Raw genomic sequence first — 250182 nt, 5'->3', positions numbered from 1 at the left:
GGACAAACATAATAGTGATCATTCAATCCTAAGGGCAATTGGCATTGATCACATACCACAAACTATAAGGGGAGGGAATAGGATAAAGCAACTGAATCATCAGAGTTTTTGGATTTTTAAATTAAAAGCAACCCTTTACTTAGGTCTCAATGAAGATTTAGAATACTGCCATTTCCTGTAAAGACACAGGCATATGCTTATTTTCCTGTATCTGTGATGTACATGTGTTTGTCTATATCTGATGGACTCTTATGGTACTTTGCGGGGTGGATTCGAGTCCCCCTGTTGGCCACCTATGTTTTGTCTGGTTGTGGCTACCTTTGTCTGCCATTGGTTAATTGATGATTCAATGTTCACACCTGTTCACCAACCCATATTGATGTTTTAACCAGACTTGTCTCAGAGTCAGATTGTTCACTTCCTGACGAAGGCTTTTGAGCCGAAACACGTCAAAGTGTTTTTAATCATGATCTGCCCATAAAATAAAGGCCTTTTAACTTTTTTACCAGATGAGTGCCTAGGTATCTTCTAAGTTTTGCATTTGATCAAGCCCTCAACCTAAGAGCACCATCTCAACAATACAGACATATTGTTCCAGGCAGCACTCCAACTCAACAGCTTTTTTATCGCTTTGAATGTTGTTGGAAATGTGCCAGAGGTTAACGAAGCATTGATCACGCAAGAAAAGCACTTGTTGCAGTGACCTCTATGGGGACATTCTCTACATGCATGATTCAAAGACCGTGTTGCACTTATTGGACTCATTCTGCACTACGTTTTATAACTAAGTCTGGATATTCTACTCACCACTGCAATTTATACAGTGTATCTGGTTGGCTTCCATTGACAATACGTAGACAGCTTCATTGAAACATTTACAAACTATGCTATAATATTAGCCTACTGGTTTGTTTAATGATTTTCTCTGCCTGAATTGGTAAGACAAGTTCAAGTTCAAGTAGTTTTATTGTCATGTACTTATAAAATGATTATAAGTAATGAAATTCTTAAGCTCAAGAGCCAGCTCAACTTAAAAGAGTAAATTAAAAGCAGTAATTAAGAAGGTGTGTGTGTGTGTGTGTGGGGGGGGGGTATGTTGTGTGTCTGGGTGGGGGTTCTGAGGTTTGAGGTTGATTAGCTATGGGGAAGAGAATTACAGTTCAGCATCCTGGTGGCTTGTGGAAAGAAGCTATCTCTGTATCTGCTCGTAGAAGTCTGCATACTCTTGTACCTTCTACCAGGTGGTAGGAGGGTGAAGACACTGTGGCTGGGATGACTGGGGTCAGCGAGGATTCGCTTGGTCTTCCTCCTGCAGCTCTGGCTGTAAAGGTCCTGGATAGTTGGTAACTCAGTCCATGTGATGCGTTGCGCTGACCTGACCAACCTTTGCAGAGCTTTGTGATCATGAGCGGTGCTGTTACCATACCATGCTGTAATGTTGCCGGTCAGGATGCTCTCAATGGTACAGCGTTAGAAGTTGGTCAGTATTTCACCGTCCATACCAAACTTCCTCAGCCACCGAAGAAAGAAGAGTCGCTGTCTTGCTGACTTTGTGACCATACCTATATGGTGTGACCAGCTCAGATCCTCACTGATGTTAATTCCAAGGAATCTGAAGCAGCTGACTCTCTCTACTGCTGTGCCTTGACGGCGCTGTCAAGTGTGGCAGCCTACTCAGCAGCTCCGTGTCTTAGTGTTTGTTTCTACGTCTTTGTTTACTTTTTACTTCGCAATTTTTTGGATTACACACTTTGAGGAGTGTTTTTATTCTATCCTATGGATACGGACATATTACAACGCTCCAGCGACAGCAAGCTTGTGTACACAAGGAACCAGCTGATCGCACGACGGAATGCTGGCTGTGTTCGCGACAACATTCCAGAGGAACTGTGGTTCTTTCGGGGTTGCAGAGCGGGAGTAAAAGTGAAGACGAGGCGTCGGGAGAAGAAGTGGAGATACAAGCCCTCAGTTCCATCGATTGTGATGGGAAACGTGAACTCACTGGCTAATAAGACTGACGAACTGGATGCCCTGGTAAGAAACCAGAAGTTGTACAGGGAATGTAGTTTGTTATGCTTTACGGAGACGTGGCTAACAAGCCATATCCCCACTTCGTTGAGCTGCCTGGCTTCAGTGTAGCTCGTTTGGACAGAGACTGTAAACTTTCTGGCAAAAAGAAGGGAGGCGGACTGGTGCTGTACATTAACAATAGATGGTGCAATCCCGGACATGTAACAGTAAAGGAGACTGTATGCTGTAAGGATGTGGAGTTATTAGCGGTTACGGCTCCCACACACAGCTGCGTTCCGTCAACGCATTCCAGTGGGTGTTTCCGACGGTAGCTATGCAAATGACTTGAAGTAAACCCGTAATGTGATTGGTTGGTGCCGTCCGTAGATTGGCTTGATTGGCCGGTGCCGTCTGTCGGTGACGTGACGCGACGCGACGGACCCACAATTCAGTTCGGCAACGGCTCACGTGAGCCCATTTAAAGTGAATGGGATGCGTCCATAGACAGTAAAAGAAATGGACGAACAGACTCCGTCGTTTTCAATGGGAGGGCACTGAGTCAAATAGAACGATTTTTCAGTTGGTCCCCCCAGTACTGCGCAGCCTCACACTTAACTTCGTGACGATAGCCATAGAACTGAATCTTGTAACTCATATGATAGACACACAGAAATTCTTCTCACATTTCCTTCGCCTTCAAAGTCATCAAAGTTAAACATTTATTTATGTATTATTATTAATATCATCCTCACCAAGTCGTGTTAATGTTGAAGCTACCATACATGATCATCTTCAAAAACAGTCATGCTAAAACAAAACAAAAAAGTTATAGCCTTGAAGCTATTTTCTTTCCACTTTTCCGACCTACGGTCAATCCATCGAAAACCTCTGAAATGATTACTGCTGTTTTTTTTTTTTTTTTAAATTAGGTTGCCTCTGTGTAATGCTTTACCTTAACATACGGTCGTGTATGCTAGGTTTTGCTTACGAGTTACCGTCATAGACAGTAAGGTGGACTGAGCTTCTTATCCAAACAATACGGTGATCTCCCTACGGCGCGAAAGAGAGATTACGTCAAAGTTAGCTTCCCTCCAACCAAACAAGCTAACCATTCTTCTTACGGGTAACCAACATTACGGACGAGGTAGTGGAGTCTGTTTTGCCTTTGTAGTGTTTATGTTGATTACACAAAAGCTACAATATCAGCACAGGATATATGTTATATGAAGTTATGGTATTTCAAAAAAATCCTAGAATGAATGGACTTCTATGGGAGTTAGCAGAGAGGTGGTCCCTCCAGCCTACGTCGATTCTTCTACTTCCGGGAATTCGCCTGCCCCCTTGGATGCGTCTCCAGCAACGCGATGCACGCATAGACAGTAAAAGAAATGGACGAACAGACTCCGTCGTTTTCAATGGGAGGGCACTGAGTCAAATAGAACGATTTTTCAGTTGGTCCCCCCAGTACTGCGCAGCCTCACACTTAACTTCGTGACGTTAGCCATAGAACTGAATCTTGTAACTCATATGATAGATACACAGAAATTCTTCTCACACTTCCTTCGCCTTCAAAGTCATCAAAGTTAACCCTTTAGGCACCAGAGGTTTTTTTCCGAAACGATCAATTTTGACATCTTCATTTCAAAAGGCTATATCTTAAAAGTGATAAGAGATAGAGACTTTCTGTAAATTAGAGAAATATTAAGGATGACCCAAAGTTTATGTAGAGATTAAATGTTTATATCTAATTTGCATATTATGACGTCATATGGTGGCGGCCATCTTGGATTATAGAATTTTCATGAAAAGTTGCATGTTTGAATGATAAAATGCACCACTTCTTTCCCCCCAAAATGTCCATCACCTTCTGTATGCTATATTGCACAATACTGAATGCTCAGGTAAATAGTAAGTAGTGAACAAACTGTGTAAATCATTACTAATAAATGGCAGAAACAAACCAAATGCATGTAGCGGTAGACTGGCCTTTTGCTGTAGAGATTTTCCATTTACTACATACAGTAGGCACTCTGATTCCATGTATGGGGCACATATATATTATTCAGATGACACACAAACACAAGTAGACAAGACCTGTTTAGTTCAAAAGCTCATTTGCCACGGCAAGGCACAGATCAGGAGTGAGATGACGAGACAAGACAAGAGACAATGTTAGTATTTTTTTTTCTTTTTGTTGATTTTGTTGATGTTTTTTTGTTTTTTTTCTTAGCTGACAAAGACACACACATCACAAGGACATGAACACACAAAAAGGAACACATAGTGTACTGTATGTCCTAAATGATCAGGGAAGTAGATAGCAAATCAACAGTGTAAATCATTACTAAATGGCTGACATTTTTTTTTTATGTAGCAGGCCTTTTGCTGTAGAGATAATGATAATGAATATCCGTATCCATACAGGGCCGGCATTCCCATCATCTTGTGATAGACTATGCATGACCTAATGTGTGTGTGTGTGTGTGTGTGGGAGAGGGAGAGGGAGAGAGCGTGTCACCACCTCCACCATGCGAGCAGCATGGCCAGATCTGCCTCGCGCGCGAGTGGAGAGAATTTGCGCAGCTCGGACTAGGCCTACTGTCATTCTCATTGCGACTCCCCACACTGCCACTACGTTCCCCCCTAACTGTCCTATGAGCACTTCGACCTCGTCTAACATACCCAGTGGCATTAGACAAAGGCTCCACCACGTTACTGTCGCCGCGATTGTGGAGAGGCACACGTTCATAAGACAGAAGCTAGCGCTATGGACATTATGCTACCTCCAGCCTCGTTCGCCACACCACTATCACCCTGCTAACTTCCCGATGAACACTCCGAACCCGTGAAACATTATTCCCACCAGTGACATTGGGCAAACGATTCAACGTTTGTGCTTGGTGTAAGCTAAACTATGGAGTAAACTCTCACTTTGTCCAGCTGCATCATTGCAAGGCAGGGACGCATCTGAAGCCTCACTAAACGAATCACCGTCATTTTCTGAAGGCAGATATTCCCCTTCAGAATCAGGGTCCCTAGACCCAACACTTCATTTCAGGTAAACTTTTTTCATGCCATTAGACGATAATCTAATGCAAATACTCGCTGACGTTGACAATATCGCTCTGACAAAGTGGCTCACACGCACACTAGCTCCGGTATTTCACGCACTGATTCAATGCGCTGTAGCTAGAAAGTTTTGTTTAAAGCGTGCCCTTTTTTCGACTCGGGGATGACGTATGACATGTCTGCCATCTAGTGGAGTGGAAGTCGAACGAAATATGACACCCTATTTGACTAAATCGGCCGTTTTATTCAGTACCGCATCTTGTCGACTATTCACCCCTTGCAAGTGACGTCACGTTTTGTTCGCGCCACAGCAAAATAGCCTAGTGGACGGCAAGAACACGAATCAAATCAATGGGTTGTAATGGGACATATCGCACAGCTAGGAGATTATAGTGAGATTTAACCGTAGTAATGCCCTTCCACGACTGTTGGCTTATTGTTTGGAATACAACAACATCCCATGTTCTTGCATAGATATATTTTGGTTTGTTTTCTTTGTGTTTCGGGAGTATTTCAACCACAATTGCATGCTTATCTCCTCAGTGTATGAAGCACAGCAGCGGTTGCTATAGTAACCATAGACTCTGAACAGGACGGCAGATAGCACTTAGGCAAAGTCTTTGGCAAGATCTGAATGTAAACAGATAATACCGTTCAAGTTTTTTTTTTAATTTCCTATTTCTTTCAATTCTTTAACTTAAGACATGTAAGAAGTTTATTCGCTGGGCAACGTACAAACTGACGAGTTACATTAGCCCTAGCACTATGAGCTACGATAAACGTTAGCTAGAATAGCTAGCTTCTAAGTGTGGCAGCTAGTTATTATTTCATGTTCTGATATGACATACTTAACGTTTTGACTATGTTACAACTGATAAAAGCAAGACAAATAAAGTAACCAAATCGCTTTGCAATATTTTAGTCCAGAAATACTTATGGGTGTTCATTTACCATAATGTTAATTACAGTAGCCTAACGTAACGTTATCTCCCCTTGCTGTTACCACCAGTTTTAATAACTTTACATTTGCGATCATGACCCATTTCATCTAACAACACCACTGGCATCTTCTTTGACTATCAGACCCCAAACAGCAATACATTGAACTACAAAGATGTTATAGTAATGGTGTTCAGTTCATCATAATCTTTATGACATAATGTAATTTGCCGTCCGTCTCCCATCTTTTTGCCGTCCAGCATGGAGCCGTCACGTGACTTAAGTCACGTGTCTGCAAGGGGTGAATAGTCGACTGTGGCGCCTAGAGGGTTAAACATGTATGTATTATTATTAATATCATCCTCACCAAGTCGTGTTAATGTTGAAGCTACCACACATGATCATTTTCAAAAACAGTCATGCTAAAACAAAACAAAAAAGTTATAGCCTGAAGCTGATCTTCTTTCCACTTTTCTGACCTATGGTCAATCCATCGAAAACCTCTGAAATGATTAGTGCCGTTTTTTAAAAAATTAGGTTTACTTTTTTTTATTATTAGGTTGCCTCTGTGTAATGCTTTACCTTAACATACGGTCGTGTATGCTAGGTTTTGCTTATGAGTTACAGTCATAGTAAGGTGGACTGAGCTTCTTATCCAAACAATACGGTTCTCTCCCTACGGCGCGAAAGAGAGATTACGTCAAAGCTAGCTTCCCTCCAACCGAACAAGCTAACCATTCTTCTTACGGGTAACCAACGTTACGGACGAGGTAGTAGAGTCTGTTTTGCCCATAGACTGTATCTATCTATATCAGTCTATGGTTTTGCCTTTGGGGCCTATCTTTCAAAAAAAATCACCTCGAGCTCTCCCGGATACAGCGTGTGACGTCATCCACTCCACAATCGCAAGGCTTCAAACCCAACACACTGACGCCTTTTTTGTGATCTCTGGCGACTTCAAAATATATTAAAAAAAAATGAAATGAATTTCTCAGAAAATGTATCAATGATATGGGAAGTTTTTTTGCTCATACAGAAGTCTTGCACTGTTGGCATGCAATTTGATATGTTTTAATCCAATTCTGTATTTTTTTTTTGTATTATTATTTAATTTTTTTAAGAAAAGCAAAAAGGTACAAAGTAAAAGTTCCTTTTCCATACTGTAAGTTGAATGATCGGAAAGCTAATTAAGGTAATGTATCTAAAAAATGTTCCTCAGAAAATGGATAACAATGTTGTTGCTTATACAGAAGTCTTGCACTGTTGACATGCAATTTAATGTTTTATTAATCAAATTCAAATTTTTATTATTATAATTTTATTTTAAGAAAAGCAAAAAGGTACAAAGTAAAAATGATATTGCCTTACAAGTTCCTTTTCATATATACTCCTTAAGTTGAAAGAAAACTTAAGTCCAAAGGTAATGTATCTGAAAAATGTTCCTCAGGAAATGTATCAAAGTTTTGTTGCTCATACACACATAAATAACACTGCCTCTTGGAATTGAGTGTTCCAAATCTGATTTCTTTTATTATTTTATTTTAAGAAAAGCAACATTGTCTACAAAGGACAATGTGCAAAATGAGGTAATGTTTTGTTTTTTGATGCTTAGTCAGACTAAGAATGTTATTGCCATAAATGTTTTATCATTGCGTTAATAATAAACAAATTAATTGGAATTGCTTTGTGTTTTTATTCAGACATACGTGAAATAAGTTACTAGAACATAAAAAAATTAAGGTAACAATTTGCATGGATCTTTTTAAGTAATTTCAACTACGCTGTTTTTGAGTAAATATTGTGAGACCTTTATAGTTAGAAGAACTCAAATAGTTTAGCACAATCAACCTAATTTTATTTGTCCTCTAAAAGCTTAATTAAGTTGAACCAACTTAATTATATTAATTTGATCACAATATAATTCAGTTGCTTGTACTAAACAAATTGAGTTGGTCTAACTATATAAGTCTCGCAATATTTACTCAAAAACAGCCAAGTTGAAATTACTTAAAAAGATCCATGCAAATTGTTACCTTAATTTTTTTAAGTTGAGACAGTGTATTATTTTTTAGAGTGTGGTCTGCAAGCTATCCCAAGTGGTCAGCGAGCAGACATGATAAAATAATATAGCTGCCGAGCAGCAATGAGGGGGCCAAGGTCTTTGCAGATACTTGAGCCGCCGAGATGGGAGATAAATTTGACATTGCCGAGGTCTCTACTGCACCACTTGCCCATTTCCCAGGGTCTCTCAACTGCACTGCACTGCAACTGACATGCATCAGCACTTCCTGTTCCTCTAGCGCCACCCTAGTGGTCAAACATTACTATATGTACTGTGCGTCCTCAGGATGTGGTCCCGAGTCTACGTACCATGTTTGGTGTTGATACGAGAATGTGTGGCTAATTATTGCGCCCCTTGTGGTCAACGGTGACTAAATTTATTGTGCGTCCTTAGGATGTGGTCCCGAGTCCATGAACCAAGTTTGCCTCCGATATCTGAAAGCCTTGCCAAGATATTAGCTCATTTCCTGTAACTTTAGTGCCCCCCTAGTGGTCGAAAGTTGAAAGGTTTTTCGGTGTCCTCTAGGGTTGGGTATCATTTGGGTTTTATCCGATACCGGTGCTAAATCGATACTTTTAAAACGGTGCCGGTGCCGAAACGGTGCCTGAACCGGTACTTTGTTTTTAAAATGTTTTAAATTAAAATGGTCTAAAGCATGAATTGCTTTTTTTTATTGTTGATAAGACAAATTTGAACATGAAATTGAACTGGCATATTCAATTTACAATATCTCATTGCTCCTACGAATAATACATTTAAATGTTAAAACAGCTTGCCATGCATGCACACACAATGGTAGGCTAAAGCTCTGCTTTCAAGTTTACCGAGTGTGGGCGTTTTGCCATAAGGTATGTTAAAACCGCTTGCCATAAAACTGCCAGGTCATGGACAACGGCATTTGCAAGCAAGCTAATCTACAGGGACTCTACTTTCCAGTTAATTCAGTGTGTTCCCAAATGCTTCAAGAAGTTTCATGTCTTCCCCCATAACACGCAATAGTTTTGAACATGTTAGGCTACATGTCGGTGTTGAAGTGTTTAGATTCCCAACGCTAGCCTGGTAGCCATTTTAACAGCAACTATGGGATATGCGCTAACACCAGTCAGCTGAGTTTAATTAGCGATAACGTACGGAGATGGTTTCGTAGCCTCTTTGACAGCTCAGTGACAGTGACATCAGGTATGTAACCTACATATTTATGTTTTTTCCAGCTAACTTTTAACATAATCTTCATATTCATTGCTATATGGGCCTCATGCACATGAAAGATTAATATCATGCCATTATGTTGTTTAGAACACACTTTGAAATAAAGTTTTCACCTTATAACTTTGCTGATAACATTTTAAATAAATGCCAGTTAGCGCATTAGCAAGGATATTATGTAACATAGGCCTACTGTTGATGTTGTTTCATAGCCTTTTGCTTGTGTGTAGTTAGGCCCACTGCTAGATTTTGACAGGAGCTCGTGATATCGCTTTAAAGTAAGCTACTTGGGCTCACACAAGCTGTCAAACACTGTCCATCCACTCTCCTAGTGCACCCCTCTGGTTTATACATCCAGTGTTTGTGTTGGGTAACTGTATCTGGATGTGTTGCTATCAGAGCAAGACGTTAGAGATGGCGCATGACATGCAGCGATGCCTATTAAAAAAAAAAAAAAAAAAAACGCTATTTAAGCACCGAAATGAGGCACCGAAATCCACTTTGTTATTCGATGCAGTTACTACCGTTTGCGTCGGCACCGGTGCCATATTAGAACCGTGTTTCGGTGCCCAACCCTAGTGTCCTCAGAAGTCCATGTACCAAATTTGGTGTCGATACAAGAAAGTGTTGTGAATTATAACGCCCCTTGTGGTCAACGGTGACTAAATTTATTGTGCGTCCTCAGGATGTGGTCCCGAGTCTACGTACCAAGTTTGGTGTCGATACGACAAAGTGTGGCTACTTATAGCGCCCCTTGTGGTCAACGGCGAATATATTTATTGTGCGTCCTCAGGATGTGGTCCTGAGTCTACGTACCAAGTTTGATGTTGATACGAGAAAGTGTTGTTAATTATAGCGCCCCTTGTGGTCAACGGTGACTAAATTTATTGTGCGTCCTCAGGATGTGGTCTCGAGTCCATGAACCAAGTTTGCCTCCAATATCTGAAAGCCTTGCCAAGATATTAGCTCATTTCCTGTAACTTTAGTGCCCCCCTAGTGGTCAAAAGTCAAAAGGTTTTTCGGTGTCCTCAGGATGGTGTCCCAAGTCCATGTACCAAATTTGGTGTCGAAACAAGAAAGTGTTGCGAATTATAGCGGCCCTTGTGGTCAACGGTGACTACATTTATTGTGCGTCCTCAGGATTTGGTCCCAAGTCTAAGTACCAAGTTTGGCGTCAATACGATAAAGTGTGGCTAATTATAGTGCACCTTGTGGTCAACGGTGACTAAATTTATTGTGCGTCCTCAGGATGTGGTCCCGAGTCTACGTACCAAGTTTGGTGTCGATACGATAAAGTGTGGCTACTTATAGCGCCCCTTGTGGTCAACGGTGACTAAATATATTGTGCGTCCTCAGGATGTGGTCCCGAGTCTATGTACCAAAGTTTGGTGTCGATACGACAAAGTGTTGCCAATTATAGCGCCCCTTGTGGTCAACGGTGACTAAATTTATTGTTCGTCCTCAGGATATGGTCCCAAGTCTACATACCAAGTTTGGTGTCGATACAAGAAAGTGTTCTTAATTATAGCGCCCCTTGTGGTCAACGGTGACTAAATTTATTGTGCGTCCTCAGGATGTGGTCCCGAGTCTACATACCAAGTTTGGTGTCGATATCTGAAAGCCTTGCCAAGATATTAGCTCACCTGTAACTTTAGTGCCCCCCTAGTGGTCAAAAGTCGAAAGGTTTTTCCGTGTCCTCAGGATGGTGTCCCAAGTCAATGTACCAAATTTGGTGTCGTTACAAGAAAGTGTTGCGAATTATCACTTAATTTATTGTGCGTCCTCAGGATGTGGTCTCAATTCCATGTACTAAGACTGGTTTCGATACATGAAAGGGTTGCTGAGATATGAGCTCATTTCTTGTTACTCTGATGAAAATGATGAATTTTGACCTGTTGGTGGCGCTAGAGGCTTAGACCCAAAGGTGTGGAAATTGGTGTGCACAATTGGTGTGCCATGCCCTGACGCCTCCTAGGGTCTGTTGGTGGCGCTAGAGGGTAAGACTTAGTGGCATGTAAGTTGGTGTGCGTGGTCAGGGCCATGCCCTGATGGCATGTACCAAGTTTGGAATTTATCAATAAGTCAAGGCACTGAAGAGATATGAGCTGACTTCCTGTGTGATTGAAGTATATTATATACTCCATATTTGATTGGCTCTCACCTGTCAATACTTTTGAAATGGAAAAATCGGTCTTCTAACTCTTGTGAGGCTTGGTCTGAATATCATGTGTGTCAAGTTTCGTGAGAAACGGACAAAATTTGAGACCTGTGAAACTTTTGGAAAGTTTGCAACTTGGCCTGTTGGTGGCGCTACAGCAAGCATGATAAAGTCTTGGAAATTAGTGGGTGAGGCTGTACCTTTTGCCTTTATCAACTCTGCAAGTTTCAGCTTCATAGGTCCAAGTATTGCGGAGCTACTTGCATTAATGTTGTTAAAAATTGATGAGTTTTGACCTGTTGGTGGCGCTAGAGTTTTTGGGTCTGGGGTCTGTACATTGGTGAAAGTAATCAGTGCTATGAGTAGAATAAGTGTGCCAAATTTCACAACTTTTCACCAGACGGTTCTATGGGCTGCCATAGACTTCAATGGCAGAGGAAAGATGTTAAATAATAATAATAGGAAAAGCTAGAATCACTATGGGTTGCCACGCAGCTTCGCTGCTTGGCCCCCAATAATAGATGAGTTGTTTGAAATATTGAACCAACTTGTATGTAAATCCAAACAGTTCTGCAACACTGCCTATCTGCCTATGTAAACTAAGCCAGTTTAAATCATATGAATAATCTGACACAATAAGCAAGGTGCAAAGACAATAAGCAAGGTGGTTCAGTGAGTAGGTCTATTGTGTAGCCTAATATACTGTTAAAGTAAGTCTACTCTTTTTTTTAGCTAGGTGGTCCGTGAGGTTTTTTTTATTGGTTAAGTGGTCCTTGGTCTGAAAAAGTTTGAGAAACACTGGTGTAGATTGATGGAAAACAACATTCAAGTCTGAACCATAACAAAATGCGGAAAACTTGAAAGGGTTTGAAAACTAGGCTAGATACTGTATATACAAATATAATGCTCCTGCATCCTGGAATACACTTCAGAAACAGTTAAAACATATTCATTCCACTCTCTGATTTTAAATTCTGTACTTTGAACACTTTTAGATTACCTGTTGATATATTTCCATGTTCCCTTCTGTTAACATTCTTTTTGTGCGGTGTATTTGTATCGTGTTTTATGTTGTATGTTTATCCCCTTTAGGCGCTGCCTTTCTTCGACAGGGCTCACTTGGAAAAGAGACCTCTGTCTCAATGTGACTATACCCTGGTTAAATAAAGGATATATACTGCTCAAAAAAATGAAGGGAACACTTCAATCATACACTGGATCGGTACTCTGACACTGTTTGGCGAGTGTTTTATTTTGCAAGAACTGTCAGACATTCTGTGACTAGTTTGAGAATGGAGAAAAGGGTGGAAGGTTTCAAAAAATGTGTTTTAACAATTGTGGAAAACTGTAAGTGTTCCCTTAATTTTTTTGAGCAGTATATAATAAAGTTAATCATTCCCATGAAATATTGCTCTTTTTCGGTGCCAGTGTAGCCTACATGTATGGTGAAGTGTAGCCTATGTCACTTCAGGAAAGAATAATCAATCATGTGATTGAAACGTGGACTATCGGATCTGTTCTCAATAGCAATCACACCAACACCTCCTTGACTTATGAATACGCATTTTACAGGTAATGCATATATGAAATCTTGGTATGATAGTCATGCGACTTTTGGTACTGAAAAATGATTTTGCCAAGTTATTAAATTACTTTTTGTTTATTTTTGCTTGTTGATCGACATTGCACTTTGCCTGGCCCTTGGACTTAAAGCAACAGTGTAAGAATTGTTATCACCAGTTGCTGTCCATTTTCAGCACACTGGGTACACCTTTGTGTAATTTTTCAATGTGCAGAGTTCTGCCTTACACATTGGGAAATTATGAAAAACAAAAGGGTTATCCAGTGCATCGAAAAGTGACGGAAAGGATCATGTTCCTGCACATGTGAATTTTCACATATGAAATACCAGGCGTTCCAGGCAATGACAATGCCAATAATTCTGTCTCCCTATAAGCAGAGACTTTCTAATGAGGTGACACAGCACTCAAAAAAATCCTCCATAGAAATGCATGGGGCTGTTGTCATATCCCATCCACTGTCTATGATCCCACCCCTTCCTCGCCAAAACGTCGACATGTGTATACATTGAGCCAATCATGTAGTGTGATGTGACTACATTGAGCCAATTATGTGGTGTGTTGCGCAGACATCGTGCCAATCATGTGTTGTGAGCTTGCTGCTGGAGCACGGTTGGTGTCGTGAAGCCTTGCGCACGCGCATTTCTGCCGAATAGGATGCCCGATGAGTACCCAAAAACTGTTGCATTATGGCCACTAAGTGGAGGGACTTGCCTAAAAGAACTTTGCTATAAGTCATTGTCCACCATCAAAATGAGTTTCAAGTTCAAGTTTAAAGGCTTGTTATGTAAGTCTAAAAGTTAAAACAGTCGGGGTCAGTGCATAGAAAATCCAACTGAGCAAAATTCCAAGACAAGATCCACAAAAGCAGAAGGGGCCAGGCAAAGTTTGTAAACCAGAAGGACAACAGTAAAAGCATCAAGGACTCTGTTCTTTTGGTATTACAGTCATCGGTTTCTGGAAAGATACAAATTAAGCCATACCCTACCCATTGGGGCACCGGATGATTGCTGCAAGCTGGAATCAGCAACATACAGACTCACAGTTAACAAAATACTGAAGCAAGCAATTCCCACTGTCAGGTCACTTCAGCAGTTTATCTACTTCATCAAAGAAATGTATATCATTAATTAAATATGAGTTTAGTTCATCCTGTTGACATCAATTACAAATATTAGTGGCCAATGTCAATGGGAACTAAATGCTATATTATTGTTTTTTTAATTAGTGTGTGTAGTTTGTCATTTAAACCTTGAGTAGTTAAGCTTAACATGTGCATTGATCTGATCAATACCTCAAAGGTCGAGCTGAGCACAAAATATGCAGTCTGTACACAACATAATGTTCTACAGGCCAGTGACCCTGCCAAACAGTTCTTTTACCTCAGTCTGCAGCAGCACAAGTTCTTACGGTAGCATATTTCAATAATACAGACATAAACGCAGGTAAGAAATGTGTGTTATTGGCTTGTTATCATCACAGGAGAGTTGTATGGGGGAGTCATGTTTAAGATCAACTAACCTCAGGTTATAAGCAATCATTTGTGAAGTAAAATAGTTTTCTGTTGCAAATGTGCCAGATAACAGTTAAGTAAAATATTATTTTTGCAAAATTTTGTAAAGACACGAGACACGTCAGAGGCACTTGTCATTGAACATATTTACCCATAGACAGTCTAACTATTATTTATTTATTTATTTTGTATTTAAAAGTTAGAATCTATAGAGCCACATATGGATTTAATAGTGTGGGGTTTTCACAATACCTCTCCACAAACTGTACTTTATGTTCATAATAGAGCCAATATTGGCATTATTGGTGGCGATCTACACAACCAATTTCTTTGGTCCTTGATTACAAAATAAATATCTTAATTTGAAGAGATTGGTTCCAAAATGCTATATCTTCATTTGTGAAAACATTAATAAGTCATGTTATTTAATTGTGTATTTCAGGTAATATCAATACAATTGCAGTTGTGTTGTTTTGACTGAATAAAGATAAATGTAGTAACAATGACATAATTACAGTTCCATTAAAATTACTTTGAGAACAAAATGTAAAAAAAATATTTATATTTTTTATATATATTTATGAAAATTCATTAAAATGGAAGATATAGCATTTTGGAACCAAACTCTTCATTTGATCTAAGGTCATTTCTCAAAATGCGCATTGATTTGATTAATGAAATTACAGAAAAAGATAAATTAATTTCTAATGATCAGTGATACAATGTTCACAATGATACAATGTTCATGTTCAATTTTAATTACATAGATTAAGGAAACAGGCATCTCCACTACAGCTGACAAATTCAATGAAAATCAATACCATCAGTAGCACACTTGCTGTCCTTTATTTCTTCTGTCTTGTGGTAGTCAGTCAGTCTGTTGCTACTAAGCAGGTTGGTATTTATGTAAATAAGTGAGAGATTGGTAGGCTATTTATTCAAGGAACTCCCATGTGGGCATGTGATTCATAGCTCAGGCATATGTTCTCATGGGTATGTGTGAGCTTCCGATCACTCACCTAATGTTTGGTGCACATATTAGCAGTTTTAAACTGATGTTATACCTTTCATGACAAATATTCTTCATGAGAATTAAAAAAAAAAAAAAAAAAAAAAAAAAAAAATATGCAGGTCCAGGCACTCAAGGTTTGTTTGTAAAATAGGCAAAAGCAGACACATGTGATGTGTGTTTTTTATGCTTCTTGCATTTTCTAAACCAATACTGAGTGCCTACCTGTCTGTCCCTTTTTAAATAGCAATGTTGTTGCTGTCAGTGTTGTAGATCACGGTGTCTTAGTTATAGCAGTTTGTAGCTTGTTCTTTGTTATCTTGTGAGTTGGTGTGGCTTGGTTGAGGCTGTGGATCAGAGGGTTATTCCCATCAACCTCGCTAAAGGCTAAGCCTGGCTAATTTCAATAAGTGTCGCCAATTTTAGTGAGAGTTACGTTCCATTAGTGTGGTTTACGTGAATCCTAGCTTGGTAACTATGGGAATTTATGCCACAGAACTAGCCTGGTCCATAGCAGGTTAACTTTTCAAGCTTAATCAAGCAGTGTTGCAAAAAAAAAAAAACACGTAGCATGATGGCATAGTGGGTGAACTGAGTACAGATGAGACACTTTTTGTTCACACAAAATCAAACAAAAAATTAGATACTGAAAATAAGTGATTTCCCACATGAAATTCCACGTCATTTACATGCTTATAACCGAAGGGTTGCCGGTTCGATCCCTGACCCAGTAGGAAAATGTGGGCGGGGGAAGTGGTTGAGCACAGTCTCCCATGCCCACATCCACGGCTGAAGTGCCCTTGAGCAAGGCACCTATCCCCTCACTGCTCCCCGAGCGCCGCTGTAGCAGGCAGCTCACTGCTCCGGGTTAGTGTGCTTCACCTCACTGTGTGTTCTGTGTGTTTCACTAATTCACGGATTGGGATAAATGCAGAGACCAAATTTCCCTCACGGGATCAAACGAGTATATATACTTATACTTATACAATTAGCTCATAAACATAAGGTGCATTTTTGTCTCGACTGTGTCACAACTGTAGGCCTACCCATATGGAGCACAGTTGAGAAACCCATTTTTAATGATGTATAGTTAACTAACCATTCATTGCAAAATGCAATAAATAAAAAATAACAATTGGGCAAAGTGTTTTAATTTAAATTCATTCATTTCATTTAAATTAGCGTTGGTTAAAATGAATAAAACAGGAACAAAATATTTTACACAGGCACAGATATGGTAAACAGTACAAATGGAATGTTCAAGTAATAACTCTAAACAATACATTGTCTAGGTTACTAATGATTAAAAAAGGTATAGGTTACTAATGATTAAAACTGCTTCATGTGTTGATGATTGTTCATGAATGTCAAATCAACTGTGTCCTAGATTAATATTACATGACAAATTGAAATTGCATTTCAGATAATTATATTTCACAAACACTTTGGCAGAACTAGAAGACTTATGGGAGACAATAGCCTATATTTATAGTTAAATAGTTATAGTTATAGTTGATACCAATTTTATTCATGACCACCTACACCTAGATAATAATTTGGAGTGAACGCTTTTAACCTAAGAACGTAGGCTATAGCCTATAATTTTGAATAGCCTATGCCAACGTTTTTTTGAGGTTATGCCATTTATTCATTCACTCGTTTTGTTCAAAAGTCAAGTCAAGTCAAGTCAAATTTATTTTTAAAGCGCATTTAACATGCACATAGTGCAACCCAAAGCGCTCCACAAACAAGACACATAACAACAATACAAAAGATGCCGGATGGAGCGGTGTAGTCGCCAGCGTGCCCATGACATCAAGACATGACAAATACATTTAAAAAATAACAAATACAAAAAATGCCGGACGGAGTGGCGTAGTCGCCAGCGTACCCGTGACACCAAGACATACAAGACAGACAACAAAACAAATAGACAAATAAAAAGTAAAAAAAGAAAATATATTTAAAAAGGGGGAAAAGTAAAGACAATCAAACTCTCAATCGATTTCAAACCATGATCATTGTTGTTTAAATGTATGCTTTCATTTTATAACTTTCAATGAAAATTGATGATAGTAGATGGCGCTGGCGTAGATGGCATAAATCAAACAGAAATAATCTATCCTCCCCTTAATGTATCCTCTTTTCGTCAATCTATTGTTTTGGTCTACTTTTTTAACTCGAGCACGAGCAGACTGTTCTAAGTCTCGCTGTTGTGTTGTTTTCAACGCAAGTTGTGTTATTTTCAACACATATTGTGTAACAAATAAAAAAAGGAAACAACACAAACTGTGTTGTCCCTATCTGGACACAGAGATGTGTTAAAAACGACCAGAGCGACCAGAGCATCAAGCAGAACTTGAAACTTTATGATAATGAGCTATGACGCTATTCAGCAACCAATTCAAAATGAGGTGTAGGCTACACAGTTGAGAGAGCAAAACCTAAGTAAACTTCAGTTCCTACCATAGACTGTGGTTCCTACGAAACATTTGTTCCATTTACTGTTTTTATTAACGAGGATTAAAGGTCAAGTTAGAGATTGTAGAAACATAATACTTGTTCAAGGCCTATATCAGTGATATAGAGAATAGATCAAATGAACATGGTGTCCGAAATGCTTTTTTTAATAAGCTGAATAACGTTACATGATTGAGGGAAGTCTAATTTCACATTTTTATTGCTTCTTGGTAAAGTATTGTTTAATATCAAATTAAGTTAATTTATGTATACAGTATGTTATCCCAACCGTTCTTTTAAAATGTAGGCTAACATATAACTGAACATTCCAGCGGGCGTCTGGAATACCTTCTATCTGCTCCTAGATTCAAGCGGCCAAAACGGGGCTTCCAGAGTGTTCTTTTCAGCTGAAGTCAGTGCCAGTGTGTACACAGTTGAACGAGTTGATAAGGAGTAGAGAGTAGACCCTGTATCCCTCGTGCCGCCGGTGCGCCTGCAATTTAGTATATTATATGCTTGTTTTACAACATTGCTCTCATTTTACTTAATTGTGGTCTCATTTTATTAGATTGTACGCAGAATTTACTAAATTGTGTGCTCATTTTACTAAATTGTGCACTCATTTTACAAAAAATTTAATTAGAGCACAAGATAGTAAAATGGGGCACACTATTAAGTAAAACGTGTGCACGATTTAGTAAATTGAGCTCACAATTTAGTCAAATGAGTGCACGTTTTCTGGATATACACCAAAAAATATCTTGCAATGACCCCAGGGTTCCATACATTATGCAAAAGCATGATGCATTTACATTTTCTCACCAAAATACAGTTCTAAATGTAAAAGCCTTTCTTGTATGAGAAATCAGGTGTCATTTTTTTTTTTTTGGGGGGGGGGGTATTTGGCCTGAAGCATACCCATACTTCACAAGTCCAATTGTTTATCTTGGGATCTCATTAGGATGAAGCCACTGGTGTCTTTGTGGTCGCTGTGCTTCCTGTCCATACTTTGCACAGTCCAGGCCAGCCGAGATATCTGCAGTGCCAAGCCCAAAGACCTCCCCCTGGAGCCATTATGTGTCTATCGTAGACCAGATCCTGAACCAGAGAGTGAGAACCCTACTGAAGCAGCTGAAAAAATTCCAGAGTCCACCAACCCCCGAGTATGGGAGCTGTCGAAGGCAAATAGCAGATTTGCCCTCTCTCTCTTCCAGGAGCTTGCTAAGAGCAAGCCTGAAGATAGCAACATCTTCATGTCCCCAATTAGCATTTCCACAGCATTCGCCATGACCAAGCTGGGAGCCTGCAACACCACCCTGGAGCAAATCATGAAAGTAAGATAGCTAGCTAGCTACATGACAGATGATAAAGAATATTCACTGTAGAGAAGCAGCTTCAATTTGTGTTCTTATATGTATGTTATAATGGTAAACATGAACAGACTCAGGCTTATTTCTTTTCTTGCTGGAAATTCAAATCGGTCAGTCACGCATTTGTGTGGTTGAGAGACTTATTATGTAGGCTGTTTCTTTTTAGTGGTCTAATTATTATTGTTCTTATATTTACTACTGCATCTGTAGGTATTTGAGTTTGATACAATAAAAGAGAAGACATCTGACCAGGTGCACTTCTTCTTTGCGAAGCTGAATTGCCGTCTTTATCGGAAAAAAGACAAGACGACAGAGCTGGTCTCAGCCAACCGTTTGTTTGGGGAAAAGTCTATGAGGTTCAATGAGACTTACCAGAACATCAGTGAGTTGGTTTATGGGGCAAAGCTGTTACCACTGAACTTCAAGGTGACTTTCTATCAGAGATCATTGTAGTATCAGTGTAGATCATTCACCCAAATTTGTTTATCATGCCTAAAGATTTATTTGTCCTACACAGGAGAAGCCAGAGCTTTCAAGAATGACAATTAATGAATGGATTTCAAATAAGACAGAGAGCAGGATCCAGGACACTCTGCCAAAAGGCTCTATAGACAGTACCACTGTCCTTGTTTTAGTGAACACCATTTTTTTCAAGGTAGAGAGAGAATTTGAGAAAATATTAACACCTTGGGCCTTATTTCAAATGATGGGCGAAGTGCAAAGTCAAATGTCCAACTAAAGCTAATTTTATAATTAAACAAATTCAATTTGCTAATACAACACCATGGTTAAGGTGGTGGGGTGAGTGTGTGTGTGTGTGTGGGGGGGGGGGGGGGTGCACAGAGACCTGGGTATATTCTGCATAGCTACGTACCAGCTGGTTACCGTAGCACTGCCAATACAGGCAACAAAAGCCCAGAAATATACTTTAAAAAAGACGTCAATGGTCCATTGCTCCCACGTTCAACATGATGCACGAGAACTTAGCTTGTTGCACTTTGCCTGGCTTTTAAATTAGGGCCCTTGCTGTTACACATTTTAATTCATATTTGTTTGATCAATAGAGTGCTAATGAAATTGAGTTGGTACAAGGAACTCTAACTAAATTCACTGTAGAGGTACTTTATGCACTACAGGGCCAGTGGAAAAATAAATTCGACAAGGACAATGTTATGAATGATGACTTCTATCTTAGTCATGGAAAAACCTGCCCAGTGCCCATGATGTATCAGGAAACAAAGTTCAGGTATGGAAGGTTTCCTGAGGATAATGTGAAGGTCCTTGAAATGCCATACCGTGGAGAAGACATAACAATGGTGCTGATCCTTCCAACAAAAGACATCAGCCTGTCTGAGGTATTAATCATATATGGTGTCTTGCCACCAATATATGTGTAGGCTACTGTGAAACAAATAATGCACAAAGTCTTACCAAGACTTAATAATGCACACATCTTACCAAAGAATTTTTTTTTTCATTGGTTTGCCCAATGCAAAGACCAATACACAAAATGTAGTGTAAAATAGCTGCTTATCAATCAAGCATTGTTGATCTGTAAGGGTTTAACATTTGTATTGTTTTGAAGAACTGGACAATGTAACAGCAGACAATATCCTTATATTTATCTACATTTAATTACATATGACACATACTGTAGTTCTGTTCATACTGTGATGAGGATAATTTTATGTTAGGGTGTGCAACTCTTTCAAATTAAAGAGTTAATTTGCAAAAAACAGATTCATTTTTACAAATATAAAAAACATGCCTTTTTATTGTGTATTCCAGGTCAGTCAAACTATTTATTGGTAAAATCAAGTAAAACAATGAAGTAAAAATACATCTAATCACCTTCAGTTTGATTGATATTACTTGAAAAACATTCAAATTGCCGTTTTTTACCATTTAACTCTTTCATTGTGGATTTGACTTCAGGTGGAGAAAAGCCTGGACCTGAGGAAGGTGGTTGGCTGGCTGGAGAACATGAAGGAGATATCAGTGGCTGTGCAAATTCCACGCTTCCAAATTGAAGATGGTTTCAGTCTAAAGGAGAAACTGCAGAGTATGGGCTTGCAGCACCTCTTCAGCCCACACCACTCTAGCCTTCCCGGTACACACAATCTGCTTTCCTATGAAAATAATCAGAAATAATCACTTCTTAAATCATCAATTTAGTTTAAACCTTGACAATGAATAGTTTTGGTTGTTGGTAACTTTAATGTCTTAGTGAGTTAGGAGTCCTCTCGACTACTTCTAACCTGTCCCAGACTTAGGTGCTACTTTTAGCGCTAAAATGGATTTGTGAATTACTCCTTACTTAGGAGTCCTAAAGTTACAACTGACACGGCCATTATTTTTCAATCTGCCAGTTAGAAGCTTCTTTTAGCCTTAAGATTCTTTGTGAATACGGGCCCAGGCCTACCAAATTTGAGTTTTTAAAGTTTTTAACTTTAAAGTAAATAAAGTTTTTAATACTTTATAAAGACATTCTACCAGGCAAAAAAATTAGATTCATTATGCTACATTGACTAAAATGGCTCCTTTGTACAATCAAAATCTTATGGAGGAGGAAAGAGTAGCTGGGTTTCCATCCATCTTATTAGCTTATTTCCAGCATATTCCTGTACATATGGAAGTGTAAATTCATAAAAAGCAAATCTGTATGCGTTTCCATCAGCTGTTTTTGTGAATTAAAAATCGGAGTGTCTATTTACACCCCTGGTACGAATAGCCTTGGCCACACAGCTGAGCTATTCACACCCTGTGACATAACAACAAAAACATGTTGCTCGCGTGCACAAAAAACATGGCGGACATTCGTTTTTTCGTTTTTTCAGCAGAACGTGAAGAATTCGGAAAGGTTTCGACACTAATATCTGTTCAAATTAAGTTTTAGATGGAAAAGTTGTGTTTTATTTTCACAATCTTTGTTAAGTGAACACATACAAATGTCAGTTTGTTAGTTAACAGAAATGTTGTGATTATGACGCTCAGGCCTATGAAATATAAGTTTACCTGCAAACACTCATTTTGATGTGGAAATTGACAGTATGGTGGTTAATGACATAGTTTAGTATGTGGGAGACTGGGGTTTGATTCCCGCAGAAAGCATTTTGGCGGAGTGAGTGCACATGTGTACCAACGTCTCTGCAGAGAAGGCGCGCAATTTGAACAAGAAATCAGTTCTGAAACAGAAGTTTTGATTGCAACAATTAGCTAATTCATGCACCAGGGTGTAAATAGCACACATTACTATATACACCAGGGTAGGAATAGCATTCACTTCTAATTAAACAGTGATGCAAACAGCATGCCTTATTCAGAGTGTCTATTACACAGCTGAGCTATTCACACCCTGTGACATACAACAAAAACATTTTTTTTATTACATTGTGATCAACATGCCAGAGTAAATGTACAGGGGTGCAAATAGCATACACTGATATTTGTACCAGACGGGGTATTAATAGAACACATTGCTGTGTGCACCGGGGTACGAATAGCATACATTGATACATAACATACTAAGGCAAACCACTTAGTCCACATCAACAGGCCCTAAGCATTTGTTAGCTTAAGCATTTGTTAGCAAAGCCTATACTGCTAAGTATTTCTGATATGTTGCTGATTGGATCATAAACAGCCACAGCAACAAAGAGGAATGACTGATAATGACTAACTCTTCTCTATTATTGTGTTACATGCTCCGAATGTAAAGCACTTTGAGCTGCATTCTGTGTATGAAAGCTTATTATTATTATTATTATTATTATTATTATTATTATTATGACCGCCGCGCAGCGAAGCGGCGGTCATATAGGTTTAGTCAGATTTTTTTTTTTTTTTTTTTCTTTTTCGCATGCCCAAATTTCTGTCAATGATTCCCGGGACACTGAAAGCCCGGGGTACACGAAACTTGGTGGACATGTAACCCCTCATGGATAGCATGGAACCATCGTTTTTCGTTTTGATCTGTAGCCCCCCCGCTGAATTGGACCCCCTGAAAGGAGGGTAGGGCAGACACAGTTTTCTGTGAATATCTCGAAAACCGTAGGGTTTAGGAGGACCATTTTTTTTTGTATGTTGATCTCAAGGGGCCATGTCAACCCATTCCATAACCACTCATTTCATGTATAGCGCCACCTAGTTAAACACAAAAAAGTAAAAATGAGGTGGTGTAATTGAAGGTATCTGTGACCTAACATAGTCAAAACTGCACGAAATTGGAAGTGTAGGATCATTATGACACCCTCTGTATGCACGCCAAGTTTTGTGGAATTCCGTTCATGGGGGGCCACACAATAAATTAATTTATGTTACTATACACCAACTGGCCTGTAGGTGGCCGGAGACAGTTTTCTGTGAATATCTCGAGAACCGTAGGGCCTAGGAGGTCCACCTTTTTTTTGTATGTTGGTCTTAAGGGGGCATGTCAACCCATCCCATTACCACTTATTTAATGTATAGCGCCACCTAGTTAAAAATTAAAAAGCAAACAATTAGGTGTTTTCATCTCAATATCTCTGGCTGACAAGGTCAAAACTGCACGAAATTAAAAGTGTAGGATCATTATGACACCCTCTGAATGCATGCCAAGTTTTGTGTACTTTCGTTCATGGGGGGCCTTACAATAAAATAATTTATGTGTACATTTAGTGACGTACACCAACAAGGATTCCCGGGACACTGAAAGACCGGGGTACACAAAACTTGGTGGGCATGTACCCCCACATGGATAGCATGGAACCGTCATTTTTCGTTTTCATCTGCAGCCCCCCCGCTGGACTGGACCCCCCGAAAGGAGGGTAGGGCAGACACAGTTCTCTGTGAATCTTTTATGGTATGTTGGTCTCAAGGGCCCACATCAACCTGGCTCATAATCACTCATTTGTGATTTGCCCCCCCGGTAAAAAATGAAAATCAGTAGGATTAAAAGAAAGCCAAAATAAATATTCATCATCATCATCATGGCTGCATTTTCAGTATTGGCGAGAAGTAGTCGTTTGTCCACTAGATGGCGCATCGTTGCAGTGAGACGTAATTTTGTTGGAAGTTAAAAGTGGATTGGAAAAAACAATGGACGCTTCATACAAGGACTGTAATTTACCGCAGCGAACATCTAATAAGGACAGGACGATGTTCACATGAAGTGTAATTCCCATTTCTTCTTGAAGCCGAAATAAATCTGAGGATGTTTATCGGACATGCTTGGTTTTTACTGCAGGTACGTTAATCTTGTAATATCAATAAGGACCTAGGTAATGTTACCGTTAGCGTTGGTTGAGTGATGGAGGCATTTGATTTATTGCATTTGTAGAAAACTATAAATGCGGTTATACCAAGCAAATGTATAGCAGCACTGTTTGTATCTTTCGACTGTCATTTATTGCACATGCTACAAAATCATTCTGTGCAATGGAAGATTTACCAACGTTACACCGGTCTGATACAGTTTTGCCTATACTGTACATGCATGAGACGGAGACGCCTGTTTATTTTGTTTTAAGTGCGTGCAGGGTGTGAGAGGGGAATCGATGTGCTTTGATTACAGCTTGGTAGTTGTAGTCTGTGAAATTAAAAAGCACGTGTGTGAAGTATCCAAACAATGACACCTTCATTTCATTATGGCTGCTTTAGCAAAACACCTTAAGCTACTGTGTAGTGGGTCCCATTTAGAAGTGGCTACTTCATTCGCGCTTTCCTTGACTCATGGAGCTGCGTGAATGTTATTACAACTTTTCGCCACGATATGACAGTTTAAGTCCGCTTGATACTGTAAGGCGTAAGCCATTGGTTTCCAAAGGAGATTTTATTTGTGTCGCCAGCATAGCCTATTGACAATTTATGTTGTAAATAGGCCTACCTTATAATCCTACCTGTAGCTTAGGGAAGCTAACAGCTTTCTATTAGGATCTAGTTTGTTAGTTACCGTTTTTTCATAACTCCCTGATGCATTTTTGCATTTAGAATAGCCAGAGCGTGTATATCTCAATCGGAAAATTAAACAATATCGGGTGCCTATGGACTAGGCTGGGTGAACCCAGCCTGATCTGCCCGCTATTTATTTTTTGATTTCTTAAAAGATTGAGCTTGGTCTGATGAAAGCCAGACTAGCCATGGACCTCAGTTAAACAATGCAAGGGAACATGAATCAGCCTATATTTGCACTACAATAACGGACAAAAGCTCTTCAACTTTGGCCCGTTAAAATGTGTATGAACAGTCTAGCGACGCATTTCATCAAGGCCCATTTGGACATGTCAGTTATTTGCACCACTGGTTAGATGTAAAACAGCATTTCGTTTCAGACTAGGCTACTGTTACTTAATTTGTGCATTAACAATAACGTTTCAGACTACTGTTACTTAATTTGTGCATTGACAATAAAGTATTACATGAACTAAAGATGACTAAAATCTTATGTAGAAGAAGAAACATTCACAAAAAATCCATCCATCCAAAAATGACCTTTGTTTTTGATAGCTGTTGAAAACGGCATGGAACTGACAGAGATGTTTTTGTTTAAAAATACATAAAAAAAAATAAAAATAAATAAATAACATTATGCTGATACCTTTTGCATTTCCCAAATACAATGTAGCCTACAGGTGTAAGTGACCTTTCATCAATCCAGTTGCAATGGATGAACTGTGATGAACTGCCCTACTTGTGATTGTTTAGAGATTTTAAAGGTTTTATAACAATTCTACATCTTCTTTGGCTATTCTACAATCTATTCACCTTTTCAGCACCAGTAGGGTACTTTCTGTGCATCCGCACACACACACTCAGGCATGCCAAACAAGCATACACAAAAGTTTCAAGAGTGGGGGATGGAGTAAAATATGGAGACAAATTGAAGTGTGATTTATTTTCGCGGAACGGATGTACAGGACTGAGCGGCGGTCATATTTTGTACCGCTATGCGGTACATCTAGTTGTTGAACAATTTAAAGGTAGAGTACGATAAGAACAAGTTAGTGCATCAGTGAGTGCTATTTACATACAGTCAAGAGTCAGTTCTAGTCAGGTGATACGTGCTAAAATTACAGTACCAAGGCTACTCAAAGTAGTGCTAAAGGTAGTTAAAGTAGCTTATCATACTGTAAGCTGCAAAGACACACTGGACATGTTTGAAGTTCAGTGAATGAGGTGATGACATGTCATTCCATTATGACATACCTAGCAGATATGGTAACCCTGCAGATATAATACCTACACATGTAATACCCACACATGCAAATTTACAGAGGGCAATTTCTGTGGATTGGCCAAGTCCCTATTTATGCTGTGCTATCATACATACAGTATACATTTGCCCCTTAGAGGTTTGATAACAGGCCCAGCCTAGGTTCTATCCTGTGGTGAAGACACATAAATGATAATTATTTGAAAAAGAATTCAAAATATATTTACAAATTGCGGTGTCATTTATTTGTGATCACAATGACCTCTCATGATAGCTTACTGAATGGTTGAAAGAAGAAGCTCAATAGTAGGTGGAGGATTTTTCTAGACAGCTCTTGGTACTTTTAGTATGTAACATGTTGATTATATAATGTTGGATCATTTGGTTAAGAAATGAACCCCTGCCAGAAAAAACCTTTTGTAGCCAGATTCTACGTCCATTTGAGGGAATTCCACATAATTCAAAAGAAATGTTGGCCAAAAATTGTTTACATTTTAACGTTTGTAAAAAGCCAGTAATTTCTCCCTGAACACCTCTGTAAAATGTCCTCTATCCACTATTTTCTATTACCTGTCTCCTTCATGATTCACTAGGCCTATGCAGTTGAATTTACAGTTTGATGAATAACTATTTAATTGATACGATTTGGTGCAGAACCAAAGAAATTCACGACGGCCATGTGTTACAGTTTAAGTTTTTTGGTGTTTTTCTGGACAGTCTAGGTTACCCACATCTGGCATTGTATTTGTTATAATACTTGTAGATTTATTATAGTCTTATAACAAGGAAACACATATTGCATCTTAAGATTTCATACTTTTTTATCTCACCATAGAGAGCAAAATACCTTTTCATATGTACTGTATGTAGTGGGATTGTCTGGCAATCTAGCAATATCATGGTGATATACTGCATGGCTTGGGGATTTGTAACAATATATGCACTAAAACAATGTTGGATTCTCTGGTTGTTGAGTTGTGTTTTAGTTCTAATGTCTGTATTGAAGATGGTCAATAAAGCTTGACTACGGGATCAGGATCGGTGATTAGATGATTTATTGTAGATGGTACAATAATGAATAACAGAACACAGGTCAAAAACTGCTTGTTGTGGTTGTTATTAGAAGCGGCTACTGAGCTTCCCGACAGAAGTCCTTGAGTCGCTTCCTCGATCCGTAGACAAAGCCTGTTATACTAAAACATACAAACGTCAATCATGCCAACGTGGCAGGTGCCAACCAGTGTACAAAAACCGGCTCTGGCCAGATGGAGATACTAGCCTGAACAGGCCGACATGCTGTCTCCCTCGGCCCATGTTATCACTGATGTTCCTCGGATGTTCCTAAACACCGGCATATGTGACCTTTTTGCTGGTACACAGGCCTAAGGCACAGTTATGTACAATGGTATGGACCTCTCCCCGTTGTATACTACACACAGAAGTACTGTAACATATGAACTCATCAGAATACAGTGAGAACACCCCAGAATCCTACAGTATTCATTATAAATAGTTTAGTTCACTGAGCTATTGGCTATGTAGACAAAGGCCAACTTTTTTTAAAAGTATATTTTTGGGCTTTTTGCCTTTCTTACGACAGGACAGTGAAGAGACTGACAGGAAGCGCAAACATGGATGAGTTAGGTCAATGCTCCTGTATGCTACACAATAAATTATCCTGGGGTGTAATACATTATAATGCCACCCCAATGTTGGACACAATGCAGAAATCTGCTGATTTCAAAACTGGATTAATTGAAAGTGCTTAATTGTACAGATGGACACAATATAGCCTACCATTGGATTCTGAAGTTCTATAACATTCTGCTGTATTTATGTGGTATGGTATGTGTTGGATATTTGTCATGTGGTAAGTGAAGAGTTTGTGAGCTATTCAACTGAGAAAAATAGGCGTTGAGATGGATGCAGAGCCATGCCCATTCAGTCATGCCATGCCATCAGCTTCCATCTTTGACAATTGTTATGACGTATATGACGAGTTTCTTATATTTCAGGTAATATTTCTGTACATCTGTTACTTTTCAGGACTACTTGAAGATGAATCAGATGACATTTACATTTCGGATGCCTTCCATAAATCATTTCTAGAGGTACAGCTGATTTTTTTATGTCATACTGTCAAAATGCATAAGCCTGTCTGAATGATGCTACTATAAAATGTTCTCTAAAACTTCCAAGCACAAATGACTAAACCATGCCTATATAATTGTGTTTGCATGTGAAAACTGCAGTCCATAACGGCATCTTAATTAAAATTACAAAATGCTTTACAAGAACTCCTGTTATTCAGAACTGTTAAACCCATGGACACCATGAGGGAAAGCTGAAACTGCATTCCCAAGATCACTACATTGCTGTGATGTACTAGTCAGTTCTGATGTTTCCCCTTTAGGTAAACGAAGAGGGTAGTGAGGCAGCAGCTGCCACGGCAGTGGTGGCCATTGGTCGCTCTATAAACTTCAACCGTGAAGTATTTATTGCCAACCGACCATTTCTGCTGCTCATCCGTGAGTCCACCATCAATACCATTATCTTCATGGGCCGTGTGGCAAATCCATGCGGTGGTAACCAATGAGATGTCCTTGAGCAAAAGGACAGTGCAAAGGCAGGAAGAGGAGGAAGCAAACTCACAATATGTTTTCTGAATTCTGAATTCTCAAAGGAATACAATGAAATAATGGTGGGTGCTGTTTAAATATGTGTCTGAAATAAAGAGTGCATTTGTTAAAAGGATCTTTGTTGAATCTAGCTTTGTTTAGAGCTAGGTCACGTGCAACAGACTTCCCTGCTGGCATTTCAACATTGATTCAACGGTGAACAAACGTTATATACCAAGGGTGAATCAACGTTGAATTATGTGTTGGATTTGCAAATCGAATCAACGTTGATATCGCAACATTGTTTCAACATCTGCCGTTTCAACATAGTTGAACACATGTTGAAAGCCTCAACAGTGAATCACTGTTGAATATGATATATTGCAACATTGAAACAACGCAGTAAAATCCAACATGGTTAAAGCCTCAACTACAAATTAGCGTTGAATAAACGTTGATATTGCAACATTGCTTCAACATTTTACCTTTATTAGCCTATGCCACTTGCAGTAGGCCTATCACACACAAAAATGATAAACACCTCCATCAAGAACCAGTCAACTTATATATTTTTTTACATTATTTTATTTTGTTTTATGTTTTACAACATAAATGATCTATCCAAACTCAGGTGTATGTGGTGCGAGAGGCTGTGCATATGTATACCGATGGCATCATTCAGCAACAGCAGGGAGTGTCTTCCGACAGCCACCACCACCCACCCTCTCCGGTGCATACTTCAAATATCTTCCCATGGTGTCCATTATTCGGGTCAGGGTGGTTCGCTGAAGACAGCATCTAAAGAGGAAACAACAAACCATTATTGTCAAAAACTAGTGAAAAAGCCTGTGGACATTCTCTGGGATTTGAATCAGGGATATTCCGATCACTGAACTTCCAAATAACGTCCACTGTGTGAAGTAAGCGGCGCCAGAGAATGTCTAATAAGGGCTCTGGCGGCGCCCTAATTAGCAAGTTCATAGCTAGCTAATGTTACGCGGTTTCTAAACTAAAACATTTTTTGTCACATACAGCAAACATCACCTCATCATCTGCTAGTTGCCTGTCCCCTGAAACTGTTCCAGCCAGGGGAGGGAGGGGCGAGCTAGCTCTCGGTTTTGTTTAAACATCAACAGAAGTGACGTTACCCAACATCTCTTGGAGCACCTGCAAACTACTTCTAGCACCTGTAATGCAAGCTTGTGTGATAAAAGCAAACCTACACTAGCAGCCTCGAAGTCAGGTGCAATAGTTAGATGTAAAGCAGATATGTATACACCACCATTATAAAGTTTGGGGTACACTTAGAAATGTCCGGTGCATTTCTTTTGATAAAGAGGACCTTTTTTAAAGGCCGTGTTGCAGGGTTCATTTTGGGCACAATTTGCTTGTTGGTAATAAACATTTAAACTGTACAAATCCATTGTATTTGATGTTGTTGGGTATCACAAAACGGAATATAATACGAAAAAGCAGGTACTATTTTACAGCAGGTACTATTTCTCCTTTCCCCCACAATGCATTGCATTATGTCACCTTGGGGAGGCTACAGACCAAAGCCCACCTTGAGACCCTTGAAAGTAACGAGAGAGGAGAAAAGAGAGACGAGTAAGGGAGTGTTCAGCAGTAGATAGCGCAGATTATAGATAAATAGATATAGATAGCCTAGATAGATATATAGACAGGTAGATAGATAGCTAGATAGATCATGTCATCTGCTGGTCGCGGGGTGAGCTCGACCAGCGGCCAAAATGCACTCGCTTCCCTAGTTACAGCAGCTCTAAATTGATATCAGGCAACATTATTACCATTGGTAGATCATAGGGTAGCTGTGATATAAATGCTGTGATGAAATTCGAAGTGTAAATATACAAACTTTATGTTGAAAGTGTAACCGCGATGTCCATTGGAATGCATTGAAATGACTGAAGCGCAGATCATGTAGCCCCCAACGTGACGTCATCACCGAATTGCTTAAAAAACCCCCGCTAATGCTAAAAACAACAAAAACTGGCATTTAACACCATTTGGAGACATTTTAAAAATTATATACATATATTGAGTGCTTTATGTACCCATTAATCAACAGTGGTGGTTAACCTGCAACACAGGCTTTAAAGTGACCCAACACGTCTAAGCAGCAGTATGTCTGTGTGATATCATACCTTCAACATTGCAACATTGCCTGCAGCAGCTCTTGCCTTCTTGCTTGCACCACCTTTCCTCCCCCATCTGACTTGCAATAGCAGCTTCTGGCTCCAGACTGGGACTGCTGGATAGCACCTAAAAAAATAAAACAGCAATTGCCATACATTTTGTTATTGTTGATAAAGGTCAAAATCATAGCATCAAAAAAATTAGCTAAGTCAATCAGGTGTACAAACAAAAATGATAATTACCTTCAGAAGGCACCCTTGCCACCATCACCATCTATGTTAAGTCTTGATATCAGTTTACTTGTGAGGGCTCTGCCAGTAAAAGATAAGTAAAAGATAAGATTAAACAAAATGATGCATCCTGTACAATACATTGAATTGCAGTACAAATAATGCAGAAATAGATGATTATGATCAGTTTGGCAGATATTCACAACACTACTAACATTACCACCAACACAATGTTAAAGTGGCTAAATTGCAAAATTCAAGACTATTTTAAGTACATAGTACATATGTCAAGCAAATTAGAGCATGCATAATAACATAACCCATAGCCCTCACCATGGAACAAAAAAAATACATTCAAAACACAAACACTTACACCACGTTGAAGGCAGCAGCCATGGCTATCAGACATCATCAAGTAGCAGGTAGTGCCATCCAGACGGACTGGCATTGCCCTGGATAGTTGATGGAGCCCATTACACAGTCATAACAACAAACAGACACATGAAAAGAGGGGATAAACTAAACACAGTTACAGACACAAATACATGCTTACACATTATAATGCTATATGCGATTCTACGTGTGTGTGTTTGTGTGTGTGTCTACCTGGTGAGTGAACTCTCTTGTGGGCTTGGAACTTATTCAGTATGGAAGTGGCACACATTTGGAATATTCCAGAATGCACTCAGCGTTCTCAGGGCAGCAGTCCTCACAACACACCGACTGCAAACAGAGGGAACACATGGAGACTAAGACGAATAAATTCCAAAACACACAGAACATGAAAAGACCATCACTGAAGCACTACTTCACTCACATGCATCCTAAATAAACACATGCCTCAGCCAGGGCTCTACAGTGCGCCCATTTCACTCGCACATGCGAGTAAAAATGATGGCGTGCGAGTGCAAAAAAAATATTTAGGCGCACTGGTGCGAATGACTTCTAACCATGTCAGTGTTTGTCTACAAAATACACCGCAACATCGAGAAACATTACTGGTGCAAACCATAGAATCACGTCGCGAAATGCAGCATAAAAACTACACCTCCCATCAACGTTAGCAGTTTCGCGTCGTGACTCGCTAGTAGTCTCTTCTATCAAATCCAAGAGCGCGCAGACAAAGCGAAAAGTTAGACTAGCCAGCCAATATGCAAAGATTGAAGAAATTAGTGCTTCTATCCACCGAATTCATCGGATATAGGAGGAACAGGATGAGATTCTGAGAATGCAGTGAGAGAAGGAAAGGTAACCTAACATGCCTTTTAGCCCAGTTGACGTATTGGCTGCAATTACCTGTCAACACTCTCGTTTTTCCCGGGTTCTCCCGTATCAAGGTCATGTCCCAGCACCCTCCTGTTTTGTTATTTCTCCCGGAAAACTCCTGTAATTTGCATGGCCATCAAGCTTTTTAAATCATTGATCTATTCATTTTTTTCTATTAATCTGACATCTCCCAGGTTGCCAGATTGTGTATGAAATACACCCTACACATACACGATCACTTAGTTTCAATTTCAATCGTTTTGTCATAGGCTAAAACCTGGCAACCCAAAACCCAAATAAGGAAGCGGGTGCCGACTGCGCAGCCTGAGTCTCGTCGCAAGCAAGCGGGCTAGTTGAATTGCCTACTCCAGAACTAGCTGTTGTGATATTGTCAGAGGCAGGCAGAGTACACAGCTTCATTACTTGAGTAAAAGTACAGATACCCTTTGCTAAATTTTACTCAAGTACAAGTAAAAGTACAGCAGTCAGACGTCTACTTAAGTAAAAGTACTGTAACAAACTGCACAGTTTGTCTTAAAATGGGTTTATTGGTTACGCACCAAAACACACGAACGTCACTACACAGGCAAAACAAAGGAGGTCAATGAAACAAGCACGATACACAAACAGGGTAGTCACATACAATACACGAGGTAAACACATGAGGTACAACATAAAGAAAGACTATACCAGCTAACACATACATGACAAGGTAAACGCAATTACTCATACTAAAACCAACATTAACATTACACACACACATACACTGCACAGCATTATGGGAGCACAGTCATCAACAGCTAGGCTCAGATCATTACAGTACTGAAGTACTTGTTTTTAAAAGTACTTGAGTATCAAGAGAACAAGAGTACATTTTCTAAATATTGCATTACTACTGGCACAGTTCTCACATGTACAGAAACGTCCTACATGGAGTTATGAAAATTGTTAATGTTAATACCTTGGAGAATGTAAAAGGAATTGAAAGTAAAATCATGTCATTTCCATCTTTTTACCATGTTGCCAGGAATGGGCAGTATTTCTAATACATGTATTTAAAATACTTATTTCAAATACAAAATACTATTTTGTAATATAAACACTTGAAGCGAAAACTACGGGGCCACGGGTTGGCACATTCCCAGGATGGACCTGCTGCGTCTTAATCCATTGTTTCGTCCATGGTTTCGTCTCTTATCTAAATCTGACCATGGAGTTGACTTTGGCGGAAAGCTGAAGGTGATTGCTGATAGGCTGTCCCAATCAGTGACAAATTGAGGGTTTCTGAGATTTTTCTTTTTTCCTTTTTTTTTTTTTGAAGAAGTAACAGTTCCAGTATAAACACTGACCCCCCCCCCCCCCCCCAAAAAAAATCTCCCGTTTTTGGAAAGCTAAATGTTGACCGGTATGATCAATGCAGATATTTCAAATAAAAAATAAAAGTATAATATATGGGTGGATGACAAATAAGCCTGAAAAAAGGAATTTAAAAAAACTTCAAATATCATCCCTAAAATGTGTTTATATGTGTTGCTGTATCTCTAAACTTGACTAATATACATTTAAAAAAAAAAAAAAAAAAGTGAAATATATATTTATATGCGAATTTGTCATGTTAGTGCCTAAAATTGTCATATGGTGTGACGTGAAAATAATTTGAAATAAAATGAAAATTAGATACTTTTTTCTACTTTAATTTATGTCACTGTACATTTTAATCATGTTTGCTTTGATATGCAACATTTCCTTGTGAATATTTAGAAGAAAAACCTAACATTTAACAAGTTATTTTGTCAAGGTGGAGAATGCTCCTAAATGTAACCAGATATTTTAGCTTAATTCTGATATTTCTTGTAAGAACTCACTCAAAATTCTTGAGGTTCTTGCAGATACCATTTCCTTTGTGTGCTATTGATGGTTTAATGATTTTTCAATTATAAAGTCTTTTTTGTGACATTATTTAATGTCACACCAAATGACATGGTGTCACGCCATATGATGAACTGCACCACTCCACCATGTGTCAGAGCAAAACAGGGTTTTTAATGACAATAAAATCATTAACAATGACTTTTGAAGTCACTCTATGAATGGTGTATGCATGTAACAGCAAAATAGATGAAAGTTTAGTATTTATTTTTTAAAGTTACATGGCATGGTAACATAAAAGAAAAAAGTATGAGAAATATGAATTGTACAGATACATTTTTTCCCAATTATCACAGATTTAACAAAAAAACATAATATCTGAATTTAAAACATGTTTTTACAAGAACTTTTATGTAAAAATGCAATTTGGTCATAGGGTGTGACAGAAATGTCATATAGTGTGACTTGAAAAAAGCTGTCACACCATATGATGCAGCGTCACACTATATGACATTTTGACAGTTAAACTAATTTTCTAGACAGTTAAATACAGCTAACTATTATTTAGCATGCAACTGACCACATGGCAGCAGTGCTTTTTAAGAATTCATGAAGAATATTTGTGAAAAATAGCTACTTTTTAGGCAAATGATGTCACACCATAAGACACTAAAATTTGGCCACGATTGATGATGTCCAATTCTAAGCTTTTTATATAAAAACCTAAAAAGCAGAAATCACCTCTTGACCATGCCAATTACTCCTGACATTCTATTGTTACTTCCTGGTTAAGCAGGGTTCTCTTCACAATAATAATGTCCAAATGAATGCCCGGTCAAAATATACAATATACTGTCACGCCATATGACAACCATTTTATGGACAAAATATATTTGATTATAACTTAGTTGGACAGCATGCATAAACATCAAAACTTTCTGTGGTTGTAAAAAACATCCAATTATTTTATATGCATGGTAAAACTTTAAAGTAATTATACTTTTTATGGATATACACTCTTTTTAGGAAGTTCGCACACATGGTGGACAGTCACACCATATGACATTTTTTATGTTTGGATGATTATTTTAAGTCAAAAGTTAAATACAAATCCAATAAATTTAATATGACAGAACTTGAACCTACCAGACCTACAACATTTCCATATCAATTCTTAATAATTGCCATTTTTTATAAGTGTGTGACACATGGACAGTCTGAATTCTGCTATTTGTCATCTACCCATATATATACATCCTTGATAGCCTATGTTGGGTTTTGTGGAAGAGAAAATGGACTGTTTTAGTAGTAGTATTAGGCAGTATGCAGTCAGATAGGTCACCATGGGCATATTTGGATTAGCTACAGATGGATTCACAAATAAATAAATTAGCATTTGGCAGGATACTTGATATACAAGCTAAATGCAAATATGGCAATGTATTATATTATTTTACATTAACAAAATGTAGGAAAATAGAACAGACTGAAAATAAAGTAGGCACTGATCTTTAAATTCCTGTTTCCTGTAGCCTAAATGTTGTCAGTCATTCTTAATATTCGCAATTGATGCACTGGCATGCTTAACTGTTAGCTGGAGTGTAATGTTAGATTATGTGTAAGTTAAGTACAGAACTGACTGTGCGCCCAAATTTTTGTCTGTGCTCCTACATTTTTTAACTTGGGCGCACAAGTGCTCCTGGAAAAAAATGTTAGTGTAGAGCCCTGCTCAGAGCAAGTCAGGTACATCAAACAAGGGCCAAATAAGGGCTAAGAAATGAAAAACATGTAGCCTAACACTACCCTTCACAAACTAAAGATCCCTTTACTTGTTGGCATATCCACTCATCATACTTGCCCCATTCACATCCAATATATGACAGGTCTGAATGAACATGGCTATACTAAACTGCAGTTCCTTAAGTCAGTGGGTATGGTATAGATATAACTTATATATGACTTTATTAATTTGTTTTACAGGTCATCTTTCCAGTTAACACGTTATAGCAACACTACATGTATATTATGTATGTATAATAAGTAAGGGATAATGTATAGAACGCCGGTCTTTATTGGGAAAATAAGTCCCGACAGGGCGAACCGGACCCCGACGCGCAGCGTAGGGGTCTTTTTCCGCCCTGAAGGGACTTATTTTTCCAATAATGACCGGCGTTCTATACATTATCTCGCTTATTACACGGCTACTTGCCAAAACGAAACAATAAACTCTCCACGATGTGACTCTTTAGCCTACATAGGCTATAGCTTATTTGTTACCGTTTCATCGTGGCTTTTGGTGAGAAACAAATAGTTCGACAACAGCACACGCTGAACTTGAATCAAACATTCTTTAGAACACAGCTGATCAACCGTCTGCTTTCACTTTTGAATTAAGTTCCAGAGCTTGCACAGTAATATGAAAGACATGAAATAGAAGCACAAAGCCCATTTTCCTTGACAGCGGTCTGTTATACTTAGCAACGGTCTGTTCAGAATTAGCAGACCGCCGAACGTTGGGAAGGCCCATTCAAGTGAATGGAGCATTCTGCAGCATTATGAAGAGCCGTTAGCCTAGAAATCTAGACACGCCAAATTACATTTGCTGCCAGGGCTAGTCTAGCAACTCTCCGTTGGCTTGTGAGCTCCAGAAATCGAAACTTAATCAGGCCTTTGAAATCGTGTATAGAGTCGTTTGGTGGGCTTAACATAATGATTGAGTTGCAACGGTTTGGCTTGAATTCCCTGCTACTTGAAAACAAATATCCTATTGCGTGCAGAGGGAATTTGAAAGACAACTGATTATCCCGCCCCTCGGACTGAGCACTGCGAACGGTGAGTGCCCAGTGGGTCTGGCTCGCCAGGCTAAAGAGCCGTATAATAATGTAAAAATAATGTTACCTACCTATAGTACAGCGGGTAACCATGAAAATTGTGCACTTTTTGAAAGAAACATGAAACTTCTACCATAGTTAGGTTATACCATGAGGTTTATTTTCAGATTGGGAGGGAAGTCAAATTTGACCTCTGAGGCCCGGGAGAGGTCAAATCCAAGATGGCCGCCAATAATATTCAAAAGTGCCTCACGTTGGAACCAAACACAGTAGAAAAACACTTAAGGTGTCATTTCCCACTAACCTTTGGGTGCCCATTCTGTATCTGATAACTTTGAAACCACCAGAGTTCAAGAAAATGCATTTATGTAAAGGTCAAGGTAAACAAAACATCAAAATATTCATTTTTTATGTACCCTATGTACCCCAATTCATTTCTTTGTTGTCCCTCTATTATTCAGTTATTAGTTGTTATTTCATGAGATGTGTGGCTAAATTCATTAATTCACAGCACAGAATTATCCACAGGTGACCCCACTAGACCATTTTCACAGACCACCTGCAATACCACCGCTGGTTGAAAAAACCCTGCTTTAGAAAGTTGTTGCTACAGGCCACAGTACGCACAATGTAGAGAGCACTTCAATCGACATATTCTAACAGGTAAACATATTGACTATGAACAAACAATATTATTACATAATTACATAATATTATTCATTCATTAAGCATGGTGGTTAGCTATTGAGTTAAAATCATGGACATTGATCAAAATAATTATCCTAGCTAAACTAGAAGATAGTCTGGAACATTTATGTGAGCTGAAGCTAGTTTAATGATTGAACAGAGTATATTGTAGATATGTCAGCTTGGTAATGTGAAATTTGTTATGGCTGAAATAGGTAATGTTAACAGAGTAGCCTAGTTAAAGGGACACCAGGCAACGTTTTCGTGTTAATTACTCATCTTCGTAAGTCGGTATATGGTTAAATGACTCGTTACAGGGCGAGTGAAGACTCTCTCGCCCGCCCCTATTGCCTGTAGGAAGAATATCCCGCTTGCAAGTTCAGTGTATCCTACCCGCCGACTGAAGCAGGCAGGCTAACGAAACGCTACAGATTGTTGAAAACGTGTGTATGGCAGAGCCGGCGAAGAAGCAACGAAAACCCTTGACAGAAGACGCAAAGAAAAGGAAAAGAGCTTCAGACCGAGCGAGGGGGAGTTTCGTAGAGAAAAAGCAGCAGGCTTGCCTGGTGCCCATTTAAATAGCCGGTCAACCGGGCTTGAACACATTTGTAGCTAGCATGTTAATATAAGGCTGTGTCTTTAATTACTACTTAATTAATTACTTCTTACTGTTAAGACTATCAATTGGGAGATTGTTAGGGCAGGTTTTGTGGTGGACTGATGCTCAATGTTTGTACCATCAAGTACCATGTTGATGAAGGCCAAGAGAGATGGTGGCACAGCCCTCTGCTTGCAGTTTTCTTGAATGATCCGTCAAAAGAGAAAGATGAATTAAGGATCTCTGCGCACTACTTGTGCTGCTCGCATTAAGTGCATGGCATCACTGTCAGTTTGACAAACTATCATGAGAGCTGGTCCAATGTCCTTCTCAAAACTCAGGAGTGTGTCTCTTCCGCGTAAATGTGCCCTCAGATGTGGAAGCTCAGAAAGCAGTCGTTCTTTCAGTCTGGTGGCGTGAATCCGTTCCAACCTGTTAGAATATGTCGATTGAAGTGCTCTCTACATTGTGCGTACTGTGGCCTGTAGCAACAACTCTCTAAAGCAGGGTTTTTTTAACCAGCGGTGGTATGGCAGGTGGTCTGTGAAAATGGTCTAGGGGGGTCACCTGTGGATAATGCTGTGCTGTGAAGAAATTAAATTATCCACACATCTCATGAAATAACAACTAATAACTGAATAATACAGGGACAACAAAGAAATGAATTGGGGTACATAGGGTACATAAAAAATGAATATTTTGATGTTTTGTTTACCTTGACCTTTACATAAATGCATTTTCTTGAACTCTGGTGGTTTCAAAGTTATCAGATACAGAATGGGCACCCAAAGGTTAGTGGGAAATGACACCTTAAGTGTTTTTCTACCGTGTTTGGTTCCAACGTGAGGCACTTTTGAATATTATTGGCGGCCATCTTGGATTTGACCTCTCCCGGGCCTCAGAGGTCAAATTTGACTTCCCTCCAAATCTGAAAATAAACCTTATGGTATAACCTAACTATGGTAGAAGTTTCATGTTTCTTTCAAAAAGTGCACAATTCCCCTTGATTTGAGGGCTTAACCGCTGTACTACTATGTCCAATGGAAGTTCGCAAGGTAACCGTTATTACTTCTACTTAACGTTAACAACCTTCATATAATAATAAGTCAGCTATATATATATATATATATATATATATATATATATATATATATATGAAGAGTTCAGATGCAAAACCCTCTAAATCCGTCTGACCACTTTTCTTTTTAAATGAGCATTTAAATTCAGGCTCCTATAGGTTTTTGCCTATAAATCGATATTTCAGACCAGGAAGAGAGTGGTATTTAGTGGGTTTAGAAGTTAAATTATTTGATTAGCGTATACCATGTGTGGAGAGCATCCCCTCACCATCTTTATCTAATTTTTGACATAGTGCTAGGTGGCAGAGGCTTTTGCATCTGAACCCTTCATATATATATATATATATATATATATTCATATCATAGCCATAACTTACTTGCGCCTGATATTTCATTCAAACTAAACTCTACATTCATAGCGACATCACAGACAGATAGATATGATATATGATATAAACTAACATTCCTGACTATTCCTACTATTCCACACAATAATGAAGTTAGTTAGTAGCTGGGAAAGTTAGCTCGCTAGCTAATTGCTAGCTAATTCTAACATGACTAACAGCTTTGGTTAACATTCCATTATGAAAACAATATATTTCGAATAAATTCCCGTTTTCAATTGGCATACAAAAGTACTGTAATTCTTACCTTGGATATGATAACGGCACAGTTTCTACAGCTTACACATGCAGTCAGATACATGACAGAACAGTGACGGTTAAAGTCACTGGTGGGCTGGAGTTCAAAAAAGTCAGTCAGCGGTTAGGGGTGGGGGATGGGGGTTGCTGTGTGTGCACATGTGCTTATCAAGAGGCGATAAGCATCCGTTAAAATCGTTGCATTTCAGACTGTTACATTGAAATGGCTACCAAACTGATTAGAAATTTGAAACATTAGCCTTGTCTATTGGGCTATTATTACTAGCCTATTATTACTAGCCTACTATTATGATTATTAACATGATTGTTCATGGTGGGACATATTTCATATCAAATTGACGCCTTTTCTTGATATCAAATCAATTTGGTTTAACATCCATGCTGATTTCGTATTTTACGACCATTTGTCAACATTTTACAACTATTTAGCATTAGAACATTGTTTCAACATACTGTTTTTTTACCCCCTTCTATTTTTCTGTAGGCTAAACAAATGTATTCGTTCAACTATGCAGCAAAACTACGCACTTGGCCAGCCTAGGCCTACAGAACAGGCACATTTTGGAGAGAGAATGAGAATGCACGCACACAATTATAGAATCTAGGCTAGCCTATTTGTGGCGGGTTACCAGCAAACAACGTTTACCTAATGCATTAACTCAAGACTTCAATTAGTCATAAAACGTTTTCTAAACAATAAAAACAGAAAGGATGCAGGCAGCAAATGTAGGTCATTTCCTAGTCAGTTCTTGGAAGAACAAAATTCTGAATGAAGCCCAAAGCTTTACTGATGTTAAAGCACACACACACATATGATGGTAAAATAAAATTAAACAAAAGTTACATTTAGCAAAGGTGGCAAAATTAATATATACTATAGACGTGAAAGTAGGCCTGCTACTTTTAGCTGACCAATGCCGAACTTGAAATTGCGACTAACGTAGGCTCGTTAGCAGCCTAACCTAACTCTCTTAATGTTGCACCCTGGTTATGAGACTAACTCAAAAGTAAAGTAACGAGTAACACATTACTTTCCAAAATGACTAACGAGTAAAGTAATTCCTACAATTTAAAGAAGTAGGCTAATGTTTATGATCAACATTTCTGCTGTGTTGGACTATGATGTTACCACGGAGTTGAAATATTTATCAAACGCGAGTGCCCCCCTACCGATGACCCAATGCCCCTCCAGTAGATCTGCTCTGGGCTGACTCTGATTTTCCTCCGTTTTGCAAAATAATTCCATCCACAAGGATGCGCAAAAACAGCTGTTCAAGACTGTCAAAAACATGTCAATCAAACAGATGGTGATATTGGACAATTGGAGATCTGACAACATTTTAAAGAAAAGGGGAAATGTCACAATCCAAAAACTCCATTTCCCCTGTCCACATGCAAACGGAAATCTCCAGTTTTCGTGTGGACTAAAGGCAAAGACGCATTTAAAAAAAAAAAAAAAAATCCCAATTTTTATTTAAAAAAAATACACATCTATGTGTAGACATGGCCTGAATATCTTTCTGTTTGAGATGTTTGTATTGCCCTGATGAAGGTCCTTTGACCAAAAGTTTGCAGTTTTTTTTTCATTAAAAGATTAAATATAAGTGTGCAATTTTTTCATTTCTTTTTTAATTTGAAATTTATTAAAAAGTTTAAAAACTTTAAAAAGTGGAACTTCCGTTTAGCTTCAGCAGATATAAAGTGAAATATTTCAAGACAGTTTTTGTCTTCCACCTGAATATCTGGCCCGTGAACTAAAATTAGCAGCACAGTAGGGTGGCTTTCAAGAAATCCACTTTATTTACATTTTCAAAAAATATTTTTTGAAATGTACATATCCAAGGCCAATATAGTTCAACGCAGTAAAATACCAATTGTGTACAATTGAAAAACAATTTCAAAGCAGTTGAGTTATATTGTGTACATTTCCATAAAACCTGAAACAAGCTTCAATTTCAGAAAGGTACTGACACCTTTCTATTATTAACACAGCATACAGTTAAAGACTGATCACAAAAGTAAACAAGTGCAACATCTCAGGATATTTTAGTAAGTCATGTCTAAATCCTAAATGGAAGAAAGAACTACTGTACTATGTACTATCTCTGTATGTATACACAAGATTTCCAAAATCATTTATACAAATGGAAAAGCCCTTGTTCACCATTATTTCTACAGTATACAAAAACCTCACCCTAAATCCTGCCTTGTGTGTAGCTCACATGTGTACATGCTTAACAAGATTAACTGTGCCACCAGGCCAGAAGCCCATTCTAACATTAAAATGTTTTACCAATTCAATATTTTATACATGTAAATAGATTCATACAAATGCAAAACCTGGATATAATGAATCCACAGTGATTGGTTGAAATAGAATATAGCCAAATTGTACATAAACCTCAAATGTAAAATCAATTTATAAGAGGTAGCATAACCACTGCTTTAGAAGTTATCGATAACAATATCACCATACATTTTGTATCTAAATTACAAGTGACGGCAATGACTGACACATCTCTCGTTTTTTTTTAATCAGAAGAAAACACAAGATTGTTAGGGGTAAGTTTACATGGTGATCAACCGATGTTCTGACATTTCATATATTCAATGCACATGAGGTTACCCTGTCACCTCCCATGTTAAAAGTTCATTTGATGTTTTGTCTTCTGATCATAAATCTGAAGTGTGCTGTGGAACATCGGTATATTAGCAACAATCATTTGGTTTGTTAAAATAAATCAAACTAAAGAGTGATTTTTATAAGGAGAACCACTCCATTGGCCACCAAAAAAAACAGACGTAGAATACTGACTTCATTAATCAAGACACTTAAATCTTGAAACGGACATGAAGTTCTTTTAAGTCAGGATATGCAGATTTCAGGAGGAAATAACTCTACTTGATCTCCTCTCCTGGATTTGGGTCAGCACATCCTCTGTGTCCTTTAACAAAGCATCAAAAATGCCATCAGCCAGCTGCATCTTAACATATAGTTCATCTTCGTCATAGTTCACCCACTGAGACTCTTCGTCATGCAACTCCTGGACCTTAAAGAGAGAGAAAACAGGGAATTCAAACTTTACTTTAATGCAGCAGTAGTTTTTCTTCTAAAACAAGTGAGCAGAAAGCCAGACAATTGATTTCTCTACGACGTCTTTACCAATATATGATCGACTCGGTCGCGCTTTTTCCTTCCAAACTTAAGCATTTTCTGCCAGTCAGTCTTCTGGTTGTGCTCTCTTTTCAAACCGTACAACTTTAAAACCTCTTCTGTAAGAAATGCCTGGAACAAAAATAAATAGGTTACAAATCATGTTGGAATCATAAAAAATCATTTGAAAATGACCAAATATCTTGTACAAGGTAACAAACCTGAACTGTTTGCATGTCCTTCATACATTTAATTCCATGAAAATATGAAGACTTGATGCGCTGAGGCTTCATCCATTGAGGCTGTTCTGTTTTATGATCCTTCGCAAATATGTCCTTAATAACCTCCCACGATAAATCAAAAACAGCCTGAAAAACAGATGCAATTATTGTAAAAGAGTCATTCTATGAAACGGGTGCCTTTTCCACTATAACATTTCCAAAATGTTCATCAAAAGTAAACTTATTTTCAATGTATTCACAGCATTAAAGACAAGATCACCCTCCAGAAATCATATTTGCCCACCTCAGGCAAGTACATTGTTTTACATTGAAAAATAATTGATGATTTATGATAAAATGGCTCTAGTTATCCACGTTTCTTGGGTGCTCTACAGTGTTTCCTCTATGTTTATTTCAGCATGGCGGCAGCAGCATGCTGAAAATTGCAGTTTAACAATAAACAGCAATGTTAATCCGAAGTACCTTCGGTTTTATACCATAAATATAGGCTATTGTTTTTATAGACGTTACAGACAATAGTGCCATGCGCTATCAAGAGTGCTACACATGTTTGTCAACATTGCAAAAACTACAATTTTCTTTTTGCTGCCACTGTTAAAAAAAAAAATCTAGCGGAAACACTGGCTCTACATACTGTAGGCAGACATTATTAAAAAGTTGTCTGTGATTTAATTTCAAGTAACAGTATGCTATTTACAGACAAAACAAGTTAATGTGATGGGGTGGTAAATCAAACCAAGGGACACAAAAAATAATAAAATATTTACCAAAAAACATGATTTTAATCTGAATAAATATGTCTAATGTCATTAGGAAAATATATTTAATTCTGAAAATAACAAATGTTAATGATAAGAAAATAACATTTACATGGTGATATTTTAAATGTAAATGTCATGTTGGTCAACACGGACACATGGAAATTATGGCTTCTCGATTATGGCAAAAATCATAATCATGATTATTTTGGTCAAAATTTAAATCATGATATCATCGATTAATGATAGTTCATTTGGAGGTTGAGTACATTAGCCACATCTCTTTCCACAACCGCAGAAAAATATCAATAATAGGCTATAATAAAGAAAACTAGATGTACCGCATAGCGGTACAAAATATGACCGCCGCTCAGTCCTGTACATCCATTCCGCGAAAATAAATCACACTTCAATTTGTCTCCATCTTTTACTCCATCCCCCACTCTTGAAACTTTTGTGTATGCTTGTTTGGCATGCCTGTGTGTGTGTGTGTGTGTGTGTGTGTGTGTGTGCGGCTGCACAGAAAGTAGCCTACTTGTGCTGAAAAGGTGAATAGATTGTAGAATAGCCAAAGAAGATGTAGCATTGTTATAAAACCTTTAAAATCTCTAAACAATCACAAGTAGGGCAGGTCATCACAGTTCATCCATTGCAACTGGATTGATGAAAGGTCACTTACACCTGTAGGCTACATTGTATTTGGGAAAAGCAAAAGGTATCAGCATAATGTTATTTATTTATTTATTTATTTTTTATGTATTTATAAACAAAAACATCTCTGTCAGTTCCATGCCGTTTTCAACAGCTATCAAAAACAAAGGTCATTTTTGGATGGATGGATTTTTTGTGAATATTTCTTCTTCTACATAAGATTTTAGTCATCTTTAGTTCATGTAATACTTTATTGTCAATGCACAAATTAAGTAGTAGTCTGAAACGTTATTGTTAATGCACAAATTAAGTAACAGTAGTCTGAAACGAAATGCTGTTTTACATCTAACCAGTGGTGCAAATAACTGACATGTCCAAATGGGCCTTGATGAAATGCGTCGCTAGACTGTTCATACACATTTTAACGGGCCAAAGTTGAAGAGCTTTTGTCCGTTATTGTTCGTGCAAATATAGGCTGATTCATGTTCCCTTGCATTGTGTAACTGAGGTCCATGGCTAGTCTGGCTTTCATCAGACCAAGCTCAATCTTTTAAGAAATCAAAAAATAAATAGCGGGCAGATCAGGCTGGGTTCACCCAGCCTAGTCCATAGGCACCCGATATTGTTTAATTTTCAGATTGAGATATACACGCTCTGGCTATTCTAAATGCAAAAATGCATTAGGGAGTTATGACAAAACTGTAACTAACAAACTAGATCCTAATAGAAAGCTGTTAGCTTCCCTAAGCTACAGGTAGGATTATAAGGTAGGCCTATTTACAACATAAATTGTCAATAGGCTATGCTGGCGACACAAATAAAATCTCCTTTGGAAACCAATGGCTTACGACTTACAGTATCAAGCGGACTTAAACTGCCATATCGTGGCGAAAAGTTGTAATAACATTCACGCAGTTCCATGAGTCAAGGAAAGCGCGACTGAAGTAGCCACTTCTAAATGGGACCCACTACACAGTAGCTTAAGGTGTGTTGCTAAAGCAGCCATAATGAAATGAAGGTGTCATTGTTTGGATACTTCACACACACGTGCTTTTTAATTTCACAGACTACAACTACCAAGCTGGAATCAAAGCACATCGATTCCCCTCTCACACCCTGCACGCACTTAAAACAAAATAAACAGGCGTCTCAGTCTCACGCATGTAGGCAAAACTGTATCAGACCGGTGTAACGTTGGTAAATCTTCCATTGCACAGAATGATTTTGTAGCACGTGCAATAAATGACAGTCGAAAGATACAAACAGTGCTGCTATCAATTTGCTTGGTATAACCGCATTTATAGTTTTCTATATCAAATGCAATCAATCAAATGGGCCTCCATCACTCAACCAACGCTAACGGTAACATTACCTAGGTCCTTATTGATATTACAAGATTAACGTACCTGCAGTAAAAACCAAGCATGTCCGATAAACATCCTCACTTCATCCTCACTTACACTTCATGTGAACATCGTCCTGTCCTTATTAGATGTTCGCTGCGGTAAATTACAGTCCTTGTAGGAAGTGTCCATTATTTTTTCAACACACTTTTAACTTTCAAAAAAATTACATCTCACTGCAACGATGCGCCATCTAGTGGACAAACGACTACTTATCGCCAATACTGAAAATGCAGCCATGATGATGATGATGAATATTTTGGCTTTCTTTTGATCCTATTGAATTTGTAATTATGTATCGGCCGTTCTAATACCGATAGTATGTGGGTGCCTGTGTGTGTGCATGTTTATATGTGTGCACCGCCATTTACAGGCCAATGAGTGTACAGTCACTAAATGTACACATAACCTAATTTTTTTAGCCCCCCCCATGGATGAAATTCTACGAAACTTGGCATACCCCCAGACCCCCAGAGAATGCCAGGTCAATCATACACATAAAATTTGGTGCAGTTCTGAACATCTTAACTGAAGATAGGGGCGATTAAAGCAGAATAATATTGCATTTTCATTTTTGACCGGGGCGGGGGGGGGGGCAAATCACAAATGAGTGATTATGAGCCAGGTTGATGTGGGCCCTTGAGACCAACATACCATAAAAGATTCACAGAGAACTGTGTCTGCCCTACCCTCCTTTCGGGGGGTCCAGTCCAGCGGGGGGGCTGCAGATGAAAACGAAAAATGACAGTTCCATGCTATCCATGTGGGGGTACATGCCCACCAAGTTTTGTGTACCCCGGTCTTTCAGTGTCCCGGGAATCCTTGTTGGTGTACGTCACTAAATGTACACATAAATTATTTTATTGTAAGGCCCCCCATGAACGAAAGTACACAAAACTTGGCATGCATTCAGAGGGTGTCATAATGATCCTACACTTTTAATTTCGTGCAGTTTTGACCTTGTCAGCCAGAGATATTGAGATGAAAACACCTAATTTTTTGCTTTTTAATTTTTAACTAGGTGGCGCTATACATTAAATAAGTGGTAATGGGATGGGTTGACATGCCCCCTTAAGACCAACATACAAAAAAAAGGTGGACCTCCTAGGCCCTACGGTTCTCGAGATATTCACAGAAAACTGTCTCCGGCCACCTACAGGCCAGTTGGTGTATAGTAACATAAATTAATTTATTGTGTGGCCCCCCATGAACGGAATTCCACAAAACTTGGCGTGCATACAGAGGGTGTCATAATGATCCTACACTTCCAATTTCGTGCAGTTTTGACTATGTTAGGTCACAGATACCTTCAATTACACCACCTCATTTTTACTTTTTTGTGTTTAACTAGGTGGCGCTATACATGAAATGAGTGGTTATGGAATGGGTTGACATGGCCCCTTGAGATCAACATACAAAAAAAAAATGGTCCTCCTAAACCCTACGGTTTTCGAGATATTCACAGAAAACTGTGTCTGCCCTACCCTCCTTTCGGGGGGTCCAATTCAGCGGGGGGGCTACAGATCAAAACGAAAAACGATGGTTCCATGCTATCCATGTGGGGTTACATGTCCACCAAGTTTCGTGTACCCCGGTCTTTCAGTGTCCCGGGAATCATTGACGGAAATTTGGGCATGCGAAAAAAAAAAAAAAAGAAAAAGAAAAAAAAAAAAAAAAAAAAAAACAATCTGACTAAACCTATATGACTGCCGCTTCGCTGCGCGGCGGTCATAATAAGGAAAACAAGTGAATTCTACTTCTGTCATGTTTGCAGGCTTGCCTACATTTCTGTGTGTATCTGTACTAGTTGGCTCTCTGTCCCAGTATATTAGCAGCTTTTCTCTTTCTCCACTCCTACATGTTTTCATTACTTATCTTTTCTTGGCTCTCTGCTTCAGCTGTACACAGCGCTAGTTACAATTTCGGCGTGGTTCATGATGCTACCTATTATTAGTGAACCGACTGCATGAGCATACTCACACACAACTTAAAACGGCTTGAGTGGCCTGTACACACGAGATCGCACAGCCCTAATGGAAATGTACTTGTGAAAAATGGTTAAAAACAGTGTGATAAGTTAAGTTAAGAATAGTATTTTCTTGTACATCATGTAAACAAGAACCCTTGAATTATTAGCTTCAGGCTTTAGAAACAGACTTTGGCTTTAGTTTGTGCATTTCATCTGCTATCGACGCAAATGGCACCCGTTTCAAAGAATGACCCAAAACCACTGTTCTTTTTTTTTTTTCTTAGAATAATGAACATGTTGTCCATGTCTAGCATGGCTAAAACCAGACCAATTCTGAATTGATCTCAATTGTGGAGCGTAACCAGCAGTGAAATTAAACTTAAGTTTGTAACAAACACGCTCTAAGGCTTCCGAAAGAGAGAGCTACAATACACATTAAAAGGTGGGGGGTGACCATTTCATTACACTATGCTGGCAATCAAAGTAGTGGACAGGCATTACACCAAAAATACAAACATGGATCGTCCACGCAATAAACCCAGGAAGTTTATTGCGTGAAACACGGTTGAATCACACAAACACGGTTGAATCACACAAAGACACAAGCATTAAATCTCCGTGCTTTATAGAATCAGTTTACCGGCGGGTTAAGAAATCTAGGCCCGCTATACCTTCTCAAAGTAAACGGTAACACTAAAGCAAGAGGCTACACTGAGATTTTGAAGGAAAAGATCAGGCAGTGTGCCAAGAAACCTGGTTAGAGTGCATATAGTTGATCTTAATAACATAAGAAGCTACAACAAATCCTGGAAAAAATTTGAGTTTTCTGAAATTAGTTTTTATAAAAAAAAGTTTATAAAGTCAGGATTAAAACCCTCAAATCTAAAGGTTGTGTTTTTCAACGCCTTCTGGTTATGGATTGACTTTACCTGTTTGTAGCTTTGCTTGCAGTAAGTGGCCTGGTTTTCACTCGTGGTATCCCCTCCTAAGAAATCTACTGAGGCCTGGGGTCTAGGAAATCCAGCCAGCGATGCACCCATTCCCAACCTGCACTTGTCCCAGATTTCCTGAGTTGCAGCATACACAAGTTTTTCCATTTCTGGTATACCATGCGGCACAATCATGACAGGTCTCTCAGGTATTGTGTTGGCTTGAAGAGGTAGCTCTGGCCTGGGAGGAGTCATCACCTGTTGTATTGGACCTGAGCCAAAAGCACCTGAAATACCTCCCTCCTGCCATATGTGGAGATGTTTCTGTCTTTGCTCTTTCTGAGAACTAAGACCAAAGTCCTCCTCAAACCAGTCTGGTTCATCTCCTAAAACATCCAACAGCTCTCGGCTAAGTTCCAGCTCAGCCAAGCGCTTAGCCAACTCCTGTTGCCCAGACGCATCCAACACAGGACTCTCCTATGGCAGAAAGGCCATTAATTGAGATTTGACACAATTACTCAAAATACAGAAATTCAAATATCTTGCTTCCGAGAGTTAATGTAGACACACACACACACACACACACACACACACACACACACACACACACACACACAGACACACACACCGACACACAATGAATAAAAAGGACTAGTTACTCACCTGTCGGTTATAAAGTTCTGGTGATGTTATATCCTCTTCCTCTTCATTGAACATATAAAACTCATCCATCTTAATGTTGGTTGAAGGTAAGCCTGTCTTTGTAGAACCGCCATAATCATCTTTCTTCAGATTGGCATCTTCTATCTTCTTAAGTTTAGCTTTTTGTATCTGTTGGTACTGTTTCACAGCGTCTGTCACACAGTTTTTAAAGAGCTGATCTGCAAATGTGTTGAAGCTCACTTTCTCATAGTTGTTTGAAACCTCACACTGTTCATCACTTTTATCATCAGTAGAGATCTTGGTATCAAAGCCCTTTTCATTGCTTAGTGAGTCAAGAAAAGTCAAAAGTTCCACTTCTTGACCCTGCCCTTTCAAGTTTGACTTCCCTAAGGTAGGCAGGGGAGAATGTCTGTTTTCTGTCGAAACCAGGTTGATTTCTATGCTTTCTCCATTAATTAATGAGCACTTTTCATCTTTGGAGTTATCTGAAATGAGGTTAGAGTTAGTCGGTTCCCAATTCAAAACTGGTGCCACAGAATCTTTCTCTAATGTGGTTAGCTTGTTTTGTAGTTCACAAGATCCATCGGTTTGATCAAAGTGACCTTTGTCTCCAGTGTAAAACATCTCATCAGATTTTTGGCTGTCATCATTTACATGGCTTTGTTGTTGCAATTGGTCCTTCAAAGGCTCTTTGTGTGATGTGTCATCAACAAAAGAATCCTCATCATCTGTGGTGTCAACATCAACATTACGACCCTCTTGAAGGCGAGAAATATGATTAGGAGAAACAAAGACACCATGGCCTGGTTTGCATTCAAAGTATACCACACGATCACAGGTTCCATCATTACTTCCTTCTGATGTATCAAGCTCCACTCCAGCCCAGAACCCCTTGGCAAACCTAGTTTGGCCTTTGAACCTTAATGTACCTAATTGAAGATTCCTCACAAGGACTCTTTCACCAATACTGAATCCATCCATTTTGTCCACTGCTGACAAAACCTGTGAATTAGAAGTGGACGAATCTGTGGATATTCCAGAGATTAAGTCCTCTCCTCCATCCTGATGTATGGATTTTGCAGTTTGGCTCTTGAGGTCAAGAAGGTGTTCAGAGTGGACATCACTAATCGATTTTGATTTTGAGGAAAGCTCTTCACCAATTTCATCCTCACTAATTGTTACAGACTTGTGGAATGATTTTCTTTGCTCTTCTGGAGTGGAGGGTGAAGAATGTTTGCCCAAAGCCGTTAGGGAAGACTCTGCCAAGGACTCAAAATCATCATTATAACCATCAGCTGAGGTTTTATGCTCCACTGTAGACATTTGATTTGGTAGGGAGGGTGTGGTTTCAACATCATCTGTACCATTGTGAGACTCCTCCTCAGGCTTGAGCTTAGAAGCACTATCCTGGCCATTTACTCTGCGGGACTCTTCAGCATGGTCTTTGCTACTCAGTGAGTGCAACTTCTTGACATCAGGCTCTGCAACAAGTTCCAGACTAAGGAAGACATCAGAGAGGTGAGCATGCTCACTTGTGGATTTTTCAGACTTCAGAGATTCTACTTCTGTTGTTACCTCTGCTTTATGTTTAGATAAAATGTTTTCACTGCCAGATTGTACTGTGGACAATGCCTGTGATGTATGCCTAGGCTGGGACTCAGATGACACCAGACTCTTTGGACTGTTAGAGAGGTCTGGACTACCCAAAACTGGTGTTGGAGTCACAGTGGGAGGATCTTCATCAGACAAACTCTCCTCATGGATCAAGCCTTGACCTGAAAATATATACACGTTTGAACAGACGCACAACAATAAATTAAGAGTTACGGTAATTACACATGAAAACATCTTTAAATTGACACCATACATGCAACATGCCAAAACAATAAAAAGAATAGTATCTTTAACATACCTCTATTTACTTGAAAATCTGAGATGGTCTGGTCAATTTCCACAGACTTTGTGCCATCTTCAGAACTGTTGCTTGTTTCTGGCCTGAGTAAGGGTGAATTCAAGGAAACTTAACACAAATATATTATTACTACCAATTATATTCATATGAAATAAATCTTAATAAACAGACCTTTGAGGTGGAGATGATTTGATTCTTGTTTTTTCTGTTGTAAGCTTGTTGATTTCTGGTTTAATTGTCAATGTGATTCCCTGGTCTTTACTCAACTCTGATTTGGTCTTCTTAATGAAGTCATTATATGACTTAAAAGGTAAAACAAAATAGTAGTTATGATTAACAAAGTAGTAGTACATGATTAACATGATTCAAATGTCAAATAAGCATACAGAAACTATGATTGAGGAATACAAAGATAAAATTCAAGAGTAATTAACCATTGAAGGACTACACACCTCTAGCTGTTTCAGGAGATTAGCCTCCTGAGCCTTAAGTCGCTCTTTCTGGCGTTTCTTCTGTTCTTTTTTCAACTGATGCACAACGGTTTTGCGCTTTCGTAGTTCCTCCTTGAGAGCAGAAATGCGGCTCTCAATACTGCTCTGATCTGATGCCGACTCTGAAAAAGAGCAGGAATCCTTAAGATACCTTGTTCTTCATAATGTTACGTCCACTCACACAATTGATACTTTAATAGTGGACAGCAACTTATGTCACTTAACTGGTAAATTGAAGTGCCATAATTTAAAGCAAAAACATTCCATTCAAGTTGATGTATCACACATGTTATGACCACTGCATGATGTTACCTGGGCCCGAGCTCATTTAAGATGGACTGAGGTGAAGTGGAAAATTGTCCTGTGGTCAGAACAAATCAAAATTGGCCGTCTTTTTTTGGAAATGGTCGCCATATGCTCTGGGCTAAAGGAGGCAAGGACCATTCAGCTTAGGGCAGCACGATTTGGGGGAAATGTCCAACTGCTCTTTTTTCTGACAGATATTGCGATTGCGATCTGATCTTGTGATATAATTTTTGAAAGTCAAGCTTCAGTTCAATATTCCTAATTCCATTAGAAGTAGGCTATCTACAACGGCAGTTAAAGCAACACCAAAGAACTTTCCCTCTGTTGCACGCACGCTATTTGTTTATCCAGCACCGGCTTTGCAAATAACGATGTCCACAGACAAGGTAGAATATTTTGCATGACTTATAAAAGTATGATGTATTGCGACATCAGATGCAAGTCAAATTTGTAGTTTCTTATGTCTCATTCCATCGAACTGCAGAATCACCCTGTTACGAGTGATGAACCACTGAAACGATTTTGGAAACATTATTTTAAGGTATAAAAAAACTCTTTGGTGTTGCTTAAGTAAAATAAAATATATCCCATCTCTAGGGGAAGCTCTAGAGTCGCTAAAATACCTGAAACTGCATAGTATACCTTTAAGATATCATGAGAAGGCTAACATCAATATTTAATTGGTTAGGGATGGAGATGGAAACGGTAGAGAAGCTGCTGTTGGAGAATCTAAAATAAAAAAAGACACTCCTTCGGGAAAAGTGGAATATGGGAAGTATTTGGAGAGGTTCATAAATATGACAGCAGTGCTGGTTATGTTCTATGCACTTCTTGTAGTGTTGTAGTACTTTTTTGCTCACTCAGTCTTGTCTCGGAATTGAAAGCAAAAAATCTTGGTCTTCACTCTGTCTCAGCCTCAGCTATATTCTACTCCTCTTTGTACTGTTTTTACTGCACATACACTTATTGTTTTACTACTCCTATAATGTTACTGTTACTACCCTGCACATATCTGTCTATACGGTTCATACTGAATATCCATATTTATTATTTTTTATAATATTACTGTTAATACACTGCATATATACACTGCACATATCTGTACATGATGTTCATATACTGTTCTTACTGCATATCCATATCTATTCTGCTCTTATAAGGCTAGTACATTGTACATATTTATTTTGGGCAGCCATGGCCTACTGGTTAACGCTTCGCACTTGTAACCGGAGGGTTGCCGGTTCGAACCCCAACCAGTAGGCACGGCTGAAGTGCCCTTGAGCAAGGCACCTAACCCCTCACTGCTCCCCGAGCGCCGCTGTTGTTGCAGGCAGCTCACTGCCCCGGGATAAGTGTGTACTTCACCTCACTGTGTGTTCACTGTGTGCTGAGTGTGTGTCACTAATTCACGGATTGGGATAAATGCAGAGACCAAATTTCCCTCACGGGATCAAGAGTATATATACTTATACTTATTTAATTTATATTAGGGGAATTCCAAGCAAACTGTCACTTCCATAACACCAACTAAATGCAATGGTATTTGTATGATGCAAATGATTATGTGAAAAGTTTTTCCATGTAAGTTCTACAACCAAGAAGAGTGAATGCTCAAATGTCAAGTAATCATCATTCACATCATACCATACCATGGCATTGTGTTGGCATTATGGGCGTGTTTTGCATGGAATTGCCCTTTGCTGTAAACCATACCACTTTCTTAACTGTATACTACTGTTTACACTGCACTATATGTCTTATACAAAGTATAGACAGGTGGTATATTATATCACATTGCACTTATCTGCTTCTTGTACTCTGCACAATAACAATAAAGTTGAATTGAATCTAATCTAATCTAATCTATTCTAATATAATGCATGTTGTTTTGGACAAAAGTGTCTGCTAATAATTTAAAATATAACCGTAAACAAATGGGATTTCCTGTGCAATCGCTGACTGCACCTTTAATGTAAGACATCATCAAACAAGCAAACTATATGGGTCATTCTGTGTCTAATCAGATAAGGTTGTTGCTGCACCGTCTCAGATTTTGTTCAAACCTTGTCTGTATCAAGAATGGGTCCCAAAACCAAGGCCTAAAAAATATTTCTGTTCAAATCATATGTCTTTATATGATTTTCAGCCCTTGAAATTACTTCAGTTTTACAGCCTGAAAATCACATTATCTGCAAAGCGATATTTGGGCATTAATTTAATGAAAAGTATTATTCATAGGCAGCCCAAACTTTGTAGGGTGTAAGACAAAGATGTTGTCAGTATGACTGAACCATTATAAGTTTGTATGCCATGCTCCAATCAGTTACTCGATCTCCACTGACTTTTTATGTTGCAAGACAATGTCTCCATGGCATTTTTTGTTTTGTGCATGGCAGAAAAAACAGATTGATTAGAGAACCTGAAATGTTCAAATATCCTCTACTCACTTTTCACAGATGAGATCTGGTCACTAGAGCAGATCTGCCTTACGCTGCCAGAACTGGTACTGATATTGCCTCCACTGCTGCTTTCCAGGTGGTGTGATGGGCTTAAAATAGTTTTTCCTGAAGGAGACTAAAGATAGAGAAGTAAAGATAGTTATGTTACTTGGCATACACTTTTGTTCAAAGTGACTGTACACTTACATCATAAAATGTCTATCAAATGTGTCTGTACGTAGCTCAGGACGAGCTTGAAGCCAAAATCAGGGAACATGCGTGCCTCTACAGGCATTTCATATAGCCTAGCCCACATCTTAAATAAACATGAAGTTTGAATAGTCAGTTTGAGAAGAGAGGGAAGTTACCTTGGCTAGGCTACCAGCGAGAGTTCGTGATTTTTTTGGTACAACATCGTCAAACTATGACCTCCGTAATTTCATTCTCTATGGCGAGCCTATGTAATACTCTTTTTGTCCACTGGTGGTTGTTTTGGCGCGGAATGAAATGTAGGCCTACGTTAGCCTGGCTAACTTCAGACCTCATCTCATTGAGATGGGGTCTGGGAACTAGACATTCATATTAAATTGCAGTACCCTATGATTAAATGTGATGGAATATTCAACTAAGGTAGACTGCTGTTGTTCACAGAACTAAGCTATTTATGGTTACTGATATACTCCGAGTCTCTGGCCCTCTCTTAGAGCCAGGCATAGTGAGCTGGCCCCCGGAAGAAAACGTTTGGGGACCACTGCTCTACGGTGTAAAGTAGGTACCAATAGCCTTTTCACAACAGCGCCACCTCTGTTCAGGAGAATATTGCAACTAGTGTCGCGACCACCACGCGCGAGTATAAATAGTTACGTTGCTCCTGTGATGTCACATTGTCGTGCTACAGGTCGGGCATGGCGAGTATAGTCTGCACATTACTGTCCCATGCAACTTGCCTACTGTCCCGCACCACTCGCCCCCCTTCCACTTGCCTACTGTCCCACGCCACTGGCCTACCGTCCTGCGCCACTCTTCCCTGCCAAATGACTACTGTGCTGTGCCACTCACCTACTGTCTCATGCCACTTGCTTACGGTTCTTTATCACTTGTCTACTGTCTGGTACCATTTGCCTACTGTCCCATGCCATTTGCCCCTGCCAGTTGCCTACGGTCCCACGCCACTGCCCCATGCCACTCGCCTACTGTCCTGTGCTACCTTAAAAAAATAAAATTAAAAAAATAACTGTTAAGAAACTATAAAATTCAGGCCTTCAACAGACTGGGCACTGCTAATGATTCCATATTTTCGCCATCTGTGTTTGTGAGCTCTAACCTGATGTAGTCAACTCAATTCTATTCAGAATTTGAGTCTGGACCTGGAGCATTGGGACATGATTATGGGGGCGTGTTTAAACCGATACGGGGAAAAAATGCCTCTGCACACAATTGAATAGACCTAACCAATCAGAGCAACCAGACTTTGAATTTGAATTTCCCGACTTCAAATATCGTGGACGGGGTTAAATTCGGGGTTAAATTCAGAGTACTGAATGAGCACCCCACACCCTGAAAGACGAGAATCTTGCTGTTCTGATTCACACATAAGTATTTGCTGTCATTGTTACATCAAAACATCAAAATAAAAGCTTCAAGTAGGAATGCCTGAAAACTCACCAGGTCTCTTTGTGATGCATCAGACTCCTGGGAAAAGGAAGCACCTGCATGTTGGCTGCTAAGCTGACTTTGGGTCAAATCAGAATGCCCAGTTAGCTTCTCAGTTGAGGGAATATCTGAGGATCCACTGTACATTGAAAGCACTGTTGATGCTTTCTGCACTACAGCATCTGTGAGGACAGAAATTTTGGAGTGAAGAACTGGGTTAACCAGTAACCACCTTTCATTGTGCAATGATTGTACCTTATAATAACAGCTTCAAATTAATTTTGATGGTGTATGGTAATTTACAGATTAGTGTGTCTGTGCTTTACCTTATGAATTCCATTACCCTGAACTGCCTGTCTGTAAACCCATGAGAATTAGCAAATGCTATCATACAACACTAGAAACCATCAAATATGCAGCTTCTACAAGTATCAATATGGTGACTACAGCTAGTGGCACAGCTGACTACTAATAGCAGCTCACTATAGTCAGTGCTGTTATCAAAGCACAGCTGAAGTAGTTTGCAATGTAGAAGGGGGTCACTTGCGCTTCAGCCTGGTTGGTGCTCACGGAACAGTACCAGGACCGGAGCACTCAATGCTTAACATGTTTTTATTTGTGCAAACTGACTAACGTTTCGACACCCATGCGTCAGAGTCAGAGTCAAAACGAACTGTCAAAAAAAGGTGCCGCGTCAAAAAACACGGCACCTTTTCAAAATACTATTCCCGTTGCACATCAGCAATATCGTCAGTGAATTTTAGGCCAGCAGTACTTACAGGCTTACCGTACCAAAAAAATAAACGGACTGTGACTAAAACCGAGGTACACACTGAACCGTGATGTTTTTGTACATTACACCGCTACTATTTATGGTTATAGATATCCCTACATTCCTTCAAACAGTTCCCTTAATCTCTCTTATTCTGAAAAAGAAATGTCTGGATATCAGCTGGCTTCAGGTCCAACTGATTCTTAGCTCTAAGGTTGTAATATATAATTCAATTAAGTTAATGTAAGCTGATGTGCTACAAGGCTGGCAAGCTTTCCATTACCAGTAGCAAAATATTTGATGGGCTAACATTAACAAACGTTACTGTAGCAACTAGTTACCCAATGCTAAGTCAGTTATATAGCATATCATGTTGTTGGCAGCAAACAAGATCTCTCTCAAAACTAATGTCCGCTGTAGTAGCACTGTGAAAATATGTGGTGTAACATGGCATCCATCAATCAATATGTGGATTAAAATTGGCTTATTTTAACAGAATAAGGGGAATATTGTATTTATTTGCTGGACATATAATGCTGAAAAAGGACCTTGATGATTTGTGTTTAGCCAATTCAAATTCCTTCCTAGCATTATAATTCAAATCTAGTTGAAGTACTACCTAATTTTGAAATCTAGCACCCAGTTTCAATTAACCAATCACACCATTACAGAGCACTGTTTCTTCTCTGTGTATAAGGTTGATAATATCAGTAAGTGATCTACATGTACCTTTTTGGTGAGGGATCACTTCAGGCATATCCCTGTCCCAGGCAGACATCGCCTGCCTCTCCATCCTGCGAATCTCCCTCTCTTCAGAATCAAGACGCTGCTTCCACTGCAAGAGCTCCTCTGCATAGCTGCGACGCTGCATAAGTTGCTGCTCTCTCTTTGTCAGGAACCTAAGAACAACAGGGTAAGAAGGTTGTGGTAAAAAACACCAGTATGAAAATAACCATTATACAAACACTCTATATACAATTACTAGGTACAGGTAAAACACTTAAACACACCAGGCTGGCCAATGCAATGTGTACATTATTATTGCACATGTCTGTAATACCTGAAACACTTTTTTTATGGTAGTAATCTGCAAAAGCCTTTCAGTATATCCTGCTGGACAACCTCTGCTTTTACTTGTTGAAGCTGATGAGGTATTACTTATTATGTTCTCTTTGGCTGACTACAAGCTTGCAAGGATTGGAATCCCAGTTTCCATTACCCTAATCTGCATTTTTATCCCCAGGATCTATTCCACCGTCAATACTTAAATTAAAGTAATGTAATGAAAGGGGATATTACTTTTCATCCATGTGGCTGTGCATCTTCTTCAGCCTCTGCATAATGCTGCTAGTTTCACTACCCGACATAGAAAGGGGAGATGTGCTACGTGAGTTAGCATCAGTTATGGTCATATTGGAAAGGACAGGTTCCTCCATTGTTTCAAAGCTGGTGGGCTCCTGTAGAGGAAGTCAAACATATTTCAATTAAAGGTTTATTACAGCTTAGCATGGTGACTTTTTAATATTGACGACTGAGGGAGTTGCAATTAATACTGACCACGTGGCAAGCACTTTTTAACCGCTCTCGTAGTCTGAGGGTGGTGGAGCGCATACGCTCAATTTCTTCCTGTTGTTTCAGCAGTAACTGTCTCTCCTTACGTGCAGCTTTATTGGCCTCCTGAAGTCTCTTAATCTCTGCCTAAGTGAGCAACGACAAGACATTACATTACAAGCTTCCTGTTGGACGTGGTGAAATCCAACCAAGTAAAGTTGATCTGATATGATGATCCTGACCATTGCCTGCATTTGGAGCTCCTCGGCAACACCTATACATAACCCAGTATTCTCTATAGATTTTTTTCAGCAGCAGGGATAGGCCGGTCTGCTGTCACAACATTTGCTATAATGCTATTCGCCTTCGTTTCTAGCCTGCATTGATTAATTTGTCTGAAACCCTACAGGTTACTGATTATTATTAGCCTGGGTGCCAGCCGAACTTAGCCCCGCCCACAACATTTGAGGTCGGGAAGTTCGTCTGGCATTGGTCCGTTGTGGAGCAACTATGCTCAAACCAGAGCTGTTCGGACCAATCAAATCGGGCTTTACGATGATGGACAGGTGAGCAACAGCGCCTGGTCTATCACGTCATCTGAGCATTCTTAAGTTGATTTTGTTTGCAACAAAAACGTTGTGGCTAGAAGGAGACGGTTCTAAGACCCCATATGGAAAAATGCATATTATTTCAATGAGGTTTTATCACTGAAAACGATTATTTCTGAAAACTTTGGCTAAAGTTAAGATGTGGGAAAATCATGGTTTCACTTTCATCAAGGGAAAACAGCGTGTTGCATTGTGACGTTGTTCCCTCGTTCGTTTGAAATCTCTGATTGACCACCTGTTCGAGGGATTTGCGACAGCCTTCCCCAGCTGTTAATGTTTATAGCATATCACATGGTTTCACTTTCAGAAATCTCTGATTGACCACCTGTTCGAGGGATTTGCGACAGCCTTCCCCAGCTGTTAATGTTTATAGCATATCACATGGTTTCACTTTCATCAAGGGAAAACAGCGTGTTGCATTGTGACGTTGTTCCCTCGTTCGTTTGAAATCTCTGATTGACCACCTGTTCGAGGGATTTGCGACAGCCTTCCCCAGCTGTTAATGTTTATAGCATATCACATATAGCATATTCTGACTAGAATGAGTATGACAACGTCAGGCTAGATTATTATAGTAATGATGATATTCACATGCACAAAAGCATGTCTGTCATTTCACTGCAATTCCTAGACATTTCATCAGATTCATTTCAGGAAGTATAAGTATATATACTCTTTTAATCCCGTGAGGGGAAATTTGGTCTCTGCATTTATCCCAATCCGTGAATTAGTGAAACACACAGTGAGGTGAAGCACACACTAATCCCGGCGCAGTGAGCTGCCTGCTACAACAGCGGCGCTCGGGGAGCAGTGAGGGGTTAGGTGCCTTGCTCAAGGGCACTTCAGCCATTCCCACTGGTCGGGGCTCGAACCGGCAACCCTCCGGTCACAGGTCCTAACCAGTGGGCCACGGCTGCTCTCTGAGAATTTGTTTCCACCCACCAAGTGAGTAAGTGCTCCCAATGTACCAATGTAAAATGCCCAAATCTGATGTGCAGTTTTAGACACCCACGCCACATGTGAATGCATTGTTGTATTAAGAATTGTAATAGCTGCTTGCAGCTATATTTCTTTATTAGATCAGATATTCATTGACACTAGTGAAGGTGCAGTGAAGGCTTTGGAGGGCCTGGTATCCAAGGGCACAGACCAAAACAATTATAATTATAATATGCAACTATAAAAGATGACCTGCTCCTGCTGCAGCTTCAGCAACAATACTCTTTGCTTCTTCCTTATTGGTGGCATCTTGTCATCTTCCCCTTTATCCCTGAGACGCCTGTAGAATAAATAACAGTACAAATTTCAGGGTTGCTCAAAGTTCACAAGGTGTCACAGATTACAAACTCATAACTAAGGAACAAAGCCATTTAGAGTGATAGGACCAAAACTGAACTTTATGGTCACAAACATAATTGCTATGTTTAGAGAGTCGTAAACAAGGCCTATGACAGAAAAAGGACCATCCCTTCAGTGAAGCATGGAGGTGGATGTTTTGAGGGTGTGTGAGCTACAACAGGGTACCCCCAGAATTGTCAGACCTAAATTTAAGACTTTTTAAGACCTTTTTAATACCACTTCAGATGAAATTTAATACCTACATCGCACCCATTCGGATAGAATAAATAATATTAAAGGTAAGATTAAACCTCAAATAATTACTATTTACAAGTGTTTGAACATGCCAACATGAACATGACAGCAGTGCAGTGGCAACGCAAAGATTTGTTGTGGTAGTAACGTGAATGAGGCTACGTTTATACGGTGACGATGAAAAGAGAAGACGCAGAAGTGGCGTCTCGTCTTTTTTATTCGCGTTTAGACGAGCATTCTCAGGGGGAAATCTTTATGTATGTGATATTCGATTGGATATGCATTCCAGACCGCTGGGTGGTGGTGTGATAGAACCCCGGTACGTCACGCGCAGACATTCTAATTTGACAGTTTAGCCAGAGAGGTAATCAAGGATCTTTGGTTTAGCCGTTTAGACGGAGACGCAACACGGGTCGTCTTCAAAACTCTACACTCTGATTTGTGCGTCTTAAAGCCCCGATGGCGGGGTCGCCGTGTAAACGAAAGGCACTTATGATAAAATATTTTGTTGTCTTCCTTCGCAATCGTTCTCGTATAAACGGCCCCTGAATGTCCTCCTTCATGGACAAATTTACACGGAATAGAACCTAGTTGATTTCAGGGATTAAAGTGAAAAAAAAAAACTTTTTTCAGGCCATAAGTCATACATTGTTCATATCTACCTATAGAGATAGCACCCCTTTTGCGGTCGCGACCTATTGGTTTTTAATTAAAAGATGCAAACAGCAAAGTAAAGCACCAAATAAACACCAAAACGAGGCTACAGGGTACTCTTAAGTTACTATATAATTAATGCCACCTACAGGTGAATGCATAGAACATAACAATCCTATGGTTTATGTACCCTGTAGCCTCGTTTTAGCCGCCAATGGCCGCCATGTGAAGGCGAATTGAGAGTGTTCTTGATTGAGATTGAGTTTTCCTGATGAACAAAACAATATTTCAATACCATCCCTGACCATTGCTGATTAGCCATTGCTGTTCTTTTCTACTGCAGCAATATTGTAGCAAGGCTTTAACTTACACTCTTATTTAATTACTTCAGGCCAAAAGTATTTAAAGGGGAGATTTTTTTTCTTGTTAATATGCAATTCAACACCAAGTAAAATCTATAAAATCAAAGTTTGCAAGACTTCACATTTCCTCATCAAAGTAACGAATCAGAACAGTCTAGATATTGTTCATATTTCCATTTGTTGCCTCATCCGCATTTAATTTACTATGTGTGCTCATGCAACAGGTCTGCGCATCTGATAAGGACATTCTGGAGAGGGCGCTTTTGTCTTCAGCAACAGATTGTATAAGGTTGACAAGAGGTTGCGATATGGTGAGGGACAGGTCGTGTTGCGCTATGAAAGAACATGCGTAGCCTACTTAGCGCAAAAACGGTCAGCCATAGATAAACGTACACAAATCATGACGCTAATATGCGAGGTTCTGGTACGCCTACTGGTATGGTTTTGTGCTATACATTAATAATAGCAAAGTTTTAAGTTGACTATTTTAATTGCATGGTTATTTTTTGTCACATACGCTCACAACCTACTGTCGTAAGAGGCCTAAGCAAAATAGGCTACAAGGCTGTCTGTGCGTCATAAAAGACTGACCACCCCTTACTCAACATAAAATAATAATGTCGCGAACTGTTCACGCTCTGAAGTGAACACGCTCAGTCAAAACCTTCCGTCGCAAATTGTGAAAAACATTGTTGTACATGTCATAACAGACGGGAGGCATAGGCTACGGTTTATATTGCGTCGCTTTACACATAATGTTAGTTCCATTGATTAAAAACTGTAACAATAATAGTACATCGGGTGGCATAGCAGGCTATCTGTTCAAGTCATAGGTGACACCCAAAAGGAATGACCTCCCCTGACAAGAGTTCGCGATAGTAAGAAATTGTCTACATTGATGCATGGAAAGAACACAGCCTCCGAGTTCGCACATAGAGCTCACAATAGCATATCCAAAAAAGTTAAACGGATTGGGCAACCTCATCAGCTGTCTCGATTGTGTCACTATAATCCAACTTTTAGACCGTCCCCCAGACGTGTTGTTTTTTTTTTTAAGCAACTGCCCCAGGCCAATGAGACAAGCGTGTAGCTACAACATAAACAAAGCGAAACTCATGGCTGACGTATCTTCTTGAGCGATCTCTGATTGAGACACAGAAAGTTCTCAAGAACACTATTAGGTCTTTAAACATTTACCATCACACACATTCATTCATCGGACCTAATATTTGTAGTTGCCTTAAAAAAAGGAAAAGAAAAGGTGATAGACCCCCCCCTTCTATTTTTTTTTTCTCACCGGATCTGCATCGATCTCAAATATGACATTTCTAAAATCAAATTGACGGAAATCCGTCGTACGACGGAGAACTTTAGCGTAAGCTACGTGAGAATATTAGACTAAATCTACTGATCATTTGAAAAATTAAGACCTCCGTGAAAAAATTCCAGACTTTGAGGTGAAATTCAATACTTTTTAAGGCCTTAATTTAGGAAAATGAAATTTAATACTTTTTAATACTTTTAAGACTCCGCGGGTACCCTGTACAAAGGCACAGGGAATTCAGTCAAAGTTGGCATGTAGAATGCAGCACTTTATCAGAAGATATTAGAGGACAATTTGGACTCATCAGCCCAAAACCTAACCTACTTTGATTTTCTAACATGACAATGGTCCAAACCACAAGGTCAAGTCGACCCTTCAGTGGCTACAGCAGAAAGAAATAAAAGTTCTGCAGTGGTCATCACAGTCTGCTGACCACAATATCATTGAGCTACTGCATTATTAGAAATCTCAAACGTCCAATTCAAGCAAACACAACCCAAGAATTTATGGGACCTGGATGCGTTTTGTCAAGAAGAATGGGCCTCTCTACCATCTGAGAAAATAAAGGTACTCATTCAGACCTATTTCAAAAAACTAGCCATCATTGATATTAAAGATATGGGACAATACACAGTAAGTAGAATTAAGGGTTTGTAAACTTTTGAAGAGGGATCATCTCATTATTTTCTTTGTTGCTATGTTTTGTTTAAAGGAACACGTCAACTTCTGTAGGACTTTAGCTTATTCACTGTATTCCCCAGAGTTAGATAAGTCGATACATACCCTTCACATCTCTGTGTGTTTAGTTACTCTGTGTGATGCACCCACCGCTAACCTAGCTTATGTAAGAATCCTAATTACCAGGCTGATGATAATCCTTTCAATCATATATGGACTCTTGATCAGCTACTAAGTGTGGGCCTACTGTCACATGTCCATAGGAACAGTTAACTATAGAGACAGGAAATATAATCAAATGTATACCTTGTCATGTCTTGATTGATTCACTTTCACTACAACAATGGTCTCAAGTCTCATCAAAGTACTCCTCATGTGATCTCAAATCAGCTGACCTCCAACCATGTGATCCATATCAGTGTAACCAAACATAAACTGGGTAGCCTATTTAAGGGAAGTTGACACATCATTCTAGGAGCTTTTCTGTAGTCAGAATCTCCCGCACCACCTTGGTGTGTAGCCATCATCCTCTGAGCTGGTATGTTCATTCCCTGGTTGTTTCATATGGTTTCCTAAATGTTCCTTTAACTTGTTTTCGTAACTTTCACATTATTCATTTAGATATACTTTTAAAATGTATTGGATGAGTAACTTATACCTGACAAATAAATTGTTATGCTTTGATCCGCATAACTTTCTAGCATTTCTTTAGATATCCCCTAGGTTTAAGATGTGCCATGGGGAACGGCTAGGATTAGTCTCTGGTGCCGTGGGGGCTAATCAGTGAAAGTGTAGGGATGCTACCAGGAGAACTGACTATTGTATTGTATTGTACTGTGATGATGGGTCACTGAGGTTATTAGTAGACTGGAATTAGACAGCTAACCTTAGCACAACCCTGAACCCTCTGTTGCTTCGGTAAGATGTTCTGTTCAGGTGAGCATAGTGATCCAGGTCAGCACTGTAGCCTCTGACAGACTTTCACACTAGGATTATTACTTAGTAAATGGTACCTCCCGAATTAATCGGCAGAGGAGGGCCTTCGCACACTATTCTTGCGTCTAATTAAATAGCTAGAAGGCATTCTTGTAACAGTATCGTGGGTAGGCCTACATCAGCCTACTATGGATGGTAATATTACATTGACTAAAACTTCTCCATATTTAGCGGGGTCAAATTTATTAGGTTAACAGGGGTTCTATAATCAATTGTTATTTCAAACAGCGTGTGGAAGCTTCACATTTCCTTCGACCACTCCCAGTTCCCTCTTTGGTCCTGACGAGTCACGTCTTATACTTAGTACAAGTGCTTCGAAGTGGCTGGTTCTAATAGCCTACACCTCCAACATTCTCCTATTTACATGCTGTGATTTGTATAGTTACAACGTTTACAAATGTCAAAAGAGACAACCATTTTGTAAGAATACATACTTGGAACTATGTTTTCATTCAGGCAAATGACTGCTCCTTCGGGTTTGAAGAAGTAACACCGGAGCTTTTCAGGTGTTGCCTGCGAATCATTCCGCCAAAGTAGCAGTGCTTCGCCTGAATGTGAACATAGTACCAAGTATGTATATGCTTACAAAATGGCTGTGGAGAGTAACTACACGCACAGAGATGAGAAGGGTATGTATCAACTTATCTATCTCTGGGGAATACGGTGAATAAGCTAAAGTCCCAAAAAGTCGGTGTGTTTCTTTAATGCTTGACCTTATGATTTAATCTGATTCATTTAACAAAATATCCTTACAAACTCCTCACGGAGGAAAGTGTATCATATTTTCATACTTTTTTAGGTGTTCCAGCCATGCAAGCTCTGCTCTGGTCTTCTCCTTCAGTGCTCGCTGGCGAAGCTGCAGCAAAGAACTCTGATGTTGTGCACGGACTTCCTCCTCTTTCATGTACTGCCGCACCATCTCCATAGTAAACCTGGAGAAGCTGTTCTGTCCACTGGAGAAAGGTATACTGTTGTCTTGCTGAAACGCCTGCCAAAGCATGTGCCAAAGCCGATTAGCATAGCATATAGTATGATGCATAGCGAACAAGTATAATTACAGTCTGCCCAACACCAAAAACAATAGTGAGGGGTCAGCAATCAGACACAACACTCAGCAACAATGGTCCAATACAATTAAGTGGGTTTCTTACACTGATGAATACAAGCCAACATCAGTCCACACTATGAGGCTCACCAACATATTATAAAATCACAGCAGGCACAGCAGTGTCACTGCTCACACTGACCGCTGGTCAGAATACAGTTAGGGGTCCAAACCCTTTGATAAACCGGGAAAAGTGTTATTCAGACCTGCCAACCTTGAAGAAAGTTTGAGTAAGTACCATCTCAAGCCAGAGAAAAAAATTGCTCGTCAGCCTTCATATATGCGGCCAAAAAAATGCAAGTTAGGCCTAGGCTACATTTTGGATAGCTGACCCATCTTTAATGTTGGATATCTATCTAAATTCGATCAATTGTGTTCCTGAAAAGGCAAACTGAATTTTTTACAGTAGCTCAATATAAAATGGCAATCTGTCTAAGAGCCAAATCCTGATCTATGAAAAACACTTGTGTTGATAGGGACTGATGTGGATATGTTGTATATTTTTATTTTAGTCCATGAGCCAGCAGAGAAGTCAGTGCCATGAAAGGGCACCAAACCAAACCGGTTTTATTTTGTATGCACCCACATGATAAAAATGTGTGATGGACTTTCCAAGCTCACAGCTGAAGATTTCTACAGCCTCTTAAGTAAATTTCCCAGATTCACACACTTAATTGATCTCAGGTGCTAAGTGAGTGAATGTGCGAGATCACATGGGCTCAGATAGGTAAGAATAGGATTAGGACAGCACCAAAGTCTGTGAGTCCGGACTTTGGGATTGGCCCATTGTCAAATGGCTGCTGTGTCCTGCTGTGAAAACACCTTCAAATCTAAGTGTGACAAAATGAGGCTGAACACCCTCTCAATTGTTTTATATGATTTTAACAAGACTTTGATCATTCAAAAAAAGTAAGTTTGGACCTGATACCTGTTGTTTTTTGGAATATGGCTCTGAAGTTGGGCGATGATGTGTTTTTTTTTTTTTTTTTTTCATTTTTGAGCCTTAATATCTGTGAAACTAATAATCTGAGACCACATTTTGTACAGTGTTTAACCAGAGACTTTCTAATGTGGAGACACAGCACTCAAAAAATACTCTATAGAAATGCATGGGGCTAGTTTGTCACGCCAATATGGCCGTTGTCTACACATATCCCACCCCTTCCTCGGCAAAACGTCGACATGTGAATACATTGAGCCAATCATATGGTCTGTTGTGAAGACATCGTGCCAATCATGTGTTGTGATCTCGCCGCTGGAGCAAGATTGGTGTCGTGAAGCCTTGCGCACGAGCAGTTCGACCCAAAGACTGTGCCCGATGAGTGCCCATAAAACGTTGGTATATGGCCGCCGAGTGGAGGGACTTGCCTAAAAGGACTTTGGTTTAACCTGGTACCAGAGATGCTTACTGTAAAATCTATCTGAAAAACTGGGGGCTCAACAACTCTTCAAATGTGTCATTTTATTTTGCCAAGCCAAATTTTGGAAGATGTAAGTACCCACCATTCTAGGTTATACTGGAGCCACACCCCTGACATTCCATGTCTGGATGCAATTAGTAACAGATATTGACTGTAGAAAATGTGAAGGCTACAGGTGAGATAGTTCTCCAGATTTTGCTGTTTAAAAATGGCTTTTCAGAGTATGATGCCAAAAGCAGTCCACTCTTTGTGAATCTCCCCCACATTTTAGAATGGGTTTTGTTTCACAATTCTCTCCAGGGTGCGGTTATCCCTATTGCTTGTACACTTTTTTCAACCACATCTTTTCCTTCCCTTCGCCTCTATCAATGTGCTTGGACACAGAGCTCTGTGGACAGCCAGCCTCTTTAGCAATGACCTTTTGTTTCTTGCCCTCCTTGTGCAAGGTGTCAATGGTCGTCTTCTGGACAACTGTCAAGGTAGCAGTCTTCCCCATGATTGTGTAGCCTACAGAACTAGACTGAGAGACCATTTAAAGGCCTTTGCAGGTGTTTTGAGTTAATTAGCTGATTAGAGTGTGGCACCAGTATTGTCTTAAATATTGAACCGTTTCACAATATTCTTATTTTCTGAGATACTGAATTTGGGGTTTTCATTATTTGTCAGTTATAATCATCAACATTAACCGATATAATCACTTGAAATATTTCGGTCTGTGTGGAATGAATGTATACATTATACAAGTTTCACTTTTTGAATGGAATTACTGAAATAAATCAACTTTTTTCATGATATACTAATTATATGACCAGCACCTGTATATATATTTATTTTTTGAGATGACAATAAACTCTCTAACAATGTCTTGTCACTTTCTCTCGCCATCTCACTCTTGCATAAAATCGATTTGCAAGAGATTCTAATTCACATACTGTTCAGTTTCTCGGAGAAGTGGGATGTCTGCTCGTTTTTGGGAAAATGTTAAGTGACAAATAGTACCGGCGTACTTTGATGTGAAAATGCGTACAGGTTGGCAGGTCTGGCTGTGTTGGTTAAAAGACACTGGATTTGAGCAATGAGAACCAAGTCTAAACCTTGGAAGAATCCAGAGATATAGCCAGGTCCTGTGCAGGCTCTTCTTCTGACTCTTCATGTCGGCTCTGCTTCTTCTCCAGGGTACCTCGGCGATGAGACTCTGAGGGTAGCAGCGATCGGAATGATCGCTCCTCTATCTCATCTTCAGTCATAGACTCATCAAACTTCAGAGAGTACTCTGTGGCCACTGACATGCTATCTGTTTTGAAAGTGAAAATTATTTGTCATTATGAGTTTATAACAGTCATTTTGACATTTTACCTACATTTGAGGGTATATCATGGTCCTTTGTTATCAAATACCTTTGTCATCGTGAGGGGAGGGAATGCTGTCACTGGGAGTTGCATTGTCCTGGGCCTCCTCCAAAACGCCCCTTCTTTCCTCAAATGATAACAAAGAAGCGCTCATATGAGCGCCACTGCCACTGTTGGAAAATATAAGTAGCTGATTAAACTCTATGGGAAATACATGTTTCTAGCAAGATGTGTGTCACCATTTCAAAAGGTTCAATTAAATTATGGTGCAGGCACAATATAAACCAAGGGCCTCGCCAGTAATTCCGGATCAATCCCCAGTTATCACATCCCTGTCAAAGACACCTGACAGGTCTCATTTCCCAAAGCATCAACCCTTCCTGAACCTTAATCAGGGCATGAGCCCAATCCTAACCACTGCAATAGGTTCACACCACTTTAAAATGTTGCTTTGTAATAACCAACTTAGAAGCAGAGAAACTAGAAATTGAGGTATAGTCACAGTTACCTGACAGTTCTGGAGGATGTTGGGGTCTGCATTAGAAAAGTGTACTGAGGCTCGTCACAGTGGGATGTGATGGTGGGTGCCTGAATACTCAGCCTGCTGGCTATCTGAAAGTGGGGGAAATATTCCAAATGAACACAAAACATGCAGAAAAAGAAACTGTACATACCATGCTGCACCCATGTATGAACAATGAGGTAGAGACCACAAGAACGAACAATAAAACTGTATGTGTAGGGTATTCAGAGACAACTTTATTTAGTCAACCACAAAGGCTAGCTGTTTCTTGCTAGAGTATGAAGCTTCAGATACATCTAAAACTCCTTGTCCATTCCATATGTGTGAATATCATCACAATAATGATATCCAATATTTTATAAAGTTTCAGATCAGTCACTTAAGGCATTGTCCATTTCTGGCACATTTCCTACTTGGCCAGGTAGTGGCACTATACCAGGCAGGCCCATTGGGTGTCTGAATATCATCATAATCATAATATCTATTAACCTGAGAAGTTTCAGACCATTCATTCAATGCACTGTGACTTTATAACACATTTCCTGTTTATGTGGTGAGATATTCAAATCATGACATATTACAACATATCAAAAATCCCTTCGCAATTTAACATCAGCAACATCTTCGCATCATATTTGCCAAATTTCACATGTATCTGACAAACCGTCTAGGAGGAGTATGTTAAAATTGATCATGTGACATTAGTGTAATTGACATTCTTTCTGTTGCCAGGTGGTGGCACTATGCCAAATATGCATTATGGGAATGTCAATATCATCACTCCCATGGTATTCAAAGACCTGTGAAATTTAAAACATTTCAAGCCATACATGGTGAATTAAGACATGTATTGTTTATGTGGAAGAGTATTAAAATTCAGAGTTTTGCCATTTCGTCAAATTACAATATATATAAAAAAAGCTTCACAATTTAGAAGCATATTGGCATCATGTACAGTATACCAACTTTCACATGAATCGGATCAACCATCTAGGAGGAGTATGTTAATCATGTCCACAATGCACAAAATCACAATTACCTCACTTCCTGTGGGCGTGGCTAATGGCAAGTTAATACAACAGTTGATTGTTTTTGGGAGTTACACACACCCACCAAATTTGGTGTGTGTATCTAAAACTATATGCCAACCACAAGTCACAGTGACATAAGGGGGTGCTATGGAGTTCTTGGGCCAAGCCCAGTGCCAAGGCTTTTCCCCTGTGTATTCATGGTACCTCTTGACGTGTGTGCCAAATTTCATGCGTTTTCACCAATGGGAAGAACCTGTTTTGGCATCACAATTCATCACATTTTAGTCCGCACAAAATCCCAAATACCTCACTTCCTGTTGAGCGTGGCTAATGCATTGTACATACGAAAGTTGTTCATCTTGGGGAGATACACACACCTACCAAATTTGATGCGTCTAGCTGAAAGTATGTGCCAACCACTGCCTCAATCACCTAAGGGGGCGCTACCGAGTCCCTGGGCCACGCTCGGGGCCAAGCTCTTGTACCTAACTGCTTTGCGTGACACCTAATGTGTGTGCCAAATTTCAAGACTTTTCACCCATCTTAACCACCTCAAAAAAGGAAAACGCTCTGAGACAAAGTTAGTATAATAATATTAATCCTTACAAAAACAAATAGGGCCTTGCGCCCTTCGGTGCTTGGGCCCTAATTAGACGAAGAGAAGAACCTTTATGTGCTCTGTAGATATGGCTGCCTCCACCAGTGGAACGGCGGAACAGGTTAAGGATGTTTAATCACATCCATGCCTCGCCGCCTGCAGAGACATTATTTTAGGAAGAGATCCACATGTTATGTGCATTGTGTGTATGGGCACTAAACATGCCCAGGCGTCGCTAGCGTATCTAGACAGTTGCGACCACTGCCGAGGCATGTCCGCATGTTCCAGTTCTGGAACGTCGCCCCCATGTTGCAGCTACCTGCAAGGGGCGACCCTCCTCTTAACGGCCACTCCCAGGCGGGGGAAAACGTTGAAAAGACCACTCAACTGCCACCAATTTGAGACTGGTGGAGGACGTCAGTGCAGCTGCAGCCGACATAGAGGAGGAGGAGGTTGAAGACATGATTTCCAACATCCTCCGTGATGACCAAGAGGAGGACGAGGAAGGGACTTTTCTCCACACAGACACGTCCTGCCCGCCTAGCTCTAGTTCTTGTAACAAAGAAGGGCAGGAGCTACGGCCGATTCTTGACAAACACTTCAGAAAATGTACGTTCAGAATGCTCACGTACAGCACTCTGTTTCGTTCAATACATCCCGGGGACTGGTTCACTACATGCGATCTGCGCGACGCATATCTGCATATTGGCGTGTTCAGCTCGCACCAAATATGGCTGATATATATAGGCCATCATGATCATTTTGCCAACAGTGACGCAGAACCATGGATTTTTTTCCATTTATAACATGTTTTATTTATAACTTAAACCAACATTGAGTTAAAATGTTGACTAAATTATTTACTATACTCCTACTTGATGATAATATATAGCCTGCCCCCTAACAGTCCTCTGGGCCTACGTACAAAATATCGAATCATGTGATAGGCCTACTGATATTTTGATGCTGATTGAAGAGGTTGCAACTTGAAGGTTGTTGATATTTCAGTTCCAAAGATAATCAAATTACATTGATTCCTCTCCTCCCAAAGTAACACTGTAGGTCCTACACCTCTCCTCCTAAAATAAATGGTAGGCTCTGTTTTAAGCTACTGCACCAGGATTATGTAGGCTAAGCGGCTACAACACTAGTTTTACAAGCGCACACACTAAATGGAGAGCTATGGTTAAAATGCGGACTGCGCCTTTAAATTGGCGACTTTTTATCTATCAGCACAATGCTACAGTAGGCTATTTCCACTAAATATTCAGCTCAATATTAAGTGCAAGACGTTTACTAAGTATGCCAAAGCTTTGATCTCGCACCGTCACCATAACGTTACATTTTCTCATGGTGAGATGGCATCCTGAAATATGTTTTAGACAAGGGGCGCAAGGTTCACGGAGGTGAACGGCTGGACAAACGCGAAATGACAAGGTGTTAACTAAACAATGTAGTAGGCCTAAGGTAGACAGGCTTTGAATACCTGTATGGTTAGGCTAATCTGTCACAGCTAACTTCAAGCACAACTTACACGCGCAGAAATTAAAATTCAATATCAGCATCACAAGATTCATTATCGGGAAATCCTGACAGCGTACCCGATGCAAAGCCAAAACGAGGGGGAAAGAAAGAAAAACGTCATTCATGATGTCTTTTTAAATCAATTTGTTGACCTTTACTGTTTCATGGCTTCTGCTGAGAAACTGTGCGCCACACACACTGAACTTGAAATCAAGCATTCTTCAGAACGCAGCTGATCAACCCGTCTATTTTCACTTTCAATGAAATCCACTAGTAAACGGAATACACTACTTGCGGCGTGATATTCACCTCAGTGAGTCCTAGCTGCATGTAAGTATTGACCGCAAAGGCCGTATTTTCACAGGAAGGGTTTACAAATACTTCTCAGTCCCCTACGGGTTAAGTCTAGCCCCCTGTACATTTACCAAAGTTATAGAAGCAGCACTGACTTCCCTCAGACAGTCGGGACTCAGAATATCTGCTTTTCTGGACGACTTATCTCCTGTGCGCTGCAACACAAAGGTGAGTGGCATCCCTGCGATTATGCCCCCGGAGGCATCTCAGATGCATAGTGAAAATATGACTGGTGTGCCTCACAGCACTCAACTGGTGGAGAAACACTCAGAACGGGCTCTCCCCTGGGAGTTGTGTATGAGAGAAAGGTAGTCACGACAGATGCAAGTTGTCAATTAGATCTGGGAGAAGTACGGCAAGGCTACCGTAGATCTCTTCACCTTCACCTTTACGCATTCCCACCACTCAGCCTAAGTTCTCCGACACTCGCCAGAGTAAGAGAGCACAGACTATCTCTCCTGTTAGCAGCCCCGAATTGGCCCAGGAGGCTGTGGTTAGCGGAGATCAGCCAGATGTTAGCCGGTAAAAACCTTGCCTCTACCTCTCCACAGAGACTTACTATCTTTGGTTCAGGTGTAAAGGTGTACGCCATTTTCATCTTCCACCGAAGCCTACAATGCCGCCATGGTACCTGACCATGGTCATGAAAGCTCTCTCAGAAGCCCCTTTCGAGCCTTTGGATAGCGTTGATATGAAACACGTTGAAGACGACTTTGCTATTGGCTTTAGTCTCAGCAAAGATAGTGAGCGAAATGCAGGCACTTTTGATTCACCCGACGTGCAAGTTTAATGAGGGTCTGACAGCGGTAACGTTGAGACTGAACCCCGCATTCATTCTAAAGGCATTCATACGTTGGCAAAGCCATAGAGCTTCAATCTTTTCACCCTTTTTTTTTCCTCATCAGAAGAGCGGAGGCTATATTGCTTGTGCACTGAAAATGTACGTAGACAGAACGAGAAATATTAGGAACAGCGACCAGCTTTTCGTGTCGTGGGCTCCTCCTCACACAGGGAAGCCCGTCTTAACGCAGCATGTCTCTCACAAGCCAGGGGCGTTCAGCCCCTAGAGAGTACATTCTACTCGGGGCTTGGGCTCTTCTTGGGCATTTTTCCGAGGGATTTCTGTTCAAGATGTATGTGCAACAGACTGCTGGACAAACCCCGACACATTCATTCGTTATTATAGGCTGGATGTGACAGCACTGACCCTGGCGCATACAGTGCGTAGTGTGGGGATTGCAGACGAGTGAAATGAACCCTCAAAGCTAGTCATATCGGACTCTTTTTGCTTTGGAAGGCATGCAATACGGAAGTTGTCCACATCTTCCCATAGTAAGATACTGAACGAATGTTCGAAAGAGAACGGAAGGTTACTTAACGTAACTGTAGTTTTCTGAGAATATGAGTTGAGGTATCTCACCAATATGCCGTTTTGCATAAGTGCACGGGAGAATGCATGCCACTGAATGAGCAAAGAGGGTTGCGCAGCTGAATATAGGTAACGCTGGACTGCGATTGGTCTGTCTATAGGTGCTTCTGTGGTTGGTCACACCAGAGGGCGCTTCCCAGTGAGGTATTCTCAAAGAACCACAGTTTCGTTAAGTAACCTTCCGATATTCCGTCATTTTGAACTTACTTGAATCATTGAAAATGCCCACAATCTTTTACCTTTTTGCATTTACATAATCTTGCTTTCACGTGCAAAACTAGCAGAATGGTGAAATTAAAATGAAAACAGAAATGGAAAAGCTGCAAAAATGACTCTCCACCGGAACCGGTAGCCCATTTTGCAGGGGTTAAAGGAAACTATGTAAGAAATGTATTTCAATCATAAAATGGCCCTGATATGTCACTAGACATTAAGAAATCATGTTCATTTCAAATACTTATATCACTGACAACAGTAGTCCAGCCAGGATATTGTCATTTAAAAAGTGAAGTTGCAGCCCTCAACTGATGTTGATGTTGTCATGTTGTGTTTTGGCCTGATGCGCCACCCTCCACCCCCCCTATCTACTAATCACAAAGTCAGTAGTGTTTTGGCATCCGGGTTGCCAGCTCTGCTAGTCAGAGGGGAGGGGGAGGGGATACATCGCCCTACAGTAATTGTTGAAATTGAAAGTGATTGTAGTACCAGTTTTGGCCACAATCTTACATACAGTTCCTTTAACAACTAGCCTCTGAAATAGCCTAATAATGGAAGCTGAAGCTTGTGTTATTTTGTGCATTTGTACTGCCTTCTGTATGTTTGCTTTCATTTCAGTGACCCTCTTGTGCGCGTGCGGGTTATCTCAAGTGAAGCAAATAAGTGAACCATGTAAACACAGATATCTGATATGGGCCACTTTGAAATGTAGACCTAAACGGGCAGTCAAAAGATCAGATATAAGCAAAAAATCTGAACTGTGCATCAAGGCCTGCCAGTGTAAACAGCCAATTCAAGAGCGTATTAGGTTTAAGAGTATTAAAGGAGAATTCCGGTGTGATATTGACCTAAAGTGTATCGAAACATGATACCGAGTGTGAACGTATGTCTCATAGACCATCTCGGCTTGTCCCCTGCACTCCAAAATCTGGCGCTAGTTAGCCGATGCTACCAACAACTTTTTCAGTAGTGGTGCTTCGGCATCGGGCTAGCCATGCAAATAAATCACTGTTTTACACCCATTTACGAGGCTCAATGTATCTCCACACTTCATTGGTAGACTTCCGAGGGCCCTGACATTTAAAACGAGACACTGAGAACTTTGAAAAAGCACTGGTAGTTTACTTACAAGACGATTTATACAGACAGTATCTTCACGAAGTTTAGCGTTTGCAGCCATCTTGAATTTAGTCACGATAAGTCGAGCAACAGTAAGAATGAACAGGTATGATAAGGGATCAGATTCCAAAAATAATTCAGTGGAAATGCATGGATTCCAGTTGCTGCTACTGGAAGAAACTGGAATCCATGCATTTCCACTGAATTATTTTTGGAATCTGATCCCTTATCATACCTGTTCATTCTTACTCATTGCTCGACTTATCGTGACTAAATTCAAGATGGCTGCAAACGTTAAACTTCGTGAAGATACTGTCTGTATAAATCGTCTTGTAAGTAAACTACCAGTGCTTTTTCAAAGTTCTCAATGTCTCGTTTTAAATGTCAGGGCCCTAGGAAGTCTACCAATGAAGTGTGGAGATACATTGAGCCTCGTAAATGGGTGTAAAACAGTGATTTATTTGCATGGCTAGCCCGATGCCGAAGCACCACTACTGAAAAAGTTGTTGGTAGCATCGGCTAACTAGCGCCAGATTTTGGAGTGCAGGGGACAAGTCGAGATGGGCTATGAGACATACGTTCACACTCGGTATCATGTTTCAATACACTTTAGGTCAATATCACACCGGAATTCTCCTTTAAGTCAAGAGCCTGACTTTATACATGACATTATGATATGACTAACCTGAGGATAACAAACCTGTGTTTCTCTCTGCTGTGCATTTTCCACTTCTATCTGCGATTCAAAATCTTGCTCGGCTTTCACTTTAAGTTGGTGAAAGTCCTGTTCATGAGCTTGTTGCTGGGACTGAATAAGACAAAAAAAAAAATCATGGAATAAGATATTACATGCTCTAGATATACACAATATTATAACAATGTGTCCCAGCATGCTTTACTTGCTACCTGGATAATTTCCGCAAATATTATTAAGGTAAGATGAATGATAAGATCATTAAGCTTTACTGTGTTCGGTGGGTTAACCAATGGCATCGCCTGCAATCCAGCTAGTTACAGCTGTTGAACAATCTCCGTGGAAACTACAGAATTTTCGTCCTGGAAAATCCATTTCAACGCAGTAATCACTTAACGTTTTTCCTTAACTAAGGAAACCATTTAAGGTTTTCTGTGCAGCACCCTTAAGTAAATCCCTTACCTAAGGAGAAATTAAGCCTTAAGGGTCATACTTAAGCAAAAGATTGTACCAGGAACCTGTTGTCTGTTGGTCAAAAAAAGCGAAGAGAGGTGATACCTTTCACCACTCACTTCACTAACTCTCTCTTATTCAGGGCACTGTTAGTCATACTGTATAGTTCTTGTATTGCACAACTACTGAAGATAAATGGCAAAGGCTTTTAAATGAGTCTTCTCAACTTAAGTACTGTATTTTCCGGACTATAAGTCACACTTTTTTTCATAGTGTGGCTGGTCACTTATAGTCAGGTACGACTTATATATCAAAATATATATAGTGGCAATTTAACATTTTTTTAAATGTTAGTCAGTATGAATTGACATGAACCCAACATGAAACATTACCGTCTACAGCCGCGAGAGGGCACTGTAGGCTTGTGGAATGAGATCGGGAGCTTGGTGAACTTGTGATAATCATGCTTTGTAATTGCCATCTTTTTTCACAGCAAGATTTCTGAAATATGTTGATGGTTATGTCAGATTTGTAAATCTCAATCTGTCAATTTCTTTCCACAAAACCCACCAGAAGTAATTTAAGGGGTTATTTATCAACATTTTCTCTGGGGGGGCATGCCAACGGAACCTCTTATATTCTGTCCCGATGGGGCACAGAGGCTCATGCTTGACACATCATAACCTTTTGCGTAACGTTGGGACCCCATGTCGTGATATAGCTGCCCTTTTTATTTTTTCACCTCTGCCCTTAAAGAAGTCTGTGCTGCCACTGCGAAATTAATCAAATTGCAGTGCGTTGAGCTCTCAGGGTCACCTGAGGATTTTAATCATAGTTTAAGAAATACACATACACACACACCAACAACACCACCCACGACAATGCTAGTGATTTCAAATTCACTTGCATGCATAAACTGTCATTCACCTTGAGGACATGAGCTAGGGACAAGGCCTCCTGTTGTGCCAGGGAAACCCCACGTATACGTTCAACATCACTTAGCTGTCGTATAGACTCCTCAATAGAATCCAAGTACATGAGTTCTGCTGCCATGCGCTGTTGTAAAGCACCTGGAGCACACTGCAGCCCACCTAGGAGAGACAGAGAATATGAGACATCATCAACATTCCATTTTCATTTTAAAACATTTTAAAACTTTAAAGCTTTTCGTCCACACAAGTGTATTCAGCTTTGTAATAGAAACACACTGTGTCCATACTTCACTCGGAAAACACACATCGCAAAACAAACTGTATTGGATAAAACGCTAAAATAATTGTTTGCATGTAGCATTTAATAGTTTTGGGTATTTTGGCGACTCTAGAGCTCCCCCTAGAGTCACAGAATATTTATATTTTACCTTGCTGTTGTAAACACTTCTCACAGCTTGGGCCCTACCCCCTGCACACAGTGTATGCGCATTAGTTTTGGAGCTGAAGGACTAGCAACAGGCAAAGACAATCTCCAGAGAGCTATATCTACTGACCGGATAATGTTTCACGATTCTAGCAAGATGTTTCAGTCACCGTCAAATTGCAAGGATGGTTTTCCGGCCTGCCAGCTATGCTAGGTGCACGATTCTCCCCATTACAAGTTTGTTTACCATTGAAATGCCTTTGAATTTGTTATATAAAGGTATACAGTGCTGCTTTAACTAACAGTTGTCAGCAAAGACAAGTAACCAAAACTTGTCATTTGATATCCACGTCTGTAGTGTTGGTCTTTACACAGCTGATTTTTTTCTGGGAAAAGAATCATACATGTACTTTTTATAGTATATTTATGGTAAATGTGGAGACAATGAGGGGACAATGAGATACTATAATGTTCAATGTAAGTGGATTTTTTGTTGGTAGGCTGTTGCTTGGTTTTATGCTGATACCCAGGGGGCAAAAGGGGTTTTACAGACATGGAATTTTGTAAAAGGTTGTGACCCAGAAATGATGTCTAGGACCTTCAATGATCATAACCTGGTCAACTAACTACTTGAAACCTACAGCGAGGGTCCAAACAACGCAAATGCTGCTTTTAACACGCAATCATACTAGCATGGTCAAATTCTGTTGTTGAAATCTGTATGATATCTACACAATAGTTTATGCTAGAAACAAAAAGAGCACACCTATTAAAAGAGTGGAATATAAATGTTCAGATGCATTCTGCATGTAATGCAATCAAAGATGCACTTAAAATATTATAATTATAAAACATTATATTGTAATCAGTCACATTTTCTTCCACTTCTTTGACATGAATTATCAAAAAACAAAACTTTGAAAATATGTTTTATCAGGATGAACTAGTTTCACTTACCACATAGCAATTATGGCCCATCAAACATCATAACCATTTCACTCTAAGTGACCATAGCCTATCCAATGTCCAAGTTTCACTAGCCTACCTGCTAAAGTATCGCAGTTTGTTAGCCTAATTGATGTTTATAGTTATGGTTCTGGTATATATTTTGTTTGCATATTTATTTAACTTAATGCAATGTCTATTAATTGCACAAGTCATTTTCTTTTTTAAAACAAAAAAAAAAAGATGTCAGGGGCGCAGTAGGTGCGGGAGTAGGCCTAAGAATATGCGAGTGTGCAGGAGCGCACACAGAAGACATTTATTTCCATTCCAATAACTTCACACATTACATTTCCGTTTGCACGTTTCTTTGTCTCGTTTTCCTACTGTTTAGTTTTTCTCCTCAAACTTGAACTGCTCCATTTCTTATCCTGGACTGCCACCTACTGGATAGAAAAGGCGGTTACACTCTACTTGACAGTATCAACATAAAAATGACATGACAATGTCATGAACGTGTCATAAACATTTATGACATAACGCTACTGCTCCATTTCTTATCCTGGACTGCCACCTGTCGTTACTTGACAGTATCGACATAAAAGTGACATGTCACTGTCATGAACGTGTCATAAACAAGTCATAAACGTTTATGACATAACGCTTCTGTTATTAAATGACATTCGTTTTTTGCCATAAGATTCAAGATTTCTTTTATTACATCTCATTATAGGTTTATAATAGAGTAAAATTTGTTTTTTTCTCCTCAAAAAATAAATAAATGAAAGGGTGTGTGTGTGTGTGTGTGTGTAGGAAAAAAAAAAAAAGTGCCTTGTCTTCAGCATAAGTTCAGCAATCTAATTGCTTGGTGAAAGAAACTACTTCGGAGTCTGGTGGTACGAGCTTTCAAGCTTCTATATCGTTTGCCAGATGGTAATAGCTCAAATAGTTCATGGTTGGGATGACTAGGATCATTCAAGATTTTTTTTGCCTTCCTAATGCATCTTCCCTCAAATAACTCCAGTATGTAGGGTAGGTCACAGCCGCATATGGTCTGTGCTGTACGCACAACTCTCTGAAGTGCTTTCCTATTGTATTGAGAGCAGTTCCCATACCATGCGGTTATGGTCCCAGTCAAGATGCTCTCAATGGTGCCTCTGTAAAAAGACCTTAGGATTTTGGGTCGCATACCAAACTTTCTCAATCGTCTGAGGTGGTACAGACGTTGATGGCCTTTTTTTACAGTGTGCTGAGTGTGACTGTCCCAGGTGAGGTCTTCTGAGATGGTAACGCCCAAGAACTTAAAGTCTCTCACCCTCTCCACTGTCTCACCATTGATGTTAATGGCTTCAAACTGTTGTTCTTTCCGCCTGAAGTTAACTATCAATTCCTTTGTCTTGGACACATTCAGAGACAAGTTGTTTCCTTTACACCAATTCATAAGGTTGTTGATTTCGTTTCTGTAGGCTGTTTCGTCATTGTTTGTGATTAAACCGATTACAGTGGTGTCATCTGCAAACTTGATGATGGTGTTGGTGTTGTGTATAGCCACACAGTCATGCGTATACAAGGAGTAGAGGAGAGGGCTCAGAACACAACCTTGCGGAGCTCCCGTGCTGATGGTCAAGGAGGAGGATGTGATGGAGCCCATTCTCACCACCTGTTTTCGTCCAGAGAGGAAGTCCAGTATCCAGCTACATAGGCCGCTGTGCATTCCTAGACTCCTGAGCTTGCCGTCGAGTATATTGGGGACAATGGTGTTAAAGGCCGAGCTGTAGTCTACAAACAGCATCCTTACATAAGTGTCTTTTTTCTCCAGGTGTGTCAGGGAGGTATGCAGTGCGCTGGTGATGGCATCATCAGTAGATCTATTCTGTCTGTAGGCAAACTGACGGTCAAGCATAGGTGGAATCATTTTGCAGATGATGTTCTTCACAAGCCTTTCAAAACATTTACTCACGATGGGGGTGAGGGCCACAGGTCGCCAGTCGTTCAAGTTGGTGATTTGTTTTTTCTTAGGCACTGGAACAATAATAGATGACTTAAAGCTGCTTGGTACAACACACATGGACAGGGAGAAGTTGAAGATGTCTGTAAACACATCAGCCAGTTGCTCTGAACACACTTTGATTACACGGCCTGGAATCCCATCAGGTCCTGCTGCTTTCCGAATGTTGACTTGCTTGAAAGATTTCTGCACATCAGCCACTGTGAGCATTAGGTCTGGGTCAGAGAGGTGAGAAATGGAGGGGGCTCTTACTGGAGGTTTGATGTTAACCTCAAAACGTGTATAGAACAGGTTCAGCTCATCTGCAAGTGAGGGGTGAGAGACTTGGATGTTGGATTTCTTCCCCTTCAGATCTGAAATCATGTCTCTCACATCTGCCACATATTCCTTGAATCATTCCCTTCCAGCTGTTCCTCAATCTTGTGCCTATATTCTCTTTTTGCTGCTTTGATTGTTTTCCGCAGGTCATATCTGGCTTTTTTCTCCAGCTCCTTGTTTCCAGAGGCAAACGCACAATCCCGAGCTCTGAGAGCAGATTTTACTTGGCTATTTATCCATGGTTTTTGATTTGGATACATTTTGACTGTTTTTGTTGGAACAATATCTTCTACACACTTCTGTATGAATCCTGTGACTGTCTGTGTATTCATCTATATCCCCATTTGATGCATCACGGAACATGTCCCAATCAGTGCATTCAAAGCAGCCTTGCAGTGCACTGTCTGATTCCTCAGACCAACAGCAAATGGTTTTGACAGTGGGTGGGCTCTGTTTCAGTTTCTGCTTGTAAGCTGGAAGGAGCAGGATAGAAGAGTGATCCGATTTGCCAAACGGTGGGCGGAGGAGGGGCTTGTACCCATCGCGGAAGGGAGTATAGCAGTGGTCTAGTGTGCGATTTCCACGTGTGTTTACATCTATGTGCTGGAAGTATTTGGGCAGTATCTTTCTCAGAGATGCGTGGTTGAAGTTGCCTGCAATGATAAAAGCAGCCTCTGGATGTAAGCTCTCCGTTTTGCTGATAATCGCGTACAGTTCTTTTAGCGCGAGCTCTGCATCCGCTTGCGGTTGAATGTATACTGCGGTTGCTACAACAGCCGTGAATTCTCTTGGCAACCAGAATGGACGGCAGAGAATGGTGAGATATTCTATGTCTGGAGAACAAAAAGACTTGATCGAGTGGATATTCTTACGGTCACACCAAGCGCAGTTAACCATGAAACACACCCCTCCACCCCTGACTTTACCCGATAGTTCTTTTGACCTGTCGGTCCGAAACACAGAGAAACCAGTGGGAGAAATAGCATGGTTTGGCGCATCTTCCGATAACCAAGTTTCCGTGAGACAGATGAAATTACAGTCCCTAATTTCTCTCTGAAAGGAGATCCTTGCACGCAACTCGCACATCTTATTGTCCAAAGACTGAACATTGGCCAAAAGGATGCTTGGGAGCGGTGGTCGATTTGCACGCCGTCTCAGTCTCACTAATACACCGGCTCTCCTACCTCTTCGGCGGCGGCGGCGTCTCGTCCATGGCAACAGTGGGGAAGATGCGTCCCGAGTGAGTGCGGGGTCCCAGTTTAGAAACTCCGGCTCCACATGAGCTGACAGTGAGTTGTTTATGTCCAGTAATGTCACTCTGTCATACTGAATAAGACCGCTTGCTTTTTGTAGAAAAATGAAGTATATACATAGTAATGTTATCAAAAATAGATAGGAAAGATGAGGAGCGAAAAACAAAGCTGCCATTTTCGGCGCTATTGTTACGTAACAAGTAATATATTTTATAATTTAAAATTTATAATCCATAACAAGTTAGGATTAGGATTTGGTTTAAGGTTAGGGTTAGGATTAGGGTTAGAGGTTAGGATTAGGGTTCATGTGTCATGACAGTGTCATGTGTTTATGTGCAATGTGCGATACTGTACTGTTACCGAAAAGGCAACAACCAAGTAATTATGTGAAAAAAAACATGTTTGAATGGCCAAAATGGCGAAAATTATAATAACAGAGAGGAGATGTTGACGTTGGACTTTAAAATCTATAATGTTGGTTTGGCTCTTCATTGATTCACTTATCTGCCAAAATTGTTTTTAAGATATGTTCATGTTTCAAAAATTGTCAGAGTACTTGCATAACCAATGCATCATTTGAAAGTTTGTTTTCCACTGTGTCTGTAGATGTGTTTATTTAATTTCTAGCACAAACTATCAGAGACATATACAGTCAGATTAGAATGATGGGATTTGATCGTGACTGTGTAATCAGGTTCAAAGTTTTATTTTTGAGGTAGGGACACATCGTTGGAACATATCCTGTGGGTTTCCAGTAGCTTGTTGACCAGGTTGTCCACCCAGGTTGAGATCCTTGGACATCCTAGATTTCATTTTTGTTCAACAACCTTTTACAACATCCCATGTCTGATTTCTGAAGTATTCCCTCTGCTAAATAAGTTGAACCAGCTTAGCTATATGTCTGAACTTATGTTTGATGGAAATTTCACATGCCATTTCCATTAAATGTATGATTATTTTTTGCTTTCTTCGACATCACAATTGTAACGTCTAGTAATTAATAACAACATACAGTAGTTTGCCAACATAATCACATATTTTGAGGCACACAGACATATGTGCAGAAAATGTTAAGTGCTTACCCTGATCATGAAAATAGGTTAGGTTTTTCTATGACCGATGCCAATCTTTAGAAGTCAGGGTCAGCCAAAGGCCTATATTTGGCTGTTATATTCTACCAATCTATATACCATTCTAACAAGATCTGTAGATCTGCGTTGAATCTGTGCAGCCCAAAATCCTCTCGTGAATGATCCTCAGTTTAACCTAAGCAGAGCGGAGCTCAGCCTACCTAGAGCCTTCTTGTGCTGGTGTGTTTGCACTTTACTGTGCTAGTCGGGGGAACAATTAAACAAACTCTTCGGTGAGTGGATAAGTAGTTCTAAGTTGTATTTTAGTATTGTATTTGCATTTCGTTGGCTTGGGTTTTTTATTATTACAGAGAAATGTTAACCATTCCTGCTTCAGTTCCAGACAGGTCATCATTATAAAAGTTATTAAAACCTTCGGGGCTAACCCCTTTCATTTCTGCTGCAGCTGGTTGAGCGCAACAGAGTAGACAGACACAAGATGCAGTCCGAGGAGTTGCCGCTTTATTCAGTTAGTCGTAGTTGAAACTAAACATAAGTTTCCCTCACAAACTCTGATTTGGTCACTAGCTTTTCCCAGCTTCTAGCCATTTATCTGCGTTGAGCATTTACTCCATAGATATGAAAACAATTCACACACTGTCGCTGGCCACTCACTCGCAACTCACTGACGTCAGGTTCCCTTAAAGGAGCCACACATAGGTCTAGGCTACTGCTATTTTGTTGACTGCTATATCATTGAGCAGTGTTTCCCAAACTTTTTTTCTGGGGACCCACTTTTTAAAAATGACAGACCATCGCGACCCATTCACTTCAGAGCAAACAATCATCCACCAATATTGTTTTATTGTTTTAGGCCACAGGTTCTCAAAGTTTTCTATGCTCCCCCCCCTCAAAAAAAAAAACTATTCTACAGTAAATACTTTCAAAGCTGTAAAAAGTTTTGTACAAACACACAACCTCAGCCTTTTCTCATCCTGCTTTGAGCACAGTTGTGTTGCATTTTGAGCATCATTAGCGTGGAAAGTTGGAAATGACTACCGAAAAGATATGCCTGTCACGGTATGTTGTGACAGGCTATGTTGTAAGAATGGAACAAGAGGCTTTTGTGCAATAGCCAAAAGATAATGTGCCTTTATTGTAGGCTAGCCTAGTAGAGTTCACAAGGTGGAAAACGAGAGGAAATAATAGCGTTTAAAATGTCCATTTAAACTGTAGCCTAATATAATGTGCTGTAGTGTGTTTTAAATCCGAAATATTAAGGAATGTGAAGAGGTTGCTATTACTTTAAAGAGTGCATCTACAATTGAAAATATCTACAGCCTATGACGCAAATTGAATAGCCATGTCCGGTATACGGATGTCTGCTTTAGTTGACTAGATTTTAATCGGTCAAGCTGAAGAGATGGTGTCCGTTAATGTTTGTGCAAAAAGGCTGATTCATGTCCCTTGCATTTTGCAACTGCGAGGTCCATGGCAGACGCCCCGCAGAAAGGTTTCATTTTGTGAGTGAGATGTCCACGCTGTCCCCTCTGTGACGCGTTCGCCCCCCAGTTTCAGAGCTATTCTAAATGCAAAATTGCACATAGGGCCGTGACTGTAGTTAACAAACTAGATCCTAGTAGAAAACTGTTAGCTTTCCTGGCTAAATGGTATAAGTTAGGCCTATTACACAACATAAATTGTGCTGGCGACCCAAATAAAATCTCCTGCGACCCACCCGTGGGTCGCGACCCAGTCTTTGGGAACCAATGCCATTGAGGACTATTATGAGTTGTGTCCATCATTGATGGTAGGTAAAATTACTGCAATTAAATTATGCTTATACTGTCCCCAATTCACTTTTCACATTTTTTTTCAAGAGTAATATTATCGGTTATCGTATCGGTATCGGCCACAACAAACCAATAAATATCGGTTAACGTTATCGGCCCTAAAATTCCATATCAGTGCATCTCTATTATATCTGATTCATTTTGTAAGCCACAACACAATTACACAATCCCCTTCTATTGTTTGTGCAAGTAGTTGGCCTGTTAATCTAGACTCTTTGCCTCTTCTCGTGCGGCCCGCGGCTGCTCAACTGATGTTCTCACTTCTCCTTGGATTTATAGTTTTTTATTTTTTGAAATAGCCTATATTTCTGGCAAATGAAAATGCTTTTCATAAGTTGATAGTACTGACAATAGTTAGGCTGCGATGTTTAAATTAAAATAATTTTACTGTCATGTTATGGATAGGAATCTAGACCATAAAGAAGCAGACACGTTTGTTTCTTTAGCCAGGTGTAATGCTACTGTTGCAATCAGGAAAACCCTGATGCTAAGAGTAAATAGAAAGAGGAACACGGACATTCAAAAGGAGGATTAATCTTTTTTGTAGGCTAGCATAACCCTTCTGGTTGATGTCAACGTAACCAAAATAACACTGTTAAAAAACGTGTTTAACACGTTAGTTTGGTACTTGGTATGCCAGACTTAACTGCTGCATAAAGCTTCAAACCTGAACATTTCCCAAAGTCACTGACCTTTGCAAGTACAAGGTAAAGGTAGGATACATAGACGTCAGTCAGAGAAGCAGACACTTGACGGAACATTTGACGGTCACATTGGCATCTTATCAGTTGTTACATTGGAGCATTTCTCATGCTAATAAGTCATTCAGTGATGGGGAATTTGTGATGTGTGTCAGATTTGTTGCTTGCTACACATTCCTGAAAACGATAATTTGTAGCATCTGCCAAGTGTCTCACTTTAAATGAAAAAGAGAAGATCTATTTAAACTGTAGGCCTAAGTCGCTGTTGTAGTGTGGGCATCTTTTTTTGTTGTGCGGCTCTTTTGAGTTGTGTGGAAATTTATTTTGGCTCTTCATGTTGGACTGGTTAGCCACCCCTGACCTACAGTAGACTTACCTGCAGTTACTACTGGTTCGGCAACACTACTGTTGGGGGCAGGACTGGCATTTCCTTTAAGCGATGAAGACATGGCAGAAGTGCTGTGAAGAGCCCAGTTAGGAGAAGGTGATTCCACAACCCCTCCCTTATCACCAGTTAGGCTACTGCCCTTAGAGCTGGTTGTAGGATCAGAGTCAGCTGAGGGGCATACAGTTGTCCTTCTTTGGCTTGTCTTGCTGTGCACAAATAGGCTGTAAAAGAGAACAAAGGTAGGAAATACTTCAAGAATAAGCAACACAAAAAAACAGATCATTAGTTAATATATAATAATAATAATAATAATAATAATAATAATAATAATAAAATGTATTTATATAGCACTTTTCAAGCACAAAGCGCTCTACAGACAGACAAACAAACAAACAAAACAAAGCAGAAAACAAAAAAAAAGTAATGATAACAATAATAATAATAATAGTAATAATAATAATAAATGATAAAATAGTAAAATACCAAACTACAAACTATCAAACACAAACTTAGTAGTTATATACCAAAGAATAACCGATATATAACCAAAGAAAACCGATCAAACCAACATGATCCCTAGATTGTGCTACCAGTTAAGGAAGCCTCAAAAAACTCACAACTGATCAATCCCTGAATACTTCAAGTTCAAGTTATTTTAACTGTCTGTTTATACTTATAAACTGTATACAACTTGTAGTGAAATGTGAAACTGGTATGCTCTACAAATAGATCAGAGATAAAATAGTAGTAATAAATATACTGCTAATCAGTGGCGGACTGTCAGGGCCTGCTAAAACTACCATTCCTGCAGGTCTAACTGTTTTCAAACTGATGAAAAAAGCATGGGATCGTTTAATATTGTGTGAGTTTACCATTTATTATTTGGGTCATTCTGTGTCAAATCAGATGAGGTTGTTGCTGCACTGTCTCAGATTTTGTTCAAACCTTGTCTATATCAAGAATGGGTCCCATAAGTAAGGCCTGTAAAATATTTCTGTTCAAATCCTGTCTTCATATTATTTTCAGCCCTTGGAATTACTTCAGTTTTACAGGCTGAAAATCACATTTTCTGGCAATCATTGTTTGGGCATTATTATAATGACAAGTATTATTCATAGACAGCCCAAACTTTGTAGGGTGGAAGACAAACGTGTTCTCAGCATAATTGAACCATTAAAAGTACGACATTCCCATTCATTGTCTCCAAGGCACTAGATTGGGGGGAAAAAAGTGCAAAAAGTGTGACATTGAGGGCAGTATAGACTTGTTTCTGTACGCATTTGGTATCAATCATTATTTATTTATTTACATACTATATTTGATTAATGTTGTACCGATATTCTCCACATATAATGGGCTTGAAGATTTCAAGGATTAAACAAAGGGAGGTTGTGTTTTTTGCATAGAATTAAAATTGTATTTGGGGTAGCTAGTAGGCACTTGAGAATATATGTTAAAGTAGCTCAGTGTATGGGCATTTAGTGTACAAAGTAAATGCCCCCCCCCCCCCCCCCCCCCCCCTTTAGTCCTATGAACATTACCAGAAAATGCAATCACGTATTGTTTTATCCTTAATATCGTCACATGCATTTGTTGCAAAGACCTCAAATATTGGCTCAACATTAATAAAGTATTGTACTTACAGACAAAATAATGATAGGTGCAATGTAGATACAAAATAATGAGTTTATAAGACCCTCAATATCACCAGTTTTGCACTTTTTTCCATATCTTATATAAAACTAATGGGCATGCAGTACAAACTTTTAACTGTCCAATCATAACAAAAACATGCCCATCTTCCACCTTACAATGTTTGGGCAGGCTAGGAATAATACATTTCAAGATATTAATGCCCAAACATGGCCTCCAAGATAAGGCATTTCTGAGAGTGTAAAAATTATACAAAATCAAGGGTGATAAAATGAAAGAATAAAATAAAACTGGACAGTCTCCTGTAGTTTTAATCCCATTGTGAAGGTCGCCACAGCGGCCACACACCGAAAGCATTAACTCCCTTTTTCATTAAATCTTATGTTGATTTTTCATAATTATATGCTCACACATTTTGATGTTTACATGTCTACATTCATGCACCCTCTATGTTTAGCAACACTACGTGGCAACCAGGTAAAAACGTAACACATAGACTTTTGCTTTCATACAACATACAGACTTTATTGCTTAGTTCAATGGTATGTGATTGTGTGGTTGAGTGCACGCAACTTATCAGTTGTGTTCTGTTGTTAATTAGAGTTTGTTATTTAACGCATTTTGTTGATTCAGACTCCGGGAGCTGTGTGCGTCATGGTATTTGATCCGGGCGGACTTCCTGACTGTCAAGACAGAGCGGCACGTTCCGCTGGTTTAAATTATCTATGGCCACATCCATTTCACATCTTTGCCATGGGGGAAGGAGGAGCCTTTTGTGTTTATTGTCTTTCTGGTTGGATTCTTTTGTGTTTATTCCCAAATGTCTTTGTGTAGTTTATTTATTGCTAGCATTATGTGAGGTTATCGTTTTGAATGTTTTGGTAATGTCTGAAAGTTAATTGATTTTGTGGTGTTCCCCTTTTAGTTATTCATGGTCTGGCCAGTCTGTATTTAAGTTCCCCTTTGTCTCCTTTTGTCAGTTGTTGCTGTGTGTTCATGTCGGAGGTTTGCATCGGAGGTTAATGTTTATTCTGTTTAGATACCCTTATTTTGGGCACAGAAATTTATTTAAAAAAGTAATTTATTGATCTTTGGTAATAAAACCATTTTTGCGTAATTTGCAATCCTGGCTCCCTGTGTCGACTGCTCGATCCCTCACACCCATAAAACAAGCACTCAAATGAAAATGTGCATCTGTAGGCTACTGCACGAAGGTGTCAGTTAAAAGAAATAATTAGTGTGTATAGCTTGTGTTTTTTCTAGACCCTTCAGCTAGTGTGCTAAAATGTATTGGTGTGGGGGGCGCCGTGGCGCAACTGGTTACAGCGCCCATACCATATACGGGTCCCCGTACACGCTCGCTTCCGGTCACTCTCTTTACTGTCCTATCTGATTAAAGCCAGAAAAAAAAAATATCATGGTGCATCACAGAAAGGCAAGTGTGGATGATGAAATTTGCGTCATCCGCCCCATCCGCAGACCGTAGGTGTCGAAGTATACTTACTACCTTAGCCTTTTGTAGCGAACACACCTGTTACTTTACCGTTACTGCATGGCCAGGGTTGCCTGGTTCTAGGGAAATCCTGGCAGAGGCTCACATACCTATGCAATGAGTAGACTGAAGCAGCCCCTGTTGTACTGTCAGTGTCCAAGCCTTTAAGAGAACTGTGTGTAGAGTTCCCCTTAGAGCTCTCTTTCATGGAACCCAAACACCCAGGCTCTATGACTGCAGACCAGTCATCTCGCAAACCCTCCACCAGTGTGACATCAACACTTGCCTCTGATGAAAAAGTGGATAGTTATATTAGATCAGATAAATAATATAATCAAAACAATTAGAAGAGCAAATCCATCCAACATGCTAAATATTGATGTATTTAGACAATAATACAGAGAATATTGCATCTTAAAGCGATGGTTCGGAGTAATTCCCCCGAACCATCGCTTTAAAGATGTAAGGCATGCAATCAGTCCTTTACTATGAAGAACTGATCATATCTTACCCATGTCTAGGGAACTAGAAGCAGAGCAGAATGATGATGCATGAGATCCCACTGGGGAGAAGGACTGTGTGTCTGATTTCTCATGTTTTAAGTCATCTTGAGGACTATTTCCTTGCTTGTTTGCTACATTGCTGATGCTGTAATAAAGACATTCACAACATAGACATAACAGAGTTCATAACAATTTTCTTAAAATATGTATGTGGGAATGCTGTAACAATTAATGCTCCATCAGGGACGCCTTCATAGCAACACAATACAGGAATTTATATTTTGTTTTTTATAGCCAACTTGTTTTGGTATAGTCTTCAAATTAATTTACATACATTAATCATGTGTTCCATCAGCTGCTGCCAGGTGTGAATTTTATTTCAAATACAAGTACACTTAAATTAATGAATTCATGCATAGAGCATATTTATTATATTATGTCCGAAATCCTTCTAGCCAAATAATAAGCCTAATAATCTAGCCAAAAAATGTCTGGTCCCTGTCCTATAACAGAAACATAGGCTTATAAACCCAAGACTTCATACTACATTACATTCACCATTTGACATATTTCTATCTATTTCTAAAACTTTCAATAGCCTACAATCACAAATTCCTGGAGGCATTGGACAGATTATGAAGAAATTCAGTGCATAACAATTAAAATACCTCAAGTCAATCAACAACTAGAAACTAGAACTAGAAGATTAAGGTTTGTGTAGTCCAAGTGTAGTTCAGAGCCAAAACAGTCACTGGCTTGCCAAAGTGCACACAATCTAAGACAATATACTCCAATACTGTTCATAAAATGCTACATGAATACTAAACTACATGGCTGAGAAAACTGAAATCTGTTTCAATCTAAAAAGAGGAGATGCATTGACATACCTATGCCTGTTTGGATTCCTGATGACTGGTTTACTGTTGGAGTTACTACCCTGTGAGGACATGTTATTCTCACGATGGCCCTCAGAATGACCAGTGGAGGAGACAGGACTAGATCTCCCACTTCTCCTGTCAGACATTACTGGGTAAAGAGAAAATATAGTGGAGAGCATCATCAAACAGAGTGGGAGATCCAGTCCCAGACTTTACAAATACAGAATACAGAGCTACGGTGAAGGACTAAAATGATACAAGAAATTAAATGCCAAAAATAAAAAGGGCGAAATTACAGTAGCAATTATCTAAGATGCTGAACATTACATAGAACATTATTATAATTAAAGCAACACCAAAGCACTTTTCCTTTGTCGCACACACGGTATTTGTTTATCCAGCACCGGCTTTGGAAATAACCCTGTCCACAGACAAGGTAGAGTATATTGAATGATTTTATGAAAGTATGATGTATTGTGACTTTGAAGCAAGTCAAATTTGTAGTTTCTTATGTCTCATTCCATCGAACTACAGGTCCGCTACCCGATCTGGCAAACTTGGATAGTGCGGTTATAGCTGATAGAGGGCCGCAAAGCGTTCGCCCGTTCGCCCTGTTACGAGTTGATGAACCACTGAAATGATTTTGGAAACATTACAAGGACAAAGCTTGGGATTTGTGTAAAGACATAAAAGGGAAACTGTGGTATCCTTCTACATCAAGTCCGGTCAAATTATTCATTATGTTTTAAATCAGACAAGAGGCATTCCTCTTCACTGCTGAGTACTGCACTGATAATAAGCGAAGCTGCGAAGGTGTTTCTACCTTCTTTCCTCTACCATTAAAGTCTATGGCAGCCCATAGAACCGTCTCGTAAACTTGGCACACTCATTGGAGACAGCACCACTAACTGGTCAAAGTTGGACGTGTGTTCACACGCGTATCTTTTGACTTGTTTGCCCGATTTTCCAAGTTGAGGTACCATTGGAATCCTTGGACCAAGCGAAGTTCAACGCCATATTGGATTTTTCCGCATTTTTCAAAAATCAAAAAGCTTTCCTTGGTCCCACATTTTCACTATATTTGGCACAGACTATATTCAGACCATGTGTTACAACGGCAATACTTTCTGGAGCCATTGACAAACACGTTCGCCCATGGCAGCTAGTATCTCTGCAATGCTTTCATGTATCAAAACCTAATTTAGTAAATGGACTCATGACACCATTGTGAGGATGCACAAGAAGTTTGACCTTTGACTTCTAGGGGGGCACTGATATTAGCAAAAATTTATTTTGGCTTGAAACTATTGATGTGTTTGGATTTAAAACTTACTAGCTGTGTTTGTTAATACTATGGGAGGTCCTTAGTCTGATCAATACCAATCTGGCCGTCATATTGGATATTACCTTGGAACATGAAAACATTTCCAAAAGTCACAATTTTTGGCCGTTCGTCACAAAACTTGGCATAGATAAGTGGTCCCCAAACTACTGCCCGCCACCTTATTTTGGGTGGCCCAGCAAAACATTTCCGTGGTATATAGCATCTGGCCCACATGGGAGTACGACATCGTCAAACTATGACTCTGTAATTTCCCCCATTCATTCTCTATGGCGAGTCTTTAACAGTACACATGTAATACTCTTTTTGTCCACTGGTGTTTTTTTGGCGCTGTTTCGCGTTTGCCGTTGAAAAGGGAATGAAATGTAGGCCTACCTACAAACAATGTAAGAGGCCTATACTGACTGCATCAGTGCTCAAAGTATTCTAAAAGTTTATCAATTAATTGTTAATAACTAACTATCTTCTATTCAAGTCATATTTCTGGGACTTACTGGGATAATTATTTCTATTTTTATTCACTCGTTCAAATGTTCATAGAGTTCACAAAGTTCTCATCAGGTGATTTCAGATGTTTTTGCCAGCACTTCATAAAACTGTCATAGTTTGAGAACTTTAAATTATTTGTAGGATATTGCTTGTTCCCACATTTTGAATAAAATACTTTTGGGACTCCCTGCTAATACTTTTGGGAATGCTAAAGTCTTTTTTATTAGTATTATTTCATTTGAGCTACATTTTACGCTATTTATGGTTACTGATATACTCTGATACTCTGGCCCTCTCTTAGAGCCAGGCCCTCGGAAGAAAAAGTTTGGGGACTACTGGCATAGATGATCTTCAGTCTAAGCCTTACTAATGTCTTGCTTTTTGAAGACAGAGTCAAAAGCATTCACCCATTACAGCCAATGAAAATTGGCCGCAAGGCCGCCAAACAGGAAGTGACCATATATTTTAGCCAATTTTGGTTGTTTGACATGAAACTTGCTGTGAGTGCTTACACCCATATGTCTGATTTAATAGCATTGAGCTGCCATGATAACTCCAGCCTGATGAACTGCTTGGTCCCCTCATTGCTGCTTGCAGCTATATTTAGCTGTGTGATTTTTGTGTGCAATATTTCGCCCGTAAATTTGGACTTGAGCTAATGTTCAGCAAAAGTTTCCATGATTGTACTATGCGATTGCATCTTGTATACAGTATCATCCATCCAAAACAGTGCAGGAGGTGCACTGAAAATCCTAACGCTGAGGCCCAAGAGAGCCCACATTGCTACTTCCCATCATATGAGAGCAGTTATATTTACCAGAATAATAATGTAAAACTGACCTTTGCTACTGCTGCTGTGCAGATTCTTGGTGAAGATGTTAATGACACTGTGTGGACTACCCTTTGTCAGCTCTTTCCAAGCAGCTGTACTGGCATCTTGAGGTATTGCACTGGTAAACAGCTTGCATTTGTCCCTCCCACTGCTGAAGACAGAGAACTGGTGCAAAGGTGAGCTTTCCTGCTGAATGCAATCGATGTCTAGAACTGTAACATGCATGGATGGTTGCTGAGAATTGGCTTTCCTTTCAGTCAGGCTGCCATCACTGATGGAGCTTGCATTGGAGCTATAATCGTCATGGTGGAACATGATTTGCTCTTCTTCAGCCTGATCTAGGTTGCCGTCCATCAACTTGGAGTTAGAGTCAGCAATGCAAAAGGGTATTTTATTTTTTGCAGTTTCTGCCGTTCTTTCTTGTGGTTCTCTGAGGGTGTACAAATTTCCCACTCCAGGAAGAGTTCCATCATAAGTGGTCAGGCCTGTACAATGCAGCTTCTGAATTTTCTCCACAGAGTGTTCTGGCTTTGCTACAATGTCAATATTGGAGCTGGCCATTCTAGCCCAGTGATTTGGCAAGTCCACACTCAACTCTGAAACACACATTTGGCTGCCCTTACAAGTGAGTAGCAATTTCCGGGCCTCACTCTCAATTCGGTTGGAGAGGGAAGTAGCTGTAGACTTTAAGACTTCTAGACGGCTCATTCTGCTAGTCATGGTTGTTAGAGAGCCGGGGAGGGCTGGAGCATGCAAACAGGTGGGACTAGGAGCAGAGTTCTTCCATTCTTCGCCCGGCCACTGGGGAAATGTTTGTTTAGGTGGGGTTATCAAAGGAATAGCCACACTTTGTCTTGATGGAGAGCACTGACCATCGCCTTGTACCCAGGATGACTTTGTTGGTAAGCCTACCTCATTCCTGCTAACATACACAAAAGAGAGGGCAATTTAAGATTAATACCAATAAAAATGTGTACAGACAAGCATCCAGATAAACATTTTCCCTCAACAAGCAACAAGAGGAGATAGACATTATTTTGTTGATTGCATTGATTCTGTAAGGACAGCAATTTGCATACTTAAACCAGTGGAAAGGTCTCATACCATCTAGCTCAGGGGTCTCAAACTCCCGGCCCGCGTCCGGCCCAAATCCGGCCCACGACGTATGTCAAAATAATAATAATCCTTGGTTCAAACCCTAAGTCGCTGCACAAAGTTTTCAGGAAATACTTGTATTACATGCGAGAAACACAAAGACGTGCATTTGTAATGACGCGATGCATGCCATAGTTTTGCACAAATTAAGGCAGAAATAGGCCTACACCAAATGTTGAAAAACGTTCACGTGTGATGAAGTCTTAGGTAGGCTATGTTATTCACCTATTCTGACTCTGAAGGAGAATATCCTTTTGGAGATTATGATAGATCGTCTATTGACAGTGATAGTCACGGTGCGTCTGTGAATGGAGGTGCGTCTTTGCGTGTTTACAACGGTGTCCACTAAGCATAGGCTACCATGCTTATTTCGACCCTCTGCCCAACATAGCTCGGAGGTTGCAGTGGTAATTTGTGATAGTGTCCGTAATGGACGTGGTACAGACAGCAGGGCTAGTAGAAATAGGGCGCTGAAGAACTACAAAGTCACCCTCGATAGGAACTGATTTGACCAGGTTTATTGTAGGCCTTGTGGTTATAGGCCAGTAATAGTTTACTATTTCTGGTATAGGCCTACATCTTAGGTGTTTTCCTGTTAATTTGTTATGTGGGTAATATGACAAAAAAGAAAGTAAACCTGCTCAAATATGTTCATCCAGTATTTACTGAAAGGTGCATAATTTGAGGCGCTTGCCATCCAGTGGCAAATTAGATAAATGTACCCCCTTCATAAACTTTTGTTTATACTGTACTCAAAGATTTTTACATTTACAGTAGGACTCTGACCACTTTCAAGCCATGGCCTTTTGAAATTTTGATATAAAAATCCAATGGTGTTGCTTTCTTAACCCTGACGCCGATTGCCAGGTTTAAAAAAGTTATGAGGAAAATATTTTTATTTGGTGTGAAACATGCACATAGGCCTACCTGTTTTTATGCTTTTTTGTTTGTTTTTATAATTTGTATTAATATTTATTTTATCATTATTTTATTTATAAGCTACAAGGTTGCTAGCACAGGTGTCTTAAATAGATAAAAATACTTGCTAAAAATACTTACTTTTTGTTAAACTCATCAACTTCACCCATGATGTTGTATTGTTTTTACACTCTCATAAATGCCTTATCTTGGAGGCCATGTTTGGACATTAATATCTTGAAAAGTATTATTCCTAGCCCGTCCAAACTTTGTAGGGTGGAAGACAAACATGTTCTCGGTATGTCTGGACCGTTAAAAGTTTGTACTGCATGCTCATTAGTTTTATATAAGGCCCTAGATATGCAAAACTGGTGATATTGAGGGTCTTGTAAATTAATTTTTTGTGAATTTTGTGTATAAAGTGCCAATGATGTATCATGTTTCATTCATGCATAAATACACTTACTTGGTTATACTGTATACAGTGGGCAGGGCTTCGACTTGGCCAGCTTCACTCGCGGTCCGCGCGTGGGATCACGCGGTATCACGCGACTTTAATTTGTATTTTTCCAGTGAGACGCTGCAACAACCCAAACAACCGGTAGATGGCTCAAGTGAGCAGGGTGTCTCGTAAAAAGAAATGGAGCCTGGAAAATCCTACACAGACTTCACTACAGACTTTAGCAGACTGGTTTAGAAATAATTTAATAGCCAGAAATATGCCTGCCCTGCCCTAATAAAGAAATATTTGGTTAACTGCGAGTGAATCCCGTTTGCAGCCGTAGAAAAAACGCAGGACAAATTAAACATTCTGGTTTTCTCCAAGTGCAACGATGATAGACAGACATCATTTGGACAAAATATAGAGCATAATAACCTCCGTTGCTCAGCCAAATGCCTTCCTGTTACATCCTGTTATCATGGAGTTACAAGCGATAAACGATTTTGGATGGTCACAAGTTTACTTCATTAGCGGTTTATATATTTTTTCATTATTAAAGAGTGTTTTTCATTTAAAGGTTTGACTTCGTGCTTATTCAGTAGAGCATTTAGTGCTCTCCCCAATCCCAGACGTTCACATTGCATGTTTGTTTGTAATGGATGCAACTGCGAGATAGGCTATGCGTTTGACGGCAATGAGTTGTTAACAGACATGAACCAAGACATATAGCCTAGCAGCAATCTAGGGACTGTTCGTTATTTATTGAAGGGGCCACCGGAGGAATTTTGAGTGCTTCAGTTGCAAGTTGCATGACCCTCTCTTGCCTGCTAGAAATTGTTCAATGACCCTCCGACAGAATTGTTAAAAAAGACATGACCCTCCCCTGCCAATTGTCGCTGTCTTCCGCCCGCGCCACAGCCACACACTGTGATAACGTTCTTAAATCAATCTTTCCCGTGAGCTTGCATGCTACCAGTCCTTCCTTTTCCAATGTGTTGCGCCTGTTTGCACAATTTCACAAATAATCATATGTGATTAATAATATGACAAATAATCCCTGTGCGCCGGGACCGAAACAATGCATGCCAACTTTTTCCGTGTTTATGTATTTTAACTTTCCCCCGCTGTCTTGCCGTTTTAATGTTTTCCCGTAGAATATCCCATATTTTTAATACTTTCATAACAGCCCTGCCATCGGGCCTGTCTCTGTGTTGCCCTGTTGCTACCCCTTGCCCTTCCAACGAAACAGATGTCTTCAAATCATCGTTTTCCTTGCTTGAAGGCGAACTTAGAGTGATGTTAACCTATTTAAGTTTAACGGCGTGATTGTCGTCAGAGCACGATTCATTGGCGCTTGCATGTTCGGCCTTATGTCTACATGCGCACCTGAGGCTACTCAGCTACAAGAGAAAGAATTTCCCCTGTTTGTATGTTTACTGCAAGTTGGCCTACCATAACTTACCAACTCTGCACTGTAGACCCTAACTGGCTATTTATATTTTTCTGTGAAATAAGCAAATGTATTTGTTCAACTTTATGAAGCAGAATTACGCATAGGCTACTTGTAACATAATACATTTAACAAAGGACAGATGTATGTTGCTAGTGACAAAATATTAACTTTCAGTGTTTTTACGATGTCTTTGTCATGGGGAAGTGTTTTCCCCCATGCATTTATTCTAGGTTACTGTCAGTAATTGACGCGAGAGAAGCGGGGTCTGTGTTGTGTTGCATTAATTTATTTTCATTGGGCATACCTTGCCGTGCCGTCCACAGCTCTTCAGTTCTGACAAAGCCAAATTTACTCCTTTTGAAACAATGAGTGCAGGAAGCGCGTTTGTATGGTTATATTGCTTGACGGGGGGGATCCCAAGCAGCTTTCAGCCATAAGGCTACTTTGAGAACATTTCAATTCACCCAACACTAATATTCAAAATGTTGAAAACTATTTCGGCATAGCCTATAAAGCAGTTTAATTAAATGGAATGTTAGTTGTAAACAAAAGAGCTACTTGGTGAGGCTTGGCCTCACAGATGCGCTCGTGCCTTAGATGGCAGGAAAAATCTTCACGATAGGCCTATTAATAACCACCCGATTCACGTTGGCTGGGGGGAAGGGGGGCCATCAGACATTTGTGCCCAGTTAATCCGCCCTGCCCCCAATAAATCACACCTTCCCACCTCTGACAGCTTAAAAGAAGTCAAGAGGACTCCTTACTCACAGATCTATTCACAAACCTGTGGCATTTTGCCGTGTTTTGAAATCCTATTCAGCTACAGGAGCTTCCAATCGTGAGGAAGCAATTTTGCATTGTATGCATAACTAACATGCAATAACGCCGCCAACAACAACCAAAACTAGGCTAATCATTGTCAACATGTAAATTAAATGTAACATTATTGTGAATCAAATTAAAATGTTCTCTTTTGCAAACGTAGGCATAGTAACAGAATAATTTAATAATGTTACAAAGATACTACATCAATCCGTATGTTTCATTAGGCTACTAGGCTGTTTTGCCTTGATTCATTTAGGCTAGGCCTTTTTATTCAGGGCCGTATTCACAAAGAATTTTAAGGCTAAAAGTAGCTCCTAACTGGCGAATTTAGGAGCAACTCCTAAAAATAATGGGCGTTTCACTCCTAACTTTAGGACTCCTAGTTTTTTCACAAAAAGTAATTCACGAAGCATTTTAGACCTAAAGGTAGCACCTAAGTCTGGGACAGTTTAAGTCGAGAGGACTCCTAACTCACTAAGACCTATTCATAAACAGCTTTTTGTGGCATTTTAGTTGCGATGTTTTGAAATGCGTAGCCTATGCGCAACAGGAGCTTCCAATCGTGAGGGAACAATTTTGCATTCATAAAAGGGATGCAATAACGCCACCAACAACAACCAAAACTACTCATTGTTAACATGTAAATGAAATGTAACGTTTCATTGTGAATCAAATTAAAATGTTCTCCTCTTTGCAAACGTAGCCTAGGCATATTGGTGACAGATTAATTTAATAATGTTGCAAAGGTAGGCTACTACATCAATCCATAGGCCTATGTTTCATTAGGCTACTAGGCTATTTGTTTTGCCTTACTCTATTCATTTAGGCTAGGCCTTTTTATTCAGTTATTAATCATCTTCCGTCCTTCGCACTACTTGTGTAGCGCACGCATTCTCCGACCTGTCACTCATCATCGGAAGAGAGGTGTTTGGAATTCCCGCGTTACAATCATCAGCCAATCAAGGTGGTCACTTCAGTCAAGCTCGTGCATGAGTAATGACGTCATCCATAGCCACGAAGACTCACTCCTAGTTTAGGAGTTGTCTGAAAGGCTTTGAGAAAACTCCAAGCTAAAATCTTTAAGTGCGATTTAGGAGTAGCCTACTCCTAGTAGTAGGATAAAAACCTTTGTGAATAGCCTACGGCCCCAATTATTCATCATCTTCCGTCCTTGTGTAGTGCACGCATTCTGAGACCTGTCACCTGTCACTCATCATCGTAAGGGAGGTGTTTGGAATCATGCCTGCGTTAAAATCATCAGCCAATCAGCCAATCAAGGTGGTCACACTTGCCCATTTACCCAAATGAATGGTCGAATATTACTGATGATCATTGTTATTTAAGAACATGCATTGTGCGTAGGGTACCAAAAACATTTTGCTCGTAAAAAAGCATCATAACGCACATTCTGGCGGGTCTGTTATTTACTGTAGGCTGCGCAAACCACAGGCCTTTATTTTGGACATTCATTCATTCATTCATTCATTCAACCTTTATTTATTCTCGGAGGGTCATTGAGGGAAGCCCTCATTTTCAATGAAGCCGAGATTACAGAAGCGAAGCAAAGCGCGCCACAAACAAGACAACATTCGAGGCCTTCTGTTGAAGAATTTTATATAAAGCCTGCGCTAACAGTAATCCTCCTGCCCCTGATAGGCCTACCACAGCTGTGGATAGCGTGGAATGTTCAAGTAATAACACAATCCAATGTGTGTCTCAATTGTCCCCCGCTGACCACCTCACACATTTCTCTAGATTTTGCAACGAACTTACATGACACAATGCCATACAATATGCCAGTTTTAGGACACAGAATAATGTTTGTAATGATACCAGGTAGGCCTACATTTAACAGTAACAAGTGTAATGAGCTATTCATTGTCGAAGGTGCATGGTGAAGTGAAATTCTTACTTTGGAAAACAAACATTTGCCGATATCATCGCCGATCATCAGAATATTGCAACAGATTCTGTGTTCTGGACTGCAGGTAACTTGTTAAGCCAGTGGTTCTCAAACTTTTATTTCATTCCCCACTTTGATCAAGGGGCATGACTGATGATAGTGGAGATAACGTGTTATCCCGAGGCTTTTGCAAGTCAGCATCTTCGACGATAGTCTATTAAAAATAAGTTTTCGATGTCCAAAACGGAGAGCCATACTTTATTGTTTTTAACGATCTCTATGCTACTCACAAAAATGTAGGCATGGGGACATGATGAAGTTTATTACGAGCCAGTGGTTTTCAAACATTATGCGTGACTCGGACATCTAACTAAATGCAACAGGTATATCGTCCTCGCATTCGCAAAATGAGGACCAGTGTTTTGTCAAATTGCAAATAGCTATTCGTTTTAACGATTTTTTATGATAGTATGAAGTGCTTTTTGTATAGGCTATCTTGGAATATGGGGAGGGAAGTGGCGCGTCTGCAGTCAGCCAAATATGAATGTAATTCTGCGGCATAAAGCAGATGTATTTGTTTATTGTACAGAAAAATAAAAATGACATGTCAAGCAGTCAATTGACTACATTGCAGTCAAGAAGTAGGGCAAATTAAAACACTGTTTTGATTTGCGTAGTTGCGTTACCCCCAACACTGACAATAACATAAACAGCAAATTAAGATATTTCTTCATTTTGTGGAGCGGCACCGGTAGGCTATCAAAAGCAGATTTCGATTTTCGCTACCACCGTGTAGTCAAGCCTTAAGCCATACCCAGGTAGCCTTAATCGAGGTAATGTTTTAATTACGATTTATTTTGTTATTGAATTCGTAGGCTGGGATTCCTCTCGGTAACAATTACGTTTAAAGGTAGCCTAGCCTCCTGTTTTTCAGAAGGGGCGGCAGTCAGGCTACTGACAGAGCGATGTACAGTGGCAGAGCAACGCACAGTGGCTGAAAGTGGTACTAAAGCTTCACGCAGCCTCGTAATGCGCGACTGAAGTGGCCATTTGAAAGCGATGCCCACTGTACCTATGGGTTTTCGTTCTTGGCCCTGGGGCAAAACAACGATTTTGACTCAATTTATTGATCTTTAGTACAACATTGGCACTTTGTACACTAAATGCCCATACACTGAGCTACTTTCACATAGATTTTCAAGTGCCTTCTAGCTACCCCACACACCATTTTAATCCTATGAAAATGACTGAAAATCACAACCTCCCCTTGTTTAATTCTTAAAATCTTCAAGCCTATTATATGTGGAGAGCTCAAATATTGATGCAACATGAAATGAACAATGAAATATAGTATATAGTGGAAAAAAATAATGATTGATACCAAATGCGTACAAAAACAATTTTATCCTACCCTTAATGTCACACTTATAGCACTTTTTTCCAAATCTAGGGCCTTGTAAAAAGTCAATGAGAATGCCGTACAAACTTTTAATGGTTCAGTCATACTGAGAACATGTTTGTCTTCCACCCTACAAAGTTTGGGCTGCTTACTAGACAATGTGATTTTCAGCCTGTAAAATGAGGAAATTTCAGGGGCTGAAAATAATATGAAGACATAGGATTTGAACAGAAATATTTGTACAGTCCTTTAGGGCTGTCCCGGTCCGATATTTGGATCGGATCGGCCGCCGATATTATCAAAAATGTGGGATCGGCCTGCACGGGAAAATCCCGATCCGGACTCCCGATCCAGTTCGTTTTCAAAACATCCGGTCCGTGTTTTCCAGCGCACCGATGTATGTAATCCATTCCAGTTTTTTTCAGCTTTTCCCCCAAGTCCGGTCCGCGTTTTTCAGCACACCTAGCGACCTGTCCAGCATCCCACTTGTCTGTGCATGTACCACTAAGAATTTAAAGTTATCGAGCAAACATTTCACGTCACAGTTGAATTAATATAGCCTAATGTTAACCGCGACCGCGAGTGTCCGCGAGACCCTCTTACTATTAAGGCTCTTATGCATGTTGCTGCTGACAGCTTTGCCTGTCTAACAAATGTTATCTCCGCGATTTAAGATTGTTTGTGTAATGTATAGGCACAGCACGCACTTTAATTTCCCTATTTTTACAATCGGCAAACGCATTTCATTTCAAAAAGCAACCTGGTCAATCGCTAACAACTAAGTGCACCTAGGCCTACAACTCTACACATCCAAAAGGGTAGAAGCTTCCAGTAGGTGATCATAACTTTTTTTACCGTTTAGTCTGTTCATCGGCGCAGCCTACGACGATGTGAATTAGTGACAGCTGTTGTCGCTGTAAACTTAAAGGAACCGTATGTAAGAAATGTATTTCAATTAATCATAAAATGGCCCTGATATATCACTAGACATTAAGAACTCATGTTCATTAACAGTAACATCAACAGTAGTCCGGCCAGGATATTGTCATTCAAAAAGTGAAGTTGCAGCCCTCAACTGATGTTGATGTTGTCATGTTATGTTTGGCCTGATGCGCCACCCTCCACCTATCTACTAATCACAAAGTCAGTAGTGTTTCGGCATCCGGGTTGCCAGCTCTGCCAGTCAGGGGAGATGGGGAGAGGATACACAGCTCTACAGTATTTTGAAAGTGATTGCAGTACCAGTTTTGGCCACAATCTTACATACGGTTCCTTTAAGCTCCTCTAAATAGTGTAGATAGGCCTACGTGCTATGTTGCTTGATTTTCTGTAGCCTAATAAATGCAGCCTGTAGCCTAGGTTACTTCAGCAAACCCAGACCAGTTGTGGCATCAGTTTCGCTTTTAAAACGCAACAAGAGGCTTTTTAGCGCAGTCTCACTTATCATTGATGAGCACAGGAGCAGGCTGACACCTGAGCATGTTGAAATGATCACCTTTGTGAATAGAAGAAGAATCTCTCCATCATGCTCAGACTGCAGCCAGGGCAAACAGTAGAACTTGAAGGGAGAATGGAGATGGAGCAGTAAAGTGTGGAGGAGATAGCAATACTGTAGAAGGCGTGATAGTTATTTGGGTTGTTATAGCCAATTCAGTGTGTGTGTGGTAATTTGACTATTTTCTACTCAGGTTGCTACTGTGTGTGTTGCTTTTATATATAATTTTAGATTGTTTACAATATTGTTTACACTGATGGCTTTTTTAAGCCTTGGTTTACACTCTTGAGCAGAGCACTGATGCCAATTCAGTTTGTGTGGTTAATTGACTATTTATTTTCTACTCAGCTTTTCTGTGTGTTTTGCTTTTTTTATACAGTTTACAATATTGTTTGCACTGATGGCTTTTTAAGCCTTGGTTTACACTCTTGTTGTTCAAGAGCAGAGCACTGATGCCAATTCAGTTTGTGTGGTTAATTGACTATTTATTATTTTGTGTTTATTTAACCCTGTTAAGAATAAACAGGTCAGCTTCTCATTACCAACCACTGTGGATTATTCAAACTAACCTAATTAAGTTGGCTAGTTGTTCTTAAGTGTAAAACCCTTTTCAACATGAGTAACAACAAAATATAAAGTAAATATCTTTAATCTTTAATACATGCTTGGATCAGCCGGTATCGGTATCGGCCGATGCTAAAAGCTACAATATCGGTATCGGATCGGAAGTGCAAAAAGCTGGATCGGGACATCCCTACAGTCCTTGGCTTTGGAACCCATTCTTGATATAGACAAGGTTTAAACAAAATCTGAGACGGTGCAGCAACAACCATATCTGATTTGACACGGAATGACCCATTTAGCAAGTTATAATTAAAAAAACTGACTTTTTTTTTTTTTTAATGCTACCTTAGCTAGCTGGCTAGCAAACAGATAGTAAGTAAAAATAGATGAAATAAAATACATAGTTGGATGAGCTGAATTTTATTTTCTCTAAATCCGAATACTGACCAATTACACTGATAGGCTTCAAGGGATACCAAACACTTGCAGACTGATTGATGGCTCAAATAAGATCCCTAGCAAGTCCGGTGAGAAATAATCGCCAACTTATAGGTGAAATCCCAGAAGTCTCTCATTAACCTTTTGAGGCCTTGGCTATTTTCAGTGTAATGTACTACCTTTACTTTTAAACTCTATACTTAAAATCTATACATGCTATACCTTGTTTTTATCAGAACAGTCTATGCTACCCATATCTAGGAAAGTATGATGTGATAATACTTGCATATGTGTTATATCAGCCTTTATATCAATATATATTTGAGTCTCTTTTTTTCATATGTTGTATTCATGTCAACAGGAAGCATGCCGGTAGAAATATATATTCATATTAGTGTAGGCGGGATTGTCTGGAATCTGGCAATATCTGGAAATCTGGTATACTCTATGGCATAGCAATTTATGGCATAGCAATTTAACATATTCATGGATTTCATCAGGTCCCTTGCCACAGGTGTATAAAATCAAGCACCATGGTGCTTAATTTTTATACACCTGTGGCAAGGGACCTGATGAAAACCATGAATATGTACTGACAAAAATATTTTACTCATTATAAATTGTTTTATTCACTGAAGTCTAATCCCCTTGTAAAATTAAAATATGCAAGTGGTTGGGTCATACATTTGCGGCTATCGGTCTGCCTCAATCTTTTAGTCTACATTTTAAATTTGACAATCTGTCACAATATAAGATTCAACTAAGTTGTGGATTAAAGGGAAAATGTTTTCACTGTTCTAGCAGTATTGTGGCTGACTTGACAATATATATTTCAGAATATGTTAATCATTAATTAATATACAACCTGAATTTTTTTGAATTTGTAAGAGGTCATAGTATGACACTTCACCAAAGATTTCAAATAGAAGCTGATCTAATTTTGCTCAGCATCACCAGCAAAATGAACACTAAACAAAACACAATTTTATACCATTGACAATACTCAAAATATAATTACACTTCTATGGCAGTGTGGCTAATGTCCCTACAGACAAACTGAAGTATGAAAACCGTTGAAATTGTACAGAGAGGTTATAGCAAGACCTGTTTCTAGAGGAAGGGAATCTTCTGACTTTGTGCAGCGTAGCGTCAAATCAGTGGGTGCAAATCTTGCTCAAAACTCCACCAATTAAAGTAATTTTGCCCTCAACTGAATATTTGAACTTGGTATCTATCGTAAATAGAGCCTAGGAAGAGTCTTCCTTTAAACTGACCGCTACAGTAACTACAAATTTCATTCATCATGTCCATACTGCAATGCATAGTATTGTTTACCAAAAGTTTTGATAGTGTGAAATCTTATAAACCACAGGCAAATCCAAGTTAGCAAATTTATGCAATTCTGTCCTGTGTTTTAAAAAAATCACGATGTGAAATCAAACCTTAGTGCTGGAGACTGTTGTTCAGACACAGAGATGTCACCACTAGATGCACTTTGGGGTCGATTTTGATGTTTATTCTCCTTATCCGACTCATTGGAGGGCTGGTACAGAGGTGTCTGCAAATATACACTTATCTCAGTTAATCTCTACCAATATGATGGAAGCATTATATTATCATCATGAAAACCATCAGGTTGAGTATAGAAGCATTTAACTGTGTGTACTGAGACAGTACCGACAACAGTTCTGCTATTTGCTACATCTAGTCTAAATACAATTAAGTTACTTTTTATGTTCAAGATTCTACAGAAATGTGTTCACAGTTTATCAGGCGTTTGGAATAAAACTATGGAAATCTGTAAAGTGAAGAGGCTGGAGACACATTATTTTTTTCTTTCTGGAACTGCTGTTGGTCCTCACCACAGTAATTTGTTAGCAATTGTCTGTTGTCACCACATATAGCAATACCAGTCCGTAACCATACCTGCTGATGGGTGCTGGTGAAAGTAGGAGAGAGTAGGACATCTGTCTCAAGCTGGGTTTGCTCTGGCAACAATTTAGTGTACGTTTCCAGCAGACACCTGGGTGTTGACCCAACAGTGGGAGCATAGGAAGTGGCTGCAGCTGTTTGCTTATTGAAGCTTTCCTTTTGTTTCCTATAGAGTTCCTGTAGCCTCTGATTCCTTCTCTCCATTTCCTCCTGCTGACTGCGGCGCTCCTCAGTTTGCCGCCGGCGCCGCTCCACCTGTTGGCGCGATATATACTGTCGCACTGCAGCAGAATCATAGTGCCGTTTTCTTCTGACTTGGTCAGGTTTTAGGGCCTCCATAGAAGATGGATTGGTAGGACTAGCAGCATGATTGACACCAATGCAGCCGTGATCCTTTGTTTTTACTCTAGGACTGACAGGCTTTTTAGCCATCCTTTCAACATGCTTCCTAGGAGGTGTATCTAACTCAAGGTCATCCAAGATGTCTTGAATATCAGTTGAGAGATGGACTGCCGCAGTCTTTCCATCTTCAATTTTCTTGCCTTGATTTAGATTATCTGATGGTGAACTGCTAGGCGGTCGCTTCAAGCTACCTGGAAAAATATAAAATTATTAGCACAAGCGCTTTAAGGAGTCATTTGTACTCCAACTGTAGCAACGGCTTTAGTGTAAGGAACTTCTCTCAAATCTGTATCAATTACTACAGTGATAAGTATCTGGATCTTAAAAACTCTAAAGACTTTAAAAACCAAATCAACAAGACGTTTTAATGACTTTAATTTAATCAATGCTTGAAACGAAAGCATGTTGATATTGTTTTTAAGAGGCGGAACCTGACCTGTGTTTGTATAACGGACCTTTCTGATTCTAAAGCTCTGCCTGACTACTCCCACACTTGTCCCACAAACAAATCAACTTGCTATGCTTTTAGCGGTGGCTCTGATGGTGTGTAACTTTACATAGATATTAGTCACAGATGGGCTATAATTATAGCTAACAACGTACAACAGAATTTAAGAAGTTAAGAAAATGATTCATGGAAATTGAAGTGGCTGTTTTCTTGCTGTTGCTGATCTGCGCAGGAATATCAACTGTTAACACTCAAATAAAGCATTTTCTAAAGGTAAAAAGACTTGGAGCACTCAACTCGGAGCGTTAACTTATTCCGTATAAGTATACTTATTTCATATTAATATTAGATGCTGGACCTGAACCAAAGATCCTTTCAAATCTCGCTCCTCTAACCACTGTGCTACGCCACTTCTTGCACATGTGAGAAATAATTGTTAACACTTAAAAGCCTTGGTTGCTAGGTAATGATAAACAAACTCAAAGATTGTAATTCTTGATTTCGGTTACAAACTGATGGTTTTATGCGTTCACTAAACAAAGATTATGGAAATTAAACACCATTTTTTCATCAAAAAGCTTGTTGTAAAAAGCATAATTTGTTAAGATTTAAAACCTAGGTTCACTAGCTCTGTGCCTGCCTGTGCGCGCTATGGTGCGCGTCGACCCTCGCCAACGAGAACGAGTCTGCAAAAAACTGATTATCTAATAAAATCTAACCAAGATTATTAGTCTTATATCAAGATAAAAATAACTAGTTTGTTTTGTTTTCAGTATAAAGAGACTTACCTAGCGCTTTCTCGTGAAATCATTTGACTTAATTTAGGAAAAGTTTGACTTATTTTAAGACATCTCATACTGAAAACAAGCATATTTTTCTGCCAGTGCGTTAAGCAAATTTGTCTTCTTAAATTAAGTCAAAATGATCTTTCGAGAGAGCACTAGGTAAGTCTTTTCATACTAAAAACAATACCAAATAGATTTTTGATCTTATTATAAGATTAATAACACTTGGTTAGATTTCATTTTTTGCAGTGATTAACTTTACATTGATGTAGTTTTAAAAAGCATACATGCACTGCAAAAAATGAATTCTAACCAAGTGTTATTGATCTTATATTAAGATTAAAAAATCTATTTGGTATTGTTTTTGGTATGAAAAGACTTACCTAGCACCCTCTCAAAAGATAATTTTGACTTAATTTAAGAAGACTTTAACTTATTTTGAGGAGTCTTATCAAGACAAATTTGCTCAACGCACTGGCAGACAAATTTGCTTGTTTTTAGGACAAATTTGCTTAACACACTGGCAGACAAATGTGCTTGTTTTCAAGATGAGATGTCTTAAAATAAGTCAAATTTCTTTTAAATTAAGTCAAATGATTTCACAAAAAAGCGCTAGGTAAGTCTCTTTATACTGAAAACAATACCACTAGTTTTTTTTTTATCTTGATATAAGATTAATAACACTTGGTTAGATTTTGTTAGATAAGCAGTTTTTGCAGTGTGAGGAGACAATAGATACAGCCAATGTTATCGTGATGAAATTCATGAAGCCAATGTTATCTTATCGTGATGAAATGAATGAAATTCATTCATGGTTACAAGGACAGCTGTGCTGTAATGGAAACCTTAAAAACCATGGAAACCATAAATTCAGAATATGATGTCACTTATAGGCTACCAGAGATTGTTTTCACATCATTGCAAATTTCATATCATGATGCATCATTCCACAAAATGGTTTGTCTTCTCTATCAAATTATTCGATAGGCTAAATAACTATTAGGCGATGTCATTTTGATCTGTAAAAATGTCACATGCAGCCATGCTTAAATTCTGCTCACTGCACATTTATTATATTATAATATAATATTCAGTATGCATTACTGAATGCTTATAGTTGGATTTATGTTTCCCTATCATCCTATTTTTTAAAGCAGGTCTACCTGCAGGGCTACAGGTTTTCTACAGGAATGTTTGAACGGGAACTGTTTGCAGACAACCTCAAAAGTGTCTGACAGGCCTGGGACTTGGAAGTGTTAACAGCTTACTGTTAACATCACATCACAAGCCAAGGTCAATATCAACAGTGAAGAAACAAGATCTTTGAATGTTCACAATAACTTTCACCCAGAGGTGGGACCAAGTCACTGTTAGGCAAGTCACAAGTAAGTCCCAAGTCTTAGCAGTCAAGTCCAAGTCAAGTCCCGTCCCAAGTAAATACAGAGAAGGGCAAGTCGAGTCCAAGTCCAAGTCCCATTAAAGCCAAGTCGAGTCCAAGTCCAAGTCCCAATTTTTTTCAAGTCATCAGGTACTCTTCACTTAATAATGCCATTATTAGACTATCGATCATAATCACTTCCATCTAATCCACAGTATTTTTTGTATAAATACAGATTAAAACAGTGGTTCTTAACTGGTCTGGCTTTGGGACCCACAATTTCCCATGAACATGAAGTCACGACCCATATATATTTTATAGCGTTCAAGACAACAGATTTGGTGAGCTACATACTAAGAAAGGCGAAGTGCCTGTAGGCCTATTTGTTTGGAACATGCTGTTTGGCATTACATTTGTGAAGTCTCCAAATCCTGATGTCACCTTAAAGTACTTGACAGGTCTGTCAAGTCTGTCTTTGACAGGTGTACTTTATTATGAGGCATTTTTACTCATGTTCCAGCAATTGTGAACATCGCACACTGTGGATTCTGCACCATTTCGTCTAAATTTAAGTCTATTTGAAATGGGAGATTTCTTCTCTTTTTTTAACCACAAGCTCCGCGACCCACCCAAAACGGTTCCACGACCCACTTTTGGGTCCCGACCCACCAGTTAAGAACCACTGGATTAAAATATGTTCAATGTTTTTGTCTTGAAATCTTTTACGATATATGCATGAGCATACCTGTGTACATATGTGCATACCTGAGTAAACTCTACAAAACGGATAGCTACATGACACTCAGCACAGCTGCAAATATATTTATTGCTTTTCCAAATTGTGGCGCCCACTGTAAGGATGAGTAATACTGTACTTTGACTGATGGCATTTCACTGCGCTAGGCCACAGATTTGCCTGCAAACAATTTATTAGCCTGTCTGCCAGTGGCGACTCATAAAAGTGTTGACCTTGGCTTCCCTTATATTATTTAAAAGATAATAATGACACAGTAATTTTGTTTTAAAGTATTCATTTCTTAAGAAATACTACACATTTGATGCTGTTTAACTCATTTGTAAATGGTGCACTGTCACTTTAAGCCCATTGTGTGCCACTGTCCACACGTTCTCATAATGATCTTTTTTTTTACCAGCTCCATTCAAATAAATCTATGACTAGTCCAAAAACTCAAACATTGTTTTTTTTTTTTTTTAGTCGCGGAAATGAAAGCGTCTCTGGGGTGACTGGTCCACGATCAGGAAATGCAGTTTTTGACACGAGACATGTCAAGTCATCACAAGTCCAAGAGGCAAAGTCCGAGTCAAGTCTCGAGTGAATAGTATTCAAGTCCAAGTCGAGTCGTAAGTCATACCGAATTTTATCAAGTCAAGTCTGAAGTCATTAAAATCATGACTCGAGTCTGACTCGAGTCCAAGTCATGTGACTCGAGTCCACATGTCTGCTTTCACCCATATATGTAGGGAATCCATGCTTTGAAAATTTTATAAGCATGACTGTATCTAAGCATTTCTAATTCCAGAAAATGTGCTTCCAGAATATGTGTTTATGAATCAAGCCATCAGACTTCTTACTAGATTGTTTCAGAACAGCTAAGGGAATTAAGGAAAATCGCAAACCTGTCCTGATCACCCCATGCCCAGACTCAGGACTGGACTTGCATTGTGACTGCAGAGAAGGACCCAGCATCATCTTCACAAGCTTCTGCCCTTCCCGCCATGTGGATGTACTTATTGTTGCTAATAGAAAATAATAATTATATATGGGACACATAAAAGTTGCTCATACATATAAAAAGTAGCAGAAAAAGTTCATACCAGGCCTGGAGTCAGATTCAGGAACATAGCCTGACCTATGAACTTTTCGGACAGGTTTGACTGGCTTCTTGCCCTTTGAACGCTCCCTGAACCGTACCTTTGGTCTGGTACCTTCTCCTGTTCCAAAAACAAAGCAATAATGTTTAAATAGACAGCAACTAGTTATAATTTGAAAGCATCAAATGGCAACAGTATATTACCGAGCAACAGTTTAAAGCAGCTTTGAAACAATAATGTAAAGGTGAGAATGCTTTCAAAATATCAAACATACAAAATGCATGAAACCAAGAAGTAAAATTAAATCAATGTTTTGTGCAACGGGGGCTGGGCGATATGGCTAAAAAATAATATCACAATCATTTTAGTCTATTTCACGGTATACGATATATCTCTAGATTTTGAAATTTTCTCAAAAGGACTTTATGAATTCTCACTTTCACCCTGTGATGTTTTAAATCATGCCTGTATGATGCAGTAGGCTAGGATGATACCAGTCCAATCCCTGCAAATTATATCTGCATTAAAACATTCTTGGTTATTCTTGGTGGTTTCTATTTTAAATTTGCATGTAAAAGCAGGAGTAGTTTTGAATTCTTCCCAGAAGCCTACTATTTTAAAAACTTTTGATAATCATTCATTATCGGAAAATCCTGACAGCGAACCCGATGCAAAGCCAAAACTAGGGGGGAAAAAACTTCATACATGATGTCTTTTTAAATCAATTTGTTGACCTTTACTGTTTCATGGCTTCTGCTGAGAAACTAGTGCGCCACACACACTGAACTTGAATCAAGCTGATCAACCCGTCTACTTTCACTTTCAATGAAATCCACTAGTAAACGGAATACACTACTTGCAGCGTGATATTCGGAAAGATGTGAAGCACAAAACCCGTCGTCATTGTCAGTGGCCTGTTATAACGATGGCCTGTGTTATGCAGAAATATAGCCTACCTCTGACCGACAGACCCCCCCCCCACCCCCCCACCCCAAAAAAAAAACTCATCGGATCTATACGAATTGCGTGGGTCTCATTTTCAAGTAAAAAATAAACGGAATTCCATTTAAAAACGGAAGAATCACACTCCTGATAATATATCAATATATTTTAAAAACTCAATATACCACCCAGCCCTAATACTGCCTTTTTTACCTTTCAACAATAGTCAAATCCATACAAAGCCTAATGGTAGTACAAAACTTGTAAGGGGGTGGGGGGTGGGGCATCCATCCAGCCTAATGTTTCAGATATCACCTGTGAGCTGGCGTGTCAAGTCTCTGTAGATCTCTCGTCTCAGCCTAGTCAAGTCCTCCTCTTGGCAGTCAGGACTGTGACTTTTAATCTCACTGGTGTTGAATCCTTTCGTTAGGAAAATCACAACCAAGTTAAGCTATACAGAGTAAATTGGGTTACAACTTTTCAAAAGAATGTATATATTCTAATACTGTACCTTTGTAAACAGGAGCAGGAGGAGCTGTTATGACTTTACGGACATGAGCAGAAGGTACAGTTTTGCTGGACTGCAAATATAGTTGACCACTGCCCACAGGCTTCTCCAAGCTGCCAAGTAACTGCTTTTTCTCTGCAGCTTCGTCAAGGTGCTCACGCTGTCTGCGAATTCGTTCCTTCAGCTTTTCCAGCTTATCATCTGTCTGTTGTCGGCGTAAGCTCTCCAGTCTCTGGCTTGCACAACTCGGGCTGGAGTTTTGAAATGTCTCCATCTGCGGGTGGAAACCTTGGCTGAACACGCTGGGCTCTTCTTGGTCTTGGTTGTATGAAGACACGGTTCCGTTGGTGGCCAATTGATGTACCGGATCTCCCGCTACATTGATAGATGACTGATCGTTGAGGTAGTGGACTGATGTATCACTAACCATGGAAGAGAATGTGCTAGCTGGCTTGACAGTCTGTGCATAACGAGTGTCACGCTGGAACACCATTTGACTTAGCCCAGCTTTAGAAAGTAAAGGAGTGGCATTGGTCTCTACAATTTGTGTCTGATCTTCAAGCTGCAATGGTAACCCAGAGTGTGGAGACAATTCCCTGTATTCAACAAGCAAGATATATACATCATTAATGGACACACTAAAAAAGCCTAAAGGCTGCTGTCTACAGTTTAAAAATAAATTAACATTAATGTAAGTAGGCAATAGGCAGTCCACAGGCCGATACTGGCCCATCAGCAGCAACCTCTGGGCTGAATACCTTTGCACATGGTCCCAAGATGGTGTCAACTTTCATGCATAGACCAATAGAAATTATTTAAAATTATTGAATTATCGTGCACATTTAGCTATTTCCCCTTCTTCACCCGAAAACCAAGATGAGAACTAGAATGTAATGCCAGAGGAATTACAATAGTGGATGGAAATCTGCTGGCTTAACGTTGGTGGGGAAATTCCTTGAAAAAAACCCCCCCATTAAATCACTTCATCTTTGAGTTCATACAAACCCTCGTACCAAAAGACCTTGTGTGTCAAGGCGTTCTTGAGATATAACACTCAAGGTGTTTTTCACCTTGACATTTGACCTTTGATCTCCAACATCAATTCACTTCATCTTTGAATCCATACAAATACTCATACCAAATTTCAGGCATGTATGTCAAGGCATTCTTGAGATATCACACTCAGAGTGTTCATTGACTTGACCTTTGACCTCCAACATTAACTCACTTCATCTTTGAGTCCATACAAACACTTGTACCAAATTTGAAGCACACGCGTCAAACCGTTCTGGAGATATAATGCACAAAGCATGAGATATGGCTGTGACTTTTATTTTGACACGCGGTAAACACTTAAACAGGATGTGTAGTTTTAGGGAGCACCAGATTGTATGCATTAGAAGCTGAGACAGTTGATTTCACAGGTGACACCTGTGTCAGTGTTCTAATTAGCCCGGGAACTACTTAGTCCAGGCAAAGTGAGGTCTGACCCAAAACTAATTGCAACAGAATTTATTTTCACATTTTTATATTTCAATTGATGATCTAAACACCATAGTAAAAGTCCATGAAAATCCAGTTGGTGGAAATATGTTAAAATGAGGGTTGTTTTATGCATAATCCTTCAGCAAATACTGACAAAACTGTAATTAGAATGTTGTAGAATAAGCATTCTAAAGAATATCTGACCCCATCTAACTTAACATGGAATTTTAGAATATTGCATTGTTGAGGAACATTCTTTTATTTTCAAAGAGTTAGTACATTTCTCAGGCTTATTTCAGACTGGTTTGTTGCCAACTGGAAATGGTTGTTGAGTCTTTAAATAGAGCCAGTGTGTTTTTGCATGTAAGTGTTCCACAATGTTAAAGTTGTACAAACACATAGTTTTAACTTAAAAGCATTATTAAGCCTAGGAAAGTGTTTTTGGTGGTCTGATTTAGAGGTCACTGAATCATATACAGTATATCACAAGTATCAGTCCATCATTTTCCAAGACTTATAGTAAATTGACCTCTTGCCCGGGGGTTGACTGAGAGACTGTCTGTCCAATCAGAGGGGCCTGTATGATGCCTCTTTACTTTGCACAATTTTGGCTAAAACAGTAATCAGACAGCACAGCATGTTTATGTAAGTGAATGAATGAAGGAAAATTGTTCTAAAAAAGTTAAAGATGGACATGATAATGTCCAAATTCGACAGAAAGGTGCAGATAACTGCAACTAGCCTCCAAAGAGGTGACTATTGTTGTGACGTCTGGCAAAAGGTGCTTGCTATACTAATAAATATAGTTTAAGATTAATAATTAAAATACATGCCTATGCATGGGTCATGGTTTTACCAAAATCATAGAACAGCCAAAACTATACATATTCTAAAAGCATATGCCCTGTACATGAAATATAGCATTAATCAACGTATGTCCCATCTTCCTCCATACCATGCATAATACATACTCCTCTATTCTGTATAGGTGAATCAAGTGAACAGCTGATACATTTTGGCCTGCACTATTAAGAGAAACAAATTAAACATCATAAACTATATATTTTCTAAAAGCATATAACCTCTAGAAGTGATGTTACACCAATTAGGACATGTCCCATCTTCCTCCAAGCAATGCACAATACATTGCCCTCTATTCTGTATAGGCGAATCTAGTGTAAAGCGGATACATTTTAGCCTATACTGTCTATGGAAAACAGATTAAATACCCTAAACTATATATTTTCTGAAAGCATATTACTTGTAGATGAGATATAACACCAGTTAAGACATGTCTCATCTTCCTCCATGCCACGCACAACACATTGCCCTCTATTCTGCATTGGCGAATCTAGTGTACAGTGGATACATTTTGGCATGTACAGTCAAGGGAAAACAAATGAAACACCCTAAACTATATATTTTCTGAAAGCATATACCCTCTAGATGAGACATTACACAATTCAAGACATTTCCCATCTTTCTCCATGCCATGCACAATACATTGCCCTCTATTCTGCAAAGGTGAATCTAGTGTAAAGTGGATACATTTTGGCCATGTCCAGGGAAAACAGATTCATTTTCTAAAAGCATATGCCCTCTAGATGAGATATAATACCAGTTAAGTATTATCTTCCCCCATGCCTTGGACATGGTACATATTCCTGTTTTGCATTTACTCTGTATTAAAACTCTGGGAGCTTAACAAGCGCAGCTGCCTTTAGGCCATTATGACATCACAGCCTTTGAAGTCTAAGGGGGAAAAATTAGCTTTTTAACATTTTTAATCCCATATTTCTCAAAAAGTATAAACTTTTTTAAAAATCTGAAAAAATCTTGCCCCACTCCAGACCATCACAACGGTTATTTCAACATGTCTGTACGTTAAGCGGTTAGAGTCGCATTCATTCTTGAAAAGGTAAAAAGAAAAGGTTATAATAACTAGAAAACGCAATTCCAGGGAATTACCAGTGCATGAAAATGCAAAACATATGGTGTGAAATATATTGTTAAAACAGATGATGTGCTAATTGGCAACCAACATGATGAGGTTTAATACAGTTGAAATGACTGAACTAGGTAGATGAGGTTTAATATAGTTGGAATGACTGAACAGATAGGTGGATAGTTTAAAAGGTTAAATTATTTGCTAGGTAGACGAGGTTTAATATAGTTGGAATGACTGGACAGTTAAATAGGTGGATAGTTTAAATGGTTAAATTATCTGCTAGGTAGATGAGATTTAATATATTTGGAATGACTGAACTAGGTATATGAGGTTTAATATAGTTGGAATGACTGAACAGTTAAATAGGTGGATAGTGTAAAAGGTTAAATTATTTGCTAGGTAGATGAGGTTTAATAGTTGGAATGACTGAACTAGGTAGATGAGGTTTAATATAGCCTGGCCACCTGGCCTAGGATTCTAATTGCTTAACGGCAGTCTTAATAGAGCCATATCGTATGCTTAAAGCTTGAGACAGAGTATATAGTTTTAAAAATGTAGATAGTGTAATGGATGTTGATAGACAGAAAGTTGAATGGATGTTGATAGGCAGATTGTTTAATGGATGTTGATGGATAGTTTAATGGGTGGATGAGTGAATGGTTTGAAGAGGATGAATGGATAGAAAGTTGGTTGAAATGTGCCTTATATCCTTGTAGAATGGAGAGACACAGAGAGAGTTGGCCTAGTTCAGCAGAAAGCAGTTGATACAGGTGCAATCAGTTGAACTGATTCTTTGATGGGGCCTAGATTTGCAGCTGGAAGTTGATACAGGTGCAAATCGCATGCTAACAATGCTAAAATGCTAACTATGTTAACCATGTTACTTAGCTAACCTAGCTAATCATTTTTAACAGTTATGCTAACTAGCATGCTAACTATGCTAACCATGTTACTTAGCTAATCATTTTTAACAGTTATGCTAACTAGCATGCTAACATGCTAGCATGCTAACTATGCTAACCATATTACTTAGCTAACTTAGCTAATCATTTTTAGCAGTTATGCTAACTATGCTAACTAACATGCTAACATGATAGCATGCTAACTATGCTAACCATGTTACTTAGCTTACTTAGCTAATCATTTTTAACAGTTTTGCTAAAAATGCTAACAATCTTAGCAATGCTAACATGCTAACTATGCTAACCATGCTAACTAGCTACAGTGGGTAGGAGTCATAGTTGATGACAAGTAACAGTTACAATGGCTGAACAGTTAAAAAGTTGAGTAGTTTAAAGGCTTAAATTGTTTAAAGTGAAATATTGTAGTGAGGACTTATTTTGAAACAGTTTTTGGCAGAGGAAGCAGTTGAACAGGATGTGTAGTCTTAATAGGGCCAGTTTGTATGCTTAAAGCCTGAGACTGGCAGTTGATGCAGGTGGCCCGAACACATGCCATAGGATTCTAATTGCTTAACGGCTCTATTGTGATGTCATCAGCCCATGTTAAGTCTATGGGGAAATTTTGAGTAGTTTTTAATTAATAGTTTAAAAAGTATAAAAGTTACAAAGATGAAAAATACATAGCCCACATGTCCTAAGTAAGACCTACGTAACATAGTTTGAATGAAGTTTCTACGTTAAACGGTTGAAGCTGCATTAACTGGTTAGAAGAAGAAGAAGAAAATGCCTAGGAAGAACAGTACAGTGCATTTTCATGCACTGTAATAAGAAGAACTCGGATAACAGTAGAGTGCATTTTCATGCACTCTAATTAGAATCTTATGCCAGGTGTTCAGGCCACCTGGAGCCACTGTCTCAGGCTTTAAGCATACAATATGGCTGTATTAAGACTGCAGATCCTGTTTAACTGCTTCCTGTGCCCACAACTGTCAAAATAAAAGTCCCTTTAAACTATCCAACTTTTTAACTGTTCAACTGTTATCAACTGTTCAACTGTTACTGTAACTGTTTGTCAACTATGACTCCCATCAACTGTATCCTCTGCCTTCAACTGTTTCAAAATAAAAAGTCCTCACTAGCTAGTTAGCATCATTAACATTTTTAACATAGTTAGCATTTTAACAAAACTGCTAAAAATGATTAGCTAAGTTAGCTGAGTCACATGGTTAGCATAGTTAGCATGTTAACATTGTTAGCATAGTTAACATTTTTAATAAAACTGCTACAAATGATTAGCTAAGTTAGCTAAGTAATGTGATTAGCATAGTTAGCATGTTAGCATTGTTAACATTTTAACATAACTGCTAAAAATGATTAGCCAAGTTAGCTAAGTCACATGGTTAGCATAGTAGCATTTTTTTTCAAAACTGCTACAAAACATGAGCTAAGTTAACTAAGTAACTTGGTCAAAATAATTAGCTTTGTTAGCATAACTGCTAGCAAACATTAGAGCCATTCCAACTGTCAGTTATCGTCAACTATCTATCTATATACAGCCTTTAAACTATTTGTCTACCAACACGCATTAAACTATCAGTATGTCAACAACCTTTAAACTATCTACATATAACTTTTAAACTTTCAACATTCATTAAACTATCTGTCTATTAAACTATCTGTCTATTAACAACTGTTAAACTATCTACATTCAACTTTTAAACTGTCTACGTCTAAACTATCAACTTTTTATTAAGCTATGCTATGTCTGTCCTAGCTTCATTTTCATGCACTCGTAATTCCCTGGAATTACATTCTCTAGTTGCTCTATTGTGATGTCATAATCTAATGTTAAGTCAATGGGGAAATTTTAGTAGTTTTTAATTAATAGTTTAAAAAGTATAAAAGTTTCAAAGTTGAAAAATACATAGCTGAATTCACAAGTAAGACCTACGCAACGCAGTTTGAATGAAGTTAAACGGTTGAAGCTGTATTAAACGCACAAAAAGTGTCAGCGGAATAATAATAAGAAAAAATCGGATAACAGTAGAGTGCATTTTCATGCACTCGAAGAAGAAGAAGAAGAAGAAGAAGAAGAAGAAGAAGAAGAAGAAGAAGAAGAAGAAGAAGAAGAAGAAGAAGAAGAAGAAGAAGAAGAAGAAGAAGAAGAAGAAGAAGAAGAAGAAGAAGAAGAAGAAGAAGAAGAAGAAGAAGAAGAAGAAGAAGAAGAAGAAGAAGAAGAAGAGCCAGGAGATTTCAAGATAGTGGATTCCATCCACTATAATGAGGGGTACACTGACCACACTGGATCACGTTAATGTTATCACCAATAGCTCATTGTGCGTGCCGTTCATCCATACAAAGAAAATTCTACCCAGAACAAACTTTCCCAATAGACCTGGTGTTTCGGTGTCAATGTATCAAAGAAAGAGATGGTCACCATTTCAGTGAAAACATTGACATCGTATTGCAAGGAGGTGCTTCCACGCCATTTGTGACTTCTAACAAAAGAAAAATGCTGTGTGACATTATGAATTACCACAACGTTAAGGAAGTCAGATCATTTTTAACAAGCCGTGGAACCAAAGTAGAAAAGTTGATAGCGGCGAGGTAAGAACTGGGAAAATAGAGAATGCTAATTTGTGCACAAAGCATTTTGTCACTGATTAAAACATCCTAATATCATTTTTTTTGGAAACTTTATTTCTGTAGTTTAAAAAGATACAAACCACATCAAGAGGCAATCTTTATATTGCTGAGGTCAGACATGATAAATCATCCCAGCAACATCTCAACCTGCTCTAAACAGCAGTCGATTGACTAACTGTGTGCACTGCTTCAGTGTTGCACTGTGCTGTGTGAGAGGGGGAGAGGCTACAGCAGCAAAAGCCAATGTGTGCTTCTTTCAATGTGTGCTTCTGATCCTTTTCTTTTAATTGTATGAACTTATAACCATGCCAGGTGTGTAAGGATTTACACCTACAACTAATAACAATGATGACTTGCTCTGACCTGTAGGGGGACAGCTGCTCCTTGCTATCCACATGACCAGTCTTTTTAAGACTGTTGTCCAAAGAGCTGTTCTTCAGGGGACTAGATGAAATGTTACCTGAACATTCAGCCCTCTCTGTTCTGGACAAGCCACACTGAACCAAACCTGGAAAGAGAAGGAAAATAACTGGACATGAGTGGACATGAATTTCCAGGAACACAGGCCCAATCCCATTTCTCTGTCTTACCCATTCCCCTTATTTTGTACGTTCACGTGAAAGGAAGGGGTATCCAAATTCTTTATTGGTTCGAGGGGCAAAGATTTTAGAGCGCTACGCTGATGCTTATGCTATTGTTATTGTAGATAACTTGATACATTTTCAAAAGTTGCACAACGGTACACAGCCAGGGTCAACTGAAGACATCTGAAAAGCAATCTGTCAATGAAGGCCTGACTGTACTGTAAACAATGGGAACACAAGGGCTGAAAGGGCTGAATAGTGAGGAAGTCCTGTACATGTACCCTTTACCTAGGGGAACTCAGTGGAAACTCGCCTATAAGGGGGCACTATAGAGTTCCCTGGCCACACTCAGGACCAAGCCTTTATCCCTATGAATACATTGTGACAATTAATGTGTGTGCCAAATACCTCCCTTCCTGTGGGCGTGGCTAAGGAAGTGTACAAACGAAAGTTGTTCATCTTGAGATACGCATACCTACCACATTTGCTGAGAATAGCTGAAACTATATGTTAACCACAACATCAATTGAGTAAGGGAGCACTAGAGAGTCCCTGAGCCACACCCAGCACCTGACCTGTGTGCTTGTGCGTATGCCTGTGTGTGGCATGTGTGTATGTCTTTATGTGTGTGCGTATGTGTGTATGTGGGTGTGTTTATGTGTGTGCATGTTTGTGTGCATGTGGGTGTGTTTATGTGTGTGCATGTATGTGAGTGTGTGTGTGTACATTTCAACTTCATCCGGCAAACCCTTCGCTCAACACCATCTGCAGGCCAATTTGTGTCACATAAATTCATTTATTGTATGGCCCCCCATGAACGGAATTGTACAAAACTCAGCATGCATTTAGAGGGTGTCATAGTGATCCTACAGGTCAAATATCATGCAGTGCTGAACAGGTCAGCCAAAGATACCTAGGATAACAGAGCCTCAGTTTTGCTTTTTTCATTTTTAACTGTATGGCGCTATAACGTAAAATGAGAATGAGTTGAGATGGCTCCTTGAGCCAACATCCAAAAAAATGTGGTTCTCCTAGGCTCTACAGTTGTCAAGATATTCACAGAAAATTGTGTCCGCCTGTGAAAAGGTAGCCCCTCCTTTTCCCCAACTCGCCTGACATTCCCCGCGACATTTAAACTGACTACCTTCTCCTACACGATCAGACACGCTTACACGCACGCACGCACTTAGTTTCAAATGTTTGTAACTACACGCGGTGCTGGCAACCGCGACGCAATTCATTCATGCGCGATCGTTATTTACACATCTTTCTGTTACTCACCCAACCTCTGCAAACATCATAGCGAACGACGTGGTACCCGTCGATTCTGCTCCATAACCCATTGCATTCCGTTAGTCCATACATTGTGCACACACACATTAACAATACACTGATAGCTCTTACTTTCACTTCCTGGTCCTGCATCACTTTGTTTCCCCAAGGAACACGAGCCCAGGCCAATGGCTATTTTATTCCCTGTGTGGGACAGGGGAAAGTGTTGTTTTGAGTGGGAGTCTGGAGAGTATCAGCTTGCTGAGAGGTTGGATACAGAGTATTGGTGAATTTGCGAATTGTGCTTGAATCGAGCTTGAATTGAGAAACCGGTTGGTTGATTTGTTGGAAAAGTATTTTTTGTTGGCATTGTGCCGGAACACGTTTTTTATAGCACTGTAAATAAATCTGCACTTTTCACCACAATCCACGTTTGCTGTTTGCTGTGTCTTCACCCCATCACCGCCCAACCTCAGTGTGTCCTTGTCGCCACCATCCTGTGTGGACGTGGGTTGCAAGGCCCATTTTTCACACCGCCCTAGCCTCCTTTCGGGGGAGTCCAGTCCGGCGGGGGGCGACGGATCAAAACAAAAATCAATGGTTCCCTGTCATCCTTGTGCATAGACTGTATATATAGAACTGGACAGTGTGATTGCATTCAGCAGTGTTCTATGGAATTGAAGCCGCCGAGGCGACGCCATCTCGGAAAATTTGCAACCAATTTGAAGTGCGGCTGCGCAGCAGAAGTTGAAGCATGCGCAGTGAAGAGGAGTCGCGGTCAGGCACGCCCATTCAGCGAGTTAAACACGCCCCTTGTCGAGTGAAACCCGCCCCCTTCTCCTTTCCACAACACAGGTCGATAATGAGGTCGACTTGGCGCCGAAGGCTAGCTGGCTGGATGAATTTAGCAGCTGTGAGTTAGCTAAACAGCACAAACAACAGTCTTCGGTTTGTTCTTGTCTGGTAAGTTTTGTCTATCAACTGAAAAGTTTTTTGTCTATTGTTGTTCTTAAATACGTCTAAGAAAGCTTATTATGTTGATTACAGACTGTGAGAAATTAGTATGGTGAATATTAATCAGCTAACAACAGAAATACGGACAGCGAATTACATGCTAACGTTAGCAGCTACATTAACGTTACTGTAAACGGTAGGCTAAGTAGGCTAAGTTAGTCATTGAGGTGAAGATTAGCAAACAGCTCCCGTAAGAGTCGATGCATGTTTAGTCGGTTTTATTAGTTTTTGCTGTTTTCCAATATCTCAATCTGAATGTATGCCATCTCAACATGGAGTAACCATTGACTGTACATGGAGATTACACAGTCAGTACAGTTTATGATGTGATAAAGCAACGTAAGTTAACGTTATATGAAGCATGGACCTCATCAACTTGTCATATTAATGTAACTACTAGCCAGTTTGCCAACATTGCATTTTTTCTAACGTTAACGACAAAGACACCTCCGTTAGAGCTACACCTGTGACGGTAGGTCGGTAGTTGTAGACCGCATAAGTGAATGATCGATAAATGAAACGCCTGCATTAAACACTACGCCAAGAACCAGTCACGAATTCCCAGGGATATCGGTGAAAGTAACACCTCAATTTGTCATCTAACGTCCATGATCAGTCATACTGATAACGTTATTTTTCAAGCTGACGCAAGTTGATAACATTCACATATTTAAATATAGAATTTAATATTAAAATCACATGTTTAAACGTGTAGTTAACATTAGGTAGGCAGTGACATTTATTGCACACATATATTTAATTAATTGGTATTACTAGTGTTGTTGAGTGCCTCATTATATGCTTTGTAATATTGTAAACTTTTTGCAGATAAGGTATGGGTGATGGCTGAATGTACTGGAGGTGGCGGCAAGGAGGTCTCCATTAGTCTGCAAGGGAAATGCCTACGTGAAGTGGTTTGGCTGGGGTGGTCTGAGGTGGCATGTCCTCTCCCTTTCTCCAAGTTCCCAGACATTCATCTCCCTGACACCACCCACTGTCACTGGATCAACCTGAAGCCCCTTATACATGGGACATGGCACAGCACCACTACGAAACACATGACTTTCAATAACTTGCGTGGCACCAAGATAGGTCTGCCGCTGCTCTGAACCTTCTGTTAACTTGACATCATTCATACTTGAGGCTGTACACATCACTTTGTTTCTATTTTCTTTATTGATGCCACCCAAACTTCAACTTTCTGTATGCCCCTGAACTCACACAAATTGTAAATTGCAATGCGCCATTTAACCAGTGGTGTAGTCTAGTTAGCTGTAGTGGTGGGTATACTGTGAGCAATCCTTGCCTATTTTAAATGGGTATACTGAGATGGTGATGCTTTTTAAGTGGGTTTACTGTGTAGTCCTGTGTATCACATAGACTATACCACTGCATTTAACTGCCTTTTTTGGGTATACTGAGATGGTGATGCTTTTTAAGTGGGTTTACTGTGTAGTCTTGTGTATCACATAGACTATACCACTGCATTTAACTGCCTTGGTATTTAACAGTAGCCTACACACAGATGTAGAAGTTAGAAGAACATTAATATCAGAATAATTATTGGTTGATACGAAATCAATTTTGAATGTTTTTATTTATTTTGTTTGAAGTATCAATTAGAATGCCGCAGCACGCTGGTCTTCAATCAGCCTAAGAGGACACATGTAACCCCTCTCCTAGTTACTCTCCGTTGGATCCCTATAGTAGCCAGAATTAAATTTAAATCTCTCACTTTGGCCTATAGGACACTGACTGGATCTGCTTCTTGTTATTTTGATTCAACGATCAAGATGTACATCCCCAACCGCCCACTGCAGTCTTCTGTTGAGCGTCTGTTGACCAGTCTTAAATGCTAGGTCAAATTCAAGACTCTTTCCCTCAGTGGTTCCATGTTGGTGGAATGAGTTGCCCAGTGCTCTTCATTCCTGTGATAGTTTTTGGTCTTTTAAGAGGGGTCTAAAGGCATATCTGTTCAACATGCACTTAGTTCATTAGGCGCTTCTTAAGTGTTATGGCTTGTATAGTACTGTGTTATTTTCATTAGGCTGTTGATTAATTAGGGCCCGAGCACCGAAGGGCCCAAGGCCCTATTGTTTTTGTAAGGATTATTATTATTGTTATTCCACTTTTTTGCTTTCCTGTTTTTGAGGTGGTTAACATGGTCGAAAACTCTTGAAATTTGGCACACACGTCAGGTGTCACGCATCGCAGTTAGGTACAAGAGCTTGACCCCGGGCGTGGCCCAGGGACTCGCTAGCGCCCCCTTAGGTGACTGATCCCGTGGTTGGCAAATATTTTGAGGTGGTTAACATAATCGAAAAGTCTTCAAATTTGGCACACACATCAGGTGTCACACAAAGCAGCTAGGTAAAAAAGCTTGGCCCCGGGTATGGCCCAGAGACTCGCTAGCGCCCCCTTAAGCCCCCTTAGATGACTGATCCCGTGGTGGGCATATACTTTCAGCTACACACACCAAATTTGGTAGGTGTGTGTATCTCCCCAAGATGAACACCTTTCGTATGTACAATGCATTAGCCACGCCCAACAGGAAGTGAGGTATTTAGGATTTTGTGCGTTGTGGACATGATCAATTTTAACATACTCCTCCTAGACGGTTGATCCGATTCATGTCAAAGTTGGTATACATGACGCCGAGATGTTCCTGATTCTAAATTGTGAAGCCTTCTTTTGATATGTTGTAATTTGACGAAATGCCGAAATTATGAATTTTAATACCCTTCGACACAAACAGTAAATGTGTCATAATTCATCGTGCATGGCTTGAAATTTTTTAAATTTCACAGGTCATTGAAGACCATGTTAATGATAATATTCACATGCCCATAATGCATGTTTGGCATAGCGCCACCAACTGGCAACAGAAAGAATGGCAATTATGCTGATTTCACATGATCAATTTGAACATACTCCTCCTAGACGGTTTGTCAGATTCATGTGAAATTTGGCAAACATTATGCCAAGATGTCGCTGATGTTAAATTGTGAACGGATTTTTGATATCTTATATATTTGATATGATTTTAATATCTCACCACATAAAGAGGAAATGTGTCATAAATCACAGTGCATTGAATGAATGGTCTGAAACTTCTCAGGTTAATAGATATCATGATTATGATGATATCCAGACACCCAATGGGCCTGCCTGGCATAGCGCCACCACCTGGCCAAGCAGGAAATGTGCCAGAAATGGACAATGCCTTAAGTGATTGATCTGAAACTTTATAAAATATCGGATATCATTATTGTGATGATATTCACATGCGTAATTCACAGGCCTAGCGTAGCGCCACCCTCTGGCCAAGCAGGAAATGTGCCAGAAATGCTCTATGCTTTGAATAAATGGTCTGAAACTTCTCAGGTTAATAGATATTATGATTATGATGATATCCAGACACCCAATGGGCCTGCCTGGCATAGCGCCACCACCTGGTCAAGCAGGAAATGTGCCAGAAATGGACAATGCCTTAAGTGATTGATCTGAAAGTGTACAAACATTTTGGATATCATTATTGCGATGATATTTACATGTGTAATTTCAATGCCTAACATAGCGCCACCATCTGGCCAACCAAAAAGTGTATCAGAAATGTTCTTTGCTTAAAATGAATGGTCTGAAATCTCTCAGGTTAATATATATTATGATTATGATGACACCCAATGGGCCTGTCTTGCATTACGCCCCCACCTGGCCAAGCGAGTAAATGTGGCAGAAAATAAAATACAAAAGCAAATAGCCCACGCATCAAATATGTACATTTCACAAACGCACCACGTCGGTGCTTTGTTGGATTCCGACATGTCACGGGTTGCGGCCCGCAGGTGCTCGGGCCCTCCATTGCCGCTTGCGGCTATATTTTGATATTGTTTTTTTTATTGATATTCTCCTTAATGTAGTGTTACCATGTTATTGTTATATTATTGATTGAATGGGCATTGTTATGTATTATTGCCCCCCCCCTCATTTTCATTGTTTATTTCATTAGGCTATTGATTGATCCCTGTTAAATTTAAGTATTATATTGTTTTGTATTTGTATATGGCTTTGGACAAAAGTGTAACCTAGCCCTCATAATGTGGTATTTTCTTATGCACTTGAAGCAAAAAATAAAAATATATGTTTCTTTAAATGTAGTACCACTTTAAACACATGACTCACTGAACAGCAAAGTAGCTTCCTGATTATGTGTAAAATGTCTACAGAGTATCCTGATGTAGTAGGTCCATGTTCTCATATTTTTACAGCTGACATGAAGGCTGCAATATTACATTTTTGATTTATAATGGAGCACCCTCTCTGGTGAAAGACTAGTACTAGCAACCCTGTGGTAGAGTCATACGATTACAGACATATTGAGAGAGCCTATGATGAGTTGTCACAGTTTTCAATTTAGACGTATTGAAATGGGGTACGTCTACGGGAGGATTCACACATCACTGGCAAGACCTGATCAAATCATACCAATGCAAAATGCTTCTCCAGCAGTGCAATCGCTGGTAACAACGATACCTTAACTCAGCATTTTTAGATACCGCTGTTATGAGCATACTAAGCAAATTGTCCATTTGTAACTTTGAATCCCTCCTCACGTTAAGCTATGGTCCAATATGGGTTCACTAAAAAACAAGTAACGTTATTTGTCTGGCTTATTAATAAATGGTCATACCGAGGTTGTCGACCTAGCAGGCTAGGTGACGATTATTGCCATTCGTGCAAAACTAAGCAAGAGTTAACATTAATGAAACTTAACATCGCCTTCTCCCAGTGACTTAAGTGTATTCAAATGAAGTTGCAACGGTGGTGGCGGCAATCACTGGTTACATTAAACCATTTGAAACAAGTAGGACTGTAAATGATCGTGACTATGGCTAACGTTACTTCGGATTAATATAGCAGAGCCCTTTTACTTTACCTATCAACTGGCTAATGCTAGCATGATTTAGCATGCTATAAGCTAATATACTTAGCATCTACGAAAGAACAGCACATATATTTTTTCACTAACAACGATGTCTCTTACAAACAATCACACAATGTATGACTATCAATATGTATTTAATCAGACTGTGATAGGATATAGCCTAATGATAATAACAGCAACACTTATTTAGGTTAGATTACGTGTCGATATCAGGTGTCGTTAAAAAAAGGTAGCGACAAAGCGTCGAGTCTGCTGCCAGCCAGCTGTCAATCATAGGTGTAAACACGCCCTTTTTAGATTTGTTAAAATAACATTAAAAAAAATAATTTCAGCGAGAAAAGAAAAATAGTGTGTATTGAAGCATCTTGAAAACTATTTTTTTCGAATAAAAAGTTGTAGATGCAAAAATAGTTTTAGGTGACAAAAGTGACACGGAAAGTTGGCTACTTGCCCATTGAAATACATGGAGATGGGCGGAGTTACGCATTGTACTGCAACCAGCCACCAGGGGGCTCTGGACTAGCGCTTGCATCACTCTTAACAGACGGCACACTGTCCAGTTCTATATATACAGTCTATGTCCTTGTGGGGCTACATAACCACCAAGTTTTGTGCAGCCCCGGTCTTTCAGTGTCCCGGGAATCCTTGACACAAAATTACTGAAGCAAAATAAATAAAATAAATAAATAAACTCTGAAAAAAAAAAAAAACTCTGACTAAACTTATATGACCGCCACTTCGTTTGCGTGGCGGTCATAATAACTGTAAAGGGCCTTTAAGTTTACGTAAGTTGCATATGCTATAATCCGTTGCCATTCACTGTATGGCTGTCAAATGAATATTTGTGACCCTGCAAGGCGAAACCAGTCGTTTTGCGCACAGTGCTATTTTGAGAAAATCCATGATAAACAAACGTATGGGTTAAAATGTCGAATTTCACGTTTACGCATAATTCGACAGTATAGTCTACACTTTCATATTGTGAACAAATGTCACGGATCAACATACGTTTTGACTGTTAAACCCTGACTTGATTTAGGTGAAGATTCAACACATTAGCAGTCATTCCATTTGTCCACGCCGCTATAAGGTTTTGCGGTAGAGCTAAAATTGACTCATTACTAGTTACTCAATGTGTCAGCCCTCTCTATCGTTCTTGGCAGATGTAACGAATATGAATGTGAAAGACTTGCCTTTCAGGGTACGAACGGTCAAAAGCACGAACTTTTAGAAATATCCTGGCGTCATTTTACGGACCAGGAGAGGTTTTCCACTGACGTAGCGCATTTAAAAGTAGCCTAGGCCTATACACAATCTGTGTAAACAGTAAATAGTCAGTCATCCGCTTCAAAGTCACGCTACAGTAAGGCTAATAACAGTGGTGTCCTCACACTATCACACGTGACTATTTACTTAAAAAGGTGATTTTCTCCTCTTCTGGCGTATCGTGACAGGAGAACCATGCCAACTTTGGATGTGGTTATCTTAGCGATACTTTTTGCAATACCCCCGCTATATCGTTGGAAAGCTTAGTTAATGGCCGTTCAGGTGAGCACAATGACTTAATTTTGTAAATTTTACCAAAGCGACTGGTTTCGCCTTGCAGGGTCACAAATGTACTTCTCGAAAAGCAACATGGCCATCATCGGATACAAACCTATCTGACATAGTGTGGATATAGTCTCAGATTTTGCTCAAAGTTTGTCTACCTAATGTTTAGGTCCCAAAACTGTTGTAAAATATTTGTTAAATTTCAATATTTTCATACAGCCAACATTTTTAAACTTTCCGAAATGCCTCATCTTGATGGCCATGTTTGGGCATTAATATCTTGAAAAGGATTATTTCTAGCTTGCTCAAACTTTGTAGGGTGGAAGACAGGCATGTTCTCAGTATGACTGGACCGCGTGTACTGCATGCCCATTATTTTTATTTAAGGGCCTATATGGAAGAAAGTGCAAAACTAGTGATATTGAGGGTATTGTAACCATTTTTTTGAATCCACATACAGTGTTTCCCACAGAATTAAATTCTATTTGTGGTGGTAGGTTTGCAGAATTAACTTGAATGCAACCGTTTTTAACAAATTAGCGCAGCGTGGTTATGATGCTAACCAGATTTAAGCATAATTTAGTACAACCTGAAAAAATCATATTGTGGTGGTCAATGTTGATATTGTGGTGGGCCGCCACTAGGGATGTAACGGTATAAAAATTTAACCTCACGGTTATAGTGACCAAAATGATCACGGTTTTCGGTATTATCACGGTATTTCTAAAAGTGTGTTCAATACGTTCAGAGAGCACTGATAGGCCTACACAAGCTGAAATAGTTTCAAAAAGTGTCCCGTTCACTTTTTTCTTCATGTTTAATTGGCTATGTGCTTATAGCTTAACTTACCCTACCATAACTTGGAGTTTGCTATTTCTGTTATTTGGATGCAATGAGTGAGACCAAAGTAAGAGTTCAACATAAAACGTTAGGCTACTGTATTCTCCTGATAACGTGAGTGGAATGGATTTAATGTGGACATGAGCATAAAAAGACGCAGAGTGGCTACATGATACAGTGCACATTTTGCGGTGAAAAAGTTCCGCCTTTTAAAATCAGGTGTAGCCTAATCCGAATCGTAGTTAAAACCATCAATTAGACAACAGAATCAGTAGGGTACCAGTTTTGTTTCATTGTACCAGGCCTACTGTATGTCAAAAGCAGGCTCGGATGAAGTTGGGAAGGATTAAACACACGGTTTCCACACCGCGGTAATCAACAGTGACAATCATGATGTTTGAAATGAAAATGGTAATTATTATCGTCAACATTTTTATCGTGGTTTACCATTATACCGGTAATCGTTACATCCCTAGCCACCACAAATAAGTCAATGTATGGGAAACACTGCACATAGCACCAATCATTATTTTGTCTGTAAATACAATACTTTATTAATGTTCAGACAATGTTTGAGGTCTCTGCAACATAAAACAGGATAAAACAAGGTGTGATTGCATTTATTGGTAATGTTCATCTACCTATAAATTGTAGGAACGTCTGTGTGTGTTTGTGTGTGTGTGTGTGTGTGTGTGTGTGTGTGTGTGTGTCATATCTGTCGAACCGTTCCTCCATCTGATTTCAAACTTGGCACGTGTCTTGCTATGGGCACAAGTAGGCGCAGTGCCAAGTTTGACATTGATTGGATAAGTAATTACAAAGATAATGTTAAATATATCACACAAGACTCACACACGAGTTTTGGCAGCACTGAATCAGGGCACGGGTCAAGATGCAAGATGTTTGAATGATTACCATGTCTGACGTCAACAATAAAGATTCCCTGTATGCAGTTTGCTTGCATAAAATGATTCCACGGATGTTGCAACACCACACCAACAAACACGGGAATGCAGTGGCTATTCAAAATTATGTAAAAATGATGTGCAATAAACTGACCCTTCGAATAGCCCAGGCTAGTTTGGACTTGACACTTTGAATAAACAAACAATTCCGACTGCAAGGTCCCAAATTAAAATGACCGATAGGCTAATGGTCCTGAATTTAACAACGTTTCAGAATACCATACAGCTAGACAAAGAGTGGCAGGCAGAGCGACGTTTTCTGTTTTTGAGTCACATCGTTGCAAATCTCATAAGATACATCTTTCTACAAAATGGTTTGTCTTCTTTATCATTAAGTTATTCAATAGGCTAAACATATAGCCTTACATCAAAGTTTTAGGCTTATGTCATCTCGATCAGCTACAGACAACAAGTGGCAGACCGAGTGTGATGCCGCTTATAGGCTAGAGATTGTTGAGTCACATCGTTGCAAATTTCATACGAGGATGTTATCATTTCTTAAAATGGTTTGTCTTCTCTATCAGGGAGTTATTTAATAAGCATTCTCTAGACAGAGACCATGAACACGCTGATGGTGATTTATTAGGAATCGATGATTGAACTGATAAGCAGAATTAACAATGTTACTGATAGATACAAAGTCATAGATAGAAATTCACAAATTTATCCCAACCTTTCTTGCTGAATGTCCATAAGCCTGTTGAAGTTTCCTTAGGATCCATCAATGAATCCAGTAAAACACTAGACCTTGGAACAGCCTCAAGGCGATTTTCAATTCGGCGCAGCTAAAAAGAGTACAGGGTTTGTTAATATAACTCAAACTGTTCTAGGGATCATATACAGATAGTTTATGTATAACCTCTTGCAAAACACAGAGGACTGTATGACTGTATTCTGTATGACTCATGAGCTAGGGTTATGTGCTTTTCAAGTTGCCATAAAAAATATATTTTTTGGCAAAATGGTCCAAGAGTTGATTATTGTGGTGGGCGGGGCTCGACACAATGCTGTTCCCTCTCTGGTTTTTTATATAGTCTTTGGAGTGTAACTCCTCCAAGCAATATGGTTGTACAGCGATTTCGACGTAACATCTGTTCCTCTTCGTAGCCTATATCACCAATGTATTCAATATAAATGTATAAAAATATAACAAATTCCTGTGGCAAAACAAAATCCTCCAGTAGACAGCTAATTGTCTATCGTGATTAGGGTTGGGTATCATTTGGGTTTTATCCGATACGGTGCTAAATCAATACTTAAAACGGTGCCGGTGCCGAAACGGTGCCTGAACCGGCACTTTGTTTTTAAATTAAAATGGTCTAAAGCATGAATTGATAAGACAAATTTGAACATGAAATTGAACTGTTATATTCAATTTACTATTAATATCTCATTGCTCCTACGCATAATAGCCTACATTTAAATGTTAAAACAGCTTGCCATGGATGCACACACAATGGTAAGCTCTGCTTTCAAGTTTACCCAGTGTAGGGGGCGCTGTGGCGCAACAGGCTACAGCGCCCATACCATGAACGGGTCCAAGTGCCCACGGGGACACAGGTTCGAAACCAACCTGTGGTCATGTCCCGATCCCACCCCATCTCTCTCTCCTACTCACTTCCTGTCTATCTTCACTGTCCTGTCGGAATAAAGGCAAAAAGCCCCCAAAAAATATACTTAAAAAAAAAAAATAAATAAAAAGTTTACCCACTGTAGGCGGTTTGCCATAAAGCATGTTAAAACCGCTTGCCATAGAACTACCATGTCATAGACAACGGCATTTGAAAGCAAGCTAATCTAACAGGGACTACTTTCCAGTTAATTCAGTGTGTTCCCAAATACTTCAAGAAATGTCATGTCTTCCCCCATAACACGCAACAGTTTTGAACATGTTAGGCTACATGTCGGTGTTGAAGTGTTTAGGTTCCCAGCGCTAGTAGGCATTTTAACAGCACCTATGGCTATGCGCTAACACCAGTCCGCTTAGTTTAATTAGCGATAACGTACGGAGATGGTTCCGTTGCCTCTTTGACAGCTCAGTGACATCAGGTATGTAACCTATATATTTATGTTTTTGCCAGCTAACTTTTTAACATGATCTTTATATTCATTGTGATGCTATATGGGCCTCATGCACATGAAAGATTAATATCATGCCATTATGTTGTTTAGAACACACCGTGAAATAAAGTTTTCACCTTACAACTTTGCTGATAACATTTCAAATAAATGCCAGCTAGCGCATTAGCAAGGATATTGTAAAAGGTATACTGTTGATGTTGTTTCATAGCCTTTTGCTTGTGTGTAGTTAGGCCTAGGGCTGGGCGATATGGACCAAAAGTCATATCCCGATATATTTAGGTTGAATATCTGTATACGATATATATCCCGATATTTTTTCCGCAAAGTTAGAGCTGTAAAATGAAATGTTCAGTCAAATATGAGTAGTTTTATTGAAAACTCACTACTCCGGTCTTGATTTTCTTGAGAGCTCCGGTCAGCGGCTTGCGTGGAGCAAGGATTACGGCGCAAATTTGAACTATATCGATATATGACATATGGTCTAATTCTATATCGCATTTTAAAATATACCGATATATCTTTTATATCGATATATCGCCCAGCCCTAGTTAGGCCCACTGCTAGATTTTGACAGGAGCTTGTGATATCGCTTTAAAGCTACTTGGGCTCACGCAAGCTGTCAAACACGGTCCACTCACCTATGTGGTTCAACCCATCTGGTTTATACGTGTTTATGTTAGCTAACTGTATGTGTTGCTATCAGAGCAATATGTTAGAGATGGCGCATGACATGCAGTGATGCCTCGTATAAAAAAAAGCACCGAAATGAGGCACTGAAATCCACGTTGTTATTCGATGCGTCGGCACCGGTGCCATATTAGAACCGTGTTTCGGTGACCAACCCTAATTGATTGATTGATGAGCCACCTAGGCTTCGGCTTACTTTTTGTAACAATGAGACATGCACCGTGTAAATTAGACACCCTACCGGAGTACTGACAGAGACATAAGAATTAGTGTAACAAGATCCTTTACATACCGAATTTGACAATACTTTCCTCGATCATGGTTTTTCACATGGTGTATAGTATAGACTTTTGTCATTCATCAATTGCCCGAAAATACTTCTACGCATCTTAACACTTCACGTTCACCTGTTCATGATTTCGTAAGGAGACATAATATCTAATTTCACGTTGTTATAGGCTAACACTGCAGGTTGAGGATGTCACACAAGCAATGCTGCATAAGCATGAATAACTTAAATGAGAGAAGGCGGGGTCATTAAAGGTTGTATCAGCGATTTCAGGCCCAAACATAAATGATCACATTCATCTAATCTTTCCTAAAGATCCGCTATAGTAGAGGTCCTGGGTAAGATTTGTATGCACTTCATTTAGCGGAGAATATCTCAACTGTTATAGACTAATATGACCCCATTGAACAACGTGGGATGTGTGCCAAAATCTCTACCTGGGATGGAAGTCCTGAAAATGACCACAACAGATGACACTATTATCACACTACAGGTGAATGGGACTTTTTTTTCCCCCTTTATAGATATCCCCACACATCAGATTAATCTTCATATTAAGATAAATACTTTTTGTATTACACTTTGCCTAAAAAATTAAATATGCAAATGAGGCAATATCTCATTAAATATGCGTACATATAAACCCTTGAAGCTACAGATTTTCTGAGGTGATCACAATGTTCACAGTGACCATAATTATAAGGTCTTAGAAGAGTGTAAGTATTCTAATTTGATATAAAGAAATTTTCTAAAAAACAGTCAACCTATTAGGCCTACATACAACTAGTGACATACATGAATTGGCAGTTATTTATTAACCTAAACCTTAAAAGTTTACATTTCCTACCTGTTCTAAATATTGCTGTCAACACGTCATCACCTCCAACTTTTCTCTCCAACAAAAGTTTACTTGGCAGCCATAGTGACCTAAGGTCATAGCAGAGCACATGGCTGTAAAGCAAGATGACCTATGAGATAAAAAAAAGGAAATCTACTCTTTATTCTTTGTGCTGGCATGTGTCTTCTTACGTGTAATTATCATGCGTTGTAGTTTTGTGTATTTAAATAATTATAATAAGTTTGTATCAGTTTTTTATTTAATTTGGTGTACTGTAGCTAGCTAGCTGCTAGTGTTTTTGTTTTGTTTTTTTTGCAAAATGGGGAATATGTTATCAACAGATTGCATAGTCTCAGACAAGTTGATGAAGTTACAATGTCTTCATGTCATGAAGTTATTTATTAAGTTGGTACATATTTGAAACAATTTTTTACAAAATTTCAAAAGATCTGGAGAAAGTGAGAGAGCAACTTATCCACAGGATCTAGATCACTGACACTGTCATCAGGTGACACAGATGTCTTTGTGTGCCTATTGTACCACATTACAATTGTTCTGGCTCATCCGCAACTCAGGAGTGAAAAGATCAATATTACCACTTCATGACATCTGCATAGCGCTGGGAGACGAGCTCACACAGTGTCTACCAGCACTACCTCGTTAGAAACAGGTATATTTCCAACTGCTTTTAAAACCGCTGTTGTGAAACCTTTACTTAAAAAGTCGAATCTTGACCATACTAATCTGAGCAACTACAGGCCTATATCAAACCTACCGTTCCTGAGCAAAGTACTTGAAAAAGTCGTTTGTAATCAGTTAAATACCTTCCTCAACGAAAACAGTATCCTTCAAAAATTCCAATCAGGTTTTAGATCAAATCACAGCACAGAAACGGCTCTAGTAAAAATAGTCAATGATCTTAGACTGGCTACTGACTCAAACAAAGTCTCAATCCTTATTCTTTTAGATTTGAGTGCGGCATTTGACACCATTGATCATAGCATCCTAATTCACCGCCTTGCGAAGTGGGTGGGTTTCTCTGATAATGCCGTAAACTGGTTTCAAACCTACATTACTGGCACAGATTTTAATATCAGTCTGGAGATCATGTGTCTGTAAAACATGACTTGTTTTCCCTATATACGCTTCCGTTGGGAAACATCATAAGTCAGCATAATGTAAACTTCCACAGCTACGCAGATGATACCCAATTGTATATTTCTGTGGAGCCAACTAACCCAGATGGCCTTTGCTCCCTCACTGCATGCCTAACCTCCACTAAATAGTGGATGAGCAAAAAAATGTTGAAACTAAATGATGACAAAACAGAGGTACTTTTGGTTGGACCAAAACCAAAGCGAGACATTTTTCTTAGTAATCTGGGGAACGCACCAGGTCAAACCAAAAGTAACAAGCTCATCTTAGATGCAGATTTAAGTTTTAAGTCCCAAATCAGTAAAGTTACTCAGACAGCCTATGTCCACCTGAGAAACATTGCCAAAGTGCGGCCCTTTTTAACTCAACAAGATGCAGAAAAACTAATTCATGCCTTTATCACTAGCAGGTTAGACTACTGCAATGCACTTTTCACTGGACTTCCCAAAAAACATTTAAAGAAATTGGCACTCATACAGAACTCTGCGGCTAGACTTTTAACTAAGACCAAGAAGAGAGAACACATCACTCCTGTGTTGGCTTAACTGCACTGGCTCCCTGTTTCCTATAGAATTGATTTTAAGGTTATGTTAATTACTTACAAAGCTCTGAATGGCATAGCACCTTCATATATCTCTGAGCTTTTAATATCTTATCAACCACAAAGGAAACTTAGATCATCCAATTCTAATCTTTTCATTGTACCCAAAGTGCTCCACAAGCTAAGTGGAGAAGTTGCTTTTATCCATTATGCAGTGGTGGGTAGTAACGCGTTACAAGTAACGCAAATGAGTAAATAAAGTACTTTTTTCGGGTAACGAATACTTTCCACGTTCCTTTTTTAAAGCTGTAATTTTACTCTTACTCAAGTAAATATTTGAACTAGAATTGTACTCTTTACTCGATTACATTTCCCATTGGGCCTTCATTAAAATGAGTATTTCGATAGAAGTAGGCTACACATATCTTCGTTGACTGGAATACAAGCATGCTACATCTTCGTTGACTGGAATACAAGCATACACGTTAGCGACGCGCCCTCCCTAGGTTGCAACATTGTTGTGATTACACAGCAGAGGAGACGAGTCGGCCGTTACGTTGGTACTGAGGACTAGAAACGCCATGGATGCAGAGATGAACGTTAGTAGCCTACTACCAAAAGCAGCCCCCACTCCCATGGTCAACGTCTGGCCACATCTGCAACACTGTTCCGTCCCATGCGAAGGAAGGGAGACAACCGTATAATGAAAGGAATGTGTCAGCCTAAGCATAACAATATCAGCCTTCAAAGTGTTGAGGTAAATCATCATTATTTTCTATCAGTGGTTCTCGTAGTGCTACTTAGCGAGCTAGTCCTAGCTGTAGCAGCTATTCGACTGAAACAAAGGCTATTTCTTGACATAACTCAAGGGTCTCCAAAAACGGTGCCCGCGGGCACCATGTAGCCTGCAGGATGCCTTTACGGCGCCCACAGCGCACTTTCTAAAAATAGCCAACAAGTCGCCTGCAGATCACGCTCTAAAACATCCTCCATTGTGGATTTTTAAATAGATATTTAATTGTAGACCATACATCTGTAATATTGGCTATATTAACTTGCTCATCTGGTGTAGCCAATGCAAGCATATCTCTGCAAAAGTTCTGTTGCTATTCAAAACAATTGCTTTAGGTCACGGGCCCTTTCTCCTCCGTAGCCTACTGGTGTAGCAATAGCGTTGAAAATCTTGTGGCATGCATACCAATAGGACTGTCAGATCATGGAGAGATTTCAGATGTGCAATAAGGCGTCTTCATAAGTTAGTCTGGTGTTGGTGATTTCGGTTGTAACATTCAATAGCATTGTTCAATGAAATCAGAACTTAAACAACCTCTGAATTATGAATGGTGGGCATGCTATTTGTAATCTACATTATTAATTGCATTAAAGATGGCTTTTTTCGTTTAAAAAATTAGATCAGATTCCTCATGGAAACTTTGAATTGAACTAACTGAACAAAAACGGTCAGTGTTGCATATTGATGTATTGAAGAATCAGATGAAAATACAGTTGCTTAATATATAAAGGCTCATAGGCCTACATAATATTGATAACTTAAATGTAAAAATCACATAGGTCTATTATTTAGGAGGATCACCCTCGCAAAAAAGGAGTGAGGGTCTGTTTGTTTCAAATGAGTAGCCCTATGATTTTGGATTCTTCAGGTAGCCCTCAATCCCAAAAAGGTTGGAGACCCTGGTATAACTAGTAGAATGTATGCTTCAGGAAGGGTTGACAACACAATGTAACTTGCTGATTATATGCAGCAATTATTGTATGGGATTTTGTTGATTGCTTAACCAAAATGTAATAGTTGGTAACTTGTTCCAGCTATCATCTCCCTCTACCATTCTCTCTCTCCCTCTTTTGGTAGTTGTGTTTCAATTTGATTCCTTGAAATGCGCCACTGACTATCAAAATACAGATGCGCTGTTTGAAGTTGCAGTGCTTGCTTCTAAAGGGAATGACAGGTGTCATTCTGATTGGTTTAAGCACCAGGCGCCTGACGTTTGATAACAAAACCACCCCGAGTGTGGACTGGACAAACCCCTAAATGTAGGCCTATGTAAGCTATCCGCAAGTGACCATGTGTTTTAGATCACCAAAATAAGGCCTGTTATGTCTTTTTCACTGATCCAAGCACATCAATACAAAAATGAAAAGTAACTTGTAATTTGAGTAGTTTCATAACAAAGTACTTTTTTACTTTTACTCGAGTAGGTTTGTCCAATTGGAATATTTACTTTTACTCAAGTAGATTTTGAAGGAAGTAAATGTACTTGTACTTGAGTATAGATTTTCAGTACTCTACCCACCACTGCCATTATGCCCCAAAACTATGGAACACCCTGCCTCTGTATATCAAGCAGACAGCCAGAAGCAGATGGGCTCCCCCTATTAAGTCAGGTTCTGCTCAAGGTTTCTTCCTGGAATATGGGAGTTTTTCCTTGCCACAGTTGCCATATGGCGTGCTTGTGGGGGGTAAAGGGTCTTGAATGTCTGTGTATAAAGTCAAATAATTGTGACATATGCTAAGAACAAGCTAAGGCTAGCTGCTTGGAGTCCGCATCAACGGGGCCTAAGCATTTGTTAGCCTAGGCATTTGTCAGCAAAGCCTTTATATCCATAGTAGTATAATAGTATTTCTGATATGTTGCTGATTGAATCATAAACGGCCACAGCAACAAAGGGGAATCACTGACTTTTCTCTAATAACTGTGTTACATGTTATTATCTATATTTCTGATATGTTGCTGATTGGATCATAAACGGCTACAGCAATGAAGAAAAGTGAAAGTGATTGATAATGACTGACTGACTATTATTGTGTTACATGCTCCAAATGTAAAGCCCTTTGAGCTGCATTCTTTGTATGAAAGGTGCTATACAAATAAAGCTTATTATTATTATTATTACTACTACTACTACTACTACTACTACTACTACTACTACTACTACATGTGCTGACTGGGTGCGATACAACCAGCAAAATATCAACCAAACTTGCAGCTCTGAACACTTCTGATTTCACTTTCTGATCCTCAATGTCAACTGTCCACAGCTAACAGTTGAATACAAATGGCAGAAACATTCTTGGTCAAATGTCTCAAACCATCAACAGACATGGAGACATTTGACGACCTGCGCATTGCTGCGTTCAATAGTAATTCCCTTATGATAGACTTTGAGAGGGCCGCTTGCACCTCAACTACTGCAAGAAAACATACAAAGAGCCTATTCAACAGCAGCTTTGGGTCCAAGCACCATTTACAGACATCACCTTGATCTTAAATGCAGATGCTTATGGTTCTGTAAGAAAGGGCAGTTTATTAGTCCCTGAGATTGTAATCTCAAAACCTGAAGGTTTACCAGATCCCTGCTTGTGTGGCAAGTGTGCACACAAGAATGGGTGTCCCTGTCGGGAAGCTGGTATCCGTTGTTGCAAGTACTGCAAATGCAAGGGAGGCAGGCTAGTTGTAAAAATCCTATCACTGAATGAGGTTTCATCATCATCCCCATACCTGGACTCTGTTGTGAAAGTTTTACCTTACAACACAGGGAATAAACCTGTTGTTTTGTATTTTTCACTTTAACGTTCCAATGATAATAGCAAGGTTGGATATGAACTTAGTTTTTGCCCCCAGGCAACATTGTACCATTGTGGAATGAAAATAAATATTTTACAGATATGAAGTTATAATAATACAAAATCAAAATCACTGTTATGTACCAGTTAAAAGCTCCATAAATCTCCCCAAACATACTCCGGTACAGTATACATACACACACAACCACACACACATATCCATGAGTTTGCACACTTACACCCATGCATACTGATGAATGCGTACTGATGCACACTCATGCACATTATCTTAATATGAAGATTAAACTGGTAGAAATGTATCAGGATATCTATAAAGTAGAAAAAGTCCCATTCACCTGTAGTGTGATATAGTGTCATTTGTTGTGGTCATTTTCAGGACTTTCGTCCCGGGTAGAGATTTTGGCACGCCTCCCACGCTGTTCAATGGAGTCATATTAGTCTATAACAGTTGAGATATTCTCCGCTAAATAAAGTGCATACAAATCTTACCCAGGACCAAGACTACTAGCTGCCTGCCCCATAAGCAGGCCGTCACAAAACCGCGTCTCTGTAAGCAGCCTAGGCTCCGAGATCTGTACACAAAAACAATTGCTACCAACAAGGGTTGGCAAACCCCTCAAAAGCAAAATAAAGTGTTTCAACCAATAACCAACGAGATGCGCGTTTAGGAGTTTTAATTGCACGGGAGGTAGGGGGAGGGAGTAGCGAGCTAGCTCTGTTTTGTTTGAACATCAACAGAAGTGACGTATCCCCGCTATCGCTGATACAACATTTAATACAAGACTCTTGATATCTCGTGCACGATGGGGGAAAAGGCCTAGATTAACTGAAAGTTGCAGTCTTGTAAATAGTGACCCTGCAAAATTCTCAGTATTTGCGCAACCAGTCTGACTATAAAATCTGTAACTTGTCTTTAGATGTGAGAAGGTGTGAGACTGTGCTAGTCTTTCAAAAGTATTTTCCAAATTTTCTCAACGTCTTCTGGGTAACGTTAGCTGAAAGTATTTTCTAACTTATATTTGGGTTTAAATTCAATAACTAGATTATGTAGAATGGCTCAGCGGCGCTTAGAAGCATTAAGTTAACGTTAATGTTAAATTAGCATGATACACGAGCATAAATACTAATTTCTTTGTGAATGTATAAGCTGTCTACATACAAAGTAATAGAACCAAACCTTTCTAGCTTTTCTTTCTGAGCAACGTATCTGAACCCATGGCTCACGTTGAAGTTATGACGTTAAACAGTAACGTTAACGTTACAGGTTGACGTTGGTAGGTAACGTTATGTAAATTATCGTATTATTATTATACACAACCATGCAACTTAACGAACTAGCATAACTTTTCGATTCTTCCAAGTGCCACGCACCGACAACTTTAACTTTAAGATGCGTTTAACTGTATAAGTCTAGCAGTTTAGCTGAACTCACGCAGCGTCTTAGCATAGTAACTTAGTTAGCTAACTTAGACATCTAACCTTTAGAAAGCCAAGTTACGTTGACATAACAACTGTGGCTAAATGTGACTTACCCTGTGAGCAACCTGGGGTTTCATATGTTCCCACTTATGTTTTATTGTCCCGAAAACTGTAATTCCTAAGATAAAATTAACTTGATTGGGACTGATGTCGAATGTTAGCTTCCAACGTCACTAATGTTATCTAAAGGACTCAGTTCCGGTGAAGCACCCATTCCCCGGAATTCCTGGTTCCTTTACGCCACAGTATTGAAGTTCTTGCGTTGTGACTAGGTTACCGTGCGTATTCACAGTACTGAATTACGTTTTCCGTGTGTCCAGCTACGGTAGCCGACTAGACCATGGTAGGGAAACACCATAGAAGCTAGACATACTATACAGCCGTTTACATTCTCTGTTAAAACCAGAGTTAAAACTAATTTCATGTGGAACCAGATCGGGTATTATTATTCCTTTTCTTTGTCACTCCTCCGTTGAAACGCCATACCCGTAGTTATGTAAATGTCCAGTTGGTGGCGGTAAATGCAACCGTGTGTATGCCAAACGCCAATAAACCCCACAAGAAGAAGAAGACCAGATCGGGCATATCAGAGCATAGATATTTTTTACAGTCTATGGCATAGACATAATCAGAGTCCGTCTACGGAGAGCCTGGCCACTCCGTATTAAAGGAGAATTCCGGTGTGATATTGACCTAAAGTGTATCGAAACATGATACCGAGTGTGAACGTATGTCTCATAGCCCATCTCGGCTTGTCCCCTGCACTCCAAAATCTGGCGCTAGTTAGCCGATGCTACCAACATCTTTTTCAATAGTGGTGCTTCGGCATCGGGCTAGCCATGCAAATAAATCACTGTTTTACACCCATTTACGAGGCTCAATGTATCTCCACACTTCATTGGTAGACTTCCGAGGGCCCTGACATTTAAAACGAGACATTGAGAACTTTGAAAAAGCACTGGTAGTTTACTTACAAGACGATTTATACAGACAGTATCTTCACGAAGTTTAGCGTTTGCAGCCATCTTGAATTTAGTCACGATAAGTCGAGCAACGAGTAAGAATGAACAGCTATGATAAGGGATCAGATTCCAAAAATAATTCAGTGGAAATGCATGGATTCCAGTTTCTTCCAGTAGCAGCAACTGGAATCCATGCATTTCCACTGAATTATTTTTGGAATCTGATCCCTTATCATAGCTGTTCATTCTTACTCGTTGCTCGACTTATCGTGACTAAATTCAAGATGGCTGCAAACGTTAAACTTCGTGAAGATACTGTCTGTATAAATCGTCTTGTAAGTAAACTACCAGTGCTTTTTCAAAGTTCTCAATCTCTCGTTTTAAATGTCAGGGCCCTAGGAAGTCTACCAATGAAGTGTGGAGATACATTGAGCCTCGTAAATGGGTGTAAAACAGTGATTTATTTGCATGGCTAGCCCGATGCCGAAGCACCACTACTGAAAAAGTTGTTGGTAGCATCGGCTAACTAGCGCCAGATTTTGGAGTGCAGGGGACAAGTCGAGATGGGCTATGAGACATACGTTCACACTCGGTATCATGTTTCAATACACTTTAGGTCAATATCACACCGGAATTCTCCTTTAAGTCCCATTGTACCGAATTTTGGATGCAGTTCCACCAGAGTTCCACTGGGGGCGATCGCCATGAGTGCAGAATGAATGGGAGTCAATGGAGCTAGACGGCTAAAATTGTCTCTTTCACCTGATTGTCGTTGACAAATCTTAGATTTGATTGTAGTTTGTATAACTTCAACATGGGTTATAGGTCAAAAGTTGAATGAACGAGTACTTATGTCCTTTTGATTTCTTACAGGTTGGGTCGTTGTTGCACATAACACGCTAGCATTGTGCTAATGAATGACGTCATTGACACATTTGAAAGGCTTTTAAGAACAATTAAGTGACTTTAAAAAATATAATACTCAACCAAGTGTATTTTCTTTGCCTCCCCTTTCGAATACAATACTCAAATTACTTGGAAAAAAATTATATCCCGAGAAAAGTGGATTTTGAGGGGTACAGCTCCATAGACCTCCATGCATTCTGCACTCGTGGACGAGCGCCCTCATGTGGAACCACAGAAGGAACTGCAACCAGTTCAGAAACCGGAAGTTTTCCGAGAGAGGCAGTTCTCCCCTTATTAGACATTCTCTGGGCATATCCAGAGCTCGTCTACGGAGAGACTTGGCACTTCCTATTAAGCCTCATTGTATCGACATTGGTTGCAGTTCCATTAGAATTCCACTGGGGGTGATCGCGGGCGAGTGCAGGTTGAATGGGGGTCTATGGAGCTAGATGGCTAAATGTATCTCTTTCACCTGCTTGTCGTGGAAGAATCGTAGATTTTATTGTAGTTTATGCAGGTTCAATATAGATTTTAGATCTAAAGTTGAATGAACGAGTACTTATGTCCTTTTCATTTCTTACAGGTTGGGTCGTTGTTGCCCATATCACGCTAGCATTGTGCTAATGAATGACGTCATTGACATATTTGAAAGGCTTTTTAGAAGACTTACGTGACTTCAAAAAATATAACGATCAACAGTGTGTATTTTCTTTGCCTCTCCTAGCGAATGCAACATTCAAATTACTACTCAAAAAATTATATCCAGAGAAAAGTGGATATTGAGGGGTAAAGCTCCATAGACCTCAATGCATTCTGCACCCGCCTGCGAGCGCCCTCAAGTGGAATCTGAGGAGGAACTGCAACCAGTCCAGAAACCGGAAGTAACCAGACAGTGCCAATTCTCTTCCTATTAGACATTAGGCGAGTTCGACTTGCGGCAGATCTGTGCAGATCTGACTTGATGTGATGCATGCTGGGTTGAACACAATGCATACTGGGATGGACGCAATGCTTGCTGGTTAGAAATTCTGTCCGACTTCTGTCAGCCGGGGAGGGACTTACCACCGTGACACCATGTCACATGGCCTTAAAATATCGCGGGAGTCTTAGCCTGCAGACAGATCTTGCAGTTGCCTTCCACGAGCTGCACGAGCTGAAACACGCCCTCATGACGTCAGTTCAAAGACGTGATAGGGCCGTTTGGGAGGAATGTCCTCATGACGATTTAAAATTGTCTTTAAAATTGACAAACATCACATGGGTAATTCAAGGCACAAGTCAACCGGGACCAGAAAATGATTTCTTTTTCGCCATAGACTGGCGTTCAAAATTTGCCATCCCATGGAGGCAAATGGAAGTGGCGTCACTGGGACACTCTATAGATCAGTGGATGAGCCTGTTAATCCTACCTCATTTCCGGCGTAATCTTCATATAGTTTTATCAAAATAAAGGCCACCTAAAACACACAGGGTGCATCCGGGTGCATCTCTACTTGTCCATCCATCCTTCCTTCTGTCCTCCTGCCCTACCACAGAGTACTGACTACTGACATCTTTCAGATAAGTTGAAGAAGTTTTTATGCAGAGCTTTGTCATATGATAAAGAACCTTAGGGAATAAATAATGGAACTGAACAGAAACAAGTGTTGTGAAGTTATATATATGGTTGTTGGAATAATGGCATGAATGCGCACCATAACTCTGCCAAAAGACCATAATGGACTGATTTAAATAAGTTTCTGGGATTTCTTAAACAAAGAGAGATGGAATTCTCATAAATTCACAATTCATAAATGTATCCTCTAATTTGAATATGTTGAGGCCAGATCACATGGCTCTGTCTAACCTACAGTCAAATGTCTTTATATCTGCTAATTTATTCAAATATGAAGAGTTCAGATGCAAAACCCTCTAAATCCGTCTGACCACTTTTCTTTTAAATGAGCATTGAAATTCAGGCTCCTATAGGTTTTTGCCTATAAATCGATATTTCAGACCAGAAAGAGAGTGGTATTTAGTGCGTTTAGAAGTTAAATTATTTGATTAGCGTATACTATGTGTGGAGAGCATCCCCTCACCATCTTTATCTCATTTTTGGACATAGGTGGCATTTAGAGGCTTTTGCATCTGAACCCTTCATATGCAAATTATCTCATTAACTATGTGTGATACAAAAATGTCCCAAGCAGTAATGGATTCTACATGAAAAAAGTATCAACTGAGAAAAGTTTAGCAATCACCTTAATCAGATCGTTGTAGGTTTTGGTTTTGCCCTGTCTATTTGGTAAACTGCCATTGTATAGGAAAGTGCTATATAAATAAACTGTCACTGACATTATATTAAGGGCTGAAACAATATTTTTTTTCCCTCCTGAATGACATATAGGGGTTTTCGCACCTACATCATTTGGTCCGGACCCTCTGACTTTTCAGTTTGGTCCAAACCAAAATTGCAGGTGATAAATAAAAGAAGTTCATTTGCAGTCTGAAAACACTTTTTGGATGGTTTAGACTTTCGAACCAATTACAGGAAGTTGATAAAAGAAAACAAATAATGGATAAACAGCCTAAAATGAGCCGTGGACACATACAGGGAGAGGAGATCATAGCCTATTAGAATTTGGTCTGCCATTTTGGTCTAAAAGTCAATTAGAAAAAAACAATGCATTAAAATACCGACATCTACAACATATTTAGAAACAACAAATTAGAAAAGCTAGAGCAAACTTTTTCCTCAATATTATCAGTGAGGCAAAGGGAAACTCTAAAAAGCTCTGGAGGAGCATTGATAAGATAAGGAAAAATCTGTAAATAGACAGTTAAAACTAATGATAGATGGCCATATCCAGGATGACGGGCAGATTGTTGGGAAATGTTTTAACGAATATTTCATAAATTCAGTACGAGAGCGGAGTTTAAGCTTTCGAAAAACTCAACTCCCACAACTATCAACCTGTGATGTCTCCGCTTTCAAGTTTTCCCCAATAAACTCAGAGTAAGTGGAAAAGGCCATTTCACTTTTAACAAATAGCAAAGCTAAAGACATATTAGGTTGGGATACACCTTTTTTTAAAACAATGCAAAACATCAATTATGATACCTCTAGCCATGATCATAAATAAATCTTTTAATGAGAATATTTTTCCCAGCGTTCTTAAACCTGCTATTATCACCCCGGTACACAAATCTGGGGATACTCAACTGGTCTCAAACTACCGACCCATCAGTATTCTCCCAGCTGTGTCTAAGGTTATTGAAAAAGTAGTAGCAGAACAACTAATTGCTGATCTGGACTCCAAGTTTTTGTTACACCCTATGCAATTCGGCTTCAGGAAAAAAAACACTCCACTGAAATCGCATGCTGCTACTTTCTGGAGGAAATTAAATCTAGCCTAGATCAAGGTGGAGTGGTGGGAGCAGTCTTCCTTGATCTACGTAAAGCCTTTGACACAGTGAGTCATGAAGTACTGATTCATAAACTTACAAAATATGAGATCTCCTCAAATGTCCAAAATTGGATAAAGTCCTATTTAAGTAGCCGAACTCAATGTGTGCAAGTAAACGGCACATTATCTACATCACTTGCCACTACCCTGGGAGTGCCACAGGGGTCAATTCTAGGCCCTCTGCTCTTTTGCTTGTATATCAATGACCTGCCTTCCGTTTGCAAGAGCATAAATATTATTATGTATGCTGATGACACTGTTTTGTATGTCCATGGGAGAAGTGCAACAGATGTGGCAAATAAGCTAACAAGTGTTATGAGCAGGGTTATTGACTGGTTACAGGATTCATGTCTTACATTGAATGTTGAAAAGACTGTATCTATGTTCTTTACCATTGGATCTAAACCCAAGACCTATCCCAAAATTTCAGTAAATCAACAAAACATAAAACATGTAGAGACATTTTAATATTTGGGAGTAACTCTTGATTCAAATCTTACTTTCAAAGATCATGTTAAAAAATTGTGCAATACACTGAAATTTAATTTAGCAAATTTTAAATATATAAGAAATTCTCTTAACACTGAGGCATGTAGTACATACTTACAAGCAATGATCATCCCTCACCTTCTATACTGCATCACATTCTGGTCTCAGGCAAGTAAAACAGTGATAAAACCTTTAGAATCTTTGTAACTGTCTGCCTTAAAATCCATGACAAAAAGACACGCCATTATCATCACTGTCATATACTGGCCAAATATAGTTTATTGAGTTTTAGAAATCTAATGAAACACTCAAATGTGTTTTTACTACATAAAATAATTTACAGTGCTACTGCTCCCCCTTTGAAAAAGTTTTAACACTCTGCTCTGAAAATTCTGAGTGAACTACACAACGTGTCACAAGGGGGGAGTGTAGCATCCCTCATCGTAAAACCCAATTTGGGAGTTCCTCATTCTCATGTGTGGCCATGAGACAGTGGAATGCCCTCCCCACAGAATACATATTATGTACAAATTCTCATACCTTTTCATGCTTGACTAAGAGGTGGATGTTAAGTAGACAAGTTTGCACACATTTTTAAGATGTTGTGTGTGTGTGTGTGTGTGTTAGTTGTAGTAAGAGTGTTAGTTGTATGTGTATGCTGGGGAGGGGGGTAAGAGAGTGTGAGTGGGCTGCTGCTGCCATGTTTCTATTCTAAGACTGCTTGTTTGTAAAATACTATGGCCATTACATCATCTTTAGTCCTATGGAATTTATTTATGTAACTGTTATTTTATTTTATGTTTTTATACTTGCCCAGGGACTACAGGTGCAAATTAGCAATTGCTGCTACAACCTGGCCTAAGACATAGTTTCCTGGATCCCAGGATAAATGTTATTTTGTGCATTGTCCCTGATTCAAATAAATAGATTTCCATTCCATTCCATTCCATTTTTGAAAGGATGCGAGAGGGAATACAAAAGGACAGCAGAGCAATGCTATCTTGGTTCTGAAGCTGAAAAAAAATCTGCGGCAGCAGTATATTAATGTACGCAAAGTCATAAAAAAAACTGTGCTTTTAGGTAGGAAAACCTGCCAAATTGACAACTTGTCAATGTCAGACGCACGCCTGTAAACAAACCAATCAAAGGGAGACGCAGCACATGTAGGTGGTAACGACAGGACGCAGGGATGTCATGTAAAGTTCTTTAGCGTGGTAGAAAAATTGCAATGTGAAACCATTAACTAACCAGATCAAATGTATTCAATGTAACTAAACACAAACGTTGGTTCGGACCTTGGTCCGGACTTTCAGGTGTGAAAATGCCCATAGCCTGCCTACTAAAAATGTCCCTTTAGGCTTTCCATGTGGAAACACATCATTATCTGGCCCCTGTACTTTGAAACTCGTTCTAGCGCCTATGCACCACTGTCATTCTCCCGTCTCAATAAATTAAATTATACATGCTTGGTTCATTTGCTAGAATCAACTACAAAGCAGTCATTATTAAGTAAAACCATGTAGAGAAAAGTAAATTGGAAGACATGACACCTCACACATCTGTAATCATGGAAGTAGATTTCCTTACAACATTCTAGTTTTTATGTTTTGAAAGCATAACTACTTTTAAACTGAAAGTCTGCTGCCTGACTTTCGAAGGAGAAGTTAAGAGATTTTGTAAAATACACATGCATTTTACCCATGCGTTATATTAGAAAATCTGAATGGTAAACATACCGTAGAGTTAGCCAGAAACTGGTTATCTTATCTCAATAAAGACTTCAACTGGTTATCTTCTCTCAATAAAGACTTTAGCTTCAACTTCAACAAAAGTGCATAATGAGGGGTTATATGGAGTTTGGCTATAAAACCTGCCATGAAACTAGACCTCTGACCTCTGGCATTGGACTGAACATGTCTGTGTAAATCTGACATAGGCCAAGCCTACGATTCTACTTATTCGATGCATATGTAACAGGCCTATAAAGTTAACGTTAAGTAATTCAATTATTTTATTTCATCATAGAGCAAAGAGCTCTAGGTCCAACACATATGATGAAATAGACTGTTAAAACTGTCAAAAAAGAGTTGAGGCAGAAATGTGGATGAAACGACCCATGTGAGCATCCACTGGCATATGCTCCTGGAAATATGTCTGCTGCAGTGCAGATGGTCTCCTCATTGGCCATGTAGGGCTACAGCTACAAACAGGCAAAGTCTATTGTAGCCCTATGACAAAAAAAGATACGGAAAAAAAATCTCAATCCTCTTGGTGGCGGTAATGCGCTACTTCAAGTGCCAAACTCCTAACAGCCAACAGAGGAAGAAGAAGAAGTAGTCGTAGAAGAAGAAAAAGATTATAGTGGGCTAGACCTGGGTCCTTCTTATCCTATCTGACATTCCTGAGATTAAACTAGACGCTGAACTTACAACTGACATTCACCATGAAAAAGTTTTTTGATGATATCAAGAGAGATGTTAAATTTAAATCAGCGGGACCTGGAAAGAAACTCACCGAAGACGCCAGGTAACGTCAGTGGGAAGTGCATTCATAACATTGACCAGTTGGATATTTATTTTCGTTACGCAAAATGGCACTGAAAATGCTGATAACGTCACTATTTTACGGTTCAATAATGTCTCCTCAGAGGTGTGAAGTAGCGTAGAGTCAATGAATCTGCATGTTGCAATTAATTGAGTAAAGTCTACCACCTTAACGTTGAAATAATTAGAAGATGTTAGCTTGCTATGTCGGCTACTCCTCACTGTTTACGTTGCTCTTTCGCTGAACGATTATGATTTTAACAGGCCATGGTTAACCAACCTGGGGTGCGTTATGATTTAACAGGCCATGGTTAACCAACTGCGGAGGTTAGCTTTTCAGTACACCAAATGATTTTCGAGCGATTTCACAGTCGGCGACTACATTTCCAAAGTCGGAATGAAATCATGGGAGTTTGACTGGAGTCGCGGCACGCTCCCGTCAGCCTTCTAGATCGTTTAGTGTTGCCAATCTTTCGGTCAGTCCGAGTCGGTCTTTTTCTAGTCTCGACGTAAGACCAATATTAAACATGTTTGATATTAGACTCATTCGACATGATGCAGATCTGACTTGATGTGATCATAGACTAAAAGTGATGCATGCAGGGTTAAACGCAATGCATACTGGTAATATACTGTACAACTTAATCCAGTTGTTACCATGGTGTCACCATGAAATATCGCGGGAGCCTGCACTATCATTCAGTTCATTGCAGTTGTCTTCCAGCTCCAACTACGCGAGCTAATAGCAAAGATTCTAGAGCGGAGCTCAATATCAAGTCCTGCAACTCTAGCCATTATAATGCGAGAGATTCCCGCATACACTTTACTACCTGTCTGATGACGTTAATCTAATGTGAAAATAAGCGGGATAATGTATAGGCCTAGAACGCTAGCCTGACGAGCCAGACCCACATTAAAATGTAGGGTCTGGGCACTCACCGTTCGCAGTGCTCAGTCCGAGGGGCGGGATAATCAGTTGTCTTTAAAATTCCCACTGCACGCAATAGGACAGCGGCAGCGCTATGAGTCCCATGCGTTTCCAACCAGCGGAGCTAGTTGGCTAGTTCAAACGTTTGCCAACTTAATAAACGCTTAACTCGTGTCACACTGTTCGCAAGCAGCAACATCCATCTTATTTGTTTTCAAGTAGCAGGGAATTCAAGCCAAACCGTTGCAACTCTGCCATCAATCATTATGTTAAGCCCACCTAACGACTCTATACACGATTTCATTGGCCTGATTAAGTTTCGATTTCTGGAGCTCACAAGCCAACGGAGAGTTGCTAGACTAGCCCTGGCAGCATATATAATTTGCTGCCGCTAGGGGCACGTCTAGATTTCTAGGCTACTAGAACACCGGTCATTATCGAGAAATAGGTCCCTTCAGGTCGGAACTAGACCCCTCCGCTAGTGATGGGCAAATGAAGCTTTGGTGAAGCACTGAACCACTTTGAACAGTTGATTCGAAAATGGGTTCATTACTCGAAGCTTCAGTAACAGCTACCTCTCCTGGTGAAAAGCCAAGACTGCATTTAAATTATCCCGGCTAGATAGTGGACAGGAAGCTTTACTAGTGAAATAAATCTAGTGCAAGCACCTAACCACCCCACCCCCACACATACATACATAGTGCACATGAATAAGAATGGGATATCATTCTTTTTACAAATAAACATTGATCAGGAGCGATCAGAATAACGTTTTTCCACGTCTCTCTTACATTGTAATACAAATAAATCAATACGAACAAACTATGCTTGTCACAGTAGAGGCGATGAACCAAACGCAATGTTGTGCATTAGCCTAAAGTGTTTATGCTTTGAGCGTGCTATAATTCAGACTAGAAACGAGGCCCTGCCCGTTGCAGTGGCAGCACGATTGGTTCGTGAGGCGGTGGCACTGCGAACCTCTCAGGTGATTCATTCAGAGAATGAAGCAGTTTCTGCTTCGGACATGATATGTCACATGATTTTTCCGTACCAAATCAACCTTCGGAGCAGTGGTTCAAATGGAATTGTAGTTAATGGTTTGAAGCCCGTATCGAAGCTTCAATGTCAGACTGCCATCACTACCCTCCGCTGCGCGTCGGGGTCCGGTTCGCCCTGTCGTATGGAGCTAAATTTGTCTCAATAATATTTGTATATGCGCAGAGGGGGATCCACAAATATTTCTTGATTTGCATGTGTGTTTTGATATCTACAAATAAAAAAAATCATATTTGTAACTCGTATATTGATTTTTACAAATATAGATGTGCATTTGTAGATAAAATGCCATTTGTAAAACCGAAAATTTCATTTGTGAAATGTGAGTCTGCTTTTGTGGATCACCAGCACATGCATTCTTCGCTTTCCAAAGTTACGCGTTTTTGAGACGTTCTTCACATGAAAGTCACACAAATCCACACGTAAATATGCCTACTTTAATTCACCGGCACACAGAAATCGCAGTCCAGTAGATGGCGACATCCACAAATATTTCTTGACTTGCATTCGTGTTTTGACATCCACAAATAAAAAAATCATATTTGTAACTTGTAAATTGGTTTTCACTATTGTAGATGTGTATTTGTAAATGAAATGGCATTTGTAAAACTGAAAATTGCCTTTGTGAAATCTAATTTTGCATTTGTGGATCACCACCACACACAGTTTTCGTTTTCGCATTTGTGGATCAGCATTTGTGGATCACATATTTTTGAGACAAACTTTGCGCAGAGAAGCCACCCAGATCCACAAGTAGCCTGCTGACACTTTCTAATCCAGTAGATGGCAGTGTTGTTTCATGAGACTCATAACCAAAGATTATTTGCTCATAACACACAGAGCTAGCAAACCTAGTTCTTAAATCTAACAAGTTATGCCTTTTACAACAAGCTTTTTGATGGAAAAGTGGTGTTTAATTTCCATAATCTTTGTTTAGTAAACGCATAAAACCGTCAGTTTGCAAGCAAAATCAAGAATTACTGTGTGCTGGTGATCCACAAATGCAAAATTTAGATTTCACAAAGGCAATTTTCAGTTTTACAAATGCCATTTTATTTACAAATGCACATCTATATTTGTAAAAATCAATATACGAGTTACAAATATGATTTTTTTTATTTGTAGATATCAAAACACACATGCAAATCAAGAAATATTTGTGGATCCCCCTCTGCGCATATACAAATATTATTGAGACAAATTTAGCTCCATACTGTCGGGACCTATTTCCCGATAATGACCGGCGTTCTATATGTTATCCCTTACATATGGGGTCATTCCATGTCAATTCAACCAGGGCCCACGTCTCAAAAAATTCTGAAAAAATTACCAGGGGTACCTATGTTACCCAGGAGACACACATTACTTTTATGTATGATCAATACTTTCCAAGATACAGCCAGTTTTACAGGGGGAGGGGGGTGTCGATTTTGTTCGGCCTCTTTTTTTTGTCAAAGTTCACAAGCCCACAGCGCAAAAACTAAACCATGTAGGAGGCTCAAATTTTGCATGCTGGTACATAAATAGGATTAGTATGTACAGTAACCTGACTCTCGCCAGATGAATTTCGTTCCGCTTAGCTCCGCCTAGCTTCACTCACATCCATCTGGGACCTCTTCCATTAAGAGTGATTTCTGCAGCAGATTTTATGGTAAAGCCAATCAGGACGCAGGGCGGGAGTTTCATAGATGTGACATAGCGTAGAAGCGACTGTGAGACTGTTATCAGCGTCACGGGTTGGCTTTGATGTGAGTGGTTGAAGTAGCACGTCAATAGATGACGGACAAGTGGCTTATTCAATCATATGCAAGCATTTTGTGATTAGGCCCAGCCTTCTGAAGCAACACTCCAATGGATTGCTCCCAGATGGATGAGTGGAGCTAGGCGGAACGAAATTCATCTGGCGAGAGTTAGGTTACTGTTTAGGCCTTCAGAAGACATATTTGGGTCATTCCACGTCAATTGAACCAGGGCCCACGCACTTAGGTCTCAAAAAATTCTGAAAAAATTACCAGGTGTACCTATGTTACCCAGGAGACACACTGTAAAATTACTCTTAGGTAAGATCAATACTTTTCAAGATACGGCCAGTTTTACAGAGGGAGGGGGTGTAGATTTTGGTCGGCCCTTTTTTTTGTCAAAGTTCACAAGCCCACAGCACAAGAACTAAACCATGTAGGAGGCTCAAATTGTGCAAAATATATGAAATAGAAACATATGGCACAAGCCATCATTTTCCATGTGTGTTTGTGTGTAGAGAGAGTCAAGCAGAATCTAGGATGGCCACTGGTGTGAATGATGCACACTACAGTATATTCAATATCACTGATGACGATGACATCACTGATGACGATGACATCACTGATGACGCCCCCCTCCCCCTCAAATTGTGTAAATCCCCCGTACATGAAGAACCTAAGGGGGGAATATATAATAAAGGCTAGATGTCTCGTCCGCGTGGCTGGCCAATGGAGGTCGACGTCCGCACTTCGTGGCCATCTTGCCATAGTCAGCTCGCTAACTCATAACATTGTGTTTCAATGGTGCATACTTTATAAATAACCTTAACTTGCTCAATTTTCTACTACGGTTTGGTTTATTATAAACGTCATAGATGTAGTTATGACACTGCATACTTATGAAAAATTATAACTTAAAAATGCTCATGCATCCAGATTATAGCTACGTTAATAACGTTTGTAAAAAACCAAACCGTTTGTAAATCCGTCAAGATTTCAGCGAGATAGGAGTATCACAGGAGTAGTGCAGATCACTCACCTTACATCTGGTACCACAGAGCCCACCAGATAGCTTGCCTGTGACAAGATGGCCGGCGGTGATGCCGTTAGAGACTCCGCCATCTATAAAGACATCTAGCCTTTATTATGGGAATTCCCCCCATTTTGAAAAATTAATTTTAAGCCCTGCTCTCTCTTCTAATTTTCTTGTTGAAAAAATTCAAAATGTATTTAGAATACTTTTTTACCAGCAAAGGTGTATCAAAAAAATGTCAATTAAAATATCGGTATCGGCCAAAGTGAAATTTGAAATATCGGTATCGGCCCAATATTGAAATTTCAATATCGGTGCATCACTAAAGCAGACTTTTCCTCACTTCTTTCTTGCTTTATTATTGACCAACACTTCACTCTGGCCTCCTTGACCGGCTGTGACGGATCTTCGGCTAAATGTAGCTTGTTATCACAAAAGAATTGGTGATTTTTGCAGCCTTCCAAAGGGCATCCCTGTAGGACCTCATACAGAACTGAATGATGATGGCACTTGGTTTAGTGTTGTTCTGTGGTGGCTTCCCGAGGCAATATGCAATGTCAACAGCCTCAACAGGGTAAACCTTTGCCTTCAGGAGGATGATCTGGCGCAGCTTCACAACTTTTTCAACTTAACAACTTTGTTCTGGCTTTCGTGAATGCCGTAGAGCTTCAAATTCCACTTTCTTGAGTAAGACTCCAGATCAGGAACACATATACAAACAACTGGTACTGCAATCACTTTCAAATTACTGTAGAGCGGTGTATCCCCTCCCCCTCCCCCTGACTCGAGGTTTCCAACCCGAATGCTGAAACACTACTGACTTTGTGATTAGTAGATAGGTGGAGGGTGGTGCATCAGGGCAAAACACAACATTAACATCAGTTGAGGGCTGCAACTTCACTTTTTAAATGACAAATGACAATATCCTTGCCGGACTACTGTTGTCAGTAATAAGTATTTGAAATGAACATGATTTCTTAATGTCTAGTGACATATCAGGGCCATTTTATGATTAATTGAAATACGTTTCTTTAAGTTTTTCCTCTTTAAGACGAGTATCATCATCTTCCATTTTAGTCATGACTGCTACTGTTGATGTATGTTGTGATCATCCTTATCCAGTCCCATCCTTGTCGTCTTTTGTTCTGTTTTTGTATTGTGATATGCTTTTTCCCTTTTATGTCCTGCAGAACAGGAACCTGCTGTAAACCACTTATGCATGTTTAACTGTAACTCTAATATTACGTTTAATTCCTTCCTGTATAATAAATGAAATCAAATTAAATTAAATCCTCTTGGTAGCACCAAACCTCAAGTGATGCAGAGCAGTGCCAAAAAACAACCACATCATGTCACGCCGACAGAGGGTGCACAGAGAGCTGGTGCTGCAGCACTTGCAAGAATAGAACAACAGCAGCGGCCAAAAGTCCATACATCGCAAGATGCTATCCGAAATCAGGGTAAGATTCCAGGGGAAAGCATTGCATGCTAATTATACCACTTCTAAACCTGTGATATCATCTCAATGATATCACATCTTAACTCTCTGCAAACATCTCTTTCAGTCAAACGAGAGTTAGAAGCGGAGGCTGCAGCTACAGCAGCTGCTAATGAGGCAAGCAAAACATTTTAAAAGTATGATATGGTAAAATAAACCATTCAAAGGTAATATGATGTACAATAATGTATTTGTTTTTTTTCCCCCACTAGAGTTGCAATGTTCCAGTGAAAGATTCTGGTAGTTTGTCTGTTTCTGGGATTTATTTCATATGCCCTCTCACTGGATCCAAGTTAACCAAGAGTGAAAGAGAACATTGCATTAAAGAAGCTATTCTCATGGTATGTCCGAAAGTAATGAAGAAGAACAGCATTACTTAATTTTCATTCTTTACAGTAACATTATTTCTTTTCTGATTTTGGATATCGTTAAGCTTTGCTGTGTTAATGTGATTCACTGTAGTCATTAGGGATGCAACGGTACACAGCACATTATTTAACCGAACGTCCCCCATGGTTCAATTCACAAGTCCGTACATCTGTCATTTATAATTTGCAAAATTGTAATCATTGCGCAGACATTCAAAGAACACCTCCAGAGAACCAGTGGATGGGCCCTGGCACCTCTGCAAGCTATCATTCCCTACTCATGTACCAAAGGGCCAATAGGTTGATGCGCTCTGTATGCAAATGAGTTTGAGAGAGAAAACAATCATCAGGACAGCTGACTGCCCTACGTGAATGAGCAAGACAAAAAACAAACTTTGAAGAGGCGCCGTCGTGTTTTATATCCACTATGAGGGAACATTTAGGATTTTGTTACAATCTAAAGACGGTAAAGTTTAAACAAACGAAGTAGGCCTACAGCCCACTAGCATTACTTTGCTAATGCAGTCAACTGGAGTGGACGCCTCTAACATGATGTTGTTTATTGCTATCACCCAGCCATATCCATTGCTAGTAGCCTAGTGCACAAAAGCCCACTTCTTAGAGAAAACAAGCCAGTCTCTCACTGTCAACAACAATTTGCTATTAAAATAATAGTTATAATCTATTAATAATGTTAATGCCTGTTAATAATCTAGCAGCTGCATTTTGTACCATTTGTAATCTGGCAATACACACACGCTTAACATCTTCCAGGTAGTCTAATAATAAAAGCTGAAGGCCGCATGACGTAAAACTCATTTTCCACCCGGCGCAAAGTTAATTTTTTTTTTTGCATGTCTATTTTTTAAACAATGCGCCCATGGGTGTGGTAATTAACAACCTAGGGAGTGGCCTAGCACATTGTCTAAAAATTGATGTAATGATGGTTAAAAGTGATTAGGCGAGAGCACAGCTGAAGACGCACTATCACGAGATATAAGCAACGTTGTTAAAACGTTGTTTTATTCAGTCATTTTGAAAAATATTAGGGTAAGTGTTGCTTTTTCCAGCCTATGTTTTCTATAGTAACCCATTGTCAGTCAATAACTGTACGGTGAAAGAAACTTTCTGCGTATAACTGCCTTTGTTGTTGACTGACACTACCGTTAAAGGGAATGACAAATGTCATTCTCATTGGTCTAAATGATGTTACGCCCCAAACACACCCATGACTGATTAAGAAACCTAGGAACACCTTGTTGCGCCATGCGCTCGACGTTTGATAACATAACTTTTGAATTCTACCAAACATCACAGTGAGAGAAATTTTAAATAAATTGACACCTAAGCTCTCTCCACTGGTAGTTGCACAAAAGCAGTTGAAAACTACCCTATAGTTAAAAACTAGGCCTAGTCAATCACACTGCCATTTTTTTCTATAGGCAATAGTTAATTGTTTAAATTTGTGGGTTATATTTTTTTTAGGGCTGTCAATCGATAAAAAAAAAAAATCTAATTAATTACATACTCTGTGATTAATTACTCTAAATTAATCGCATATATAATTTTTGCTGAGAAAGTATTTTAAATATTTAAATTCAAATGAATCATTGAATAATCAGCATTAGTGACATTAAAGTTCAAAAACTCTTTTATTATTATTTTCACTGTTCAAATAATGGCCATAATAATCTATGATATGACCTAATATGCTGAGGAATAAATTCAAAAGTGCTTCGGGAAGAAGTTTTTTTCACATATAGAGCATTTCAGGCCACAGATATAACCTAGGGGACACAATGAAAATAAATGAACACTCTCCTCAATGTCAACACTATTTCTTTCCATTGATGTGCGACTTTAGCGTTGACAAACTCCGGTGATATGCAAATTCCTTGCAGCAGACATTGCAGAGGACTTTATTTTAATCAACACTTTATTTTTGTCAACACCATCAGGCCGTTTTTTAAAAGTAAATGTTCAAATCAATGATCTAGGCAGCACATTTTCTTCTCTCTCCTTCATTTTACAGTTTTTAATCAGTTATTTTTTCTCAAATTAATTAATCGAAATTAATCAGTTATTTTGACAGCCCTAATTTTTTTATTAAAATACTGAAACCGCACAGTTATTGTGGCCCAAAAACTGTGATGCATACTGAACCGTGGGCACACTGTACTGTTGCATCCCTAGTGGGGGTGTGAATCTCTTATGTAAAAGACGATACGATTCACATCTAGATACATGGGCACGATTCGATACAAGAAAAGATACATGTTTATAAAAAACGATTCAGTACGATTCGATGCAATTCGTTGCAGTTCAAGAATGGAAAGCATTCTGAAAGATTTTTTATAATTTGCTCAAGGTGCACATTCATTTTATATTCTCAATTATCATGGTTGTCAATTAGGCAACAAAATGTGTGAATATGATTATCTAAACTGCGGTTTGTTTCATATACTGTATTGAAATGAAAAAAGAATAGTCTACATTTCAGTCAAACACAGCAGCCAAATACAACATAAAAATACATTTTTATAGACTTTACAGATTTTATAGTTATATCTGATTGTTTTCATGGAGCTGTAGCCTTGTTGAGGTAAGACAATACCGAAATAAAATAAAACAAATCAATGAACTCTCAGGGCTTATTTTGTTCCAACAGTAGACCTAATGCACAAGTCTGAGTGAATATGAACAAAATCATTGGCTAATAATTTATGCATCGTTTTAGCAGCAAGGGCCAAATTATTATTTAACATTAAGGAAATCCCTTCATCAAAGGTAAGGCTACTCTACAGACTATCCGTTGCTGTTTAGGAATGCTGTAAGTTGTTAATTTCGCGCTGGATTTCGAAAAACAAAAGCCGACCGAGTGCAAGTTGTCACATGCTTAAGTTGCAATAGATGTATGGGTAATGAGGTCATTTGACAACTTTGGGCAATGAATGTAACCAAAAACGAACTGCATTACCCACAATTCCGTGCCACGTATAGTTTAAAAACCAGAAGTGGGGTGAACACGGTGCTTGGAACGTAAATGAGCGTCTGAGCGAGCAGAAAAGGTTGTGCACCGATTCATAACAAGTAAATCGATATAATGACCGGTTCATTTCAGGTTTTTTCCGATACGGGGCTTCACGTATCGATGTAGCCGTATCTTACACGTTAAAAACGGATACCGATACGTATCGGTTAATCTTTACACCCCTAATCCCTAGTAGTCATGCAGATATGTGAAACTGTTGTAAATTCTGTCTCCAGACATTTGCAGAGGATCCAGTTGAAGCTTCCATCATGATGATTCACACGTTCAACAAAGACCAGGAGAAAGTTAAAGCAGCAGTGGATATCGTGAGCAAGTAAGAACAGACTGAGATAAATCCATCCATTTGTGTGTATGTGTCCAGTCACATTGTCTATCTATAAAGCAAGGAACAATTGTATGTTTGTCTATCTGTTATTTGCATATCTCTTGAGTTCATTTGCTTGGATGTGAATGGATGTGAAATGTGAGATACAGGGTTCTCACAGGTCATGGAATTTCTGGAATATCACAGAATTTTGCAAAGTCTATTCCAGACATGGAAAGTCAGGGAATTGTATCTTTTTTGGGGCAAAGTCATGGAATATCAGGGAATTTTGTTGTGGCAGTTTAAAAAATACTTTTGTCAGGGAAAAGTCATGGAATTGTATTATTTGACTTAGAGTGTGATATTGTATCATCATACATCATGGAGATATTGTTGAAATCTTTTTTTAATAATATAACCCAGCGGTGAACTTACTCATCATACCAATATGTCTCTCTTAATCACTGAATCTCACAAAGACTGTCAAACTGACATCAAAATATTATCTATCTTATTTGATTGATTTTTTAACTTTAGTGACTAAAAGATAATTGTATTTTTTGATAAAAGTATCCTCTTAGTAAAATAAATAAAAACAATTTTATTCCAATTTTGTGGTAGCATGATCCATATATAATATATAAACTATTTCATTACACTGTATTGGTGCTATGCAAGTCGAATTGAGTGCCACTACCACCACTAACCACTCGGTGAGTTGCACAGTTTTGAAAACGAATGTTAAGGGTTGTTTTAAGGACATGTTTGTGCATGCCTGTAGGCAGCCACTCTGAAGCAGTAAAGGCGATTCAAAACGAGTCAGAAAAGTCGAGACGGGACCAATCGTCAAAATTTCGGCGTCCACCACTCTAGTAAACTCTCTAAAACAAACCAGAAAAGGGACTCAAAGTGCTAAATACTGATTGATGAGAGAGAAAGAAAAAAACCCCCAAAGCATCCGATTAAAGCACTATAATCGCCTTAATGCCTGAGGTGCCATGCAAGTAAACTTGGCACCAGAAAATGACAGCAGAACCCACAGTCAAAAACAGAGACAGTAGGCTACAGAACAGACCAGGCAATCTAGGCAAACGCATAGCATTGGATCAGGTAAAACTTGGTAGTTAAAACAGTAAATTGGCAATGGTCAGAAATTCAAGATGTAACATGAAATAGGCTTTAAAAGCTTCCAAAGTTCATCTGTAACAAAGGAGATGAGAAATACGTTAGTGTAGAGAACACTCGATGGATGAACCTGACTAGTAGAGGGACTGGGTCAAGATCTCATCACCGCAACTTTTCATTTGAAAGTGGTTGTATTTGTTATAATTTCGATGGAATGAAAAAGGTGAATATCCTCAATAATATCATATTACAGCCACTCCCACAACGCGGAGTCACCTGTGCTTGACGATTATTGACACAAATGTCACGCTATAATATTACATTATAAATTAATACAGTGAGTGGGGGCTGGGGGTAAATCCCCAGAAAATTCTGAATTTGGTCGATGTGATTTCCTGTATTCTGCTGTATTTTCGGGATGATCAGTTGGAGAAGGGCAATACCCAAATTTGTTCAGATTCATAGCCTTTTGCTTTTTGACTAATTGAGGTAGTGACTTTGCGTAACTACTTGGGCTTCAGGGCTCCTTGACCTCTTGGGCTCGGTAGGCTCAATCAGTAACCCATCCTTGCTCACATGCCCAAAATGTTTTGGGGCTCCTCTCTAGACTTCTAGCCCCCTGGGCTTGGTGCACTCCTGTATTAATATAGTTGTTATTTACACCAAACCAGTCACCTTTTAACCTAAGAGGGTACTAAAATCACAGATTTATTTTAAACTTTCATATTCAAAGTGAAGCACTAAGTGTGCTTTACTGACGTTGAATTGAAAAATAACAAAATACAGCAACATTTGTATTTGTTGTAAACAAGTATATCAGTTTAATGACTTGTTTTTCAACAGACCTTTGAACAAATCTGCAAATGTGCATTAAATGATCTTCAACTACAAAATAAAACCAAAATAGACAAACATTAAAGGAACCATATGTAAGAAATGTATTTCAATTAAACATAAAATGGCCCTGACTATTAGTTAATTAAGAAATCATGTTCATTTCATATACTTATATCACTGACAACAGTAGTCCGGCCAGGATATTGTCTTATCTTGGGATTTAACAGGGAACCTGTGCCCACGTTGTTGGCTTATAGCCTACATTACGTCGAGCTGTTGCAAATGCGAGGGACGTCCTGTAGGCTACTGTTGATGAAAATATACCCCGTTTTCTAGCCTCTCGGGGTACCGGCTATCGGTATAGTCCCCCATGCAAAACGTATAGTCAGACTATCAGTATAGTCCCCCATGCAAAACGTTTGACCATGGTTATCCGTCGGGGTTTTTTGAGTTAATAAACTCCATAAATAATCATTAATTTGTCATTTTATGCCTCCTCCCTGTTGTTTCCTATGGAGTTGTCCGAGCTGATGTCCAAGTCCTGTTGAGGCTGGACTGTCATTGGCTCATCAGCGTTCTAAGGGTGGCGCTTAGCGACAGGTCAGTTGTTAACTTCCGGGAATTATTTGAGGCTTCCATGAGCTACCATTGTATTGTTATTCGGTGGCTTCTTCTGACTTGTACTATACTAACTATACAATTGTGAAACGGCATAAGCTTATTAGAATGTTAGAACGGTAGTCTATTTAGAGGTGGATAAATGCAATTTAGAGGTGCATAAGCGCAGTTTAGAGGTGCGTAAACTAGGAATGTAAGATAATGGAATGTAGGAATGTAAGATAATGTATCGATTTTCGATGTATCGGTTTACATCTAAGCACTTTATTTTGTTATTGACATAGGCAGAACTGTACAGCATAGTGTACTGAATTGTTTGTCTAAAGCAGGGGTGTCAAACTCATTTTCATAGAGGGCCACATCATTGAATTTATAGGTTACTGAGAGCCACATAATCGAACATGTGCATGGGGCCACCATGAAATCTGTATATGTTTTATTCAAAATTGGTGTGAAAAAATGGTCCTAACCACTTTAAAACAGTGTGGCTGAAATATAAAACAAATATAGCCTACAACAGTAACATTTTCAAATGCAACTTCTAGGACTATTAGTTAACAACTGATCAATATTCATTCATGGAGTGACATTGATGAGAATAAACTGCAGTCAATAATGTGCATAACAATGTCCATAACACTTGTTTGTGCTTACCACTAAAAGAAACTGTGGCTAAGAAAGGTACTGTGTGTGTGTGTGTGTGTGTGTGTGTGTGAGTGAAAGAGAGAGAGCCAGCTATGGTACGCACCCCCCCGCAAAAAAAATTCACCCGTGGAAAATATTTGTCTGTTTCCCGGTTTTAGGTCAGTGCATTGCAAAAAAGTAGCCTACATAGCATAACCATATCCACATGCAATAATACAACAACAACGTCTACGATGTCCTATTCATTTGGACAACTTATACAGCCCTATAACTAAAGTTACCTTTAGTTTTGTTCTAGCATACCGTGACGTCTGGCTTTAAACAGCTGTAACGCAGTGTAACGTTCTGACAAGCACACCAATTGCCTAGGCTACCTTGTTATTGCCCATCTGGAATAACTCCTCTAGCTTTGCTGCCTCCATCCTTTCTGTTTTCGTTGTTTAAACTTGTGATATCCATGATGAGTAGCCTATTGAGTTCGTGAATTATCTCAACATTGTGTGCTGATAACCATATAGCCAAGTAAAAGAAAACAACAAGTAGGCTAGCCTATTGCGTATTCTGTCTCCTGCTTAAACAAAATGTGTGTGCGTTAATTTTGATAATGTGTTCACTAACTTTTTACGTGATAGAAAATTGTAAATAGCCTGATGGCTATACAGGCACGCCTGTTTGAACAATATGCTACGGGATATGCCCTAGACAGGTTGACACACAAAAAAAACAGGGACTGATGTGCGGGCCGTTTAAAATCATTGTGCGGGCCGTACGTTTGACACCCCTGGTCTAAAGCAAACTTTTTACTTACATTTTATAAGTATGATGGTGTCTTCTTTATAATATGAGTTTTTCTAAAATTCGACTCGCAATATATCACCGTTCCGCACATTGAAATATATTGCAATTTATAAATATATATTGCAACATATTTATACTGTATGTATCATATCGGCAGATTCATGCCAACACACAGCCCTAGCGTAAAACTCTATTCGGTTATTAAGTGATGATGATGATAATAAATCGCTTTCCAGGTCCAACGGCTTTCAAAGCCGCTCATTTTTCTTCATAGACCGTGAAAATAATTTTTTTTTTACCTTTTAATAAAATTGTCATCCTACAATTCACTTGTTGCCTCAATCTAATAACATCCTATTTTTCGTGGAAACCTGGGCGTTACCCCTTGATTGTATCATCTGGCTGCACAGCTACAGTAATTACTGATTTTGTTTTACTCTCAATAAATGGAGGTGATTGTGACAAAGTTTACAAGTTGTGAAAACTGGCTGGCTGCGCTGGTAAATGTTTTTAGATGAAAAAGCTGTTCGACCTGTGACGTTGGACTTAATTACTGAAATACAGGAGGTGCGTAACCAGCGTTTACGTGTGTTTAGCCTCCACTAATGCCCTGATGACCACCGCTAGCATAGCTAGCAACAATATATCAACCACTGCCATAATGTCAACCTAGCAACCACTTAAGCAACCAACATGATTGCCCTAGCAACCAGCATAGCAACCTCTTTATAGAACTTAGTAACCATGTTTACCCTAGAAACCACTTCAAGTACCCTACCAATATCCTAGCAACAGCTTTTCAAAGTTAGCGCCCTTTGCGATGCAAGTGTCGGAAAGGAATCCCAATCGTAAGTCACCAGACTCTATTCACTTTGTGAAAGAGCTTGGATTTTCCAGGCTACCCTAGACCCACAGATGTTGGGAAAGTTTAGGGAGGTCACTGTGCACATCCCAGTCTGCACACTTCTCGGATATTTTCCTTTTTTTGTATTATTATTTTGTCATTTGCCATTTGTGCTTGGTTACACAGTCTGCATTCTGAAATTCTGTGCAAGATCAAGGCCAACAGAACCAGTCATCACGCAGCCACTGTCAGCAGTGCGAGTAGCACTCACAGTGATGGTCTGTTTTTGATGTCAGATTATTGCACTATACTGTTCTCATATTGCAGCACTTATAGGAAGTAGCATTTATTAATATGCGGGGGTCTACCCAACTGATGTAAATGTAAAGCTGCTAGCTATGTGGAGTTCTGTAGGATTTGAGTTGTCTTGAACACAACCACACAGCACTTTTCCATTGACATGCATTGTATTTAACACAGCGCCATACATGGTTCAATGCGGCATCACAAGAGAGCAGGGCCGACGCTAGTTTGCATGCTAACCAGTGGATATCTGGACAAACACAGCTTTTGACATGGCGTCAAAATGGTTGTTTTTCATGTTCTGTTGCTATGTCTAGGTCATTGGATGGATATTTTATACTAAAAACGCCTAAAAATACCAACTTTAACATTTAAATATATATATATATTCTTTTTTTTGTGGCCAGGTACATTGACAACATCTGTGCAAATCCTACAGAGGAGAAATACAGGAAGATCAAAGTCAGCAACAAGATCTTTCAGGTAGGTTTAGTGAAGGCAAAGGGTTATGCTCATTGGGAGTTATCCAAAGAATTGTTCAATATGGACATTATTTAATATGGATATTACTTTATTTTGTTCACTTCATAATGCATAATTCATACCATAATTAATGTAGGAGAGAGTGAGCTGTGTGGAAGGTTGTCCAGAGTATCTCCAGGCTTTGGGCTTTGAGAAAACCATGCTACCAATAGATGGACAAGGTAAGCCTGTATTATGTATTACATTTAGGAATACAGGAAAACGTACATACAAAAGTGAGTAGAATAAACAACAGTATACATTAGGATATACAGATCATAATTGTAATGTATGCATAATTGTTGGTAGTTAAAGCTGTATGTTTTGTAAATGTGTACAAATGTGTTGGTACCCGTTATTAATGCACCATGTACCGATACGAGAAAGTATCACAAAACCTGACCTTTAAAAACGATACGATAACCCATTTTCTTAGGATTATTTTTAGGGCCCGAGCACCGACGGTGCACGAGGCCGGGACGGCCTTGCGCACCGAGAGGTGCGAAGCCCTATTATTTTTGGAAAGATTATTAGGGCCCGAGCACCGAAGGGCGTAAGGCCCTATTGTTTTTGTAAGGATTATTATTATTATTATTATTATTATTATTATTTTTTTTTTTTTTTTTTTTAGGGCCCGAGCACCGAAGGGCGCAAGGCCCTATTGTTTTTGTAAGGATTATTATTATTATTATTATTATTAGGGCCCGAGCACCGAAGGGCGCAAGGCCCTATTGTTTTTGTAAGGATTATTATTATTATTATTATTATTATTAGGGCCAGAGCACCGAAGGGCGCAAGGCCCTATTGTTTTTGTAAGGATTATTATGACCGCCGCGCAGCGAAGCGGCGGTCATATAGGTTTAGTCAGATTTTTTTTTTTTGCTGGACTGGACCCCCCGAAAGGAGGGTAGGGCAGACACAGTTTTCTGTGAATATCTCGAAAACCGTAGGGTTTAGGAGGACCATTTTTTTTTGTATGTTGATCTCAAGGGGCCATGTCAACCCATTCCATAACCACTCATTTCATGTATAGCGCTACCTAGTTAAACACAAAAAAGTAAAAATGAGGTGTTGTAATTGAAGGTATCTGTGACCTAACATAGTCAAAACTGCACGAAATTGGAAGTGTAGGATCATTATGACACCCTCTGTATGCACGCCAAGTTTTGTGGAATTCCGTTCATGGGGGGCCACACAATAAATTAATTTATGTTACTATACACCAACTGGCCTGTAGGTGGCCGGAGACAGTTTTCTGTGAATATCTCGAGAACCGTAGGGCCTAGGAGGTCCACCTTTTTTATGTATGTTGGTCTTAATGGGGCATGTCAACCCATCCCATTACCACTTATTTCATGTATAGCGCCACCTAGTTAAAAATTAAAAAGCAAAAAATTAGGTGTTTTCATCACAATATCTCTGGCTGACAAGGTCAAAACTGCACGAAATTAAAAGTGTAGGATCATTATGACACCCTCCGAATGCATGCCAAGTTTTGTGCACTTTCGTTCATGGGGGGCCCTACAATAAAATAATTTATGTGTACATTTAGTGACGTACACCAACAAGGATTCCCGGGACACTGAAAGACCGGGGTACACAAAACTTGGTGGGCATGTACCCCCACATGGATAGCATGGAACCGTCATTCTTCGTTTTGACCACCAACCCCCCCCCCCCCCCCCCGTGCTGGGCCCCCTGAACCGCAAAAAAAAAAAACAGTTTTTCCTAAATAACTACCTGAACCGTGGCACTGAGGATGAAGAATCTTTTATAGTATGTTGGTCTCAAGGGCCCACATTATCAAGGGCCGCTCATAATCACTCATTTGTGATTTGCACCACCCTCCCCCCCGGTAAAAAATGAAAATGCAATATTATTCTGCTTTAATCGCCCCTATCTTCAGTTAAGATGTTCAGAACTGCACCAAATTTTATGTGTATGATTGACCTGGCATTCTCCGGGGATATGCCAAGTTTCGTAGAATTTCATCCATGGGGGGGTCTAAAAAAATTAGGTTATGTGTACATTTAGTGACTGTACACTCATTGGCCTGTAAATGGCGGTGCACACATATACACATGCACACACACAGGCACCCACATACTATCGGTATTAGAACGGCCGATACATAATTACAAATTCAGTAGGATTAAAAGAAAGCCAAAATAAATATTCATCATCATCATCATGGCTGCATTTTCAGTATTGGCGAGAAGTAGTCGTTTGTCCACTAGATGGCGCATCGTTGCAGTGAGACGTAATTTTGTTGGAAGTTAAAAGTGGGTTGGAAAAAACAATGGACGCTTCATACAAGGACTGTAATTTACCGCAGCGAACATCTAATAAGGATAGGACGATGTTCACATGAAGTGTAATTCCCATTTCTTCTTGAAGCCGAAATAAATCTGAGGATGTTTATCGGACATGCTTGGTTTTTACTGCAGGTACGTTAATCTTATAATATCAATAAGGACCTAGGTAATGTTAACGTTAGCGTTGGTTGAGTGATGGAGGCATTTGATTGATTGCATTTGTAGAAAACTATAAATGCGGTTATACCAAGCAAATGTATAGCAGCACTGTTTGTATCTTTCGACTGTCATTTATTGCACGTGCTACAAAATCATTCTGTGCAATGGAAGATTTACCAACGTTACACCGGTCTGATACAGTTTTGCCTATACATGCGTGAGACTGAGACGCCTGTTTATTTTGTTTTAAGTGCGTGCAGGGTGTGAGAGGGGAATCGATGTGCTTTGATTACAGCTTGGTAGTTGTAGTCTGTGAAATTAAAAAGCACGTGTGTGTGAAGTATCCAAACAATGACACCTTCATTTCATTATGGCTGCTTTAGCAAAACACCTTAAGCTACTGTGTAGTGGGTCCCATTTAGAAGTGGCTACTTCATTCGCGCTTTCCTTGACTCATGGAGCTGCGTGAATGTTATTACAACTTTTCGCCATGATATGACAGTTTAAGTCCGCTTGATACTGTAAGGCGTAAGCCATTGGTTTCCAAAGGAGATTTTATTTGTGTCGCCAGCATAGCCTATTGACAATTTATGTTGTAAATAGGCCTACCTTATAAGCCTACCTGTAGCTTAGGGAAGCTAACAGCTTTCTATTAGGATCTAGTTTGTTAGTTACCGTTTTGTCATAACTCCCTGATGCATTTTTGCATTTAGAATAGCCAGAGCGTGTATATCTCAATCGGAAAAGTAAACAATATCGGGTGCCTATGGACTAGGCTGGGTGAACCCAGCCTGATCTGCCCGCTATTTATTTTTTGATTTTTTAAAAGATTGAGCTTGGTCTGATGAAAGCCAGACTAGCCATGGACCTCAGTTAAACAATGCAAGGGAACATGAATCAGCCTATATTTGCACTAACAATAACGGACAAAAGCTCTTCAACTTTGGCCCGTTAAAATGTGTATGAACAGTCTAGCGACGCATTTCATCAAGGCCCATTTGGACATGTCAGTTATTTTCACCACTGGTTAGATGTAAAACAGCATTTCGTTTCAGACTAGGCTACTGTTACTTAATTTGTGCATTGACAATAAAGTATTACATGAACTAAAGATGACTAAAATCTTATGTAGAAGAAGAAACATTCACAAAAAATCCATCCATCCAAAAATGACCTTTGTTTTTGATAGCTGTTGAAAACGGCATGGAACTGACAGAGATGTTTTTGTTTATAAATACATAAAAAAAAAAAATTAAAAAAAAAATAACATTATGCTGATACCTTTTGCTTTTCCCAAATACAATGTAGCCTACAGGTGTAAGTGACCTTTCATCAATCCAGTTGGAATGGATGAACTGTGATGAACTGCCCTACTTGTGATTGTTTAGAGATTTTAAAGGTTTTATAACAATGCTACATCTTCTTTGGCTATTCTACAATCTATTCACCTTTTCAGCACCAGTAGGCTACTTTCTGTGCAGCCGCACACACACACTCAGGCATGCCAAACAAGCATACACAAAAGTTTCAAGAGTGGGGGATGGAGTAAAATATGGAGACAAATTGAAGTGTGATTTATTTTCGCGGAATGGATGTACAGGACTGAGCGGCGGTCATATTTTGTACCGCTATGCGGTACATCTAGTTAATCTTATATCAAGATAAAAAAACTAGTTGGTATTGTTTTCAGTATAAAGAGACTTACCTAGCGCTTTTTTGTGAAATCATTTGACTTAATTTAAAAGAAATTTGACTTATTTTAAGACATCTCATCTTGAAAACAAGCAAATTTGCCAGTGCGTTAAGCAAATTTGTCCTAAAAACAAGCAAATTTGTCTGCCAGTGCGTTGAGCAAGTTTGTCTTGATAAGACTCCTTAAAATAAGTTAAAGTCTTCTTAAATTAAGTCAAAATGATCTTTTGAGAGGGCGCTAGGTAAGTCTTTTCATACTAAAAACAATCTTTTTAATCTTAATATAAGATCAATAACACTTGGTTAGAATTCATTTTTTGCAGTGTAGCGCCACCATCTGGCCAAAAAGTGTATCAGAAATGTTCTTTGCTTAAAATGAATAATCTGAAATTTCTCAGGTTAATATATATTATGGATATGATGACACACAATGGGCCTGCCTTGCATTGCGCCTCCACCTGGCCAAGCAAATAAATGTGCCAGAAAATAACATGCAAAAACAAATAGTACACACATCAAATATGTACATTTTACAACTGCACCACATCGGTGCTTTGTTGGATTCTGAAATGTCACAGGTTGCGGCCCGCAGGTGCTCGGGCCCGCCATTGCCGCTTGCGGCTATATTTTTTAATGATTTTAAATAACCCATTTTTTTCAGGATTTGTTTTTTTTTTCTCGTCATGTTTTTTTAACCATAGGGCCTAGGATGACGAAAAAAAAATGTGTAAGCTGGTCTTAAGGGGCCATGTCAACCTATCTCATATCCACTCATCCGTGCAGTCTGCATGAAATTTGTTGAGTAGGATCATCAAGTTTCGTGGAATTCCGTTCATGGTGCCAAATCGGCCTGTAGATGGCCGTACACAGTTTTCTGTGAATATCTCAAGAACTGTAGGGCCTAGGACAGGGGTCGGCAACCTTTTTTGCCTGGAGAGCCACTTTTACCAAATGTATAATTTTTTTAATCTCAGAAGAGCCACATAAAGACAGTTACAAGAAAAAGTTTGGATATTTAACGTACAGTTACTTTCATTCAACAGAGGATTTTTAAATACATTTTCTAGTTTTAATGTGCAAGTAACTTGAAATGTAAAGTGGAATGACAGAAGTATGGGCCTTAAAGGCCCATTCACACCAAGAAACTTCACCTCACTGAATATGAGCCAGCCAGACTCCAAGGCCATCACCAAATCTAATCTCTGGTAGGCCTAATGTTCAATTTCGCCAATGATATGTCAACGAAAATTGAGTGTTGTGTTGTTAGCTATGATGTTACACATTGTATTATATTACCCATAACATATGACTATGTAACTATTCTGTAAAAACATTGTAGCCAAACACACTGCATAACCGAAAGTTACAACAGCTACTTTCCCATTTCAGCCTTGTGTTTGCGCTCGCAAGCTGGGGTTGCTGACGTTTCCTTTTTGACATTTTCCTTATCTAGCCTAGCCTATCAGCATGCGCACACATCAACAATAACAATTAAAGTGTTCTCGTTGACTGAAATGGAGGGAAATCGGTGATTTTGTTTGATTTTGACATGGCAACGAACTGCGAATGTAACAATATTGTGCAGGCTACGGTTACGGAGTCAAGTGAGGTGGAAAGTTCAAGGCCTAAAATAAAATACATTTTAATAAATACACATTAATTATTTTCAAGAGCTGAGCCGCATCAGAGGGATCAAAGAGCCGCATGCGGCTCCGGAGCCGTGGGTTGCCGACCTCTGGCCTAGGATGACCAAATTATTTTGGTATGTTGGTCTACAGGGGCCATGTCAACACATCCCATTTCCACTCATTTTAGGTATAGCACCACGTAGTTAAAAATGAAAAGGCAAAAACAAAGCATTGTAATCGCAGCTTTTTTTGGCTGACCAGTTCAAAACTGCACGAAATTTGAAGGATAGGATCATTATGACACCATCTGAATGAATGCCAAGTTTCGTGGAATTCCGTTCATGGGGGGGGGGGGGCGCGCGCTATCAGCTACACACACACACACACACACACACACACATGCATGCACACACACCAGGCTTGTGCAAAATCCGAATTTTAGAATGGATCTCCATTCAATTCACAAATTGGAATTTGAATTGAATTGGCTCCGCCCCGCAGGAAGTTGAATTTGAATTTGAATTGGAATGACAGGAAGTGGAATTAAATTCATGGCAATTCAAAGCAATTCCACAGTCACACAACAAGAAGAATGTGTTGAATCTCACATGCATTCAGTTTTGGGAAAGTTACTTTGCACTGTAAAATCGAATAGGTATTCTTACTTAAAATGTTTAGTTAGTATAACTCAGTTTTTGTCTTTTGTTGATTATGTTGATTTTGCTTTTTGAGATTACTTGGCTAAAAGGAGTAATTTAATGTTGAGGTGGAAAAGTGAACATGATCATTTAAATCAAGTAAACTATACTTGAATTGCTTAAGTTTTGCTACACTGTGAAGTTAGTTAGTTAGTTAACCTTACTTAACCTGTTAGTTAACCTTAGTTTAAAAAAACATGCAAACTGATTGCCTTGAAGCCTGACAGACTAATCTGGAAAAGGAATTCCAAATTGTGCAAACAAATGCTTACTTTGTGTAGTACACTTACACTAATGAGAATTCCTATTGAACCTAACTTGGTCATTACAAGTAAAGTATATTGTGTGTTTATTAAACACAAGGTGTGCTAACTGATGTTACATTTCCCACAATGCATTTCCAGAATGCCACTGCCCTGGCCCACATATTTGTAAAGATATCACATATTAATCCTTACTGAAATTCAATCTTAAATTACAATAAAGTGACAGTGACACTAACGGTTGTATTTACTGTTGGTGTGACTATCCAAAACACTCTAATGCTGTGGGTAGACCATCAGCAACATGTTACATTTGTATATTGTTTTACTACACTCTGAAAGCACTGCACAATGAAGGGGAGACTTCACTATGTACCACCAATATGTGGCACACACCTGGGTTTGTCCAGCGGTACAGGGAACCCCCTCATCTTTTCACAGTGACTCAGGACTTTGTTTTACCACTGCATTCAAAGGCCTGATTTCTGCAGTTCAGTGTATCCATGATGTTATGAAGGCATTTGGGTTGATATTAATATCCAGAGAGAAGAGTGCCATTTAATGGACAGCCACTAACACCACCATTTCTAGCAGCAATTAAGTTTGCAAGGAGATCACCCATAAAAATCCTAATCAAGCTCACATTTAGCCTCAGTAACTTAGCAGAGACAGAATACCTGTATGTATGGTTTATAGCTACAGATCAGTGTCTGTCAGCACTAGTTCTACGCACACGATTAGTCTGTTTTGGATAGTCATTGATGGGGTGATGTATCAATATAAATCACATATAAATTACACAACAACAGTATATATACAGTATATAGCCTTTAGTGTCACTGTCACTTTGTTATTGTAACTTAAGATTGAATTTCAGTAAAGATTAATATGTGATCCCTTTAACAATATGTAGGCCAGGTCTGTGGCATTCTGGAAAAGCATTTTTGTCATATCAGTTAGCTGAATTGTGACATTAGTTAGCACAACTTCAATACACCTGTTGTGTTTAATAAACATACAGTATACTTTACTTGTAGTTGCAATGACCAAGTTAGTTGAAATAGCAATTCTGTGTACTGTAAGTGCACTACACTAAGTGAGCGTTTGTTTGCACAACTTGACAATACAGACAAATCTGGAATGGGAATTGCAAAGACGATCAGTTTGCATGCTTTTCAAAACTAACAGGTTAGGTTATAAACTAATTTTACAGTGTAGCACAAACTTCAGCAAATCAAGTATAGTTTACTTGTTTGTGTACTTTTCTACCTCGAAATGAAGTAACACTCATTTTACGGAAGTAATCTCAACAAAAGACAAAACCTGAATTCTACTTACTAGAACATTTTAAGTAAGTAAAAATATTGTTTTACAGTGTGTACATGTAATTTGTTACTATTTTAAGTTACAAGTTGTGTGTTTTAATGCAATCAAATCTGACATGTACTGTGAAGCTTCATTGTTAAACACTACCCTTAAATTGTGTATATAAATTTCTTCGAATTTCATTGAATTTCAATTCTACTTCCTTTAATTCAAATTCGAATTGTAATTCTACATCCTGTTTTTGACCTCAATTCAAATTCAAGAATTGAATTGGAATTTAGGAGTCATTCTCAATTCAATTCTGAATTGTGCACAAGCCTGACACACACACATAAACACGCCTACATGCACACACGCATAAAAACACACACGCATGCAGGCAAGCAGGCGCACGCACGCACACACACATACACACACATACACACACACAGAAGCACACATATACACAAAAACAAACACACACTATGCACACACTCATTTACATACACAAAAGTAGAGGATGGAGTAGGAGATGGAGAGAAATTGACAAGAGTGATTTTATTTTTGTGGAGAGAATGTGCGGCTGGGCGGTGGTCATATTTTGATGACTGTGTATTGGCAAAATAGTTAAGAAAATGTAGATTCCTTTTTTGTGGAAGGGTACCAACGAATTTGTTCACGTCTGTCCGTTAAGTGTTTACTTCGTACCGTTAAGTTATTGCGGCATTATGATTTAGTAATAAAATGTCCTGCCTCAACAGACACCAGTGAGGAGTTCTGGTTGCTGGCAGAGCAGGATGACGGCTCCCTGGAGCAGATTAAGAAGAGGAGGGACCAGCTAAAGAAAGCAGAGCCAGTCAGGGCACGTCTAGATCGTCAGACACAAGCTTTCAGACCATCTCCTAATGCAACACACTTTGATCTCCCTTCAGATTTTTATAATCTAACAGCAGAGGAGCTTAAAAGGGAGCAACATCTTAAGTAAGCCTGAGTCTGTAGCTGGATGGATAGTTCCTTTCTGAATGGCATGGCCACTCATTTCTTCATTTAAAATGATAAATGCACAAATATGAGATCTTGAGTTAATGGTGGTATACAAATGATTATGTATGGTTATGGTAACATATGGTTATGTTTGTGTTTAGGAGCGAAATTGTGGAGAGGAATGCAATGTTGAGAACAAAAGCGATGCGTGAAAAAGAGGAACAGAGAGAAAGAAGGAAATACAACTATGCTCTGTTGAGAGTGAGGCTGCCAGATGGAATTCTCCTACAAGGTAACAATTCCAACTCCGAGGCAGTGGTCTATTGACGCACTAGGCTGTATGTCACACAACAAATGTGAACTGTTAATTGGCTTATCTAGTAATTTCTGTTATTTCTTGATTACCTTTAAATATTTCAGACATTTTCACAGATGAGTTCACCACACAAATGTGAGACTGCCCTGTTCAAGTTAGACCACAGGAGGACAAGCAGTAACAAAACTTACAATTATCACAATAAAATGTTTAATTTCATATTATATTGATACTGATTGATAATGTAATGGTTAAAAGGTTGAATTTACCCATTTTATTTAGAATATAACCACCTTACTTTAAAGGTATCCAATGCAGATTAGGGTTATTGCTTTAAAAAGTAATTGGGCAAATACTGTAGCCAAGACCAGCAAGACTACAGAAAATTGTCAAGCTCTAGGAAGAAATGAAAAAGCCGGAATAGCTGGAAAAGTTCAAATGATCAAGATATGATACTGAGCCCTGGAGGGGACATGAAAAAAAAAAAAAACGAAGGTTAAAAAAAGGTATGTACTGGGGACAAGCACTGACTAGGTTTGCGAGATCTTGAGTTTGTTTTTGCGAGATCTTGAGTTTCTTTTGCGAGATCTTGACTTTCTTTTGCGAGATATTGAGTTTGTTTTGCGAGATCTCGAGTTTCTTTTGCGAGATATTGACTTTCTTTTGCGAGATCTCAAGTTTCTTTTGCGAGATCTTGAGTTTGTTTTGTGAGATCTCGCAAATCCATCAATGCATATGAGAACCACTAGAAACGTTCCGTAGAGCTTTAGCCACTGAAATTAGGTTGCAGTTCCTTATTTTGCCAGCATGAGGCGAACAAGAGCAAAAAAAACGGGCTGCACACATAAATGCAGGCCAGGCTGCGATGTTCGTGTCGGTGAAATCACTGAAAGAGATCTCAGAAGTGATACTGCTTTCGTTACATTTGTTAGTGGTAGTTCAAATGGGTGGCCATACAAGCATTAATCATAGGCATGTCATATTTATGACATAAAAGTGGAATTTATTGAACGCATTTGATCACAGCTGACAAATTACGCAGAAACATTTTCAACTGGAGCAAAACAATGCATGAATGTAACTTTGGCAGATGAAACACAATTGAGACAATAGATTGACCATATTAGACAACTTCAAAGCCTTATACAAGGATACAAGGAAGTTTATTGTCACATGCATATAGTTACTGGATGTAAGAAATGCAGTGAAATTATGTCTGGTGTCAGCCTATTTGTGCATTTATGGGGGGGGGGGTAAAAAGTGCAGTAGAAGAGGGGTTTAGTAGATTAAGTGGCAAGGGCTGCATAAGACAGGTGGGGGAGGATTGGGATTGGGGGGGGGGGGGGCACCAACAAGGAGCATCCAAGAGCAACAGGGGCAAGGAAAAACTCCCTTACTAAGGAAGAAACCTTGGGCAGATCCACGGCTCAAGGGGCTAACCCAACTGCCAGGGGTCTTGATGTGTGTGTTGGGGGGGGATGACAAGGGAGATGGGATAGTGTGCTGTGTATGTGGGGAGAGGGCAGTGTGCAATATGTCATGAAATAATGTGCTGTGTATTGGGGGGGGCAGTGACTGCAAGTATGGTGAAGGGACTTACTATTGCAAGCAGAGTACTGTATGTATGATGTATGTGAGTGATGACAGTGAAGATGTGTGTGTGGGTGGGAGGGGAGTGGAGCAGTGACTGTGTGTGTGTGTGTGTGTGGGTAGGTGGGGGCAGTGTGCTGTAAGTATGTAGAGGATGTGTGTTGGAGAAGATCCTGAAGACAATGTGCTGTCTATGTAGGGAGGGGGGGGGCAGTGTGCAGCAAGTAGAGGAGGCTTACTGTAGCAAGCAGTGTGCTGTATGTATGTGAGGTGATGACAGTGATGATGTAAGTGTTTTTGTGTGTGTGTTGGGGTTGGGGGGGGGGCAGAAAGGCTAGGCAATCAAGGACATGGGTAGATAAATGGAGGAGAAATCAAAAATAATAATAAAAAGTTCTATGGAGATGTGCAAAAGTTGGAGAAAGTCAGATGTGTGTGTGTGTGTGTGTGTTTTGACGTTGATGAAAGAAAATAAATAAAAGGTCTGTAGCATAGGGAGAGGGATGTAAAAGTGCTAAAAGTCATGTAGGTGTGTGTGTGTGTGTGTGTGTGTGGGGGGGGGGGGGGGGGGGGGTCATGAGTGCTGAGGAGTGAATGAGTGCAAAGTCAGTATAGTGTGAGTTCAGAGTTCGGATGGCCTGGGGATAAAAACTTCTCCTGAGTCTCTCAGTTCTGGCTTTGTGACTACATAGGCGTCTTCTTGATTTCAGCGGTAGGAATAATCCATTGTTAGGATGAGAAGAGTCCTTCAGAATCTTTTGGGCTCTTAGGAGTACTCTTCTGGAATAGATATCTTGTAGAGCAGGGAGTTGAGTTCTTATAGTACGTTCAGCTGAGCGCACTACTCTCTGCAGAGTACTACAATCTCTGACTGTGGAGTTCCCATACCAGGTGATGATGCTACCAGTTAGAACACTCTCAACCGCTGAAGTGTAGAAGGCCTTCATGATGGATGCAGAAACTTTGAATTTCCTTAGCTGATGAAGGAAGTAGTCGTTGTCTGGACTTCTTCAGAACATATTGAGTGTTAACAGTCCATGTTAAGTCTTCAGTAATGTGGACACCAAGGTATTTAAAACTTGTGACTCTCTCTACAGGTTGCCCGCTGGTCATTAGTGGGGTGTAACTGTAGTTCTGCTGCTGCCTTCTATAATCCACTACCATTTCCTTGGTTTTATTGACATTCAGTGTCAATCTGTTAGATTGACACCACTGTGCCACCTCATCAACCTGATCCAAGTAGAGCTGTTCATTGTTGTTACTAATCAGGCCCAAGATCACTGTGTCATCTGCAAACTTGATGATGGAGGTATGACTACTGTTGGCTTTGCAGTCATGTGTGTAGATGTTGTACAGCAGTGGACTCAAAACACAGCCTTGGGGAGCACCAGTGCTGATGGTTAATGTGTCAGATGTCAGACCCCCCACTCTAACCACTTGTGAACGGTTGGTGAGAAAGTCAAATATCCAGTGACAGGGTGGTGTTCAGTCCTAAGGCCTTCATCTTTGTGACCAAGGTGAGAGGTACTATCATGTTGAATGCTGAACTAAAGTCAATGAACAGCATCCTCACATAATTCCCATTCCCCTCCTCCAGGTGAGTTAAGGTGGTGTGCATGAGGTTTGAGATGGCATCCTCTGTAGACCTCTTGGCTCTGTAAGCAAATTGGAGGGGGTCGAAGGAGGCAGGGAGGAATGAGCAGATAATGTTTTTCACAAGCTTATCCTAGGCATGTGACATTCATGACATGAAAAGTGGAACTTATTGAACAAACATTTTAAACTTGCGCAAAACTGCATGAACCCAGCATCGGTGCGTCGCATAAATTAAAACACAAATTGAAGCAACAGCTTGACCATCGGACAATCCTACTGGAAAGCCTTTCCATAAGCATGCAACGTTTATGACATAAAAAGTGGAATACGAACGCATTTCATCACACCTGACAATTACGGAGCTGCCGGCTGTTCGCAATTTGACTGATTCTTGAGCTCTCAGCGCAGTGTTGACTTGTGCGTCTTTTTTAGATGGTGAACGTAAAAGAAGGAAAGCCATCTAATTGGACGGGCAAAACTGACAAGTAGTCGGGCCTTGGCCCGTGTAGGCCCGGCCGTGGCTACGCGTATGCTTGGTAGGCTAAACTAGTGTAAAAATGTCTAAACAAATTTGGTAGCCAGAAAAAAAGAACATGAACAGAGGAGAGAAAATACAAAAAAGGAGGGAGAGAACGCAAAGAAGGTAGGCCTATGGTTCTTGGCTTCACGTTCGGGCAGCAGACGAGTTCGAGGATACGGTAGGACAATGAGGACATTAATACAGTAGCCCGCTGTGGCATGGCCGCTTGCAATTGTATGGTTGATCTATCTTATTTTAACTAATTGATCTGAATTGGTTGATGTTTCAACCTACTCACAGGTGAGCCTGTGCTGCGTGCGTATACCTAGGCCATATGGCTGTCGCGGTCGTGGGCCGTGTGTTGCTCCCCGGCACAGAATAACATAGGACCGGCCCTGTCTAAAATCAAAAGACTATGTGCGTGTGTAGTAACATTAACTTCTGGTCTTGACTCACTGCAAAATGCAGCAGCTTGTTCACTGCACTGGAGAATCCAGCTAAACCAGATCTCGCAAAAACAAACTGAAGATCTCGCAAACCTAGTCAGTGTTTGTCCCCAGTACATACCTTTTCTTAGTTTTTTTTTTTAACATTCGTTTTTTTTTTTATATGTCACCTCCCGGGCTCTGTAATATGAAAATGTGTATGGACTTAATTGATTCTTGATTGATTGATCAATTTTTGATGGATGGATTGATTGATTGATTCTCATCGTATGAATCCCGCCCCATACCGGATAGGCTTTTATGATTGGATCTAGTATCTAGTTTGAAGGCTAGAAAATATCAAACTAAAATTTCATATGTTCAAAACTATCAAATATTTTATTGTTCAAATTCTTATTGCTATTGATGAATTGTTTCGTGGTACATATCGCTATTGTTTCAATGCCAAGGCCTAGTTTAGTTTCAATTCAACTTATACTTGGCAATTAATAATCATTAGACAATTTCTACTGGCAGAATTTGGTCTTTAGATGCCATCTGATGGCATTTTTGTGTTGGTGTGTGTGTTTGACACAAACGGAGAGAGACAGAGAGACCTAATGTTATGTTTACAGTAACCAGGGCTTATTCTTGACAGTCTTTTTCAAATACTTTTCATAAATAAAGTAGCTCTTCCCTTGTCCATGTCCTCTTTCAAACAAACATAATCAACTAAACTAGCATCTCCTCTTCCTATCAAAGCTATAAAATGGACAGTCCCAGGATTTTATTTACACACCTGTTCCTACTATTAGGCCTAAGCATTGATGAAAGTGCAAAGAAATGATCATCATTTTGGAAAAAGTGTAGAAATGGTGTTGTGAATATATACAAGACATTTTGGTAAAATTTCTATTATATTTTTAGGTACTTTCTTGGCCCGAGAAAGGGTTTCTGCACTTTACCAGTTTGTGCGGGAGTCGTTGGTTGATGACTGGCAGCCATTTGAGCTGATGGCTCCAGGAGGACAGAAACTTAATGAAGATGAGGACATGGCACTCAATGAGTGTAGTTTGGTAAGAAAACAAAGCATTCATACAACATTGGAACATTGATCAATGCTCATGCTAAGAAGTCATTCAGTGAGGGGGAATTTGTGATATGCCTCAGTGTTGCTACACTCACTGAGGAAAATAAACATTTGTAGCATCTGCCAAGTGTCCTGCTTTAAATAAAATAGAGAAGAGCTATTTAAACTGTAACACTATGGGCTGTATTTTGGGTCATCAACGCATGCCGTAAAGTTCGTTTATCACCCGCGCAAAGTTGAATTCGGTATTTTGCACGTTTATTTTTAACAACCTAGGGAGGGGCCTAGCGCGTTGTCTAAAAATCGCTATCATACACCACCTAAACCTGGTCAGAAGTCAATGGCAAGTTGTTCATATGCTATTTTAAGAGCGCATATCAACAGTCATATTGGTACGTGCACGCACCATCCTTCTATCATTCATGAATGCACACCAGTGCACGTCCATTCAAAGCATTACAAATTGCTCGATTACAATGGGAAACATAATTAGAATAAAGATATTACGAAATACTGTACATCTCATGATGAGTAGTTATTCACCATCATTTGCAAATTGGTAATGACGGTTAAAAGTGATTAGAGGAGAGTCGAGAGACACGTATGGAGTACAGCTGAAGACACACTGTCACGAGATATAAGCAACTCCTCTGCAGGATAAATGTTGTTTCATTCAGTCATTTGAGCAATATTAGGGTAAGTGTTGCTTTTTCCAGCCTATGTTTTCGGTGGTAACCCATTGTCAGTCAATAGTGAAAGTAACTGCATATAACAGTCTTGTCGTTGACTGACTCCTTGGTGAAGTTAGTTTCACTTTGCCAATGAGTTCAAATAGACGAGTGCAAATGCGTGAAGGCTATGCTAGGTTTTAGTAAAGCATGGTTTAAGAATGACTTCTATACGGTCTCGCAAGCAGCCTCCTTCAAATGCGCCTTTGAATGCCAAAATACCGATGCATTTATTTGACATATCGCGCGTTGCGCCGTTAAAGGGAATGACAGATGTCATTATCATTGGTTTAAATGATGTTACGCCCCAAACACACCCATATGACTGATTAAAAGACCTAGGAACACCTAGTTACGCCATGCGAAACCCCTCCCAATGTGAACTGGACATCCTACTAAATTTGAATAGACTTTTGACGAGTGACGATGCACTTTAGAATGTCATGATGGGGCCCTATGTCTCACAATCTCACAAAACAGATATTACCCATTTTTTCATAGGGGGCGCTATAATAACCACATTTAAGTTTTTGCTCATATCTCCGGATCCATTAGCCTGGAAAATCCAGACCCTGGTAATCTCTAGAGATTAAGGGTCTGGCCACGAACAATGTAATGGCCCAACTCGAGGGGCGGCAACAAGCATGCATTTAAAAATCTCACTGCACGCAATTGGACTCTACACTAGACCATGTTTACTCTGAATGATTTCGGACTTTGACGCAATCGGATAACACTACAACCAATGTTTGCTGTCCTCCAATGTTGCAGCGTTGTCTTCATCAGTTTAGCTGGTTCCCCGGGATGCAAGGGGTAAAAGTAACGTGTATCATTGCTCATTGCCAGAGTGTCTCGCAGAGACAACCATTGTGCTCTTGCGAGAACTCTGGATTTCCAGGGTACGGATCCATATGGAATTTGACACATTCTTCTTTCCTCTTGTTTCTTCAGAGCTCCTGCATCCAATGAACCCAGCCACACCAATTTCCGACATGCACATTTTCCAGCCTTTTCAAAAAACTCATAATTCAAATAATTCTAGTCAAAACACATTAGTCTTTTTTAAAATAAATTATTTCTGATTACCATTTCAGTCAAATAGTCTTTCACACATCTTAAATTTTCCCTAATATTTTATGTCCACAGGGCTTCTCTTCAGTTATAATTACTTATTCTGACTTTCTGTCAGTCAGTACATTTACATGCACAGTTAAGTCAAGCTACCGTTATAGCTCGGCTAGGGCATTTGACTGGACCATTGTCATTATCTCAGTTTACATTACGAAAGAAAACCCCTTCTGTAGACCTACGTGAGAATGTTTTACTCTACGCTACGCTAGATGGCGATATGCGCTCAAACGCCACACATTCCCCAAACTTTCACCAGTGTAACTAAATAGTTAAATAGTTGACATGCTGAACATTTTGGGGGCATGAGAGAAGCTGCAACCGCAACGTATGAGTATGTTGCATTGTGGCATGAGACTTAGGTAGTTAGCTTGCTAACTCTGGTAGAAATCTCTGGTGTTCTTGCTCCATGTAGTCTCATGTTGCAGCCACAGGGTTGCAGCAACAGCGCATAGCCAGAGACTTTCTAATGAGGAGACACAGCACTCAAAAAATACTCCATATAAATGCATGGGGCTAGTTTGTCACGCCAATATGGCCGTTGTCTACACATATCCCACCCCTTCCTCGGCAAAACTTCGACATGTGAATACATTGAGCCAATCATATGGTGTGTTGTGAAGACATCGTGCCAATCATGTGTTGTGATCTCGCCGCTGGAGCAAGAGTGGTGTCGTGAAGCCTTGCGCACGCGCAGTTCGACCCAAAGACTGTGCCCGATGAGTGCCCATAAAACATTGGTATATGGCCGCCGAGTGGAGGGACTTGCCTAAAAGGACTTTGGCATAGCCTAGCCTACATGAAAGCTGCTACACATGAACAGAATATTTTGAAAGCGTAAAAGCTAGATATTCTGTTCTCATTTTGTAGACAAAAATGGACAGAGATTTTGTCTTAGTTTTTATTTCATGCAAAACATTTTAGTCTCGTCTTTTTTCGTCAAAAATAATGCATGTTAATATAGTCTTAGTCAGTATTTCAGGACATTTCTGCAGTCTCATAATCGCCTGTCTTAAGTCATGGAAAAAAAGGTCGTTGACGAGCATATTTGGTCTGACAAAATGAACACTAGTGCCCCCTTATGTCACGTAGTCTTGTGCTTGGCCTATAGTTTCAGCTACACACACCACATTTGGTAAATGTTTGTAACTCCAAGACAAACAACTTTTTTATGAACACTGCATTAGCCACGCCCAACAGGAAGTGAGGTATATAAAATGTGCGTTGACAAATTATCAATTATGGCTCACTTCTAGAGGTCTAGAATGCAGGATTCTGCTAGCAAATCAGAATGGAGGATTCCGCCACCCAATCAAAATGCAAGATTCCACCAGCCAATCAGGATCCCATTGACCCTTGACAGGCTCCATTAAATTCCTTGGCTCATACATCAACAACAACTTGAAGTGCCAATTTGGCCACTTTGAGGTGCATCATTGCAGCGTTCATCACATATTTTTGGTGTAGCGCCACATACAGTCAGTGTCAAGTGTCACATCCAACAAGAAGTACATAAAACTAGGGAAAAAAAAAAAAAATTGCCACACATCAGATGCAACGCTTTTTGGGCACTCATCGGGAATCCTATTCAGCAGAAATGCGCGTGCGCAAGGCTTCACGACACCAATCTTGCTCCAGTGGCGAGTTCACAACAAATGATTGGGAAGATGTCTTCACAACACAACTTATGATTGACTCAATGTATTCACATGTCGACGTTTGCCGAGGAAGGGGTGGGATATGTGTAGACAACGGTCGTTACAAACTAGCCCCAGGCATTTCTATGGAGGATTTTTTGAGTGCTGTGTCTCCACATTAGAAGGTCTCTGCTTGAATCAGAATAAGGCTAACTTACATGCTAGCTGTCGAAGCCAGTAGGCATAACATTAGCTAACCCTCCAGCTAAACCGCTGACTTCTTCAATTACTTGGCTTCTTAATGTAAACTGAGCAATCAGCAACTTTTCACATTCAGACATTTGTCATTGTTTTTAGGCTCACTCTATGAACATCGATAGCTGGCTAACTCCACCAAGAGCCTACTAGTGGTGGGAGGGTTCAGTGTTCCTACCCACTACAACAACTTGCTTAGTTTAAAGGTGCTCTAAGCGATGCTGGGTAACGTCACTTCTGTTGACATTCAATCAAAACAGAGAGCTAGCTCGCTACTTCCTCCCCCTCTCTCCCATGCAATTGAAACTCCTAAACAAGCATCTCGTCTGTGATTTGGTGGAACAGTTTATGTTTTTGTTGCCGTTTTTGGAGCCTGAGCTGTCCAGAGTTTTTTTACAGTGTATTCAGGACACCGGCAGCTAGCGGATGGTGAGGTGATGTTTGCTATGTGACAGGCTGGTGCCGTCTGTTGTTGTCCGTCGGTGCAGCAAAAGTTTAACTTTGACGCGAGCGACGGACCCACAATTCAGTTGGGCAACGGATGACGTAAGCCCATGTAAAGTGAACGGGATGCGTCTCCAGCACTGCAACGCACGCAACTGTGTGGGAGCCGTTTGACACCTTTAAATTACAAGCTATGCAACCTGCTCAGAGTGCAGCAGAAGTGTCGTTTGCCCTATTAACTCATAACTAGAAAAAAAAGATTTTGATGAAAACTAGCCACTGTTTAGCTTGGGATTTCTCAGGAACAGAGGCGTGTAGAAATACACGGTTTGCACCCACCGAGAGCTTAAAGTCTCACCTTTTAATCGAGCCATTGTATGTGTTCATAGCTATAACACAGAATATGCTGTGGCTGTACAAAAATCATCAACAATGGTCTAGATTGCTGGCACTCTAGGACAAAGCTTCCGAAAACAGCTTGGCATTCAATGAGTTAAGAGTTTATGTGCCACCAAAAAGTGATTTTGGAAATGTTATTTTAAGGTAAAGGAAAAAAAAAATCTTTAGAGCTGCTTTAATGTATTGTTCTAAGTAAACATTTGTCATTGATTATTTGTTGCTTTCTCAGGTTCCTGCTGCTGTGGTGACATTTTCATGGGATGAGGCAGTGTTGGCAGACATTGCAGCTGCTGGAAAACAAAAAATGTCTGTGTTGAAGCCAGACCTGCTCGAAACTATTAAGACCCTCAGCTGAATCAATTGTCATCAGAAGTCTCCTGTCCTTTTACTCACAACTTACATCCTGAATTGTCCATCATTAATTTCAGTGCTGTGTGGCTTTGGAAGGATTGCTTATATGATGACAGAAGTCCCAAGTGTCATGCAGTGTTGCACTTCTAATAAAGTTGTTGTCAGCCATAACATGGTTATAAGGAAAGGAGAATGTTTGGGCCAAGACAGTATAGAAAATGAATAGCAGAGATACACAAACTGAAGACAGCCTTTTATGGACACCTGCAGGAACTGCTTTGGAGGCTAAGGTAGGCTATATGAAGTATCGGTCATAAGAGACGTAGATTGCAAATATCCCCACTATAGGCTAGCATCTATCATGCAGATACGTATTTCCAGTTTCCAGGCAGTTTAACTAGGAATCAGCTGATCCTGTGTGACTGAGTATCTGTTATACTGTAAAAAAAAGGAAATAAGGAATGCAAAGGCACAAAATATGTTTAATGAAGGAATTATTGAAAATTGCAACTGGAATTACGTCCAGAGAACATTAAACCAACTGCAGAATATCAACCTCAGTTGTCCCTTGCTTTTAAATAATGCTTTATTCAAAATCTGCAAGACTTATCTGTAATCATGGACAGTTCTTTAAATACAAGATTTTTTTGTTGTTGGACGGCAATGTAATAGCCCACCTGTAACCATTTGTATTAAAATATACATTATAGGGGTTTGGAAATTGTACACAAATGACCTGGCCTGTGAAATGATCTGTCAAGGAAAGACAAAATCGCTGATATAAACAAAACTGAGCCAAAGGCGGCAATAATGCGGGGGAAAAACATACAAAAATTACAAAAGGATGATATATTCTCAGTTAAAGTATAGTAGTTATGTTTAATTACACACACCAACATGCATAGACATGTCCATGTTAAAACAAGGCAAACATCTGGTGTTGAAAAGTCTACTGCTTAATATTACAGACCCCACCTGCAAGCTAACATTATGCTTCTCGGACAACAGCTTAAGCCCTGCTGATTGTTTATACTGATGTATTTTCACCATAAACAACTTCATCAATTATACCCAAATTCTTTCAATATTATGAATACCCTACATAGACCTGCACCAGTCTTACTGTGGTCCTACTTGTTTGTAGCCTCATGGGCAAGGTAATAGAACAGCAGTAGAAGTGTTGACTTCCACTTGTTCCAGTTTGTCTGGCTTAGGTGAGCTTGAGCTGCCATTCTGTGTCAGGAATCCTGTGAATGAAATGTACACAATTAAGCACGGGGGGGGTTTGTTACATTTCTTCCACACAAGATACACAGTCAGACTTGACCATGAAAACCAATTTAATTGGAATTACTATATGAGGAATGTCATCTGTATAATTTGGGGCAAAACTCCACAATATACACATTCTCTTTTTCTCCACAATATACACACTTTTTTTATGCATGATCACGTTTGGAGATGAGGTATCAAGTAATTTATTGAGAAGGTATTTCAAATGCAATGTAAAACATAAAAGGTGTCCTGAATCCAATCCTCATTTTTATATGTAACAATATAATACAGGCAAAGGAGTAACAATAACAATGTGATTGCTCTTGATAATATAGGGCAGAACTATGAATGCCAGATCTGCAGAAAATGTTTAGTGTTGAGACTTCTCCCTTCATTTTTTCATCAGTGGCCTGTCTCCCAGAATATCACTGGCTATATACAGTACAGATTAGCCATCTAAATGAGTAAATACTCCTACGATTTCAGTTAATGTAATTTCTCCATATTGTATTTATCTTGTTGACTGTCTAAAAAACCTTTAAATAACTATTTTCTCAGTGGAAGGTATAAACCGCCAATAAATGTATCCTGTTTTAAAGTATTGGAATTATGGAATTTTCTTCATCATTTAATGCAAAGTACTATTGAATGTAGGGCTGGGACGGTATGGATGGATTTGCGGTATACCGGTTGCGGTTACAGTCCCAGCCCTAATTGAAAGTACTGCTCAGGCTGTAACGATACAAACCGAATTGTGAGTGGTTTATCACAATTTTTGACGATACATACCTTGATTTTTTTTGTGTGTGTAATGTCGAAACAAGTAAATAACCATAATTAATTGTTAAACATTGGTTCTCTGGTTCTCCCCCATCACACCAAAGATGTTCAGTTCATAGAGCAGTAAGTAAACCAGAAAATAATCAACTTAAAAATGAACCGATAACCAAAATTGTTGCTGATTAATTTAGTGGGGGACAACTAATTGATTAATTGTTGCAGCCCTAGCTCAGACATTTTGATCCTCAAGTCTTCAGGTTCTAAGACCTAAGGGTCGACATGTTAGACGGGAATCACACTGGAAATAACGAAGCGGCCGTGGTAATCGTAACACAACGCTCAGACAATAATAAGTTCTATCTTGTTCCTAAGTAACACAAATGGTTTGCCTAAATTGACAATTGAATACACTCACATTGCACTTTTAAAGTTGAACCAAGTTCAACGCTCCACTTGTTCAACCCCATCCTGCACCCAGGATGTGTAAATTGACCTCTTCTTTTCACCATCTGCCAACTTGTTTAGACATTATCAACTCACCAGATTCAGTATTGATGTAGACACAGTCTTCCTCCTCATCCTCTGTATCTGCCTGAAAACCATCTGTCTCCATAACTTCTGCCTGAGAGGGAAGATTGACTATTTGATTGACTTTACATACAATATAGTCCATGAGCCAGCATCGATGCCAAGTCGTCGATGAGCCAGCATCGATGCCAAGTCGTCGATGCCACGAAAGGGCACCAAACAAAATCAGTTTTATTTTGTTTGTCTATGCCCCCACATGACAAAAATCTGTGATGGACTCTCCAAACTCACAGCTAAACTGAATCAATCATATAAACCATATTTTCTGAAAAGCTTAAACCCGCAGGATGTGATCAAACATGACATGAGACATGTCCCACTCATTAGTATGCTGCCCATACATTGGGTATCGGTAAATGGCTGATATCTTTTTGGGCTGTTGAGTGGAGGTGCAAAACGCTCACCAGAAAAGGAGGTGCTGGGAGGAAGGCCGACAGGCCGAATCGTTGTCACATTAAAGACTTATATGTGTAACTCGGGAGTGTGCGGCACTTCTCTCCTTTTGCAAATCTTTTTGGGCTGTAACATTAACGGTGGGTTTCCACACACCGAAATTTCGCGTCGCGCTCATTGAGGTTGAATGGAGACAAAATTTGCCCTGGCTGGGCGAAATGAGAGCGAATCGCCGAGGCAGGCAAAACAAAGTTGGCGAAAGTTGAACTTTATTTAAATGAGGACCATTCGAGAACCAATCAGGTCCGTGACTGTGTTTGGAGGCGGGAGTTTCAAAAAAGTCTGACCAAGATGGCGGACACTACCTGAGCTGTAACACGAAAATTTGTATGTGATTAAAATGTTTCTTCACGAACATTGGCACTTGTATCAACACAAACTGTGGTTTATATGCTAGACGAACTTAGTCAGAGCACATACACCACTAAATAGGCCACTATATATGTTAGTTTAAACACTCAAACTTTTTAGCTAGCTGAAAGGCGAAATGCTAGTATTTTTGGACATTGGATTGCATTGTAAACCTAGCTAGACAGCTAGGCTACATGCGGCAACACAGGTATGAAATATATGTCTTATTGACCTTGTTGTTTCTATGAACATGAATTGTTGTTTATAGGCAACATCAACTTAGTCGAGGCATAAAGACCCCTGGATATCTTCATTAAGTACAAAATTTTGCTGGCCAAAAATCGTGAGGTGTATCGCTGAGTGGAAACCCACCGTTAGGGAAAGCATATACCCTCAGGAAGCATATACCCTCAGGATGTGATCCAACATAGGATTTGACATTTTTCACCCTCCCATTTACTTTGCTGCCCGTTAATAATACATAGGGTATGAGTAAATCGAGTATATGGCTGATACCTTTGGGTCTGTGCCATTTAGGGAAAACTGATTCAACCACCTAAACAATATATTTTCTGAAAGCATAGAACCTCAGGATGAGCTCTAACATGGGTTTAGAGATTTCCCACCCTCCTTTGGTGTCCTCAGTTGGCACCGATCAGTCCAAAATAAGCGTCTGGCTCATGGACTAATAAACAATGTAGAGAAATAACAATCTGGATACCCTCAATCTGCTTTAAAAAAGGGGGAGGGGGGTCCTTACTTGTTCCTGGTCTACACACTTCTTCATGAACTTTGTGATCGACATACTGCCAGCAGTTTTCCTCTTGATAGAAAGAGCGGTAGTAGGCTGTGGGGTAGTTGGTGAGTTGCCCTGTGAATTCATTGGTATCAGGGAATCCTCACGACATTGCTGAACACCAGGTGTGAGGTAGTTCCACTGACAGGGCACAGGTAACGACTCAAGACTGAAACGTGCCAAGATGTCTGCATGGACATACCAACAGCAGCGCCTAAAGCAAGATCGTTTCTCATACACAGCACTCTCCTTAATCAGACGCTTCAGACCCACTCTGTACAAAAAGAGATACATACTTCAGAAACGCTTTCACAGCAAAAAGTATACACAATGGAACAATTTGTATTGCAGAAAGTTTGTATTCTATGATTTTGGTTACCTGGTAGGAATGCTGTCTGCAAAACCCTGGGGGCTGCTCACAAGAGAAACTGCCTGCTGACGACAAAACTCCTGGAACTCTGAGATGATTACTTTACTGCTGTTCACATTTCCATGTAGCAATGGTAGAAGCTGGTGAAGCACTGCAGGACGAAAAACATTTGTTTCAATAATTTTCATTTCTTGCAACAGCCCTATTCCAAAAACACATACACATGCGTACAAGTATACGCATGTACAGTTAAGAACAAAATTATTTATACCCCTGGCAAATATTGATTTAATGCTGATTTTCTCTATCAGTATGTTTTTTCTGACTGAAAATGACACTGTCACATGCCAAAAGTTTGTAAGACAATGTGGGAGAAACATGGAATTAAAAAAAAGAAGCACTTTCATCTTTTTAAACATTTTTAAGGAAGAAAAGTCCAAAATTATTCATACCCTTGTTAAATAATCAATGGAAACATCTTTATTTGCATTCACAACTCTCAAAATGGCTCTTATAATATCTACCAAGCCTCTCCATGTCTTCACAATGATTCTAGACCACACCTTTTAAACAGAAATCCGGGTTTTCAGGCAGGAACGATTATTTGCCATCAATTTGGCCTTGTGCTCACTTTTTTGGTCGGATTGAGGTCTGGACTCTGGCTCTGTCACTCTAAAATCAGTGTTTCCTCTATGTTTATTTCATCATGGCGGCCCCCCACGGTTTAATTAATATCGCCACGGTATCAGAATCAGGGCAGACGCATATTTGCTTTTTAAATAATCCTGCGACATATCCTCCCCTGCTGGCTGCCGCTTACATTGCAATTTAACAATAAGTAGCCTAAACTAGTCAGAGGTTATTATGGCCCATCCAGTTTCTGTTCATATATATTGTATTGATGTAGCCTATTCAAAGCATTAACTTTCTTCTCAGTGTTTCCTCTTCATTTAGCGGTGCCACTGCTTCAGAATTAGGGGAGACGCAAAATATTGTCCAGAAGCATAGTAGGCTAAATGCCCTCCGCTGGCTGCAGAAAATTGCAGTTTAAGAATAAACAGCAATGCTAATCCGAGGTACCTGTCTAGTTTTATTCCGTAAATATATTGTTTTTATAGACGTTAGTGGCATGTGCTATCAAGAGCTTCCATGTGCTACGCATGTTTGTCAACAACGCAAAAACTACAATTTTCGCACAACTTGGTGGAAAGGTGTAGCACAGGCCAAGGAAAATCCATTCATTTCTGAAGCTGATCGTATAAAGTATCTCACATATCGTAGTCTATAAGCTCGCTCGCAACAGCAAAAATGAAACTGGATAGAGGATGTCTCCGCGAAGACACCGCTGTTACATTAGATGCGCACTCAATCGCGAATAGACGCAGTAAAAAAGCAACGACTGCTGGTAGTAACAAAGGTAAATTACAAAACATTTTGTATGCACTCGCGGTGATGGCCTAGTAATCGCGGACTATAAAGTAAAGGAGATTTGCACCAAATAAAGGCAGTGTTGTGGGTTGTGTTTTTACAACATGTTGGCACAAAACTTAATTTCTCCATTGTCAACGTGAACTATACCAGTATGTTCAAGCGTTCAAGTGACAATGTGGTTTAATGCATGGGTTAACGTGGCGTGAGTCAGACAGAAGATGGGCCTGTCTTAGTTCCTGAATCCTGTCCCTCTCAAGTCACGTTAGGCTAAATGGTGTGATTAGCAACTACAAATAAAAAAAACATCCCGGGAGTGACACCCGACCGCTGTCGCCACTGTTAAAAAAAAATCTAGCGGAAACACTGAAAATGTTAATATTGTTCTCAGTTAACCATTTCTTGCCTTGTTTGGCTGTATGTTTTGGATTATTGTGTGGTTTAATGGTCCAATGATGCCCATTGATACATGTCTCTCAGCAAACTGCCTGATCTTTTCCACCAAAAATCTCAATGTAGCCCCTTGTGTTAGTGTTACCGGTTACTTTGAGAAGTTCACCAGGTTCCATTGTCTGAAAAATACCCAAAACTAATACATTTCTATAGCCATTCTCCACATTGTGGATGGTGTTTTGGTGGTTGACATTTTCACTCCATCTCAAAATGGATCACTTGGTCATCTTGGATGCTGATCATGGATCACTCTTCTCCAAACATGCACTAAACTAAACCTTTATAAGGGCACACCTGGACAAAGAATTTAGCTTTCGCTGGACTTTTTTTGACCGAGGGACATGCCTGAGATTGGCATAAATAAAGAAGCATTAAATTCCAATGACACCATTTCAATTGTGGGGGTTAAAAAAGTATTCTTTTGTTTTGTCTTGTCTTATTTTTCAACCAGGGGGACCTGGTGACCTTCTCAACGTGTAAGTAAGTATATATACACTCTTTTGATCCCGTGAGGGAAATTTGGTCTTTGCATTCATCCCAATCCGTGAATTAGTGAAACACACTCAGCACACAGTGAACACGCACTAATCCCGGAGCAGTGAGCTGCCTGCAACAACAGTGGCGCTCGGGGAGCAGTGAGGGGTTAGGTGCCTTGCTCAAGAGCACTTCAGCCCTGCCTACTGGTCGGGGTTCGAATCGGCAACCCTCCGGTTGCAAGTCTGAAGCGCTAACCAGTAGGCCACGGCTGCCCCCAAAACGTAAACGGTAACATTAAAGCAAGAGGCTACACTGAGATTCTGGAGGAAAAGATCAGGCAGTGTGCCAAGAGACCTGCCCCAATAGGCATAATTGGACCATTAAACCATACAATGGTCAAAAACATACAGCCAACCAAGACCAGAAATGGTTAACTGAGAACAATGTCAACATTTTAGAGTGGCCCAGCCAGAGTCCAGACCTCAATCAGTCAAAAACGTTAGCACAAGGCCAGAGTGATGGCAAATAATTGTTCCTGCCTCAAAACCCAGATTGCTGCTAAAAAGGTGAGGTCTACAATCATTGTGGCGACATGGAGAGGCCTGGTAGGTATTATTTCGAGAGCTTTGATGGCAATTAAAGATGTTTCCACTGATTATTTAAAATGGGTATGAATAATTTTGGACATGCTGTTTTTCATAAAAATGTTAAAGATAAAAAATGATTATTTTTTTGATTCCATGTTTCTACCACATTGTCTTACAGCCTTTTGGCATGTGGCAGTGTCATTTTCAGTCAGAACAAACATATTGGTCAAGAGAAAATCAACATTACATAAATATTTGACAGGGGTATTAATAATTTTGTTCTTGACTGTATATACAAGTAAAGAAAAAGGACATGCTATAAAAATGACAGTCTTCCTGGTACTGATGGTGTGTTTATGCATGAATTTTGTGTGAAATGGTCAAAAATAGAGCATACATTTCAGCGTGTCATGAAATTATGCCAAAGTCGGACCTGTGTTCAAGTATTGAATTTACCAAATTAAATAGTTAGGCCAACTCCATACCATTTGCACTAAAACTAGATGTACCGCAAAGCGGTACAAAATATGACCGCCGCTCAGTCCTGCACATTCTCTCCGCAAATATAAATTCATGCTTCCCAATTTCTCTCCATCTCCTACTCCATCCCTTACCCTTGTGTTTGTGTGCATGCGTGTGTGCATGCATGTGTGTGTGCGTGCGCGTACATATAACTACATGTCTACTTTGTGTGTATGTGTGTGCATAGTGTCTTTGTGTGTGTGTCTGTGCGAGCATGCCTGTGTGTGCATGTGCGTACATATGCCTGTCTACTTTGTGTGTTTATGCGTGTGTACGTTTATGCGTGTGTGTGTTTATGTGTGTGTGCGTGCGTGTGTGTGTGCGCGCGTATGTGTGTGTGTGTTTATGTGTGTGTGCGTGCGTTTATGTGTGTGTGCGTGCGTATGTGTGTGTGTGTTTATGTGTGTGTGCGTGCGTGTGTGTGTGCGCGCGTATGTGTGTGTGTGTTTATGTGTGTGTGCGTGCGTTTATGTGTGTGTGCGTGCGTATGTGTGTGTGTGTTTATGTGTGTGTGCGTGTTTGTTTATGTGTGTGTGTGTGTTTGTTTATGTGTGTGTGTGTGTGTGTGCGTGTGTGTGCCTCCATGTGTGTGCAAGTATCTTTATGTGTGTGTTTCAGAGCTAGTGAGCGGAGCGCGAGCGAGGAGTGGATGGAATTTTGTTAGTGCTGAGCGCTTTTTAATTTAAAGGCCGGAGCGGTGGCTCTTTTCCGCTCCAATACCGCTCACACCGCGAGTCTGAGGCATGCCCAAATCCACCCAGAATTAATTTCTTCCTTATAAAACCAAGACCGTTAAATTTAAAATTGGGCATTGTGCATTGATGGGGATGGAGTTCGCTAAATATTTTAGAAAGGAAATTGATCAGGCAAGTCAAGCAAGTGTACTATTCCTACAAAACAACTAGATACTAACAATGTAGAACAAGAACAACCATGTGGTGACACTGTCAGTGAGGAAAGATTCATTTCGGAATACAAGAAGACACATTTCACAGAAACATGAGTGTGTGTGTGATACGGGAACACACACAGAGCGAAGAAAAATGTGAGCAATTTGAATATGCTTCATATCAAGTAGAAGGCTAAAGTAAATACAGGCTAATAATAAAAATAAAAATAAATAGTTTTGCCATTCAAAGTAGGCCTAATGCGATTTTTGTAATGTCCTAATGTGTATTGACGGAGGAGCAGAATATTCGCACTGCTCAGCTCTGCTCATTAGCTCTGGTGTGTTTGCGTGTGTTCATGCGTAGTGTGTGGTCACTACATGTACACATATGGGGCGTGCCACGACGAAAGGAGTCCAGTGTCGCGAAAAAAATTGGTTTATTGGATATTCATAATCCGCATCCCCCGCACCTCCACTTCCAACACTTTTTCTCTGGTGGTGATGGAGCTGACCGGACATCTGAGGCTTCAGGCGTTACCGATTTACCATCATCCATCGCATCTGACCTCTAAAAAAAGCTTTTCAAGGCTAGTCTACCTAGGGCTGGCCATGTTTGAACTCTCTCACTCATTCGTTCGTTGTTTAACAGACGTTTTAAGTGTTTTGTTTCCTCTATGTTTATTTTAGCATGACTGCCCGCCACGGTATAAGAATCAGAGTCAAATTATAGCCTAGGTGCTTCTACATCAACCACTATCGACAGGAAAGGTAAACAAAAATGTAGTTTTGCCAATTAAAAAAAAGCTTAACTCGAGTCGCGATTCAAAGACCGCTGTTCGCCAGCAGCAGCATCCATCATCTTTGTTTTCAAGTAGCAGGGAATTCACGTGGAACCGTTGCCGACTCTATACACGATGTGATTGGCCTGATCGAAGTTTCATTTTTACAGCTCGCAAGCCAACGGAGAATTGCTAGACTACCCTGGCTGCAAATTACATTTGCTGCCGCTAGGATGCGTCTAGATCACAGTGAAGTAAAGAATCTTGGGGTTTTCTTTGACTCCTCTTTAAATTTTAATAAGCAAATAAATAGTGTGGTCAAAGGCAGCTTTTTCCAGTTAAGAACCATTGCAAAACTGAAGCCCTTTTTGTCCTTCTCCGATCTTGAAACTCTTATACATGCTTTCATAACATCTAGACTAGATTATTGTAATTCATTATATGCAGGCCTGACCCACTCCACTCTCAACAGACTTCAGCTAGTTCAAAATGCAGCAGCTAGATTATTAAGTGGCTCTAAGAAACGTGAGCATATAACTCCTGTGTTGGCTAAGCTGCACTGGTTACCTGTGGAGCACAGAGTTAAGTTTAAAATTTTACTTTTTGTCTTCAAAGCCCTCAGTGGTTTGGCACCTAGTTACATAGGTGACCTACTAATTCCTTACAGCACTCCAAGATCACTTAGGTCTTCATCTCAGAATCTTCTCTATATCCCCAAAACACGCCTTAAGACTAAGGGTGATAGAGCCTTCTCTGTTGTTGCCCCCCAACTCTGGAATAGTCTACCTGTACATATTAAGTCCTCTCCAACCATTGACTGCTTTAAGTCTAACTTCAAGACTTTCATTTTCTCCCAAGCTTTTAATCTACCTTAATACCCCCCCCCCCACACACACACACACACACACACACTCTTTATTCTTTATTTTATTTTTGACCAATTTGTGTATTATTTCAATTATTTATTTATTTTCCCCCCATGTTATATTGTTGTTGTACCATTGTCATTGTTTTATGTTTGTTTGTAAGCACTTTGGTTCAACTCAGTTGTTTTTAAATGTGCTATAGAAATAAAGTTGACTTGACTTGACTAGATTTCTAGGATATATGAACATATCTTAAAAACAAGTTTGGCAGATGAATGAATCAATGACGCCAATACTTACATTCATTACGCTGCTCTCCCGTTGAAGTCTCGGGTGAGGTGGGCTCATCTTTGGGGAGGGGCTCCAGAACAGAGATAGCATGGGCCTGCAGCACTTCCAGCTGAGCATGAGAAAATTCAATCTCTCCTTCCCATAAGCAGCCATTAATAACAGCCTCTAGCACCTTCACCCTCTTCTTAGAAAGCAGCTCATCCCACTCACGAGCCTTCAGCTTTTGATGCAACGTCTGCTTCTCAGGGTCACCCCCCTCCTACACAACAAAAAAGAAAAAAATGAAATTCATTAAATCATTTGTCATCAACACAGACTGTTGAAAAATCACACAATATTCCATAAGACTTTGATAAGACTTAAAGGAACCATATGTAAGATTGTGGCCAAAACTGGTACTGCAATCACTTTCAAATTACTGTAGAGCGGTGTATCCCCTCCCCCCTGACTCAAGGTTGCCAACCTGGATGCTGAAACAGTACTGACTTTGTGATTAGTAGATAGGTAGAGGGTGGCACATCAGGCCAAGATACAACATGACATAACAAAACACAACATCATCAGTTGAGGGCTGCAACTTCACTTTTTAAATGACAATATCCTGGCCGTACTACTGTTGTCAGTGATATAAGTATTTGAAATTAACATGATTTCTTAATGTCTAGTGACCTATCAGGGTCAATTTAGGATTAATTAAAATACATTTCTTACATATGGTTCCTTTAAGAGTCAGGAATCATTGCAAGTGGGAATAATCTGCACTTTGTTGATGACTATATTGCTTGAAAACAAAACGACTGGTAAACTGAAGCGAGAAAAGTCCAGATAGGCAGGTCGATGTATTTAAAGGAACCGTATGTAAGATTGTGGCCAAAACTGGTACTGCAATCACTTTCAAATTACTGTAGAGCGGTGTATCCCCTCCCCACTAACTGGCAGAGCTGGCAACCCGGATGCCGAAACACTACTGACTTCGTGAATAGTAGATATGTGGAGGCCAAAACACAATATCCTGGCCGGACTCATACGGTTCCTTTAAGACTCACAGAATACTTTATTACAGAATACTCAATTTTTACTCTATTAGTATGAATGCTTACATCTATTAACTAGGCCAATGACAAAAGACTAGTTAATAGATTGACTGACGTTGGCCATCTCACTTGAGTGTAGACTGTGATGCAGTTACAGCTCAGTGTTTCCCACGTGTTAACCCTATGAGCCCAACTCTATTTTCAGGGCATTCTCACTACCTTTAGTTAAGTTTAATAAGTATTTATCCTGGTCATTGTAAGTGCTGAAAAAAAATAAAAAAATATAGCATGTGTGAATGGCAGAGTCTATACTACCCAGATCTACCACCATTTAATGTATTAATACTTGCATTAATTTGATTTTGATTTTTAATTAATAAAAAGACAAAAAGCCTTTATTATGAAATTCTTACATTTTGATACGCATCTCACCACAGCAAGCTACCAGCTGGACATGACTAACATGTATGTGTAGGCTAGGCTGTCCTGAATCTGGCAATATAAGAACCAACCTGGGGCTAAGCAATGTACATAAATTCGTGGTGTGTGCCTTACAGAAATAAATGCCATTCTTTTTATTTAGTGATGAAAACATTTTATGCTCCACATTTGTGACAGGAACTGATATGACCTGACTTGACCTGAGCTTGCACGTTAGCCTGTGTCTGCACTCATGACTATTCTCTACAACAACTTTTTACTGCAATGAACAAAGCAAAGGCAAAAACGTTGTTTCTTTGTCAAACAAATGGGGATTCAATGTGAGCCTTGAATTGTACACCATGCAGGAATTTGCTAGGATCTCAAAACCGGATTATGAACATGAATTTGCTAGGATCTCAAAACCGGACTATGAACATGCTTTGCCATAGAGGAACACATGATGGCGTCAGATTATGAACATGCTTTGCAACAGAGAAACATGTGGGGTAGGTTGAGCTACAAAGTTATTATTTTGCTGTTACTTCGTCTGTTTTTAATAACATGATCCCTTCCACCAGAAGGATGTGCTTGGTATCAATTGATAGCTTTGTGCCTCCTCTTTCATCTGACGTGTTCCATATCTATCCGATCACAGGCTCACAAGTAATTCAAACGGGTGTAATGGGTGCGCACTGCTAGGTTGTCAGGTTGACCTTGGAGGTCACAGCTAAGACAATTTCAAAATAACTGAGATCATCCTTTTAATGTCTACCTTTCTAAGTGTAGCCAGTTAAGCAACAACCCCAGTAGTCAATAAAACGCTAATTACTGGAAATTTCCCTTCAGTATTGCAGCTGATTTCCTAAATGGATTTGATTCCGACTAATGCAGTGCCCGTTCAAAAATGTGATTCCTATAGAAAACCTGTAGCCCAATTGCATGCCTACAGGTAGGCCTGCTTTAAAAACAGAATGATGGGGAAAAACGTAATTCCAGCTAAGTATTCAATAATGAATACTGAATATTATATTATACTATAATAAATCTGCAGTGAGTAGAATTTAAGCATGGCTGCATGTGACATTTTTTACAGATCAAAATGACATAAGCCTAACAGGTGTTTTGAGTCAAGGCTATATATTTAGCCCATCGAATAAATTGATGATCGAGAAGATAAACCATTTTGTGGAATGACTCATCATATGAAATTTGCAACGATGTGACTCAAACAGCCTCTGGTACCCTAGCCTATAAGTGACATCACGCTCTGTCTACCACTCATTGTCTGTAGCTGGTTATGCTTTGCGTGGGTGGCATTCTGAAATGTCCTTAAATTCGGGGCCATTATCGCTCGTTTCAATTTGGGGCCTTGCGGTCAGAATTGTCGTTTGTTTATTCAAAGTCTAAAGACAGTCCAGAGTAGCCTGGGCTATTCGAAGTGTCAGTGTAATACACATAATTTTTTACGTCATATTGAATAGATACTGCATACCAAGACACCAGAAAGCATTACAGTGCAGAGGAATATCGGGCATAGCTACTGAAAATATTTTAAGTACCTCCTCCTCCCGTGCCCCTTCCCCATCTGACAGGTATCCATGTGGTACAAAAAAACCATCATCATCGTCGTCATCATCTCCATCCTCATCATCATCCTGCAAAAACAAGTAGGGCGACAACTTACACATAATTAAAATCACAAAAATGAAATTCTGACAAGTCAAGAATATATAAATAAATGTACTATAAATATAGTACTTGGTTATTTATATACAAGAAGTTGGCCTTCAGAGCTAAAACAATGTTAAACTGTGAATTGAAAATAATGATTTACACTCACTCCCTCACTGTGTGATAAAGACTCTCCAGGCTCTTCTTCCTCCCACTCCTCATCGCTGTCTACATCATAGTCAAAAAGCTCCTGTAAAATGACAATCAGATCAAAGAATTGATAAGCCAACAAGTGGGCTAAAAGATTTCATCCACTACACTTTTAATACACTCTCATGTTTATCCACCCCAAGCTCCACCCAAACCAATTCTCCTGCAAGATGACACCTGGAAGATGCCTAAAGATATTCAGGGTATCTGCACATTTTCCAAGTGCAAATTTAAAGACTTTTAAGACCTTTTCAAGACATCTAAATTGAAAAATTAAGACTATACCACGGCAAAAAATAACTTAAAACTGTTTTATGCAATAGTTTTTTTTCTACTAATTTTAACACCCACCCCATTTGGGATGTCTACAGAAGTTACCATATATATTTTGGTGAAAGAAAATAATTGTGTGTGAATTACCTTCACAGCTATTCAATGCCCAATTTTAGTGTCTGGACTGCTTGCTTTTGAAGCTGGCTGTACATATCTGGTTGTGCTACTGGCTGAGGCTGACTGTTCTTTACCTGTGCACTGCAAAAAATGAATTCTAACCAAGTGTTATTGATCTTATATTAAGATTAAAAAATCTATTTGGTATTGTATTTAGTATGAAACGACTTACCTAGCGCCCTCTCAAAAGATCATTTTGACTTAATTTAAGAAGACTTTAACTTATTTTAAGGAGTCTTATCAAGACAAATTTGCTCAACGCACTGGCAGACAAATTTGCTTGTTTTTAGGACAAATTTGCTTAACGCACTGGCAGACAAATTTGCTTGTTTTCAAGATGAGATGTCTTAAAATAAGTCAAATTTGTTTTAAATTAAGTCAAATGATTTCACAAAAAAGCGCTAGGTAAGTCTCTTTATACTGAAAACAATACCAACTAGTTTTTTTTATCTTGATATAAGATTAATAACACTTGGTTAGGTTTTGTTAGATAAGCAGTTTTTGCAGTGTGTCTGTAGTAGCCTAGGCTACTTGCCAAACATGTGTACTGGATTCCCTTATTTTTTCAAAGGTAGACTAAGCTATTTAAATATTGTAATAGGCCTACTAATAGGCCTACTAACTTAGGCATCTATTGTCCCATATGCAGCACAGCTAATCAAGGTAATACATTTTGCATACCAGTTGTATTTAAACCAACCAAAGCTTGACTGAAACATTGTAAACCATTGACTTGTTTTAAAAAAATGTATGGGAAAAGTTAAACCCCCTCCTCGCATGTTCCTGCTGAAAAACTGCTGGTTTCATCTCAATCACGCAGGTAATATGAACACACTTACAGATGCGTTTTTTTTTTATGTAGCCAGTCGCCGACATTAAAAAAAAATATGCGGTTATATTTCACAACTTTTGCGAAGTACTGGGAAAGGCTGGCAAGCAGCTGCGATATTACAGACAGGCCATTATAACTTAGACAGATATTTACTTAGGCTAAGCCAGCAAAACACGCTGAAGAGATGCAAACAGATACACTTGATGTGTATTTCCTCCTGATTGAGAAAACGTTTGTTTTCTTTTTGTCGGTCCGTGGTTCCTTCATAAATTGCGCAGCAAATTATCAGATGAGTGACAGAAGCACCAAGCATAATTTGACCAACAGTCTTTGCGTCCATAGTTTGTGAAACGATGCTGCGTCCGAGCAAAGATTCTAGAAGCCCAGCGCAACTCCAAAAAGGAGGACAAATGAGCGTCCGGCTTGAGGCTGCGCTGGACACAACTTTTAAACTGTCCAGCCTAAATCCGAACGTATGGCCACCCTATCGCTAACTGGCTTACCCAGCTCTTTCTCCCGCTCACTCTACCGCTCGCGTAGGCTACCTAGGCCTACGTATCTCTCAGGCCTTGGCTATACCACGAAAATGTAAGGCATATTTTTACATTCTTACCATTTTCACACCTTTAACGACCCGTAAAAACATCTTCACTCTGCAACCACTACACTTCCTTCAGTAGCCTTATAGGTCACTTAGGCTATACATTTCCGTTTAAAAACATGAAACCAGATGGAGACATTTCACTCGCTCTCTCACACTCGCTGGCGGTCCCATACACAAATTGAATACCTCCTTTCCGAAAATTCAAGACATTCCAGACAATTTAAGACTTTTCTAGGCCTTAAAAACCTAAAGTTGTATTTAAGACTTTTTAAGGACCCGCGGGAACCCTGGATATTGCCCAATCAGAGTGAAGCATATTATGCAGACGAGATAGGACTAAAAATCATAGCATTCAAAGGCTATAGCATGTGTTGTTATAACAGTGGTGTGGCTACTCCATTAAGAACAACATGAGTGGATGAGTGTGAGTGGCACAGCGATAGAGAGTGAGCAAGAAGCAGATGAATAGTTAGAAGCTGGATAAAATAAGCTGAGGATCAAAGCAGAGTTTGTGAAGCAGACTTAAATGCATAGTTTGAACTGTTGGTCATTCAGACTGAAGCTGCATCTTGAAGCTGTATCACAACCGGCAGCTGAGGTGAAGGGAGTTAGCCCCGGAATTCCTGTCTAAATGATGAATACAGTCTAGATCTGAAAAAGGAAATGCTAAATTAAATTATGCACGTAGTCCAACTCAGTTGTGTAAAACAGGGTTCCCACTCATTGACAATTGAAAAAAATGTAAAACCTTTCAATGACTTTACATTAAAATGTTTATTCATGTAGGCTATATATAGGTAATACTGTGATTTTTGTTTTGCACGCTGATAGACTATGCACAAAATGTACGGATGAGCTATACACTGCATGGTTTGCGCATTTTGCGTGCTTTGACTTTTGCGAATTTGACAACATTCCTATTTTTTTTTTATTGACAAACATTCCTTTCTTTTATCTTTTTACCGGTAAATACAATTTTGCTGCTAAATACCGGATTCATTAGTTGAACTTGAACTTCACCTAGTAAAAGGGGTCTAGCGAAGCCTTATGCGACAACATGAAATGTCATGACTTTTCCAAAACTTTCAATGAATTTACTGAATTCCATGATTTCTCCAGGCCTGGAAAATTGGATTTTACAATTCCATGTCTTTTCCAGATTTTCCTAACCTGACCCTAACCAGATGAATGTCGTTCCGCTTAGCTCCGCCTAGCTTCACTCACATCCATCTGGGACCTCTTCCATTGAGAGTGATTTCTCCAACCAACTTTATGGTTTAGCCAATCAGGACGCAGGGCGGGAGTTTCATAGATGTGACCTAGCGTAGAAGCGACTGTGAGTCTGTTATTAGAGTCACGGGTTGGCTTCGATGTGAGTGGTTGAAGTAGCACGTCAATAGATGACGGACAAGTGGCTTATTCAATCATATGCAAGCATTTTTTGATTAGGCCCAGCCTTCTGAAGCAACACTTCAATGGATCGGTGCCAGATGGATGAGTGGAGCTAGGCGGAGCGAAATTCATCTGGCTATTGGTATTTTTTTCCATGCATAATCAGATGTTCACAGCATTTTCTACAGGTTGAGGGAGGAATTGACTAAGGATGGTCTATTTTACTGTCATGATGTAGAATAACTCCACACTAGTGGTAATGCAGTTTTGCATGGCCCCAGAAAATTATGCTGTTTACAAAGAGCCACTCATGATTCTAATGAAGAATCGAATCAGAATGCAAAGACAATTGCAGTCAAAATACAGAACTGTACTGTGCAAATTTCACAAACATCTTGTAGCCTATAAAACCAATACAAAAAGTTGAGCAACTTTATATTTTTTTGAAAATTATACAATTTAAAATGAAATCTCTCTGCTAATATGCTTACTCTGTCAAATAGGCCTATCAGAAACATGCCTTATTGTTATTGTGTGGTTTACATGACGTTAGTGGTAGGCTAACGTTAACTTCATGTGAATTGTGGATGTCATGTTAGCCTGCCATGAGCTTCGGTTCGGTTCGCTAGGCAAAACATTAACAAAAAAGTTTGTTTTGGTGCACTGATGACAGTCAGGATCATTTCTAACTAGCCAGCTTGTATTGCTCAGTGCATGTCTATAACATGCTTTACTTGCTACCTGGATAATTTCAGCGAATATTCTTAAGGTGAGATGAATGATAAGCTCATTAGACTTCACTGTGTTTGGTGGGTTGCTAACTAACGACATCACCTACTAGCCAGCTAGTTGCTGTTGAACAATCTCAATAGAATTTTCGTAACGGTAAATCCCTTTCGCAGTATCCCTTAACGTTTTTCCTTAACTAAAGAAACAATTTAAGGTATTCTGTGCAACACCCTTAAATAAACCCCTTATCTAAGGATAAATTAAGCCTTAACCCTTTAGGCGCCAGAGATTTTTTTCCGAAACGATCAATTTTGACATCTTCATTTCAAAAGGCTATATCTTAAAAGTGATAAGAGATAGAGACTTTCTGTAAATTAGAGAAATATTAAGGATGACCCAAAGTTTATGTAGAGATTAAATGTTTATATCTAATTTGCATATTATGACGTCATATGGTGGCGGCCATCTTGGATTATAGAATTTTCATGAAAAGTCGCATGTTTGAATGATAAAATGCACCACTTCTTTCCCCCCAAAATGTCCCTCACCTTCTGTATGCTATATTGCACAATACTGAATGCTCAGGTAAATAGTAAGTAGTGAACAAACTGTGTAAATCATTACTAATAAATGGCAGAAACAAACCAAATGCATGTAGCGGTAGACTGGCCTTTTGCTGTAGAGATTTTCCATTTACTACATACAGTAGGCACTCTGATTCCATGTATGGGGCACATATTTATTATTCAGATGACACACAAACACAAGTAGACAAGACCGGTTTAGTTCAAAAGCTCATTTGCCACGGCAAGGCACAGATCAGGAGTGAGATGACGAGACAAGACAAGAGACAATGTTAGTATTTTTTTTCTTTTTGTTGATGTTTTTTTGTTTTTTTTTTCTTAGCTGACAAAGACACACACATCACAAGGACATGAACACACAAAAAGGAACACATAGTGTACTGTATGTCCTAAATGATCAGGGAAGTAGATAGCAAATCAACAGTGTAAATCATTACTAAATGGCTGACATTTTTTTTTTTTTATGTAGCAGGCCTTTTGCTGTAGAGATAATGACTCCCTATCCCTATCCATACAGGGCCGGCATTCCCATCATCTTGTGATAGACTATGCATGACCTAATGTGTGTGTGTGGGAGAGGGAGAGAGCGTGTCACCACCTCCACCATGCGAGCAGCATGGCCAGATCTGCCTCGCGCGCGCCGAGTGGAGAGAATTTGCGCAGCTCGGACTAGGCCTACTGTCATTCTCATTGCGACTCCCCACACTGCCACTACGTTCCCCCCTAACTGTTCTATGAGCACTTCGACCTCGTCTAACATACCCAGTGGCATTAGACAAAGGCTCCACCACGTTACTGTCGCCGCGATTGTGGAGAGGCACACGTTCAAAAGACAGAAGCTAGCGCTATGGATATTAGGCTACCTCCAGCCTCGTTCGCCACACCACTAACACCCTGCTAACTTCCCGATGAACACTCCGAACCCGTGAAACATTATTCCCACCAGTGACATTGGGCAAACGATTCAACGTTTGTGCTTGGTGTAACCTAAACTATGGAGTAAACTCTCACTTTGTCAAGCTGCATCATTGCAAGGCAGGGACGCATCTGAAGCCTCACTAAACGAATCACCGTCATTTTCTGAAGGCAGATATTCCCCTTCAGAATCAGGGTCCGCGAATAGAAGACCCAACACTTCATTTCAGGTAAACTTTTTTGATGCCATTAGACGATAATCTAATGCAATTACTCGCTGACGTTGACAATATCGCTCTGACAAAGTGGCTCACACGCACACTAGCTCCGGTATTTCATGCACTGATTCAGTGAGCTGTAGCTAGAAAGTTTTGTTTAAAGCGTGTCCTTTTTTCGACTCGGGGATGACGTATGACATGTCTGCCATCTAGTGGAGTGGAAGTCGAACGAAATATGACACCCTATTTGACTAAATCGGCCGTTTTACTCAGTGCCGCATCTTGTCGACTATAGTCGCCTGTGGCGCCTAGAGGGTTAAGGGTCATACTTCAGGGGAAAAACTTCAGGTGTTTTGTGTTTACCCTCACTATGCCTCGCAGTGGCACCATGCGTGCGTGTGAAAAAAGTCCCGTCTGAAACACTGTCGCGCGGCGCAGCATTCCAAACGTTGTGTAATCAAATACACCGGTATGGCGGTATATAAAAAATTCATATCATAACGAAAATATACACCGGTATACAGTGTGAACTGGTATACCGCCCAGCACTATGTTTTAGAGCCTTATAATCCTGACCTATGAAAAACACTCATGTTGATAGGGACTGATGTGGATATGTTGTCCATTTTCTTTTATGTGGGCCCTATTCAATCATGCTTGGTATTATACCTCTTTTCAATCCATTATTATTAAATATTTATTTTGTAAAGAAATGCATCTATCGCCCATGTTATGCCAACATATCTAATTCACCTGGATGTAGGCTACAGTAAATAGAGGTTTATGGACATCTGCTGTTGTCAGTGTGTAGTCTATCCCTTTACTCACAATAGCCTACATGTTTTGTTTATTTGTAAAAAAAAAAAAAAAAAAAAAAAAAAAAAAAAAAAAAAAAAAAAAAAAAAAAAAAAAAAATTTCAAATGTTCAATTATTACCTGCTGACTAATGCAAATTACTGATTGCTTTTAAAAGGATTTCACTTGCACGTGCACTCAAGTTTCATTCAGATTGCAGTCTTTCAGTCTGCAAAGATTAGGCCTACATTACCCCAACTACAGTGATAGGTGCGCAATCTCGTCTGGAAGCCTATTATTTGTTCTCGCTTGTTTTCACTCTAATAATCAAGAAGAAGGATCTATATGCTCCAAAGAAAAAAAACAAATTGAACACTCATTAATGAGCAGCTCAAAATATTTCACCTTGGTCCACTTTCCGACTCGTTGTTAATGGCTGCATTTTGCCTTGGAAAGGTCCGTGCTCCATTAGCGCCTTAGTTATAAAAACTTTTACCATCAGGGACACATTGAAAATATGAAAATATAACTGAAACAAATTGTGAACAAGTAATAACTTTCCAAGACATAATCAAACTATTAGGCCTAGATGAATTTACAATCAGTGGAATATTTTTAGTTTCGCAAGCAAAACGGCAGCTAAGGGAATGCGAATTTGCAAGTGAACACTTGTTAAAAACTCACCTCATCAAGTCTTTCATTTAACCCTTAGAACCCTAAGCTGTTTTTAGGGCATTTTCACTACCTTTATTCATATGGATTTATTCTGGTCATTGTAAGTGCCACACACACACATATTATATATTGTTTTTTTCAGCAGAGTCTAGGCTACCCAGATCTGCCATCATGTCATGTATTAGTACTAGCATTGATTTTATTTAGATTTTTTAAAGAATTAAAATATAAAAAGAGTATTATAAAATATAAATTCTTATATTTCTACATGTATCTCACCACAGCAAGCTCATAGCTCTACATGCATTTCATGTGTGTGTAGGGCAGACTGTCCTGAATCGGGCAATATAATTGCCATGTTGGAGGGATACTCTGGGGCTGAGCAATTTATAGAAATATGTGGTGTGTGATTTACGGAAATAAATGCCATTTTTTATTTAGTTATGAAAAATTACCTTTCTGCGCTCCATATCTGTGACACGAACTGATCTGACCGGACTTGACCCAAGGTTGCGTGTTAGCCTGCGTGCCTATGATGTATGCACTCATAATGATTCTCAACTTTTTACTGCATTGCCATGAACAAAGTAAAGGCAAAAAGGTGTTTCTTCGTTGAAAAAATTGGGATGCAATGTGAGGCTTGAATTAAATGCCATGCAGGAATTTGCTAGGATCTCAAAACCGGATTATGAACATGCTTTGCAATAGAGAAACACAAGATAGCGTTGGATTATAAACATGCTGCCACAAGAACAGACAAAAATGTGGGGTAAGTCCAGCTATATGAAGTTATTTTGCTGTCACTTCGTCTGTTTTATAACACAGAAGGATGTCCTTGGTATCAAATGATAGCTCTGAGTCTATGCGTGGCATATCTATCCGATCACGTGTCCGCGAGTAATTCAAACGAGAGTAATGGGTGTGCAGTGTCATGTCTGTTTTTATAAGCCATAAGGATCGATAAACATGGTACCAATGGATAGCCCTGTGTCCCCTCTTTCATCTGATATGCTTGCCATATCGATGCGATCACGGGTTCGCGAGTAATTCAAACGAGAGTAATGGGTGTGCAGGTGAACGCAGAGTACAGACTGTAAATATGATGCATTTTGATTTAATTTCATTATTTTTTTAAAATGTCATACTTGATCGTACAGACAGTGTGTAGTCTCTTTGGAAAGCCCCACTTCTGCTCTGTCATGCAATAAAGGTTTCATCTCGCTGCAATGAACAGTTCCGGAGCAATGTAACAGAGAAGAAAGGGTGTGTTTTTTGACGCACTTTGCGTCAATCGGGTTCTAAGGGTTAACCGACTGTTTGCTGAAGAAAAACAATAAGAGGCCACAATGCTTTGCCTGTCATTCTCACTTGTCACTTACTCTCTGTATCTCATCCTCGCATGAAATAGATTAGCGGGAGATTCACATGCTCAAGGAGCTTTCCGGAGAAGTTGGATGTCTGCTCGTTTTGCGTAGTTTTAACAGGGTTCGCACCCCTATTCCAAGATCAAATTCAAGCACTTTCAAGGTCAATTTTCAAGCTTTTCCAGCACTTTCCAGGGGAGAGGCGAGAGACACGTATGGAGCACAGCTGAAGACGCACTGTCACGAGATATAAGCAACTCCTCTGCAGGATAAATGTTGTTTCATTCAGTTATTTGAGCAATATTAGGGTAAGTGTTGCTTTTTCCAGCCTATGTTTTCGGTGGTAACCCATTGTCAGTCAATAGTGAAAGTAACTGCATATAACTGTCTTGTCGTTGACTTATTCCTTGGTGAAGTTAGTTTCACTTTGTCAATGAGTTCAAATAATAGACGAGTGCAAATGCGTGAAGGCTATGCTAGGTTTTAGTAAAGCATGGTTTAAGAATGACTATTCCATACGGTCTCGCAAGCAGCCTCCTTCAAATGCGCCGTTGAATGCCAAAATACCGATGCATTTATTTGACATATCGCGCGTTGCGCCGTTAAAGGGAATGACAGATGTCATTCTCATTGGTTTAAAATGATGTTGCGCCCCAAACACACTCATATGACTGATTAAAAGACCTAGGAACACCTTGTTACGCCATGCGCTCCACTTTTGATAGCGAAACCCCTCCCAATGTGAACTGGACATCCTACTAAATTTGAATAGACTTCTGCCGAGTGACGATGCACTTTAGAATGTCATGATAGGGCCCTAAATAACTAAATAAAATAAAATAAAATAAGAAAATAAGCACTCAACAAATAACTATTCTTTGCTGAATATGTGAACTCAAACTAATGTTAAGGCTCGCTGTTTCATGACGGTCAAGGCTGATTATGTCTCTACAACGGCATGCAGACAGGCCTACATCTGTCATCATGAGCTACCAACCAGTAGGCTAGCAATGCGGAGATGTGACGTTGGGTGACATGAAGATGACAGAGTTGTAATATAATTGGATAAATTTAACTTCTTGCCAAACGACACCATATGCACATATGCAAGGTGTTTTAATGTACTTTCCACTTGTATAATTTATACATTATACAATAAATCACACTTAGAAATACAGCCTATTAGGCATATGGTACATTTATAAAAGAGCAAAGTAGCCTATGAAAGACTTAGCCTTTACATTACAGCCCTCTATGGTTATCACGATCATTTATAACATGTTTTGCTTATAACTTAAACCAACACACCTTTCCACAATATTCTACTTTTTTAGATGCACCTGTATATTTAAAGAGCCTTTTCTCCAATTGGTTTTGAGGATATTTATACTGATCTCTGCTCCATCTTTAATTAAGAATGCTCTGCTTCTCCTCATCAGAGTAGTGAATGTTGCATTTATAAATTGCAGGGTCATAGGCTGCGCTTGTACCTTCTGACACAGTCAGAATGTCACATCCTTACTCTCACTTACTTGTGAGGGCCCTTTGCCTATTATTTCCCTCTCTTATCCTAACTCTTTCTCCTCATTTCCACCTTTCTGCCTGATTTCCCTTCTCCTGTTTCCTGTGTAAATAACTGACCAATAATCAATATCATGCTTAGATAATATCCATATAAATATCTACTATTATCTACCATCTAGGCTACTATCTATATTGGTCCAGACTGATATCTAATTTTCAGTGCAGGTTAGCTAGCTGCAACTCCACGGAATTTCAGCATAACATTTTGAGTAGGCCTTGAAGTCAGCCTTTGTTCAGGTCTGTATTTTGGACAATGGATTTGTGGGTATTGAAGTTTATTTGAGCTGCGTGAGACACTGTGTTGCGTTCGTTAGTTAGGACATAGCTCCGCGATAGCAGAGTCAACTCTACTTTCGTTTTGACATGTCAGAGGTATCTACAATTAGGCTACTTGTTGCGTGACAGTGCGTTGATGTAGGGATAATGGTCTTGTCGGCTATTTTTAGTTAATAAATAAAACGAAAATTGAAGAAAGGTGACCTCATGGTAGAGACATGACTGGTGCGGTTTTGCATTCACATAGCCTACCATAAAGTTTCGTCTCCCTCTTCAACCTAACTTTCTCATCGTCTTCCAATGATTGGAGCTAAGTAGCCTATTCAATATGTTATATATGTTAGCTTTAATGGCGACCTAGCTAGCAATGCATATGACCCTACATGATTTCTGTTCAGCAGTCCGAAATAGCTGTTTTCTAACCAACGGTCATAAAAACGGCAACCTCACTTCATGTTGGTCATCTCCGACTGTGAGCAGGGGGGCGTTGTCACGCATGAAAACAGACTGGCAGATCAGTCACACACACAGAGGCGCAAGGACCATGGCGGAGAAGTTTTCATTTTAAACTCTCCGACTTTCTGATCTAATAGGCTAAGCTAACTATTCAGTCAGATAGCTATTTGTGTCAAAAAAAATACACGTACAATTTTAAGCATTTTCAAGCACTTTATCCGAAATGCAAGCACTTTTCAAACCTTGAAAACGCAACATTAAAATTCAAACATTTTCAAGGATTTCAAGCACCCGTACGAACCCTGTTTTAAGTAAAAAAATTGTAGCACCATATTTTGATGTGAAAATGCGTGGTTGCTAAGCATAATGCGTACAGGTTGCCTGTAAAGTTTCCGGGAAGTGACCCAGCGAGACTGACTAGTGATGAACCCACGAAAATATGTGGCCTAGTTTTGACCCAAAGTGGCAACCATCAAAAGCCGAATTATGATAAAATGTCCAGATAAAATGTCCAGATTGTGCGTTTTCATGAGTTTTCGATCGTCATCTATTTCAGTTCTATTCATCAGCTTATCAGTTCTATTAATCATAGAGTTCCCAAAATCGCACATAAGGCGTTTTAGAGTAATTAAAAAAAAGAGGCTAAAAACATAATATTGTGATTTTGGCACTCCATGCATGGGAACAAAAAACAGAATATTGTGTTAAAAGAGAAACATGGCCATCTGGTCAAACAGTAACATTATTCTACCTGTAAGTGATTGAGTTGAAGCATACCTTGTCTTGCAGTAAGGGGCAGCGTGCAGAAATACATGTGCTCTTTTTACTCCAGGTACCCCAGTAAGCAGGCCTGTAATTCTCATGGAACTGCAGGAGTTTCATCCGACCCCGATGCTGCTGGTCAGGCTGTGGTCCCTTCATCACTACCAGACTGTTGCTGAGATTTGTAAAGAAGCAAAGTTTTAGTAATCAAGGATTTTTTATTTAACCCTTTAGGCACCCTAAGGGTTAATTTGTATTTTTCCAGTGACGCTGCAACGACGCTGCAACAACCCAAATAACCGACAGATGTCTCTTGTGAGCAGGGTGTCTCGTAAAAAGAATGGAGCCCAGACCCTACACAGACTTCACTACAGACTTTAGCAGACTGGTTTAGAAATAATTTAATAGCCAGAAATATGCCTGCCCTGCCCTAATAAAGAAATATTTGGTTAACTGCGAGTGAATCCCGTTTGCAGCCGTAGAAGAAACGCAGGGGGAATGAAACACTCCGGTTTTCTCCGAGTGCAACGATGATAGACAGACATCATTTGGACAAAACTGAGCATATTGACCTCCGTTGCTCAGCCAAATGCCTTCCTGTTACGTCCTGTTATCACGGAGTTACAGGCGATAAACGATTTTTGATGGTCACAAGTTTACTTAATTGGCGGTTTATTTTTTGATTATTAAAGAGTGTTTTTCATTTAAAGGTTTGACTTCATGCTTATTCAGTAGAGCATTTAGTGCTCTCCCCAATCCCAGACGTTCACATTGCATGTTTGTTTGTAATGGATGCAACAGCGAGATAGGCTATGCGCTTTACCATGATGGCAATGAATTGTTAACATGAACCAAGACATATAGCCCAGCAGCAATCTAAAATAACACATACTTGAAGTACCATTCATGATATGTTGTCAAATATTGAAGTTGTGGGAAGTTTACATAATTTAAGCTGTAGGATGTTTCCCCATATTCTCAGATGTGCAATAAAACTTATTTCGGTAGGTCAGTCACTTGTGCAGTGCAGGCTTTTCCAAACGGATGGTACTTAAAATGCAACACAACCGTGTTTAAAGCTGGATGAGGACAACCTGAGGTTGTGTGTGTGTACAAAATTGAGCAGAGAATTGAACAGCTTTGAAAATATTTAACGTTCTTTCACATCACATTGAACCCCCCCCCCCCTAAAAAATTCGGATTTGCATGCTTCACACAAGTCACCCAAACTGACATGAAAAAAAAGCAGGAGGCGCCGCAAAGCATGCTGTTTGCATCCCTGCTTCATACATCAAAGCCTTGCTGTCATACGAGTTCACTTCCTGTTTGGCGGCTTTGTCGCCATATTTGATTTGCTTTCAAACTCAAATAAACTTGAAATTAAAAAATCTGACAAGTATCATTTGTGCGTCTCGGTCTGAAGATAATCTCCACTAAGTTCCGTGAAAATTGGATGAAATTTGTGACCGCTGAAACTTTTCATAGTTTAGATCAAATCCAGTATGGCGGAGATTGAATATGGCAGAAAATTGACGCGATAGGGGTCAATGGATCCAGTGGTCAATGGTCCAAGGATTCAGACGCTACCTCAATTGTGAAAATCAGACAAAAGAGTCAAGAATCATACACAATGCATGCCCAATATTGAACTTGTGGTGGCGCTAGTGTCCCCAATGTATATGGAGGAAAATTGCTGTGAGTGATTGGGACAGTGTCCTGACTATTGTTATCAAGTTTGGTCACGTTAACTCAAAAGCGTCGCGTTAGCTCACTTCCTGTTTGGCGGCTTCGTCACCATATTTGATTGGCTTTCACTGGCAAATGAACTTGAAATTGAAAAATCTGCGAAGTAGTAAATAAGTATCGTTTGTGCGGTCTAAAGATCCTCTCCTCCAAGTTCCGTGAAAATCGGATGAAATTTGTGACCGCTAAAACTTTTTGTAGAGTTTGGACTAAATCCAATATGGCAGAGGTCCATTGGTGGTGCTAGAGTGTTGGGCATAGAGTTTTGTAAATTGGTAAGTGTGATCATGGGATGTCTGAATCAGCGGTTCAATTTTCACATTTTGAAACCCGTTTGACCCATTGGTGGTGCAAGACGGCTAGGTTTAGAGGTCCGTAAATGAGTGAGTGGTCAATAAAATGTCCCAAAACTTTCCGCCAAATTTCAGCACTTTTTACCCATGCGTTCTATGGGCTGCTATAGACGCCAATGGCAGAGGTATAATAATAGGAAAAGCTAGTAACTCAACTAACTAACTAACACTACATTTTTAAAATCATGTTGTGTGTATGCACATTTCCCCTTGAGAAGAACTTTTGGTATAACATTACTGAACCCTTTAAAAGGAGAATGATTAGACTTTTAACTTCTAGATGGCTTTCACAACTTTCTTGCAACAGCAGCAGTTTAATGTTTATTAATTATATATTTTAAGGTCTTGAGGGGTTTTTTTTTTTACAGACAAAACTTACATGAAAGTGGGAAAGTTGTAAGGCTCTAAGCAAAGTCCTACCTTTCTGGATCTTGGTGTTTAGGTTCCGTTGGACCACAGCAACGTGGCTTCCGCCACGTCAATTCCTTCAACCAAGTGATGCTCCTGTCTGGCTTAGCCAGGTATTGGTCTAGTTGCTCTAAAACTGCATTCTCGCACTGCACCCGACACACTGGCGCCAAACACATGTTTTCTTTGATCTCGAATGGGGCAAATTTGCCGCAAGCGGAGGCAAGCGTCTGAAAGAGAGATGATGTCTGAGATTTGTTCTGTTATTAATACAAAATATATAAAAACAATGAAACAACTCTATGAAATGTAACCTTTGGGGCAAGCTGAGTCTTGGGCTTCTGCAAGAAGCGTGTGATCTCTGCTTTCTCTGCTTTAATCCTCTGAAAACAAGAGAACATATTTTCAAAATTAAAAAAGGGGGAAAAAAGACTACATGCCATGAAATTGTGTTGTCTGGAAGTCTTGTCCAACCTATGAGGTTGACCAGGGGCCTGTACTACGAAGCGGGGTTACTGGCTTATCTGGGTAACTTCGAGAGTAACTTGATCACGTGTAACTGGCGTAACTTCCTGATTAACCAGTACTACGAAAGGTGGATAGGTTTTAACCGAGGTATGCTGCCATGGCAATTGTTGCTGCATCTCAAACCTGCTCCGACCAGGTTATGTTCTTGGTTAACCCGAGGTTTCCGTTAACCACATCCTTTATAAGTACTACCACTCCACTAACAATTTCTCCCGAGACATGTCGGCGTACCTGGATGATCCATACGACATTGGAGCGCAAAAATAGTGAGGGACTCTCTTCGCAGGGCGAGGGGTTTTAGAGACCGCCAGAAAATATATATAGCCTACCCGGACGATATTCTCTATAAAGATATAGATTGTCAGCCAAGGGAATTCATTATCTTTGTCAGATGATCTAGGAAGACGTCTCATAGCAATGCCCGTACGTGGACATTCATCAGTGATGCAAGAATACTGTATGTCCGAAAATAAAATGGACATAGGCCTACAGTATGCTGAACAGAATAGCCTAAAATAAATCGGACATAGCCTACAGCAGGCCTAATAAATAAAAATCACCATTTTAACAAACTTGTTGAATTGAATGTCATATTACTGTACCCTGCACATAAAGGCTACACATTTCCACAGCACCAGAATCCGACCGAATGCCTCCCTCAACCCCCTCCATAATCAGCCTTCCACTATTATTTGCGATGGCCAACTCTTCTGCTACTGTAAAACACTCTGGTGCCTTTCCTCCTACAGTAGTGTTCAAAGACACCTTTTTCTTGTTAGCTGTAAAACAGAAGCCATGTGAAGGCTATAAGCTAGGCCTACATGTTTTCATAATTAAGAAATATTAATGCAAGCTATAACTATATAAACCTACTATTCTGAATGTTTGTGTTTCATTTTCACCTGCTGCCATGTGCGTTTCGCAATGGTGTTGCATCTGAAATGTTCACAGGATTAGGCATACACTAAATCAGTCAATGGGGGCTACTTAAACATTCAATTATCCTTATTACTGTAATCTATATGCCCACTTCTGAATTGGGTTGCATCTGTAGGCCTTTCTATGAACTCAAAATAGGCTGTTTAATTATTTCAACTCGTTTCAGACATTCCACAAGCTACTAATCCTCCGTAAGACATATTTGAAGAACATGTGGGAATAAACCTTTACTTTTAGGCATTTAGGCTACCCGATCTGCAATACGTTGCCAACAGCCTTGCTTTGTTCACTGCCGATATATTTGATTTTTGTCGTAGAGTGGGTTTTAATTCCTCATAACTTGTCATAATTGTGCATTCCTCATACGTAAAATAAGGTGATCGCGTAATCATTGAAAGTGGTGACTTGCGCTGCAACCCGCCCCTTTTATGTGAACGCGCATAAACTCCAATTAGGTTAACCCCGGCTCAACAAATCAACTTTATAATCAGCGTCATAGTACCGATTAACACCACTTAAGATAACCAGGTTTTGTCAACCCCAGTTTAACAAAGTAACCCTGGGTTACATCTGGGTAGGTTAAGCTCCCTTCATAGTACAGGCCCCAGGTATGAACTCGGGTATAAAAAGGGAAAAAGGATAAACAGTTTGAGAATGCCTGCCTCCATTGTCCATAGGGGACGTCACAACAAAATAGATCACGTAGAATGAGCAGGTGAAGTGTTTAGATCCGTAGAAGCATTTACGGGCAGGTCATTGAGTTGTTCTGTCACCTGGAATAACCTACTAATAATTTCTAAGAGACTAAATAATAAAATCATATAGGCTACGGCTGTAACCACTTTGTCCCTTCCTGTTTGGTGCTGAAGAGAGCTCACTATGGTTTTGATATATTGCCCACGCCACTATGGTTTTGATATATTGCCCACGCCACTACTTGCATGAGACAAGACTAAAAGACTTTTTGAAACATGTTTGATATTGTCGTCACATCAAGACTGGAAAAAGACTGACTCAGACTTAAAACTGCTAGGATTGCCTTACAGTCAATGCAATCTAGGTGTCCCACACAGTAAAACTCCGTATAGTCTAAGGAAAGCATTATCACACGGGATACAGTTCGAAAAGGTTTCTACGATGGTGGTTTTGGCAGGTGTTTGTGCCGCCGCGGTCATTTCGTAGAGAGCAGCAGCTCTCATTTGACTGCATATTTCTGTTTGAGGTGCTGCAATAAATTTGTCATGCTGCTACCTTTGTTAGCAACAGCCTTTAAACACATTTTGCAGCGGGGCTTTGTAAATTCCGCAAAACCGAACTAATTTCAAACAACTGATGACACTGTGTCTCTCCTGGGAACGAGCTCTTCCCTGTTTGCTGCCATGTTGTTGTGGGTACTGGGATTGGAAGCGGTGGGAGGGCTGAGCTCACTCTGAAATACAGGAGCCCAAGGGGAGCGCATCAGTGGTGGAAATGAAAGAGAAAAACAATTTTCATTCAAATAAATCGACCAATGTCAAATTAAAATTAATCGATTAAATTGATTTATCATCCAGCCTTACATAGGATCTCATTTCCAAGTTAGCAAGTGTGATATTTATCAGTGGAGACCGTTTAACACGTTTCTTCCAGTCCTTCTAGTTGCAGAGTTTGCAGGTGCTAGGCTAGCGCAAGTCAACAGTATGTATTAGCCTGCCACTAAAAACAGTCTTGCCCACTCCACAGTACACCCGAGGCAAATCAATTATAACGCCAGACAATGGATGTAACCCTGATCATCCCTGACCATTATCTATCTATAAATTGCAGGAACATCTGTCTATCTGTGTGTGTGTGTGTGTTATTCGCATCCCTCGAGATGTTCTTGTTTGTATAAGAAATGGGAAATATATCAGTTAATATATCGGTAAAATAGGCCCACATTGGCTTTTGCCGCTCTAGGTATAGGATCAATCTGGTGCAGTTTGAAAAGAAATTCAGTGGTTAGACTTGCTTATTTTTTATCTAGGGATGAAAATATTTCAGCTGTAGCCTAAACTATTTTGCACTTTATCATTTTAACCATCCACACACAGGTGGAATAGTTCTGATGATACTGCAATAAGTTCACAACCACAAAGCATATTTGTTTCACAGCTCAGAAATAGTCAAACACGGCTGCCCCAATTAAATAAAATATTACTGATTTTTCAATCCCACTCCACACACAACGCACATCCTTTTCCTCCTTCATCCGTTTCTCCTCCACCTTCTTTCTTTTTTCTTCTTCTTTTGCCCTGAGGTATAATAAAACAAAAATATTATAGGTTAAGACTATGCTTTTTATTACAGGCTATTATTATTCAAGCTAATAAACATTTAGTACATAGGTCCTTGAACCAGCTCTTCCTCAGTCTCCCTGAACTGAGAACTGATATTCCATCACTTCTACAAGCATAACTCTGTGACAAGTAATTATGATTGGTGTGTAAATCTAACAAGACAACCACAGATGAGCTCAATCACCATTTTATATTCTCTGTTATTCTCTGTAGCTTAAATGTTATTCTACTGCTGAAACTGTAGCTTAAAAGTTAAAATGCTTAAAGGTTAATAGCTTAAATGTTATTCTATTGCTGTAAGTCGCTTTGAATAAACATGTCTGTCAAATGAATAAATGTAATGTAATCAAGTATGCAGAACAGAGAAACATTAAAAAAATGAAAGGTACCCACTCTTGCTTAGACTTGCGTTGTTCTTCCTTTGCTCTTAACTTTTCTGCCTTTTCCTTCTCATCTTTTTCCTTTTTTTCTCGCTTTTCCCTCTCTTCTTTTTCTTTCCTCTCCCTCCTCTCTCTCTCCTTCTCTTCCTTCAGTCTACGAGCCTCTAGCTTCTTTTTCTCATTTGCAGCTTTGGCTTCCATCCGCTGTTTCTCTCTCTCAGCACGCTGTAGTTCCCGTTCCTCCCTCTGCTTTAGGTTCTGTAAGAGAGCATATTAACAACACATCAGTAGGGTAAAACTAACCTTTCACGACGGTCTAATCGTAGCTCACGTTCCGTATTAAAGGGACACAATGAAAGATTTTCACCTTACTATAACCTTTACGAAGCCAATTTGATGGTAAACTAACTTGTAATAGGTGAATCGTTCACTAACATAGCTATACAGCATAGACTTAGCGAGTCGCTACAGAGAAAACCAGCCATGCAACTTCAAGAACGACGGCCCGACAAATTTCGCAAGAATCGTGAAACATTACTTTTTCAGTAGATATAGCTCTTTGGAGATAGTTTTTGCCTGTTAATCCTTCACCTCCACAAGAAAAGCATGTTCATTGTGTACAGGGGGGATAAGTCACGAGAAGTTATTTGCTACTTACTTATGAGTTAAATATAAATACATATCACGACTCTAGAGGGAGCTCTATAATCTGCTTCACAATGATAGGAGGAGCTGACATCAAAGGATCAAATAATTTATGTACAAGGGCCAAGCCTACTAATTTGGGGATCCTCACACTTGTGCCAAATCTGTAGTCCTGTTAATCTGCATTGCAGTAATGTAAAAAAAAAAAAAGAATGGCAACTACAAATCCACTGACCTTTAAAGGAAAAATCAGGTGAGTTTTCACATAGAGCTCCGTTTCTCGAGGTCACCGAGTACTGTTAGTACAAAAAAACGCTGCACTCTCTGGGCATGTAAATGGAAGCACACGGACATGCCCCCAAAGTGTAGTGCTGTAGCTGCCTGGCTGCGTTAGCTGCTGGTTGTAGCAACTGGAGCTAGGTAAAACCGTTCTGTGTGAAAACTTGCCGGATTTATCCTTTAAAACAACACAATGCAGTTCTTTGACCTTAACATAAAGGCTTCAAACTCATTTTGATGCTACAATGACTTATAATATAGAGAACAAAGTTTCTGACATTGGCAATGCTTGCCCCAAATGCTAAATATTGCACTATCCGTTGTTCATCAGGTAGATCATGACACATTTAATAATTCTGACAAATTGTGTACCATCTTGAATTTCCCCTGGGGATCAATAAAGTATCTATCTATCTATCTATCTATCTATCTATCTATCTATCTATCTATCTACTAAATAGTGTTGAATATTGGTTACAAAGGGTATAAATATCAATTCGATCAATGGCGTCGCTTTAAGCAGATTTTAGCCGATGAAATGAAGGGCACATGAATTTACTTTGACCACCTTACCTTAGGAGAGCTTCTTTTCACCTTTTTCATCTCTGAATCCCCATCAGGTTCCTTTATTTCAGAAGAGATGACACCAAATTTGTATTCATATAAGCCTAGCACCCAAAATAATTCAGAGCTTTGGAATTGAAAATTCCATTGAACCCACAAAGCTGATGTAAAATTCTACACATTAAAATTGAACCTACTGGCAGTGACAGGTCATCATTTAGAAAGTATAATGCAAAGTAAAGAGTTGAGGCATTTCATTTTACCAACAAACCACCTGATTTTTTGCCAGATTAGTTGCACCTTGGCCTAACTACTAAACTACTTACTGTGATCGAAGATGATGGCAGGCAATGACCAGTCTTGTGAGAATCTGGTGAGCTCTCCACAGTTGATAGAGAACTAGAAGAGGCAGCTGATAACCGCAAACCATTCTCATGTCTCAATTCATTTTCAAAATCTCCTTGCATATTGTCCTCCATTTCAGTATTCTTCATGTGGTCATTTTCTTCTACTTGGCCATCACCCTGTTCCTCCGTGACAGGCACAGAAGTGTTGGAATTGATGGTATGTGAAGAATTCTGATCACTTAAAAATATGCAGTCATCTGTGGGAGCAGAAGAGGGTGCTGGTACAGCCTCTGATTTCTGCTTGACAGTGTCAGAGGAATTGGAATCTTCTGTTAGGTCAACTACTGCCACAGGTACACAGGGAGAAAAAAGCGGTTGCCTTTTTTTAATTACAAACCCATCTAATGGCCCACGTCCATTAACGATGGCTGGTCGAAGACACTGTGGAGGAGAAGTGTCATTTGTATCATTCTCTCCATCAGAAACTCCACTTCCAAGGTATGAGGTGGGGGGACCTCTTGCTCTCTTTGTTCCCAAGTTCCCTTTCAGTTCAGGATTGAGCCGTTTGAAAGGAAGACGGGCTAAAGGAAATAAGCATACCTACAATTAATCAGTCTGCTTACACTGATACAACTTTTCCCAGGAGAACGTCAGGATATAAAATTAACTTTTTGATCCATCTGCCAATTGTGGGTAAACAGAAATGTATTAAGAATATTTTTCAACTGGCCATAGTACTATGATGTCATTTAAAAAAAACAGTCTAATCTAAATCATCCCTGTTGCTGTCCTGTCTGATCTGTTCAGGCCCTCGACTGATCTTTCGAGTCCCTTTGTTTCTCTGATTTAGTGCAATAATGTTTCTTCCTGCTATAAGAAACAGGCTTGGACAGATTAACACTATCAGATGGCTCAAATGTCCAAATGTGAACATAGTGAAATGAAACACCACAGAATGATGATTTGATTGTTTCAGCACACTCCGAGAGAGACCCAAGGTTAGTGTTCATAGAATATGCACTTCAAAGTATTTTTGGACTGTAACTAAATCATCTTTTCATTTGCTAAGTTCAGTAAGTTAGTGTTAATTGACATGAATGAACGACCACGTACTTACACACCGGTGATTTTTAGAGTAGCAAGAGGGGCTTCAAATTTGGTCGGTTGATTTTTTTTCCTTACTAGCTGCAGCCTAAAGTTAGAGGAGTGTTAACGCCGCAGCGTACATGTTTTTGCGTCTTGGCATACATGCTGGACGTGACATTGGGGCTACATCGTCAATTCTACTTTTGAGTTCGAAGTTCAAGATTGGAGGTGCAATTTCAATTGATTTCGACTTAAAAATCCAAATCGTGACAACCCTATATAAAACGGTGTTACAATTCACTAATTTTCACTATTTATTCATGCACAGCAAAAATTATGCAGATATTACTGTAACTATTACATTAGACCTCCTACACGCTGTGTAGTATGATGTGTGCCTATGTCTCTATGCTTGCTGATGCCGATTGAAATGAGACCCGTTTTCTTGAAAATTTCTCGGTCATCTCCCCTAATTTTACATTGTTTGCTGTCCATCTCCGCTGTTGCCTCTGCACTAAATGCTCTCCCACAGCATGTTAGTTGTGGTCCTCCTCTACAACAGCTCTACTTTTCTGGCTCTTGCTGCTTCAGCGGTCAGCAGAATTGGTTGAAACTAGGAAATATTGGAATTAAAGTAGTCTAATTGGGTAGCTTATCATGACCTACTGGTTAAACTGTTCAGTTTCCCTATGCGTGTTTAAGTTTCAAACTAATATTATTTCTCTATGGAATAAGCTCTTTTGAATCTTGGAAGAGACTTTTCCATATACATTGGGTTTGAGCAAACAATCAGTGTCAGAGTCAATAACATTAATAGCCTATTAGTTATACTTGCCCTGCATGAGTAGTCGCTGTTGGCAAGCAGCTGTAACATTATAGGGTGCTAACCTCGACAACCCAACAGATTAATCAGATTTAATCATCTTCTATGCCAACAACAATCCTTTCACAATTTTTAAAGCAGCACTATGCAGGTTTTTAACTTTAAAAGGAAAAACACCAACATCTTGGGAAATTAGCCTATTCACCGTCTCCACCAGAGTTAGATAAGATGATGCATACCCTTCTCATCTCTGTGCATGCAGTAACTCAGATGAGTCTTTAGCATAGTTTATTGAGGTGGGCAATTCCAACTAGCCTATAGCACCCAAAAGTGACAAAAGAATTCTAACATTTTCCCATTTACAGTACCCTCCAGAATTATTGGCACCTCATGCTAAAGTTGACTAAAACCTGATTTATTGTAATCTCACAATGAAAACAAATAGGAAAAATTCAACCTTGAAGGGAAGCAAATTTGTTTTGAGAAAAAGGAAAATATCATAAAGAAATAAATATTTAACAAAAACACGTTGCTCACAAATATTGGCACCCCTGCTTATAATACCTTCTTAAGCCTCCCTTTGCCAATAAAACAGCTTGTAATATTCACCTATGACACCCCATAGAGTTGGAGAATACAAAGCAAGAGATTTGAGACTGAGACAAAATCTTCCCAGATCGTCCAGATTCCTAGGTCCACTTGTACATTCTCCTCTTTGACTCACCCCACTATTTTTCTATGGAGTTTAAATCAGGGGACTGAGATGGCAATGGCCGAAGCTTGATTTTGCGTTCAGTAAACCATATTTGTCTTGATTTGGACGTTTGTCGTGGTTCATTGACCTGATGAATGATCCAATCATGAACGTTTAGAATGTTGGCAGAGATTGACAGATTTCATTTGAAAACTTTCAGGTTTTTCTTGTTGTTTGCGACACCATGCACCGATTCCCAAGGCATTGGGAATAAAAACAGCACCACAATAATTATCATTAGGTATGGGGTTCTTTTCATTATGGTCATTCTTCAATGTACGCCAAACACACCTAAAGTGTTCCTAGCCAAAGAGCGCAATTTTCATTTCATCTGACAATAGACAACACTTCCAGACAAAGTCACTGTACCATTCAGTAACTCCTGCCGTTTACATTGGTAATTAAATGACTGGACAGGCATTTAACTAGCATGCCCTCTAAATAAGCTATTAGCAGTATGGTCACTTTTGAAGATTGTTTGGGGGACTTGGTGACCCCAAGATGACACCTTTGTCTTAGGGCTGGGCGATATATCGGTATTACGACTACGACCGATATATTTTTGAAAACGATATGTAGTTGAGACAATATCGTAATACCGGTATTATGTCAAATAATGGGCCATTTTATCAAAGCCACTTGCTCTTCTGTGTTCAGACCATTCAGATAGCAGCAGCTCTGCTCAACTGCACCCCTGCGTGTGCACGTTCTCCCTCGCAGCACTACAAACTTTCAAACATAACGGACACCGAGTCAGATTTTGTTTACCTTGATCAGAGGTTGGTGCTGATGCCTATTCTGTCGGCACATCAACGGCTAAACCGAGAATTCTCGTTGTGAAATCAAAATTCCACTGGAGCTCCAAGCGGTTTTGTACACGCAGATTTAAGTTACAACACTGTTTACAGCTCTTCGACTCACGGTAAAATTTCATTTTTGGTACATAGCCTAGCTAATTTAAATACACTGATGAATGCTTGCGTTTAGCGATATACAGTAGCAGATCTAAAGTCCTCAGGGAGACAACCTACACGCTGATTTTATTAAGAGGATATGCACGCGAGGACTCGCGAGCATAATTTTTTATGATTCCTGAAACCCCATTCAATCGTGATTTTTCTTACGAACCGGAGCATGCAAAAATGAACGCATACAAAACGACGGTAGCGTCTATCACACTCTTGATGAGTGACTCGGTTACGTTGTTTAAGTAGCCTAATTGTTTAAAACAATTTTTGTTGTTGATAGCAACATGTCTAGGCCATCATAGGCTACACTTGCTTGTCATCTAGGCCCTATCAAACCCTTACGGGTAAAAAAAACTGCATTGTGTGACAAAACTGCAGGTTTTTCAATATTTTTGTGCCCAAAATATTGCATTGTGCAGTACAATGTAGGCTTGCGTTGTCAGTCAGGGTCAACTTTTGGTCTTTTGTTATTTGCACAGCTTTATCAGAGCAACTGTAGCCTATGCCTATTGTAGGCCTATGTTATTGTTTACACTTTCTTGCACAGCTGTGTTAGAGCAGTCTGAAATAATTCTAATTAAAGCTGGTTGAGTGAATACAAAACACTTAGCTCTTTCTGTTTAAAATATATATATAGCCAATCAGCTCCAAAATATATTGGGATATCAGTTTTGGTCCATATCGCCCAGCCCTACTCCTTGTACAGTAGGGATATCAGTTTTGGTCCATATCGCCCAGCCCTACTCCTTGTGCAGTTAAATATTTACAAACAGGTATGTGCTGTGTAGCCTACTTTTTTCTTATTTGCACAGCTCTAGCTGTATGCCAATTGGTTTATTATATTGGCTTTTAACGGTAGCCTATGTTTCGTGTTACCTTTATTGTAAAGCTGTAGGCCTGTGTTGCCATTAACGGTAGCCTATGTTTTGTGTTACCTTTATTGTAAAGCTGTAGGCCTGTGTTGCCAATCAGGGTCGACCGAATATTGTTATTTGCACAGCCCTCAGAGCAACTGTATGCCTATTGGTATATATTATTGTTTACACCTTTTTGCACAGCTCTGTTAGAGCAGTCTGAAATGAATATAATTAAAACCAGCACTTCGCTCTTTCTGTTTGAAATATCAATATCGTATCGATATCGCCAATCAGCCCCAAAATATCGGGATATCAGTTTTGGTCCATATTGTCCAGCCCTACTTTGTCTGTAACTCTCCAATAGTGGTCCTTATGGAATTTTTTGCCTATCTTACCATCCTCCATACTGTATGTGGAGGCAAGATAACCATGGGTCTTTGTCCATGCATGTTTGCTACATTTCCAGTTGATTAGAATCTTTTAAATCATTGTTTAACTGTAAATATAGGCATTTTCAACAAAGTACCTAGGGCCTAGTCCACACGTACCAAACCAATCTTTTTTTCCTCCGTCTTCCCTGGAACCGTATCAAGAATATTTGCGTCCAAACGGATCCATCTCATCACGACTCAACACGTTACTTCATACCCCAGGCCTATAGGTGGCACTGTGTCTTTACAGAAATTCACCAAAACTTGCAAAACGTGCGCTTTAAAAACAGACAGAATAGGCTACGGCGAAATGGCTAGTGCAAGGAAACCAGAATTGTTTGTGTGGACTGATGGTGAACTGTCAACTGTAGTCAACAGTAAAACTTTTACGGTTTGTGAAGGGTGCAGTCCCGTCCTTTATTTGGCTAACACAGGTAGGCCTACTAATCACCTTTACTTTCTTTGGTTGTAGGATAGTCCGTGATTCACATTAGTTTTGGCCATCACCGCAATTAGGCTACTAAACGCAAGGCTTACCCAAGTTCTAGGCTATTCTGTCGCCACATTTATAATATTGCTATAAAACCTTCGTTAGTAACAGTCAATACTTTTGCCTGCATCAAATCGTGCATTCGCATTCAGTGTGCTACCATCGGCTTAACGTGAGTTCTAAGCGTCTTTGTATGCTTATATCTGATTTCACTCGACTGTGAATGCATGTATATATGTTGTAAGACATGTAAAATAAATGAATGACACTGGCACTATGCACAAATTAATGTAGCCTAAACTTACACCGCACTTTCCTAATAACTTAAGTTCTCTCGCGTAACTGACAGTAGCTAGAATGCATAAAAAACACCGGGAAAAACAGTGTTCAGTCCACCAAGTCATAAGCTATCGGCGCTGCACAGCATCAGTTGTGATATTTATCTTAACAGAGTGTAATCGTAGGTAATGTCATGTATGAAATAGTATTGCCTAACAATACTAGTTAAGTGCAAGTCCAGGGCAGCTGAGGTGTGGCGATGACATCATCGATGTCGCAAGCAGGATGTGCGGTTTCGCTGTCTAAACGAACTCAAAAGGGCTACGGTTTCAGATTTCTCCACTCTGGGACCAGGTTTCAGAAAAGTGCGGTTTCGGGCAGTGCGTTTACAGGATTCATTTGGACGCTCAGCCAAGACGAAGCAAAACCTCTGCGTTTAACCTAAAAAGCATCTCCGCGTGGACAGGCCCTAGTTTTTATAGACATTCCCTGACTTACAAATGTCAACACACTTTCTTCTTATTTAAATTTAGTGTATTCTCTTGTGTTTCTGATGTTGAAAAATGACAAGAGGATTTAGCCTTTGGGTCACTTTTTTTTATACCTTAGTGAAAAACAAAGTAATGACCAAGTTCATAGACACTCTGATTAACTTAAAGTTTAAATTAGATAGGGAAATGCTTTTGTTAGGTTTTGTATGTTAAGATTTTCTAGGGGGTGCCAATAATTGTGAGCAGCATGTTTTCATTAAAAATATTTACTTCTTTATGAGATTTTTTTTCTCAGAATACAATTTCTTCCCTTCAAGGGTGGATTTGTCCTTGTTGTTTTCATTGTGAGAGTACAATGAATATTTTTTTTATACCCGTTTTTAGTCAACACTACCAAAGTTGCCAATAATTCTGGAGGGTACTGTACAATGTTGTGACTTATATAATTACAACATATAGGCTACAATTAGGGGTGTCACAATATCAACATTTCTGAATATGATTATCATAACAAAATATATCATGATAAAGATATTATCACAATATCAATAGCAATCATTATAAAAAGAAAGCAATCACTTAAAGTACTATATATTAATTTTATTCTAAAATGTTTCTCTCTTCAAACCATTCAGGCTTACAACTCCCACTTTCTCTCATAAAACAAAATGCCCAAACCAGGTCAACAACATTAAATTGCTATTTTTGACTGATAAGACAAATTTGAACATGAAATTGAACTAACCCTATATCACTGTATTTATGAATACCTATAGTTTCATTGTTATTAGGCATAATTCTAATTGCAGGTAGGCTATCTGAAATTGCATTTTCAGGAGACTTGCCATAACTTATGATGTTAGCTATTGCATGTTAAAATGGCATGTCATGGTTGCACACACAGCCAGTTTATGGACAAACTCAAGTAGCCTACGTTACCTCCTGTCGTACTACCTGTCAGCTTAACCCATTTACTCCTAAAATGCCTGCTAAAAAATGCCTATAGAATTCTATGGCATTCTAGACTAAATAACCTTATTTCCTTAGGGTTTTCTGAAAAAAATACTAAAAATTGTCAACGTCTACCAAAATTTAATATCAACCACCAAGTCGATGTAAAATACCTACCCATCATATTTGAAAGTTGCTGTTTATACTATAATCCGATCAGTCATTATCATTTCACATTCACACAATATTTGCCGATATCCACTTTGTTCTGATGAACCATCCGAAAGATACCACATGAAGCACCTGAGAACTTGACGACAGATTGGAAGATGAGATCCAGTGATAATCGAGTCATCCTGAACAAGGCCAACGCCCAAACCAAATATCCGACGATTGTCTTGTAGAAAGGGTACATTTTGAAGACTGTGGATTGGCATTACTAATACACTCCCCACTACAAGCCATGTTGCAAGAAAGTTCATGTACTCCTGTGTGATACAACTACTACTCTACACTAAACAAAACATTCCCACACATGTAGCCTATATCTGATTTGGAATTATGAGATTTTTATAACACCATAGCAACAACAGTTAAAATAAAAGATTAAAGACAAGTGTTAGAATACACATTAAGGTGTTTTTATCAAATAACATATTATTCAAAATAGAAAAAAAAAATGTTTTTCTGAGAAAAAAAAAAAAAAAAAAAAAAAAATTCACCAAAATATGTATGACAACATAAAGAAACTCAATGTTTATCCAGTGAGCTGTGTGCTTTATGCCCTTAATACAGTTATTATTCAAATAATTACTGGCTAACAAATTGATAATAGTGAAATAATGTGAAATATACCCCCATAGTCCCCCATATTGCGAGGTGATTTCCTGAATTTGCCAACAATTTCGACCATTCATAAAGGTTAATGGTGGGCCACCTAAATATTATCCAATTTACTTCAAAATTTACCAGGAATGTTTTTTTGCTTATTGGAACATAATAAGCATAGGGACAGATTAATTTGCATATGTCAAGGCAGATGATGCACCCCTACTGCGCTACGCAGCAACCAGCGGGAGATTCAATGTTGCGCTATGCAGCAACCGGCGGGAGATAGAATGTTGCGTCGTGCAGCATCTGGCGCGAAGGGGTTAATTAGCGATAACATGTGCCGTGATGCTTCTGTTGCCTCTTTGACAGCTCAGAAATATCACTATGCAGAGGTATGTTTTTAACCCTCTATACCCCAGTGGAATTCTACAACAATGCCCCAGATTCCTGGGAATTCTAAGAGAAAAGGGCAATTTGAGAAACAATTTAAAATAACCAAGAATAACTAAAAATCTAATGAAAAGTGTCAATTGTAAGTTTCTTTCAGTTTAAAGATTAGAAATGGCTCTTTCAAATGATATATGATCCATTAAGAATTATATATTCATGTTTCCCATAGACGGCCATAGGCCTACTCACTTACAGTCTCAAAGTTTTTCACTAACAAAAAGTTATAAATATGGTTCACATATTTCTGTATTAGAAGCTGGGAAACAAGATACTATATGAGTACTGATTTCATTGAAATAGACTGGCATATCTTGCACTTATTTGGGATTTAGCTGGACAGTGAGCCTTACAGCTAAAAAAATATGAGGATATGAACTAACGTAGGCCAGAAGCCTAGCGCATGAAATCGTTACTCATTTGATAAGCATGTCACCAAGAACAGGGACTGTTAAACCTGACATGGATTTACGTTTTGTTTTATATGCACATCATGTTATATAATTTATCTAAACTTGATCAGTTGATGATAATGAACCTGTTGCACTCGTTCACTAACCTTCAACCTATCCTGTGCTAACATTACGAGTCTCAGACTAACGTTACATCAGTGAAGGTAGCAAATTAGCAGGCTTTTTTGTAATCACAAAGATGACGAGACATTGGCCTACTTGTATACAAATACATTTTCCTGACATCCATAAGCAGAAAACACAACGGTTCCCGCTTTGGTTATTAGTCAACAAAAACTCATTTAGAAAGACATACATAAGTAGTAGTTTCCAATAACTATCTGTAAGTGGGATAACGATAATGTTGGCTTTACTGTACATGCCAGAAAGGGGTAATGTTAAGATATAACTGCAAATAAACCTGGCATGGGTTTATCATAAACTTTATTGTTAATTAGGCCATGACCCATCACTGAATTATGCCTATATTTTGCTGGTGCTAGCTAAACTCAAACTGACTTTCACAGTGACAGCCATACGATTTTTTTATGCCATAGAGGCAGCTAAGTCAGTCATGACAAACGGGAGGATGCTAACGTTAAATATATATTACACTTTCATGTTTTTTTATTTTGTCATTTTCTTACATCAATATGATCGTCACTTATATCAAAATATGGTGGATGCACATCAATACTATCTCATCTAATAAGAAAAGACGCGGACGCTTGTTAGAAGCCATAACTCCAGAGGCACCGTAAGTCCTCAGCCGGTCAGTCAACAGGCTAAACTCAAAAATACCGGAGAAATGTCAATAGCGACCTAGCCATTTAAGTGTGTCAAAATAAAAGTCTGGTGTTTATGTATCCACTAACGCTGTATTATTTCATGTATGAAGGTTATACTGTAGCAGATGTCTCTAAGAATTGCGGCCAGCCGCGCCATTACAGGAGAATATAGAACGGCCGTCGACGGCCGCTACGGGGTATAGAGGGTTTTAAGCCTACTTATTTTTTTACAAGCAAACTTTTAGCATGATCTTCAAATTCATTGTTATGCTACAGGCCAGTGTTTCTCAAACTTTTTCAGACCAAGGACCACTTAACCAATAAAAAAAAAAAATATTACACAATAGGCCTACTGAACCACCTTGTACTTTTGTTTTGCACTTCAGCTTGTATTTGGTGTAAAAAAAGCATGCATGGAGTTGTCAGTAGCGTTCTACCTTTGAAGAAAACGGGAGTATGACGGGAGGCTACTTTTGTGCCTGTTCGCTACAGCTATATTTTGCATATTGCAGCCAATACGTCAACTGGGCTAAGGCATGTTACCTTTCCTTCTCTCACTGCATTCTTAGAATGTCATCCTGTTCCTCCTATATCCAATGAATTCAGTGGATTGAAGAAATTTGTTATTTTGCATCTTGGCTGGCTAGTCTAACTTTCTGGTTTTACTGCACGCTCTTGAATTTGATAGAAGCGATAGTAGCCTATTAGCTTGCTCGCAACAGCAGCAAAAATTAAACATGGAGAGTGGATGTCTCCGCGGAGACACCGCTGTTACATTAGATGCGCACTCAATCGCGATTCGACGTAGGAAAAAAGCAACGACTGGTAGTAACGAAGGTAAGTTGGATTAAAGCAAAACTTGGCCAAAAACGTTTTGTATGGTGATAGCCTAGTAATGAGAATCACGGACTATAGCCTAACCAAAGAAAGTAAAGGAGATTTGCACCAAAACAGTGCAAAACCAAGGCAGTGTTGTGAGTTGCGTTTCTACAACATGTTGGCACAAAACTTAATTTCGGTCATAAACGAATTAAGCGAAGTGTTTTCTCCATTGTCAACGTGAACTACCGGTATGTTCAAGCAGTGACATGTGGTTGAAGATGCAGTTTGACCTGGTCCCAGCCACAGCAGAGGATGAGCCACCAGCCAAAAAGCAAAGCACAGACTGATTCGCAGACTGGAAAGACGATGCATCCGTTGCTTCAGTGCCGAAGCTGATCGATGATGCAATGGCTGAATATCTCAGCTCCCGGCTCTCCAATTACCCAGACAGCGTGCTTCAATGGTGGAAGTTCAACAAAGAGTGCTTCCAAGCGCTATCAAAGCTGCCATGTTTCATCTTTAGTATCCCCGCATCCAGTCCACCTTCAGAGCGTGCCTTTAGTGTCTGTGGGCGCATCTTGGAAGAGACGCACGGGATTGGGACCGCAGTCGGTCAGCAACATTCTCTTCCTCCACAGCAATATTGCAAAGTGATTCATTTCTTAATTCATTCATTAACGCTGATTTTTTAATTTATTTATTAGTGTTGTTTTTTGAGCCACTCACAGCCTCTTTCTGCACATCCTATGACGAAATACTTGAATAGCCAAAATCAAAGTACTTAAAGTCTAAAGAAACACACAGATTAAGACGATAGCCTACGCGTATTAGAATGTCCCCGATAGCCTAGCCAGGCTACTGTTCATTTTCCTGACCAGTGCGTCAGAATACATGCAGGCCAGGGAAACGAAACGAACCTCTTTATTAATAGCAATAAAAATATGTGTTTTTTCCTGTGGGATAAAATCAATGCATCTCTATTATGTGAGTAGTGGGAGTAGGCTATCACGCAAACACAGGGGAGGAGACGTGCTAATAGCGATTAGGTGCTCCACCATATGAAAACAGTGCACGTCTGTTTTGCGGTAAAAAAAAAAACTTAAATCCAAATTCCAGTTAAATGCATCAATTAGGCTATAGAAATTTTCAGAGACAGCTGATTCAGTATTCAGAGCATCAGTTTTCTTCATTGTAGGCTACAATGTCAAAAGCAACTTTAACTTTTGTTTGCCTTTCTTAGGCTATCGTTTGTTCACTTTCACGACATCCACTTCTCAATCTGTTAGGCATAGCCCTAGTCTACGTGCAGTGTTCTAGTATTTTTTTATTTTTTAAGTGGAGTAGAACTACTAGGGCTACTGTATGTCGCTGCTTGTTGACATCTTATTATCATGTAGCCTATGATCGCTAAACTTTGATTCTTTTTAATGTCGCAATCGGTTATCTCCGTTCAGCTGCGCTTGTGGTTCAGCTGTGGGAACGCAATTAGCGGTAGGGATGGGCGGTGATGAGTGATGTTTACTTAGCCTATGAAGTGACGCTTAGTAAATTCCACGCAATATGGCAAAGCACAGCATTCGCTGCATAGAAAAATTCAATAGCCTTAGCGCTTTCTGTGTAGCCCTACGTCCAGCCCTGAGTGTTGGCCTGGTTGCTAGCTTCTTCAAACTTTTCCAAACTCAGCTGGGTGTTGTTACAATTGCAGCAGGCGAGTGCATTTGACCGGCATAAAATCGGCATACAGCATGTCATGGCCAATCACGTGAAAATCGGCCAATTCCGGTCACCAGCCGATCTATCGGTGCATCTCTAATTCAAAGTCCTAAACTTTTTTAGAGATGAATAAATCAGCATTGAATTTAAACAAAGTCAAATCAACTCAAACAAGCAGTAACGCTAATAACCTGATATAGGGCTTCCATGATATTCCAGAAATTCCATGACCTGTGGGAACCCTGTCCCAAACACAGTTCAAATTAGGGCTGGGCGATATGGCTGAAAACTCTATCACGATATAAGTATTTCATATCAGTCGATATCGATACTTATTGATTTAAAAAAGAAAAAAAAATCTATTTCCGATAAGGACCAGAAGGGGAAAAAAGTTAAATTTAAACACTTTTATTTTAAACTTAACCTTCCTCTGATTTGAATCACCTCAGTTATCAATCAAAGCAAACAGGGAAAAGAAATAGCAACACAATCATAAAAAACACTCAAATAAATAAATGTGCACATAAGTCTGAATGAGCAGCACTGGTTGAAGCCTGGAAATATTGTAAACAAAGTAGCTTAATTTGATAGTTTATCATAGTCTACTGGTTAGACTGTTCAGTTTCCCCACGTGTGTTTGAGTTTCAAATAGTGTTGTCACGATACCAAAATTATGACTTCGATACGATACCTGCCATAAATATCACGATGCTCGATACTAAAACAATACTACGGCGAAATCCTAAGATATCTGGAGAAGAAAGGACTCATACCTCCTCCAAGTGTATGGAGTCATTTGTGTTGAATTCGGTGCACTTTTGTAGTGTGCAGGTCAATTCTGGGTTCTAAACTTCTAAACTTACTACATAATTATTATTTTTTTTATAGTCAGTAAAATAGTAGGCCTACTTTGTGTGATTAAGTCCTTTATTGTTTGTTATAGTTCATTTACATTGTGTTGTGTTTTGGCAATAAAGTAGCTTTAAATAGCCAAACTAGGCTAGATCAAGGTCAGTGTTAAAATGACTGCATGCAAATCACTGAATGCTATTCTTTAGGCCATCTGATGTACAGTATAGGCTATATACTGGCCTTCCCGTGTTCATGGGATTTCTTTGACAGTTGCAAAGGGGAAAATGTGAGGATAGTCTTCTTTGTGCCCAGTGTACAAGTACGACGTTCCAACCACTCAGGTCTTCGTCAGATAGGCCTACACCATTACCTGTTGCAATATATCTGTGTGCATTCCTACATTACGTCTACTTCTTTGATAACATGATTTGCTAACACGTACTGTAACAATAAGCCGCTATTATTATTAGGACTCAACACGCTTTGGTGGTATGCTGTGGGCTTTAATTAGCGGTCTACATGCCATGACAAATATTACCAGTAGTACTGACCGAACATGAAATGGATCGTTTACAAGTTATGGTAATGTTATTCTGGCGTGAACATTGCGCTTTCATCACGTTAGCACCCTATGATTACAGCTCGTTATGTCTCGTCAAAATTCATTGATGAAGGAAGGTTCGCTTTATCCCAGAGAACCATACTCGTTTCATTTAGGCTAGACTAAAACATAAGAGAAGAACTTGGCACTAACCATGTAGTCGTGTTTTCTATAGCATATTCGTTAACATGTCGTTTTTTGAACTCTTTAAAAATGTTGGGATATGTCTGCAAGGTGTTTAGCCAAGTTCCATGCGTAGCCTACTGCTTTTAAATGACTTTGAAACATATTTTACAAACGGGCCTCTGTGTACCTGATGGCTTGCCTTCACTATTCGCGATGTATCCGAAATAGTTGCAGATTTCACTGCACCTTTTGTTTTATCCACAAGGCCTAGAACTGTCGGCAAAGAACTATGTTGACGTTGGCTGTGCACTCACTCACTCAGAGTTGCCTGCTTGACACGCCCACTTGCCTAGATGCGTGCAAGGAGCAGTGAGAGCAGCAGTTCACACAGAACTTTATTATTTTAATAAAGTATCGATTCTAAAAACGTCTGAAATCGTATCGTTTTTTGCGTGAAGGCATCGTGATACCTTTAAGTATCGATACACCGTGCAACACTAGTTTCAAATGAATACTTTTTCTCCTTGGGACAGGCCCGTGTGAGTCTTTGAAAATACTTTTCCATTTGCATCGGGATTGAGAGGATTAGAATTTAGCAGTCAATTTGAATGCAACAGTTTTGAACAAATTCGTACAGCGTGCTAATGATGCTAACCGGATTTAATAGCAATTTAGCCAGTCGTCTTGCACAATTGTGAATGTTTGGATTACATGTACATGCTGAGGAGGGATGCGCCTGTTGAGAGGGAGAGAGAGAGAGTGCACGGGGCAAGGACTCATTGAGAGTCAAAGTTGTGGTACGATGCCTACTTCTATCGTCTATTCTGGTAGAGTTGCACATATTAACTACAATGAAAGATATATTTAGCCTATTTATTTATGGACAACTTAAGGCTGGAGGTGCGTGTTGCTTTTAATTATTGAATGTTCTATCGAACGCATTTTTATTGATATCGATTACATGTCTATTGCGAAACATATCACTATCGTTTTATCGCCCAGCCCTAGTTCAAATGCAATTAAAGCCACCTTTGCATGAAGCTGGGTGTTGGAGGATTTTGTGGTGTACGATGACTTAACCTACCTTGGATAAGTCTCTTGGCAGAATTACTTTTGTCACCACAATCCATACCTGAAAAGAAAATTGTGAAAGAATACAACTATTGTTAGACTTTCGTCTGGAATATCTTTACCTTGTGCTGTTGCCGCACACAAAATAGGATTCCATTCCTTTTCCTTGAAGTTGGAATAATAGAACATTTCGCCATCGTATATTTTCAAAGGAACTGTTAAAAATCTTAGTATGTTATTCCTGGGCTGTACAGTGCAACATATAGACAGGTTTCATGTTTCCAAACGTTACTGGGTATGCATGTGTAACGGAGGCAGACTGAGCTAGTATGGTAGTTGCCCGTGTAAATCCTCACAGCCCTAACCTTAAGAACGCTTCTAACCACTGAGTTGGAAGCCTGGGCTTTTAGCTCAGTGGTTAGAGCGTTCGTCTCTCATGCCGGTGTGAGTGTGTCAAGGTGGCGGGTTCGAGGCCCGTGAGCGGCGAACGAACCGACCTTATGACATTGGTGCCGTGACCTGGATGGGAGTGAGGATTTAGGGAGATGAGTGTAACGGAGGCAGACTGAGCTAGCGTGCTAGTTGCCCGTGTAAATCCTCACAACCCTAACCTTAAGAACGCTTCTAACCGCTGAGTTGGAAGCCTGGGCTTTTAGCTCAGTGGTTAGAGAGTTCGTCTCCAATGCCGGTGTGTGTGTGTCAAGGTGGCGGGTTCGAGGCCCATGAGCGGCAAACAAACATGAATCATGGGATAAAACCGCTATGATGGCTCGGCTATAATAAAGGTTTGGTGCTCAAGCTCAGCCATAAAGAGCACAAAACAAGCAGTCACAGGGCTGTACAGTGCAACATGTATGTCACACGTGCTACAAAAAAAACAGTCTATGCAATGGTTGATATACCAGTATAGCACCGGTATGATACAGCTTTGCATAGGACAATGCGATACATGCGTGTGAGGAAAATAAAACCAATGTTCAATTCATTGCATTTTCATGCTAGCCTGTTTTTGTGGTAGAAATATCAGTATCGGTACTTGGTATTGGCCAGTTGGCTACAAAAATGTATACTCATACTTGGTTAGAAAACAAATAGTACCGGTGCATCCCTATTTCAAAATGCAGAAAACTATGGTGTCAGTCAGCTACCTTAATTGACCGATCCCAAGCCCCGTCCCCTTTTACTATGTCACAATGGACTTTGGAGGACCTCGGTCAACCTCGGTCAATTTTGAATTTTCTAGTGTCCATTCTGTACGACAATACACCGGTTATGGGCATGCTATAATGCTTCTTTTGCAAGTAGCCTAAGTAACTAAATAACTAAAGAGCTCAAAAAGGTTCAAATATATGCCTGGGGTACTTGTAAAAGTGACATCCGAGATCCTGACCGTGTGAATCATTAACACACAGGCCTAACTTTGCATAACTTTTGATAGGCTGCTACTTTTCAGTAAGGAAATCTGAGTGTGTACGAAAATGTTCCCTTTATTTGTGTTCATAATTACACACAAAAACATAACTAAACCATGTTTCCACTGTTGAAACGACAACATAAGCCTACGGCAAAAATTACACTTTCCTTGCAGGAACTGAACTCACACACGATTGGCAGACGCGCTAACAAATAGGCTACACCAGGCTACATCTTAAATCACGTATCGCCTTACACATAACAAGAATACTTTCAGCTTTTAGGCACAGGCTACCTTGCCATGTTTAACTTGGGATAGAAGACTGTTCACAGAAAGAAGCTAACGATACTTTTTCCAAACGCAATGCATTATCTTGATGGCTGAACGAGAGATAGCCTAATGCCTTCTAAAGATCAAATCATGTGCCGAAAAAAACTATGCCTTGCTGTATAGGCTATACAGTCTCGAAATCACCAATATTAGGCCTATTACACTGATGAAGTCTAGAGCAAGTCGGTGTTGGGATGATGCTGGCCAATCGTGAAATGTGGAGACGCACAAGACCGCCTAAAGGATAATTCCGTTATTTCGCACTTTGAGTCCCTTTTCTGGTTCGTTATGGATGAACTAGAGTGGTGGACACCGAAATTTTGACGATGGGTCCTGTCTCGACTTTGACTCGTTTTGAATCGCCTTTGACTACTTCAGAGTGGCTGTCTATGGGCATGCACAAACATGTCCTTAAAACAAAGTTTAAAGTTCTCAAAACTGTAACTGACCGAGTGGTTAGTGGTGTTTGTTGATGTTGCAAAACAAGTAGCGTAGCGAAATACAGTTTCTGTCATGTTTTATTTGGCATTTTGTAAAATCCCATTGATTTCTGTTGGAAGACTCATTGCACGTTGATATTACTGCACCACCGGAAACGGGGGCTGTTTACATTTAGTTGTAGTCTTTCGGCGAGACCTTCTTTTACGGTCTATGCTTCAGGCTCAAATATTGAGCGGAAGTCTATACGTGGTTGTGAGGTATCTTAAAAAAAAAAATAGTTCCACAATAGCAAATAACACGGCTGGAAATCATACATTGCGCCAATATATTTGTTTTTAATAATCAACGAACACCACTAACCCCTTGGTACATTGACGTGATCAACTAGATCATTATTTCTGAGTAGGCAGAAGTGCCAAACAAACACCTGATTGTAGGATCAGAATTTAGTGTGAAACCCAAGGGACCCTGCCATCTTTTCTGACAGCTTAAAGGCATATCTGCTGACATGGATATAAAATGATTGACATGAGCTTAAACTGTCATCAATTATGAATGATTACACAACATGCAAAAAGGGTAGGTATTTTAGTGGAAGAATTGTTCCCTCGAAAATGGGACATTTTCTCTTCTTATAGAAATAGTCATTGACAATTATTCAGACTACTGCAATCCTCAAAAACGTTCATGTGCAAGTTGGCCATATGCAGTAGCCTTCAGAATCAAAAGAGAATGAAATGTCTATATTCTATTTATTCCTCAACACCTTCATGAAAAGCAAACTGTAGTAAAGATGCATTTACATTTGTTTGCGTTCGTGAACTTTATTTCAAACTTCAGCTTGTGCGACTATTAATGCATTAACACAAGCTGACATGCAGTTGTCCATTTATGCGAATTGGGCAAACCTGTGTCAGCAGCAGTATTACCTGGCCTGTAATAGTTGCCCCTCCCGCCAAAGAGCGATAAAGGTTTATCGTTAATTCACCTTCATTACCGTCAACCTAGGGTAGGTCGGTCTGTATGGTAAGGTTAACAAATAAAGTAAACTCTGGATAGGCGACCAGGTTACTCTTTAAGCTAACTTACTTAGTTATTAATACCTGATCTAACCAAATCGAGTAAGACTGTCTTGCCATGTTGCCCTTTTAAAGTCACGTAAGATATTTGACGTCAAAGATAACCTCATGTAGCCGCAACAACTGTATAACAGTTAAACTTAACATGCCTCACCAATCACCCCAGGGTGTTTACCATAATAGCTAACTAGCAAGCCAATAAATAAGCTAGCCTACTAGCTAGCCAAAACCAACCAAGGATTGCTGTTAACGTTAGCGAATAACGTTAATTATCAACATTTGTCTTAACGTTAGATAGCATTAACGTTAGCAAGCAAGCCATCAACTGTAACGTTAACGCTAACGATAAATTCGTAATATTCACGTTGTTACAAAAAAAATAATAAAAGAGGAACGGCAGTGAGGTTTTCAAACCTTCTAGGTTAACTTTGGCTGGAAATAAACTAACGTTAACGTTCAACACCACAGCAACTTCTTATGCGATAAAATTCCGCAACAATCAGTAACGTTAACATAACGTTAGACTTCCAATACAGCTCGTGTAAAAGTGAGGCGCAATGTTTTAACGTTAACTAACGTTGACATACCTAACGATAGCAAACTAAAATGACCCAAGTAGTAGCACTAATGTTAACATTACATTATTGAGTAGGAAGCAATGTTGCTAACTTTGAGTGAAAAAAATCGTTCTTCACCCCGGTTCTGCTTTGCACAACAATTGGTCAACAATAATTTTACATGTGTAAATTATGTGGAGACTATAACCTACTAACTTGTTGAATGTTACTCTTGTTAACTTACCGCTACTTTTTTCGGGAGTAGAGGCCAAAGGCCCGTCCGCAGATGGGTCTTCTGCCGCCAGCATCACAACCATCCAAAACGTACCTTGCTGGAAGGGTGTTAGCCAATGTAAGCTAACTAATCGAGTTCTGTGAAGGATTTGACTGTATTGTCAATTGTTCCTCACTCCGGTAAATGTTGTTCTCTAACGTTACCATATATTGCTGATGGCAATAATGACGCAAACATTAGTTACCTATGTTTACACGTCGAAATACTTTTTACAGTGTAAAATGCAGAATGTATTGCAACTCTTCACAAGTCCCTTTCTACTGTTTCTACTCGGCGCTTCTTGTCAGTCAGAATTGGCGGGAGTACCGCAAAGACTCAACATGCCTCCGCTGATTGGACAAGTAATACGTTGACGTCTTCAGAAAGTCACGTGTGTCCGGTTACGTAGTAAGACCAGTTCCGTTGACAACTGTCATAGGAGTTAAACACCAGAGCCCTGGAGACACCTATGGGAAGCACCAGTGTTGCCAACTTAGCGACTTTGTCGCCATTATACGCCATATTTAGCGAGATTTCAGACCCCCCAAGCGACTTTTTTTGTGAAAAGCGACTAGCGACAAATCTAGCTACTTTTTCTGGCGTTCTTGGAGACTTTTTGAGACTCTGATGTGATAGCACGTCCCTTTTACTCTTCTGAGTGAGCAGTGAGTTCGGCTGTGCTGTGTAAGAGTCTCAGCGCTGTTTCGTTTGTGAATTAGGCCTACCCTACATCGAGTTCGCCCAAAGCGTTGCCCCACATTGATTACAAAAGTAATGACTGGCCTATGTAGTATCAGCCCATGTTATCCACGGAAGTAGATGTTCTATAGATCTAACAGCTCAGACAACGTTATTGGAAGGTGCAGCAACTTCGGGTGAGATTACAACCAGAGTCAACGAGACGAGAGCAATGATGACAGGGAAACAGGGAGACGCTTTCCAGCACCGTTCAACAAAGGAAAGTAGGCTTCAGACTTCAAGCTGTGCAAAGCAAATGCAGCAGTTGGGAATAGGTTGGAAATTACTGATTTTCAGCCACTTAATGCTCATTTTGGTGTAGCCATACAAGATGTACAGAAGTGTAAAGTGTATCAATTACCCTAATATACAAGCAACATCATTCACAAGCAGATAGTTCAAAATCGAACATACAAGTTAGAAAAACCTAAAGCATTCGTTTAGGCTATGTAGCCTCAATGTTGTCAATGCAGGACAGATTGTCGGCTGAGGGAAAAACAATTCTGTCGGTCTGTCCGAGTGACATTAACTAAATAAATCCAAAATATAGCCATTGTCGTAAGGTTACATTTTGTGTAGCCTATGGTGAAGTTATAATCAGACTTCAAGCTGTGCAAAGCAAATGCAGCAGTTGGGAATGGTTGGAAATTACTGATTTTCAGCCACTTAATGCTCATTCTTGTGTAGCTACAAGATGTACAGAAGTGTACAAATTACCCTAATTTCTACAACAATTGGGTTCTATGGAACTATTTATTTGTTTCTGATTGGCCGAGTGACGCTCCATGAGTTGGAATATCCCTGGACATTTCCAACACAGCTAATAATAAATCACTCCGCGATACTGACACCCAGCTCTCCACTATTTCAAGCAATGGGTTACTCCTTAGCAAACCATAACGAAGCAGTGCTTCACCACATCTGTGGATTAAGCCACACAGTCAACTCAATGTAAGTAAGATAAACGAGGATGCTAATTGTTCTCAACATTGCCAGCATTGTGTATAATATGATTGTCACTTGGAGGAGACTTGTAGATAACTAACGTTAGCATAATTAGCTAACCGCTGCTAACGTGCTAGCATCGTCACGTCAGGCTGTGCACAGTAGTTTAACATTTATTCACTATACATTAATAAAGTTGAGTGGTTCTGCAATGTAGACTATGTTTCCGTTTTTTTGCAGTACCATGTCCCTTACATGACATGGCCCAGTGTCCTTGTAACATGCATGCAGCAAACCTAGATATGAATGTGATTTCCACATTTCTTTCAAGAAGACAATGTAAACCACAAAGACCCGTAACTAGGGGTCTGGAATGTTGGTTACCTAGCAACCAAGACGCTGTCTATTGAAAAGGTAACTATTTTTTGATGCGTAAGAACTATGTCGAAATTAACATTTTTAAACAATAATGGGGTGTTTTCAGATTATTTAGTTTAGGCTCTTAAAGTTGCCTATTTGAGTAGGCCTAGGAGAAAAGCAAACAGGTGTAAAGGGAAATTAAAGGGCCATCACCGGTTTTTTTTTTTTTTTTAGGGGGGGGGGGGGGTGGTGTCACGACCTGGTGACGTAATTGATATGCAAATTAGTGCGTGACGTCATCTACCGACATTTGGCGACTTTTGGAGCTGGCTTTAGCTACTTTCCATTTGAAATAGTTGGCAACACTGGGAAACACACTGGAAACACAGCAAGGCAGAGGTTAAAAGCATGATCCTGATGGCAGTACACCAGGGATGGAAATTAAATATTTTTTCCACCTGCCACTGTGGCTGGTGGATTCCAAAATCTACCAGTCACTCAACTTTTTGGAAGAAAATGGAAGACAGACAAAATGGAAGACAGACAAAAGAGACACCAGGTGCAGGGCTTTTACATCTTTCACAAACATTAAGGATCTATACAAGGAGACTCATTTCTCCAGTGGGCTTTAAAGAAACAACATTTATTGATTAAAAAAAACTTTACAACTAAAATCAAAACATTCAAAACAAAAGATACCTTCCACTCATCACATACTAAATCGGATTACTTTCCAAGTTAATGAAGAAGAACTAGGCTTGTTCGACTTGAACAAGACAGAAGTCGGACAGGATTTCTAACCCATATGCATTGCGTCCATCCCAGTATGCATTGTGTTCAACCCAGCATGCATCACATCAAGTCAGATCTGAGCAGATCTGCATCAAGTCGAACAAGCCTAATGTCTAATAACGGGAGAACTTCCACTCTCGGAAAACTTCCGGTTTCTGAACTGGTTGCAGTTCCTTCTGTGGTTCCACATGAGGACGCTCGTCCACGAGTGCAGAATGAATGGAGGTCTATGAAGCTGTACCCCTCAAAATCCACTTTTCTCGGGATATAATTTTTTGTCAAGTAATTTGAATATTCCCAGGAAGCAAAATCAGATTGGCAAATAGTGGACCACTATGCCCCCGATGTACCGACAGTGGTCCGCCAGCCTCTTTTGTGTCTGGGATTGTATTCGAAAGGAGAGGCAAAGAAAATACACTTGGTTGAGTATTATATTTTTTAAAGTCACTTAATTATTCTAAAAAGCCTTTCAAACGTGTCAATGATGTCATTCATTAGCACAATGCTAGCGTGTCATGGGCAACAACGACCCAACCTGTAAGAAATCAAAAGGGCATAAGTACTCGTTCATTCAACTTTCGATCTATAACCCATGTTGATGTTTTGATCTACAATCAAATCTGAGATTTCTTAATGACAATCAGGTGAAAGAGACAAATTTAGCCATTTAGCTCCATTGACTCATTTTGCACTCATGGCGATCGCCCCCAGTGGAACTCTGGAGGAACTGCAACCAAAATTCAGTACAATGAGACTTAACCCTTAAAGGAGTACCGTCACACTGGTGTGACAGGAATGTTGAGAAATGAACGTTCTAAAGAATATCTGGGTTCATTGAATTCAACATAGAATTTTAGAACCTTCAATTGTTGCGGAACTTAGAACGTTCAAAAACCTACACCTTTAATGGTTAAAGCGATACTCCACCATTTGGGGAAATACACTTTTCCACCTCCCCTCAAATTAAACAATTGACCTGTCGCTAAGCCCCGCCCCCCATTGTTACCGTGTGAAAACTCGGACAAACAAACCCGACTTGATTAGAAATACATTGTGGACAATGGCAGCTGACAGTATATGAAAGCAGGCTTTGAGGACACTTTGGTCGAAAAAGGATTTACTTTCCTCCAGAAGCTATCAAAAGGGACTTAATTATGCTATGGAGGGGTGTATTCAAAACTTTAGAATACATACAAGGTGACAAGCAGTTGTGGCGAGTAGCCGTGCAAATCACCGTGCACCGTGGTATTAACCCTTTAGGCGCCAGAGGTTTTTTTCCGAAACGATAAATTTTGACATCTTCATTTCAAAAGGCTATATCTTAAAAGTGATAAGAGATAGAGACTTTCTGTAAATTAGAGAAATATTAAGGATGACCCAAAGTTTATGTAGAGATTAAATGTTTATATCTAATTTGCATATTATGACGTCATATGGTGGCGGCCATCTTGGATTATAGAATTTTCATGAAAAGTCGCATGTTTGAATGATAAAATGCACCACTTCTTTCCCCCCAAAATGTCCCTCACCTTCTGTGTGCTATATTGCACAATACTGAATGCTCAGCTAAATAGTAAGTAGTGAACAAACTGTAGTAAATCATTACTAATAAATGGCCGAAACAAACCAAATGCATGTAGCGGTAGACTGGCCTTTTGCTGTAGAGATTTTCCATTTACTACATACAGTAGGCACTCTGATTCCATGTATGGGGCACATATAGATTATTCAGATGACACACAAACACAAGTAGACAAGACCTGTTTAGTTCAAAAGCTCATTTGCCACGGCAAGGCACAGATCAGGAGTGAGATGACGAGACAAGACAAGAGACAATGTTAGTATTTTTTTTCTTTTTGTTGTTTTTGTTGATGTTTTTTTTCTTAGCTGACAAAGACACACACATCACAAGGACATGAACACACAAAAAGGAACACATAGTGTATGTCCTAAATGATCAGGGAAATAGATAGCAAATCAACAGTGTAAATCATTACTAATAAATGGCAGACATTTTTTTTTTTTATGTAGCAGGCCTTTTGCTGTAGAGATAATGACTCCCTATCCCTATCCATACAGGGCCGGCATTCCCATCATCTTGTGATAGACTATGCATGACCTAATGTGTGTGTGTGTGTGTGGGGGAGAGGTAGAGGGAGAGAGCGTGTCACCACCTCCACCATGCGAGCAGCATGGCCAGATCTGCCTCGCGCGCGCCGAGTGGAGAGAATTTGCGCAGCTCGGACTAGGCCTACTGTCATTCTCATTGCGACTCCCCACACTGCCACTACGTTTCCCCCTAACTCTCCTATGAGCACTTCGACCTCGTCTAACATACCCAGTCGCATTAGACAAAGGCTCCACCACGTTACTGTCGCCGTGATTGTGGAGAGGCAAAAGACAGAAGCTAGCGCTATTAGGCTACCTCCAGCCTTGTTCGCCACACCACTAACACCCTGCTAACTTCCCGATGAACACTCCGAACCCGTGAAACATTATTCCCATCAGTGACATTGGGCAAACGATTCAACGTTTGTGCTTGGTGTAAGCTAAACTATGGAGTAAACTCTCACTTTGTCCAGCTGCATCATTGAAGGCAGGGACGCATCTGAAGCCTTACTAAACGAATCACCGTCATTTCCTGAAGGCAGATATTCCCCTTCAGAATCAGGGTCCGCGAATAGACCTTCATTTCAGGTAAACTTTTTTGATGCCATTAGACGATAATCTAATGCAAATACTCGCTAACGTTGACAATATCGCTCTGACTAAGTGGCTCACACGCACACTAGCTCCGGTATTGCACGCACTGATTCAATGCGCTGTAGCTCAAAAGTTTTGTTTAAACCATGACCTTTTTCGGACTCGGGGATGACGTACGACATGTCTGCCACCTAGTGGAGTGGATGTCGAACGAAATATGACACCCTATTTGACTAAATCGGCCGTTTTATTCAGTACCGCATCTTGTCGAGTAAACTCGACAGTGGCGCCTAGAGGGTTAAGACCGTGGTATTAAGATTGGTAGTGTATAGGTCTAATTGAGTGCCTGTCACTTTAAGACGTTCGTGATTAACACTGTTAAAAGGCTGCTGATGTGTGGATGCATTTCATAACGTTTTCTATATAGTTAAAATAAAGGTTCGTACTTCTCCTTGGGACAAGCACTTTTGAATTTTGGAAAACACTTTTCCATTTACATTGGGATTTTGCAAACATTCAGTGTCAGAGTCAATAAAAAGAGCCCTTCAACAAAATTGACAAGCAGCTGTAACTAGGCTAAGCATGCTAAATTCGACATCCAAACAGTATTCTAACGTTAGCTTTGAGATACTGCTTGATTGCATAACTTAACTTAGTATAGTCTCTTCAATGTAGCCTACTATGTTGTGATAAGACCTTAGCAGAGTTAACTTCAATGCAGCAGTTTTGAACAAATTTGCGCAGCATGGTCACGATGCTAAGCGGATTTAATAGCAATTTAGCCAGACGTCTTCTATGTCAGTGGTTTTCAAAGTGGGGGTGCCAGGGGGGCCCCAGCAAGGTGGAAGGAAAAATAAAAGCAACAAATAAATACATTTGAAAAATATAAAATATACCTATTACTATGAGGGTTGTTATACAATGCCATTATAATAATGTGTCACATATCTGAACATCTGAACATTATATGTTCCATGATAATGACTGGGAATAATAGTAGAGTGATAGCTCTCATATAGCAGAAAGCCCCAAAAGCAATTTTTACACACTGTATGCTCTATTCGCGAAGTGCTTGTGGCTAAAATAATTATTAGGATTAGCTTGCCGTAGTGTTGTCGATGGGTTTAATAACACATCAAGGGGGTCCTTGGCCAGAACCTAGTGGTATTTGGGGGGCCTTGTCGTGGAAAAGTTTGGGAACCCCTGTTCTATGCAATGCTTCTATGTGGCAACAACAATCCTTCAACAATCGTGAATATTTTGTTAAATAGATAGATAGATAGATAGATAGATAGATAGATAGATAGATAGATAGATACTTTATTGATCCCCAGGGGAAATTCAAGGTCTCAGCAGCAGCATACATACAACACAAACACATTCTTTAACAGCAGAAAGAGTAATTAAAGTATATAATATAAAAACACAACTAAGCAGTAAGGACAGTAGAAGATAAAGAATATGCTAAATATACTAAAATACAAATTATACTAACACTTAATACAATATATAAAAATATACTAAAATACAAATGACAAAAATACAAATTATACTAACACTTAATCTAAATCAATTCTAAAAACAGTATCCACATAGTGGTGATTAATAAAGCAGAGGCGCTTGCAATGACTGAGGCAGGGACTGAGCCTGTGATTCTCTGTGCATAGTAAGGTATGGTAAGGTGCTCTAAGGTGCTCTGTGTGAATGAGTGTCATGGTGGTAGTGCAATGGTGATAGTGCAAATGAGTAAGTCAACAGTGCAACAATGCAGTAATAAAGTCTATATATCTATATATTTAACTATTTAAGAAAATGTATAAGTGTGGGCACAGTTCGGCTGTGGCATGGAGGGGGGGGGGGGGGGGGTTATGCATATGTGCTGATGTGCTAATATAGCACGCAAACAGTGAGGCATAAAGACAGTGGTACAAGTGGCTAGTGGACAGACAGTACCAAACATGGAGGGGGTGAAGAGGCAGACAGACTATGCAGAGAAGTCCATCTCTCCTCTTCCCTTAAGTGAGGCATTGAACAGTTCAATGGCCCTGGGGACAAATGACTTTCTCAGTCTGTCAGTTGTGCAAGGCAGTGAGCGAAGTCTCCAGCTGATCAGGCTCTTCTGCTTAACAATAGTGCTGTGGAGTGGGTGACACTCATTGTCCAAGATGTTGATCAGTTTGTTCAGGGTCCTTTTGTCAGATAGTGAAATGATGCACTCCAGTTCAGCTCCAACTACAGAGCCAGCTTTCCTTACCAGCCTGTCAATTTGCCCCACATCCTTCTTCCTTGTGCTTCCTCCCCAGCATACTACTGCATAGAAGAGGACGCTGGCAACAACAGACTGGTAGAACATCCTGAGGAGCTTACTGCACACATTGAAGGACCGCAGCCTCCTCAGGAAGTATAGCCTGCTCTGCCCTTTCTTGTAGAGTGCGTCAGTGTTGGCTGACCAGTCCAGTTTATTGTCCAGGTGGAGACCCAGATACTTGTAGGTCCTAACCACCTCCACATTGACCCCATCAATGTGGACTGGTAGCAGAGTGGGCTTAGACCTGCGGAAATCCACCACCATCTCCTTGGTCTTTGAAGTGTTAAGTTGAAGATGATTGAGTTTGCACCATTGCACAAAGTCCTCCACCAGGCTCCTGTACTCCTCCTCCTGCCCGTTCCTGATACACCCCACAATGCACGCAGAGGAGGGGCAGCAGGCTACGAGAGAGAGCGGGGTAAGAAGAGGGCTGCGTGCGTAAAAAGCGCAGCTCAATGGCAATGCAAGGATTTGATCTTATATTTAATTTAAATTAAATTAAATTAAATTAAATTAAACATAGAATATTAATCTGTGGCGGCCGATTTCGTGGATTTTGATTTCGTGGCGCCCCGCCACAGATTAGTCAATGTATGGGAAACACTGATATCCCTTTAATACCATAGACAGTAAAAGATATGGACAGAGTCATCACGTAGAAGTCAGTTGAGACGGGTGAAGCAAATTTCAACCATTTCCTATTGGTTGACAAGGCTTGCAGGCTCAGGGGACGTAAATTACGTCACGTTAGCATTGATTTTGGAAAAAAGTTCATTACTCAGCCGGTAAGTCAGTTACGAGGTTATGATGCCAATCACACAATGTTGTATTACTCCGAAAAAAGAAAAAGTTTATATAAAGGCTTAAAACGCTTCAGCTGTAACGTTATTTGATGTCAAAGTGGCGTCAAATTGAATGGGGTTCAATGGAATGGCTAGGTGGAACTGGTCTACTATTTAGCCTCAGATCCGCCATAGTGTTTACGCTCTGTGAACGTTCGCCTGCCCCCTTGCTTAATACGGAGTGGCCAGGCTCTCCGTAGACGGGTTCTGGTCAGACGAAGTTCATCTCGAACAAGCTTACTGTCATAGGGAGGGTGTCAGCAGAGAAGTGTCAGTTCCGGCTATAACTTTTGAACCACATTAGTTACAAACACAAACTTTATATATTTTTCAGCTTGATTGATCATGGGAAACAAATAGGAATGTTAATATTTATGACTTGGTGCATCTGGACCCTTCCTCCCATTCCAATATGGCCGCTGGCTGTAGTATGGGGCCTTACACCCCATTGTTCGTGCAAATTCATCTACAAGCACCAAATTTGGCATGGATGCAGGTGAGGGCATACTGAAATGTTTTAGCCAGGGCGCCTGAGCCAGTGATCAGAGATCAAGATGGCTGCCAAATCCAATATGGCTGCCACCTGAAAAGGGATTAGGCTGCATATTTTGAAACAGATGAGATACAAATGTAAAGTTGCTGCTTTCGGCTACTGTCCGATTTTGTCCATTTTACCATGACAAACGCACAGGAATGCTTACATTTGTGATTGCCTATGTTTAGACCCCCAGTTAGAAAGCAATGACCTGATAATTCATACTTTACAAATATTCCCACCAATTTTCTAATTTAGAATGTAGGGAAGGCATATATGAGAAAGAGTCAGAATTCCAGCATAGATTTGGGCAATAATGAGCAATATTGTGAATACTAGTTGACCGTATGAACTGTGGTGGAGCAGCTGTTTAGTGCTACTCCATGCTTGTGAGCAAGATGGACAGCAACAGTGAAAGATGAAGATAGATAGATAGATAGACTTTATTCATCCTCATCCCCAAAGGGAAATTACAGTGTACTACTACCAGCACAGACAAACACAGCATTCACATACATAGGCCTACTGTACATACATGCATACATAAATTATTAAAAAATATATTATTTCTCTCTCTGCTCAGGGGGAAGTCATTATAAAGTGCTATTGCAGTGGGTAAAAAAAGTATTTTTTAGCCTCCAACTGAAAACACTTTTTTGTTTGACCAGTAAGATGTGTAGTAGATGTGAGGTATTGTCCAATATATTTGACAGTTTGTTCAGCAGTCTTCTCTCCACCACCAATTCCAGGGGCTCTAGAGCTATACCCAACACAAAGCCAGCCTTCCTTATGATTTTAATCAGTTTCTTAGTGTCCCTGGCTGTAATGTTACTGCCCCAATAGATGGCAGAAAATAAAATTGCACTTGCAACAACACTGATAAAACATCTGAAACATTTTGCTGCACACATTAAATGACCTAAGCTTTCTCAAGAAATAGACTCTGCTCTAAACCCTTCTTATATACAGCCTCAGTGTTGTACCTCCAATCAAGTTTATTCTCTATAAGAACCCCGAATTATTTGTAGTTCTCAACAACTTCTACTTCCTCACCCAGTATTGAAATGGTATTTAGCTCAGGTCTGGCCCTCCTAAAGTCCACCACCATTTTGCTTGTCTTAGCCACATTCAAGACAAGGTGGTTGTTTCTGCACCATGTCACAAAGTGGTCCACCAGTTTCCTGTACTCCGTCTCCTCACCATCACTGACACACCCCACAACTGCAGAATCGTCTGAGAACTGCAGGTGACATGACTCCGAGTTGTACTGGAAGTCTGAGGTGTACAGTGTGAAAAGAAAAGGACACAGCACAGTCCCTTGTGGTGCTCCTATGTTACTGACTACCTGCTCAGACACACACCCTTTCATTCTCACAACCTGTGGGCTGTCAGTCAGGTAATCACTAATCCATGAAGTTGTGGAGGTGTCTACCTGCATCCTTCGCAGCTTCTCACGTAGCAGCATAGGCTGTATGGTATTAAAAGCACTTGAGAAATCAAAGAACATGATCCTCAATGCTGCTAGCCCTGTCCGGGTGAGCGTGTGTTCTATGAAGCAGGTAGATTAAGGCATCCTCCACACCCACCTCTGGACGGTATGCAAATTGTAATGGGTCCATGCAGGTGGTCACCTGTGGTCTCAGAAGATGACCAACAACAGTGTTTAGCCTGTTACATAATTTCCTACCAACTTCCTTCCTAACCAGGTTTACTTTTTTATCCAAGTGTTTTGTTCTTATGACTACAATTGTGAGAAAGACCATGAAAATGAGAATTCATGAGAGACCATGAGAATTCACTGTTTTTTTTTATGTTATTGCTGTTTTTTATGTTATGCTAAGCAAACCTTTAAGAGTTTTGGACAAATTGACTATATTATTCTTTTAACAATTATACAGT

The 250182-nt window shown here is 39.6% G+C and overlaps 4 protein-coding genes and 1 long non-coding RNA gene across 11 annotated transcripts; 2 read left to right on the top strand and 3 right to left on the bottom strand.

Annotated features, from left to right (window-relative positions):
• Positions 1-14321: 14321 nt before the first annotated feature.
• Positions 14322-29319, top strand: serpinc1 (serpin peptidase inhibitor, clade C (antithrombin), member 1). The gene is made up of 8 exons (XM_042056193.1): positions 14322-14469; positions 18968-19340; positions 19587-19802; positions 19894-20031; positions 20513-20731; positions 21312-21486; positions 28612-28676; positions 28979-29319. Exons 2-8 carry the CDS (start codon positions 18969-18971, stop codon positions 29159-29161), a joined length of 1368 nt encoding a protein of 455 aa, XP_041912127.1. The 5' UTR covers positions 14322-14469; position 18968; the 3' UTR covers positions 29162-29319.
• Positions 29320-29693: 374 nt separating this feature from the next.
• On the bottom strand, positions 29694-40780 carry LOC121677479. The gene is made up of 6 exons (XR_006020991.1): positions 40552-40780; positions 32177-32293; positions 31944-32022; positions 31583-31651; positions 31349-31466; positions 29694-29981 (listed from the first exon to the last, which is right to left on the bottom strand). It is a non-coding gene; the product is annotated as an uncharacterized LOC121677479 (long non-coding RNA).
• A 1559-nt stretch (positions 40781-42339) lies between these two features.
• On the bottom strand, positions 42340-142510 carry cep350 (centrosomal protein 350). Of its 6 annotated transcripts, XM_042056123.1 has the most exons (35): positions 142264-142509; positions 135441-135561; positions 132209-132320; positions 120728-120872; positions 113387-113979; positions 113191-113295; positions 111937-112053; positions 111739-111858; positions 107082-107680; positions 106598-106713; positions 94572-95485; positions 91910-92048; positions 91031-91167; positions 90630-90807; positions 87363-87595; positions 78413-78576; positions 77024-77146; positions 70053-70156; positions 69593-69714; positions 69290-69489; positions 66461-66657; positions 61254-61341; positions 59461-59601; positions 59203-59360; positions 58633-58802; positions 57144-57313; positions 55488-55614; positions 52696-52856; positions 52415-52545; positions 52244-52326; positions 50332-52106; positions 49669-50145; positions 43938-44084; positions 43726-43848; positions 42340-43612 (listed from the first exon to the last, which is right to left on the bottom strand). In XM_042056123.1, the coding sequence occupies exons 3-35, from the start codon at positions 132255-132257 to the stop codon at positions 43445-43447; spliced, it is 8274 nt and encodes a 2757-aa protein (XP_041912057.1). In that variant the 5' UTR covers positions 132258-132320; positions 135441-135561; positions 142264-142509; the 3' UTR covers positions 42340-43444. The 6 variants fall into 6 exon arrangements, with proteins under 6 accessions (XP_041912057.1, XP_041912053.1, XP_041912055.1 ...); XM_042056119.1 differs by lacking the exon at positions 135441-135561 and having other exon boundaries at positions 142264-142510; XM_042056121.1 differs by lacking the exon at positions 135441-135561 and having other exon boundaries at positions 94572-95482; positions 142264-142510.
• A 7818-nt stretch (positions 142511-150328) lies between these two features.
• Positions 150329-187625, top strand: ubxn6 (UBX domain protein 6). The gene is made up of 11 exons (XM_042056196.1): positions 150329-150539; positions 156615-156772; positions 156878-156927; positions 157023-157151; positions 160446-160543; positions 166112-166187; positions 166324-166408; positions 175048-175267; positions 175432-175562; positions 180645-180793; positions 185628-187625. Exons 1-11 carry the CDS (start codon positions 150457-150459, stop codon positions 185751-185753), a joined length of 1305 nt encoding a protein of 434 aa, XP_041912130.1. The 5' UTR covers positions 150329-150456; the 3' UTR covers positions 185754-187625.
• chaf1a (chromatin assembly factor 1, subunit A (p150)) lies at positions 186602-239406 on the bottom strand. 2 transcript variants are annotated; one of them, XM_042056158.1, is made up of 16 exons: positions 239031-239406; positions 234979-235026; positions 220112-220713; positions 219795-219845; positions 218311-218555; positions 217812-217872; positions 214447-214515; positions 214145-214362; positions 211644-211803; positions 199952-200032; positions 199671-199766; positions 196664-196913; positions 190372-190513; positions 189957-190266; positions 188345-188426; positions 186602-186996 (listed from the first exon to the last, which is right to left on the bottom strand). In XM_042056158.1, the coding sequence occupies exons 1-16, from the start codon at positions 239101-239103 to the stop codon at positions 186896-186898; spliced, it is 2589 nt and encodes an 862-aa protein (XP_041912092.1). In that variant the 5' UTR covers positions 239104-239406; the 3' UTR covers positions 186602-186895. The 2 variants fall into 2 exon arrangements, with proteins under 2 accessions (XP_041912092.1, XP_041912093.1); XM_042056159.1 differs by lacking the exon at positions 234979-235026.
• Between the last annotated feature and the right edge of the window lie 10776 nt (positions 239407-250182).

The sequence above is a fragment of the Alosa sapidissima genome, chromosome 12, assembly GCF_018492685.1.
Source record: "Alosa sapidissima isolate fAloSap1 chromosome 12, fAloSap1.pri, whole genome shotgun sequence".
Lineage (NCBI taxonomy): Eukaryota > Metazoa > Chordata > Actinopteri > Clupeiformes > Clupeidae > Alosa > Alosa sapidissima.
The sequence above is the reverse complement of the archived record's forward strand: the minus strand, read 5'-3'. Positions and strand labels throughout refer to the sequence as shown.

Bases quoted from the DNA above. Each gene is read 5' to 3' on its own strand.
- serpinc1 (XM_042056193.1), top strand. From the start codon at position 18,969: ATGAAGCCACTGGTGTCTTTGTGGTCGCTGTGCTTCCTGTCCATACTT. The intron at 20,032-20,512 runs GTAGAGAGAGAA...TATGCACTACAG, and splicing joins TGAACACCATTTTTTTCAAG to GGCCAGTGGAAAAATAAATT. The intron at 28,677-28,978 runs GTACAGCTGATT...TTTCCCCTTTAG, and splicing joins TCCATAAATCATTTCTAGAG to GTAAACGAAGAGGGTAGTGA.
- cep350 (XM_042056119.1), bottom strand. From the start codon at position 142,287: ATGAAACCCCAGGTTGCTCACAGG. The intron at 113,980-120,727 runs GTCAGAGCAAGT...TGTTGAATACAG, and splicing joins GAGCAGCTGTCCCCCTACAG to GGAATTGTCTCCACACTCTG. The intron at 59,361-59,460 runs GTCAGTATTAAT...CTTCCTCTACAG, and splicing joins TAAAAAGTGCTTGCCACGTG to GAGCCCACCAGCTTTGAAAC.
- ubxn6 (XM_042056196.1), top strand. From the start codon at position 150,457: ATGAAAAAGTTTTTTGATGATATCAAGAGAGATGTTAAATTTAAATCA. The intron at 160,544-166,111 runs GTAAGAACAGAC...TTTTGTGGCCAG, and splicing joins GCAGTGGATATCGTGAGCAA to GTACATTGACAACATCTGTG. The intron at 175,563-180,644 runs GTAACAATTCCA...TTATATTTTTAG, and splicing joins AGATGGAATTCTCCTACAAG to GTACTTTCTTGGCCCGAGAA.
- chaf1a (XM_042056158.1), bottom strand. From the start codon at position 239,103: ATGGTTGTGATGCTGGCGGCAGAAGACCCATCTGCGGACGGGCCTTTG. The intron at 235,027-239,030 runs GTAAGTTAACAA...TTTTCTTTTCAG, and splicing joins TACTCCCGAAAAAAGTAGCG to GTATGGATTGTGGTGACAAA. The intron at 188,427-189,956 runs GTAAGGACCCCC...CTTCCCTCTCAG, and splicing joins AGTGTGTAGACCAGGAACAA to GCAGAAGTTATGGAGACAGA.